At 37.6% G+C, this 288,358-nt stretch overlaps 9 protein-coding genes across 23 annotated transcripts in view; 4 read left to right on the forward strand and 5 right to left on the reverse strand.

Moving 5' to 3' along the window:
• Positions 1–1,313: 1,313 nt before the first annotated feature.
• gabrg1 (gamma-aminobutyric acid type A receptor subunit gamma1) lies at positions 1,314–19,843 on the reverse strand. 2 transcript variants are annotated; one of them, XM_032547993.1, is made up of 9 exons: positions 18,883–19,843; positions 13,456–13,616; positions 13,183–13,250; positions 11,985–12,205; positions 11,660–11,742; positions 8,829–8,966; positions 8,587–8,739; positions 7,038–7,240; positions 1,314–6,952 (listed from the first exon to the last, which is right to left on the reverse strand). In XM_032547993.1, the coding sequence occupies exons 1-9, from the start codon at positions 18,957–18,959 to the stop codon at positions 6,674–6,676; spliced, it is 1,383 nt and encodes a 460-aa protein (XP_032403884.1). In that variant the 5' UTR covers positions 18,960–19,843; the 3' UTR covers positions 1,314–6,673. The 2 variants fall into 2 exon arrangements, with proteins under 2 accessions (XP_032403884.1, XP_032403883.1); XM_032547992.1 differs by having other exon boundaries at positions 1,314–6,955; positions 18,883–19,833.
• Positions 19,844–30,706: 10,863 nt separating this feature from the next.
• gabra2a (gamma-aminobutyric acid type A receptor subunit alpha2a) lies at positions 30,707–47,605 on the reverse strand. Its single transcript, XM_032547997.1, is given in 11 exon segments — positions 30,707–33,019; positions 33,881–34,083; positions 35,439–35,591; positions 36,296–36,439; positions 36,591–36,673; positions 39,554–39,774; positions 42,198–42,265; positions 44,575–44,687; positions 47,037–47,113; positions 47,222–47,273; positions 47,275–47,605. Coding segments are annotated over 11 exon segments (1,596 nt in total). The 5' UTR covers positions 47,460–47,605; the 3' UTR covers positions 30,707–32,722.
• Positions 47,606–59,325: 11,720 nt separating this feature from the next.
• Positions 59,326–93,671, forward strand: gabrb1 (gamma-aminobutyric acid type A receptor subunit beta1). The gene is made up of 9 exons (XM_032547722.1): positions 59,326–59,420; positions 59,523–59,614; positions 59,691–59,758; positions 75,107–75,327; positions 83,620–83,702; positions 89,382–89,525; positions 89,759–89,911; positions 91,177–91,430; positions 92,302–93,671. The coding sequence occupies exons 1-9, from the start codon at positions 59,326–59,328 to the stop codon at positions 92,641–92,643; spliced, it is 1,452 nt and encodes a 483-aa protein (XP_032403613.1). The 3' UTR covers positions 92,644–93,671.
• Positions 93,672–99,577: 5,906 nt separating this feature from the next.
• Positions 99,578–102,524, reverse strand: commd8 (COMM domain containing 8). Its single transcript, XM_032547381.1, has 5 exons — positions 102,324–102,524; positions 100,797–100,952; positions 100,567–100,719; positions 100,091–100,246; positions 99,578–99,697 (listed from the first exon to the last, which is right to left on the reverse strand). The coding sequence occupies exons 1-5, from the start codon at positions 102,366–102,368 to the stop codon at positions 99,677–99,679; spliced, it is 531 nt and encodes a 176-aa protein (XP_032403272.1). The 5' UTR covers positions 102,369–102,524; the 3' UTR covers positions 99,578–99,676.
• A 91-nt stretch (positions 102,525–102,615) lies between these two features.
• atp10d (ATPase phospholipid transporting 10D) lies at positions 102,616–131,786 on the forward strand. Of its 3 annotated transcripts, XM_032547377.1 has the most exons (23): positions 102,616–102,770; positions 106,980–107,329; positions 109,820–110,014; positions 115,994–116,198; positions 118,624–118,709; positions 118,803–118,909; positions 120,942–121,073; positions 121,207–121,319; positions 122,464–122,716; positions 122,832–123,049; positions 123,946–124,137; positions 124,212–124,881; positions 125,195–125,301; positions 125,445–125,571; positions 126,069–126,253; positions 126,330–126,600; positions 126,681–126,757; positions 126,873–126,998; positions 127,173–127,373; positions 128,950–129,030; positions 129,119–129,223; positions 129,328–129,515; positions 130,869–131,783. In XM_032547377.1, the coding sequence occupies exons 2-23, from the start codon at positions 107,061–107,063 to the stop codon at positions 131,062–131,064; spliced, it is 4,104 nt and encodes a 1,367-aa protein (XP_032403268.1). In that variant the 5' UTR covers positions 102,616–102,770; positions 106,980–107,060; the 3' UTR covers positions 131,065–131,783. The 3 variants fall into 3 exon arrangements, with proteins under 3 accessions (XP_032403268.1, XP_032403270.1, XP_032403269.1); XM_032547379.1 differs by lacking the exon at positions 130,869–131,783 and having other exon boundaries at positions 127,173–127,387; positions 129,328–129,464; XM_032547378.1 differs by lacking the exons at positions 102,616–102,770; positions 106,980–107,329; positions 109,820–110,014 and adding an exon at positions 113,188–113,764 and having other exon boundaries at positions 130,869–131,786.
• Positions 131,787–133,435: 1,649 nt separating this feature from the next.
• On the forward strand, positions 133,436–142,387 carry dapp1 (dual adaptor of phosphotyrosine and 3-phosphoinositides). 2 transcript variants are annotated; one of them, XM_032548152.1, is made up of 9 exons: positions 133,436–133,594; positions 135,878–136,000; positions 136,250–136,383; positions 137,348–137,478; positions 138,206–138,253; positions 138,427–138,489; positions 138,639–138,724; positions 141,173–141,260; positions 141,802–142,387. In XM_032548152.1, exons 1-9 carry the CDS (start codon positions 133,458–133,460, stop codon positions 141,823–141,825), a joined length of 834 nt encoding a protein of 277 aa, XP_032404043.1. In that variant the 5' UTR covers positions 133,436–133,457; the 3' UTR covers positions 141,826–142,387. The 2 variants fall into 2 exon arrangements, with proteins under 2 accessions (XP_032404043.1, XP_032404044.1); XM_032548153.1 differs by having other exon boundaries at positions 136,289–136,383.
• A 208-nt stretch (positions 142,388–142,595) lies between these two features.
• Positions 142,596–146,030, reverse strand: lamtor3 (late endosomal/lysosomal adaptor, MAPK and MTOR activator 3). Its single transcript, XM_032548275.1, has 7 exons — positions 145,917–146,030; positions 145,660–145,697; positions 144,458–144,492; positions 144,321–144,379; positions 144,028–144,161; positions 142,951–143,014; positions 142,596–142,878 (listed from the first exon to the last, which is right to left on the reverse strand). Exons 2-7 carry the CDS (start codon positions 145,666–145,668, stop codon positions 142,805–142,807), a joined length of 375 nt encoding a protein of 124 aa, XP_032404166.1. The 5' UTR covers positions 145,669–145,697; positions 145,917–146,030; the 3' UTR covers positions 142,596–142,804.
• A 13,478-nt stretch (positions 146,031–159,508) lies between these two features.
• On the forward strand, positions 159,509–167,010 carry dio2 (iodothyronine deiodinase 2). Its single transcript, XM_032547519.1, has 2 exons — positions 159,509–161,009; positions 164,926–167,010. Exons 1-2 carry the CDS (start codon positions 160,455–160,457, stop codon positions 165,499–165,501), a joined length of 1,131 nt encoding a protein of 376 aa, XP_032403410.1. The 5' UTR covers positions 159,509–160,454; the 3' UTR covers positions 165,502–167,010.
• Positions 167,011–177,284: 10,274 nt separating this feature from the next.
• Positions 177,285–288,358, reverse strand: part of nrxn3a (neurexin 3a) — a 126,918-nt gene continuing 15,844 nt past the window's right edge. The window contains exons 3-25 of one of the 11 annotated variants that reach the window (XM_032546666.1): positions 279,668–279,688; positions 278,538–278,564; positions 277,259–277,270; positions 241,094–241,395; positions 239,389–239,550; positions 228,422–228,715; positions 228,123–228,270; positions 226,337–226,720; positions 221,319–221,522; positions 219,812–219,838; positions 216,262–216,381; positions 215,918–216,038; positions 214,941–215,201; positions 214,568–214,758; positions 213,956–214,129; positions 211,286–211,405; positions 195,659–195,840; positions 194,941–195,112; positions 194,284–194,373; positions 192,913–193,217; positions 192,107–192,200; positions 179,613–179,923; positions 179,212–179,328 (exon numbers count right to left, since the gene is read on the reverse strand). In XM_032546666.1, coding sequence (XP_032402557.1) covers positions 179,634–179,923; positions 192,107–192,200; positions 192,913–193,217; positions 194,284–194,373; positions 194,941–195,112; positions 195,659–195,840; positions 211,286–211,405; positions 213,956–214,129; positions 214,568–214,758; positions 214,941–215,201; positions 215,918–216,038; positions 216,262–216,381; positions 219,812–219,838; positions 221,319–221,522; positions 226,337–226,720; positions 228,123–228,270; positions 228,422–228,715; positions 239,389–239,550; positions 241,094–241,395; positions 277,259–277,270; positions 278,538–278,564; positions 279,668–279,688 — 3,701 coding nt within the window. In that variant the 3' untranslated portion in view covers positions 179,212–179,328; positions 179,613–179,633. The other 10 variants (XR_004336748.1, XR_004336746.1, XR_004336747.1 and 7 more) reach the window with 10 other exon arrangements.

The following is a 288,358-nucleotide window of genomic DNA, read 5'->3' on the forward strand; positions in this document are numbered from 1 at the left end:
GCAGGAAACGACAGTAGGCTTTATTTTCATCCACTCATCAGCACTTGCTTTCAAGCACCTCTGCGTTCCTCTTTCGAGGCTACATCCTAATTGGTACTTGCTGTGGTAGAGAGAATAAATAAAAAAAACAAAAAACGAAACCTCACTGTATGTTTGGATTTCTCATCAAGCAGAAAGTAGGGAATATTAATTTTTTCTTGGAATTTAATCTTTTTCTCTATTATTTCATTAACTACTTGAATAGCAGTACATTTACATTCAGCTGAGAAATTACAAACAGCAGGAGATACTTGTTTTCAGAATTATCCTAGAAACGATCAAAGTCAGCTTTGTGAACACAAACAAGGAATTTGACTTCGGTTTTGCTTTTTCTCTGAAATAGCACATTTAAATATAAATATATATAAAAAGAACACATTTTTTTCCTTCTTGTAAATACGTATGCATACTTTGTTTTTACAAAAGAGGAAGGCAAAGTCAAATCCGTGCAGATTTGCATGGTATCAGTCTAGGGCTAGGCACTCTGCTATTTGTCCATCAGACAGACAGATGGCTGCTTGTTTTACAAATAAAGTTCTATAGTGCTGACTTTAAGATAAAAGACTAAACAGTGAGTAAGCAGGATGTGTGGGGTCTGCAGAGATATAATCTGCCCTTTTCCTGACCTTAGACTTATTCAAGTCTTTCATCCTTAGTCAAGGATGAAAGGAAGGTTAAAAGTGAATGATGATTGAAATCCTCCTTATGTCAAACATGGTTGCTTCCAAGGAAACATAAGCTGCCATCATTACATTGCATAAAAACTGCCTCATACACAAGGACATTTCTGCTAATAAGTTCATAGCTGAGCCAAAAATGTGAAAAAAAAACAAAAAAAACCTCAATATCTTCAACGGTAGATGTTCAGTTTTAGGAACATGTGAAAAAATGACCAAAGAAGGCCATGAGTCCTGCATGATCCATCCATCCATTTTCTGTACACCCTTGTCCCTAGTGGAGTTGGGAGGGGTGCTGGTGCCTATCTCCAGGAAACGCTTCAGGCGAGAGGCGGGGTACACCCTGGACAGGTCGCCAGTCTGTCTCAGGGCAGTCCTGCATGATGCTAACTGTAAATGATCCTTTGAGAGGAACTTGAGATTGAGTCGACTCACTCTCAGTTTTGCAGGATTTTTTGGCCCAAAACATGTTGCGAGGGTAACATGTAACATTGCCCAAAAATTGTCTGTCATAAACCTTCAGGCCACCAATTTATTCAAAGGGAATAATTAAGCAATGTAAATACATTTGGAAAATAAAGTCTGAAATAACACCAGTTGGATTTTATAGGCACTGCTTTATTTTGTCACAGTGTATTGAGTTAGTAGTCACAATACAACATGAGCAACATTTACAGAGAATGATTTTGCACACAGATATATGACCGACGCTTTAATATGGCTTGAGTTTTATGAGATTTTTAGTTCTTTGCAGATCGTTAGTGCGATGAATGATCAAGTTTCTGAAGATGCTGGGCTGACAATTACAGCATTTGATTTTTTTTACGATACTTGCAAAAAGGAATATGAAAGAAATGACATGATATGCTGGAGTTTCAGAGTAGCTTTTAAGTACATTTAAAAAAGTTCAGCTGGCAGTCATTTATACAGTTTTTAAAGCCTGACATGGAGATGAAAGCTTGTTTTTTTAAGCCGAGGCAAAGCGGAAATAGAGTTGCAAAGAAAATGCTAATTTCACGGTACAACGACAAATTTGATTATATTGTAATTTCAAACAAGTTGGCCATATTGATGTAATCTGTTTTCAGTTAGTTGTAGTCTAATTGAGATTATGCCTTTAAATCATTACCAGATTACCATTGTAGTTTGGAATATGTCACAATATAGAAATAAATACAAAAACAAAACGGTACCATGGTTAGAGAAGAGTTTCTGCAATGTAACCAAAAATATTTTAGTGCATCATCATAAGGCTTAAGAATATAAGTTACATCTCTACAATTTATTTCAACAGTTTCAGTTTCAACAAATCTGCTCCAAATGGTAGGAGATTTGATATGTTTTATTATTTATCAATTTAAAGATTGTAAGATTTACACAACAGCAAAATCAAGGACTAAGAGTCTGTCTAGATCCCGAAAATGCCCTTAAAGTCTTATTTTATCAGTTTTTCATTACGCTCCAACCTGACATCCATACAAGACTTAAGGTCTTTACCATCTGCACATAAATAAAGAATTTAATGCATTGCTTGTGTTTATATGAGGTATATAGCGTCTACTGCCAAAATCAACATTAGCACCATCTGGACCAATTACTATCCAGTTGCATTACCCCTCTTGTGGAAATATTGTTTCTGTTTCTTGCATTTGTGAAATCTGATGTGATTTCTTATTATGTGTGTATTATTGTCTTAATTGAGAACAAAGAGCCTGATTCATACTATCTCTGGTGAACAAAGCTTGTATTTATTTATTTATTTATTTTTATTTTGTTGGGTTACCCAATAAAACAAAATAGCAAAGCTTATTCTATTTCCTGAAAACAAAATTCATGTTGTATTCCGAATAAAATACAGCTTGGATTTATTTAAGTTGACATGACCTTGTTTTCTCTTTATCTTGTGGGAACATGTTCCTGTTACCTCTAGAAAACATCTAATTTCATCTTGTCGAGAGAAACAAAGCTTTCTTTATCAGCTAGTGAGGAGCAGTGTCTTATTAGTGTCTTATTTGGAGGAAACAAAGCTTGCTTTGTCTTATCTCAATGAAACATCTCGTATTTTCCAGTAATATCCATTAAATAACATGTTTAATTTTGTTATCTTGCCGTAATAAATGTATTATTTCTCATGTCAAAATAACCTGGTCAGTTTTCTCTTTATCTCAAAAAAATAGATTGTTTTTGTGTCAGCATTGTTTTATCTCATTTAGAAGAAAAAAATGCTAAAAAAAAAACCCCACTTCTGATTTAGATCTATACTATAATACAGAAATTAATTGTTCAGTATTAGATCCAGTTGAAGAGCATTATCCTTCCGTCAGTGGATGATCTGTCCCTGCAGGCCACAGCAGTTAACAACATTTTCAGGGTAATCAGTTGGCAGCATATTTGTCCTGGCTTCTGATATACAAACAATTATTTTATGTTGATTTTAAAATAATTTATTCCTCTCATGAGAAAATAAACTCTTTAATCTCATAATAACTTGATAACATGGCTGTATGTTAGCTAATATTAAATTATAAATTCCTGTGAGAACAAAAGCAAAGATTATTTAATACGAGTTACTTTTTAGCAAAACCAGAGTAGTTTTGTAGAACATCACTCGGTTCTACACTTCATGCTTGTTTCTTGCTTAATTTTGCAAAATCACATTTTGCTACACTTAACAAAATATGTTAAGTGTAGCACTGTAGCACTGTATGAATAAGTGTTATATAGATAAATATGAATAAATATGAATAACACAACAAGCTTTAACTCATGCTAAGAAAATGCCCTCTTGTGCAGTGGTAATATACTGCAGTCTGCAGCTGTAGAGGACTGTTGTTAAGTCTGTGGAAGAAAATCAAAAAGTATAAATCACATTCTGTGCTGCATGGATAAAGTATATGTGCCTCATTTTTTACGCACGCTATTTAATCAGTTTAGTGTTAAAGCTTAAACCAAATAAAGTGCAATGGAATGCTAAGGGATGCAGCGAGTGAAATGAAGAAGACATGGGATGAGACACAAACTTGTCTTTAAAGTTTAAACTGTATTTTTAATTAACTTTAGTTTAGATGCTCTTTTCCTGATTTGTCCACAGTCAGTTCATGTATCACGTTAACTACCAGTTGGTATGCAAATAAGATATCTGATTAATGAGTTGTGCAATATTCATTTTGACCAAATGAACTTGCAGTTTTCCTAAAACTATGTATGCTTGGATAGATGCCAGTATATTCCTGATTCAATACCTCTGTTTTATTCAAGAACATTTTGTCTCAGGCAACATGAACTCTGTCTAATGTTTAAAACCTTTCATATTCTGATTTGATTTAATCAGAATGAACAATTTCTCTTAAAGATGGACAAATCTGACTTTTTCTTTGTTCCATTTATAAAAAATTTCACTTCAGTCCTGTTATCAAATATTTTTGTAGTTTAGAAAAAAATAATAGTCATTGATGGCTTTCTTGTTTTTTGTAAAATACGTGAAAGAGTTCAGTAGCTTGGAGACCTAACGAATCACCACCCAAGATGAGCCCATCAGTGATTGTGAAAGTCTTACATTTTTCCACATAATCAGTTTTTTTACTCACAAATTTTACTACACTTGTGTATGTAGCTGTCAATGGCTCCAAAAGTCACTTAAAGTCAATAGAAGGGAAGTGAAAATATTCAAAAGTAGGCTGCAGTCAAATTTTCTCTCTGTTATTTTAGTTCAGGTATGTCTACAGCAAGTTATCATTGGCAAACATTCAGGAGGAACGTTTGGAGAGGTGACTTATTGGTATTTTCAGTGAAGTGATCTGTGGACATCAGAAGACAATTTTAATGGCGCAAAGGACACAATATCATCACACAACCGATAATTTGTGGTTTGGCTTTTCACTCCTTGCAGAAGCTATCTTCACTCAACTTTTGCTTGTTTCTTTCCTTTCTGCTTGTCATATAAGGAGGAAAAGGTATCTGAAATGCAGATGATTTGGCGGCGGGGGAGAAATCTGGCCTCTTCATCTATTTACTTCCACGTAGCTCACCAAAGTTTCCTGTGTAGATTATCCTTGGATTTTCTCTGTTGCAATTAAATGCCACATATTACAGTTAACAAAGTCTATTTCTTTATCAAAGAAAACAATGGTTGTATTGATTTAAGTCATAGTTACAAGCTTCCACAGATAATGGATGGACAGATGTTATCATCCACAAATAGTAGTGCTTTCCTGTTTCTAAAGGGAAATGACTCAAAATGACTTTTGTCATAAAACTTTAAAATTGCTTATCTGGTCAGAAAAAAGTGGAAATGCATCAATAGTTATTTGCATCTTATGTAATTTAAAAAAAAGTTTTGGTTATGTTGCTTTTAATATGATAATAGTTGGCCATTAAATGCCGATTTGTAAAGTTTACAGGCATTTTACAGCTGCATGCTTAAAATGTTTTCTAAATATTTACAAAAAATTATCATTAGCTTTAAGCAAATAATAAATTCTCACTTTTTGATAATAAAACAATTAATATTAACAAGGCTTGAAATTCCATTACCATTGACACATATGATTAGAGCTCCTGTGCAACAGAAAATCCCTCATGAATTCAGAAACAAATTTGGTTGTATTTTGGTTTATAAACCAAAACTGTGACAACTGCTTAATGTTGTCACCTTAGGATGAGTTTGTGGACAAAATGTCACCTGAAACTTTTCATGGCTTGATATCCATAATGTCTCCAATGACTGAACATCTTTTAAGTTTTTGGAGGGTTTTTTTTTTTTAAATCACAAAGTGGGAAAAACTACAAATTAGTGTTTTACATTCTAAGATGTATGAATGCTTGAATAGCACTGAATGCATATGAGACAAAGCATAAAATGACCTTCTTGTGATCCCAACGTTTCCTCTCTCAAGGTACATTTTATAGGAGTAAACATCTAATTAATTTCAGAAAGAAGAACTCAACTTAATCTTTCTGTTCTGCTGCCAGACTCTCTTCAAACTAAAAACAAAAGATGAATAAATGGAAGATGTGTAATCTAGAACACCAAACTACAAGTTCATTGAAGGAATTTCTTACATTTTTGAAGAAATTACACCCTTTTTTAAAAATGCATGCACTTGAAGGAGAAAATTATCCAGACAGGTATCTGTTCTTGTAAACAATCTGCTACTAAAAGCTGCCTGTAAAACTCTATTGCTGTGCTGAAGTACAATGTTATTGAGAAGTGCTTAAGATGCCACAGACCTTTATAAAATGATGTGCAGCTTTTTTTATGAACGTCTTCAGTAAGAAAACAATCAGTTTACAGCTGGAAAGGTTAAATTACCAGTTGATGTGTTTGCTTGAACAGGAATGAACTCAAACCTTTTTTTTTTGCAGTATATAACACATGAAAGTATAAAATCTGTCTGCCATAAAAATAACCATCATCACTCCTGACAGCCTGCAGGAAAAACGCAGAGAACAATTAAGGTGTATTTGTAAAGGTACGATCCCTGACTATTCTGAACACAATTAATTGGCCATTGTTCAGATAAGTTACTGGCTTTTCGAAGAAAAATTAAGGAACCTGTCTTCAAATTATAGGGACAATATCCCTCAATTACAGATGCAAAGTGCAAAGCATGATATCAATGCACAGTAGCAAAGAGAAAATAAACATTTGGGCTGTTGTATTAAAGACTGATGGCAATAGTTCCTCTGTGGAGACTGGAGTTTTACATGTGCAAACACTTTATATTGCGGTTAATTTCATAAAAAGATCAGCCTAACATTGAGGATTTTTCCTGCTTATTGTGCAGGATCAAGATGTTGGAGCTGTTATCACTAATATGCCATGCCTCTCTGCAGCCAGGCTCTTTATATTTTCAAAGCAAAAGTTTGCAAAGTTACTTCTAACTAGTCTAAAAGCAGCTGATGCACCTGCAAATGTTAAACTCCAGCTGATTTCAGTTATAAATAAACATTTTCTTTTATAAATAAAGATAAGCAATCCAGTAAACTAGATTAAAAAGGCCAAAAGCAGTCGGAAAAAATATCCGCGAGTAAGAATCAATCTTAGAAACTCGAACGTGCATCCTGTTTTCTCTCCAGGCTCCTGATCGGCAGTCGTCGAAGCAGCAAAAGAAGCTGGCACAGTCTTTTCCATCTAAGCAATCGTAGGCGTAGTCATCGTCCTCGTGATATGGAACGATGTTGTTCATCTGCAACAGGGATGTTCCAGGTCGGATATTTACCATGCTGGGAACTCTCTGCTGCAAAGAAAACACGGTTACTTTCACTGCTCCGTTTACAAGAATAAAACCAGAGCGAGTCAGATAAACGTTCAGTTTGTACCTGGGTGCTGCTGTTGGCTTTAGACTTCTTGGTCTGCCGGTTGCTGGTGAAGTAGTGCAAGGTCCCATACTCCATGAGAGCAGCGAAGGTGAAGATGAAGCAGACAGAGACAAAGAGATCCATGGCAGTGATGTAGGAAACCTTCGGCAGGGACTTCCTGGAGATGGTGCTCAGAGTTGTCATAGTGAGGACTGTAGTGATTCCTACAAAGGGATAAATATAGAAATTTGAAAAAATTATATACATGGTTAATTTTTTGTTTAACATGAAACATGAAAACAGGAAATTTGCTGAATAATTGAGCAAAGCATAGAAACCCAACAAAAAATAGCAGCTTATTGGAATTGTCCATCAACACCCTGATTAGTGATCGGCAGATTGAAAAATCTAATTTTTCTGGTTTGAAAAATTCAGTTTGCCGTTGTGCGCTGGGACTCTAATTTGTTGCAAAAAAGGTAAAAAAATAAATATGGTACAAACATTATGAAACCATGTAGTTTTAGTTTAGCCTGACTTTTTGTGATCTCTGAAGATCTTGAAGATCCTCTTCAAGTCTTTCAAAGTTTTTCTTAGGATTTTGGCTGTGTTTTCCTACAGTTTTTTTTAAATCATGTTACACTTTTCATACTTTCTGTCAAACTGCATTATGAACAAAGTTTAGGACTCAGAAGAAATGGTTGTTAGGACACTCCTACAAAATCCTCTTGGATTAGGTGCATTAGAAGGTTTCTTTGCTTTTTCCCCAGTCTATTTCGGATAGTCCTGTTTTCTGCTTTCCCATCTCACCTGATCCTCATTTACTAATCATCTGTCGCACATCTGTCGCTTGTTTGTCTTTAGCTTTGTCAGTATAAATACTCCCTGGTTTCCTTTGTTCATACGCTCAGACTGTTGTGCGTTAATTCATATGTCCTCCAATTAGTTGAACGGTTGTTGCGTTTAAATCTTTAGTCACAGATGAACATGAGAGCAACTTTTTAAAGTTGGGGTCATTCATCATCTCCAAAGACATGATCAATTCCACTTATTTTTCAAACAATATCAGTACCAAAAAACAGGTGACCTACCAAGACAATCATGTAGCTATATTAAAAGAAACTAATTAATTTTGTTTTTATCTTTTATCCTTGGGAAAACATTATCAGTTAAGATTAAGGTCAGCTTGATAACCAAAGCAAAGATTACATGTGGGATTCCCCAAGGCTCTACTTTCAGATTATCTATGTGCCTCTCTGCTAAGTGTATGGAGTACCACAGGGCCTCTTATCAAAATTGTCCTGGTAATGCAGATTCATTTTTTTGTTCAACCACATAACAGTTCAATAAAATCACATAGTGTCTATGATTTCAATGAGTGGATGAGTCAGAATTTCCTCCAACTTACTGCAGAAAAGGCAGAAGTTATTGTTTTTGATTCCAAAACTACAAGATCGATCGATTGTGGTTTGTCATTTTGTCTTATTTGCTCATAAAGAAAGAAAACTTGCAGGACCTCAGTCTGGCAGGATGCTAGACTTTCAGATGGTAAAATTTTGTTAAGATTTCCAACCTAGAGATGTCCGAGCTGGGACGGCATCCTTGTTAATCCAGAAGGACACCCAGGACAAGACCACTATCATGCTGCAGGGAATGTACGTCTGAATGGTGAAATAGCCCATCCGTCGACTCAAGTCAAAAAATATTGTCATTATGACATATTCCCCTGAAACAGATTAAGCAAATTAAAGATGAAAGGGATTTTTCAATTTAGAGCACTGCAAAACTAGAAACAGTAAGGCGATTCTGTCTTACCTGACTGAGTGTGTGCCTCATCGGTGGTATTCCTCATCCCTACAAAAGCAAACTGGTAGAGTCTCCAGTAACGCTGGTCGGCCACCTCCACTGCCCGCCTCTGCCACCGATATGTGATCTCGTTTTTTGGATAACCATCTGCAGAACACCCCAAAGCAGATGAAACAAAAGCCTGCCTCATTCCTACAGCATCAGATATTTTTCAACGTAGCTCACGCATAGACTGTGCAAAAAAGATGGATGTAGCCACAGCACCTTAAAACACAGCTAATCTCAATGATTTATGTAGTTATCAGTCACAGCATCCATTTTGGCCTAAAAATGGATGCAGTATCTGAAAAGTCAGATACTTTTCTATCTTATAGAAAAGTATGACATAACTGTCCAAAATATTGTCTAACTTAAAGTTCGATAAAAGCAATTAGTGTTGGTGCCTACTGTAATGAACTTTCTTATCAACCTGAGTCAGTTAAATATGTAATTTGTTACCAACAAAAATAATGAGATGCAGCTGTGAACAAGAAACGTTCAAGAAAACTTATCTTGTGTTTACCAGTCTCAGCTTTCCTGTTGTACTATGGTCTAATGATGGCACAGATTATATAGATAATCTGGAGTTTGTTTCAGCAAAGAGAGCAAAAGGTATTTTATCTGTTTTGATGAAAACTTGCAGAACAGGATCTTGTTACTGTGAAAATTGTCAAATTTTTTGTAAACCAGTTTAGATCAGAAATATTTGTCTTAAAACCATTTTAGTGCTGTCCAGTTTGTGTTAAAGGGTGTCTAGTGCAGTTGAATTTTCCTATTGGTTACAAATGATGCAACTTGGTCGATGTCTATGTCACAGCCCCGATTTGAGTATAAACTTATCTCATTCAGACACGTGCTACCATGGTGAGTCAGGAGTTGGAAATATAAAAGATTGAGCAATAGCGTTTTCGGCTTTGCACAAATCTGATTCATTTGCAATGTGGACACAGAGTGGAATGAGTCTCCTCTCTGATCTACCTGACTGGGAGACTGCATAGTCTCAGTCGTTAATTTGGCAACAGTGCTTTTGTTCATCCTTACCACACCCTAACGCAACACTCATCTCTACATTTGGCCTTGGCCATCAGTGTCTCTTGGCACGACCCGCTATGGAATTTTTAAAAATTTGCTTTGGGTGAGATTTTGCTTTTATGCTTTCTGGTTTAGTCTACTTTAAGTAAGATAAGCCATTAAAGAGACTGACTTTATGGGATGTTGTTCCATATTAATGCAGTGGAAAATAAATTATCTATAGAGGACAAAAGAGGAATTGTTATACATCTCATCAGTTGGAAAGGAAGGGCGGGCTGTTTTTGATCTAATAAAGTGGCGAAAGGTCTTTCCTATTATATCCTTTCTAAAGAGCAAGCAAGTTCATAAGCATATTTGGCTGCTATGGCACTGAGTGAATAGCAGATTTAGTTTATGGTGGGCCCTAAAATGAATAAGACTTCTGACTGTTACTACAGTATTTTCAAGAATAACCCATAAATATAAATACTTCAGTTAGGATACCTAATGCAAAAAGGCATGTATCTGTCACCTACTTAAATTATGTACTGTTGAGTGAATAAAATCAAGATTGTGATCTTTACTTTAAATCAGAGTGGCTGCATCCTTCCTTTACATAGTCTATGAGTGGTTGTTATTCACAGGAAACAGCATTAGGGCAAAGAAGATGGAAGCATTCAAAATGTCACTGACCTGCTCAGTCACAATAAATTTCTTCAAGTTTGCAAATTAAGTTTGATTCCAAATAGTCTAAACCCCTTTCACAATCCAGTGGGTACACCTTTTTGTACCCCTGCAGTCAGTAGTACTATGTGGAAATATTTGCTTCTCTTTTTGTAATTGTTTCTTGATCCTGCTCATTAGTTTTGAGATTTTGGAACTTATCTTAAAAATGCAGAGTGGCACCTTAAATGTTTTAAAAGAGCTGAGCTGAAAGCTCTGGCTTAGGGATACGGTGAAGAACTCCATCATCAGATGGGAACACAGAGTGGAGCCCCTGCTCCTCTTCATCAAAATTACTTGATGGAGGTACTTTAGGCATCAGTATGCCACATCAGAAGGAGACCCAGAACTCACTGAACAAATCTCCTCTGGTCTTGGAATGCCTTGAAAGAGCTACAAAGGGATTTCTCTGTTTTCCTTCTGCATCTGTCTATGTCAAGTTTTACTCTGTAATCTTTTATATTTTCTAAATAGTTTGCCTTGATTTCTGGCTTTTCATTACCATGATAATATTCTTTTAGGAAAGGTAATTTCTTGGTTACCTTAGAGATCAAATATTACATTGATGTAAAATATCTTTTTTCTGAAAACCATATCCAGCTACTACTGTACTGTAACACAAAAAGTTAGTTTAGGCTTGAGTTTATCACAAACTCATGCTGATTCGATGACACTTCCTGTGACTGAACTGGCTCTGACATTTGACATAAACTCGGTGGAACATTCTTTGTATTTTCCACTGGTGTGTGGAAGATTAAGAGCATGATAAGTCATGAGAAGCAAAAGCACAATACAAGAGACAAATGAAGGATGACAGACAGCATGAATCAGACTGGGGAAGGGTGCAGAATTCATTAAGTCTGTCAGCAAAATGGTAGTAGGTGACCTCCTCTTTCTGCTGGTGGAGCAGATGATAGATTGGTACAGCCTCAAGCAGATGGGCTCTCTGGCAAGGAGAATGAACACAGGTGTTGCGATTGTGCTAGTCCCTTGTTCTAGGAGAGCTAGGAAGCTGAAGTCAAGATGACGGGTTCGAAAATGAAAGAATGTTACGTTTGACAACCTACAGCTCGAAAACTCCAGCGGACACGAGTGCTCATCCATTGGAAAGTTATGCAGCTTAAGGTAACACTCCGCATTAATAGTCAACCTGATAAAACAGAATTGTGACAGAAGAAAATCAAGTCTCAACATTCTTTTGTGTGCTTTTTTCTCACTCTCTCTGAAACACCAATAAAACAGACAAATAGATCATGGTTTGACAAACTGGAGTTACTTTAAAAAGAAACACAGATGTGCACACTAAAGCTGCACAAACAACAAATATCTTTAGAGTTAACATGAAATATGTTAACAAAATCAGTTTGAAAAACTGTCCTGCAAGTGTCCTACCTCAGTGTGTACATGACTCGTCCATTACTCCACAGCCTCAGAAGTCGGTTGGGAGTTGTGATCCAGTGGGCATCGGATTTGCGGGAATTCCTGAAGAAGGTGTCGGGAATCCAGATTTTGCCTACCATGTTACTGTTAAGCATGAGCAGCTTCATCGAACTGTTGAACTTCAATCGGCTGTCATACCATGTTTGGGCAAAGAAGATGTCAATGGTGTATTCCTGCAAGAAAAGGTCATTGCAAACATTGGTATCCATTTTCCAATTTGTGTTAAGTTTTCACTATGCATACATTTTGTTTTCAATTATCAGAACTTCTTTCACCACTTTTCAGTTGCATTATGCTTGTTGAACAGAGACACATCTAAGACATGAAGGACACAAGTTTAGCAACCCTGCAATAACTCAAATTGCAGGGTGACAATGGATCAGAAGTAAAGGGCTCAAACCCCAACTGTCCATCTTAGTTTTTGTGACCTTATCTCGCCTGCTGGTAGTGGTGTTCCAAGGGTCCAGTCTCAACAATTGATTGACAGCCTTGCTGAGTCTGTCAGTTTGTCCCAGCGTAGCATTGGCTACAATGTAGCTTTCTACCATCAGTGTATGTGTGAGTGTGTGCTATTGGGTGAATGACTGATTGCAGCATAGAGCACTTCAGATATAAACCTTCAGCTAAAGTGTTACACAAGTACAGGTCATTTACCATTTACTAACAGGATCATGTCAGGCTGCTTAGCATGCACAGATAAATGCAGAGGTCCATTCATCTTTTGGCAAAAGAGGAGGAAGGCTTTCATATCATCATGGTCTGGACTTAGAAGAACGGCTTATTGTCATTTCTTCATGGGAGCGAATTTTACTGGTTCTGCCTTATGCCAACCTGGCCAGATTAATCTCAATTAGCAGATTCTGTGTGGATCTCCCCATTTTTTTGTAACTACGTCAGGTGTAGTACAAACTGAACCAAGCCTTGTACTGCAAGCAATTAGCAGATTGCATTCATTGGTTGGACCACCACTCCAAATGCCAAACAATTAGCATAGAGTTTTCATTTGACTGATACTTCTACTATTCATTTTTGTTCACCTCTTGGTAGGTTTGGTCAGATAGCTGTCCATCTTGATGGTTAATCCAACTTTTTAAAAGCACTAAATGCATAAAAATGAGAACTGCAGCTAAATTGACGGAAACTGCCTCACCATGTTGATGGGGTCCACTGGTCCGATACTGTTGACATAAACTGCTGTTTCAATCACTGTCGGCCGCACTGAAACATAACGTAAGGACAGGGATTTACATGTAATGCTGCAGGTTTCTGTCCTAAAACAACCAAGCTCACAATAACAATCCTAACACTCATTACAATAAATAAAAATAAATATAAAATATTAGAAATCCTGTTTGAATATTGAGAACATGTTTCCTCTAATGCAGAAGGTGTTACGTGGAGATGAGAGGATTTTTTTCCTCACCTCCGATGTCAGGCCGCAGTTTGTTGTCGTAGCCCTGCAGCAGTTTATTGAGGATCAAAGTCACGTCACTCTCATAGACCTTTGGCGATAACACCCAGGTTTTATTTATGGGTACATCCTCGTAGTCTTCATCTTCCTGTTTACTGGGCCCAATGGCTGAACTGTGAAGAAGAGAGATAACCATAAAACATCAACAGATATCCAGAGATTCCCAAATTTTCCTCTGGTGTTTTAGCTCTCATTTGGCTTTCATCGTAGGAGAATGAGTGCTTGATTAATCTTGTGAACTGAAGGTGAAAATTACTGTGCGAGGAAAATCAGGCAACTATATGCACTTTTTAAACTTTCAAAGAAAAGTAGAGGTGATTTGTGGCCAGATGATGAATCGGATCACATGGACATCAACCATCTATTAGACTGAGAACCTTGACGAGAACAGATGCATTTAAGATGTAAAGTGTTTGAGCATATGCCAAAAACATTTTAGTTATATTCTGATGGAACATCTCGCACACATCTAACAGATTAAATTGGATTTGATTTCTCATTTAACAGTTGTCAGCCTGCATACATGGTTTTATTCATTATGCTGCTTATTCTGCTCTTTACAAAATACATATTCTTGGTAAAATAATTTACTCTACTTCAGCACTAGGGTTTTACATATAATAAAATTAAAATGATTGTATCTTTGTCAGGTTCTGAAATTGAGTGACAAGCTTACAAAAAGACACAACACGTTACTCAATATTATGTTTTTGAAAAAAGCCAAAATGTATAGCAATTCAGAAGGAATAACTCGTTGTAGTCATCTGCTGTTTGAGTTTATTAGGTCCCTCATATCATTATGGAGGAATTTTGACTCATGTGACTGCAAACCAAGTGCTTCACCACAGTGCTTAAAAGTTGGTATGCTCTGTTTACGCTAATATCTCGAGTTTGATTTTCTTAAAACAAGGTGCTTTGCACAATGACCAAACCTCTCTACTTTTGTGTCATCTATCCATTGTCCCTGATCTCTTCTGACTCATTTAAAAAAAACATGCTGCCTTGTTCTTTTTTAGGACAAGGCAGCATTCTGTTTGCTGGGGCATCTAACATGAGGAAAAACTGCAGCTGTTTTTTTTTGTTTATTATTATTTTTATTTGTGAATAACTATTGTTTCAGTAGAGTGGTGGATGCCAAATAGTTTTTAAGTGGCCTGATTTCCCTTCCAAGGCTTCTTTAAAGCATTTGTTGTTTCTTTATGGTTATTGCTGATGTGTTTCATTTAAGATCTTAAATCTTTCAAAACCAGATGGGATGGGCTTTTACAAAGCTCTTCTAGATTAGCTTCATTGTGGTTAAATAAATGTATGAAAATGTGGCATTAAATTACTGGAAAACCTAATATCGATCTGATTATTTTTATTATATCTTATTATCTAAGACACATTTATAGCAGTGATTTTGTTTTTGTTAATCGATTTAAATCTTCCATCCATGACATATGCAAGCAAGCTGCTCAAATCTGTAACCTCATGTTTCTTTTCAATTCAATGGAAGGGTTATTATTTTCTTTGCTTCTAAAATTAGGATCAAGCTGCCACTTTTTGCCACAAATATGGAGTTTATTTTTAGGCCAAACTGCAATTCTTAAGCAAACAGAAGAAGTAGTCTCATGCAGTGCACCTGGACAATGTTCAGAGCACTTCACTTTTTTAACATTTTATGTTACTGTCTTAATCCAAATTGTATTCCTTTGAATGCCTAAAGTACATTTTACAGTAAAAGTTATGAGTTTTCATTTATTTAAATGAAGATATGTGATCTATGTATGATTTTTAGTTTAAACATGTAACCTGTATTAACAGAAATCAAGTAAGGACCCAGTTTTAAGCAAAAACATACTTCACTTAATACTGTTGGTTCACATACAGTAATCTTTTACACCTCCTCTGTCCACTTTAGTAACATTGTTTAGACATGTATCAATAAAAATGACAGCATTTATATTCATGTTATATTTTAAAATCTAGCAGAAACCCACAGAAACTGCGTTCTTGCATTATTTTTGATACTTTTATATAACGGAATGTGTTCCTAAACCATGTAAAGTAAAATATGTCCAAAAATAAGAAATGGGCTTCTTGTAACTCTAAGCAGAAAAACTCTAAAATGAATCCTAGGTTAAATGTGAAGCTTTAATAACATACCAGGTTTTCATCCCAAGTGAATAGCTGGTTGTTTCTTTGTTTCCTCAGCACACATATTCCCTTTAATTGTTCCATAGATTGTGCTGTGTGAGGATGTTCAATATTGCTGGGACTCCCCAAGGGCAAAAACCAGCTTTTAGCTTATAAAGCATAGTTCTGACCTGTGCTTTCTTTCAACACCGAAAATAAAAGATCAGCAGTTTTTAGCTCTGCACAAAAAAAAAAAAAAATATTGGTCTTGTGTTTGCACAATCAAAGCACAGGGTTGTGTCAGGTTGCATGTCAAAGAAAGAGCGCTTGGATTCAGTGCACACAGCAGCACTTCTGGGATGCAACTTAAACAGAGCTATAAGCAGTTTTATGTGTCTGCTATCTGATGAGTCCTGCTGTTTCTATTACAGGCCGTTCCACATGGTCGAATTCTCAGCTTGTGCCAAATGACGCTGCTGCTGTAGTTCCCCGCTAATAAACACAGACCTGATACTATAAGGATCCCTGCGGACCTGGCGTTCAGCCCGGGATTTGAGCTACTCTTTCCAGAATAATTTCTGATAGGCATGGTCCCCCCCATGACACAGTGACCTAATGAATAGACAAATATGTCTGTGTAGTCACCTTAGGACCTAAATGATGATGTGATAGGGATACGACAAAGATCTAAAGTGCTGATCATAATCTAAATATAGACTCATAATAAATCTACATCTTTATTAATAAAATAACTGAAGGCAGGACAGTGGAAGAGTAAAAATTGGAAAGCAAATGTTGAAACAACAAGAAAAAAAACACTATGAATTAAATAAATGAAAGAAAAGTGAGGGAAGAAATCAACAAATTCAACAAGCCAATGACCTTAATTATGAAATTACAAAAAGAAGTCTAAATACAGTTTTTGCCATTTCTAGCCTTCATATATGAACAAAACTTCTAGGTGTTTTGACACATCAGGAGAAAACTAAACCATCATTCTCCTATGGCACGAGGAATAAATACATCTTTCAAAAGTGTTCATCAAACTTTGATTTCTCGCCCTAAGACCAGATTGATGGAAACTCTGAGTCTCATCAGGCTGCCTGTGGTTGATGAAGATTTTATTCACATCCCAAATAAAAATTACACTCATATCAAGTTTAAATCTGTTCTCACCTCATCATTGTTAATATGACCAACCATGCAAAAGACAACAGCCTGCACTGCTGCAGACATTAAGACACTAGTAATATTTTCTCATTATATTTGGGAGTTTTCATGGGGGTGTCATTAGAGGCAATGGAGCTTGATGTAGCCCACCAGGGGCGCTGCTTTCAGCACTAAGCTGCAGCCCCAGTTCAGCTTTGATCCTGGAGAGACTTTCAATGACGATTAACTGATTGCTTGGCAGCTCTTTCCGTCTCTGCTTTTCCTGTTCTGACTCTCATTGAGCTTAAATCAACAACGGTTACTCTGCCAAAACTAATCAGTAAAGCTGTGAAGAAACGAACTGCAACACTGACTGTTTTATAAATCTGTTAAATCCACAGACAGGAGTTTGTCGTTTTTATGTTAATTTCCTTACAGTCTTACATAGAAACAACCTGAGCACTGCTGAAGAGTTGGTATTTGTCTGTTGCAAGCACATTCAGACATTTAAAATGTGATTTGACAGTTGTTTTTTAATATTTTGAATCTCTACCTAACATATTTTGTCCATGAAAGACATCTGGAAAATTTAAGAGTCTAAGTTTAAGTTTAAAGCAATATTTTCCCAGGAAAACAGTAAGTAATACATTCAACCACAATGGCCTCTATGCACACTCACTGCACAAGACTACAAGATGGAAAAGAAGAATGTTGAAGATTAGTCACTACAATACGGGAAAAACACATCATAGTCAGATGAGACCAAAGCTAAACTTTTTACAAATCACTGCCCTCACAATGTTTGGAAGAAAAATGGTTCTGCACACCACCTAAAAAAAAATTGTGCCAAAAGTGAAGTTTGCAGGTGTGGGCTGCATTCCCACATACGGGTTTAATGAAAACTGAGGGAAGGATGCATGGAGAACTGTACTAGAAAATTCTGGATTTGAATATGAAGATGATACAAGCACTGATTTCCAAATAACAGTCCTTAATACACAACAAAGGAAACTTTAAGTGGTTTTAGAGCAAGAGTAAAACTGTTAAAATGGCCCAGTCAATAACTTGACATTTATCCACTTTTTCCACAACATCAATAAAACCTCTAAGATTTGGAGACTGTTAATGTGAAAGAAAATCACACCAGAGCAACACATACTGCCAGTTTCTCATAAATTTAAACTATTAAAGTTATTACTAATAAAGGATTCCTCACAAAGCAAGCTTTTTCAAAAACTTTGTCATTCCAATTTTTTACTCAATTTGCTGACTAATTTGCTTTGATTTGTGTGTGTGTGAGGGTTTGGTTGTTACCAGTATCTATTGGGAATTTAACTTCACCAATGATATACAATATGTCCTTTACTTGCATCTGCACAATCTAGATCCTAATAATTGTCCAATGCAGTTAAAATAAACCATTAAAATTCCAAAACTGAAGTTATATTCACAAATAATAAGTTCTCATCCAAACTGTTGGTGAGGGAAGGTTTCAATTTGAGGAGTTTGGTAAAAACTTCGCCAAGAGGCACCAAACATTCAGACTGTCAGGCAATAACTGGCATCTTCAAACTGAAAATTAGCGGAGACTCTTGTACTGCAGCTGGTAAATGATGGCATGATCAATCATGGCTAAGATATTTGTGCTTTTATCACGCTTGACTGGATTACAATGCCTCGTAAGATTCACTATTAACCTTTTTTTTTTTATTTCAGCGTGCAGAAATAACAAAAATGACATGTTTGCCTGCTGAGAAATTCCATGTTTTTCTTTTTATAACTTGAAAATAACTCCCTAATCTTAATAGTATGCGTTAAGTGTCGCTCATGCCATGAGCTCATACACATTTCTTGAACAGTGGGGATCAAAATCACCCAATCTGCAAATCTCAGGTAGACAAGAAAAACACACACACGAAGCAGTCAGTCTCAAGAGAAAAAGCATCGTCAGATTTTAAACTCCCCAGCCACAGCTCTCACAATTACCCGCTGTAAAAAAAAAAAAAAAAAATCACACACACGCACCCCCCCACACACACGCAAAGACACCTTCTGCGGTCATTTTCACCCCCTCTTCCCATCACGACGGGCGCATGGAAGCGACTCACTCACCAGAGACCGAGCAGCGCGAAGAGCAGCCAGGGATTCATGGCTTTGTCCCGCAGTGCCGAGAAAAGCAGCGACTTCATTCCGCAGCTGGATCCGCACAGATGTAACAACTGTGATGTGAATAATAAAAAGCAGCGGTAAGAGTGAGAGGAAATCAGGTTGATTCTGTCGGTGGATCAGGGCTGAATGCAGAGGATGATGGTGAGGCATGGATCCATGGTGTGTGTGTGTGTGTAGAGGGGAGGAGAAGGGGAGTGCAGTGAGTGAGGCTGCTTTAGTCCATCTGCAGTGCTGCTGTGACAGATGCTGTTCTCTGACTGATGTCGTTAAGAGAGACGTGTCGTAGCGAAGGAAAGTATAGCAACATATGGGTTAATGTTTTATTTTATTGTGGTTCCTTTATAGGAACTCTGTCGCTGTGCAGCTCGAAAGATGATTGAGTACCTTGCTCAAGGGCACACTGACACAGTGCACTTTCATTTTCGCTTCATGTTTTCGCTAGTTACAAATTGCGTCCCAAACTACTGCAAAGTAATAATGTAGTCTCTTGATAGTTCTTTCCGTCTATTATTTGTGACATGAAAAGTTTCAAACAGGTTTTAAATCAATGACAACGTTTGTATTTACAAAATACATTTTTCAAATTATGAATCTACTTTAGTGGGGATAAAACTTTTCAAACTAATATTGACATTCCTGTAAAAGTATAATCGTCCCCTTGTTCAGTCATGAAGTAACCATAATTAGCCACATTTGTTCGGTTCACTAGCCACACCCACTCACAGAAATAAGACATCACTTAACCCCCTGTGTGGCGCGTTGGCATATCTCATTCAGTTATGCCACATTGTGCCTAATCTATTTAATTTACATGCAAAATATCTATATGCTGTATACAAATAAAGAATCTTTGCTTTTTGGTCATTGCTTGCAAGCAAAAACAAATGTTGTATGTCATTGTAGATACTTTAATTCATTAAGGGGCAATTAGAATCAGTCCAACCACAGGAAGGAGACTTAAAGATCAATGAAATCAAAAGAAATTGAAAAACATATGACAAAGTCTGCAAAAGTTTAAAAATCTATTTCTAAGGCTGTGGGATTCTAGTGATATATTATCATCAAAGAGGGGAAATATTGAACAGCATAAGCCTTCTCAGAAGTGGCTGGTTGATCAAAATTACTCACAAAGCAAACTGAAGACTCATCCAGGAGATCACATAAGAACCCAGAGCAATGGATAAGGCACTGCAGCCCTTACCTAACTCACTTAAGGTCAATGTTCATAACTGAACAATAAAAATACACTTTTGCATTTTTGAATTGGCAAAAATGTTTATTCCTAGATGTTTAAACTTGAAACATATTTCAAAAGACCTGCAGCAAAAGATGACTGTACAACATGTGTCTGGTTCACATTTGCTGCTGTGAGGATATGGATTATTGCATTTTTGAGGATACAATAATTACACTAATTACAATTATTATACAAAAAAATACACTAATACACACAGGGGAAAAAAACCCACAAAATTGACCACCCAGAAGGAAAGGTCTGATCAGAATATTTTTTTCACATGCAGCCCATTGATGGATGCTGCATGTGAATATAATGTATTTTCTCAAAATCTCTACAACGAGAGATGAAGAAACTTTAATTATCACACTAAGAAACACACACTAAATGGGAGGAACAAGTCCTGGAATGAACAGATCTGTTTGATATTAATGTAAAAATTAACTAATTGGCAATGTCACCTTTTGTTTTTATTCACTGTTGCTTTTCAGAATGTAACCATGACCACGTTTCTGTGTCTGGAGCCAAGTGATGATGGTGAAACCTTAATGTGATCCTTAAAAAAGGGATTGGTCAGAAGTGCTTTTCATTGAGCAGCAGATGGCTTTCTCCATCATTTATAGCCTTCAATTTAACCCCAGCAGCTATTGTTATAAGAGAAACTCTAAAACATGCTGGTCACCCACATAAAAGTCTGCTAAAATACAGGCAGAACATGAGAAGAATACCAACTTTTTCTTTTAATTTGATTTTCATTTCACTTTTTCAAGTTGTGTCATCCTGGACATCCAATTTACTGCAGAAAGATTTTTTTCCAGCATGAGGCAATAAAAAACCCGCATCTCTCAGGTTGCAGCACCACATCTGTCAAGTTATTAATATTCATGATGTTTCCTATTGTTTGGAAATTTACAAACATTGCTTCTAGATGATAGTTTCTGCACTGCTGTAGTTGTTCTGATAAAAATCAACCTTCCTCTTAGGCTTTCCTGGAGATTACTGTGAGATTATTCTCTGTTTGCATTTCCTTCAGGCAACATTTGCTGACAAATGCAGCCGGCGGCCCTAAAGTAACCAAGGAAGGGGATTAAGCTCACATAAAAAAGAGAATTGTAGGGAGCCTTGCTGATCATTGCTAAAGCTATAATTATATATATCTGATCAGAGTAAAGCTGTTCTGCAGGGAAAACAGCTAATCAGAGAGCTGCAAGGTGGCATTTTGCTTTACATGCTGATTGTGTCAGAGAAACAGCGTGTGACCAGAGCTCGCTATTAATGCTAATGTCTTTTTACTGCCTTCAAACCATGGAGGCAGGTAATTAATGTGCCAGTGAGGCAGAGATGTTACTGACAAAAACACATTAAGCCTGACACTTTGAATTACGATAAGCGGCTCGGTCTTCTCATTTAAGTAAAAGGGTTACTGTGAGGTTACAGTTAAAATCTGGATGAAGAATCCAGGTTTTTACATGAAGGGCAAAGTAGATAAAATGTATGCAAGCTATTTAAAAAATATAGCTAACACTGGGTTGTTGAGGATACCCAGATATCCTTTTCAAAAGTGATCCACTTCAGCTCTTTCTCGAGGATCCAAAGGGACATGTAGTCCCTCTCCAGCGTTTGGACCCTCTGTACGCCCTCAGCAAGAGATCAGCCAGACAGGTCAGCGATAAGGGCATGGAAATGGCTGAAGCAGGTGTAAGTTATGAAGCAATATACAAAGATTTCAGGAATTTTAAGCATCTGAAAATGGATGTTCAAAGACATGGACATCTATTTAAACCAAGTGTGGATGGACTTTAAAAGGATTGCTCACAGCTGACCCCCACACAATCTAACAGAGCTGTAACAGTTTTGCAAGGAAGAATGGAATAAAACTGCAGCATTCAGACACTCATCCCCACAAACTCCATGTGTTGATTTCAAGCAAAGGTGCAGCTACTAAATACTGATATCAAGAGGCTGAACATTTATGCAATATCTTCTTTTTTTCCATTAATTTGAAAAAGTTAATTTTGACTTTGCCATTAAAAGTTTTTTTTTTTTTTTGATTGAATTGTAAACGCAATAAAAAGGGCAAAACACCCAAGGAGGTGAACATCTTTTATAGATGATTCCGCACTCAGTATCTGAACAACAACATGTGTGGCTTCTTAAACCTCTTGAATCTGACCTGCAATCACTACACAGACCTTTCCACACCTCTGAATGTGAGGTGTAGCTTCTCTGATCCGAGTTGCCAGCTGCAAACCGGGAAGCTGAGGCAGTCGACCTTCCGGCAGAGGGGGCGATGGGGCAGAGATGTGATGAGTAAAGCGATGAGTGTGGACATTTGTGACCTCTGGCTACAGCCAGACCTTCTGAAAGCAACCCCACCTCTGAGATGAAGACACTCTGCAGAGCTCTGGGCTCTCTATGAGTGTTATTAAATAATCTGAGCCACAGCGACAGCTGCAGCATTATCTCTACATGACTTCTCCTTGTAAATCTGCAGTATGTATTTACTGCTGTGGAGAGAAATAATGCACTGTACAGGTTTACAGTGATTTCTGTTCATGAGCGATGGTTGAATTCCTTGAATGCGAGGCCAGCAGGAAGGATAAGGTGATGTTTGTGTGGATCAAAGCCAGGTGGAGGGGAAAGTACAGATATAAGGGTAAATGTGCTGATTTGATGTTGATGTTGCTCTGAGATGGATTACAGCCCCTTCAGCTGCAGACACTCAGCAGTTGATCTAAGCACGCCAAGGATCAGGATGTCACGGTCGGAATAGTTGTACATGCTGTAATGCAAAAATGGATTTAAAGATGCGTATTGTGCAGTTTTTAGCAGCAAGGTGTTAAGATAAAGCGCTGCTCAGTTGGGTTCATCAAGTTCAACTCTCATATATTTGAACACTCCTGAGCAAACATGATTTAAAGTAGAAGGAGAATGCTGGCTAAATATTTATTTCAATCTAAAAAGTATTTCTGGGGAATTCTAGTGGATTGAAAAAGGAGCACCTCCAAAAACCTCAGGTTCTTTTCTTCTGATGAGGTTTAATTAATTAACTGACATGCTGTTATCAAATTAAAATAATCTTTTCAATTAAGCTGTTTTAGCTTGGGTTCCAGGCTGGATTCATAGATGCTTTTAACAGAAAAAGATCATTATGATTGTATTTATGGTAGAGATATGTTCAGGTCTTCGATCATTAATTAAAACAAATGTAATGTTGTTTTTTTTGCACAGTAAAATAATCTGGGGTAATTTCCAGAAGCAAGATTAAGTTGGATAGCTGTGTGATCTCTAATTTCTCTAATGGCACTGCATCAAGAAATGTTCATCAATAAGTGATAGAACCGGATGAACAAGAGATTACTTTGTATTACTTTTCTTCTCTGCAATGTTGAATTGGATAAACATATGTAGGATTAAGAGAACAAGAAAAGGGGTTATACATTATTTCAAGAATTTCCATTCTGGCAAAAATAAATTTCCCTTTTACCAAGATAAAAATTGAGAAGAAAAAATATCTAACCTGAGTTATTTGCATCATCTTTATTACAGAAATATTTAGTCTTCTTTGAAAATACAACAGCACAAAAAAGACTCCTATTTTGGTAATCATACACAGAAAGTTTCAAGCATAAACAAAATATCTTCACTCCTCTAAAATACCAATAAATTGTAAAGTATCTCAAAAGCACAGTGTTCAAATAGCTACACATATAATAAATGCACAAAATTGCTTTCAACGAAATGTAATTTAAAAGGATTGCAATTTTACACATACATAGTGTTCAATATATTTTAGTGCTAACACAGTGTTCTTTTGTTGAAGGGAATGTATAGGAGAGTAAGTCCTTCTAAGTGCTACATTTTTTATAGAATAATGTCAATAAACAAAAACAATGACACCACAAAGACAAACATCAAGACAGCAAGTACAAATTTCATAGAAACAAACACGTGCATCCAATCAGAACAATCTTTCGTAGTATGCAACTTAAAACTAGGGAAGGAAAGATGGATAGCATGTGCTTTGAAAAAGCTACAGGCTGAGCAGTGAGGTCTTAAAAGAATTACCAAAACAAAATTGGTAATCCAGGGCTACATTACTGTGACCCAATGAGCCAACATCTTATTGATTTTTACTACACTTTTCACTTTCTGCTGCCTCATGAAAAAGTATGCATTATACAAAACTAAACTACTAAGATAGCACACATTGATTTGCAACAGTTGAAGCAGAGAGAAGAGCAGAAATTACCAAATAAACATATTGTTGGTGTGGTGAAGAAATTTCAAAGCCTGGTTTGTTATTATGGCATTTGTAGCATGACATCATTGTTTTCTTCATAGAAAGTAAGGAGGTGACAAGAGTAAGCTCAAACTTCTATTAACACTAGACTGTTACAGCACAGATGTTGGAGAAAAAACTAGATCGTTACATCTAGAAAAACTGGGTCCATGTCATCCCTGCAAGTGTTAACAGATACATAAAAATACAAAAGCCACAAGTGCAGACAGAGGATCTGCAGCTGTGCCATTGGGAAATACTGTGAAAAACATGTTTTCCACATGTATTTTTTTTCTTTCCTGAGAGATTAGAACATCTTACAGCAACACAACAAAATATTCAATCTTATTTCATTGGTTATCACATCTATAAGTAGCACAGCTTATGTCACATGATATACTGTGTTGTCAAAAAGTATTTACCCTCTTATAGATTTAAACTGTGTGCCTTTTTAAGCCAGGTTCTATGACTGTTTGAATCTACCTAGTGATTCTGTCACTGGTAACATTTACAGCAATTGGCAATTATTCTTTTACATCACTGTGCAGAAATTTTAACAAACTCTTCTTTGAAAATAGCTCCTGTAACACGGGGGTTCAGCTTAGATAGCTGTGTTCCTAAATGCTGTTTTTAACATTGTTGGTTGAAAACTGTTTTCCATATGAAAATCAGTCTTATAATTAGAAATATGAAAGTGTGAGAAGAAACAAAAACAAAAAATCCGTAAAGGGGGAAATGCTTTTTTGCAGAACTGCAGAACTTGTTACATAACATAAACTATCTACCTTCACTATAAATATTGATTTGATAACCACAGCAGTGAAATAAAATTTTGGGACAGACACTAGCTGTGCTGCTGTAAAACAATCTAATTCAGATAGAAAAGATGACTATTTTGTAGACATTGTTTATTTGCTGCCGAGAGTTAGATGCTTGAATCAGATTTCTGGATTACAAGCACAGCACTGCCAAAAAGACAATTAGTGAAGGTAAAGTGTTTGTAATGCTTCAGTTAGGCCTGTTCTCAGCTTTGGTCTATCCTGCAGGCTGGGTAATTTAGCTTATTTTACCAAGCAAAAATACCTGACATGGTGATGAGGTATTGGGATTACTAAACTCTGGCAACTTCATAAGTACTCCTCCTCTTTAGCATCTTTCTGTTTGGCAGTGAAAACTGAAGATGGATCTTCTCGATAATTCAATATTGGCATCACAGCAACACATTGTCCTGTCTCACTTAAAACTAAGAAACATTCTTGACAGTTTGTCTTACCCTTTTTATGTTGGCATGCTGACATCCAAAATGGCAATATAAACATCACTGGGAGAAGTGATGTCACATAGAAATCCTTAACCAGCTTTGGAATCTGCCTAACTGTGAAGGACACTGTCTTCCACCCACAACAAGGTTCTTTTCTTGTCTTACGTAAATGGAAACGAGGACTTAACATCAATTATTAAATTAAAGTAAAATACTTGGATATGCATTATACTAGACATTGAATGCAACAAAACATGAAGTCAAAATTTAAAATCCACTGCCAGACAGCCGAGAATTTCATTAAGCACTCTTTTGCTGGTTGATTAAGGCACATGCTCAAATTGCCTGAGCAGTATTTAGAAAATAAATCAGGGCTTAAAACACATTAGTACCAGTGATTTCTACATCTTCAAAGTAACTGTTGGCTTGTAGACTCTGAGCAGTTTTTCCAGAGGCAATCATGCTACCTTTGACCATTGTTTCTTGAAGCACAAGATGTCAAGTACTCTGTTTCCCCGTAATGACTTTCACTTGAAAGAACTTGCTTCCTTGTCAAATCTCTGTTGGATATCACAAATTAATCCCCCTTTTTGAATTTAGCTTATTCCTGGACCTTTTCATGGGGATCCTAAAGTGTTCCCAGGTTAGAAATGACATTCGGTCCCTCCAGCAAGTTCAGGTTCCATTTCAGGGTTCTCTGTTAAACGGACACTCTGGAAAATGTTAAATTTGGGGGGTAAAGATCATAGGAGGTTGGGAACGAAATGGAACAATACTGTTACTACTACAGATTAAGCCACAATTAACCAATCACTCTGATTTACTATCCGCTCACCACTTGTTAACAAGAAACAAAGACATATGGACCTTCACGCTTACAGAGGTAACCTCCATATGTAGAGAAAACATCATTCTTTTGGCCCATTACCAACATATAAAGTTCATCCACACTGCATTTGAATCTATAATATGTTTACGTTTCAACTGAGTTGCAGGTATTAGCTAGCCATAAGCGAACAGATGATTTGTAAGCTGGTTTCAACTGCTTTGCTACATCAAACAGCTGTACAAACTGTAACACAGTGAAGTCTCCAAAGCTATTTCTACCACACTTCATCTGAAAGTGTCAGCAGAAGTGAAAACCTATTATACTTAAGTCTGATGTTGAATGAAAACTTTGTTGGATTACTGCTACAATATGTAAACCCTTTGATTTCTCTTTTTACAGTTCTCAAAGTATCACTTTTATTTAGTACTTATTACTAAGGTTTATAAGGCCTATTATTGTTGTTAAATTTTCAGTATAGTCCCAACTACAATGGATGAGAAAAACTCTTCTGTCCTCTGAGAAAGTAGGGGCAGGTATTGATGTGCAAGTGTTCAACTAGTTGTTAAAGTTTGATATGTGTGCGTTTTATTTATGAACATCATTTTAAAGGGAATCTCTTTAGTCCACTGCCACCTCCTAAAAACACACTGATAGCAACATTTCCACCAGGCAGCGGTTCTGGACCAAATTACAGTTGTAACCAGATACTTAAATGCACTGAATAAAAACATAACATTTTGTTCTCACTGATATAAAATCTGACTAAAGTTCTTATTTCAGGTCAGTTAGGAAAAGCAAAATCATTTTTATTTGTAAGATTTTTGAATTACAAGTAAGACAGTTTAAAGAGGGAATTTATATTTTTCTATTTGTTATAATTACCTTCTTTTAAACCTAACTATGTAAAAATGTTTCTCATGATATTGTGTTGTAATTCTTCATGACAGAACCAATGTAACTGAGCCAAGTTTGTAACCCACTTTGTTCATACGTGCCTTTTCAACCACTTAGAATCTACTAAGTGGTTGAAATCAAGGCTTTGTAATGAACACTCCAAATCAGTAACTTTATCTACTTAAGACACTTTATGATTAATTTGGCAACATGACTCAGTCATTGCCTCGTTGTCAGGCCCATTTGCACCCAAACCTTAACTTCCTGACTGATGTTTTGAGATTTTGTATCAATATTCTGTCAGGATCTGTGTTTTTCCGTGTTTAGTTAGAGTTTTTTGTGTCCTTGAGTCTCTTCGTTGTCCTGTCCTCCCCTTGATTGTTCCCAGGTGTGTCTCGTTCTGTGATTACCCTCCCGTGTATTTAACTCCACCTGTGTTCCTTGTTCCTCGTCGGGTCCTCGTCAATGTTTCGTCAACGTCAATGTTAGCTTCTTCGTCGTTCTGTGTTTCCTCGTGCCTGCTGCTTGTTCCCGGACTTATTTATCATTAAAATTCATCATTCATCATACCTGGGTCCGCTGCGTCTGCCTCACCACCAACACCGCACCGTAATTCATGACAGTAGGACCCGACCCGACCGAAAGGTGAGGCTGCTATTATGGACCCAGCTGGAGTGCGGAGGCGGAGATCCGGCAGGGAGGACAGGGCGCTGGCTGACGCTCTCGCCGAGCTGCAGCGGGAGCTTTTCCGAGGGACAAGACTGGTGTTGGCGCCCCCCGGATTCGGCCCGCGTCGGTTCCTCCGTCCGGGTAGTCAGCGACGTGAGCCGCCGGTGGAGCCGGCCCCTCGTCGCTTTCCGGAAACACCACCTCCGCTGCCTGCCCGGAGACAGCGACGTGAGCCGCCGGTGGAGCCGGCCCCTCGTCGCTTTCCGGAAACACCTCCTCCGCTGTCTGCCCGGAGACAGCGACGTGAGCCGCCGGTGGAGCCGGCCCCTCGTCGCTTTCCGGAAACACCTCCTCCGCTGTCTGCCCGGAGACAGCGACGTGAGCCGCCGGCAGACCCGGCCCCTCGTCGCTTTCCGGAGCCGCCACCTCCACGGTCAGCCCGGAGACAGCGACGTGAGCCGCCGGCAGACCCGGCCCCTCGTCGCTTTCCGGAGCCGCCACCTCCACGGTCAGCCCGGAGACAGCGACGTGAGCCGCCGGTGGACCCGGCCCCTCGTCGCCTTCCGGAGCTGTCACCCCCGCAGCCGGTTCCAAGGCTTCGCTGCGGCTCGCCCCCGCGGCCGGTTCCAAGGCTTCGCTGCGGCTCGCCCCCGCGGCCGGTTCCAAGGCTTCGCTGCGGCTCGCCCCCGCGGCCGGTTCCAAGGCTTCGCTGCGGATCGCCCCCGCGGCCGGTTCCAAGGCTTCGCTGCGGCTCGCCCCCGCGGCCGGTTCCAAGGCTTCGCTGCGGCTCGCCTCCGCGGCCGGTTCCAAGGCTTCGCTGCGGCTCGCCTCCGCGGCCGGTTCCAAGGCTTCGCTGCGGCTCGCCTCCGCGGCCGGTTCCAAGGCTTCGCTGCGGCTCGCCTCCGCGGCCGGTTCCAAGGCTTCGCTCCGGCGCACCCGAGGCCGAGTCAGCCGGCGTTCCAGCCGGCGCACCCGAGGCCGAGTCAGCCGGCGTTCCAGCCGGCGTTCCTTCCGAGACTCCCAGTGTTCCTTCCGAGACTCTCAGTGTTCCTTCCGAGACTCTCTGCGTTCCGACTCAGACTCTCTGCGTTCCTCCTGAGACCCTGACCTCCAGCGTTCCTCCTGAGACCCTGACCTCCAGCGTTCCTCCTGAGACCCTGACCTTCTGCGTTCCTCCTGAGACCCTGACCTTCTGCGTTCCTCCTGAGACCCTGACCTTCTGCGTTCCTCCTGAGACCCTGACCTTCTGCGTTCCTCCTGAGACGCTGACCTCCAGCGTTCCTCCAGAGACCCTGACCTCCAGCGTTCCTCCAGAGACCCTGACCTCCAGCGTTCCTCCAGAGACCCTGACCTCCAGCGTTCCTCCAGAGACCCTGACCTCCAGCGTTCCACCCGAGACCGAGACTCCCTGCGTTCCACCCGAGACCGAGACTCCCTGCGTTCCACCCGAGACCGAGACTCCCTGCGTTCCACCCGAGACCGAGACCCCCAGCGTTCCGACCGAGACCCCCTGTGCTCCACCAGAGACCCTGCCTCGGGGGGCTCGTCGTCGCCGTCTGTGGGCGGTCCCCGGGACTCATCGCCACCTCCAGCGCCGCGGACGGCCGCCGGACCGCCTCCGTGGTTCCCGCCTCCAGCGCCGCGGACGGCCGCCGGACCGCCTCCGTGGTTCCCGCCTCCAGCGCCGCGGACGGCCGCCGGACCGCCTCCGTGGTTCCCGCCTCCAGCGCCGCGGACGGCCGCCGGACCGCCTCCGTGGTTCCCGCCTCCAGCGCCGCGGACGGCCGCCGGACTACCTCCGTGGTTCCCGCCTCCGGGGTTCCCGTCTCCGTGGTTCCCGCCTCCAGCGCCGCGGACGGCCGCCGGACCGCCTCCGTGGTTCCCGCCTCCAGCGCCGCGGACGGCCGCCGGACCGCCTCCGTGGTTCCCGCCGCCGCGGACGGCCGCCGGACCGCCTCCGTGGTTCCCGCCGCCGCGGACGACCACCGGACCACCTCCGTGGTTCCTGCCTCCTTTGCCTCCGCCCACCCTGTGGGTAGTTTTTTGTTTGTTTATGGACTCTTGGCCCTTCTTGTGTTTCCGCCCACGATGGTGGGTAGTTTTTTGTTTTTCTGGACTCTGGCCCCCCGTCCAGCGCCCCTCCGCCCACCCTTGTTGTGTTTTTGTTTTTTCTGGACTCTGGCCCCCCATCCGGCGCCCCTCCGCCCACCCTTGTTGTGGTTTTTTTTTTTTGGGCGTCTGGTAGCCGCCCTTGAGGGGGGGGTACTGTCAGGATCTGTGTTTTTCCGTGTTTAGTTAGAGTTTTTTGTGTCCTTGAGTCTCTTCGTTGTCCTGTCCTCCCCTTGATTGTTCCCAGGTGTGTCTCGTTCTGTGATTACCCTCCCGTGTATTTAACTCCACCTGTGTTCCTTGTTCCTCGTCGGGTCCTCGTCAATGTTTCGTCAACGTCAATGTTAGCTTCTTCGTCGTTCTGTGTTTCCTCGTGCCTGCTGCTTGTTCCCGGACTTATTTATCATTAAAATTCATCATTCATCATACCTGGGTCCGCTGCGTCTGCCTCACCACCAACACCGCACCGTAATTCATGACATATTCCCACATAATGCTATTTTCCTCCCCTTCTATTCCCTCGTTTCTTCCAAATGTAATAATCGACATTTTAATCATTGGGCATCTTTCCATTTAGTGTTCATCAGACAAAAGCACATCTCCACTAATTAAGATTTTTGTCCCTGAGTGTATTTGCACACTGTGAACTTTTTTATTTTGATTTTTGAGTTTTGACTTCTTCCTCTCTGAGTAGCCTCGCAGCCCATGGAGTAAAAGATGAGTTTCATTGTGGAAAAACCACTATTAGCTACTTTAGTCACCATCTTTACAAAATGTGTTCTACGTTTGATTCAAACATTTAGCACCACAACATGTTTTCCTCTGGGAACAGCATAATGGCTGGACATCCATGGTGTTTATACTTACATAATTGTTTCAATCTGTTTTCTACAACATGACATCTTCAAGAATCTCAAAATTGTACCCATGGAAGGACCAAACTTAGGAACATCCATAGTTCTCTTATTAATATCTTGGCTTACTAATGTACTTACAAGATATTAGTAAGTACTCTCTTACTAATATCTCGACTGATTTATGTTGGCAAAAATAAATCTGCCAAAATAAATCTTGGCTAATTTATTTTGACACAGTGTGTTTGAGATGTTGCCTTGACACACATCCTCATGTGTTTTTCTGTTTAATTCAAATGTTGTACATTAAGAAATCAGAAGCTTAGGATGCCTTGACCCCATGATCTCAGGGTGTACATGAGGGAGTTTTCCTTTCCACTTTCCCCACATGTATGAGTGATTTCTGCAAAGTTAACAACTTGAAGCAATTGCCTAGGTTTCCTTTCATAGAAAACGTTTTACCAATTGACCTAATAAACTGAACTTTACTGCTTTGTTTTTGTAGGATCAAACAGTTATTGTAGTTAACTTTAAATCTGTCTATGTGATGGAGTGATTTGACTTTATATTTCTGTCAATCAATGGAATTTGTCTATTTTGTAAAGTGCTTTGACATGGCATATGTTGTGAATCAGCATTATAGAATTGGTGCTATGTTGGTGCTATATATCTAAACTGATCAAAAACAAGAAAATTTGGTGTTAATGTGAGACAGTGAGAAAAAATTATTATACGTCATTTATCACATCTATCAATTATCTGTACCCACCTATCCTTGCAGGATCTGGGGGTGCCTACCTCCAGCAGTCATCGAGCTGGATTGATAGCCTGGGGGGAGTACACCCTGGAAAAAGTCACCAGTCCATCACAGGGCAACACAGAGACAAACAGGACAAATAACACACAGACATATACATTTATAGAGGCTATTTAGAGTAACCAATTCACCAAAAAGTCATGTTTTTGGAATGTGGGGGGAAGCTGGAGTACCCGGGGAGAACCCATCCATGCACAGGGAGAACATGCAAACTCCATGCATAAAAAAAAACTGAGACTGGGCAAACCTGTGTTATAGTGTTAACAAGTGTGCCACCATGCAGCTTCATTTCATAAAGTGTATGTAAATATTTGGGCTAAACTTTATATCAATATATATGTCTGAGTGTGTTTACACAGTATTTGAAAAAATATTCAGCTATTTGTGATTATTGTAGTACTTTTTCTTGGAATGCTCATTCCCATAAACTGCGCAGCTCATCTGATATCATAAACATCTGATTACCTCATCTCTCTGCTGATTGGTTCCAAGCAGATTGTGGACAGCCATTTTTCTAAGAGCTTTTGTAAACTTAGTAAAGGTGAAGAGAAAATGCCTCTTTGAACCTGAGGGGAACTGCAGAACACTATACCCTGCAGCATTTCAGTTATCCTGGTTTATGCTGTATTTTATATGATTACATCATAATATATCTTTAAAAAAAGATTTCATGAAAATTCTGTGTGCTCTAAACTTATTTAGAAATGTGTATCTATACTGGCTGAAAACTGTGTCCAGTAATGAGAAGGTAGATTTATGTAACCAAAGCAGCTGTAATTAAGCGTTGTTGTCCTGAATGTGTGACGTGTTGTTGTGCTGGGCCCTTGCTGTTCATTTAGATGGATCCAGGTCTTTGATTACTTTTTCTCTATTCAGGTAAGTGGCCCAATAGACTAGGTTGAAGGTGCCAAACAACACAGGGAACATAATACGGGAGATGCGGTCGATTATGCTGACGCTGTTGAAGGTTTTCTTGTTCTGCTCGGGCTTCATTCCTCCTGTGATCTTGTTGGGCTCGTTCAGAGTGCACTTGGAGATGGTGGGCAGTGTTGAGTCTTTAGTGATGTTGGGCTTGTAGTTTGCCACAGCTACAGCGTAGGTGTTCTTCTCCTTCTTGACAGTCGCTTCCTTTTTTTGCAGGTAGATTAAAACAGTTGAAGAAATTTAAAACTATGAAAAAAAGGTATGTTACTTATTTATTAATGAATGCAATAGATTGGAATAGATTTTTTTGTCTTGATTTGATCTTTTTTTTTCCAGTTCAATCTGAATTTAATCTTCTAGTTTAATGGTGTAAAACTAGGAGATTAAGTTGCATAACTAAAAAATGGAAACCAAAATAAAGCACTTCTAAAACATTTGTAAAAGGAGTTTTGGTGAGGATACCTCCACACGTAAAATTTAAAAAGGGTACATAAATGCAATCACATGAAATTTGATTGCATTTCGGTTGATTATTGTTGCCTAGTATTTTGAAATTGATTTCTCCTAATTAAAGCTCAGATGTTTAGTTTGGTTATTGAAGTGATAGTGAACACCATGGAAAAATAGAAAAAGGCCTGGAAAGGACTTTAAAAAGGTCTGAGAAGAATTTGAAATGAATCATTCCACTCTCCAGAAAAAAAGGCTTGCAAGTAATGGACATTTAAAACATCTGCCAACATGCTGAGATGTGTTTTCAAGAAAGCTCAACCCAATAACAGTCTGCAAGATGTGAAAGCGGCAATATTATGTACTTTCCGGGCAAATATTGCTATTTTATAGCACAATCAAGTAATTGTCCTACCCTTAGATATTATAAAAATGATGTAAATATCAAAGCTAATTTAATAGAAATTTGACTTTGAAATTTGACACCTTGAAATTGGACATCTGTCTCTTTAAGAAGCTCCTACCTACTATCTATGATTGAATCTGACTATGATATGGGTGAAATAACACATGACATTTAATGGGGTGTCCACAATTTTTTCATATGAATGCACTTACCTTGTCATTGACAATACTTTTTCCATCCCAAGCCCAGCCTCGCTTGGTGAAGTAGTTAACAGTGGCAAACTCAATGAGAGCAGAAAAGACAAATGCATAGCAGACTGCAATGAACCAGTCCATGGCAGTAGCGTAGGCCACCTTTGGCAGAGAGTTACGGGCACTAATACTCAGGGTCGTCATTGTGAGAACTGTGGTTACTCCTGAAAAGAAACATAAAATGAACTGAGTAGTTTATTATATGCTCCCTGGCAAATGCACCCAGAAAATATAGACCCCAAATTCCAACACAGAAGACCCAGAGTGTTTCTAAATTTCTGTAACCAAACACCAACATATCATCTATTTCATGTTTCTTTCTTACAGTGTATAATGTGTAATGTTTCACAGCTGCAACATTGTTTCTGTGCTGCTGCCCATGTTGGCCAGGAAACTTTTGGAAAACAAGATCTTTGATTCTAAGAACAGATTAATTCACTAAACAAGGGTTTAAACATATAAACGAATAACTGGACTAAGACCCATAACAGACAGACACATCTGATCAGGGAGTACTTTGGGAAATCATTTAGAGGTGAAGTTGGTGGTGTGCTGCAGATCAAATTGTCATGCTCCCTGATCTTAACCCTCCTGTTATGTTCCGGGTCAAATTGACCCGTTTTAAAGTTTAAAAATCTTTAAAAAATAGTTGGTAGTATTTTTTTTTTGCATGAAACTTTTTCTATTTGTCTTAATAGGTGCATTCTACATATAAATTGAAAATGTATTCATTTTACACATTTGTACCAACCCCTAGGTCTACATTTTACATAGATACTGTTCGGGTCAATTTGACCCGGCAGTCACGTTAAAGTGCAAAAAAAGATTAAAAAATGTCCAATTCTATATGTTTCCTTGCAGCTATGAACCATATTTCACCACACACACAAACACACCCCAACACACCCCCATGCCTCCACCCCCACACACAGAGATATTTATATTGGAATGTGGATGTAGTTATTTTATACGAAGATAAGAACTATTTACTTAAGAGAAATAAAATGCCATGAAATTGAATGTTGTCTGCATTTATTTTTCAAGTCTAGTTTTCCATAGTTTACATCCATAAAATTTTTAAATATTAAGTGGAAAATTGACATTTCCACAACAGAACTGAGTTAACACTCAACCTTTATCTGAATAGTTGGTGTTGAGATTCAGACAACGACTGCAGCTGCTGCTGTTCTGCTTTCCTGCTGTGCACACTCTTTTTGTAGACACGATTGTAAAGGGTTTTAATGTGCTTTCTCTTTCATGTTCACTCTGAATATAACCATGCACATTCAAATTTTTAGGAAGAAATTGAATAGGGTTTAAGCCTCTACATCTCCTTTGCTTTTGATTCACTATCACCAAGATTTGTGAAGCAATACAGACATTAAGATCTTGAATTAATCTGATTCTGACATTTATTTATTTTTTTCACCTCTTTTGATGGTCAGGATCTCCAAAGTGTTTGCAATCTTGAAATCCTTTATTTCACTTAAATAACAGATTCAAAGTCTCAAATACTCACCAAACACAGTTCTAGCAGGCACTGATTCCCGGTTGAGCCAGAAGGAAACCTGGGATAGGATAACTGTCATGATGCAGGGCAAATACGTCTGGATCACAAAGTATCCAATCTTCCGCTTTAAGTGAAAATGAGCCGTCATCACTGTGTATTCACCTGAGAGTCATAGGAACAGGTTCACTTTACATAATGATATATTCATGTGAAGAACAAAGAGGAAAATCATGCAGAGGATAGTTATCATTTATTTATTATCACCTGGTTTTGATATACTTGTATTCACAAGAATACAAATGTTGTATTTGATCTTTACTCGTTGGAGTGTTTGCTGCATTTATAACTACGGTTTGCAGAAAACTGACAGGGCTATTTTCTGCCTGCTGAGTTAAATACATATTGGGATTATCTCCAGCCTTCATTCTTCTTGTTTGCTACAACACTTGAAAAGAAGTCGATTTAATCCCATTGAAGGAAAGTGGCTAAAAGAAAACACTTCAGTAACTGTGAAATCTGAAATCGAAACACCTCCAACGCAAATGAAGATATGGTATGAAGATCGCTTCTCCTCCCACCATGTGGTCCACCCACACTGGCTGGTGGATGAGTATATAAAATATTTGGAACATAAAACTGCATGAAATGAATACCAACGATGAACTGGTGAATAAATTACACTGCCAAAAGCATAAAATTTTGATTAAAGAACTTTTCTGAATTGCATTATTTACATGAATTTGTAATGTATAAAAGACCAGACCATAAAAGATCAGATTATGAGTTCACAGTACTACAGAAACCAATGTAGGAATCACCAGTTTGAGTGTTTTTGATAGTCTTTGTTTGTCTGATTATGTGCCTACCAGTGCTGGATTTAATGGTCTCCTTTCCAACAGTCTGTCCAACCAAGTCATACTGGTTGAGCCTCGACCCATCATCTGCTACATCTACTGACTGGGAGGCATTTCTTGTCCAGATGTAAGTTACCTCTGTCTTTGTGTAGGCATCTGATGCAGAGATAATAGAAACCGAAACCAATTAGAAATGACTGTGGTGATTAGTCATTTCTAATCACCATGGCTAAAGACTGAAAATCCATTCATCCATCTGTCTATCCATTTTTTATATGAGTTTGATTCTGCAGATTTTAACACTTACAGCTGCCAAACTTAAGAGGACATGAATGTGAGTCCATGGGGAAGTCCTCCAGATGCATGGGACACTCAGCTTGAACTGTTAACCTGGCAAAAAACATAAATATCTTCATAAAGCATGTTTGGGAGTTTGTGTCATACACCAGAAGACCTGTATCCTAATGTAATTGGGTATCATAATGAAATTGCAACTGACTAACTGCAGAAAAGATTGCAGTGTCATGTAGATATGTAAACTTTTTATGAAGTACAGTACAACTATGAGTCCATAAAGATAACTAAATATAACTTCAAAATTGGTTATGTTTTAGCGAGATGTTGTCGTTGTGGAGCCCAGACCATTATAAACATCTGCAGTTGCTTGGCAACAAGCAAATTAGGTGGAAGTCAACTGAAGTGAAGCTACAAGCTGATGGGTGAAGTCCTTAAATTAGCTCTATCAGACTGAAAGAACCCAGATCTGTTGCCACCTTTAAGGTCAGTAGATGCCTTTGGCAAACAGATGGAGTCTGTCTGAGCAAACAACCCATACTCACTGGGATACTTCCTGCAAGATCAACAAGCAAGATTGTGCTTTTAGTGCATAAAACTATGATTAAGGAAATCCATTTTGATAAAATATATTTATGCTTTATGGATCAGAAACTACACCAAAGTTAATATATACAGTACAGACCAAAAGTTTGGACACACCTTTTAATTCAATGAGTTTCCTTTATTTTCATGACTATTGACATTGTAGATTCACACTGAAGGCATCAAAACTATGAATAACACATGTGGAAATATGCACTAAACAAAAAAGTGTAAAACAACTGAAAATACCCCTTATATTCTAATTTCTTCAAAGTAGCAACCTTTTGCTGTGATTACTGCTTTGCACACACTCTGCATTTTCTTGATGAGCTTCAAGAGGTAGTCACCTGAAATGGTTTTCACTTCATAGGTGTGCCCTGTCAGGTTAATAAGTGGGATTTCTTGCCTTATAAATAGTCATGAAAATAAAGAAAACCCATTGAATTAGAAAGGTGTGTCCAAACTTTTGGTCTGTACTGTATATATATATATATATATATATATATATATATATATATATATATATATATATATATATATATATATATATATAAATTTTCCCTTCTCACCCACCGCGGGTGGTTCTTATCCTCTGAGCTCGGGTCCTCTACCAGAGGCCTGGGAGCTTGAGGGTTCTGCGCAGTATCTTGGCTGTGCCAAGGATTGCACATTTCTGGACTGAGATGTCTGATGTTGTTCCTGGGATCTGTTGTAGCCATTGGTCCAGTTTGGGGGTGACTGCCCCGAGGGCCCCGATGACCACAGGCACCACTGTGGTCTTCACCTTCCAGGCCCTCTCCAGTTCCTCCCTGAGGCCCTGGTATTTCTCTAGTTTCTCGTGCTCCTTTTTCCTGATGTTGTAGTCGCTTGGTATTGCTACATCTATCACAACGGCTTTCCTCTGTTGTTTATCCACTACGACAATGTCTGGTTGGTTCGCCATTACCATTTTGTCTGTCTGGATCTGGAAGTCCCACAGGATCTTAGCTCTGGCGTTCTCCGCCACCTTTGGGGGTGTTTCCCACTTTGATCTCGGGGTTTCCAGTCCATATTCTGCACAGATGTTTCTGTACACTATGCCTGTAACTTGGTTATGTCGTTCCATGTACGCTTTCCCTGCCAGTATCTTGCACCCTGCTGTTATGTGCTGGACTGTCTCAGGGGCCTCCTTGCACAACCTACACCTTGGGTCTTGTCTGGTGTGGTATATCTGGGCCTCTATTGCTCTGGTGTTTAGGGCCTGTTCCTGGGCGGCCAGGATGAGGGCCTCTGTGCTGTCCTTGAGTCCAGCTTTTTCCAGCCATTGGTAGGATTTACTGATATCAGCCACTTGGGTTATTTGCTGGTGGTACATCCCATGTAGGGGCTTGTCCTGCCATGATGGTATCTCTGGCACCTCAACCTCCGTTCCCTGTTGTCTGAGATATTCACTGAGCACATTGTCTGTTGGGGCTTTGTCCCTGATGTATTTATGGATCTTAGTTGTTTCGTCCTGGACTGTGGTTCTCACACTCACTAGTCCTCTGCCTCCTTCCTTGCGGCTCGTGTACAGTCTCAGGGTGCTGGATTTGGGATGGAATCCTCCATGCATTGTTAGTAGTTTTCTAGTCTTAATATCAGTGGCTTTTATCTATATATATATATATATATATATATATATATATATATATATATATATATATATATATATATATATATATATACAGTATATATATACTGTATATATATACAGTATATATACAGTATATATATACCACTTCCAACCTTCTATGGACTGAATGTCTAGGCTGGGATTCTTCTACAACAAAAGGACCAGGACATGTTTTAGTCATTACGTTAAAATGAACTGTACACATGGAGGATTTGGAGTCAAATGTGAGGACATTAGTCCAACAAACTCAGTCATGAAGGACAATGACCCTACACACAGCAGTAAATCAACAACAGACTCGCCAAAAAAGTATTAAAGGCACTGGAATGCCCCAGTCAAATAATGTAAGTGTAAATACCATGCACTTTCACTAATTTCAATCTGAACACAGTCAAAAATCTGAAATTTTTTCCCGGTGAAATTGTGTCAGAGAGCTAAGATGACAAAACAATTCTTGAAAATATTTTGCACAGAAAAGATGTCTGTTGCATTGTGGTCTCAAATCTCCCTTAACATTTGGAATTAGTACATTAATGCACCAGGGAAGAATAATCTGAAAACACAAAAAGCAGCAATAAGTGTCAAGGTTGTAGGAGACTGACTTTAATGTAGAAGCAGCTCACCACCAGCTCACCACCAACACTCCATCAAAGACAATTCTGCCCTAATGAAGCAAGTTGAAGCTTGTAACTTGACATTGGTGTCTTCAAATAGAAAAACAGAGGTGAAAAGCCAGGTACCTCATAGTGTAGAGCAGCGTTCCATTCTCCATGATCCTCAGAAGTTTGTTGGGCATGGTCATGTTGTGGGCCACAGATTTCTTGCCATTATGAAAGAATGTGTCAGGGGTCCAAATCTTACTGGCCATCAGATTGTTGAGAGGAAGGATCTCCATTGGTCCATGGAACTTCAGCCGTTCATCCAACCAGCTTTGACGGAAGAAGACATCCACTGTGTATTCCTGAAAGAAGGGCAGAGGCAATTGGGTTTTACTGAGGCACAATATTCTAAGTGACCAACAAAGGAAGACCTGCATAATTAAACAGTTTAGCAAAAGTAGTGAAATGTCAAGAAGCCTGACAAACATGCTGGATGTCATTCAGTATAAACTCAAAGGTTTGTAACTATGTCCCTAAAAACAATCTAACATTTTTTATATTTTTTCCAACAGTTATGCAAAAAAATGTTTAGTAACATACAGGTTACATGGACTTTTATAACCTTTTAGAATTTATAGATGGTCCATTTGGACCCAAAATAACAAACTACACCCTGATCTTATAGTGTTGATAATGTCCTTCAGAACTCAGTCCAGTTCTGTCATGACTGAGCTTATTGTGAGATCGCAGCTTGACGCCGTGTGACACCTGGGTGGGTCCAGCCACATCTGTCAGTGTCAGATCCAGCTGTTGCCTGAGGCGAGTGCCATCCCAGGTTTACATCAAAATCACAGAGACCTTCCCCTCCATCTAAGTGGAAGCATCTGCAGTTCGCTCCGTTTCCTCTTATTAGTCCACAGTACTTCAGCAGGAACTAAATTTGTTTTCAAATGGGTCCATCAGATCCAGCAGTAACTTTCAGAGACAAACTTTGGTACAAAACTGTACCAAACTGCACAGTGAGAGGTTTGGTTGTTTTTTGCAGCTTTGAGAGTCTCGATTTTAAAATATTACCTTACATTTTTGACTTTTTCTTTCATACATGGTTGTGTACTACTAGTTCTCCAGTCTGAAATAATACTACAAATGAGATTTTAATGGAAAAATTAGTTCATATGGTATTACACAGTTGGCAAAGTATCTATTATCATCAGATAAACAAGATTTTGCCTCTAACCCGTCTGCTACCAATTCAAATCCTGAAGGCCTTTTTTTTCTTAGAGATGACCGAGGATGTTCACAGTTGTTCACTGAGATGAAAAAATATCCACCAACCACACAGCTCTCCTCTCTTCATTGTATATATTGTAAGTATACATGTAACATGCATTGTTTTCCACAAAGCCTTAGCTATGTAATTAGCAGAGGCATCCCTGTGTCACTGAGAAAATGCAGCAATTTCCTGGTTAGCTTTCCAAAGCAACTCTGCATGTCTGCTTTTTGATGAGCTCAAATAAACCAGCGAAGACAAACATCCACAAACAATCATGCAGAAAGATCAGCGGGGGAGCATCCAATCTGAAGGATGTGTATCAGAGCGCAACTATCAGAGACACAGAGAGGAAATACACACAGTGGTGAAGTGCAATTATCTGCTGCAATTTTGATGGAGACATGGGCATGTATTAAATATGAGACACTCTTCTTCCTTTGAAGGTGCAGTCTTGAACACAGCCACTTCCATCTTTGTGCTCTGTGTCACTTAAATATTTGAGGAGAACCAGGTGGGCTCAGAGAATGGGCTCAGATTGTAGTGGAAAGCAAAAGGAAAGGCTTTTAAGGCAGGGAGGATGGCTTTTATGCATTTTTATGAAATGGAGCTGCAAAGTGAAGGGTCTCCCTAACTTGAAGCCAAATAACTTTCAGCAGTAGTGTCAAATCATGTTATCAGTCAAATCACAAAAACTTGAAATCACTGCTAGAATCTGAATCTAAGATACTTCATGTTGTCACTTGTGAAAATGCACCAATTCTTACATTTCATTCCAGGAAGCCAGTCAAAAATGTTGGGATGAGTGAAACTTTGTGAATAAAATCTATATCCCTGAGATTCTAAGTCTCTGAGGAGCAAAGATCTTCAGAGGGCTTTGATATACAGTACAGAATATCAAAAAACCATTCCATCCGACTGGAAACAAATCCCTTCGTTTGTGTCAGGCTTAGATGAAACCATGCAGCAGGTTTGGAGCTGGTAAACAATAATGACCGGCCATATATTAAAATGTGACAGATCAGCAGCTGTGTATCAGAGCTGGATGGAGGTGGATGTTCAGATATCATTTTAATAACACACTCTAACCTTTGCCATGTCGGCGCTCTTCTGATTGGATTGGCTGAGTTTCCAATGGCAACAGGACCAGCAGTACAGACAGCTACCTCTCTCTCTGTCTGTGTTTCAGTCTGGGAGATTTTATCTGAATGTGAATAATCACATCCAAACTGGCTCAGGAAGACTGGCGGGAGATTTATAGCGGATTATTTGAACCAAAATCAGAATTTCTAGACAAACAACAGCTTGTGTTGATTGTGGTAAGACGGTTCTAATAAAGGACACAAATACTATTCGTGGACTGCACCACAGAGACAATTAACAGTTTGCTTAGGCAGTTAACTCTGCTTGGGCACACCGTTTAGTTTTATACCTGTAACTATTTTTGTGATGATTAAAAGTGAAAGAAAAAAACCTATGCGTTTCATAGTACAATAATAGTGTTGAAAGACTTACCATATCTGTGTCAGACACTGGTCCAAAACTGGTCACATAGACGTTTGTCTTTACTTCTGTCACTCGGTCTGGAAAGGGGAAATAATTGAAAATTCTCAGACAACAAAGTTTCAAAGGTTTTCAGCCACCCATACATCAATCACTCAACAGCTTGAGCAGAAATAAACCTCCCAAGACAACACAAAAGACGTAGTTGTAATTTCCTAAATAATGAAGCCATAAGCTTGACGCTCTCCGTCTTTCCCATTCGGTCCACTTGATGACGAAAACGACAAAACCAAAAAAAAGGGACTGGATCCTCTTAATATAGTTGAATGGTTTACTTCAGAAGTAATAATAAAAACGGTACAAAGGTTACCTTTCCACGAAAAATAAAGAGAAACGACAATTTAAAAGGAAAGAGAGTGAGGTCAAAAAACTGTGTGGCTCCACTCCAACTGCCCAACTGACTCTGGCTAGTCACACCCTAAAATCCTTAATTCCAATTAGATATGCAAATTTTCAAGACTTTAGTGTAGTCAAATATAGTAAATTACTATGCAATAGATTTAACTAGTTATCATTTTTATCCAAATAAACAAATTATAATAAGAAATATGAACATAACTTATCCTAAAGTCTGAATGAACAAAAACTGAATTTAGGCTTCTACAGTAGTCTAAATTGTTCAACAAGTCAACAAAACTCATGCATTTTTGTCAGGCAAACTCCCAGGCACCCTGAATATACTTGAAATAGTAAAGAGATGGAACTGCACCACAGATAAGGCCAGGATTGTTTCTTTTGAATCTGAGCTAAGACTCAGTGGGACTCTCCTCTCTATTTCACTGGATTGTTAGTCACTTTTATAAACTTGTGTGACATTTTATTACATCTATAACCTTGTTAGGAGAAATTTCAGTTGCCAAAATTAAATAAATCTTTTAAGGATCACAGCATAAGAAGAGTTTTATTACTGCAATCAGTTCACAGTGGTGCTTAAGGTGACATTAAGACTCCAACAGTCTGAATAAAATCAGATTGATGGTCCAATCACACTGCTTTGATTTTTTTTAAACAAAATTGTGTGTTTAGATGTTATAACACGAACAGTCTTTCACAGTTATTTATTTTCTTGCCAGAATAATGTCAATGTCATACAGTGATAATTTACTTATATCCCTTACATTTTTTCATGTTACTACCATCAGCGTTTATGTATTGTGTTAGGATTGCAGGTAATAAACTAACAGAATGGAGTGGATCATTTTAAATTGGAAGTAAATTCTACATGTTTTTCTTTTTTTTTTTTTCAAAATTAAATCTAAAATGTGGTGTGCAAATGAAATTTTCAGCCTTTTCTGTTATACCCCAAGCTAAAATCCAGCATTATCATTTGTCTTTACATGTTACCTAATGGTTAAACTGTTGCCTTCATGCATTAAATTCAATTTTCTTTGCCTTCAGAGAGAAGGCAATGATCCCCATTCATCCCTGTTTTTCTGTTTTTCTGTTTCCGGAGCATCAAATCTTAGACATCGAGTCCAATAAGAGAAACTGTTCAAACTAAATGAGCTCAATCATTCCAGGCCCAAAGTCCACCAGCCTCAGTGAATGTGTTTTATTATTTCCAACCCAGACGGATGTTCTCACTGAACAAATTATTCAGATTTGAGATACACAGAAGCATAGCTCATTACACTCAGAGCTGCAGAGAACCCAATAGGTTCACCTGCAGGCAGATTTATTTTTAAAATGCTGTCTTTAAAGAGCTGACAGGGGCATAAAGGCATTTTCTGACGGTGTCGCAGATCCTTTCATTGTAGCGCAAAGGAGGATGAACTGCAGCATGCTCTTCCACCATACAACAGGCATCCTCTCATAATTTACATTTTCGTCTAAAATATAAAAGCTCCTTTTTTTCCCCAGTGACTGACACCGGTAGATTCAAAATACTGTTTCTGATCTGTATTACAAATTTGATCTTAGTATCAGATTATTTGAATATTGAGTGTTGTACTAGGGAGAGCTTGAGAGCTAGAAGCAGACTTTGATTCTTTATAAATAATATTGCTCTTATTAAAGCACCACTGAGTGTTCTTCACTATGGACTTAATCTCAGTTACTTAACAAAGATACAAAATCCATCTCAACTGAAATTGTTGCATCAGAGGTGATATGGTCATGAAAACATAAATAATTGTTGGGCATTTAATGACTCATTTTTTCAGGATACAATTGTTATATCTTTGTCACCATTTGTGAAACAAAAGAACTGAGTGCAAAAAAAGATGTATTATACATTTTCTCCAAAGAGGAGTCATATTAACTTGAAAGTTCTCCAGTTTCCGTCTGTGTTGCTTTGATTTGATACTTGCTTCAGTTGCCTGCATCTTACCTCCAAGGCCAGGTCTGAGTCTGTTGTCATACCCATCTAGGAGACTGTCCAAGATTTTGGTGAATGTTGCAATGTCTTTGGAGTTCTGTGTTGAATTACCGACTGCTCTCAACCTAAATAGGAGAAACATATCTTTATGCATAAGAAAGTCTCATACGTTTTAACAGGATTCTGTAAACACAAATTTAACAGCCAAAATGTCAAATGTCCTGTTGCAGAAGCTGTCAAAGTGAGAAAAAGTTGGATGTTGGTAAAATAATTTGTTTCGAAATTTGATGTGACAGGTCATGCACCCTTTGACATTTCACCTGCTGAAAGGGCAAATATTTATACACTAATAATCTGATGTAAAAAAGTATTTCATATTTTATAAATACACTTCTTACCAAAATGCAATGCACTCAGGCAGAAATTTCACAAAGCATGGTGTCCTATAAACATTTATATCTGGATGTAATTGTTGATGAGGAAGAGCAACACTCAACATTTTAAATAAATCCATTAGATATTGATGTTTTTTGTAGTGAAAACATCAATATTATTGAAAGTGCTATATTACAGTATTTCTGTACTATAGTGTCCTCTAAAGTCTGACTCCAACTGTTCAAACAGATTTTCCACCTTAATCTTCACAGAAACAATTGGCATCAATTTTAAAATAATTTTAGGAAAGAAGAAGGGTTTAATGTTACTCTGTAATTAGCAGGAGTCTCTGAATCAAAGGTAGGTTACTTAGCAACTCTTTGGTACATATCCACCAAAGATAAAAATGCGAGTTTTTATTAATTAAACCTACCCAATCCTTCCTCATTTTAACATATTAAGTTGAAATGGAGTCTAACCCTAGAAATAGACGTAACACAGATCTGACGTATTTGTTATTACTAAAGCAACCCAAATTATTTCCCTATCACAGTGGATGAAGATGCTTTCATCTAAAAGAAAAACAGTCAGAAGCCTTCTCATGATCTTGTCGATTTGTTCAATCAATATTCTGATTCTACTCATTGTGGAAAGCATAGCCGGGTCTTTGAATAGACCCTTGGTGTTCACCCAGTATCAATATTTGAAAAAAATTTAACAAATCCTGATTCCATAAGAAACAAATTAATGTAAATGGGCTCATAAAGTTATACTGTATCTAATGAGAGTTAAATGAGTATAAGGCTCAATAAAGCAATGGTTGTATTCGCCAGGCAATAATACTTAGAAAATATGGGGTTATTCATGTTATCATTTACTCATGATGAGTACTATGCTGCTTTCGATTTGAGAAAGGTTTTCTTATTTATATATATATTTATATCTGTCTGGCTTTCATCTTAAACAATGTAGCTCTGAATGTATCCAATCTGTAAGAAAAAATGAACAAGGTTTCAGTTTGGTGCTGCATAAAGTGTTGACTTTTAGCAAGACGAACTGAAAGAGAAAGTCCCTTAGATGACGAAATAAGTGGAGAGAATTGGGTAGCAGCTGATACTCTTCACCCCCAAATGGATTTCTCAACGTAGTATTCTTCCATCAAATTTAATGTGCTCAAAGGGAAAGGAGCTCTAATGCAGTTTATATTTAATCAAAACTTGTGACTCAGAAGAGAGTTATATGCTATTTCTTCTGGTGTCATTTTGAATTTTGTTGCAATGGTAACTTTATTGGCCAAAATCCAACCGAAAAGCTGGTGCTTTGTCATCACGCTTTGGCTTAGAAATGCAGTCGAACTTACACGGACAAGTTTTCTTTTCAAAGATGAAGAGTGCAGATCAGAATATTGTAGTTTTTGTGAATTTACTGGTGAGGTTAGCCAAAATTTGAGAAGTAGTACAAAATGCTGCTCATATGTAATATTATCAGATCTTGCCCAAAGGAGCACAAACTGATGTGAATGAAAGTTACAACATGAATCTATGTTAGATTGGGTTGTGCTTAGTTTTCTGTAATGTAGGATTATTTAAAAGGCAAGGATGAGAGGAGTAATTTAAATGATTATAAGTACATAATCATTTCATAATTATGATTTTATAATTATTATTAAATTAATTTCTACATCGGATTTTCAAGGTATTGGAAATTATTGTTTAGAAATAGCATGCATCTTTCACTTTTCTTTAGAAAAAATAAATAAATAAACTGTCGTCTGATTAAACCAGCTCTATTTCCATATTCTCAATTTCCTGGAAGTTTTGAGATTTAATTCTACACATCAAATTCTTCCAGCGCTTTTATTGGATGTTCTGTGATTTGAGCTTCATTGTGACGGTTCTCTGAGATTAAAGAGTCATTTTCTAATAACTCACGGCGCTCTGAGCGCACGGAGAAACTAAAAAAAAAACAACCATATCCAACTGTGTAAGAAACCACGTCCTTTACCTTGCTATAACTGAAACGCTCCTGTGCGCAACATGCAGGCAAAAATCCATTCAGATTAATTAAAAACGCTCAATAGGCTACCGTCAGAAACTTACCGTGTTTGCCACAGAGCGATGAAGCAGACCAGCACAGACAGAGGACGCGAGCTTCTTTCTCTTCTCATGACTGGAGCCTGAAAATCAGAAAAAGCTTCAGAGCGCGTTTAGATCTCCTAAACCCACTTCATTTCCACTCAACATTTCGAAACACAGCGCAGCTCTGCCAGAAACCGAAAGCCTACCTGAAGCTCGACAGGTGTGCCCGCCGTTGCTAAGGGAAACCGTGATGCGCTCAGCGGAGATGTGAGGAGGTCTGAAGGCGGTCAGAGAGCTTCCATCCTGCCAGACTCTCCTCCAAACAACCAAAGCTGAAAACGAAAACTGCGCGGGGAGAGAGGCTCCCTGCTGAGGCGGACGAAGTCTGTGCGTGAGAGCGCGCGGCTGCGCACGGTGAACATCCTCTGCTCTGACGAAGCCCATTCAGGATTAGGGAAAGCGCTCAAATGCATCTGAGCTCATTCTTTTCCGCAAACATCATCAGAACCAAAGAGGGCAATACAAATGACTTTAGAAAAAAGGGGAAATTGATTGTTATTACGACTTCCGTAAATAAAGAAAAAAAGAAACTCGGATTGAACAGGACAGGAGGCTAAAAATCAAACATCCATCACACGTTAGCCTAATATTCTCATGATGAAAGTAACTCCCAACTGTAACTTCTTACTCATCCTGACTGAGTCATATTATCCTCCCCATGGTAAAATGATGACCATGGAGTTACTCATTATACAGATGGATTACATCACCTTTGTCTGTCTGTCCTGCAAATGCTGCACTTTAAATGAAATACTACTCTGATTACTTACTTTGCAGAGGGTTTAAATATTTTTCTAAATATTTTAAAATAACAATAATAATGTAGATCAGGGATCTTCATCTCATAGATGATTTCCAGTCCAAGGAATGATTTGTGTGGTCACATCTACATTTGAAAAATTGTGCAGGGATATTGGATCTTAGCCCAATAAGGCCCTTATGTCATTCTAGCAGTGTGAGATCTTGAAGTTTGTCGCTGCATCCATAAGCAGATTATGATAGCATCATGTCGAGAAGGTGCAAAAAAAAAAGAATACATGAGAGAGAGAAGGAAAAAAAATATGAAAGAGGTTTTTCAAGTTACCTTCCACCTGTTCAGTTTACTCAATTAATGACTAGAGGAAATTTGAACATCTATATATAAATGGTATCATATAAACAGCTTTCTGTCTTTCTATAACGAGTCAATGAATGATCCAGTTGAAAGAGTTTCAGTTTCAAAATACCCCCAATATAATGCAAACTCGTTTTGACTTCAGGGCCAGAACAATCCACTGCTACGAGATAAAAACGGCGAACCTGGGAAAGGTCAAATGCTGTGTCATTTGGATAAAGTCAGCTCTGCATCTGTGGCATTTAAGAAAAATATTTAAGGTCATAAACTGCAGCTTCATTTCCAAGGAAACAAAGCTCCCTACTCAGTTGTACGGTAGCTGGATAAATAAAAATTGACAAGACATTAAAGCAATAAATATAACACTCAGAATGATCAGACATTCTAATGTTAGGCTGTGTGGGTTTGAGCATTTGCCTTGTGTTTGTCTCCTTATTATCTGTTTTTCATTACTGAGTCTCTAAAATCTGTTTTCTTTAGTAGCTCCTCAGTACTTTTGATCCTAAGTAATTTTGCTGGTTTCCTTTTTTCTGGTCCATTTGAAACAATTTGGATAAGTAGTTTTATTCTAATCACAGCTGCAGGTTTTGGACTAGGTTTAGATTGTTTTTAATAGAGCTTGTGTTTTAAAAAAATATCAAAGTTTTTACATCTTAATATACAGTACAGACCAAAAGTTTGGACACACAGGTGTGTCCAAACTTTTGGTCTGTACTGTATGTAATGATATTTTAGATTCTGTGTGAGACTGATTTGTCACAGAATATAGCAGAGGACAAGCAAGATTCAAATCTAGATACAACAGTAACGGCCTAAAGTGACAGCTTGTAATCATTTCACTGAGCTGAAAATATCTTGTTTTGTAACGCCATCTTGTTTGCAGAACAACAACCAAAATGCTTGTGCAACATATGCAAAAAAATCTGAAAATTTTTGGAGCAAACAGGCATCAAAAGAAACACAAACTCTTCTGCAGAGAGCTCTGTTCACAAATTTTGATGATGACAAATATGAATTTGATGATCACTGAATATGTGAGACTCACTTAATATTTAATTGCGTTTGAAGAAACTATTGCAGATAAAAATCCAATCAGCTGACATGTACCCTGATTAAACAAAGTGTATTACAACTGCAAATCTCTTTGGGATCACATACAGAAAAGTGTCTAAAGTCTGAAAATAAACTGTGCTTTTAAACCTGCACACAAGTTTTAGATCTGGTTCAGCCCCATTTCACTACTGATGACTGTTACCATTCTGAACTAAAGGTTTCTGGCTTCTCTCGGAGTAAAGCTTTACTTCCTGGGGTCAAACATTGTGGATCCAGGCATTAAATGTAAACACTTTATCAAATATACAGTTACAGCGACCTGACAAAAGACAGCAAACACTGGATGTGAAAGTGTTTGATTGTTGAGGCAGTGATGGAAAAATATCCTAGGAAATTTCTTTTGAACTCATCTAGAAGATGTTCCCTGTGGTAATAAATTCAGTTTTATTCATAATGAGCAGCTGAAGCTGAAAATGTGATTCCGTTTGACATGATTTTTAATATTTATACTTGCTGTCTACCTCAGCGAAACACAGCTTCATTTCATCTTGAATATCTACACTCCTCACACAGAACAGATGTCTTTGTGTTCACCATCAGAGTCTGAATGAGTCATTCAAACAGGAACACAACACATTTGCATTTTTCCACATTATTCAAGTTATGTTTAGAGTCTTAATGTTCTATAAACTGAGAACGGGCTCATGCAGAATCAAAGCTATATTGACTTTCTGCCAGTGTAGCAGGAAGTCAATATAGTCTTTGAGACTAAGACTAAGACTACCTCAGGTTAAAACTTTTCATTCTCTAACATGTAAATGATTGCTTTATTTACCGGATAAAGACAAAATGAAAGTAGTTTTGTGATTGATTATTAGTTAATGCCATTTGTTAGTAGATAAATTAAATTAATTAATTTATTTACTTATTCCTTTATAGAGTTTGTTAATAATTTTCTATATATTTTTATCTACTTGTTTGGTCTTTTGTATTTGTATTTAAACAAACTGTACTGTTCTAAATGTTTTGAGTTTATAGTCCTTTTTTAATAATTAATTATCTATAATAGTCAACGTTTTCTTTGCTTATTTTTGTTGTGTATTATATTATCTGCTGTGATGAATGAAAGGATTTTTCTTGTTTCTGTCCTCCACAGGCTCTCTCACTACCACTTTAAATACAGTAAAGTCATGTATTTACTCTGATCATCTAAACATGTTTGACCTCTAGTGGAGATTTAACGCCTCCACATCTTTAGAGCCAAGTGCATTTGGTCCACTTTACCCCAAACCAGATGAAATCCTGCTCCTCTGGGCTCTAAAAGTTCACATTCATGAAAACAAAGAGGTCCCCAAAGGAGGACAACACAAACAGAGAGAGAGTCAAGAGTTATTTACAAAAACTGGACAGTATGGAGAAAATTTTAACTCTTGAGGCTGAATTACAAACTCAGAATCTGCTTTCTGACTCCTCCGTGAGATGAAAGTAAAAATTTTACCCCATCTTTGATGGCCTTTATCTACTGCATTAAGTCGCGATCCATTAGTTACATTTACGACACTGATGAGCTCTGATTTCTCAATACAGCTCATCATCATGCTCCCGAGCAGCAGACAGATGATTTTCTAGTTATAATCTGTTTATGCAAAGTGGACATTTTTAATGAGCTTTATGTTTTAAAAATGGTTTAAACATCATTTAGGCCATATCAGATTTACAGTTTTCCTGAGTCGCTTTGGAACATTTTTCAGAACAGATTTGAAATGTTCAAAACTACCTTTTCAATATCATTGTGCCAAAGAGAAGAAAAAGAGGAAAATGTGTGAGACTGTGGTGGAGGAATTAGGAGGCAAAACAGAGGAAGAGGAAGGAGAGGCTGATGACATAATGCCAGTTTCCATTGTTCCATCATTACGATATGGTTGGTGACCCACAAGACACCCTACTCCTTATTTCTTAAACCCACTGAGGAATTTTTCTCAGCATATTTATTGACACATATGATTACTTTTGATGATGTAAGAATTTTGAGAAAGAGGCTTTCTTTTGCAAGTAATTCGTGGTGTTTTGATGTTTGTACCAATTGATCTGAGACAAGTACTCACTGTTTTGTAAGTGTCGAGGATGATTTGAGAAATTCAACAAAGCAACTGAAAAAAAATTTAATCAACCAAAAAGGACTGAAAACTGGATGTTAACTGGACTAAAGCACTGTAGTGGGACCTTCCAGAAGCTGTGCAGAAACAAATGTCTGCCAGATTCAATCAATAAGCAATTTCTCTGGTAACAAAAGCTCTGGTAACATCGAAGATAACAACTACTTGGAGATTTTTCTGCTGAAGGTTGTCTGCAAGCTCTTGCATTGTGGTGTGCACTTACTTTTTCTCTATTATTATATTTTTTTAGTTCCTATATTAATGTTTATTACTTACTAAATAGTAACACATAGTCAGATTTAGTTTCATTCCAAAAAGCAGCGCTTCTTCTGTGAGCAGCAACACTGACGTCATCTTAAAATGAAAATCCCACAATTTATTTTCTGCCCTGTCTGCTTCCCCCTTCACACACACTCTAAATTTTGAACACCTTTTTGCAAAATAAATTAATTTTACATTAGGAGCTGACTCATAAACAATCAAGGTCCATATTGCACCACGAGGTCCACCTTTTTTTCTTCTTTTCTCTCCTCTTTTACTCTTTCTTTCCCAGACACTTGAATCCCTGTAGATTTTCTGAATGGCACTGTATGTGCCCTTCGTGTGTCTGCATAAATAGTCATTCTGCAAGTTCTCTATGGTTTTGCTCTTCGACAAACATGTTTACGTAAGAGGAGTTGTCATGGAGATGGATAGATCCATGACAACATGTTTTTAGCTTTCACATAGTCTACTCTAATTTTATCATGCTAGAGTCAGGACAGGAATATTTAGTGATTCACATTATCTTTGATAGATTTATATGATTTATTCTTGATTTTAGTGTCATTTTCTAAATTATTTGGTTAATCCCCCTGTTGGTTATTTCAACAAATGATGTTATAAAGAGATGAAGAAAAATATTTAATATAACACTATTTAAAAAACAATTTCTTTTCAATTCCTGAATGATAATCTCTGTTTTACTCTTTTTCTATTGATATTTTTTCTCTTTTTTTTCTCAAATACTTGTTAATTATTCGCCTGGAACACTTTGCTTAGTATAGAGTCTTTGGGCTCTAGCCTGTTAAGAAACAATTGTTTCCTGGAGGTGTGGATTCTGTTGCGGTTCTAAGTTTTACCCAATTACTAACGTTTGCCCATGACATATGCGACGCCAAGAAAGCATACAGGAAATTGCCTACACTGTAAACTATCATCCTCCACTGCAAATAGAGAAGTGCCAATCCGAACAAGGCAGCGGATATGTCAGTTCAATATCTGGAAGAATGGCCAACACGGACCGAATGGCTTTGTTCACTTCTTCCGCTGCCATTTCTAAAACTACAGGCAGACTACGGCGAAGAAAATCGACGTCATCGTTCACGTCTTCTCTTTCCGTTCGCTGATTGGCCTGGTCAAAAATCGTTCGGAGATAATCCGAGGCCAGGGGAGAAAGTAGAATGTGCTGGAAGCAATATTAAATTTTTTTTTTTTTGAGCGGAATTGCTCAAAGAGGCAAGTAGATTATGAGTGTCCACTTTTTGGAGACCATTTGTGATACTTCTAGGATTTTTATGCCAACTCATAGATGACATGTTTCCAGGTTATTGTTATTACTGTGATATGTTTTCCCTTACTTCTGATAGACTCTAGGGGGCGTGGCTAAGCAGGGAACCGGTGGCACATCTGAATTTATTCACTTCCTCAAGCCGCCTGCATATAATGAGCAGTCAGACGAGCCCTCTTTGTTTGAATGTCGAACGAAAGCGGTCGCATCAAGCTACTTGTGTCTTAGAGCAGTGTTTTTTGTGACAAGTCTTTCAGGGGTTCAGTTCTCAAAACATTATGTGCAAACAGCTACCCCTGCTGGACAAAGACGGTTTAACATCCAGAGACATGACGGGTAAAATGTTTCGTTAACACTTATATCTAGTTGTAGATATGAAAACTACGGCAAATTAAGAGGAATCAATTAATCTTAATAAATGCTATTCATGGTTCGTTCATTCATGTGTGCAGAATGTATTAATAAATTTGTCAAAGACCTAATGACTTACAAGGACATAGTTTAGGCAAGATCAATTAAATAAAATTTAGTTCCATCTGTTTTGTTTATTTCCTAGAAAGAAGTGATTTCGTTGTTCTTGTTTAGATGTCCTTACCTCACTGTGTGTAAACCACACAATGCCAGTGTTGCGTAAGATCTTAACTTGTGGCAAAATTCTTTAGATGAATGTGGGTTTTGAAAAAACATTTTTTAGATAAATAAAACAAACTAGCTGACTAAATCTGGAAAACAATATTTCTAGCACTGCAGAAATCTTTAACAAAAACTGGACAAAATCTGTTGGTTAGCTGTAGTGAGCTACTTTTATCACAAGATGGAACCAACAACGCATAAAATTCCACGCATTTACCTTCATCACCCATGAAAATGTAATCATGTAAAAATCTTGTACATTTCAAGTCAGAAGTTTTGAGTTACATTTAAAAATTGCCAGACAAAGTTAAACATTTTAGTAAGTCAAATTTCTTTTACTTCTAACAGACTGATTTTAGCTCTGATTTGCATAAAGTTGGATATATTTAAAATTAAACTAATCTGATATTTAGGTTCTACAATTATGCAATTCTAAATATCGTTGAACAAAAACACAAAACAGATTCGACGCTGTCGTCATTGAATTAACAATGATGAAACCACAAGTTGAGTTAGAAAGTTTTAATGACCTCTTAAAGCCACTGGGTAACACTAATAATGAGTTTATTCAAAAGGCAAAGTGGAAATCAAACATGCAAATAACCTAGCAGCTCATCAGGAGTGCTCTGATTTATCCTGCAACAATCACATGTTGGTTCTTGTGTGGGTGCAGAGAAAGTCTGTTGATTGGTAATGATTAGAAATGAACAGAGTGCAGAAAGAAATATAAAAGGGAGAGCAGCAGGAGAATGGCGACAGCAGCTTCCCAGGGATGAGGAGATTCCTCGAGAAAGCAGGCAGTCGTGCATCCTTGAAAATCAAAACTGCTTCAGATATCATTATCACAACGATAAATAACAAGAAAAACACCTTAATTTCATATAAATCTATTATAAACTTGTAATTTCTGAATATCAATCATATTGTCTATTAAACTATTTAACGTACCTGTAAAATCATGAATACCTAACGTTTATTTTTAGAAAACAACCTCCATGCACTTTTAACCTTAAATGAACTTAAAAATACAGCAATCATAAATCCTTATTTAATTTTTCAGCATTTTAGCACTAGAGGCAAGAGGCTCTGACAGTGTTTTGTGGACAGGGAGAGGACTATCAGGAGTTGACAGATGGAGGAAACTCAGCAGCAGAAGGAGGACTGAGTGGTGGAGAGCAAAATGATGAGTAGCAAATGATCTGGTTATGTGGGTGACACGTTGAGGTGACAACTCGGGGTGACACTTCAGGATAACACCTCGAGGTGACATAGCAGGAAAACATGGATGAAGAGAAGGGAGAGTCTCTGAAGAGACTGCTGCTGTGACACATGCAGAAACAAAATGTTTACATTTCTCCACCGAGTCTGCGCTTCACCAAATCCTGAGGACTTGAGAAGTCTAGGTGTCTTGTTGTAGGATGATGGAAGGAGATAAATCATCTGCAGAAGAACGCTGCTCCAATCTGTCAAGGAGTTGGATGAACCTTGAGATTTACAAACTTCACCTATTATTAGGAAATATGGAGCACAATCAGATGAACGACATCATTAAAAGAGTTTGATGGATCATTTTTATTTGCCTCGAAATCATTTTGCACCTTCTGGTGTTAATTCCTGGTTCCTGAAAGAGTTTAATTTAAGTTGGGGCTATGAAAATAAAATTATACCTACTAAATAAAAACATGTTTTTTTACTCTGTGGCCTTCATCCTCCAGGGTTGCACTGCTAAATAGGCTTAGCTCAATCTTTTACACCTGATCTCTGCTGTGTGTCAACATTTGACTCACAAAGTGCCAGACAAGTTGAATGTTACATGAGTTCAAGAAGAAATTACATCTGATATAATTACAAATTATACAGAAGAAATCTCTTGACATTTGAAGGGTATGTGTATGATCTGTCACTCCTTCAAAGGAATGAGTATTCCTATTTCTAGTACACCTTTTTAGTTCCACTCAACTTTCTATCAATATGCTTTTTTTGGACAATGTTTTAACTACAGTCAGAGTTAGAATGAAAATGTTTAGAAAATCCAATTTAAAGTCAATTTAAATCTAAAGCCAGAAAGATTTTTTATTAGTGTGACAATAATCAAAACGCTTGTGTGTGTGTTTCGGGGACATAGATATTTTCCACATACCCACTGACCTTGCTGCAACATGATGGTGGTGAGTGAAACTTTCTTTCATCTCAGCACCAGACACACAAAGCTTTTGCTGCTGCAGCCTTGGAGGCGTGCTGCCTGCTGGGTAAGTGCTGTTGTCAGGGCAGCTTCATCTCAGTGTTGGACGCCTCCCTACAGCCAGCAGCAAACCAGACTCCTGCTGCATGGCTTCACTCAGTCATATAAGAGAGCTCTGGCTGCAATAACGCTTGGCTGTGGACACTCCATCGTCCGCATGCAAGACATTGCATATTTATTCCTATATTTAGGGAATATTCATAAATTTACAGCAAACGTAATTAATGTGGAGTGATTCTGCCACATTTTGTCTGTTCCATTGTGTGCCAATTTATGAATAAAGATGTGTTCAATCCACTTGTAATTATAAATCTGTGAACCTGGCATTTGCAATATTACTAATTTCATGAATTTGAAAATGACTTCATATTCAAATTGTCATGGCATTGTCATTGTCACAAAAAAATTGTGAAATTCTTTAAAAATGCAAAAAGAGATTAGGGTGATGCTTCAGTCTGTCCTGGTGAAGAGGCAGCTGCATGAGATGAAAAGTGATGATGTGGATTGACTGGTCCGTCAACCCATCCCCAGGTTAAACAGATTATTATTTAAGGAATAAGATCATGGGTACAATGAGTTGAAATTAGCTTCCTGAATAGGTGGGATAGGAGCTGAACTCCTGATTTTCCACAAAATATTACTGAAATCTGGCCTTGTTTTTATAAACCCAGTGTGGTGTGTTGTATTGGATGCATCTTTACCAATACGTCACATGCAGTTGGTGTCACCCCAGTACATATGAAAAATATTTAGGTTTCTTTTTCAATCACTGGTTCTTCAGTGCAGCAATTTCTGTATTCTCCTAAAAATTTTTTATATTAAATTAGATTTTTTTTAATTTTTATTTTCAGTTACTTTTTTCACATTTCCTGCTGTTAGTTTTGATTCCTGTTGCCAGCAGGTGCTACAGATTGTGACTCACCCGGTCTGTATTACTGACGATCTTCCTCTTTATAAAGTTTGACTCTTCTCTGTGGTCATGGTTTAGTTTCTGTCTGTAGAATAGTTTTTTTCTGCATGTAGGGGCTCTTATTTAGTCAATTTAATTTCCTCCTTTTCTTCTTCCCTACAACAAAGTTAATGAGTGAGTTCACCTTTTGCTTTCTCCCTTTATCCTTCTGTCTTGCTGAGGTTTCTCTACATTCAGGCTCTCACTCATCACTAGACTAATCGGAAGCAGAACTGGTCTTCATTTTTCTAACATGCCAGGCCATGCAGAGAACTTTAAAGGGTTAGCATTAAAAATATCTTTAAATGAATGTTTTGAATGAATATACACAATGATCTATTGCACAGGTGTCAAACTCCAGTCCTCAAGGGCCGGTGTCCTGCAGTTTTTAGATGTGCCACAGGTACAAAACACTGGAATGAAATGGCTTAATTACCTCCTCCTTGTGTGGATAAGTTCTCCAGAGCCTTGCTAATGACCTAATTATTCTATTCAGGTGTGGTGCAGCAGAGGCAAATCTAAAAGTTGCAGGACAGCGGCCCTTGAGAACTGGAGTTTGACACCCCTGATCTATTGAATAAAACAACCCACATGAAAACGGATAGCAAACATATAAATTCAAATGTTCCTGCTATGTGTCTGTCTTCTAAGCTTTGCTAATATTTTAGACATTTTCTCCTGATTTTTTACTGAGATTTTCTTCCTTTATTCAATCCCAGTCTCTGTGTGACTAAACTAAAATAAGTCATTCATCTCAATTAAACACATTGGTTTCTCTCACTTATAAATTGAAACTGGTTTATCCTGTCCACTTACAGACTCAGATCTAAAGTTTGTCTACCGATTTATTCCAATGGGCAATCTGATATGCACAATATTTATCTATGAAAATTATTAACTTTGAGCTGCTAATTTTTGTCTTTATTCATTTATGTGGACTTTCTTTTCCTTCAAGGTGCCCATTTTTGAACATCTGTCTCTCACTTCTAGGACCACCCTTAAGTCTAAAAGTCCAGAGATAAGACAGAGGAATGAAGAATGTTCTGAAGAATCTAATCTGCTGATATTTTTGCTTTACCACCTCTTGATATATGAACAGATCAGGTTGTTTAAAGAAATAATAAGAAATATTATTTATTTTTTTTTTTTACTGAACCTTAGTGTGATGGACCGAGTTAAAAACAGGAGGAGTCACAGGACATATTAGAAAAATAGGGTTTTTTTATTTTAACCCAAATATTATAAATAACAAAAGATAAACTGAGCTCATAAAAGAGGTCAAAGAAACAAAACTGAACTCAGGCAAAAAATGTAAACAAACTGGCTGCACAAACAAACATAACTGACCTAACAAAGAAATGACACACAGGGGTTTATATACTGGCTGATTAGACCAATTAAGACACAATAGGTGTACCTAAACAGAATACAATTACAAATAACACAAAAACAAATAACAGTACAGCTAATTTTTGGCTAAACTAAAGACCCAAAACTGAAAATCAAAAATATTAAACTTTAAATACTAATATTTACTTAAATACAAAACTTATCTAAACAAAGAAGCTACAGATTCCCCCTTCCAGCAGGAACTAGTGGTAGAGTCCAATCAGCATTTAAGCCTGCTGAGCCCTGGCCCCCATCCTTTGTCTGGCAACTCCAAGGCAGGTAAGTACCGGTGGGAAAACAAACAGAATTAATCTTAAGCAAACAAAATTAACTTTAAGTTGATATAAATACATATGCTAACTAAATGTGCGCGCTAACAAATAGAACAAATGCATTCAAATCAACTAATAAATGTTTTTATTGAAACTAAATTGTTGTTGTGTTTATATGAAAAAATAAACTGTGCATAAAAAAAGAGTTACCGACATCAGAGTGTGGCCATGGATTTGGCCATCACACTTAGTTTTAAATTGCCTCACCAACATATACAATTCCCAAGCTTCTCCTTTGGTTTTCGGGTCCCCCCCCCCCCCCCCCCCCCCCCCAAACCCCTTCTGACCACCCCTTAAAAACTTTGTGGATGTGCTCCTGCTCAAGAAGACTCGGGAAGCTACAAATAAAATCGGTAATTAATAGACTGATGCACAGATCAGCGTGCATCAGTCCCTTTGCTATTTCTGATTAAGTTGCTGTGCATCCCGTCACGCCGCCAGGAGTTGTGCGCAGCTCCCCGGACGTGCTCGCGTCGCGCCGCGCCGCGCCTCCCCCTCTTTTCCTCCCGTTCTCCCTCCCTCCAAAGGTGACCGGGGAGTCGCGCTCCGTGCCCGTTATTTACCGTCCCGAAGTTGAAGCGGAACCTGACGCAGATCGGCTGATGGAGGTTCTCTGCTGGGCGTGCAGCTCCTCTCTCCATCCTTCCACCCTGCAGGTGAATCGTTCCTCACATGTTCGTCTCTGCGCTGCTGCGCTCTTCTTCGCCCGGGCTTCGTCTTCATCCAAAGTCATGTCCCCCCTGACGCTCAGATGTTGGTGAAAGGACGCGCATGCGTTGATTTATTTTGGAATACTAATTTTGCCTCCTAAGTTGCGTCCCTGCGAGTATCCGATGTGGAAGCCGCTGGCAGCATCAGAGTTGCCAGCAATGTGGATTACAGTCTGCAGCGTGTCTCTGCTCATCACTGTGGTCTGCGGTGCGCAAAGGTGAGATCTGACAGCAGCACCTCTGATTCCACACAGGCCTGAGTTTATTTTAAGTAAATCTGAACTGGAAATGCTTTCTCTGCTCCCCTCCCAATCTTTTAGCGCAAACGAACCCAGCAACATGTCCTACGTAAAAGCGACTGTTGACAAGTTGCTGAAGGGCTATGACATTCGTCTGCGGCCTGATTTTGGAGGTAAACTGCAGCCGGTTGCCATGTGGGGCTCAGCGGGGCTGCTGCGCTGCTTCCTAACGCTCTGCTGTCTCCACAGGAGCTCCGGTGGATGTGGGAATGAGAATAGACATCGCCAGCATTGACATGGTGTCTGAAGTCAACATGGTAAGTTTGAAAGCAGCGGAGGGTGGAAATGTGTGTTTTGCTTTGGTGCAGCGTTGCTCCTGAAGGAACTCCCCTCACTGCCTCCCACCGCCCCCCCAAAAACACACTCTCCTCCCTCCTTTTCCTCCTCGTCGTCTTCCTCCTGCTTTTCCCTTCAGCACCGTGATGAGATCCGCAATGTGTCAACCCCAATCCGCATGCATCAAGTCCTTCCCCGCGGTGTCACAGCCGGCGGTGGCTGAGAATTAACAAGGCAGGCAGCTGAGAGGCTGCTTAGCGATTCCACGCACGATCTGCGGCCTCAGCGCGGCGTGTGGGACAGAGAAGGTGATCAGAAACACACAGACGGGGTGGGGGGTAAAAAATACGAATCCTTTTTCTGTGCGTGTTCTGCTCGTTTTTAGTCTCAGCGCAGTAATTGCATAACAGCTGTCAGAGAGCAGGCAGCGGGGCTGCGAGTCTGTCTGCAGAATATGATGTGACCACTTCATACAGAGCATGAGTACAGCGCTGCCAAGGTGCACAGAGGCTGAGAGAGTCTGACAGATTCACACGTTTCCCCTCCCCACGCACTCTGGCATAAACACACTTTGACTGCTGCATGTTTGACTGAATGAAGATGTAACCCAAACACACTCACACACACAGAGTTGAAATGGGGGGATTGGAAAAAAGTTTGAAGTCAAAGCTGATGGGCTGGTTTATTGAACCTTTCTTCTAAGGTTGTACCTCTGATGTTGACCAAATGACTTTGAAAGGATAAAAAATGAAAGGTGGCAGGCTTTATAGTTTATCTAAACGAACTTGAAATAACACTACCATGGAAATCTGTGTAAATGTGCAAATGCCTTTTTCTTTTTTGCATACTTAACTTAGTTCTACTTACAATCACCTTCCACAACTTTATGTACGCATTTTCAAGCCATCTAGGTGTGATAAAGAAGTCTCACTAAATTTCAAGTCAAGTATCTGAACATGGAATACAATTTGAACAATTCCAAATTAAGGTGGTTTTGAATCTCTCATGTTACAACCAAAGTAATGCTACTGGTCTAGTCCTGGTTAAAACCAGCCCCTTGTTCTAAGTTATTTACCTCATAGATAGGGTCTGAACCCTTTGCTATTGAGAAGTTATTGCTTCAGTTGAAGTTTTAACTGTTACTCAACTAACATTTGCCTCTGACATGTAAGGCGCCAGTTCCACGCTACAAAACTTAACGAAAATTGCCTGCAGTTTAAACAACCATTGTCCACCGTGAAGCCAAACCAGACGGCTGTTAATGTTATTTTGTGGCGGATACAATGTATATATTTCACACCTGAATGTATACTGACTTCCACAATTTCAATGTTTGTAAGCGTGGCAAATGTGGACTGAATGGCTTTGTTAACTTTCTCCATTGGTTGACAACAGTAAGCCAAATTACCATGTAAGGTGGTTCTAACACCACCACATTGCATGTCACCCGTACAATCATAATAGTAATGCAGTACCAACTCGGTATTGTGAATTGATAAAATCTCTTTAAAGGATGCTATGTGGATTGCATTAAGTTATTGACTTTACAGCAGTTCCTCATACTGAGCTAGTGTCAGTAGAAAGGAGCAAACGCCTTTCAACATCAGCAAACCTTCATTCATTTGAGTATTTAAGATGTAAAAAAAAAACTGGCGACTAAAACTCATAGCTCAGGAGTACTTTCTAAGTTCTAAGTACAAAGAGCAGTAGATGCTCCAGTAATAATTAGAAGTAAGGTTATCCTATCTTTTCTTGTTAGTACCCCAATAATTAACACACGTGGACAATAGGAACATTAAGGATCTTAAATCCTGCCCTCTGAGTAGTTTAAGTTACCTGAATGGTTTGAAAGAATTGGTAACTTCAGTAGTTGTGTGTACTCTGATATAAGTTCAGTTATATTATATAATTATATATTTTCAGTTTTGAATTCAAAATTCCAAATTAAAAGCAGGAACAGTCTGTTCCTGTTGGAGGAATTTCCCTCCAAAGTGTAAATGTTGACTTAGAAAAAGAGATCTCAAAACCCCAAATAGCTGCTTCAGGGTTTAATGTGTAAAATTCAGTAATAAACGGTTTATTTGCTCTGCTGCCAGTTTGAGTCTCATTAAATCATCACGCTCACAGCGCTGTCTAACCTTAGTTAGTGAACATCTTGTTTGAATGCATAAAAAGCAGAGTAATGTGCTATTACTTGTTCATGCTGCTAATCGTTGCCAATTCTATCAACACCTTATGCTGATTTTCTGACTTGCAACTGCAAAACTGTTGTGTGATTCACTTCCACAACTGATGCAGACGTGAGACTGTGAGTGGTTTTTACAGTCTAACTGTGGAACTAAGAACTCTAATCTTGAAAGTTAGAGCTTTCTATTGCTTGTTTTTGGATAAAACTAGACTGTTTTCCCAGCTAAAAAGTCCTGGGGAGAAAAAGGGAGCATCGATTGTACAAGAAGATATGGGACGGCGGTTCCTTTTGCTAAACTTTCTCTATACTTCGTGTGTCCTTCTCTATTTATCCCCTGGGTATGTGATTCGGCACCCTGCCAGGCTGGTGACAATAGAGACGAACAGTCAAACCAACCTCATGGAGATAACTTATGTCGGCTGTTAGTCTCCCATGATTCTGCCTCCTGTACCCCAGCTGGAACTTCTCCTAAATATGTTTTAATGAGTCTGGAAAGGTGGCTTTGTAATCTAATTTTATCTAATCTGATCTCAGGGTTTTCTTGGATGCATCTCTTTAGATTTTTCTTTTTTCTTCTTCCTGGGAATAACCTGTTAAGAGGAGGACCTTCTCTGAAGGAACTAGAGTGCTGTGAAAATTTATTTACATACTTCTTCTGTTTGTGGTTGTTGCGTTTAAATTTTAAGATCACCAAAAAAATGTCAGTTTCAAATTTGAGTAAGCCTTGACACAGAAAGTTTTTTGTTGCTTTAATTCATTAAGGGAATAAAACAGTTTAAACCACCAGGGCCCTATTTGAAAATGTAATTGCACCATGGGAATGACTTCCATCATGTCTTTGAGATAACTGGCTGTGTGTTTTTTGCATTTCGATAAATTAATTTTGACCCACTCATCTTTGCAGAAGACTGGAGAGTAAATTTTGACTATGCCACACCAAAATGATTAATTTGCTAATTTTGCTTGTCTTTTCCTGAGCCTTTCAGAGGTGAACTTACTGCTATGTTTCAGACCATTGACCTGAGGCATTACCCAAGTGCAGTTGAGTTTAAGGTCCTGTAATGATGGTTGGACAATCTCCTTTAGGATTTGTTAACTAGGCAGCATAAGTCATGGTTCTACAGCTTACTGAAAACCATTTCAATTGTGAAGACACCAAGCAGCTCCTGACCATAATATTACCCTGAAATACTTGTAAGTCTTTTGAGATGTTGAACTCTCACCCAAGGATGCAGTTTTTATCCTGTATCTTTTTTTATTTTATCTTTTATTTTTTAAAAATCCTGACACTGCTTGAGATACGGGAGGGCTGATGTGCTTTAGTTCTTCTGAGACCTCATGGATGAGTTGATGGGCTTTTGAAGAAACATTGGAAGTCCAGCCATTCCATGGAAGGTTCACCACAGTTCCTTGTTTTGTCCATTTGTGGATAAAAACTCTCACCATAGTCTGCTGGAGTGTACAATTTTTTGAATTTTCTTTATAACTCTTTCCAGTCTGAATAATCCCAATAAGTTTATAAAGATGAGGTCATGATGTGTTGTCTTTTGAGATCTTTTAGCCTACTTCATGTTGTCCAACAGATTCTTACAGTTTGGGCAGTCGGTTGGTTTTTATGATGTAAAGCACTTTGAACTACCATGTTGCTGAAATGGATTTTTGTAATTAAATATTTTATGATTGTACAAGCAGTCATAATATTATCACACAGAGCCAAGTTTCTTTGAATATATTTCCACTTCTTAATTAAAATGACCACATGAAAGGAGATATTTATATATATTCCTTGAGGCCTGGAAACACTAGGATACCTCAAGAAAAGTTACAAATGGACTTTAGATAAGCACATGGAAGAGGATAATTGATAAACCTATGAGAAGTGCTTTTCTTCTGAATGTCTTTCTATAGTGCAGTTTTAACAACAACAAAGGTTACTTTAGGAGTTCAGTTCCAAGTAGTCCACCTTTACTTCACATGCATGAATCAGAATAATCCCATTAAGGGATTTATCTTGATATATCACTTCCTTGTGATATTCCTGTTACTGTTGGTGGACCATACAGTGTTCCCAGGCTGGAAGACATGCACAGTCTCTCCAGTGATTTCTCAGTTTGTGCCATCCCTCTGTCTGTTTTTTGTAGAAAGGTATAAGGAAAAATACGGATTTCAGTTCAAAAATACTTATTTTATTGATTCCAAAGAGCAATTAAATTAAAATTAAACACATCCAGAGTGCAGGTGGGTCCTAAACCCTAAAAGAAAACTCATTTTTGTACCTAAATGAAAGCAGCCACGTTTCCTTCAGTTAAAAGATTGCTAAACTTATGAACAGATGGGGTGAATCAGATTTATTTTTAACAGAAAAGAAATGTGAAGAAGATAGTTTTATCTAACTTCCTCTGTCTTTGGTAACTAACTTGCTCTGTCTTTTTAGAAGAATTTCAGCAGGTTTACTACCTCAAGACTTTGTAGTTTTTGTATTTTAACTCACGGTAGATCTGTCAATATTTTTCTACAATTCATGCAAGCTGAAACAGTGATTCATAATTATTTGCAAGTCTTGATTTATCGATCATCACTTTGACTCTGGTGCACAAATACATGTTGGAAATGAGCTACAGTCAATTTCAGCTCATGGAGGCTTAAAGAGTCACAGTGGCAAGTTCTAGCAGCTACTGCCCGGCCCAGCCATGAAACCATGATTCATTAATTCATCCTGCTGCAATTGTGTGGGCTTCTAACGCTGTTTAAATTCACATTTGCACCTACTAAGGCTGTGATATCACAATAGTTTCTGCACGTCTACCACCACTGCTGCTGTGTGAGTTAGAACAAACCGTGAGTTACAGAGTGAAACTGAAGTGTTTGTCAGAAGATGTTCAGATAGGAAGAGTTGGGTTTAAATCCGATTTTGTTCTTTAACACAAATCTGTTGAGAATGTTTGTACTGGACAGAAATCCAGTTTTTAAATATTGTATTATGCATTGTTACAAAATATTATAGCAGTCTGCATTGAGCTGCATGTGTGCTGGGTTTTTTTTGAGGAGAGGTTCCAATTCTTGTGGAGCAATGAATTTAAAGGACATAGGTCGGCATTTTTACTTTTTACTTTTTCTTTTCAGTTGTCTGTTCAATTTATGACTCAGTATTGTTCAATAGAGAAACACACTAAAAAAAAAAAAAAAAACTAGCACATGATGGCCTAGAATGCTGCTGAAGACTTACTGGTTTGGTCTGGATCTGGTTTAAGTTGTTAAATTTAATTTGTTTCATAATTCAGGATAAAAAAAATGTTTCCAACGGTTTTTGATGGGTGAGAAGAAATGACCTCTTCCTACCTGTATTTACTTATATGCAGCTAAACAGTGTTTTTTACTTCAAAATAGGATCTTCACACCTAAACTGCTCATGCCATCCTTTTTCTGTCACTAGTAAGAAGCCAAACATTTGTCTGATATATCCTCATTAAAGTAACATAATTTTCTTTATGAAAACAATCTGTTCTGTCAATACTGTAAGACACTGCCAAATGATCTGTTTGCAGGGCTCATAGCCATATAAGGTAGTGCTTCGCTGTTTTAACAGGTGTGATTCAAAATGGGTTTTTTTAAACAGGTTTTAAGATAATTTTCCCAAGATCAATTTTTTTCATTCTTCCATGATTTGTTTGTTTTCTGGCTCTAAAATATGGTGATATATCCTCTGTGATGGAAAAAATTAATGTGAAGAAATATGACTTGCCAAATAGCACTTATACGTTTTTTTTTTTGCTTTATCACCCTTTAATTTATACTTGACTTCTCATGCACTTATTTGGTGGTTACACCTCATCACTTGTTCAGCTGAAGGTCAGCAGGGAAAGAGGTGGAAGGTTCAGTCCCTGGTCTCGCCGTGATTTAACTTTTCTTGGCAGTCTCAGGTTATGCATGTCTAAAATTAGAGGTCTAATAATCCTCTAATAAACTCACTTCACTTTTAGACTTAATATGTCTGGATTTGAGGCTATGTCTGCAGTTAATTCAGATCTAATTTCCACAAAACAAAGCTCAGCAGATAAGAGATGTTCAGGGAAAATTTGGGAGAATTTGTTTCAGTTTATTCCTCTTTTAGAAAAATGAATACAATACAAAAAAGATATGTGGACAAGTCTTTTTTTTGGTTTTGCTCTTCCTTATTTTCACTAATAACTTTACAGATGAATCCTTTAACATATGGACAAAGGACAAAGCAGCTCACTCAGCGTTCCCTAAGGACACGTCTCATGTCATTTTGAGACAAATCAAGCACTCTCGTCTCTGACACTGACGCGACCCCAGTGGACAGGGCTTGTACCACTCGTGAGGCACAAGTGAACTTGGCAGTTAGTGAACAGATTACAGGCGGGTTTTCAGATCATTGTCAGGTCTCTGCTGGTCTAAGTCATCAGACATGGTGTGCTGTCAGAAGAAAGGGCAGCTGGGGAGGTAAAATAACAGTGATGCAGCATGATGTTTGTCTAAGAGTGATGAAATGTGGCACCCTGTGGGGGTACAGGACTTAAGAAAAAGACATGAGCATGTAAATGTGTTTTAGGCTTGCAAAGGTATGTGCATACAAACAGATTTCATCCAGCGATGTAGTCAGTGTGAAAAGCTAAAGAGTTTGGGAATACATTAAAACTCATTGTCTAATCTCAATTCTCAGATGTCTTATTGTCACCAGTTTCACATATTTAAACCATTAGTATTTTATTTTCAGAAATGTGTGTGTGTGTGTTTCAGAGATGTTTGTGAAATACAGTGATATGTATTTCAATACATATCACTCTTTTTGTCATTAAAGGATTTTGGATTGTTTTGCGACCCGTTTATCATTTAATCCACACCATATGAAGACTTTTATTTTTTGCTAGTGCTGAGGAAAAGAATTATCATCTAGGGGGATTTAGTGTGTTCTTGTTGTTGTTTTGGCTGCTGTGTGAAATGATGAAATATTCTCTGGCAGAAAACATCACCCAAGATGCTTTAGGAGGCTTGCATCTGAAAAAAAAAAAAAATCGATGCAATCAACACATGGCCAATAGAGACCTTGTTAGCTGCTAATGAAAATTACGTTAAGTCAGGATCAAATTTCCACTTTTCATTGCTTAAAAGCAGAATGTATGAGATGAATTTTAATATCTTCCACACATTTCCTCTCAACATGTTGAGAGTGTGCTGTGTTTTTAGAGCGAGTCATGGGTTCTGCGTTCATCCAGCCAGTTGGTGCTATCGATCAGGACAGAGGAGTGATGGGTCTAGCGCCACTGTGGGATTAGGATTTATGAGAAGCAGTGCGGACCTCTCTTCATCTCTGCATGGAGAAGATATCAAGGTGTCAGAGGAAGATATCAAGGTGTCAGGATTTGCTCAGTTAGACACAGGAGGTTAGGGGCTGAGGGGAGACCAGGCACAAGTTGTTGTAAGGCTCTGAATAGAAACTCATGTCCTTTTGTTTTTTTAAATATAAAAATGTGTGAACCTCCACATAAAGCATGATTTCATTTACCTTTTGTTTACCAAAGGGTAAGTAAAAATTATGTTTTGATTAACTTTATTAAAACATCTTCATTTTACCACAGACACTTAATTGGAGGCAGCTGAAATGGAACAAAGCCACTACTGTAGATAGTCAAACTGTTTTTATAATGTCTAATTAGGACTTAATTTCTATAGATATACAGTAACTCAAATATATTCTTACTAAAAAGAAACCTTTTTAGAGAAAATCTTTGCTATAAAGAACTTGACAGTCTCAGATTTACACACAGAATAGAAACAGTTCAAGTCAAACCTACCAGTGTGATAATCACAGCCTCATATGTCACTGCAGCTCTGCTTGCTCGGAATAAAAATGCCGTGCCTGACCACCTGATTAAAGGAAGTTCCATTAACCTCCTGTTTAATGTCTCTGTCCGTCTGCTCAGACTGGAAAGTGGAAACCAATGAAGTCAAACCACAACATGTAGACTGAGAGCCACTTTTCTACTTGTTTTAACAACTTCAGCAGGCATTTGTCAACCATATGAACTATAGAATCTCACATTGTCAATGCATGGTCTTCTGCAATGCTTAATTTGTAAATCAAACGATTCCAGAATGCAAACATTCATGCATGTGATCATGCTCACAGCGGTCCATGTGAGACAAGGATTAACTGAGGTCAATATTCATACCAGAACTGACAAGCAACAAAATGCTTAGGTTTACATGCTGCTCTAACTTTTAGATAAAGTATTCCGGCTGTTCATTGCAACTGGTTGTGAGCTCGAGCCTTGGTACAACAGACTGATTATTTTGTCTCTCACCCACAGCTCTAGTAACTGCTCCAGATCTTCATTATCACTGCCTTTGTGCTCAAATTAAGCCCTGGTCTTCCACTACAAGATTGTCTTGTGGGTGTAAAAGGTTCAAGTAGGAAACTCCGAAAGTCCTCGCCTTAAAACTTCTCTTGAACAATCACTTAAACTGTAAGTTGCCAGTTTGAACCTCCTCTCTGTCAGTCTTAGTTGTGTTCTTAGACAAGATAGTTCACCTGACTCGTCTGCTGATGGTGATCAGAGGGCCTAGTGGTGCCGGTGCATGGCAGCCTTGTTTCTGTCAGAGTCCCTCAGGGCAGCTGTAGCCACAGTGCAACTTGCCATTGAATGTGTGAGTGAATGACTGTAGTGTGAAGTGCTTTGGAGTATGCTACTACAGCCACTTACCATTTTGTAACCTGAAAATAGTTGTCAGTTTTTGAGGCTTGCATTATGAGTCAGTGTAGTTAGGAATCAACTTTGGTTGAATTGCATTAACATCCAACCACCCATTCTTGGATGGCCTTCTCCTGTCGGCAGACAAAGAGCTGCCTCAAGGTTTCTACATGTGGAACCTTCTCTATGGTGGCAGCCACTGAGTGCTTTTAGCAGATGTCCAATCTGGCTCCTTATGCAGACTTGACCTATCCATAAGGTGAGATCAGTCTAATTTCACCTGTTTGTATTTATCTCATTCTTCCGGTGGTTACCCACAACTCATGACTATGAAGTCAAGTTCTGCTCGCTTAATCATAGCCATGACCGCAATCTTTCTGGTATCCTGGTTTATTTTTTTTACTTTTTCTTTGCTTATGAATCCTTTCAATTCTAAATGTAATGCAATAACATATCTCTGATCCTTCCTCAAATCGCCAACTTCTCAAGTAAGAAGGGTCTCTCAAAGGCCCCAGAAGTTATCTTGTTTAGAGCATTTTAATTTCTCAGTGAAACATCAGACAAAATGTAATTCAGTAATTCAAAATTACAAAGTTCCTTTTCTGGAATAGGCATATTGGCATCTCATTCTGGATTTCGTCCAATGTGAAATCATGCAGGTAAGTAGCAACGGATTGTGTTTTCATCTGTGGGCTACAGTCTGAATGACCTTCAAGAGACCACATTCGTGTGAACTCAACACTGAAACCAGGCATAGTTGGGACTATTGAAACTTTGACTGGATAGCAGTCATTTTGGGCCTAGGTTCGATTGGCATTTGTTGAAACTTGGTTTAAAGACAGACTGTTTAAACTTTTATCTGTAGTTATTTAAATACCAAACGAAAGGAAAAGAGCATGCTCTTCTTTTGCTGTGGGAGTGATATCAGCAGGGCTTTTCTCCAGCTTCTGTCCCAGAGCCAAAGTGTTAAACTTTGCTTTCAGCAAACTGTCTACATGATTAATGTTTTACACTTTGCTTTGCATGAGCAGCAAGCTACAAACTCACTTTATCCGCTAACTAAGAAACGTAGTCGCCCTAAGGGACATCTGATTGACACAAATGTGTATTGATTGATTCCACCAGTGAGTAGTGGAGTAGAACAGGGAAATGGGTGGCAGCAGTCATGGGTGCCAATGTGATTGGGCCCTTCAGGAAGTCACAGAAAATCTGTTTGGCACACAGGAAAGATTCTGTGCTTAATTAATCCTACAGAGGGCTCAGCACTAATTTGTTAAACTTCAACGATTCTGGTAATAACCGTAAACTAAACAGTTTTCCCTTCATTTGACTAACGTATTTAAATCGCTTAAGACACTGGTAATAGTATAAACAACCAATCTCTCAAATAAAACATATTCCTTTTTGCTTCATATTTGGACTAACTTGATTTGTCCTTGTGATTGTTTCTGCCAGAATCTTGATTTGTAGTGATTTGCCTCTGTCTACCTGTATGAGAAAGAGCTGGGGTTGGCATGGAAACAAGGAAAAGGATGGTGGTTGGTTTGGCAACTGTGAAAGCCCTGATGGGTGGAAGACAGCAGATGATTAGCATCTGTATTCTTATTGATCTTCACATCACTGGTTTTTGCTATATTAGAGCATTTCTGGATATTTGGTCTGACCACAGGATTCAGGAAGGCAACACGTGCTCTGTTTACTATGTTATCATTTATGGTAAGACCTAACCAGCCGGTCACGTCAATACAAGCTTTATTTCTTGTGTTGTTTCAAGAGCCCAGCATGGTTGGACTGACATGTCGAAATGTTCTCATCATCGCAGTTGTGTGATGAAAATTGTCATTTTGTTCTGAGCTTCATGTCATCCACTCCTTTTCATAACCTTTCCAAAGAGCATTTTGCCCCCCTCTGCATGCAAAACAATTGCGTGATTGGCCTAAATTTTGTGGGTGTGTTTATGTAGAAAATATAAATGGACCAATGGGGTGATAAGCCCACTGACAGGCTGGCACCTACAAACCGACTTCCAGAAGTCGGTTTTATGATGTATAGATTAGGATGGATAGTTTGCACAGTCATTGTCAGAATCAGCGAGGAACTATGAACTGTTGAACCAAAACACCAAACTACTTACAGTATGCTTTCTGTTATTTTTTGGCTTCCAGTAACATGTAGAAAAAGAGATTTTTCAGCTTTTTGCGTTCAGCTTTTTGCCAGGTAGTGTATGTTCCAGAGCTGCAAACCCCTGATTATTACTTTGATATTTCAAGAGTTCATAGTTGTATTTGCCTGACTTGAGATCAGGATGTGTTTTACATCATGTGTCCTGGTTCTGCGGAGGTTTCAGTATTTTTCTGATTAGAAAGTGATGTTGCCTTTCCTCCTACCTCACTTTGTAATCCCTTTTCTGATGTTTGCTCAGTTTCCGCCAAAGATGGTTATAGATAAGGATGAATTAGGTCAAACCGTAGCACACTGCAATGAGGTTATTGCAGCACAAGACCCTTTGCCGCATTAAGATGAAAATATAAGGGTAAGTCAAACCCACAGGATAAAGAAATGGAACAAGTGCAATAGTGTTACAGAGAGATATTTTCACAGATTAGGTAAATGTTTAAAAGAAAGCAAAGCTTTAACATTTGGTCATCTAGGTTTGGTGCCCACATGAGGTGCAGGTCAGTGTGGTTTCACTGCAGTAAGGAAGCACCTCCTGTCCCTGATTCTAGGCTGTAAGTACTCAGTATTCGGTTCACGTTTAGGCTATCACTCAGCCTCTGAAACACCAAGGTGCCACCTTGATGATGGACAAGTGGGTGCTGAGGGGAACAGCTGCTTCTAATAATAGTTGTATCCCCGAAGACACTGTAAACCCACCCTCGCATAACACAAGCAGGTCGCTCTGCTTCATATTCTGTATTCTCAGCTTTATGAGGCAGCACTTTCTCGCTGTTGCCTCATGAGACGTAATGTCATCTCTAGTTTATTATTGCAACTAACAGTTCCAGTGGCTGGCTGAATGACTAATTCTTGTTTTATTACTACTATTAAGCTGGATGTTTGGATGTAACATTCTGTTGGTTTAAACTGGATCCCAGTACTGAGACTGGTCAGGATTTACAAGTTCATATTTGTTCTTTTTCTAAAAAATTATATGAAAACCAATTTAGTTCTTCCACAAAACATTGGTTTATGTCTTGACTTTCAGCCCTTTCTAAATTACTTAGAGCTCAGTGTTGGGTAGCTTAATAAATAAAATCCTTTATAAAGGTAACAACTGGAGTAAAACTGAGTACAAACAAATCCATCCAAAGGTCACAAAAAACTCTGAAAGACCTTTGAATAGCATAGAGAATGACTGATCAAGACCAATTATTCTCATCTGTCTACTTGTCCAGAATTTCACACTTCAAACCTTTTGATGTCACTTTATGAATAATACAATGTTTTTTTAATCTTTTATTTGAACTTGCAATTAAAGTTTATTTTAAAATGACGACAAAGTAGAAAGCTTTAAAAACTACACACTAGTTCAGTAGTGCAGTTTACCTCATTCTCCCTTTGTATTGTCACTTGTTACACTCTGGTTTTCTCTATCTTGTTGGTTCACTTTTTTTTTTACCTTTCACCATGTATATTTAACACGTTTTTATCACCTCTTTTCACAAAACTGGCTGAAGATTTTCTTTTGATTGAACCTTCTGCTGCTGCTGAGAAAAATAAGGACATTCAGCTGACTCATCCTACTATATGATTTCCTTTTGATTAAAATTTTGTTTTATCTTTGCAGCTATGTAGTTTAAATCTGCAAATCTGTTTGTTCTACAGCCTGCAATCTCCCTACAGTCTCTGTGTTCTAGTTAAAGTATTTATCAGGCCAAAGCAATTGCAGTGGTTGCCTTAGTTTTTGCTGTAGCCACGCTCATCTTGGTGTTGAACGGTGACCTCTGAAGGTACAGATGGCCCTCAAACACACACATGCATTTTTTTTCTTCATAAAGTTCGTTTCCCTCGAGCTTCCTGAGAAATGCACACATAAGCATCTTGGCAAAGTGCAACGGATGCTGAAAACGCTGAATAGCTGTGAGAAAAATCTTAACGGCTGCTTTTCTCCCAGATTAGATCAACCGAAACCTGGTGATTTTTCCTCTAAATGCTACTAGCTCTCAGCTGGGACATTTTGATGAGTTGTTTGTTGAAACATTTTAGATGGTCTGAATGCCTGTACTGTCAAAGGAAATCTAATTACTTGACCTTATCCAACATGGATCACTGATGTTCTAAAGTAAGATTCATCCATCCAGTCATACATCTTCTTCCGCTTATGCGGAGTCGGGATGCAGGCATCCGGTAAAGTAAGATTGTTGATTTTTAAATCATCCAAGAAGCAAAGTCTTGCTGCCAGATGCTTGTACAGGTGCTACTGGAGAGACTGGGCTCCAGACTTGTCTTTGGGGGATGTGGTTACATTGCTGGGTCAGGTGTCAGGTGCCCTGCATCTCTCTTTGTGCCTCTTTGGCTCTGGGACTGTTTCGCTGCAGACCTACCACTGTGTTGGACTCATTGCCATCCTGTGGAGGTGCCTGAGGTTTTCTGCTCACGGATGTTGCACCTTTGGGGGTCAAAACTGCATCCTGATGCACTCTGGCACATGGCGGAAATCAGCTTATTCATGTGGTAGGCAATGCCTAAAATACAGACGGTGGAGATGCAAATGAAAGTCAGACAGTAATGCAGTGTGGCTAGTTAATCTGACCAAAAAATGTGACGAATCACATAGGCCCAAGTTGGTTTGGGATAGCTTCTATTGCCTCAAAATACCTAGGATACGTCAGGAGAAGTTAAAGGGTGTCTCTTATGGAAAGGATGTCTGACTTTTCCTCTTACCTCCATTGCACGTAGGTAGAAGATAATGTATGGTCGGATGTGAAACATTAGATTTGCCTGTTACGTAAACATGCCTTAAAGAAGTCTAAAAATCTTAAACTGTTCTTAAATCAGATTTTATGACTCTGTCTTCTTTTCATGACATCACTTCCCTGGCTTCCTCATTTGTTCCAGTCAGCAGCTAATTCGAATGCTCGAGCACCTCATGGATTCAAAGCCCTAACAAAATGCAATTTGAAGGGCTAGAATTACATAAAAGGAGGAAGCACACAGGACTCCACCAGCATTTTAATGGACCCGGCTGGAAAGTGAGAACATGAGTGGAGTGCCTTCCCGATGTTGAGATGTTAACCCTGAAAGCAAGAGACGGCAGTGAAACACGTGTTCCCTGAGGCTGAGACATCAACATTGAGCAGCAAGAAAAAAAAAGACAGACGATTCATCCCGTTTAAGCTTCTTCTGGAAGTCCTACTGTTGAGTGTTCTATGTATCAGACATCTTAATTTGCTAGATTTCCAACTTCATGTAAATGTTTATATTGAGAGATCTTGGCTTTCACGGGAGAAAACTGCATTGTTTGTGTCTTTGAATGCTTTATGACAGCGCTTATGTAAAATGGGTTCATCTGACATTAGATGTAGACTAAGCTCAGTGATGCTTTAAAAACAAGACATCATCCCAAGTTATTTTTATTCACATCTAAACAAATAAATTTAGAACAACATTATGACTCTTCTATTGCATTATTCCACTTTCCTGTCTGAGTCACAGTAAGGAATGACTGGTGCAGCAGTTGCAGAGTTGAGACTGATGCAGGAACAGGAGCCTCTGAGGTGAGGAGCAGGTGAAACTGGGAGTTCCAAGTGTCTGAGTCTCAGAACTGGAGCATGGAGGCCAGTGACTTTCCCCACTGCTTAATAAGAGCTGACATCACACAACATAACTCGCGTCTGCAGTCTGTTCTGCTTCTGGAACACGTTGTGTTTTTATGAGGGAGGAACAGTAGGAGCTGAATAGTTTGGATCCCACATTGTGTGTTAGTTGCACCAATAACCCACACAGCAGTTTCAGTAATTACTCAGGTCAGTAAACCTTAATCCTTCCATCTGAACTTTGACAAAGTTCAGACTAGAAGAGGAAATCAATCCATGATGTTTTCATCTGGCATAAGGCTAATTATTTTAAACATTTATCTGGAGATATCAGAAATATTCAGAGAAGATCTGAAAATGCCTGGCAAAGTTTTCACAGATTGCTTCTGTGTCATTTTGAGTTTTATTCAGCTAGAAGTAGACATAAAAATCAAGAGTAAAACAGAGATCAAAGCACACAGTTTCTCACAAGCTGGAAAAGCTAGCTGCCTGACAGGGCAGTTTTTATTACAACATTGGTGTATTCTGAGAAATAAGATGAACTTATGCGAGTGTGATCACTAAATGTACAAACCAGACTCTCAACATTGGAATAGACGAAACCCTGAAAGCTGGTCCGATATCAAAGGGTTAATAAGGAACTAAAGTCTTTCTGTCTCTGTGCCCCATCAGGACTACACCATCACCATGTATTTCCAGCAGTCTTGGAGAGATAAGCGGCTGTCCTATACAGGCATTCCCCTAAACCTGACCCTGGACAACCGGGTGGCTGACCAGCTCTGGGTTCCTGACACCTACTTTATTAATGACAAGAAGTCTTTTGTCCATGGGGTGACTGTCAAGAACAGGATGATCCGACTACACCCTGACGGAACTGTGCTTTACGGCCTCAGGTAACAATTAATTCCGACCTTTTAGCTGAAAACTTAAAAGGGTTTTCAGACTGTCGCCTTCTTTTTGGCACATTTTCCTGTTGGTCCTTTACAAAAAATATCCTGCATCATTTAAAACTGATGCTTTTGACAATAACCGATCTGCGTCTCTCTTCCAGTTGCTTAAGGAGAGTCGTAGATATTCTTCTAGCTTTCCACAAAGTAACCTATTAGGTATGTAAGAATAGCACAAAGAAGAAAAAAATATAACTTTTTGTAATGAAGCACATAAAACATTTGAAGTTTAAAGCTGGCAATTACATATGGTGCAGTGTTGCTCTAAATTATTTCTATCATCTGGATATATCATCTGGGAAACATAAGATTTTGAGAAATGTTGAAGATGTTTGTACTAAAGACAAGGTTTTCTTCCAATGACATAAATGCATTCACAGAAATCCCAGATTGGTTTGTTGGAAAATATAAGACATGCCATATTTCAACAAGCTTGAAATCTTTTGCTCTAGCGGAGGTTGATTTAAAACTGTAGATTGTACATATAAAAGGGATTTAGGGACCAGGTCTTAATGAGGAACAGTGCTGCCTCCGGGATGTTTGTGTTTCCAAAAGACTTCTGTTCAAAGCATGCAAATCTTTCCTGGGGAATGCTAAGCCAATTAATTGCTGCAATTGTTGCAAAACCCAAATTCAGTTTTGATCAATGTGTTGGTGTTACCAGTGTGTAGATTCAAAGAGATGATTAATCCACTAACAATCCATGAGGATGAAGCGATTTTGCTGCAAAAGATGGGGACATTTAAAACGGCAAAATGTAACAGAAAATCAGTGGATTTATTTATTTTTTTGTTGTGCTTTTGTGTTTGGGTTGTAACCCATTAGACCAAAGATAATGCAAAGTTAATGGAAAAAATGTACTCAGACACAATATCAGTCTTTGCATGAAATAAAAATGGTGAGAATTAGTTATTTAAAGGCTGAGTAATCTTTTATTTTGTTTTTTAATGGGCACAAAAATTCTTCAAATAGGGCGTGCCGTGGTGGCGTAGCGGTTAGCGCGACCCGTATTTGGAGGCCTTGAGTCCTCGACGCAGCCGTCGCGGGTTCGACTCCCGGACCCGACGATATTTGCCGCATGTCTTCCCCCCTCTCCTTCCCCGTTTCCTGTCAGCCTACTGTCATATAAGGGACACTAGAGCCCACAAAAGACCCCCTGGAGGGGTAAAAAAAAAAAATTCTTCAAATAGAGAGTCAGAAAACCTGGTCTGACTTGTAAATATTAAACCCATCAGCATTGTAGGATCATCCAGTACATATTTTTGTATTCACCTTTTTCATAAATAACTTGATAATTTCCTCCTCAGTTACATTTTTATCTTTATTTTTTAAGAAATTGTGTTCATGGTTGTGGTTAATATATCATCGTTAACCATTTCTCACAAGATGAAACTTGCCTGTTAGCAGAAAGCTTTCAGAGCAAAATGAAACATTCATTTTGATTATAAAGAAAAATTATTGAAATCATGGAAATTTCTATCAATGACGCACCAATCCTAACCCATAACATAGAGGATTTGGTGAAGTGATGCCAGGTGGCTGAGCAGCAGGGCTCTGACTGTTGACCAGAGCAGGATACAAAACCAACATGTTTTTCATGGCAACCCTTCATTTAACTGGAAATACTTTGGTACATTGCTACCCGGGACACAGAATAAGGAAAGGATCTGAATGCACTCGTAGACATATGTCTTTCAGTATGGTACGAGTCAAACTGCAACACTGGCATATGGCATCAACTGCCCAGTGAGTAATAGTTTCCTTAGTCTCATATGTTGTTGCGCTGTGAATAAACAGATACAGAACTATATATTGTCAGCATATATACATTTTTGTATATTAAAGAAAAATCCATGAACAGTTATGAACAGCAGATTATGAACAGTTCTTTAATTTGAAAGACTTGTACTTACAAATCCATAACATTTCTGTTGAGATCGGCTGTTTCCAATGCTGACACTACTTCTTCCTAATCTCATTGATTCTCCTCAATGAGAAGGAATCCTCAAACCAATGGTTCTCCTCAAACCAAACAGTTTGGTTTTTGAGAACTAGTCACATGGTTGATTAAGATCAATTTTTCTGACCACAGGTGCAAAATGTCAACGTTGGGATATTTGAGCTGCTTCCTTTTTTTATCTCTACACGACAGTTCATTGTGTTGTGAAATCAGCCAATTTGGTTTGTCCTGATCTTAACTTTGGCCCCAATATTGATCCTTTTTTTTATTTTTTACAAATGGGTACTGGAAGATATCATATTAAAGTTAATAAATCTGATGCCAGGTATTGAAAGACACATTGCCTTTCTTTTGTAACACACTTACTTCCTTGCTAGTGGGATTTAGGATGTTGCAGTTTCTCAAAAGCAACAAATATTTTGCTTTAACAGTTTTTGTGGAACATCTGTAGTATGCCTCTCCAGCACAGGTTAAATTTGTTAAGAATGTTATAATATTCTAATAAAACTTCACCTGCAAAGCTCAGAGGTAACTTGATTCGTTTTGTTTTTTTTCTGACTTTACAATCATCTACAATCTTGGTCCTATTTACAGGGTTTGCTCTGAAAGCATTTTGCTACAGTGCAAGGCTAATTGCTGACTCCTTAGCATAATGTGATGACTCTTTCGTAATTCAGCTCGTAACATATGTTTCAATACAGTTTTATTTAATTGTGTGCAGGTAAAACAGGAACATTCCCTGCTTTTTTTAACTTTGTTTTTAAAGTTAAGAACTGTGTTTAATTCATACTAAGCATAGCTTCTTCTGCTACACAAGCTTCTTTCACAAAATATATTTGTGATAAAACTTCGAAGACAAGCTGCCTTTGAGCTCCCTCTGGGCATTTATAGATCACAAGATATTCCACATAGCTGTTCGTTTCCAAAAATAAAGCCAGCAGTGCTGGACGACAGGAGGTGTGGGGCTACATCGCCGTAGCACTACTCATAAAATATGCATTCTTAGTTTTTGCATTCTATCTTTTTTATTTTTCAAAACATTAATGCCAGACAAAACATGTATCGTCTTATAGTGGCAAACGCTTAAAATTAAACCTGTAGATTCACCTTTTTATTTGTTTTTTATTTGAGTTCTTTTAACTCAGAACTCATTTATTGAGTTCTGAGTTTTATTTACAGTTTTAAAACTTTCGAGGGACTGGTTGCACAACTGTGAGTACTTTGCTTACCAAGTCAGGATGCAACAGAGGTGGGTTTCACGTCTGTATTGGTCCATTGACAAAACACATGGAGTCTAAAAGACACCTTAAGCCTCCTTATAGTGTTTTGCGAAGGGGGCTCTGGCCTCTGTATAAATCCTAGCAGCTGGCAGAGACGATTATGAACAAACTGTGATACAGATGTGATTTACAGTGATACTAAAATACAAGAAAACAAGCTACAATAAACATGGAATTCAAAACATGCTGTGCCTTGCTTGGAATGCAGTTGACAAAATCACAGACAGCAGACTAATGATTAGTGGGTTTTAGTCAAGGATAATGATTTAGGGGCATCCAAATAGGATCAAATTATTTTATTTGAATCTCTTAATTTTTAAGTCTGTACGGTGACACGGAAGACATTTTGAATAATGTCAACTTTGTATTAAAAGTGTCATGATTTACCGAATGACACTTTATGACAACAATCTTAAATATTCATGAAGACTTACTCATGTTCATAACAGGTGCTATGTCATGTTTATGACGGTGTCATAACAGTCTTATTCACAACCCGTCAAATAAAGTGTTACCCACATTGTTGGTAGAAGTTGTTCTTGGATGGTATTTTCATCGGTTTTCTTATCAGTCGGTCTCACGTGGCAACATTCGCCTTTTCTTCTCTAGATGAACCAAACATTTGGGATGAAGATTCACGAGAGAAAATAACAGGTTTCAACTGGACATCCTTGAACTTCCTGCAGAATTTCATTCTGTCCGTGATAAATATTGTTGCTGCCCTATTCATTTAAAACTTACAATTCGTACAGATGCACTCACTCATACTCGCTGACTGTGTCAAGCAACCTCTCACTGTTGGCAACACTCTACAAATAGTTGCATTATTGTGCTAAAAAATTACTATGTTTCTGGAAAATACACAATTCTGCCCCCTTAAGAGAAACAGAGGCTGTGGTTTTTCTCCAGGTATGCCGTCAACAAGTCAGATTCTGTGCCATCTGCTCTATTACATTAACAAGTTTAATTGAATTAGTTGATTAGCTTAAAAGCTTTTGTTTGATTCATTTGGTCCAAATGCATTCATGCTTCTTAGGGGGTCATTATCCTTCACAAACATATTATTACTATTGCAATTTTTTTTTACATTTTAACAAACTTGAAATTTCTGGGCTTTTATGGTTTTTGGGAGCATTCAGCCTCAGATGCTCAGATGTTGTTTTGTGTCTGGAGGAGCTGTCTGTTCAGATCAGGGGGTTTTTAAAGTCCACATAGAAGCAGCTTTTCAAAGACAGAAACAGGGATACAATGAGAGAGGGAAGCAGAAAGCATTAAGTCAGACCTGAAGCAGCCCAATGAAAAGGACAGGGAGGCTGGATTTACCCAGAAACAACTTTTCTTTTGAGGCTGAATGAACATGGGCCTTGCGGGCTGTTTTCAGCACTCTGTCCCTTCCTAAAGTGAAGCAATTCTCAGTGTATTCAGATAGACAAGACTATTTCCCTCTAAGCTAGTTTCCTTCCTCCGTTTAATCTCCAGTGCTCGTAATTTTCATTTCCCTCACTCTTTTTGACCTTTTCGCCCCAACCCTGGACCAGAATTTCCATCCTAAATAATATGTGTGTTTCCAGAACAATATAAAATGTAATTATTACAGAATATTGTCACTGTTCTCCTTGTTTGGATAAAAACCATTAATCTAATGTGTCCTCTTTGTAAGCATTCAATTGCCATGGTCTAGATCATGGGTGTTAAAGTGCAACCCCTAGATAATTTGTGACCCTTACAATGATTGTTTGTCCCCCTGGTTGGGGTTTGTCATATTTCTTTTTAAGCTTTGGCCCCACATGCAAAATACTCACAGGAGATTCAAGTAAAGGTTTAACAAATTTATTGAATACAATGAATGAATGATGCAAGGGCCTTGGTCCAGGAGGTTCTCCCTGTGTTGCTGGTATATTTGTCCTTCCTTCTCTACTTTGGCTCCAGTCGGAAGGACTGATGATCATATCTTTCACACTGCTCTGCTGCAGAATCATTATCCCCCAAAGGCTCCGACAATTATTCATCCAGTGTGCTTGCTGCTGAGACAAGGGCTATATTTAGGTTTCCCAAAATGACCTCAGCTTTGATTGGCACTCTCACATCCCAATTATTGGAAATTCAGCACCTTGGAATAATGAAGACAACATCAAAGACCTGTTTATCTCCACATCATCATCAGTGGCAGATCTCTGGTATGGTCACAACTAAGAGAAAGCTTTTCTCAGCAATGGAAAGAAAAGATGACACAGAGGCTAAGTTTAGTCTGTGCTGCTGGGCCTGAGCTGATGCAGAGTCTGAAAAGCTTCTCTTTAACGAGTCATAGTGATCACGAGGCCACATGTGGGGAAATCATAGTAAAAAGTCAGAGGTTATTAAATAACAAATACACATTACAACCACTGCATTTGTTTTGTCATATAACAAGCGCAAACATACATTTTATTTGTACTTTTATAAGAGAGACCAACAAAAACTTGTGCATAATAGTGAATTGTTAATAATAAGATACAGGATACCTGGTTCAGGAGGAGGGTATACCCAGCAGGAGTTAATGCAGAAGTTTTCAAGACACAGCTTTTTATTTTTGATTGTCCACTTCAACACATTAGCAAGCAAACTTACATACTGTATATTTAGCTATGAACTAGCAAATTAGTTTGTAAATCAAATATTTGGCTGGCTCAAAACTAAATAGTTAACTTGCTAACATATTTTGTTTGGACCTAAATACTTAAGTTGAAACTGTGACATTTATAAATGAGTGGATAACATGGTTTAGAAACAGCACCCCATATCAGACTGGCACTACTTGCGGATAGATGAAAATGTGTTTATTTGTATCATTTATTTGTGTTTATTTGCAATTTTATTATGGTTTCTGTCTTTGGACTTTTTCCTAAGGCTTTGTACTTCAGAAGCAGAAAGTCTGAAGAGGTATTCAGAAATACTTCCTTTCAGAAAGTATTTTCTGAGTATTTTGTGTGTTTCAGAAAGTATTTTCTGAAAGGAGACTGAAAATAGCATATTCAGGGATTCCAGGGTGACTTGTGAAAATGAAAAAGTCTTTTAATACCTCCTTACTCTGACAGTAAAAGTTCATCTGTCTTCACGTTTTCCCAGCTCTTTCACTGTCATGGACGCTAAAAGCCCATAAAAACATAAATATTTATCCTTTACCTTCTGAATATTCCTGGCTGTTCATCTTTTTCTTGAACACACTGAACACTTTAGGAAGCTTTGGATAAGTCTTAAAGCTGGTGAAGAGGCATGGACAGACAGTACAAATGGGAAGTGTCCATTCACTGACTTGCAAGGAGAAGGCTGCAGTTCTGTTTTCATAGTTGTGAATCCCTTAGTCACACATTTAGGTGCACAAACTACAGTCCAAGAATACTTTTCATCATCAGCAGAGTTTATATTATGCCATGATGGAATAGTTTTTTCTCCAAATCAAGAGAAAACAATGGAATCTTGGAGAATTTGTTGCAGCTCCCCTTTTATTTTTGTAAGCAATGTGGTTCTGTTGGTGTTTTGGAGTCTTGACCTTCAGAGTGTACTCTAAAGGTATAGCTTTTAAAAGCATATAAAATAATAACTCTGTTGTTTATGACAAAAATAAATAACTGAAACATCTTTCAGCAGTTGTTAAAAAAGGTCCCTTAATGTTTGTGTGTTTGTGGTAGTATGTAAAAGATGCAAACTCAACAGCACAAGGAACTAGCTGTAAAACTTGACCTTCAGAGTACACTCTGAAGGTCAAGTTAGTTGAGCATGAAGCAGCAAGAATGAGACAACACTTCCAAATCTGAGATACAGATAATGACAGAACCAGTGGTTAGGTTATACATGGGAACCTCCTGGTTGCTTCATTTTTAAATATTTGTAGCTGTGACTGATCAGAAGAAGAGACAGGGGCAGAGTCAGAGCTGAATGGAGGTATTAAATATATAATATACTGATCCATGAATACTTCAGGATTACTCATTCCATTTTACACCTTGAACAAGTCTACTTTCAATGGAGACAATATGAGGTGTAGCATGGCATTGATATCTGAAGAATCTCTGCCAATGACTGGCTCTGATAATACAAACCTGTTCAGATGCCATTAAATGTTGGCCAAAGTAGAAAAAGTTCATTTCTACAACTGTTTTGAACCAAAGTGCTTACTCACATTGCTGTTTTATATAAGTACAGTTGCTACGTTATTGCATTTTACCATGAAATCAGGACAAAATGAAAAGTAGTTAATTTTCTTCACAATGAAGGAAAAAAAAAGAAACCAAACATTTAAAAGAATATTCCATTCATTATTATACATTGAAGAACCCCAAGTGTGTATGTCAATAAATCAACATAAAAAATGAATAGGAATGTTTTATTTTGGACAGATTGTATTTCATTTGACAATAAATACTTTTTAATAAGCTTCACTGAGTATAATGCAGCTTTACGTATGTCTAATTAAAGTCTATGAAGCGTGCAGGGATCGTTTGTTTGCTCCACGTATTCCCTACGCAGCCAGATTTTCTGTCTGAATGAGTATAAGTGCAGGTCACCCAGAAAAATGCCTGTAATTTATCCTTCCATTTCAGCACATTAATTATAATCTACCTACATGCTACAGTGGGTATTTGGGATGACCTTTAATCGTGTTTTCTGTCATATACACACAGATTATGAGGCTGTAAATAAGGTGTGGCTCCATCCAGTTTGTGACGGTTGTTGCTTAAAACTTCACTGAAAGTTTCATCCAGTTTTATTGTTAACTCCTAATTACTGCCTGCTATAATTGAGACTAAAACACAAAGCTTTACAAAGGGAGAAGAGCTGCAGACGTCAATTCAGCAGAGCAAAGGCAATTATGAGAACGAGACGGATGGTTTCGCTCCACTCAAGGTTTAAAAGGATTTGTGTAATTCGAGGTTTAGAAGGTCGGTTCTGTGAGTTATGCTCTACCCTTAAACTTCAAGAAATCAAATGAACATTTTTTTTTTGTTTGTTTTCACCAAGGATCACCACGACAGCCGCCTGCATGATGGACCTTCGCAGATACCCGCTGGATGAGCAGAACTGCACCTTGGAGATCGAGAGCTGTAAGCAACACAGTTTTTGTGTCCAAACTGATTCAAGAGATGCTGAGTGAACCTGGATAGATCGGTCTGTTTTCAGATATCACACAACTCTGACACAAGAACCTGTCATGATCTTCATGTGGTGAAACTAGACACCTGATTTTCATTAGGTTAACTAGAGATGAAGAAAGCCACAATAATGTAAAACAAAGGATCAGTTCACAGATCTAGAAGAGTTTTACTAAAGCTTGTTACTACAAGCTCCAGGAGCTAAAACCAAGTGTTAGGGAAGCTATAGAAAATCCAAGTGGACAAAAGTACACAAGCCTGAGATAAAAGAATTATAAAATCCAAAGAAAACACAGCTTGTCAGAGCACCCTTTATAAATCTGAAATAATCATAATTCTGATTAATAAAGCAGGAATTTAACTACATGGTCATTCATGTACATGTCAGATCTGTACATCAGCTTAACTACAGATGTACAACATTAGCATCTTAACTGCTTGTTAATAAACACACATTACATTTGACTGTACATCCAACCATTTTTCCATCCCTGTCTCAGTCTTGGTCCAGCCATGTTTCCATCCACCCATTCTTCATTTTTACATCTGTCCATATCCTTCCTCTTGGAAATCCATAGGTGTTCATGATAAAAGAAACTTAACTGTGGGTCTTCCCTGTGCTTTTTTTTTTCAGTAAATTGATTATACCACCCAGACCATATTTGTTGTGGTTGTGGTTCACTTTCAGTTTTTCTATTGAAATGGTTCTCAACCTACACACCAATAGAGACTTGATAATACTGTATTTTTATAAAAATTAGCTGAAACATCAGTTTCCCAGGTCAGAATCATCTGAGGTTGTTAAGGTCATATTCAGCTTTAAGCCATCTAATGTGAACTGACAGTTCCTGTTTAACTGGACCTGTCCGGAGTGCCTCAGTTAAATAATTAACAATGCTGACATGAATAGTTAAAGTCTCACACATTATACAGTATATGTCTACATTTAGAGAGGGTGGAGCGTCTTTCTGCCGGGAGCTTCATGCAGAAGTCATACATATGCAACAAAGCCATATGAGCTCTCCAAAAGCTCATTGATATACATCAGTTTATTTTATGACTGTTTGTTTTTAGTTTTCTACAGAAGTTTAAGCAGTGATCAGGTCTGCAAATTAACCTTTGGCTAGACATGATGTATAAAGCAACAGATGAAGTTGAAATTCTGGAAATGAGCAAATCTTTATTCTAATGGATGATGGAATAGATTGCAGCTGCTTGTATCAAGGATCTTAGTCAAAATCCAAATCTTATGAATGTTATAAGTTAGTTTAGGTACAGATGGAACAGTAAAATCAAAGTTTAGCCTTTCAGATAAATTTCTTTGTTACCACAACAGACTAAAGCAACAATCTCACTACACACCCTAATCCCTAATCATCCACGTATTCCTGATGTCTATTAAAGATAAATAAAATGGATTTTCTGTAATGGTAAGAGGGGGTGCTCATTAGCTGTACATGTGCCTGTTAAATTATAACTTTCCCCCTTCTCAATTCTCTAACAAATTAAACTGATGCAGGTGAAGAATTTGTTTAATGCCATAGTTTTAGCGCCTTGTTCATTGGTAACATTGGGTATAGAAATAAGGCTCATGGCCATGGTCCAAGTTCCTCAAATTTACTGTGTCTAACAGATATTAGCTGTCTTTAATAATCGAACAGAAGCATGCTCATGCATGCTCTTCTGGGCTGTCTTATTGAATCTAGTCAGTGTAATATAAAATAGATGTTACATTTGAGCATGAAAATTAAGTGGTCAAACCTGGTAGCTCTGAATCTGAAGCACACAAACATTTCATACTCAAATACAGATTGAATTAGATCAAAATGCCTAAGTCTTAAATATTAATAAAGTAACTAAAGTCATAAAAGTCAAAGAATTTAATGTAATCTATCCATCTTAATGTGGAAATTTCAATAGCTAAGAAAATTGAAATTAGAAATAAAGACTAAATCTCTAGGGATATTACAGTGGGTTGCAAAAGTATATTCGCTTGCATATATTATTACACTGCAACTCAAGACTTTAGTCTATTTTGTTTGGTCTTATGTGATAGACTAACATGAAGTAGACAAAGGAGAAGGCTAAAAGCAGAATTATATTGAAAAACAATATCACAATTTTTGTACAAAGCACTGTACAATCAATTAACTGAAAATGGAAAACATAAGGCGAAACTTCAAGTACACAAAGAGATGGCTGTCCATGACAGGTAGGATAAACAAAGTAGCCAAAGACACTATGCTAGCTCTGGAGGAGTTGCACAACTCAGGTGGGAGAATATTTTAATTGAACCATAAGCCATTCAATGTGTCAAGCCAAATAGAAAGCTAAGCTAAGTTTCCAGTTATGAAGCAGCCATTTAGATGCTCCCCTGCAAACATGTGGAAGGAGGCTCTCTGGTCAGATAAAACAATAACTTAACTTTTTAGGCCACTTGCAAAACATTGTGCACACTTTTCCTCACACTAAGACATCACTCTCAAAAAACCAAACCCACAATAAAACATTGTTGTGGCAACAGCCTCCTGTGAGGGTGCAGCAGGGACATTAAAGTGGGGTAATTGATTTGAAGACGCAGTGGATCTCAGACTTTTAATAACGAGCACCTAGATACCAAATTTTCCAAGTACCACCACCATCACATACTTCAAAACAATACTACAATAGCACCTTTTTTGAGTTATGTCATATAAACAAAATTTGCCATTTTTAGTTTATGATTGATTGAATGTTTCAATTTTATCATGTTTTCTTATTTAGAAGGTAAATTCTTTCAGGTTTTGAGTTGAAAATGAATAGAAATGTCCCTCATGATACATTTTGAGCCTAAGTAGACATAGTGTCTACCTACTATTCATGAATAAAACTGGGAGATGGTTTCACAAAGGAAGAGATTATATTTGGAAAAAAAAGTACTCAGGTGTGAAGATATGGAGCCTTTTTTATTTATAAGACATGTTGTAGTTTAGACAGGTAAAAACACAAACTGAATTTAGTTCAATAAATCAGGAGATATTCGATTCCCTTTGGAAGAACTGACATTATAATAGGCAATTCTCCTTTTAAATCATTCAACGTGTTCAAATTATTCTAATTGTTCACTTAAGCCATTTCTAAAATGCTCCTCTTCGTACTGAAAAGGGATGAGAAAAATGAAGTAAAAGCATAATGAAGCTCTTCCGCATTTGATAAGCTGTTAATTCCCAGAAATCCTTCAACTGCCTGCAGATAAGATGGAGAGCCTGAAAAGAGAAACACATTGGCCCAATTAAATGGGTCTAATTACCGATGGGGCATTGGGGGCCGGGTCACTCTGTTTCAGCCTGTAGATGTAGCCCAGAGACCTGCCAGGAAAAGTAAAGGGAAAGGCTTTATTTCTTGTCCAACTCAGCCTCTGGGAAACTGGAGGATGTCCAGCAGCTGGAAGGAAGCATGCATTTATTAAAATACAGTCAGTTTTGAGTTTAGAGGACGAAGAATATGAGATGCCACATTTAGCATCAGATCTGCAGCTTTTGTTTGCTGTTTTAATGCACTGAACAACTTGACCAATAAAAAAGTTAGCACTTAGATCAAGTAAGAAATGGAATAAAATGTTCTCCTATGGAAAAATTGAGGAGTCGATAATATTTCATCTGGTAGAAAATTATTTAATCAAGACAGCATCTTGCTGTGTGTGTCACCTTACAGATTGCTACCATGTTTTTTTTGTCTTGTTTTTTTACCTAAACCTTTTAGGTAATCAAAGAAAATCTAAGTAAATAGAAGATGCAGTATTAAAATGATTTCCTTTATTAGGCACAATAAAGCAACTGCAGCAGTAGCTGTCACTTATTACAATAGCTGGCAATGAGTCTTTTTTTCTTTTCATTTCTGTGGAGGAGTCTTGAGACACTATTCTGTACAGAGATGTTTTATTTCAGACACAGCGAAGGATTTATGAGCATATTTATAATATTGCAACAGAGTCACAATTGGATTTTGGCCAGTACTTTGACTATGTGACTCAAGAACCTGGTTTTGTCCAACTAATTCATAGGTGGGCTTGTCTTGCTGCATTTTTCAAGCGTACTTCAATGGAATCTCTATGAAGACTTTTCTACTAGGGAAAACTATCTGTAACATCACCAAATTGTACAAGTCCCGAAGACGTAAGGCAGACTCAGACCATTACACTACTGCCACCATGTGTGGCAGTCTTAGAAATTAATCTTTCATTATTTTTAAACTAGGAGATAATTTTATCTGTTTTTAAATTTATTTGTTTTGAGAGCTTGCCTATTTTTTAGGATTGTGAGACAGATTTTGCTTTGGTGAGTTTTTATTTTGTCTTGCAGTTCTGGTGTGTGGCTATAGAAAGTGAACCATGTTAAGTTAATTGATGATTTTACAAGGGCGGTGATATTATTTTTTTACAGGTACAGGTTTATTTGGATAGATTTTTTCCCCGCAATTAATTGAAAGATATATTTTGTATATTCATCTTTGTCTGATGACTTAAATTTGATTGATCATCTGAAACATTTTAAGTGTTGGAACTAAATCAAAAACAAGAGAAATTTGTAATGGGTGAACACTTTTTTATGTGTGTTCACACATGAAAAACATACATTGACATTGACGTTTTGAAAAAGGTTTCAGTATTTCTTGTCCCCAGGGAATCTGCCCATATTATTTAAAGTAGGGCAGAACAAATGGTTGTTAAAACGGTTATAGCCAAGGCTTCCCCCCAAGTCTATGACATATAACCAGGCTTTCACTTTTGAAAGCCAAGTATTGCAAGTATTGACATACTTGCAATACTTGTGGTAGATTTAGAAAAAGACAGTACCCAGGTTTGAAATGTTATTCTTCAGTGTCATCAATCCACCAGTAAGGGTCCTGAAATTGCTCCTCACTAAGACCAGGGACTATGCACCACTGCCAGAGCTGCCTGTGTGTTAACTCCTGGTTTGTATCTCCAGTGAGGTGTCACATTTTTTGGAAACTCTTCCTGAAAGCAGTTTGCTGACTGATGTGCACTGTAAACCGTTTTCATTCTAGCTGATTCATTCCAGACTTCATGTTCTCTGAGTGTGAAAGTATTTCCCTCGAGTCATGTTTTTCAACCTGCAATATATTTTCACTCTCCTTTTTATGATGTGAAAGAATTATACTAAAACAGAAATAAAACTCTGGCAGATGTTCCCAAAGGATCTGCAGCTTATGTGGGTTCACATCCTGCTGAATAAATGTGTTGACAATCCATTCAGGAGGTCACCGACAGTTCAGGCTGTTCAGTCACACACTAACACATCTCCAACATCAGAGAGATTATGTCAGAGTGACTTTCCTACTTCCCTCACTAGTTTCTCTTCCTAACATCCTGCTTGTTGTAGAGAAGATTGGAAAAAAAGGACTAACTTTTGAGTAGAACTAGACCAAATGCACATTCCCCTTCATTGAGTTTCACTGGTTTCTGTTTGTGGGTCCTGAGGCCTCTGGCCTGTGACTATCATGGGAATTGTTTCTAGACGTTTTTAAGACCAGCTTTGATCTCTCCTTTTTTACTTGTGCAAGTACCCAAAGACAAATATTGTTGACTTTAACTTCTTTTTGGAATTTTTTGGGGTTTCCTGTTTCTCTCAGATGGATACACCACAGACGACATTGAGTTTTACTGGCAGGGAGGAAGCAATGCGGGGTCAGTCACTGGAGTGGAGAACATTGAGCTGCCTCAGTTTTCCATCATTGATTACCAAACCCTGTCCAAGAAAGCCGTGTTTGCCACAGGTAACAATGAACCTTATTTAATAAATTTTAAAAAAGTATTTTAGGTTAATTGTATACAGAATTTGGTAAATCTTGATACTGACAATATTCATTGTCTATACTGGAAAAGTATAATCTATGGGAAAAATGGAGCTATTATGTCATAAACATTATGTTGTTTCATTTAGTACCCATCTTTTTACCAATCTGTATAAAGATCACCACAGACTGATACTATTTTTCTTACCAAACAGGTTCGTATCCACGACTGTCACTGAGTTTTAAACTCAAGAGGAATATTGGCTATTTCATTCTGCAGACTTACATGCCATCCATCCTGATCACCATCTTGTCCTGGGTCTCCTTCTGGATAAATTACGATGCGTCGGCTGCCAGAGTGGCTTTAGGTCAGTGACTTTTATTCATAATTTCTCTCAGGTTCACTCATTTTTGTTAGCTCTTATTATGTATATAGACAGCAAACTTCAACATAGATATCATGCAAGTCTATAAGCTTTCATTATATCCATATCTCAGATTTGGAGAGCTGAAATTTATGGAGATAGAACCAGTCTTAATGAACAATTGTCACTTGTACAGTCTGTTCTGTAAGTTTTAGACTTGGAAAAGCATAAACATGCACTGATTATTTATGACCTTCCATCAGTTTAACAGAGTTCTCCTATAAAAAGGGAAATTATTACATTGAATTATTCAGTATTTTCTATTTCTCCAAAATAGTTCAATTTGTCAAATGTTAGTCCCTTTTAGATCTTTGTGTCTATTTTTTTAGCTTGCTGTGCCCCCCTGGGTATATATATATATAGTTTTTATTTTTTATATATTTTTTTGATTGTAGCACTTTTAGTTTCATGTTTGATAAAAGATTTTATATTTCTCTCTTTCTGCCTTCATTAAGACAGTTTGACAGGATTCTCTTCATTTAGTCATGGTCCAACATTAGATTTCATTTTATTTTTCAGGAAATACTTCTAGGCTAAACTTTAAATTTCACCGTATAAAGAACAACATCTGATGACTTAAAAACAATGTCACAAATTAATTAGTCTTAGAGCCTCAAACTCTTTCTGAGATGAATTCTTGACCTTGCCTTGAAATGACCTCAGCCACATAAAAAGCTAGTGGTCAAGGGGGGACCTACAACCCTAAAATTTACACGTCACTAAAACTAAATCAGGAACACCTACTTTGTAATAATCACAAAGGAAGTGCACAACAATATTACTATACTACTTCTACTCTGCTACTAAAGAAACTCTTATTCACCTTACAGATCTAAAGGTTATCAAGACTTTGAGCCTCTCAGGAGCCTAACAAAGGGTTTTATTACCTAATTCTGGTGGTTATTTCCATTTTTGTCTGAGAGGAGTTCAAAGTCTCTGGACCACTTGAAGTTGTCAGCTGTCGGTTCTCTCTTGGATATATTGGTGGTTATTTTTTTGTTGGGTTCAGAACTAGGTTGGATGGCAAAGTTAGGCACTGAATGAGCACTGAATACACTGACTGAATGTTGGCAACATGTCTGACTTTGGAGGATTAGCAAAATCTTGCAAAGTTTGACACAAAAAAAAGGAAAAATAGCTCTTACAAGTGAAATGTCGAATCTGAGATGGTTGCATGTCCTACACTGTTGACTTTTACACATCTGCAGGTATAACCACGGTGCTGACCATGACCACCATTAACACCCACCTGAGGGAGACCCTGCCAAAGATCCCCTACGTCAAGGCCATTGACATTTATCTCATGGGCTGCTTTGTCTTTGTGTTTCTGGCCCTGCTGGAGTATGCCTTTGTTAACTACATCTTTTTTGGCCGTGGTCCTCACCTACAGAAGAAAGCAGCGGAAAAGGCTGCTAAGTCCAACAATGAGAATAAGGGTCGACTGGAGAGCAGTAAAGTGCAGGTGGGTGAAGATCTGAGTGGAAAATATCAGTCACTTATGTCTACGGCAGGTTAAAATAAGTGTGGGACAGTGTTACTTGTCTGATGACCAAGCCACCTACCCATCAGAAAGCTATGAATGCTTTAAAAGCCAAATTTAGAAAATTTTAAATGACTTTTTTAAATGTAAATCTTAAAATTTAAGCCCTAACATCTCAGCTTTGCATAATGATTATGAATAATTTAAATTTATGGTGTATAAGGTGTTGCTCATTTAACCTTTTTCGCTTTTTTGTACCCATTTAGTTTAAGCATGAAACAGAGCCATCTGCAACTGGTTGTTTCATACCAATCATGCACCAGTTCTTGCCCACAAAAGGTGGACATTTCAAACCTGCTTTAAAAACTTAGAATTTAAAGTTGGTTTTTTTTCATGTTTTAAATAAGTTTAACATGAACACGCCTCCAATAAATAATATCTACCAGCAGAAAGTCAGGAGGGGTTATCTTGGTCTTACTAGGTGTCATAATCTTTGATTTCAAAAGGGTCAACTAATCCAAATGGAGATCAGAACAACAATGAATACAAAGCTAATTTGTTAGCTACAAAGCTAACAAATGGTTTGCCTGTGTGTACAAAAAAGAAGTAAGATGAGACGAAATGAAATGACAACGCCTGGATACGAAAAAGTGTAAATTGAGGAAGGGGCAAGTCGACCCCTTCCTGGAGGTTTTCCCAACTAAAATCACAAGAACAAAACCCCCTCAAATTGAAAGCAAGAATTTCAACAATGACAAGGCAGATGCCTGGAGGTGATTAGCAGATTTATTTTTGATTTAACCTTCGCGTTAGCTGAAAATAAAACTGAAATGTTGTTTTGTTCCCTTTTAAGGTCGACGCTCATGGCAACATCCTTCTGACAAACCTCCCCACTGAGATAGGGGGACCAGATATGATGGGCGCCCTCAACGATCCTCGGGCCACCATGTTCTCCTACGACAGTGCCAGCATACAGTACCGCAAGCCCATGACGAGCCGGGACCTGTATGGACGGCCAGCCCTCGACCGGCCAATTGGACACAAGAAAAGCCGCCTGCGGAGGAGAGCCTCACAGCTGAAAGTCAAGATCCCGGATCTCACAGACGTCAATGCCATAGACAAGTGGTCCCGGGTCGTCTTCCCGATCACATTCACCTTCTTCAACTTGGTCTACTGGCTGTATTACGTCCACTAGGGCAGCGGTTGTGAGCATGAGCAGTAGATGATGGGTACTTTTTTTTTTTGTTTGTTTCTCAAGGGAAGCTCAATCCTGTACAGTAATGAAAGTAGAAGAGTTCAGCCCATTTGTACAAATCCTCTTTTGGAACGAGTAGTTCTAGTCTTTACAGTGTAAATACAATTTAATATATGAAATATATAAATCGATATATATAAAGACAGAGATATAATTTATTAAAAAAATTCAATTTTGCTGTGTACATACAGTTAGTTATAGAGAAAGAAGTAGTGGTGAATTAAAGACAGTAAAGTTTTGGTATTTACAGGTTCAAAGATGCCAAAAACACAATGGTGGCTTTTATTTGTCTTCTTTTCTTTTAGCCCTCCTTTGCATGTTAATAGAAGTCAACTTTAGTTTGCTTCCAATGCAAAAAACAAAATAGAAACCGAACAGAAACACAAGGTAACTCAAACAGGATTAAACTTGAGCTGAGTAAGGTTATTGTGGAAAAAAAGGGACAAAACATAAGACTGATGCAGAGATTAAACTCTCCATCCATCCTTGCATACTTACTACATCCATACATCTGTATAGGTAACCAACCAATCCATCAATCCCTCTCTCTTCTTACAAAATCAAAGTGTTGCCAAGTCAGAAGGAATATATAATCCTTTCACTTCTATTTCTGCCTCCAAGACTCCTCCCAGTATGCTGTACCTGGAAAGCCTTCCAGCCGAGGCCTCCTAATCAGAAGATCTTATCCTTTAGGACATGATCTCTAACTAATGACCAAAGGTGAAGGTGGGAAGGTGGACCAGTAAATCCAGAGCTTAGACTGAAGCCCAGCTCAGTTTGGTCGTCACCATGATAGACAGCAACAACACCTTCATTACTCCAGGCAAAATCTAATCCATCTATTCATTTCCTGCTCCATCTTGCCATCATCTGGGACAAAGCACCAATGTACTTCCTGTATTCCTAGACCCAGGATCACTGGAGTACCCAGGTCCCTCCATAACATTAAAGTGGTTCTGCTGAAGGAATTTTGTTCTTGATCGAGTTCTCACTGGTTTCTGACCTTTTTGTTGTTTGTAGAAAACTGATGCACATTGAAGATTAACTAGAATTGTTAAACCTGCTAAACTTAGGCTTTATTATTCATAAATGCTGGCAATATTCTGCCCAAGAACTGCAAGTCTGGTATCTCACCTAACCACCTGCTGAATCAGCTCTTCATCAGAGAACTATCTGAATCGAACTTAACAGATATGTGAAAGTCACACATTGAACCAGACTCCAGGATTTAGAGTACACATGGATTCAAACCTCTACTGTAAATTAATAACTCTGGTGCTGTTATTTGAAACTTAAACGTCAGCTAACTTTTTGATTGCATCCAGTGAGCTTTGTGCCGTCTGTGCATTAAACAACATTTGAGCTGCAGCTGTAGGTTTCCCAGCTCGGGTTTATCCCAGTCTAGATGATGTTTCAGTGAAGATCTGTTGTATTTTTGGCTCTCTTTCTGCTGGCCTTATGTTTATAGAGAAGGTAGAGCTAAATTTCATTTACAAAATGGAAACTTCTTTTTATTATGCCGCTGTTTAAAGATTTCACAGCCAGAGATTGGGATATATTGGAAAACTGGTGCTTATATTTTTTACTGCACAAGTCCCACAAATTTTAATGGAAGGCGCCAAGTCATCTGGCTCTTTCAGCAGGAAAGACCTCTTTTGGCATTTAGAACTGCGTCACATGACTTTTTATTCTGCAGCAGAGAGAAATGATTAATTTTGCTTATCTACAGAGACAAACACTTCCTTTGGAAAAAGTCCACAGAAATTTATCTATGAACTATTTTAATCTGATTATGCTCCTATATTTTAGTTCATTTGGAGATATAGAATAGATTTTTATCATCTAAAAATGTTACTTTTTAAAACTTAGAGCAGCAAATTCCACACTATGCTTTTTTTTCCTCATTAATTTTACACTTCTTGACAAAATGGTTTAGCACCCAGGGAGTGGTGGAAATTAAATTAACTGTTGTATTGCTGTATCTCTTGCAGGGTGTAGACCTCCTTTAGGCTTGGATGTAACACTTGATACAGACACTGTGTCTTCTGCTGCAGTAGGGTAGTCCACATCTTTGCTTTGGCACTGATTCTTAGCTGATTCCATGTATGCTTGGTGCGTTGTCAGAAACTCAGAGTCCCTTATTTATAATATGATACAACTCGTCTTCAATTTTTACCCCTTGGTTATTGCGCCACTAGAAATGCTGCCATCTTTGCTCTAAGATTTTTTGCCATAAGACAACACAAGGTGTTGTAAAGAGTGATTCCAGAGAGGTCGTTGTAATGTTTGGAGCACAATGGAGTGATCCTCATTATTGTTAGTCTTGGATGACTGGAACCTTCATTTACGGTAGCCCATTAGTTCAAACATCTGACCACTGAAAGGTCTGTTTACTGGACTAGGTTGAGTAGATTGTGGGCCTCTGGGCTACACAGTTACAATAGATTGATGGTTTTTACGTGTTTGGGGTTGAGGGTTAGGTTAGAGTCAGTGATGTGACATCATTGTCTTAAAATAGTTGCGCATTGCTTATCTATATGAAAATTCAACTGATGAAAAGCACTTCATTTAATATGAGCTTAGAAGTTAAAATTCAGTGTTTGCGAAAAATCTGTTGAATAAGACCCACCTTTTCTGAATAAGAAAAGGTGGGTGAAAATCTTGGGATGCTTAGCTAATGCACCTGTTGGCTCCTATTTTATTATCCAGGTCAGTTTGTACCATTCACATGCTGGTACACTACATGCATGGGCGTAGGTTTGGGTATGGACGGTCGTGACATGTCACGACCAATATTCAAGGGATATAAAATAGTCCCGACCAATTTTTGCCATATTAATTACAAAAAAAGAAACATATGTATTCTTTAACAAAAACAAAATAAATAAACGAAAATCTACATTGATTAGTTCAGTAAGTTGTAAGGTCCCACCAAAACTTAGACCAAACCTACGCCCTTGACTACATGCTACGGTTGCCTAAACTCATGCAAACAAACAATGCAGGCTCTTTTAAAATCCATCCAGTTGTAATACAGCAGTCTCTGTCTCTTGACCTTCTCTCTTTGTTCTGACTGTCATATGCTCTGGTTAGTGCCAGATGCCAGCACTTACACTCTGTGGTGGCCATTCGAAATGTTCCAACTCCATAGGAACAGAATCATGTCCATCTGTCACTGTTCTGCATGTGGACCAAATTACACCTTGATCAGGCCATTCCTTCTGGAAGCTGAGCTGTTTTCGTCAGTCAGTGTATTATAAAGTCTTTTAAAAAATTATATTTTTTAATTCTGTTCTGAGTTATTTTTTAATTCACTTTTCCGCATATGATTTTTCTTAAGAATTACCATTCAGTCCAAACACAGCTACAAGGCAAAATTAATCCCAACATGTTTTTCTTTGTTGTTGTTTTTGTTATGTGGAAGTAATGGTCCTCAGATGAAAGGCTGCAAGTTTTATGAGGGCTTTAATTACTGAGAAACAAATAAGAACCAGACAAGCTTCTGCTGGACTGGATCACAGAGGTGTGCTCTTTCTGTACGGCTGAACTTTGTGCCTTTATACCAAGAATCTCAACATTTTACAGGGTTATCTTATGAGTGGTAAGGAAAACATGTTGAGCTTTTTGTAGAACAAGATGAATTGGAGACAGAACTAATTTCTCAGACTCTAATGTATGTTACCATTATCTAAGCGTAGATTGTAGTGAGACATTCCAGCATTATGACGACAATCTTTCAAAGAAAAAGGAACGGATGCTTGGCTTCCCTGACAGAACAAAGGAAGCACCAGAGATGGACCTCTTTTCTGTGGACGGAGGAGCTAATGGATGCAGCAACTGGTTCCCCTGCAGGCTGCAGCTGCAGACAGAGGATGAAGCTTCTGATCCTTTAAAGTGATGTTCCACATGTGCACTCAAGTGGAACGGCCTGTGTGGATTTCAGCAAACACAAGACACCATGTGTGACTGGCTGTGTGTGGAAGGTGAAAGAATGCCATGGACAGGCATCATTTGTGTCAACTTACAGAGAATTAAGAGTCCAAATAAAGCTGCTGAGATCTCTGCATACAAACTGCTTTGTGGTTCATTTGTTTTCACTTTGCTGAATACTTGTGTGCAAGACTGTGTTTTTCAGCCAATTTTCCAGAAAATATTTTGTCAGCAAATGCCCTCAGTCCATGCATCAAATGATTAGATGCGTCCTAATAGTTGAGTTAATGAGGCTGCTAAAAGCCTAAATGTGTCCCTGTGCACAGCTGAATGAGCAGCTTCAGCACGTTAACTAATCATTATCTGGAGGGAGATTACATCAGAAAATACTTGTAAAGACCTCTATTTCTCTTAAAAAAGGCCAAATGTTTGGAGTTGTGCTGGCTTGTTTCATTCTAGATGGTGACCACTACTGCCACCTGCTGTCCACAACCCACGGGTCAGTTGATTCACCACAATTCAGGAAGTAAGCCCAAAAAAGTTTCTTATGCGTTTGTCTCAGTTATATGTAACAATAACCCCGCCTACATCGCAGAGACAGCTTTGTGTGTGTTTACCCCTTTTATCCAATCCAAACAGATTTTTGTGGAAAACTGAAGAGTTTCCAATATGGAGATGGAGCACCTGGAAAAGATTCTGATGAATAAAGATGGAGATATACGCTGAAGATAATGAATTTGGTCTTTAGCATTTTCTTATATACAGGCCTCTTTTGATTCTTCAAGTACACCAACTTCTGTATGAGACCTCTTGCTTTCTGCAGCTGCCAGTGAAAAAAAAATAATACAAAAAAGTAAATCGCCATGGAAATGCTCAAAATCAAACTTTTGATAAATTCAGAAAATTTAAAATTATTTTACTTTAATCATAACTATTATATTGCCTGATTATCTCTGAAGATAAAGAATAGTATGATGAATCAGCTATTTTTTAAATTCCAGAATTTGATCTGCTTTGATTCCCACCAGCCAAATAGAATCTTATCAACTGTTAACAAAGTCCACCATCGTAGAACGATTTTCCTGAGATTTCCTCTTGTGCATTTGGCTAGTTATCCTTTGCAGAGTGATTACACGATATCAAAATAACCCTCATTCAATGCAGTTTATTTGATGTGTATGTTTTTTTTTTTGTTGTTTTGCCATTACTCAACCAGGAACATTAAGTGTCGAAGCGTAGGATAGAACGTGCATGCTAGATCAAAAGAAAAAAAAAAACAAACTGAGCTAAAACTTGTATTTGTGCTATCAAATTCTTTAGTCAAGGTTTCAGAGAGATATTTGCTTTTACTTAAAATGTTAACTCTTTTAGAAGGGCATCTGTAAGTATTTTATAGTGAAACCTGCGGTTTGGATTCTTTCTTTAAACTCCAGCTTGACTCTGCTCATGAGAGGGGTCAGATCTTTGCAGAAAATGAGGCAGCGTGCTGATGCCATTAGCCCAGTTAGCACGTCTGCAGCTGTCAGCACTCAGGCTCTTTCCCATGATTAACTGGACACTCTGGAGTGAAGACTAACATCATTACCACATTTAACTTGGCTCTGTCTGTCAGCATTTGTTCCAATTCTCATTAATAATCAGTCAGACTGACTGGGAAGCTTTAAACATTACCTCCACTGTCTCATAGCTCCTTCTAGCTTCTACCCCTTCTTCTACTTTGTTTTCCGGCATATTTCTTAGTGCTGTACTTGCTGAGATCTTTGCCTGCTCTTTTGGCTTTAAAATATTTGATTTCCTTGCATACAGCTACAGTTTGTTTCCAAACCAACAGCAATTCATCTGCCAGTGGATTTTCTTTTCCTAGTAGGGCCACAATCTAAGCTCTGTTGATGAATCAGTAGGTTTTTTTTTTCATCAATGACTCCTCATAACTCAAGCTTCATTTAAAACATCCCAAACTGACAGTTCTGCCTTTATGCTTCAGGTTGTACAAGGTTACAAGGTACAGGTTTTTTCCCTGAACCCCATTGTTGCTTCTGTAGGAACTCTGTTGCTGTTGACCATTTGGATCTGTGAGTTATTACACACCTTGACACATGTTTTTAGTCTGAGAATCAGAGATCACTGTTGTTAGGATTATATTTGTTCACTGAAATTCCTCCAAATTTCTCCCTGAATATGGTTTTATCATATTCAGGACTGTTGAGGAAGAGAGGGGAAATACAGTCCAAGTTTCTTTGATGAACATTGTTGCCAGATTGATGATTTTCTAATGCATTGTTTGTCTTAACAGGCTGCATAGTGGCACTGTTTCATTGCAGGAAAAAGGTCCTGGGTGAGTCATGGGTATGCTGGCTGCCTCCCACAGTCCAAAAACCTGAGTTAGGTTAATTGTTTTCTAAATTGAGAGAGAGGTGTGTGTATATATGGCAGTGTTTCCAGGATGTATTCTGTCTCTCATGCCTAATGACTGTCGTAGATTGACGCTGGCCTCCCAGGATAGTGATATTCTGAATAAATCTCACACTTCTATCATTATTTCACTTTCTAACAATTAGGACAAATAATTTTCGTAATTGTCCATTCCTTTAGATCAAGCTGATGAAAATTTGTAAATGAGCTGATGAGATGATACATGTAATATATTTTAAAATAAATCAGTAAGCCAGGAGATTCATTAACAATTTTTTCAACAGTATTCTCTGGCCAATCTTTTCCATATTCAAATTACCAGAGATCTTAATTGTTATTAAAGCTAAATGGATGGATTGTAAAAAGGATGATGGAAATTTGATAAATTACAGGATTGATGGGGACATGAGTGAATGTACTGGTGGAGCAGGTGGATGGATGGGTTACAACATCAGTGGATTATGGAAAAATGGTGTGGATGATTAAACGACATTCTAACTTTTCTATTGATCTTCGACAAACTTAAACAGAATCAGAAAGGAAAATATGGATTTTATTATGGAACAAAAGGCATCAAAAACATTAAATTATTATTACATCAAAAACATCAGCTTCTTTTCGGATCAGTCCATCATTTCAGCTGCAGCACCACCTGAAAGACATTTAGAAAAGATTGTCAAATCACTTAGGACTAGGGATGAATTCCAAAGCAATGGCTTCTGCTTTCACTCTGTTCACTCTCAAGAAAGACCTAGAAAGAATCTTGTGTTAATGCTGCCTCCTAGTGTTTAAACTGCATCAGTTTTCAGATTAAATCGTTTAAGCTCTTTAAATTGCCTTGTTGCTGAAAATGTGCATTACAAATGAAATCGCCTTGCCTAGGTTTAAAACCTAAACTCCATTAAGCTGAGGAGCGACATGGAAGTGTTAATCATGACTGGAGTGTTCATCAGCATGAGCCTATGTAGAGCTGCACTCAGGGTAAACAGGGTGTCATGTTTCACAGTCACACGTTGATAAGGTGACACGTTCCCTGTGTGCGTACCTTGTTAGCAGCCTCTAGTGAGCTGATGAGCGTGCTCACTTCCTCTCTGTTCAGCTCCATGGTGATGGGCCGAAGCGCTCCGTTCTCCCTCACATCCAGACAGAGGCTGAGGAGCGGCGTGTTCAGAGAGGAGATCTTATCGCTGGACAAAGCCAGCTGCAGAGGATGAAGGGAAAGAAAGGCTTTGCAGAAAACTCAAAGCAGGCAGATAAATGAGTTTCTGTTAATTTAGGGTAAGTTTCTGCACGATAGTGTAGGGGATGCTTCAAAATTTCTAGTGTTCCTGGTTAACGTTAGGGTTTAATGTTGGCACAAGGAGCCACGTAGTAGTAAATACAGAAGCAAGAAAACATGAAATAAAAGTCTACTTTTAATAACTAAAAGAGCTATGTTTTGAGGTGTTGATTATTACCCAAGATACCCAGTTTAACTCATTAGGGATGCAGACTAACACCAAATGCTGATGTTTGACTGACCTTCAGCTGCCAGTCAAAGTCCTGCAAGGTTGCAGAGGAGATGCTGCTGGTTCTGTCCAGCAGAGCACGCCGGATCTCCTCCCATCGTCCTCTGAGAACGCTTAGCACAGCGTCGCCGTGGCTGTGATCTGCATCCGAAAGTTTAGCCAGGACCTGCACGGAACCAGCAGGACAAGATGTGACGACCTGAGCCGAGTGGCAAAAAACACCGCCCCGCCTGCTCCGCTCACCTCTTCATCTGGGATGTCGTTCCCCACCGCCAGGCGGAACAGGCTGGTCAAGAAGTCTAGTAGCTGCAGCCACTCCTCCAGGCTCCAGGTGGTGCTGTAATCACTCCTGCATGGAGGCTCCCGCCCACACAGCCCATCCACCACTCTGTGACACAGCTGGAAACATCAACAGCAGATCAGTGTTTCCTTTTGACTTTGGCTGATTTATATTTTAAAAGGAGATTAAAGGAAAGGAAAGTTATTTTTGCCTTTAATCTTAACTGTTCAATATTCTGACAGAAAAAAATTATGATGCAACAAACAATCGGTCAATTTTTCTACATGGGCTGTGATGTGCAGGTGAGACACTGAAAAACTCTTCACTAAAAATGTTTTTTTCACCCTTTAATGCAACATGTTTTCTGTTGCTCAAGGAAAAAATGGGATTCGATTCAAAACTACAACCTCTGATGAAGTAATATAGGCTATAGCACTTTTTAATTATTTATGTTCATAATGCTTTAACATTGAATTAAATCAAAGTTTACATATGACTTTGAATGAATTGTAGTTGATTACAAGAAGACCTGAAATCAGTATCATGTGGTAAAACACTGATCAGTTAATCAACAGACACTAGCAGGTGTTTGAATTAATTGTTTCTAGAAACGTAGATGTTTTTATTTTCAAAAATTTATCAAGCATCAAGTCTGTGTACATTTTCAACCGTACCTAATGTGCTCGGAAAGGCTTTCATACTGCTTCAACTTTTTCATAAGGTGTCACATTATAGCCACAAATATTTTGTTAAGAATTCGCGTCTTATCGCCACAAACTAATGCATACTTATGAATTGAAAAGAAAATCAAGATTGCATTCTCCTAAATAAAATTCAATGCAACTCACTGCCTTCAATGTGAAATTTAACCTCAGTAAAAATAAAAATACAGACGCCGTGGATAAAGTTGTGGAGAAGTTTAAAGTTGAGTAAGGTTGTAAAACAATATCCCAATTTTTGAACGTGTCACAGAGCTTTGTTCAATCTACCATTTAAAAACAGAATGTGGCATAACTGCAAACCTGCCTCGGCGTAAAGATACACAATATTTAAGACTTGGACTGAGGTTCACCTTCCAACAGAACAACAACCCTAACAATACAGTCAGAATGACAATTGGATGGATAGATCTTAGTTCATTTATGCATTAGAATGAATGAACTACGATGTATGGACCAGTCAAAGTCCATACATAAATCTCGTTGTTGTTTTCCGCCAGTCTGACTGAGCTTTAGCTATTTTGCAAACACTATTGACAAATATTTTAGTCTCGGGATGTGCAACGCCGTTTGGAAACGTGTCTAAAAACAGAACAGATTATAGCAGTGAAAGGTGGTTCTGCAAATACTGACTTCAACCACATTAGATCAGAAACAAAACGTCAGAACCTCATAGTTTAAAGTATAAATCAGGTTAATAACATCACCTTTGAATCTCTTCACACATATTTATCAAACATGAATCATAACTAAAATAAGTTTCATGCTCACTTTGACACAATCTGTTGCTGATATTCTGCTCAGAATCTCCATCATATTTTCATTCGCTTCCGCCGAGCTGCTTCTGGTCAGCTGATCTCTATCACGTGACCGGACGAGCCGCGTTCACTTGCAGTAGGAAAAAATACTGTCCCCCCGTCAACCTTCAAGTCCCGGAAAATAGAGCGTTGTTCAGTTCCTCTCCGAACAGAGGAGCTGTCTCATTGCTTTTTGAGACAAAGTGCCGGATGTACCAGTTCAAGTAGTTACAAACCCGACTGCAAAAAGAGAAGGAGAGGAGCGTGTTCGTCACCACTTATTTACCAGGGGTACGTGTCTGGAATCCTGCCTCTTTTCGTTTCAAGTCTTCTGTTGCGGCTGCAACTCCAGAGATGTGACCGAAAAGATCCAGCCGACAGCAGTCGTCGAGCCCTGCCACGGATGGAAACAAACAGCTGGGTACGTAAGGAGGAATAAGGGGTAACGGGAAGCTAGTTTTTAGGAGGGAGACATGACTAGAGCTCTGAGGTTTGTTTTGTTCACAGCTGCAATTCAAGCGATGTTGGGCAGCAGGCCTCCGTCTGTCCGACTGCCCTGGAAGTAAACACCGTCCTTTAGGTTCAGTAAAGCTGTTGTCATGAAAAAGTCCTGACATCTTTGAAAGAGGTGCGAGGTTTACAGACTTCCTGTGGGTCTTTTAGAGTTTTTCTTTTCTTTTTTTGGACTTTGGCAAATTTATGCGTAGTTTCAGTTCAGTTTTTCTAATACAACTGTAGATTGTTCGGGGTATTTCTGTCAGGTTTCTACACGAAATCTTTGCCCATCCCTTGTTTGCAAAATAAATCAGACTCAGCTATATTGAATGGAGGATGTGTAAACATTAATTTTCAAGTCTTGTCACAGATACTGAGCTGGATTTAGTTCAGGACTTTTGACTGGGCTATTCTAACGAGTAGGCTTGGTGGAAGGGAAATCTTCAGCTTCCCAATTCCTACTTATTAAAGGAATAATGTTTTTCATATATTCCTGCTTATGAAAGGAATAGTGGGTTTTTTTCATATAGGCCAAAAATGTTACATTTTATTGTCATCTGATCTGTGCACCGCCTTTTTTTGTCTTTGTCCTCAACATGGCTTGTCACTTGGAAACGACTTTTCATATCTTTTTTTCCAGCAATGCTTTTCTTCTTGCACTCTTCCTTCAAGACAGGATTTGTGGAGTTCGCAACAAATGGTTGTAGTGTCAACAGGTTTTTACATCTGAGTTGTGCATCTCTCCTCCAGAGTTACTATGAGCTTATTGGCTCATAGTAACATAGAGTTACAATAAGCTCATAGTAACTCTATGTTCTGGCTGTTCATAGAGTTAGCCTACTATGAGCTTGTTGGCTCATAGTAACTCTGGATGTTTAAAGGCTATCCTTGCCTTTTGACATCTGCAGAGCTTAATCTGTAATGTGCCTGCCGTATCTTTTGGCCTTTAGATATTATTTGCTCATTAATAAACCTCTGAGACCTTCAAAGAATGGTTGTAAAACGCGTCAACAAAACACACAAGTTTGGAGGGCATACAAGGGTATGAAATACAAACATGCCACACTCATTCTATTTTTATCCACAAAATAAATATGTAAGATACACATATTTTTTTTTTACAATTATGGGCTACTTTGTGCTATAGGTCACCTAAAATCCAGATAAAATATATAGAAATTTGTTTTTATAACATGACAAATTGTGGAAAAGTTAAAAAATTGCTATTGCAGAGTATGGCATGTGCAACACTAGTCTGGTCCACCCCTAGTATTTAAGTGTTTAGCTGTCAAATTATTCTTAAAAAGGTAGAAATCAAATATTCCTCAGTAAATGTTCTGGCATTATTCTGAAACTGAGGAGAAAAGCAACCATAGTAAATAATATGCATCTAGTTCATAGCTGTTCTGGATGTTAGAGCATCCAGAACAGGTTGGTAGTCTTGATATGGGGTGTGCTGTTTGCTAATGCTGAACCCTAATCCCAATGCAAACAAATGTTTTAAGAATAACAAAGACCCTTTGCTGACCTTTGGATCATGTTAAATCAAAAAAATGAAAGAACTAACTTCAGATATACACAAGTATCCAGAGGCTTTTATGTATCCGCTAGCCTTAGCTTCAGATATGTCAGCCTCTGTTATTTAATTGTCTTTTGATTCAACCTTTTCCCAATGATTGTTTATTTTCAGCTTAAGTTCTTACCGTCCAGTTTTAATAAGTCAGTCTCAGAACTGCACAGATAAACCCAACTGATCTTGTGACCACACTGGTTTCACTTCTCAGAAATCCTCTTTCAGTTATCCTTAAAGTCCAGCCAGCCTGGTTTGTCAGAGATAAAACTCACATCCTTTACTTAGTGCTCAATGGATTAATATGGTTTATTTCTGTTAACAGAACTTCACCTACTGACTTTGACCTGAAACATTTGAAGCCCAAACAGTGAGTTGGGTGGAGGAAGTGGTTAATAATCATGATGGCAGTTTCTCTTTGTGGAATTTGACTGCACTCATTTGGCTCAGCCAAACTCGGAACAATGAAAAAGTCAGAGGAACTCGGTGAAGATCTAAAAAGGAAAATTTTACATTAACACAAGTTGGGGAAAGTCTGATGGAGCCATTTCTGTGATAATCAGTTCATCCAATTGAACATATGGGTTACAGTTAGGAAAAATCTCCTGTACTAGAATTCACCATTTCAGCTTGACTAAAATATTCAACTAACCAAAATGGAGAATCCAAATTCTTTCTGAACAAAATTTTAATGGTCAGATGACACTAAAATTGGCTGATTTGGCAACAGGGGTCCCCCTTTGGAAGAAGACAAGGTGAGGCCTTAAACCTAAGAACACTTTACCAATTCTCAAACAAGGTGGTGGTAGCTTCATGCTGTGGGACTGTTTCACTGCTAATTGCATTGCCTCTAGCTTATGGAATATTAAAGAAGGAATAACTCAAATAAACTGCTAAAAGAAAAAAAAACTGAGTGTTCCAACTGGACAACATATGCTAATATACACCCAAACTTATTCCTAAAGGTCTGAGATAAAACCTTTATGGACTTTGTTTATAAGCTGAGCCAATGCCAAGAAATCTGACCAATGAAATCAAACTTTACCACTTCTACCAAAATGAGCGGTCACGTATCCAGCCAGAATTATGTCAGAATCTTAGCTATTGCTACATAGTATGAAGTAGGGGTGCAAATTTCTAGGAGATATTTGACCTATTCTAAAAGGGATGTATACATGTTTGTCTACATATATATTTTTAACCATTTGGAAAAATCTCTAATTTAATCAAATTTTTAAAATAGACCTCAAGATATTGTAAATCAAGCTATCTTCAATGCTGTGTTATTTTAGGTTTTAAAATACTAAAGGGCTAGTATTTTTACAATGAAGCATTTTATTGACATGTCCAAAATATTCCAAAGTTTAAACATTAGGCTGTGCTGCGAATTGGGGGAGGGGAACGTTTGAGCACAACTTTCCTGTGATCATCACAAACAAGAATTTTTCTTATGTCAACTGTAAATAAAGCACCCATAAATGAAGGTTAGCAGGTTTGGCCTGTCGCACAACTGCAGAGAGTTCTGACCTAGATGAGCTTTGAACTTGAAGAAGAAAATGTCATTTGTTCTGCAGCCAAGATTAAAGGCAACTAAAGGCATTAGATTCTCATCATATGACTGAAATGACTGAAAGAACTGCTGCTATTCTGTTCATACCGTCACCGCTGCAGGGAAAAAATCCGACTGCAACCATTTCCCACATGAGAACCTGAGATTTTTCAGTAAAATGTGAGAAAGTAGGAAAAATGAATAAAACTGATGGAGTTATTTGAATAAAGAAGGATATTAGAGCTTCTGGGGAAAAAATAAATAAATTCTGACAGTTTTCACAGAATTCTAACTTTAATCTCAGATTTCTAAGAATTCTGAATGTAATCTAAGGATTTTGACTTTAATTCCAGAATTATTTTATTAAATGACCCTAATCCTCTATTGTATTGGAGAGGCACAGAGGAATCTCAAAAACATAGAATATCATAAAGTAAAACTCATTTTATAGAGATTGCAACCAATAAAAATCCAAAATACAGTTTCTCTGAAAATGTGATTAGTATGTAAGATTGATTAAAAATAATTCAATACAAAATGTTATACTATATAGTATATATCACGGTACAGAATATGCATTCCATGCTTCATCAAGCCTTCTTTAAAAATGAGATCTCATGTATTCAGGTGGAGGACCTGTATCAAGATGGTTTCCGTTGCTTGTCTTTTGTCTCTTTACTGTAGCTGAAACCTGTTTGCCTACACCGTCTTCATTCTAGGAACTGTCTTCCTCTGCTGGATGCAGACATAAACGAAAACACCTTTTGTTCTAGTTGAGGTCATGCTGTCATTGTGTTGAAACAAGGGAAGAAGAAAAGGGGAAATGCATCGTCATGTGGATTGTATCACATCTCAATTGAGGCATAACTTTTTATAACTTTGTGTTGTCTTTCTTTGTGAATATTCTTTGTAGGTGACAATGTTTGTCGGTTATTTAACACTCAACCTTGACTTAGAACAGGTCAATCAAAATGTTGGAGAGGATTTTAAACTGACTTATTGTTTTACGTCTGCAGAAGGACGTCGTTAAGAGAGTTGAGGAAAAAGCCGGAGTTCCACACGGGAGTAGGGGCCCGGCCGCAGCTCGGGCTGCGTAGATGGAGCGCTTCCACTGGGTGCGACATCGCTGTCGGCAGCTTCTGTCCATAGACTCGGAGCGAGGCTGGTACTCTCCGCCTGATGGCTTTCCGAGCAAAAGCTCCCTTCAAAGGGTCAGCGGCAAGAGGAGGACGGTGTTGGCCCGCCACGGCCCCCACCAGCAGGAATATGAAGCTGTGTCCAGGAAGTACAAGGGCAACGGCATTCGCACAACGAAATACAGTCTGTTGACATTTATCCCTATGAACCTGTTCCAGCAGTTCCACAGGTCAGTAATTTTAGATATAGATATTAAAAAAAAAGTGGAACCATGTTTTTTCCAATGCTAATATTATCAAGATACATTGATAATATCCTAAAATGAAATGTCACTATGTATAATAGGTTTCTGCTGAATATTGACTGCATAAGCTTGCTCGTTCCGTTTTTTTGGATTACAATTTCCATCTAGCAAATACAGAACACAGGAAGTGGTAAATATTTAAGCTTGTAGAGTTTAAAGATAGCATAACACATGTAATTTGATAAAGCAGTTACTGTACATGAAGGAAAAACGGCAAAACAATTTACGATCTAGATGAGATAAGCTTGGAAGCTGCACTAGAAGGTCTGCCTTAACTACTTCGGTAAGAACTTATTCTGGGATCTGAACAGATAATTAGCTGTTTCAGAAAGTAAGAAAAGTTAATAAATTCAACCTTGGATTTGATTTCTGAATTGAGATCCTCACCTTATTTCTGAGGTGAATTCAGTCATCCCATGAAAAAGCTTTTTTTTATGTTTGTATGTTATTCTTTCTGTTATGATCCACATCTTATGATCTTAATTGAAGGTTAAAATGTTGACTAAACAGAAAATTCAGAGGTTGAACATCTTGTCTCAGATCCTTTATCATGACAGATCAGAGCAATGTTATCCAGCAATCCATCTCCTGGCCCATCCTGCCAACAATCAGGATTTAACACACCAAAATACTTAGTTCTCCACACAGTCATTCCAGAACCAACCTAGAGGAAGCATTACACACTTGACTTAAGGAGACTTTAAGAAATGTGCAAACACACAGTTGATCCTTAAAAAGCTAGGTGAATGCTTAAAGAAGGAGACTTAGGAAGGGAAATGTATCTCCAGTCTGACCTGAGAATGCCTTGTGAACCGGCAGGAGGAGCTGGAGTGTCACGGCGGGTCAGGATGATCCAAACTCCTTCCTAGAAACTGAAAGTTTTACAGATCTGTGTTCTTAAGATAAACTTGGACTTTGTCAGGATGGGGGAGAAGTGTTTGTGAACAGCAATTCCAAGTTCTCCCGCATATTGTCGGTTGGATTTAGGGCTGGACTTTCATTAGGCCTTTCAAACACAGGAAAATGCTTTGATCTCTTACAGCTCTGGATGAATGTTGAAGAGTGCTGTCTTGAAAGATGAACCTGTGCCCCAGTCTCAAGTCTTTTTTAGTCTCTTAACATTTTTTCCAGGATTGCATTCCATTTAGCTTGATTCATCTTCCCAGTTTTGAATGTAGGCCAAAAATGCAATTATGAACACCTTCCTGTATGATCATGTCCCGGGAGGTTTGTAGTTGTATCATACCGTTTCTGTTTTCAGAAGATGGCTTGGGAAATGCTCTGGAAGATGAAAGCTTGCAATATTGTTTTTAAACTAACTATGGTTTAAACCTCTCCCCCACTTTCTCTCTGACATGTGTGCTGTGTTCCTAGGTCTCCATGATGCTGATTGTTAAATAATGTTCTCTAACAAATCTCTGAGGCCTTCACAGATTGTTGGATTTATACTGTGATTAAACTACACACAGTTGGACTGAATTTACTAATTAGGTGGTTTCCAAAGGGAATTTGCTTTACTGCAGGGGTCTCAAACTCCAGTCCTCGAGGGCCGCTGTCCTGCAACTTTTGGATGTGTGTCTGCTGCACCACACCTGAATAGAATAATTAGGTCATTAAGGCTCTGGAGAACTGATCTACACAAGGAGGAGGTCATTAAGTCATTTCATCCCAGTGTTTTGTACCTGTGGCACATCTAAAAACTGCAGGACAGTGGCCCTCAAGGACTGGAGTTTGAGACCCCTGCTTTACTGGGTTTTGTTAAGGGCATCAGAGTAATGATTTCATTGAGATGCACACCACACTTTTCAGATTTGTTTTTGAAAAGTACATTTTAATACATGTCTGTCATTTAGTTCTAATTACTTTTTTTCTATTTGATAACATTGTGATGTTAATAACAATTTATGGTTGTGATGGGTAAAATGGCTTACAGTTTTGTCACAATAACATTTATCAATGTCACATTTATCATTGTGGTAATGATAAATGTGACAGTAATAACTCTGACACAGCCGTCATGGAACAACAAACACAAATACTGCTCTTGAAAACATTTATTTGTAAAAAGGTTCTTCAGGACAACAAGCCGTAGGGTTTAGTGATTTTGTATCACTAAACTGCACATAGTAACTGTATTTAATTATATTTTCACATTTGTCAGTATTTATTGGTACTCCCATTGAGTAAACAGTGGAGAAAATAGCATAAATAATAATCAACAACACAGACAATTTTACGGTTTTCTATAAATTGGAATTTGTTGTGGCAATGATAAATCAAAATTCTTACCATGACAAGAAATATATAATGATAAACAACATAATAAATGCTCACCCCTATAGCCTGATCCACCCTCCTTGATGGCCCCACTGACTACACAGTCCTTCAAGATAACATGCTCCTTTTTCTCCACAGGGCGGCCAACCTTTACTTCCTGTTCCTGGCGTTGCTTAACTGGGTTCCGATTGTGGAGGCCTTTGAGAAGGAGATCACAATGATCCCTCTACTGGTGGTTCTCACGGTTATCGCCATCAAAGATGCACTGGAGGATTACAGGCGGTACTTGTTTGACAAAAAGGTCAACAACAACTTGGTGCGCGTGTTCTGTGGGTGAGTTCATCCAAACTCAAACCTTCTACTTGCCTCCATCCAAAGCATTTGCACTTTAGAAATGTTGCAGATGAATGAGCCTGTGTTATTGCAAGTGGAAATCTAAAGTAACATGGTTTAAATGAAAGTGAAACGATTGAATTTAAAAAATTAGCCGAAATTGAACTTCATTTGTTTCATTTTGACGTTCATCGGAGCAAAAAAAATAAATAAAAAAAAATGGTGGTTGAAACAAAGCTACAACAGGAACTTTGAGATCTTAAGTGAACATTTGCTGTCTGACAATGTTTGGGGAACTGAATATGTTTTGTGCATGTGACTAATGAAATGGCTGAATATATGTACTTGAATAGATCATACATTATTGTTCTGGAGTCGGTTATGACTCCAGAAACCAGCTGTAAACCTACAACTTGAGAGTCAAATGCTTTGTTAGGACCATATGGAGCAATCAAATTCCTGATGTTTTATGGAACTTTATTGTTAATGACTTTATATGGAAGAAACCAGTCTTTTTAAATTTTAAATTCTTTTCTGAAATTAACAAGAATATATGTAACAATGCTTGAAATAGTTTATCTGAATTTTACAGAGATTCAGATTTCAGATTTTTTCGTATCCCAAATTGGGCAATTGATGTTGCAGCAAGTATGAAAACAAAAAGACAAAGTATGAAAGATTAATAAAAATAAAAAACAACAAAACATACCAGAAGGACATGAAATACAAATCAGCACATAATGGGAAGAATACAGCAGTCCATCCATCCATTTTCTTCCGCTTTATCCGATGTCGGGTCGCGGGGGTAGCAGCTTTAGAAGGGAGGCCCAGACCTCCCTCTCCCCAGCCACTTATACAGTAGTGTATTTCATTATTGACCGACAGTTGCTACAAACACTAAATGAGGTGCAAGTCCCCCTACCTTGTCCTGCATTTAAAAAGAGATATTGCTGTAGGAACCAAAGAGTGCTTGTACCTGTTACTTTTTAATACAAGGATGTCTGAGATTGATGCCAGAAGGCAGATACTGGAACTCGGCATGTAAAGGATGAGAAGCATCAGCAATAATGGCTTCAGTTTTCCCAATGATTTGTTTTTTACACAGTACTGTAAGTGAGCATTGTTCAACCCTAAGATTAAAAAAGGGAAGTCCTGGAAACTCACTAAGTTCCATGTCATGAGACCAAGGTTCCTTACTTTAATGCTGAAAGCCATGTTAATGCCATCTAAAGTTGTCTGTGTTTCAGATACTGTTGTGTCTGAATTTAGCAGCAAAACATTGAAAGTCATCCAGGGCTTTATGCCATCAAGAAGACAAGCCTGGCTTTACATGGTAAATCTAATTACAGTTCTTGATAATTTTTGCTAAATTTGGTGTGACAAACCTTTTATTGTACTGATATATTACTTTTTGAGGTGAACTACATCAACTTTCAAGGTGCATCATTTCCATAAGTGATGCACCTGCAGCACTCATGGAAGTATTTTATCATATTTGCCTGAAGTTTTGCAGAATTGAACCACCTGTTGTATTTTCTCAGGGTAAAACACACCCTTTTTAGTATTGTATTCTTTCCGTGTGCACATCTTTCTGCCCCACAGATAGTAGAATTAAATCAAAGATTGTGGATTGGTTTATGTGGTTGACAAAGGCTGTAGTTTCATTACTTTAGGTCTGGACAACAAATCCCACAATTTAACAGCTCACGGCTGAGAGATGTTTCTAATAGCCTGTAAGATTAAGCCAGAAAAGCACTTAAGCAGTCTGTGAAAGCTTCTTTATGGTTTAAATTGCTTTTAAGTAGTTTTCACCACAACATGCAGTTTGCACTGTAAGCTACCACCTTGTTACAATAAATGAAACTGCTCTTGGCTGAATGGGCAATATGGCTAATCCAATTTGCTAATAGAGTTTGCAGTCTCACCATGTGTAGTTATACATGAGAAAAGGGTTAGAAAAACTAATATTGTTGGTATGAAATGCTGGAGCTTGAGTTGCATCATATCTGATTTAACAGTTATATTTGTTTATTTTTTCTGCAAATTGATTTCAATATGGCTTCTGTTTGCTTGAAGTAAGGTACCAAATAGCCAGGTATGTCTTGGTACTCACTTCTCAGACTAACGCATTGGGTAGCAGCACCACTGTTTCACACTTTGAAAGAAAAATAAATATTTACCACAAAGATGCATTACACAAACATGTTGGTTTTCTCTAAAACAGTTGAGCTTTACTGTATTTTGCCAATTGTAGTTTTAAACAGTTTCCTCTTATTGAGGTCTATTGATAGGGCCTCTTCAAGTTCCACATCTTGATTTTTGTGACCTGAAATAAACCAATACAATGTTTCCTGTAATGTTGAGAAAAATCTTGGAGGCTTCTTTCAGTCAGCTGAACATGCTTGGAAGAGGTACTACTGTGATACGCTATACTTGCCACAGCACATGAAATTGTTGATAATTTTTTTTCTGACAACTTTTAAGAAGAACTCCACACTATCATTGGAAATTCAAGTGATGTTGTCAAAGTAACCTTTTTTAAAACCTCTGTGCATGCATCTTGAACAATCTAATCTTTTTAATGAGAGAGTGCAATTTGGGTATCAACAGGATTCCCTTGGACTCCCAATTTAAAGTAACATTATAATATCTGTTGTGTATTGAGGGTGTGTACAAAAATGCTTTTATTCTCTCTGGACTGCTTTTCTCGAGAAGTTCTCTTGGTGGGAGTGAAAAATGGACTCAAGGAAGGTAAGAGTAAGGGAAAGAATCCAGATGGGTAAAATCTGGATCTTGCTTGTTGAGTTATAAAGAAACAAAAGACTTACAAAGTGGTCTTTGTAAAGTCCTTAACCATAACTTTATCCCCATCTAAGCTCCTGATAGTTAGTTTTACTTTTTAACTCTACGTTGGTCAGGAAGTCACAGTTGATCTACAGCTTTGTATTTAATGAAGGCCATCTCTGTAGATCCACAGAGTCTGCAGCTCTGATCTTTGAGAAGTTTCTTCAAAGTAATTGAAAGCACGTGGCCTTTTCAGCTGTTTGGCACTCCCTGTTTGTTACATTTGGTTACATTATCTATCAGTCTTTGGAGGTGGCTGTAAAAGTTGAACCTTGGTCTTGCTCTGTGGAGGAGTGGCATTGAAGCGCGTCATCTATGCCAGTAACTCTTCCAATCCAACCTTTTCCCGGTGTTTCTGTGCTTCAGCAGGATGTGGTGGACAGACCAAAATAATCTGATCCTGATAAAGGAAGAACAGATTCTAGATGAAAACTACTCCTTGGACAGAACATTGAGGACAGGAGGATAGCATTTCAGAATCACAGACCTCTAGGTTGGATTTCACTGCAGCAGTAGACCGATGTATAGCTTGGAGCGGCCGACCGGGACATACAAGGAACACCTGAAGAAGAGGAGGACCGTAGTACCTTCCTTCACTGACGATGAGGAGCTGAAGCAACTTCTAAAGTTATACCAAAGCAACAGGATCCGGACCACAAAGTATTCCTTCCTGTCCTTTCTTCCCAAGAATCTGTTTGAGCAGCTCCATCGGTTTGCCAATGTCTACTTTATCTTCCTTGCCACCTTAAACTTTATCCCGATTGTGGAGGCCTTTCAGCCAGAGGTTTCACTGATTCCCATTTTACTGGTGCTGTTGGTTACAGCCGTTAAAGACATCTTTGAGGACCACCGCAGGTTTAAATCGGATCGCTTAATCAACAATCTCCTCTGTCAAGTCTACTGCAGGTTTGTTCTTTGTGTTCTTTCAAACTTTAACAGATTTCCTTTAATTGGAAGTCAGAATCTCCCCCCTTTTACTTACCAACACTTCTCTTCAAAAGTTAAAGACTAACTCTTCTGGCTTGAAAAGTTCTAAAAGGCAATGGCAAAAAAAATTATATTTCTTAGTGCTGTTAGCGCTATAAACCTGGTTTATTTTTAACAAAGGTAGCCAACAGTCCTCCACTAACCTAGAGAACAAAGGTACTAAAAGTAGTTTTATCTTTTAGAGGGTCCAAATGAAGCTGTGAGCTTGAAATTAAAAGTATACAGCTTGTTGATGTCTTTGATGGCGATTAAATTTGTTCTAGAAATAAAAGTATTGGAAAACTAAAACTGTTTTAGTTTTGGCTACTCTAGGAAAAACAAGTCTACCAACAAATTAAAAGGTTAGGCCATTAAGGGACTTCTATTTAGGTATTTATAGTACTGTTAAAAATTAATCAGACAAACAAAACAGGAACCATAACACTGAGCTGTGAAATACTGTAGTTGGTCCTGGACTCATTCAGTAGCAAAGTCATGGATAATTTATTTCTACTCATGATGGGAGAGTGAGCTCCTAATTTTAAAAACAATTATAGAAATAAATGGCTGCTTTGAATAAAAGACAAATTATAATCAAAAGTACCACAACTATTGAGCACTTTCAAATGTATTTAGGTCCTAAGACAGTATGACTTTATTTGACCTTAAAAGTGAAATACAATTCAGTTAATCTTTTTTTTTTTATATACACACAGCAGGACTTTGTTTTGTAACTTGTTAGCTTTATGTAGTTTCACTGATAAAACCGGGTATCACCAGCATCAACGTGGAAGTGAATGTAAAATTTGCTGATAACAGAGTCCAATGGAAACATGCAGAGAGAAGCGTTTTCCAGGCCTTGACCAGAATTCCTTTTAAGCAAGAGGGAACCTCTGACTTAGGGGAACACTGTGTCAAGCAGAAAGTAAAAGTTGTGTGTGAGGCAAGCAATTTCAGTTCTTCCATAAAGTGCAGGTGAAACTATTGATCATAATCATTTATTGATCAGTGTTTTGTATGTTTATTGGTCTTCCAGTAAACAAGAACATCCAGGTCAGTGTATTTAAAGTGTCATAAACTGGCATAATATGAGTAAACATGCACTTTGAACACATACAGTCTGTCCTTAGGTTGCAATACATATGGCCAGCATGTCAAAAGAAGACCTGGACGTGTATTATCCTTATAAGATGTCTGAAGAAATCTGAGGAATGTTAAAACTCCCCTCAGAGCTGGATTTCCATCAGTCTGTTTTTTCTAAATGTTGTTTTTATGTTCAGTGACAGAAATGCAGTGTCATTGATTATTAACAAGAAGTTATTGCTGAGTATCTTTGAACATCTTATCTCCACACTAAATGGTATCTGAGCAATAACAGTCTATCACCTGGCTGTGCTATTGTCTGAAAAATGTGTCAGAGAGCAAGTATAAAAATGCTCATTGATAGAAAGCAACAAATTACTTAATAAATTGTCATTACCCAGCTTAGCCAGTGTGATGTTTTACAACTCTTGTTTAATTCCTAATGTACATCTAGACTGTGATGTACATCACATCTGTGAGTTAAGCTTACAGATGTGTTTGACTGTATTCATAGCATTATATGGAAAAAAGATCAAATCAGGATGATAACCTCTTTCAGCTGATGGACGGCTGATGATATGGGCTTGTTTTGCTAGTCACAGGAATTGTGCACCTTTCCATCATGAGTTGACTATGAACTTCTCTGCGTATCAAATCATTCTAGAATCAAATGTGAGTTCATCCATTCAACAGCTGAAACTTGTCCAAGCAAAATGGGTAATGAAAATAATGCAAAATCTACAACAAGCCACAATGTGTTCCAATGTGTCATGGAACCATGACGGAAGTAAATGTCAGGAAATTTCAATCAACTGACTCAACGCTGGAAGGAAGAATAGGCAGAGATGGCCAAAATGCCCCATAACAATGGATTAGGCTGTAGAGACAACAGAAAAAAGAGTTTGAATCTCTGCTTTTGTGTTTTTGGTTAGTTTTGTGGAGTTGTCAATATGTGTTGTTGTTCTGGATGCTGTATTATAGATATTTTTCATCTGTTGGATGAGAACATTTCTTTTCTGCTATTGTAAAATAAGAATAAATATGTCACACATTTCTTAAATTTATTTTTTCTTTGTTTTACCACAGCAAGCAGAAGTCCTACGTTGACCGGTGCTGGAGTGACGTGCGAGTCGGAGATTTTGTCCGTTTGTCTTGTAACGAAATCATCCCGGCTGACCTACTGCTGCTGTACTCCTCTGACCCCCGTGGGGTCTGTTACATTGAAACTGCAAACCTGGATGGAGAGACCAACCTAAAACAAAGGCAGGTTGTGTCAGACAGTTCTCTACAGGTAACTCCCTATTTTAACTTAATCTGCTATAGTTGACTTTACTTTGAGGGGTTGTTGGTGGCAGGTTGGTTTTTAATATTCCAGAAACTCCTAAAAGGAAATCCTTTCTTAATGAAAGTGTTCAGAGAACATAATTATTTTGGCTATACAGGGATGATAAGCTGAAAGTTCTGAGTTAGTTTGCTCAGAAAACCGAAAACATAAATTGAATGGCACTTCTGACATCAGGGAACAGAAATTTAAGTTGGTAGACATTATACAAGATCTTTAATTGTGGTCAAGTCTGGAAGCTGTGGCTTTTATTTGTAGTCAGCCTCTCCTCCGGACTAAATACTTTGTACAACAACCTTTTATTGCAGTTACAGCTGCAAGTCTTAGTTTGTGTCTCTACATCTTTAAATGTCCAGCAGATTTTGGAAACTTTTGGAAACAGCAGACCACATTTTTGGTCCTTTGTTTTTTGGCAAAATACCTCAGTCTCAGTTGGATTGCATAGAAAGCATCTATAAAAACGCATAGGTATTTCTGTAGGATTTAGGTCTGGGTGTATGCTTAGGTTTGTATGTTTTGCTGGAAGGTGGACCTCTGTCGTGGTTTCAAGTCTTGTGCTGCCTTCAGCATTGTCCTCAGTTTTGCTCCATGCATCTTCTCCTTAACTCAGTCTAACTTTCTTGTCCTTGTTGATGAAAAGTATTCCCGTAGCATTGTGCTGTCACCACTATGCCTCCAGAGAACGTCGCATTCAGGGTAATTTGCAGTGTAAATTCTCCACCACGCATACCATGATAAGACTAAAAGGTCAGACAAGGAATGCTTGCTGGAGACAGTGTTGGAGGTTTCAGCAGAAATGTGATAGCAGTGATACATTCCTTTGTTTGTTTTTTTATCTTAAGTAGAGTTCATTTCTCAGTCATCTTCTGTTAGTTTCTCTATGTGACCTGAGGTTTTTACAACATTATTTTTAACACTTAGGGTTTTTCTTCATTTAAAAAAAAATGACTACAGACTACAATTATTAATGCTCCAGTTGTTGTAAATTGGAGGCAGCCCAAAACAAAGGTGTTTTTAGCCATGATTTAAAAGAACTTATCGTTTGAGCATTTTGCAGTTTTCTGCAAGCTTATTCCAGATTAGTGGAGCATAAAAACTCAATGCTGCTTCTCCATGTTTAGTTCCGAGTCTGGGGATGCAGAGTATATTTGACACATTGATTTGTTCTGTGTATCTAGTCAACGCTTGAATATGTTCATAGTAACCTGGTGACATTGTAATAAAGAGCTGCATATCATCTACATAATTAAATGCCAGTTTTAGCAATTAGTCTCTCTCTCTTTTTTTTTTTAGAAAAATAATTTGTTTTGTCTCTTTCAACCCTGTCGTGATGAGATTTTGTGCGTAGTTGATATAACTCTGTCACATGTTTTTGTTTTTCCTGAAATTACTATTTCCATTCTTTATATGCAGGTTGATATATTTACAGCACATGAAAAATATCTACACCCAGAGTAAAATAGTAAAACCTGAAATTTTAAAGGGATTTCAGTGAAACAGAACAAAGAAATATATGCAAATAGAAATTGCAATGTCTTTAGCAAAGGCATTTTGAATGGGAGTCAGTGTCACTTGAAATCATGTAGAGCCAAAAACTCTGTATTTCTAGAGTAAAGCAACAGTTTATGTGACAGTGCATGTGACCCGTATGTGGTTGGTTTATGGTAAACATTGTCTCCTAGATTAGACTACTTTCTATACAAACTGTTGAATTTTTTTGCTACTACAGGGTTAAATTTTTAAAAAATAAAACTGAAAGCCAAAATGTGGGACATGTTCTCAGTTTGCAGGATTTTATTGATCTTATATAACTAACTTTGGGGTTTTATTAACTTTAAGTCAGTCAGCATACGGACATGCAGCAAAGAAGCAGACTTTGGTTTTAGAGCATAGAACCTTGAGACAAAATTAAACAATGTAATGAAAATTAATAAAGCTTTATTTGAGGGTTTGCGTATATGTAGCCCTTTCCAACCAGAGCAGCTGTGCTTTCATTTGCTTTGGTCAGAAGCAGTGAATCTGATATTGCTGCAATTATTTGTATTTTCTTAGATAAGCTGATGGTTTTCAGTGCAACTCCATCAGACACAGAGCTTCTTTGCAGACACCATCTAGTGGTCATTGGGGGGGTTGCTCTAGAGGGCTTGCTCTCATCCTGCACAGGAAGATTATACACAACCTACTAGCTTAAACTTAAATTTGTATTTTTACTAACATTATTTTAGTCAGTAATAAACATTTGGATTGGGTAAATTTTTAATTCTTACATATCAGGTCTCAGATTGAAACTGCCTTTCAATCACTTTGTGTTTCGTTTTCTGCTTATGTGGGTCGGACATGAACTATAGCAACCTCTGATGTGTTTATCTTATAGGGCTCAGACTTCACACCGGAAAGCTTCCACAGTCGCATCGAGTGTGAGAACCCCAACAATGACCTCAATAGGTTCAAAGGTTACATGTAAGTCTGATTTTTACTTTGGAGGGTTTGGAAGGCATCTGGCAGGTACTGTAAACTTTATTATCGTGTCTTTGTGTTTTATTTTGCTTACAGCGAGCACTCGGGTGAGGCTCGGGTTGGCCTTCACAGCAGCAACCTTCTTCTGAGGAGCTGCACCATCCGCAACACCGAGACGGTGGTCGGCATCGTGGTTTATGCTGGTGAGACCACAGCATCACTAAAAACAGACCTGCACTTTACAGCACTGCCTCTTTAACTTGTTCACTTTTAGTGACTTTGAAATCACAAATTTCAGTGTATTTTAGTAAGACTTTTTGTGACAGACCAACACAGGTAGGCCAGTATTGACCTAGTAGTACATAATTGTAAACTGAACATTTCTAAAATTTTTGTACAAATTTGTAAAGTGTGGAATGCTTTTATTATTCAACCCCCTTGAGTGTTTTGTATATAGCAAAAGTAAAATTCATTCTACTTTGAGTAGACCAAACATGACTTCTTGCCAATCTTTCATAAAAAGGCCAGATTTGCAGCTTGCATGACCAGTAGTCGTCCTACATGAAATGTGTATCTCTGCGGCTCCTCCAAAGTTACCATGGACGTCTTGTCTGCTTCCATGATTAATGATCCAAAATTGAAAACCATGCATAATTTTCCTTCCATTTCACAATAATATGCTACTTTGTGTTGATCTATCAGACAAATCCAAGTACAATACATAGTGTGTGGCTATAGTGACAAAATGGAAAAATTGTTCTAGAAGTAATAAATACCTTTTATTACAACTGCATTTCTGTAAGGAATATATGTGTTTGTCTTTATTCATTAAGACGTGACTACAAAAAATATCTACTGCCCAGAATTTCTCTATATCTGCAGTCAGAATTATATTAAAATGTTTATAACAACCAGAACTGTGGTGAACCTATATTTGTCTGGCCACTCTGCTAAGAAGGAAGGATGAAAAAGGTGAAAGTTAACGGATGAAAAACGGCTGCAAAGTGGTGCATCTTTGTGTCACCAGTTGTCCATAACAACCATTAGATGTTATCTACATACCAACAAGTTGTCTGGACGACATGCCAGGAAAAAGCTGTTTCTGTCCTACTGCCACAAACATAAACATATACATTTTGCTATAGTCTGCTGGGACTCGTAACTGGATCTGTGTTTTGATCAGATGAAACCAAAATTGATCTTTTGAATAACAAACACTCCAAGTGGATTTGTCATCAAGAAGACATGGAGAGACCTATGTTCTGTTTGTGTTAGGGATATATTTTATTGCAAAAAGAGTACTTTCTACAGCCATGAATCACAATGAATGTAGTTTTCCCGGCTTCTGACAACATGATTACATTCTACACTGTACCTGCTCTGTGGACTGTAAAACATTACTGTTGATTCTGAGAAACTCCTGATATGACTAAATACTGACTCCTCTATGACTAAAGAGGTTAAACCAAAGAATGGCTCCTGCAACTCTGAATGCAGTGTACAGTCTAAACATGACAGAGGTCATGCAGACATGTCCTCCTCTTTGCTGTAACCAGGCAGTTGCATTTTTATACACAGTTAAGCTCTAAAACTTAACTGTTTTCAGGTCTGTTAAACAGGGTAAGGGTTAGGGTTACCTTACCCTACCCCTAACCCTACCCTAAATACAGAAAACCTTGTGTTGCTCGGATTTTCTGTCTAAAGTTATAAGTGTCTTAAATCATTGTGGAACAATGCAGCTTGGTGTTGCTCATGGAGGTAAGACATTCCTTTCTTCAGGTCCTGCAAGTCTTTTAAACAGAACTTTTACAGAGCCAGTACAACAAACTGATACTGCAGATGACCCAGTTTGGGCCAAGTTTCCACTGTCAGACAGATGGGTTTTCCTTTGACTTTATTCCTCTGGATTGGTGTATGGTCAACACATTGATTGCATGGTGCCCTGGTCATGTGGTTCTAAAAACCAAGACCACATCAACCCACCATTGCTTGGCACCTGTTATCAGCTGTCTGGTTAACTCCAAATATAATGCTGTGCGTTATGGACAAGCATTTTTACTTTGATCTCATCTGTCTAAAGGACATTGTTCCATAAGTCTCAAGGTTCATCCCAGTGCAGCCAAAGAACTTTTTGTCACTATCCTGATATGTTAATTCAAAAATACCCTTGCATTTCTGCTTAACATTCAGTGTTGCAGAGAATCAAATTGTCTGCTTTCTCTTTGTATAACTCAGGTCATGAGACCAAGGCCATGATGAACAACAGCGGGCCGAGGTACAAGCGCAGCCAGCTAGAGAAGCGTCTGAACACAGACGTCCTATGGTGTGTTGCCCTCCTCATCGTCATGTGTCTGACTGCAGCTGTAGGTGTGTAGCGACACACAAAACACAACACATAGTGAACAGTGGGTTCTGATTCCAGATTAACTAATATTAGTTTCTTCAGCTATTATCCTTTAGTGTGATGAGCTGCTCTGAGTTTTCATTTTTGCATTTTCAGGTCATGGCCTTTGGGTGAAGAACTATAGACATTCAGTGTTTCAGGTCGATGGGGAGATCTCTCCAGCCTTGGCTGGGTTCTATGTGTTCTGGACTATGATCATCGTACTCCAGGTGTGCCCAGAAGGTTTATTTTAACTACCATTGACCTATTTCAGGATAATCAGATATGCATTAGAACATTTTAAAAGGTTCTAATTAAACTTAATAAATGTTATTCTTTTTCAGATCAAAATGTTTTTCACATATTTGGCACCAATAAATAAATAAAAACTGCTGCCAGTTTAAGTTTTCAAAGATCAGACTTCTATTAGAAAAGGTAACAACTGAGTACGTGCTGAATATGTTGGGGGTGTTTTTGATAGACTGCTCTTTATTGCATTGTGCAAGGGAAATAGCGATGCTGCTGCTCTGATTGTTGTTGGAAATAATCTTCTGAGAACTCTGCCTAAAGGTAATTAGAGGTACAATCTTGCACCTAAACAAAGAGAGGAGTGTCAGAGCAGTTATTGATCTTCTGACTCAGTAGGAGGTGTGTTTGGTAGCAGAAGGACCATCTCTATTCCCTTTCAGTGTGGCTGACAGTCATGGAAATTGTGATCGTCAAGTCTTAATGATTTGTTTTAACCACCGGGGGAAGGCTTGTGACTGCCCAAAACACTCTTTTTTGATGGTTCTTGGAGAAGAGTAGGGGCTGGCATTGCTTTTACAGGCTCTCTTGGTCCATGTATCACCAAAGAAAGATGTGTGACCACATCCATGTCAAAGAGTGGATTTTCTTTTCCAGTGATGTTTGAACAAAATCTGAAGGTAGAGTTCTGAATATGGTACCTTTTTTAGAAACTTCATGGTTTCATCATAGCTTTTTGTAGAGGATGTGGGGTTTTGTGGCTTCTTCCGCTTTGGCCCCTGCATCATCTCACACCTGAGATTACATTGAAGAATCCAGGAGTACAATGACCTTTTCTCAGTTTGAGGAAATAGTTTTTAACTGAACAAGGGACTCATATACAATGTGGAGGTAGAATCCCTCCATTTTTCTACTATGGATCTTGGTCTTGGACTTGGATGACTTTTATTCCAATAAACCAAATGTATCAATTACAATCAACTGTTGTTGGGTCAGTGCATTAAAAACATCGCTGCTGCATCTTTCAAATGTTCATTAAAGACTCGAAATTGCTTTTGATAACCACATGAAGTCAGGTCAGAAAAATTTATTTTCCTTTAACATTCATTATTTTTTTCTGTCCAACAGGTGCTGATTCCTATTTCCCTTTATGTGTCCATTGAGATCGTGAAGCTGGGTCAAATCTACTTCATCCACAATGACTTGGACTTTTACAACGAACAGTTAGACTCCAGGATCCAGTGCCGGGCCCTCAATATTACAGAAGACCTGGGTCAGATCCAGTACTTGTTCTCAGACAAGACAGGAACACTGACGGAAAATAAGATGGTGTTCCGTAGATGCAGCATTTACGGAGTGGAATATCCTCACGTGGAAAACGGTGTGATCTCTGTAATGTCTTTGCCACCTGTTGGTGAAAGATTGTTACTGCAGAGAGAAATGCAGTTGTGCTAGAAAAGCTGTGTGTCTTGTTGACCTTTGTTTCTATGTCTCAGCTCGGAGGTTGGAGGTGTACGAGGCAGAGCAAAACGAGGCAGCCGGACACACTGTGACTCTGAAGTCAGTCTGCAGTGGGAAATCTATGAGCTGTCGCTCCCTAAGCTGCAACCGTAGCTCTGTGTCTCTGCACACGCTCACTGCCGAGTCACCAGAGGAGGAGGACCAGCTGTCCAATCATGCTGCAGCGAGGACCGGTGCCTTCTGCAGCCGCATGGTCAGACTCTTGATCATACCATTTTTAGTTCATGATGTTTTCCAGCTCAGATAGGAGGATTTTATCTCTGGGTTCCTGTCATATGCTGATTTATTTCACAATGAGATCCTACACACTACAATCCAAGTGTTTGGAAGCAAAATTGAATTGCTGTACTAGGAAAGATTAGCTTCACTGTTATGCCTGGAAACAAAATAGACCTAATTCATATATAAGTATTCTTAACATATGCTAGGATTGTTTTTTTCTTAAACTTTACTTTTTCATAATAAAGTTATTTGGCTTTAACAGCAGAGTGGCTTGTATACAATGATCAAATTGTGGTTTTCTTTTGTACTTTTGTTGTGACTCTAATAATCTAAACCGTAAAATTAAGACATTTATTCAATAATTATCAAAAGCATCAAGATGTAAATAAAGGTAAATTGATTAAATTAGTGCAGATCCATGAACAAAATAAAAAGATAATTCAACAAATACACCCCGGCATCCATGAAACTCATTACTATGTTAGTAATTATCAATCATGTAGTTATTCATTAAACTGAAAAGTAAGTGAGAAGTCTTTCTTGGCTGAGGAATTTAAAGGGCTGTTTAAAAAAATAACAGGAAATTTCAAATTAAAGCTCAGAGGTAGCCTTCAAAAAACAAAGATGAGATGTGCTGGAGGTATGGTGGATTAGTTGATGTATATTAGTGTTAACATCTGTAAGAATTACCGTAGTTTCAGGTGTGTTGTTTATTAGAATATTGAAATATTACAAAACTTCTGAAATTTCTTTTTCAAGTGTAATTTTAAAAAATATTTTCTTAATTTCAATTGCAAAGCAATAGATTTGCTACTTGAGTTTTAGGATGACACAAGATGACGTAGCTCCTGCTGGGTTTTTGCTCAGGCGAAAGACGTGGTCCCAGATCCTGAGTTGGTGAGGAAACTGAATAGTCTTTGCTCCTCCACTCTGCGACTCAGAGACAGCTCCACTGAGAGCCTATCCACCCTGGAGCTCACCTACATCACCGACTTCTTTCTGGCTCTGGCCATTTGTAACAACGTGGTGGTGTCTTCACCTAGCCAACCCCGCCATGTAGTGAGTAGAAACTACCCCGATTAAAGGTTTGAATCTTTTAACAGTAATGATTAAATATTCTGTATTCCTTACAGGTTCCAGAAGCCCAAGCACCTCTGAAGTCTCTGGAGGAAATTAAGTTGATGTTTCAACGCCTGAACTTCTATTCATTCTCCACTCCCCAAATCAAAGGCAGCCCTCGCAGTTTCACCAGCAAGTTGTTCACTCGTGGGAAGACTGGCTCCTTCAATTTCAACACCCCTCCCAGCAACAGTATTGATGGGTCTGATCTGGCTCTGGACACCAGCCAAGAAACTTGCACACTGAAGAGTAAAGTGGACTTGCCTGATAGGTGGGATGGAGAGGATTCTGCAGCGAGGCGGAGCCTGGAGGATCTGGAGAACTTAAGGGACTTAAAAGGAGACGGTGATGGGGCCAAACAGAATGTGGACCTTGACAGAGACGTACAGTCAGACGAGGACAGTGATGATGAGCTGCTGTACGAGGCAGAGAGTCCTGACGAGGCAGCTCTGGTCCACGCAGCCCGGGCGTACCACTGCACCCTGAGGGGCCGCTCGGCCAAGAGCCTGCTAGTGGACCTGCCGGGAATCGGCTCTCTGGTTGTGCAGCTGCTCCACATCCTGCCCTTTGACTCCAACAGGAAGAGGATGTCTGTGGTGGTCCGCCACCCCCTGACAGGACAGGTGGTGGTATACACCAAGGGAGCAGACTCTGTCATCATGGACTTGGCTGAAAAAAGGAAAGGTAGATAAAGACTGAAAAGATGGTTTAGAAAGATTCTGGTTAGAGTTATTTTATGAGCCCATAAGAACTGCATGCAAATGATGTCCAGTACATGGAAATACTTTAAAGCAGAATGACATTTCTGCTTTTACTCTTTTCACTAATTATCGTAAAAAACTGAAGTTTGGGTTTTCATCAGCTTTGAGACATAATTCTAATCTAAAACCCCTAGGAAAAACATTACACTGTTAAATCTATATAGAAGTTCCACTTTTGTAACAGACACACATCAACTTTTCAGTTTCTTCTTTACTGTGTACACTTTTGTTTTCAGGTTCAGAACAGGCTCAGGAGATCTACAAGCACATCAGGCAGCAGACCCAGAAACACCTGGATATGTACGCTAGAGAAGGCCTCCGCACACTCTGCATCGCTAAAAAGGTGACGTCCTAATAGAAGGATAATAATTCTGTCTGATATCAGGTCTGTTGGTAAGACGTGATTTTCTTTGATGACAGAAGAGGCTTCTGCTAGCCATCCAAACGATGGCCCTTTTGTTAACTTCATCTTGTTTGCATAAACAGATTCTGGAGGAAGACGAGTATGAAGTTTGGCTTAAGAGACAGCTGCTGGCAGAGAGTAGCATTGAGAACCAAGAGGAGCTGATACTGGACTCGGCTGAGAGGCTGGAGAACGACCTCACTCTTCTGGGTAGGACACCTGACATTTTGACCTAATCTGAAGCAAAGCTGCAGCAGAATGATAATGGGAAATGTTCTCCTTGGTTACTATTGAGCTTATTAAACCTACTTACTCTGTAAAGTTTTTGAACAGTTTCTTCTGTTCAAAAGGTATTTTCATACCTTGTAAAAAGCGATTGCTGCAAATAAACAAAGGACTGCCAGTCCTTACAATTGACGGCTGGTATCCACTGTCATCTTTTCTCATCAAAAGGTTTAAGACATAATGACAAGTTTTGTTTGCGTCCTTATCTGCTTGTGCAGTTGAATGCGCTGCACCCACCATATGACCGTTTTTACAGTAAAATTAACTGAAAAGCAATATTAGGCTTTTGTCTGGTTTTTGAAAAGCTTTGCAGAAGCGCACACACAGGTTGTTTTGATGTCTGTCATGGCCTCTTTCTGAAGAGCATGACGTTGTGTGCAAAGAGTCAACAGTTTCTGTTTTCTAAACCTGTGTGTGCACAGGTTGCACGGGGATCGTGGACAGGCTGCAGGAGGATGTCCCGGAGACAATTGAAGCCCTGCAGGAGGCCGGCATCAAAGTGTGGGTTCTCACTGGAGACAAACAGGAGACGGCCGTCAACATCGCCAATGCCTGCAAACTCCTACTCTCCAACGACCGACTGCTGACCGCCAACTGTGGAAGCAAGGTCTGGGACTGCTGCTTGGAAGCCCATTTCAGATGTTCAAACATCTATATTACTCTTCTTCTTCTTTTTCCTTCAGGATGCATGTGCAGCCCTGCTTGAGGAGCTTTTAATAGAAGTCCGACGTGAAGAAGACGGGGAGGAGTCTTCCTTGCACAGCACCAGCAACTTCATCCTGGTTATCGACGGCCGAACCCTGGAGTGGGCTCTGCAGGATGAGCTGAAGGCCAGCTTCCTGGAGCTGAGCTGCAAATGTAAGGCGGTCATCTGCTGCCGGTCCACGCCGCTCCAGAAGAGCCAGGTGGTCCAACTGATCCGGGACAAGATTGGTGTCATGACGCTGGCCGTGGGTAAGGACACAGACGGGGCAACAAAATAACTATCAAAAAAACAGGAGAAAATTCATCTTGAGATGTTTTTGTATTTTAAGGTGATGGAGCGAATGATGTGAGCATGATTCAGGTAGCGGACGTCGGAATCGGGATATCTGGTCAGGAGGGGATGCAGGTGAGAGAACGACAGTCATTCAGTTGCTGTATATTTAACAGACACAGCATGGCAGCTCTGCGAAAGAGTCTTGAAGAAATAAAACATTTTTCTATCCCTTGGCTTCACTCCACAGGCTGTGATGTCCAGTGACTTTGCCATATCCAGATTCAAACACCTCAAGAAGCTGCTGCTGGTTCACGGCCACTGGTGTTACCACCGCCTTGCAAACATGATCCTGTACTTCATCTACAAAAATGTGGTAAGACCTGCTCACCAGCTATGTGAAAAGTAGCTTCATTTCTTTTTAAATTAGCAGTGTCCTCTGCCTGCTTTCTACCCAATTATGACACCCTGTCACTGGCTTTTAAAAACTTATTCTGAAAGGGATTTGTAGATAAGACTCCAAATGCTGTGTCCCTGTGTTTGTGTGCAGATGTACGTGAATCTGCTGTTCTGGTATCAGTTCTTCTGCGGGTTCTCTGGGAGCGTCATGATCAACTCCTGGGTGCTCATCCTCTTCAATCTGGTTTTCACCTCAGTTCCTCCCCTCATCTACGGCATCCTCGACCGAGACATGCCTGCAGACACTCTGATGAAGCTCCCTGAGCTCTATGGAGCTGGAGGGACCACGAAGGTGATCCCATGCATGTGAGAGACAGGGAGAACAGGAACAGGCAGTTTTAAGATTTGATATTTCTTATAAGCCTATGTATTTTCCACTCACTGAAAAACTCAGATTTTTTTAAATTTCAACCGACATAAAATGAAGTTTGATCCATCTACAGTAAACCAGGTGGTTCTTGTGGGTATAAGAATTTTTCATGTTTCTATTGGAAGTTCCAAAGGGTTTTTTTGTAAAATAAAGGAATTTAAAACTTTTCCACCTTTAATGTGACAAACTTCCTATAGAATTGAAATGAATAACCAAAAAAGCTACAGCAACCTGGTTGCACAGTCTTAAACTAATACTTTGTTGAGGCCCTTTTTAACCCAGTTTTAATATTTAGTCTTGTCAACAGGTAAGCAGAAAATCTTTAGATTGCTCTAATTGTAAGGACATTTCTTGTCCAGGGCATTGTTTGGACCATAGTAAAACTTTGTTCATTCTGTTATTGATGTGGAGGAAAACTTAAAATACTAGTAATGCTGAAGAGTAAAATTGATCCTCATTTTCAGTTTTCTTGAAAGGTCCTTCTTGAAAAAGAGACTGTAGATTTTAATAGTTTTTATCTGGTTAAATAAAGATTATTACTGCTGAAGCCTGAAGGTTTTGGCTCAAATTAGTTTGGGAACTTCACAGCATGATGTTGCCAGCACTATGTTTCAGTGTTGGTATATTGTTCGTCTCCTAATGTGTTTTTGAAACTGCAGTTCAGTAGTTATTTCTGGCTGAATGCCCTGCAAGATTTTGGCATATTTTAGATATGATTTGATGCTCTTTTTTTTTCTTTTTTTGTTTTCTTCAAGAAAAGGCTTGTTGTTACCCTTCTCCTTCATTGTGGTTGCCAGTTTCCTGGCAATTTTTGGCAGGTTCCCAAATAATTTGCAATCTCATCTTTTCATCAGTTTTTTTAAACACTTCACTTTTGTATTTCAAATGTTCCAGTTTGTTCTCCAGCTATTGATGGCTGTCTTCACTTTGCCTGATGTAATGGTTTTGATTCATACCTTTGTATAAATCTTTTTGGTTTGTAAACTTTCATCTTAAAATATAGCTTAACATACAAATAGTCATATGCAAAGAAAATTATACTGGAACTGTTCAACTTTCCATATTGTTAATTAGATGTCCTATAAGTGGTTTGGAAATTGATCTTCATTTATATATTTCAATGTTTAATTCAGTTATGCAACTAGGATATTTCAGGATTTCCTTCCTTTACTAGGTTAGGTTTTTTGAGCTGTACTAGATTTGTGTCACACTAAAAGTGTAAAAGTTTGGTAATGATTCATCATCCTCTCCTTTTACCTAGGCAATAAAACCTGTAATTTTACTGGAGGGAAAGATTTAAAACGAGTGTAACTGTGGAGAAAATTGTAACTTAATGGATTTATTATCCAGCTGCCACCTTTCTGTTTTTGTTCGTTGTAAACTTTCTGTTTTAGTTCAAGTCATGTGACAGTGTTGACCCACTGAAGAATGAACTCTAGTGCACGTTGTTTTCTTTACATTGACAACAAAATAGACTAACAGATAAGATTTCCTACAGATCTACATTCCAGCCACGTTCTGGATTACCATCCTGGATGCCTTTTACCAAAGCGTTGTTTGCTTCTTTGTGCCTTATTTTGTAAGTTTTCTCTCTATAAAACCTTTTATTGATGAGTTCAACTCAGGTTGCTTCTCACACTTACAATTTTCTGGATTCTTTTTCCCAGGCACTGGCCGGATCAGATGTCGGAATCCTGTCATTCGGTTCGCCAATCAACACCTCAGCTCTTCTCATCATCCTGCTGCATCAAGTCATTGAGAGCAACACGCTGGTGAGAGCCTCCTTGATAAAAACTCCCCACTCCTCTCCTCGGTGTCTGTGCAGGAATGTCTCTGCAGACTGTGGATTGAACCGTGTCCTCTTTGTGTGTTGCAGACGTGGATTCACATGCTGGTGTTGCTGCTCAGTATAGTCTTGTATTTTGGCTTTGTGCTGATCTACAGTGCCTTCTGCGTGGTTTGCAGCCACCCCACCAACCTTTTCAGGGTCGAAACAGTCCAGATGTCCCAGCCTCTCTTCTACATCATCTGTGCTGTCACTACCTTCATCGCTTTGTTACCAAGGTACTGAGCTTCCAGATGTTTTGAACATCACCTCATGAGCCAATGAGCTACATGGTTCTACATCATCGTTCAAGTTATGAGCCAAAAACAAAGCAGCACAGTGATTGACAACCTGTTAAGTGACAGAGAGATCAAAGCAGGGTCAACAGACATATGCATCTCTTTTATTGCATGTAATACTGCTGTTGCACACAATTATCTGTTACAGGTGTTTAATGGCTAAAAAGTCTAAGAAAAAAATAAATTTAACAACCTTACATGTGTTAAAGACATGTCCATCAAGCTTTAGTGGAGTATTCCTTGCAGGAGGTTCAGTCCTGATTTCAACATTATGTGCTAACCGGAACAGTTAGGAAAATTTAATGTTTGGAGTTAGAAGGCAGGTATAAACATCCCACATGATGGTGATTAATTAAAGATTTTGAACATGCTTTGGGAAATTTAATCGTATTAATCAGGAATAACATTATAACCACCTGCCTAATAAGGTATCGGTGCACTTTTTGCTCACAAAACAGCCCTGACCCATTTCTTAGCAACCCCCTGAATGTGTGCTCTGGTATCTGGTATCAAGATGTTAGCACAAGATTTATTAGGTTCCGTAAGTTGTGAGATGGCCCCTCTGTGAATCAGAAACAAAAACAATAAATTGCAATGCATTCCATTTTCTGACACTTTTTAATCAAAACAAGCCTTAATATCTTCAAAAATCTGAACTGCAGTGGCTCTTCTAGAATCAGAATTAGTTTCCTGATTCTAATATATTAAGTATGAGAAGAGAAATGTTCACATTGCTCCTTGATATATCGTTTCCACTAATAGGGTATGTAATGAAGACCGCATGGGATTTGACTTTAATCTGTCAGGGGTCATAGTCTTATGCCTGATTGTCGTACATGTGGATTTCATAGTGAGGACCTTCTTCTCATGTCCAATGAGAATGAAGATTAAGTATCTTAAGTGTTGAGACAGTAGCGCCACCTAGTGAGTTAAAGTTGCCATTTTATGGGAATTTTAAAATTTGCTTTTATCTTTATTCTAAGGAAAATAATAAAACAAATAACTGTAGGAAAATATTTGTTTTCTTCCTTTTATTCTACTTAGTAACATGAATCAACGCAAACATCGATTCATGTTTCATATGACATACTTCTACATCTTTGTTTTCCCACATCAGAGCTTGACTTTAACATTTTACCCATCATCAGTAAAGCATGAAGACTGTCTATGCAGGCCGCCTTGATCTGGAAAAATAAGAAATTTTGATTTGTGATTTGTAGTATGTGTAGAAAGAGTCAGAGAAAATTGATGCTGAGCACTGAACCTCTCTGTTCTCTCCTTTCTCTTCTGCAGAATGTTGTTCCGGGCTTTGTTCAACAGCCTTCACTCCTCTGCGACTCTGAGATCAGCTCAAAGGGATGAGGAGGCTGCAGAGCAGTACCGCCAAAGGATGCAGCGCTGGAACATGAAGCACACTAGCCCCAGCAGCCTGCCGGTCTGCGCAGATAATCCCGGACTGGAGCCCAGCGGGGACGAAGTGGTGTCCTGACCCCTCCTCAGCAGACAGACACAGAAGCTGACACTCAAACCAACGACTGAGATTTTTTGTGCAATAAAGTGTTAATCTTGGAAAAACTCTACAGCTTCTTACAGCTCAAAGAGGACTGACTCTGCCACATGCGACTGGAGCTGTAAAGTCCAACCAGCAGTTGAAAACCAGCCTCAGGTTTCAGCCACGAGGAAACTGGAACAGGAAAGACTGGGATGCTAGTTGGCTCGTGTTTACATACATTCATCCATACAATTTAGGAATGTTACGACTGTTTACCTGCTCGGCTTGGGTAAATGAAGGAATAATCTTTGTCCGACTGAATTCCTTTTGGAGTCTGCCATTTATTTATTCCTGTAAAAGATTCAGGTTCTATGAGAATCAAGGCTAAAGCTCAACTGGACAGACAAGAATCCAGTTTAATGAATGCAGTCTGAATTAATTACCCTTAATTCAGAAATGAACATTTTCAAAGACTGACAGCACCGTTCTGGTGTTTATAAGTGCCTCATCGCTACTTTATCAAGAAGAATAAAAACAATAATGAATTAAAGTGAATTGTGCAACATTTCAGTGACCTTTCAGAATCTGGGCTCTTGACATTGTCTCTTTTTATGCCAGATTGAATGCAGTTTTATTTCATGTGATAATTTAGCTTTTGTACTGGACTTTGGTTCACTGATTAGTTCTAAACTGAAATAAATTTTTCACTCACTAAACTGCTCCATTTGTGTCAATATTTCAAGCTATTATATGTAAAGAGCTTAACCCAAATTAAAAAATATGTCATATCTAAAACCATTTAGGGGAACAATAACTAATCCGCTGTGGTTTATCAAATATATTTATAGTTCTCTTGAGAAGTTTCAGTTCCTTCATCCTGGGCATGAATGTAAATAACTTTGGACGTGTTATGACTTACTTTCCAGGATGGACAGATTTTACAATATGCAGCAGCAATTATTTGTGATATCTAGAACTAACAAGCATGATTTTATTTTGAGAATGTTCTCCAATTGGTCCAAGCTGTAATACATACCAAGCTGAGCATCAACCATTCACTAGCGACAGGCTTCTGGCTTCAGTCGTCTTGTCATTGTTTGTAGAATTCATTTATACTAGTTTGTTTCCTGGAATGACTTTGACTTTTAAGCATCGTTTTGTAAATTTTCCAAAAGTTTGAGACGTGGGCGAAATTTTTGATGTGTGTTTGGTATCATTGTCCTTTTTGGAATGCCCAACTGAGTGCAAAACCATTAAGCTGTTGATTTATTAATATTCTTTCCACCTAGTGCAAAGCAACTCGCAGCAAAACAGTCCGATAGCATGACAACACTACAATCATGCTTGATAGCTGGTGAAATATGAACCCTTAACTCCTCCAAACACATCTTGCTGTTGTGCCAATAGAACTTCGTATCTGTCATCGAAACACAAAGCTTATCTACAGAAAGATTTGGATTTTGTATGTGGGCAGCTGTAAGTTTCTGCTGAGCTTACTTTGCGGCAATGCAATAAAAGAGAAGAGCCTTTTAACCCTCATTGATAAACATTTAGGCGGTCTTCCAGGCCTTTCCCAGAACTTATTGGAGGGATTGGGGATGGTGGTATGTGTAAAGGAAATGGAAAATTTTTGTGACACTCAAGATATATTTTGAAAATGTGACTAGATGGAGAAATTCCTGGGTTTATCTTTTAGACCTGGAACTGCACTCCTGGGCTTTGCATAGAATATTTTTGATATTTTGATTAATGTGTTAAAATTTTTAACATCTATGGACTTTTTGTGAAGTGTGTCTCAAAGATTCCTGACAAATTATTCCAAACAAAACCTATAATCTGAAACATTCCTTGTTAAAGTTTCACTTTAAGAATGTTTTGGAAATATTCCTGGAAATTTCCCTGATGATTGTCTGGAGTTCACGGCAAATATAAACCCAAGCTTTATCTTTTTTTTGTTATTTCTCAGTGGGTTGGTATTTTTGGTTGTGTTTATTCTCAGCAGTTCCTGTCTGAGTGGTTTTAGGTGAGCAGAGAACTGAAAATGAACAATTCCAGTGCCCCTCTTCCCATTAAGGTATGCCTCGGAAAACCACAACCTCATTAATGCTGCTTCTCTCCAGAATATCATTCCTACGTCAAGATCCATATAGCCTGTGATTTAACTCACAGGTAATTTATTTTGTACAAGAAAACATATCGAAGGTTTGTGAGAATTCAGAGGTGTTCCATGGTCACAAATTATGTAAGGTGCTGCCTCAGTGTTTGCAAGTTAATTATTTATCTCTCAGCCAAGCTCCACTGATAAGAGGTGTGTAAATATTACAATGTTTAATGAGAAGGCTCTGCCGTGTCTCTGAGCTCATTTCCCTCCTGGGCGTGCCGGACTTACAATGACTGCTTTCACTTCCCTGTGCAGCTGCAGACCTTCCAGAGGATCTCAGAAGCCCGACGTGGCGGCAGACCCAGAGATGAGTGTCTACAGCGATGCTTCCAATGACGACTTGTGTGACGAGTTGGAGACTTTGGGGTGAGCTTATTAATCTCCTGACTTTTCATTTTACTTCATGTTCAACACAACAAGTAGCTCAAAACTGCCCTGCCTTCTCACAAACAGAGGATTTTACCCTTTGTTTTAGCCACTGAATATGGATTATACTGTGAGTAGACTTGTTTTGAATACAATCATTTGTTTGCATTTGTAGATTATGTGTTGTTTTCTCTCGAGAATTGTTTAATATCATGAATAGGGTGTGGACAGCATAGGACCATAAAACACTGTTTTTCATGATCATAATATTCTATGGATTTTGAAGAAATAAAACAAATTCAACTAACTAACCAAAAAGCTGTGTTCTATAATTGTTTTCTCTTGAGTGAAGGAGAATGTAATTACCATCAGGTTGTTTAAACTTTAATCCGAAAGTCGTTATTTAATCCCTATTTATGATGTGGGAATTTGGCATCTTCAGTGTTGCAGGGAGAGCTAGACTGTCCCGTGAGGAGTTGTGCACTCTGATTTGTCCTCAACTTCAGAACGTGTTTTGTAACTATCAGATTTACACGCTACTCAGCCTGCCTGTGGGTTCAAAAATGAACAGTTGCAATGTCCCTCTTCCCATTAAGGCTTACCTTGGAAAACCACAACCTCATTACTGCTGCTACTCTCCAGAATATCATTCTTATGTCAAGATCCATATAGCTCCTGATCCTGGCAGAGGGCCTGGAACCATTTTGGATGGATAATGAATTTTGTGTAGTTTCATAGACACATTCTGCTATGTATATTTTAGTGATGCTGTCACTAAATAATTTTTTAGTGATGCTGTGTTTTATTTCACATGAAAAATGTTAATGCCCATTACTTCACCATGCCATTACTTGTAACTGATGGAATTTGTTGGAAGCAGAGCATGTGTCAGATTAGTCTCTAATAAACGCAGTCTGCTTTAACAGCCGGAGACATTAGACACTGGACACTGAAAATAAGTTTCAGCTGCTACTTTAAGTGGAATCTAACTGAAGAAAACAGAGAAGTTGTAAAATGTTACCCTCTCTATCATGTGGTGTCCATAAAACCCAGTACATTGTAACCAATCAAATGTAGTAAAATAAAACTTGTCTTTCAAGTTTACAGACAATATCATGAGCTTATGAATCCGTGTATGACTGACCCAAATCAGATCAGTGTGGTTTTTTTATCGTCTTTTTCTCAAGCTAGAAATGACAGTTTGTCTTTACAGAACTCCTCCCCACCTTTGATGCAAATGGAGAACTTTCACATCCTTTTTTACTGGTTTCATTTACATCTGTGGCACATTCATACTTATGAAATCTCTCTAAATTTCCTGTACAGATCTCTGCTGTGCCTGTTGTTCTTTCACTTTGTCCAAATTTCAGTTTAAACCTCATTGACCTTTCAATAAAACCATAAATGTACAGAACATTCTCATTAAGCTCATCTTCCTTTCTGCAGCTAAAAGAAGCAAGTGGAAAAAAAAGGAAGACAGAAAAATGCAATCAACTATGCAGAACCTTTAAAATGATATATTCTTAAAGCAAAAGGGTGAAAAAAGTTCTAATTACATAACACAGGTAACATAGTGTGAGGAATAATTTAATCTCAAGAACAGATTTTTTTTTTAGCTTAGTTTAGTTAATTTAGTATTTTGAACAACAAATCTCTAAAGTTGTAATTCATACATGGGAACACTTGTGCAGAAAACAAGTTTGTATTGTTTCACAGGTATTGTTCAATGTTTTTTAATGAATAATATTGGAACACTGCAGGTGCATTGTGACATTATAACACCTGACATCTTCATTTATAAACAACAAAAAACTTATATAGGTCAAAGTCTGAATTGGCAGGGAAGATCAGTGAGAAAAGGGCAGCCCTGCTAGTATTAGCTGTGTTAAAAAATAAATAGCTAATCTAAGCTTAAATAAAGCCTGGATGAATTTAAGCATTAAAAAAACCAACCTAACATTACTCCTTTGCCTTTCATTAACGCCTACTTCCAGTCAGCTACTAAACAAATCTTTATCTGCTCAACATATTTAGGACCTGCTGAAAAACTTTATGGTTTTATGTGGACAAACAATTGCAAATCAAACAATACTGAATGTCCCTCACTGTCCTGGAATAAAAATCATTCCATTTTTGAATATTTGGGATTAAACTCTATCAGGCTTCACTATGTCTTAGTTTATTGCTCACAACTTAGTGCTGGGGAATCAGGCTGTTCAAATCAATGTGTTTATTTCTATTAAAACGTTTTGTTTTTTTTTACTTTCATGATTTTCATTGGAGGTGGTACCACTATGACCTGTCCCGGCATGCTGCAGAGGCTCTCCTCCTGTCCAATGGAGGAGATGGGAGTTATCTCCTGAGGAACAGTAATGGCGCTCCTGGCTGCTTTGCCCTGTCTGTCAGGTCAGTCGCAAGCCAGAACTAAAAAACACTAAAGGAGATTGTTTCTCGTACAGGTCAGGAGATTACTAGATTACCACTAGAATGTATTTCATGTTTCTTTGTTAAACTGAAAGAAATAAATCAGAAACTAAGGACTATAGACATTCAGGTAATATATACTGTATGTGTTGAATCTCCATGTTTGGCAGATGCAAAACAGAAAAAAATCCTAAATTATGAAATGTTATTTTCATTCTTTGAAACACATAGAGCAAAGGATTCAGTGAAGCATTTTCATGTGACACGCAGAGACAATGTCTACATCTTTGGGTTTAACGAGTTCCCAAGCTTTCAGGACTTTGTCAGCCACTTTGCCAACCAACCTCTCCTGGGAAGCGATGCAGGTAAGAAGATCTAGATTTTTGATTCACCGGACTCACCAATAAAACACGTTCTATTCCATACCTGATTTCAGTCGCTCCGAAGCACTCAAAGGAACCCCAATTTTTATATGAATATGAGTTTTATAGGAAGTGATGGTGAGTGTTAAGTGTTTTCAATGTTTGTTTCAGTTCCCCTCATTGCAATTTCATTTTTTCCCCAGCAATTATTAAGGAAAAGCAAAATATGACGAAGCCAAACCAACATAACAAAAACTATCTATACAAACGTACTTTCATGGTTCTGTTTATTGGTTCACCATAAAGTATCTTTGCTGCAGTAAAGTTTTAAACTGTTTGTATTTAATGTTTCCATGTTGAGTTTTTCCAACCTTAATGGCTTGCATAGTCTGAGTTAGTGGTGTCCAGATTAGCTCCACTCTAAACAAGAATTAGCTCTAAAACATATTTACTTCTGGTTTAGTGGCATTCTTGCATGGGAATGCTGTTCAAATGTTCCACTTTCTAACTGTAGTTGGTATTGATATTGATCAGTAATCTGATAAGAACAATCATCCGTCCTATGTGCTTTGTTTACCCAACACTGGGCGATAAGGATTAGGTATTAGAAAGAACAGTCCGAGTACACCTCTTCCCATTGGTATATGCCTCGGAAAATCACAACCTCCTTTTAGTCGCTTGTTTCCACAATTTTGTTCCTAATTCAAGTTCTATATAACTCACGATCACTCATCCATCATGGATGGATGTATAAATTGATAGATGAGGTAGAGTATTTGGAAGGTTAGCAAAGAAAACAGTAATTTAACTGACAATCTCACAGTAGGCAGATAGTTACTCCAGTTAAAAAATGAAAAAATAAAAATCTTCTTACATCTTCTTATTTTATAGAATCAAAAGTTGAGTACAAATGTCTGAGGGGGAAATTATGTAAAAAAATTCAACTTGCTCTCTGTCTTTGAACCAGGGACCCTCATTGTGCTTAAGAGTCCATATCCATGGCGTGTGGAAGAGCCATCCATCTATGAGTCGGTGCGAGTTCACACCGCCATACAGACGGGCCGGACAAAAGATGATCTGGTCCCCAAAGCACCATCGGTATGATGAGAAGCTTTGTTTTCATTTGTATATGTTGTTTAGGTTTATAAACTAGTAAAGTTAATTGGTATGTTGTGTTTGATATAGGTGAGAAACTTTATGATTAAAAGATAACATAGAAATTTACTTTTTTACTCAATCCCAACTTGTAATAAACCTTTCTTTCCTAAGTTTACCCAACTTTTTGTGTATTTCAAGCTAAATTTCACAGCCAAAATATGCAATGTCAGCCAATCAGGCGTTTTTAAGGAAATTATGTCCAGAGGAAGTTCTACATTTACATGTTCCTCATGTAGTAGGTGTGAATAGACGTAGAAGTGAGTTTCAGTCCCATTTATTACATTCTATGCTTGTCTCTAATGGATCCAAGCTGTAAGACCAAGCAGAGCCCTCAGATGGAGATTCAATCAAATAATGAGTACAGAAAGATTAAAATGCCTTTCTGAGTTTGGCCATTTTTGTTTAAAATAGATTATTTTATTTATTTAATTTAAAGTTTAACATTTTTGAGGCACAAATTTTGGGCTTTTGTTATATGTAAACATATAATAATGAATACCACAAAAAAATAAAGGCTTGAAATGTATTTTCATTCTATCATTTGTGGGTCTTGGTTGGTGAATGAAGTTGTCTCCAAACATTGCTTCAGTTTCATTTAACTGGAAAAGGTTTTTTATCTTAAAATATTACTCCTGCCTTTCTACTGACACATAGTATGTCATTATAGCTGGGAACCAAGGAAGGCTACCTGGTGAAACAAGGAGCAATTGTGAAGGTGAGAACATTGAAATAAGGCCATCTCTACACATTGGAAAAGCAATCATCGGATACTCAGATACATTTATCTGAAACTGAGATTTCAGTTTTACTATGACTTTAGCTACTTAAAATCTAACATCATCTTTAATTTATAGATAAATTTGAAACTTGTTTTCTTTTTTTTGACAGAATTGGAAACAAAGGTGGTTTACACTCCATAGAAATGAACTTAAGTACTTTAAAGACAAAACGGTAAGGTTATTTCACATTCCAGGTTATAACTTTGATATAACTATTTGACAGGTTAATTATTTTATAAATGGTAAATGTTAGTATGTGTTGTCTGTTGATCAAGTTAATCCATATTTGCATCTAATCAGTTACACTGTTCCTTGTTGCAGTGTGAGGAACCCATTCGGACACTGGATTTAACATCTTGCTCTGCAGTCCAGTTTGACTATTCTCAGGACAAAGTCAACTGTTTCTGGTGCGTAACTTATTGTGTTGGTATGAATCTTTTACTTGAGGAGCATTTGTCATTAACGAATGGAAAGAAATAGCACAATAGGGCCAAACATAAGATTTAAGCAAAAACAATAATAAGCTGGAAGTCAAATTTGGGTTTGAACAAATTTTACAGAGAAGTACTCCAGTGTTTTCCACAACTCCACAACCTTTTGGGTTCTGGGAAAAGCCCTCATTATATCAAGACTTTTAATGATTCAACCACATATGACTTAAATAAAGACATGCCTTTTGGTGTACTCTATGTTAATACAACAGTCTCAAACACAATGCTTCTTTGTGTGATATCATGGAAAATATCTAAAGAAATCAAACAAGATACCAGGAAGAGAACTGCTAGCTTTGATAAGAATAGTTCATCCTTGGACACAATTTCCAGATGACTGAAGGTGCCATGTTAATGCATTTAAGCAATAATGTACAAATACAGTCACCATGGGATAGGTTCTCTGTCCTAGAGATGAAAATTTTCTGGTGTAAAAATAGCATCTCATTCCTACCAGAAGAAAATTCTGGCTAAAGCAGGTTACATAGTGTCATTAACAACAAAACAAGTAATTTAAAAAACATGACCTGAGAGGCTTGTCAGAGATGAAGAAGCCTTTACTCAAGAGGCAATGTAAAATGTTAGACTGGATTGTCAACCAGTTACCCTAATTTTTGAAGATATATCTAATACTTGGATGAAATAAAATTTAAGTATTTGGCCACAATGACCATTGTTACATCTGGAGAAAATAAAAACTAAAGCTTCTAAGCTAACTTTCAAATACAGCATTATCTGAGGAAGTGTTTTGCTGCTGGAGGGACTGATGTACTTCCAAAAATAAATGACATCAAAAGGAAAGAAAACATTGAAGTAACATCCCAAGATGCCAACCAGGAAATTGTCCCAGTCCAGATTAGGCTTCTAAGTACACAAAGCACTAAATATACCACCACATTTGTTACAAAGTTGTTTCATGGTAACTAAGTCAATGTTGTGAGGATAACCAGAATGTTTCACCCAAGTCATGAGGATTAGAAGGCAATTCTGCCAAATACTAAAAAAATGTTTTAGAACTTTTGAGTCTGAAAGAGGAAAACTGTCCAAAAGGTGTTTTTTTTTATTGTTATTTTTTTTATTACCATTATCGTGGGACTTAGCAAAGATAAATAATTTGAATTGAAACAGGAAGTGTTACATCTGATTTAATATCAGACAGTGATATTTAATATCTAATGAAAGTTTGGATCACCGCTGCAAGCTGGATTGTACACTCTGTCTTCCAATAATATAAACCACATGTAAAGTTAAAAAAGAAATTGGACTAGGAACAGAACAATGTGGAACAACTTCACATTCAGACTTTAAACATTTCCAAATGGCTCTGTGGGGCATACTAAAAATGATATGCTTCTGTTAATGTCAAGAGTGAATGTGCCAATGTGTTTCTATGTCAAAACATGAGACCTCTGCAAACCAAAATTTGATTTTTTTTAGATTTTGTTAATAATCGCCAAAGTGTAGAAATAAACAGAAAAGATTTGTGCTGTCAGTAGATAAGCTACACTTTGTGTTACTATTACCACTTCTGCCTCCTTAGCTGTGCTACATTTTCTATTACACAACTCATGTTAAGCAAAAAAAAAAATTGCCACATTGTTTCAGTTTCTTATAGGAAAAAATACAGTTTTTTTATTTTGCTCTGTGCTCTATCCTGTGTGTTATCCTGGTTTACACATTGTTGTCCCCATAACCTATCTATTGTTTTACAGCAGTTTGAACCCCTCCAAAACACCCATAGATATAAACAAAACCCTCTTCTCATTCTGAGTTCCCCATATTGACTTTTTTTTCAAACATTGATATTTTTTGTGCGAAAAAAGGGAAGTTTAAGGCGACAGTGGAGGAAACTGACCTGAGTTCCAGCTGTCGGTACAGTCATGTAAATAATTTCACATTCAACCCATCTGTCTTAACAGGAAAGAAGGGATTTGTTTTTTGTCTAACCTGGCAAAAATAATTTGTTTGCTTTTATTCTGTAAATTGAAACATAAGAACAAGAGAAAATGGAAAACGTAAGAGTTAACAAAATTGAGAAATGTGTGGAGAAAAAAAGTGACTTAAAGCAAAGCTGAAACTTAAAGAGGAAGCTGATAAAATAGACAAAAAACTAACAATTGAAAGAGGAAGACAAGATAACAAATAAAGTCCCCAATGAACAAAATGAGAGCGAGGTGAGGAAAACAGAGCAGAAATTTTTAACAGATGAACATTTCAGAAATAAACTGGAAACAAACTGCAGCTGACTGACTTTATTAATTTTTTATTTACCATTGTTTTTTAGTTCTGAACAGACATTTTCTACTTGATTTAAAACTACTATGTTTGCTTGAAGTAACTTTGCATGTCTCTGTGTGTCCACAGTCTCGTGTTTCCCGATCGAACATTTTACCTCTGCGCAAAGACAGGAGTTGAGGCAGATGAATGGATTAAGATCCTCCACTGGAAGCTGGTGAGTTCCATCAGACTGATTCACACAGATTATTTAATCTGTGGTTCGGTCAGTAGGAAAAGAAATATAATAATATGGACATCATTCATCTGTTTTTACTACCAAAATGTCCAATTTCTGGGAAAAAGAAGGAAATTAGATTAATTCGCAAAGGGTTCCTTTAAAAAGGAGGCAAAAATGAAACCTGTAATACCTAAACCTCTCATTGGCACCAGAAAGGAGCCAATGTCTACCAGTTTTATCAAACAGAGGGAATTGCATGGATTGAGCAGCTGAGGGAAAGTCAATTATTACAACACATTGTTTTTGGGTCTGAAACATTTAAGCCTATGTACCATAAATCTACTTCCTTATTACTGTAATACGATTTCCTTTCTTGCTGCTCCTCGTCTCTTCTGTTTCACAACCACTAAAAAGGAAATTTGCAACCATTGCTGGAAAAAGAAAAAAAAACAAAACATGTGGCTTTTTTTTTTTTTTAAACCATCATCATTTCTGAATCCAATGTTCTCATATCAGCTTTTGTAATCTTTGCTTTCAGTCTCAGATAAGAAAAGGGCGATGATGGTCATCCATGAAGGAACAGGAAAATATCTCCATTCTCACAGAAGATACCAGGATACCTGAAGGAATGAGACAAATATGTAATATGTTGCACAACACATCTTACAAGAGGTCTTTGAACAACCTATTGAAGGATTTTAACAGCTCTGTAGAGTTCCTGGACTAAAAATGTATGTACAGCAGTGTTCTCACTGAAGAAAAAAAAAAAACATTTCAAAATTCACACAAATATGTTTTATGTAGATAAAAAAAATAATTATTTTGTTACAATGTGCACTTTCAAAACAATGTTAACTGTGAACCTAGACATGTCAGTGCAGTTTTGATGGACACAGGATGGTTTTGGCTGTATTTGACAGTTATGACTGACTTGTAGCTTTTGTAGACTCAACATGGGAAAGAGGGTAGAAGCAGAATGTGCTTGAAACATTGTATTGCAGTCAGAACCAGTACCGATCAGATTGTTTTATACATGTTTGTGATTGTAATTATTTGTTCATCTCAAGTGGGAGTAAAACTTCCTGAAATGTCTCTGATAGATTAAATAAAAACTCATAATCAAACTGTTTGTAGTATATCTATCTTTAATTTTAATTTTAAACCTGAGAGTCTGATGAAAACAGACTCTCAGGTCTGTTTTCATTAGACTCTCAGGTTGTTGCAGTTATTCTGACCCACTCTTCTCTGCAACATTGCTTCAGTTCATGGAAGGCTGCAGACAAATAAAATATTCAATTATGAATACCTAAATAAGAAAAAGAGGCGGCACTATTTTAGTTGTCAAAATTTCAACATTTATTCAGACTTTAACTCAACAGAAGAATGAAACCTTGGCAAACAGAGCACAAAGTTTATTTAAACTGATCCACAAACAATGAGAAACTACAGAAATCTCCCCAACATGACATAAACATCTCAGCAAACCGACAGGAATATGATGAGTTGGGAGTAATTTGGTGCAATCTGCTACCGATCTGAACTCATGTCACCTCGACCACCTGCCTCAGATTCTCTATTAGTGGAGCCAACTCCTTCTCCAGACTCATGATGAGGCCTGAGGACACAGAAACACGTCTTAGCTCAGCTGTTATCCCCCTTTTAAAATGATTGTAACAATGCATTTTACCTGTGTTGGCGTTGCTGCTGGCGATGAAGCTGATGACCAGAGGGAGCCGATTAAACTGCACAATCTGTTCAGCACAAACATAACACGGGATCATCGAGGCAGAATATCAAATCCTCAGCTTAATCCAACATAATGGATGCAGAGCTGATAAACCAGCAACACTGTATGATGCCATCATGTCAACATGGACCAAAATCAAGTACCGTAATCAATATTATCAACTAAAGGGTAAGATGTTATTGGAAACTGCAGACTTGGGTGCTGATGTGACACAATCACAAAACATTTTTGAAATTTGAAACATAAATGTTTTTGTCATTTAGGAACATTAAATGGAGACCACACAACATCTAAATGTGCTTTTTCAGAAGGTTTTAAGAAAACACAAAATAACCACATGGAGATTTACGTATTTGAGTATTTCCAAGAAGTCAAAGTTGAATCCTGACAAAAAAACGCTAGGGGTTAATACTATTTGTGAAAAAAAACATTCACTGTTTCTAGTATTAACTCTACACTATGATTTAATCTACAGTTATGGGAAACAGTCCCCCTTACAGCTACCTGTACCACCTTGTCTAAAGCACTTTCAGCAGAACATTTCTCTCTGACTTTATCAGTCTCACATCACTGTGATAGAATTGTGGCCCGCCTTTTTACCCAGTATTGCCTGACCTCATTGAGCCTTGCAGACCCACATATGTACACATCTCTCTTGCTGTGCTCCCACTACAACATTTCATGCAGAAGGAAGTCTGGTGGAGTGATCATAACTCATTGATGCTATTCTTTTTGCAGCCACTCTATTGATGCTTCGTTCAAAATAATCATCCTTTGGGTAACCCAAGCTTTCGTCAAGCTTTAATTGTCAGAGAGATGACCTCACATTTCACTCTCACCCACACACACACACACCCCTACACAAGTGTTTGTGGTTGACTCAGTGCCTGCTAAATGAGCCTGAGTCTTCCGTCGTTCTTTTTGCCATTGTGTAGACAAGACATTAAGAACAAAAAAAGAAATTAAATATGTTTGAGGAGGTCAAGTCTAACACCAGTATATTATGTATCTTCTAACCTGGTAGGAGTTGTAATAGCAGATGATGCTCTTGTTTTTAGAGAGGCCAAGCTTGCTGCCCTGATCCGTAGCAAGAGCAAAGGTGGATAAGAAGCCAGGTCTCAGGGCATGGACTGGGGCGCTGTCATTGGCAACTGCAGGGATACAGCATTCATCCACATAAGAGAAATAGAAACCATCTCAATCATTCATTTTGGATTATATGTGAGAAAATATATGCAACTCATACAATACATTTAAAGGTTATCAAAGCATTTCCATTACAACAACTGTCACAGGAGTCGCGGTCTTACCTTTGATAACTGGAACGCCATCTCTGTCTGTGACAACAACAGCGTGAAGACCTTCAACACTGAGGAGAACAAACAGCTGATTTAGCAACTTTGAAGAAACCCCGAACTGATAACTGTGATTCTCCAACACCACCAACCTTTGCAGCTGTTTGTACAGGTATCTCTTTAAATCCTGTAGAAGAAAAACATGTTGGAAACTGGATTAAACAAAATGGTTCATAGGTCTTTCGTGGGATCTAATCACAGTGAGTAAACCAGCAGAAATGCTGAATGTCAAGGGGCAGACAATGTAACAAATGAAAGAGCTACATCAATTTTCTTTCCTTAAATATGGCTCAGTTCAAAGCTCCTGATCTAAACTAGTCCTTTACATTTTACTTCCAAGTTACCAGCCTACTCTATAACCATTTTACAGTAAATTAAATACAGACTTTTTATGGCCCCATTCTGAATCACCAATAATAATATTAGATCCTTTGGTTGGAATTTACTGTAGATCTGGTTTGAAATTCTGATTAAAAGAGTCTGAAAACCAGACGTTCAGTGACATTGTCCCATTTTGAGCTTTGACTGAGTGGGAATTTATCTGTGGCCTCTCCAGCAGAAACTAAAAACCCTTAAGGATTGAAGGGTTGGACTCAAAAATCAAGTTATGACAGCTAAAACAAATGCAGCCCCGTTTGTTTCAGATAAAAGCACCACCATTCACACTTGGCGTTAAGATCTGAGCAATCAAGTCTTAGTTTCTTGCTTTAATAAACATGTGCTGATTTACTCAATTACACAAATAATTGAGTAACTATAACACTGCAATGCAGATTTTTATTATGGTTGACAGTAGAGATTTTACTAAGAATTACCACAACATACATTTAGTCCCACAAACAGGGTTCACAGTACAGAGAGCAAACATGGCAGCTGTGTCCTATAATGCAGTAATTGATATAAACATAAATTGTAATTCCTCATCCTTTTTATTGATTTTTTTTTACATGTTTCTGAAAAGATGTTTGCTTGATCCCCAGCAGCAGAGTTGGTGAAGAATGTGAATGTTTATAAAGAACTCTTCAAATGATAAACAGTTGGATATATCTAGTCTGCTATGTCTACAACCCATCATGAGACTCCTGACTGACCCAGTGATTCACGTAAACAGAAGCAAACAGCGGTATAAAGTCATTTCTTTCGTGCCCCAGCATTTAGTTTTCCATCTTTACCCAAACGCATCAGGTCTTCAAGCTTAATTACATCAGACTAAAGGATATTGACGATCATTTACAGAGTTGACATAGTGTAAAATATCTGTTGAAGCTATTAGAAGTAAATAAACCATACTCACATCTGCCATGATGTGTTTTTAGCCCTCTTTCTACGACTCTGTGGAGAAAAACAAAGTTTTAACATCAAGATATTTTAACAAACGAAGAGAAGCTGTACGTTTCTTCTGGTGCAGCTTTTATGTTAAATATAACAAGCTAACATGGCAGCTAAGTTTAACTTCGTTCGTTTATCAAGTTCAGCCACCAACAGCTCTTAAGCAGCATGTAGGTTTTTACAACAAAAACCAAAAACAACGATTTAAAAGATTTTACCTACCTTTGATGATTTTATCTCAGATTTCTACATGCTAAACCAGAAGCTAACATCACATGACACCCTGGTTTCGTTTCCGGTATTAGAGGGTGGAGCGTTTATAGACGCTTTTCCGCATAAGCGCTGAATCTTACGTCAAACCCGCACCATATTGTGAGTGGCATTTTCAAAGTATCATTACAAGAATAGTGTCAACTCTCAGGCATTCACTATGGGCTGCATTTCAACTTTTGCCATCAGGATAGAGATACAGAATGACTGTGTAAAACCTATAGGCCGCTGTTAGACTCATAAATTTCAGCCTGTGAGGACTCTACTGACCCCCTGAAAAATCCTTGTCTTGAGATTGTTATAGTTCTTTTCTTTTCTTTTTCTTAATTTCTTCATGTGTGTCAATGTTGACTATGCAGTAAAGTGGTCTTCGGGGACAATGAACTTTTGAATTGAATAAATCAGATTATAACACGCCTATGGTGGCATTCATTAAAGTTTGTGGTCGATTACAAAAAAGTATGTAATCACGTTTTAGCCACTAGAGGGAAGCATTTCTCTGCTCTCAACTTCGCACCACGGAGGCTGAAAAGACTTACACAAATGTCATGGTTTAATATAAAAATGCATGTATATTTTTTTCTTTACTGCATTAGAATTACCTACTAAATAATTTTATGTCACATGAATACAGATTTTTTTGTTGTTTGTCTTTATTTTGTTTGTTTTCAGAAACGGGCAAAAAGAAGCAAACAAGCAAAAAAAAAAACATCTCGTTAAAAAAAGCCAATACTACTATTACCTGGTGTGTTCATCTCTTTTCTACTGCCTAAGGTTGCATAGGGGGGTTGAGTACACCAGCTGATACCTGGGCAATAACACCCTAGGCCCATAAAGTAATTGGGGCATAACAAGCAAAGTTTAAGTGAACTTTTATTTGCACATGGTTTTACTAAATCTTGCAATTCTGGAGTTTCCATATAAAGGGTAAATACATGATTATTAACTAATGTTTTTTTTTCTTCTTGATGGCAATGAAGTTGTAAGAGTTAAGGCTTTTTGGATTCCCATTCTGAAGACCACAACACTTTTATGTGAAACACTTTTTTCTCTGTGACCATAAGCTGAAATAATTATCTTTTTCTCTCTTTTTTTGTTGTTTTTTTTGGACAGTAAAGGTACCGGTTGAAGCAGGCCATTGTAGACAATACCATGTGAAGTACACCTCGACCAGACATTAAATCCAATAAATTTGATTCTCATCAAACAAATAATCAGATCTGTCCGGTTGATTTCCTACTAGCTCTGTGGCTCAACGATAGCTCTGTTTATTTGGGTGTTTGCTGTCTGTCTGCACTCCCAGACTGGTCGATATGCCTGACAGAGTTTCTCTGCTTTGAGATGATTTTAAAAAAATATATATTTTGATTACCATGTCACAGACAGAGTGAAAAGTCTAGTATATCCTTTCTGTTCTAACTTTAGTCTGACCATTGTAACAGTTATTTCTATTCCTACAGTCTCAACATGTAAAATAAGTGAGCAACTCCCACACTAAGCAAAGTTTACACTACTGTTTAAAGTCTATAAAAAGGCATATGCCCACACTCTAAAGTCCAACTTTGTTTGGTTGCATCTCCACTCTGCTTATCATATGATAGTCCAATAGAAATGGAAGTTTCTAGACTAACAACATAAAACAGTAAAATAAAATTTAATCAGGAAACCACAGTTCACTCAAAACCCTGAGTGAGAGTTTGGATCAACACCAAAAAAGTATAGAATATTCCAGCAGTAATTAAATCACTGCACCGACCCCCTGTTTGAAAAGAATAGCTTTTAAAATCTTATTTGTCTATAAATTAATGAATAGTCTTGGCCTAAGTCCATCTAATATTAACAAACATATGGAAGACATATTTCCTATTGAGTGGTTTAGGAAGCTGCGAGACTCAAGACAAGCTCATCCTGGCATGCTCAAGGAAGAATGGGATCCAAGATCCAAGTAAAGATAAATACCCAGACATTTTCATGTGAATTGTCTGATTGGACTAAAGTTTTCAATTGTTTTAGCATTACGTGTGATTAGGATGTTGCAACCGACAGTAATAGCTATTCAAACACTTGAAAAGTCTTGTAATTGTTTAAAAGTTTGCATAAAAAAGTTATGACAGGAGCATAAGGTGGTGTTGCAGAAACACAGGCAGCTTCTTTCACATTTACAAGTTTCAGGTTTCAGCAACACCAAGTCAAGTGCTGTGTTTGCATTTCGAGCGTGAAGTCAAGCTTGTTTCTTCTGCACTAATATCTCAAACTTGGAGGAAGTAACTTCCATAGCCCTGGGAATAGAATTTAAAATGCCTTATCAACTTGGTTTTAAGCCTTGTACATGCTTCATCCAGCAGGCACTGATCACAGTAACAGATAGACCTGCAAGTCAATGCAAAAAAAAAAAAAAAAAAGGAGTTTGAGAACTTAATTCACGTTGTCAGTAATCTAACAGCTGTGCTTTGAACCAACTGCAGCTGCACCAGAGCAGCTTTGTTTAGTTAGGTGAATGATAAATTATAAGAGTTAAAAATCCAAAACTAAATAAAACCCATTTAACAAGTTCCAGTTTCAAAGTTGACACAATGGTATTTGATTTTGCAAAGCTTCAGAAATAATAAAACCATGAACGAATGACTGAATTGACCTAAGCAAGTACTGTATGTAAGACCTTGGTCAAAACTGAAGGGCGGACTCAAGCATGACTGATTAGTGTCTTTGATCCTGTTTGTGTATGTTTGGCCAGGATCTCAATTTGCAGTCTTTGAGAGGAGGGTGACTGTTCTTTGCTTTAAGCAAATGATGAAAGCAGAAGGTAGTATATTTAAATGAAATAACAATAAACATATAATTATATATATATACCGTATATATGCTGCATGTGTTCTAAAAAGTCCTAGTTGTTGTTTAGTGGAAAATGTATGTTTTTTTTTTTTACATCCAGAGCTGTTGAATGAACAGTCTTTGTTACAGCATATGGACCCCTGATTCATCTATCCAAGTCCCATCACTCAATTACAAGATACTAAGACACTAAGATCTTTCAATTCCTCCATGTCCAAGTCTTAGAGTAACTACCACTAATTCCAGTTGCTCCAATTCAGGTGAAGGTCATGGTTTGGCACCAAATAATATGAAAAAGACAAAGATGATACTTGAGGTTCCTAAACCAGACATCTTCAAATCCATGATAACACCTTCTGATCTACCCCAGCAACACTTCAAAAATTACTAGGATTTGATTCTCACTCTCATACGCCTAACAGGCATATGAGCCCATGCCAAGAAGCAGTTTCTTGGTCCCCTTCTTGTTGCCACAACATCCTGGCCTGTTGAGGCATGGAAGCCATGGTGTGGTGTGGTTTCAGACAGCAAGACGTGAGTTCAGATCTTTTAAGTCCTATGAGTTGCAGGGTGGGGCTTCCATGGATTGAAAAAGTCTGTCACAATTTAGCATCTGTGGGATGCTGAATTGAGATGAGACCAGGGGAATTTGGAAGGCAAGAGACATACAGTAAATGTGTATGCGTGAGTGTGTAAATATTTGTCCTACTTCTCTTGCTGTTATAAACTTGTTCAGATTCTTACATTTTTTATTTTTTCTACTTTTAACACAGCTTGAAGTTAAAAAGTAAATTTACTGCTTCTTTATGCTGCATTACATGTGAATGTGATTGGTTGATAGAACTTTGAATTAAAAAAATAAATGCTGCAATCCTCTCCCACACTCACATTTCTGACCTGTTATGAAGGCAGATTTACTATATAGCAAAAGCATCACTTTTTCCATGCCATTGTAGTTACCAGTTCACCCAGTCATAAAATGTGTGCTGTGAAATCTCTGCCAGCAACTGAGGGCAAAATGCAGACAAACACAGAGCCGGTGTTGTGTGAATGAACTCTTCCAGTCTGGCCTCACTCTTTTGTAACATTATATAAGGTTATACCATCTACACTGACTTACTCATTGTTACATATTTGCCAGCCGGTCCTGTAATGGAGTTCAAAACACAGTGTCACAGTTATTGATTTCTTCTCTGTAAAGTACTGTCTCTTTATTCATTTGTCTCCTTTTGTCTGAAAAAGGAGACAAAATACCTAAATAAAGAGCATGCACTAAAACACATGGATATATTAAGTGGCATAGCTGTTTTCTACCATGTTTAGGTCAATGTTAATTGTTCGGTTATGCCAACTATTATACCCAAATCTTATTTTAAAAAGAATTTAAACATCCAAAATGACTACAGAGTCCAATACAGCTTTTTGTTAAAGGATAACTTTAGATGTCATTGTATAGCCACAATATCAACAGGTACAGTGTGTTGACACTTGTAATATATCAATGTTACTCATGAAGTGGTCAGTAAATTATAAATGGTCCCTCTTTCTGAAAGTAAAAGGTTTTTTTCTTTCGCTCTACTAAATTCAGTTAAAAGGTATGCGTGGGCTTTGAGCATTCCATGTTCACCCCACTGTCCTAAACAAGTATGTTTGTTTTGATTGGTATTTTTAAATTATGGTTGTGCCCTGTCCTCATTCAATACCTGAATTAATTAAGTTTATGATAGTTTTCTAAATTCTACATCAATTGTGATTACTTTATGGGCAGAACTGGGTCTGCTCAGGTAGGAAAAAAAGAGGGCATCTGTATCATATCCATATCAACTTCTGTGACCTTTCAGAAAATCCTTTTATTTGTGAACAAATAATTCACAAAGACAAATTTTCCACAAAAAAAAAAATATATATATAAATCTGGTGACTACTCCAGAAAAGAACTGGAAATTATTGTGCAAAGAAGGATTCTTTATAAAATAAAGAAAATTACAGAAAACTGTAAACAATCTCATGACAGTGCTTTACAAACAGTATCTTCAGTCAGAGTTTTCTTCAGAGTCACTGTAACTCTTTGGAGAAAATTCTTAAATATGAGTTACAACAACATTTAGTTTCCCTGTGCGATTACTAATGCATTTTTGAATTTAAATTAAATAAACAATTTTTTAAGTAATTCTCAGCTTTTATAATAAGCAATAAAGCAAAATTTTATTTGCGTCATGCCTAAGATGTTTTTTTTTTTTCCCACGAACATATAAACCATGACCGAAGTTCTCTTATCTGAGCAGAGGAAAATTTAGCTGGTACAATCACCTGACTGCACTTTTTAAGCAAGTTGAAAACCCTCAAAGAAAATGAAATAGTACTATTATTATTATCACCCCTACTTACATACCATACCAGGAAATGCAATAGTTCCCTATATTAGATTCACAACTTTTTCTGGGATAAGGAAAATTTTCCAGAGTAGTAAAGGATTGATTTAGGTGTTCTTATATGTCATTTGGAATGGCTGTGGCTCAGAGGGAAGAGAGGTCTTCCAACTAGGTGGTTGTGGGTTTAATTCCAGCTTGGTGCTCCACCACTTGTCTAAGGCCAATTGGGCTACCATTACTTGTAATCTGAATGCCACCAAATGTGATTTTCTGAATGTGACTCCAATGTAATTTCTTTGCGTGGTTGTATGACTAGAAAAGCACTAAAATGGTAAATCAAGTTCATTTAACATCTGTACGAGCCCACAGGTGAAAGAAACCAATAAAGACATGGTCCTTGTAGCAAACCAAAGCTTCTCCGGCAAATTCTCAAATAGATTTTTCATTGGAAAGTTCCACTGTGATAGCACTGGCAATTGATAGGAAACATGAATCACCAACATGTTGTGCAGAAATAAATGATTAACACATTAACTGATCTTTGGTTAGATAGAGTCTGATAATGGGTACCTCAACCCTGTTTCTGCTTTTAGAGTAGTACTGGCCTATGATCTGTTTACTGGGTACACATCCGACTTTGGTTCAGAGCCTGCTGTTAATCGATTTTTTGAATTAATGCCATACTCAGAATTTGAGGTATGCTTGGGGATAAAAATCTACTGAAATACCAAAAATCTGTCAGCTGCAATATTTTCTTCACGATAAGTGATTTTAGAAAAATATAAAAATTGCAGCATAAACACAAAGACAATCTTACAAAAAGCTTATTGCTTTAAGGTAATTTTGCACTTATATGTGATGAACACCTCAAAGAAAAGTGTGATGGTATTAGAAATTTGTGAGTTCGCTCATGAGAAATTAACAATAACAAAAAATTTTGGAAAAAATAATGTGTTGGAGTAGACATGCCCCAAGTCATGTACTATTTGTTTATGATGGAGTTGTTTGCTCAGTGACCTACTGTTACTCAGTCCCCACTCCATGTTCTGGTTCCAACTTAATGAATGCGTTTATTGAAGCAAAGTTCATCAGATGGCGCAGGATGGTGGAGTGGAAACAGAAACAGGAAAACAAAGTCCATTCAGTTCCATCTTTGACAAGATCAGTGTTGGTCCTCCAGCCTGTTTCATTGTAAAAGTGCATAACATCAATTACTTTTTTCTGTCAACCCCCTAATTCATGAGGTTAATTGGGTTGGCCACAATTCCAGAAAATTTTATGAAAAACATTTTTCCTCAAAGAAACAATTTAAAAGGTTTGCAGATTTATTCCTCAGTAGGACAGAACTGATCTGGAAAAATAAATCTGAAAAAATATTAAGATGTAACCTGGACAGCTGTGATTCCCAATTCAAAACATGGCACTGCATCAAGAACCAACACTCGTCAATACCTGAAAGAAACACACAAACAAGCAAATACTTTGGGAAATCTTTGTCAAGCTCTACAGGCCTTGTCCAAAGGCAGAATCCACCTTTGTGGTTTGGATAAATCTGGGATGGATGGAAGAAAAAAAAAAAACAATTTAAATGTTAAAACCTGCTGACTTTTGGGGGCTAATAATATGTGGTTGTATCAATGATCATCTCCACATCTGTGATGGAAGAATGCAGAACATTTCTCTAGACATTTCAGAGTCATTTCCTCAAGAGCTATCATGCACTTTTTAGATGCATCCCTTTTCAACACATCCAAAGCCAATGAGTAGGACATTACCAGGTCTCTGCAGAACTGCATGATATGGTGATGAGGGAATTCAGGTCTGTTGGAGAAGGGATGCATCAAAAGGCCACTCAAGCAACATAGGCTGCTTTGAAGACCAAAACTAGTCAATAAGACAATGAATAACAACATTTCAAATGGATGACAGAGCAGGAAGAGGGTGCTGCTGCTGGTTGTTCTGTCCAGTCCCATCAGGATTGGATTGGACTACTAAACAGTCCTGACCTGTCCTCTGAAGGCTGTCTTTCTTTCTAGAACATGTTTTAGGAATTCAGAAAAGGAATACAGTATTAACATAAGAAAAGTTGTGTGACATTGTTTGGCTAAAGAGGTCAACAGAGTAAAAAATAATGGAAATGGGACACCTGCATTTGGAATTTGGTCTTGGTGGACATACCATAGAAACTAAAGAAACCTAGAGAGTTTTTAACAGTGAAATGATAAATTCACACTACTAATCAAAGAAAACAGACAATGAGGTGATTGGATCACCAGAAAACAAAACTTACTTGTTTATTAGAGGATCTGAAAAAATAATTTACTTTTTATTTTTAATTGTATTAATTTGCTTACATTTAAAAAGAAGAAAAAAGGTTTGAGAGACCAAGAAAAGAAATAAACCTTTCTTCAACTTTCATATTAGCCCTCCTTGTTTTTTTTGTTTTTTAAGCCAGTGGTGCATTGCTGATTATGTTTTATCAATAGCCTCTTGTTAGAGTATAATAAATGGAAGATTTATCTCCTTCTCTGGGTCATTGGGTGCATTTCCCCTTATTCAAGGAATTTAAGGTCTGCTGATCATATTTGCTTTGGCGAATCTGCCTGTACCTAACAAGCATACAGGAACAACCAGCAGACTTTGCTTAGTGATTTGATGATCTTTTAACTGTCCAAGGCCTTTCCTCAGCTGAACAGGGGAATATTGTTTTTTATTACCACACCGACAGTAATCATGAATATCCAAATACCAGACAAAAGACCCAGGAGCATTAAGCAGAAAAACAACTTCATTTGCCAAATCCCAGACTGTCAGCCCTCTTTTGGAGACCTCTAGGTTTGAGGAATAATACTTACACCAGTGATAACTGTAATACTTTTCATTCAATGGTCTACTTCTAAATTAGAGCTGCAAAAATACTGGAAAGGAAAGTCTTTATCTGCAGAGATCAGATAAATCAGAGGTATCTACCATTTCTTACTTTCATATTTGAACAAACAATATGTTAGCATTGTTTCTAACTGAAAACATATTTAACATTTAGCTCATCTTTATGACTGATTTTAACATTTTAACAACAGATGTCAAAGAAAGACCATGACTCAAAATCACAATTTTCCTTCTTTTCCCTAACAACTGAAAATAGGTATTTCTCTGTTAGCAAGAACACATTTTGTGAGTAAGAATGTTAGTTCCCTTACTTTTTCACTAAACTTGAAAGGATAGGATAGAAGAACTGATGCTTAGTCTACTGAGTATATAAACACAATGAAGCATGTTGATTAATGAGGGACAAGTTTTTTAAGTGATGGTTAAAGGAATAGTTTGGATTGTCTGAAGTGGGTTTTGTAGTAATTTCATATGCAAACACTGGACTTTTTTTTAATGCTGTGCCAAGTTTGCCTTCCAGAATTGCCCCAGAATATGGATTGACAATCAAACTATGTTTGCTTCTTTTTGAATTGGTTGGTTCATTTACATAGAACTTTGAGGTGGTTTGTACCAAGCACAGTGTTGTATAATCTGTTACCAGCTATTTCCATGTGAAACACTTACTGCAAACAGAACTTCTTAAGCATGACCAGACAGGGTTACCGTCTGATGTGTCTAATGTGGTGTAAAAAATGAAAAGAAATATGGTTTTTCAAAAACAATTTCTTTTTTACATTGCTTTTTTCATCATTTTAGAATTCAGGGTAGATAATAATTTAACTCCAACACAAAGGCAGGTTGCAAAATAACATTATAAAGAATCACTAGGTATGTTTTGAAGACTGAGGTTATTTTAAAGGTTGCAGAATTTTGCTCAACTCTTCACAACATTGTGACCAGGCATGTGTTCATGTTGCAGATCACTTAATGTATCTGAACAGGTCATCTATCAACATATCTATTGGATACAAGATATGAACACCTTTAAAAAGTCTCACAGGGCAGAGATGTGAAGAGGGTTTGCAGTATGTCACTGCAGCTTCATTACATAAGCAGATATTATTATGAGATGAAAGACAAGGTACAAAATGACACATAATATGAACAAGTGAGTTATGTGATCTGAGCAGTCTTATTAGTATGATTGTCCTTTCAGCAATTTATAAGTCTGGAACTCTTATCACACGCTGAAAACTGAAGAATTATTTTCAGTGAGAGATGAAATGTTTCCAAGAAACAAGGGAAGAAACCCAGTTGCGTTCCAGCCATCCTCTCATCCATTTTTCCAAATGAACATGTTTTTCCCTTTTTCCAAGATTGGGCTATGGAGGTCCAGAATGGAAATTTTTTTTTTTTCTCCGCTCCTCATGGAGGATACCAAAGGTGTTGACAGTAGACAACCATGTGAAGCCAAGCTTGGGCAGGGGTGGGGGATTACTTAACATAATTTTAAAAAATGTCTACCCGTTTAGAGCTTGACCAGCATAGAACAAACAACCTTCAGAGCAACCAATTAGCGATTGGTAAAGGGGGGTGTACAGAAAGTAGAACATGAAAAAATATTTTGCGTAAATATTACAACTGTACTTTTGTCTTCCTGCTGGCTCTTCACTGTCTAATGGTGGACACAGACCTACAGAAATCATTGTACAAAGCTGAAAATCCACTCAACCATATAATAAGTTAGTTTTGGAATTTAATGAACTACATCGTCCATGTCAAAGCAAACAGTCCTGGTAGGATAACAAAACAAGTAAACGTCATCTCTGTCCTAATTCTTCCTGTCTTTGTCTTCTATTGGCTTCGTATGCATTTGTTGCCTGAAGAGGAAGTTTCTCAGAAGTCGAAACAAAGGAAACACTATGAGGATAAACCTCATCAGCACAAGTCATTGTTCATTTCAAATGTGTGAGATGCTATAGTTAAAGTGGATTTCCAAGAGAATCTGATTGTCAAGTTGTAAATCATAAGTTGTAAAACTTGCCCTCTCACAGAGAGCAAGTTTCTTCAGTTTGTTGACACACCTAAATGATTGTGATCAAAGATTAACATCAGACAAAGATAAATACAACAAACACAAATAGCAGTTTACAAATGAGGATTTTATTTATTAAGAGAAAAAAAATATCACCCACCCAGGCCCTGTGTCAAAATATAATCCCATTTATTATATCATAAATTCGGTGGGATTAACCACACATTTAGTTTGAGCAGGCACACCCAGAACTCATTACCGACTGTCAATAAATCACAAATATAACCTGTGAACATGAAGTAGGCTGAAACATATCTAAAATGAACACATCATAGCTTGATCTACAGAAATACAGAAAAGGGTAAAAGAAAAAGTCATTGCCATGTAGCTGTCTGGAAACTCTTATAAAACTATTTCTAAGCCGTTTTGTAATAAGAAGAAATGTATTCAGCTACAATGGCCTCTATGCATACTTACTCTGGAAGGCTCCACTGCTGAAGTAAAAGCATGTTGAAACTTCTTTAAAGCTTGAAAGATTTGGAGAAGTCAGTGAAATACAGGAAGATTAACATCTGGTCAGGTCAGAGCAAACCTGAACTCTGCATGTGTCATTGCACACACACAATGTAGATCGACACACAGCCTGTCATTGCAAGCAGAGTGTGTCATTGCACATTATGTGTACAGAATGGGGTGTGAACATCATGGTCTGGGCTGTTTTACAGCATATAAACTAGCAGACTACATCTAACTGAGGGAAGGAGGTATGGAGAAATGTAACAAAAAGTGAAAATCAGATTCTGCAGATGGAACGAGTTGAGATTTTCAAGCGAGACAATAGTCCCAAACACACAACTACGGAAGCTCTCAGTTGGTTTCAGAGAAAGAAATAAAGTAAAACTATTAGAATAACACAGTTAATCATCTGACTATTATCAACTTTTAAAAAGTAAAAAACATGGTATTAAGGGGCACATGAAGGATTTTCAGAACGAGATGCAGACATTTTTTATAACAGTGTGTGAAAAAATTACACCAGAGAAATTATCTGACTATAATTTATTATTGCCAAGAATATTTCCCACAAATTATTTACAACATTTTTGTAATTATAATCAACATTTTATTTATTTTACTTATACCATGCATTTTTTTTTTAACCAATGTACTCATTTGTGAACTAATTTGATTTTATTTCATTGTGTGCAAATTATTTGGGTTGGTGCCAATATGTGGTAGGAGTTTAATGCCAACTGACACATTGGACATATTTACGTGCTTTTCTCACTGTACGTAATATGCTGCTCAGACAAAACAGACCCAAATTAAAGCAGGATGTACAAAGAAAAGAAAAGGATTTATTTTAATAAAGCAAAACAAAAGCCGCTCTCTGCAGAGCCGGATGTTTGCAGGAACACTCTGACCACAGCTGACAATGAAAACAAGACCTGACATGACAAACCTCACAATGCAAGCTAGAACTATATCTGACTGGGAACACCTTAAGCCTGGAACTACACACCCCGAGGAGGCGTGAGACTGATTCAGAGCAGGATTTCTATCCATCGCCATAGCTGCCCTTTCAGAATTGTTTTTAAGTTACATAAATTCAGTTGGAAACTGATCATAAATCTTTAGTTGTCCACATTTGTCTCATTGTAAGCATCAACGTCAGAGTATTAATTTTGATTTCATGTCACAAACCAATACAAAACATCCATGGCATTCAATATTTTTATGAGTAGAATAAAAATAAGGCCTGCATTCAGTCCTCTTTTCTATGATGCCACTTAAAGGGGCACTATAATGTATTCTTCAGGCACAAAGTGCCATTTAATAGTACAATCAAGTAACTGTCGTACCTTCATATAGCACACATTTTTTGACTTTGATGGCTTAAAATTGATTTTTGTCTCTTTAAGAACATCCTGCCCTGTCTAACACTCTCTAGTCAACACGTCATCACAACAATCCCTTTCTATTATCCAGTTTACAACCATTTTAAGGAGTGTTGGGCTGAGATGTAGTTTATGCGATACACTCAGAAAACACGCAGTTCCACAAGGTGTTTGGTAATTAATGCTGCCACTAGTCTGGTGGAGCTTTCACAAATTTTCGCTCTGTGAGGCTAAAACTTGGCTGGAGATTGCAGCTCAATGGAGGAACTTTGTGGAAACAGGCAGCACTTTGTGAGAGAAAGTACCACCAGAGATTCATGGATTTCTTAAACATGTATTAAAGAACCAAAGCAACACTGCAGGTGTTTTATTAATGAGGGAATAACATTATAACATGATGGTAAAATGGTAAATAGCTTGTACTTACATGGTGCCTTATTGGGACCCGGTTTACATTACATTCTCATTCACCCATTACACACACATTCACATGCTGATGGTGGCAAGTTACTGGATTGTAGCCACACCTGCCCTCGGGCAGTCTGACAGAGGCAAAGCTGTCATGGTTCTCTGACCACCAGCAGGCATGGTGAGTGAAGTGTCTATATTTTACCCTGAACTCTTTCCACCCTTTAAGAATATCTAGAGAAAACATCTTCCTTCAGACTTCACCTAAAAAGTAATAGAGTTCTCCAGTGAGTTAGTAATCAAAATCAATGTTAAGGCTATGTAATTATTAATAATTATGATTAATAATGTATTATCAATGAAATTATTAATAAAGTTAAATGGGGTTGGAAGTGTTCTGTAAAATCTGTGTGTTCTGAGCTTTATGTCATGTTGTAATGTTTTTCCCTTATCAAATACCTTGCTTTGATTCTTTCATGCATGTTTGAGAAATCCCCATGGCAGCCATTCGGAGGTGCCTAAACGCTCGCAGCTACAGTCTCCAAGTCGAGCCTTTGCCTCACAGAGCACCCCTCTCCCTCGCCTCCCCTGCTCTGCTCACCCAGCCTCTCACCCGTGTGTCTCTGTGTGAGGCTGGGCATCAAAAGACAACCTTTATCTATTCAGCTCTGGTTTTATTGGAGGGTTGAGTTCTTATCTGTGACGTCTCTGGTGCAATAAATGCTGAGGAATGTGATTCAATCAATCTGTGGATAAAATGGAAACCCAGCAGGTGTGCAACTTAATCTCAACATAAATTTGCCTGTTCCGTGAAGTCCCTTGAGCGTCTTTGGAGAACATTACTAAACAAATAGCATCAGGAAGATCAAGATAACCAGCTGGCAGGTCAGGGACAAAGGCTTGTAGGAGTTTAAAGCAGGCTGATTCTTTCTTTTTTTTTTTGTAAAATCTTTTACAAACCATGTTTCATTTTCATTCCTGGTTGCAATTATAGAGTAGTTTATGTTGGACCGTGGAATAAAAGTTTCTGTTAAAAACACACAATAACAAAAGCATGAAAAGTTCAAAGGGTTTGAATACTTTTGCAAAGCACTGTGCATTCATATACGCATGAGCCGCTTTGCTTTATTGAAGTTTAATAACTGATTTCACGTAAATGAAAAGCAAAATAAAAGTAACTCAACCTGGCAGCAGCAAATGAAACTATCTGACATTCAGGGACATGCATTTGGTCCTGTTTTGCATGTCACATGCAAACCAAAACAAATTTTTGAAATGGATACGCACACACTGTCAATACTTTGTAAAAGCTTTCATTATACATTTTTGTGGTATGTCTGTACAAACTTTGCTCATCTAGAGACTGAAATTTGCTTATTCTTTTTATCACAACAGTTATTGCATAGTCAGGTGCTGAACACAGTATAGCCTTTTTTTTTTGTATTGCTAGGAGTTTATCATGTTTCAAGTAGAAATGTACAAATGATCACAGCTTATTTTACTTCGTCTGAGCTAATCTACCTCAATTAACAGCAAAAATGACCAATCAGGAAATCCTTTTGTAGTAATTGCAACAGGCAAGAGCTAAAAATAATCCTTTGTTGGCTTCACTTGTAGTTTCATACTGTCTCTGGCATCTTATTATCTTTTCCATTGACACTAATAGCCTGAAACATGTCAAATATAACCTAATATCCCTTGATATGATATTGAATAGCTTTAATCACAACAAAACAATCATTTGATTAAAGATTACATGGTCTGAAAACAAACCAAGACATGAACATTCTCCAGCCTTTATCAGGTGCACCCATTCATCTGCTTGTTGGTTGCCAATCACTAGGTGGTCTCTGCTACAGGGTCATACAGGTTATACAATCCTCAGACTTGCAAGCATCGGTGACAATGAATGTTTTGTCCCCAAAGGACACCTTGTAGACGGGAAAAGCTGGGACCAAACTGTCCAAACTGCAGATGGCTGCAGATCAAAAACTTTAACAATCTTAACAAAAGGCCTTCACATTTCTTCACTGCGACCCTGTTAGGTGGATGCCCACAAAATTAGATTAGGAACATGGAGACCCTCTTTTATGAGATCTTTTCTTCGGGTGTTTGGACAAAGTGGACAAAGGAAGGAAATCTGTGGTTTGATCCAGTAAGTCTGGACGCCTCTAAGGGAGGAGAGAAAGGAGGAGACTGGAGGTCTGCGCCGAATCTGACGTCAGGATCAGTCTGCAAAGATAAGCCGTGGGGCTCAACATTAACTACAGAGTCCATCCTTTCCAGGGAGGTGCTGGATATCAGAGGGGTTCTGGTGCAAAGTCTGGCGCAGATCCGACACTATGAGGGCAGCAGATCAGAGCCGCGGTCTTCAGCCTCGCCACTGAACCGTCAAAAAGAGAAAATGGGAAGTGCGAGTGAAGACCTGCTCGTCACACTCCAGATCTTGCCCGGCTTCTTCTCCAACTGTCTCTTTCTGGCTCTGTACGACTCCGTAGTGCTGGTGAAGCGCGTCGTGACCCTACTGAGCCGGTCGCACTCCGCCGGCTGCGGAGAGTGGCGCCGCATGCTGACATCCGAGGGGCTGCGCTCCATCTGGAACAGCTTCCTGCTGGACGCCTACAAACAGGTAAGACTCCTGACCCGGGTCCGGATCGCTCTCTGTGGTGATGCACTATGCACAAGTTGTTTCAGCCTTCAGGTTTGTGGTAGCGACACAGCAGCCAAAACGCCGCGGAAATTTCAGTTCTTCTTGCACAAAGTTTAAAGGGTTTTTTTTAAAAATAACATTATAAGTCATCCTGATAAGATAATACAAGATTTTTTATTTTTATTTTTATGGAACGGTTAAAGATTATGTTTAACTATGCTGATTTTAATCTGCGTTTTCCAGTGCAGTTACCTGGAACATAGTTTCCTCACCAATAGCCTTATTCCCTCTGTGTAGTTTTGTATTCTGATAAAATCTACAAATTTGAATTTTATGTTGTAAAAGGTTCATCTTAACCACCCTCCCACCTTCTTCATGTTGTAGACCTTCTGCTAATTAACCTCATTGTTTGTGATATGTCTGTGTAATTATTGCTTCCTGCTCTTTGTATTGTGTATTCTAAAGAGACCAAAGCCAAACAATTCAGCATTAGTTTTATCATCAAAAAACTCTCGTGAGTTTCATTGTCTCATCAACTGAAGATTTACAGTTATGCTTGATTAAAAAAAAAAAAGGATTGCAATGAGGCTCGTTTGTCAGATTAAAAGTAAAATAACTTATGCAGGTGCTAAAGATAATTTTCATTAAGTTCACATTTCTCTACTAGATATGTCTTTATTGGGCTGACGCAATATTCTAATCTTAATGTTATCAGTTGTTTTATCAGAACAGTCATAATTATCATGGATAAACATGGCTTGAAAACAGTGAGTATGTTGTTAATTTATATTCACTAACTGCATCACTTAGTGATGAGAGATTAACCACATGCTGACTAATGTTTGTTAGCCAGTAAGTGTTTCACTTAGTGAATTGAGGTACTAGTAAATAAACTTTTAAATATTACAATTTATTAAGTATGACTGCATCAGATATGGGCATCGGCCACAGTTAAAGTTCACCCAACTTTTCAGATATAATAGTAATATGCTGGACATGAATGTCTGGCGCTTGAAATATAGTATTTTCCTAAATTTTGGGTCCTAGCAGTCCTTTGCAGCTGTGCAATTACACACACTGATATTCCATGATGACTATGATACTGTGCACCTCTCCTCTTAATTATCCCCCTCTAGCTCAATGACTGTTTAGGGTCTTTGTTCTGCTCAATGACAAAATTTCACTCCTACATCCAATTTTGCAGTCTCTAACTTCATCCATGTTCCTACCATTACCTGTCCTCAGCATCCAAACAGCATGATGTTACCACCACCATGTTTCATTCTGGAGATTTCTGCCAAACAGTGTTTTGCATGTTGGCCAGGCAGTTCAATTTTCATCTACTCTGACCAGAGCACGTTCTTGCACATATTTGTGGTGTTCCCCACATGGCATGTGGCAAACTGCAAACAAGCCATCTTATACCATTCTTGAAGGAATGACTTTGCATGACTCAGAACTATGACAGATGCCCAAAGCGTGATATATTTTATTACCTGACCTCCTTCAATCTTCTTCACGTCTTTATTTAGACATATCTGATGTGTTCCTTTATTTTTATGGCATTGTTCTCTGGCAAACTTCACAAAACAGCTGGATTTAAACTGAGATTAAATTACACACAGGTGGACTCTATTTTCTAATTAGACTACTTTTAAAGGAAATTATTTGTGGTGGATTTTATGTAGGGGTCTCAGAGTAAAAAGAGCTGTATACAAGTCCATGTCAAACTTTTAAGATGTTGAATTAAAAGTTATGGATCCAATTATGTGCTACCTTTGTGTTGATCTGGCACATGCATTTCTATGAAAATTCACTAAAATTTGTGATTGTGGCATGACAAAGTATTGAGAACACTCTGTATATGCAGCGTTTTTTTCTTAACCCAGAACAGATTCATATCCATAATGCAAAAGAAGTATTTATCACCCATAAACAATGATCCATTTCTGTATCCAGTCCAGTTCATTCCACTCTGTGTTTGAACTGAACTTTAGCCTGAACATAGTGTTCTATGGAATGAGAACATTGAGAATCTTTTGAGCCTGTAATGTTAAGGGCATCCTGGTTTGCATGTTAATAAACGCTTTTGCAAGGCACTGTAATATGGGTATTTTAATCAGTTTCTCAACTTTGAAACACTCACAACATGGTCTGTTAATCACGTGTTGTGCGATTAACAGACCACACAACATGACACTACTTTTTAAGCATCAGTATTGTTTGTCATGATGACAGGTTTAGTTTGAACTCTTAATCATTACCATAAATCCAGATATTCTCAAGCAGGATACATCTTAAAACTTACCCTTAGCATATTTTAAAGGTGTTAGGGTTTTTATTTGTGTGAAGCCCTTTCCAGTTACACCACTGACACCATAAAGCCAATTTAACCTTTTAGCACTTCCAGATCATGGAATGCCACATCTGGAATTTTATTGTAAACACAAGTGCTGAACCTTTTTTATTTAAAGCAGCCAACTTTAGCACATCCTTCTCTGTGAACCTAAACAGTCACAAAAACCATTCCTTAAAGAATTTTAGCATATTCTGAGCTCACTGTAAAAACACAAAATCTTACCAAGTATTTTTAGTCTAGTCTCTAGTGCAAATATCTTAGTACATTGAAATAAGACAAGTCAAAATTACAAATAAATTTTCGGAAGAGTACTTTAATTATGGGAAAAATGTGTTCTTAGAAGCAAAATAATCTGACAGTGGAACTAGTACCTTTTCATCAATAGCAAAGAATTATTATTTTTACTATGAACATCTAGCCATGGCACAATGAAGCCCCGCAGCTTTTTGACAGTGGAAACCGCTATACAAACACAGTCCATCTACTTTTTTCTGCTGCAGTGGAGGATCTCACATCTGGATACATCAAATCAACGTCATAGTTTCCACTGGTCTAATTTCCATCCCTTGTGATTGCAGCAGTTTTTTCTCATCTCAGCTTCCCTACATTGTGGTTTCTTTGTACAGGTTTTCCCACGAAGGTCTGTTTTAGCCATTCTCAAATAAATTCCTTTCCGGAATTGACTGACTTTTATTGAATGTTAAATACCTTCATAAAACCTACAGGAATACACTCTATTTGTCCATCCAACCACTCATTCTCTTCCTCTAAATTAAGATCAAATCATAGTAGTAATAGGCCCAGCAGGTAAACCCAGACATTTTCCAGCTCATTTTGGTGGATCCCAATGAATCCTGATGTCACAAGGAGTTATAGTTCCTCAAATAAGTGTTGGCTCTCCCCCATGGTCGACTCACCCAGTGGAACATACTTGGACCACCTCTGCTAACACCTTTGGAGGAGCTTCTAATTTCAGCTCTAAAGCAGGAATGTTCAACTTGAGTTGTCAAGGCTCCTTGTCCAACATTCTTTAGATTACTGCCTGTACCAACACAGGTGTTGGGAATGGCCAAATAATTTCTTCAGCATTTCATCAAGCTCTGCAGAGGCCTGTTGTTGAACCATTTTAGATGTGATGAACTAAATGTCAAAAACATAACCAACACTGGCAATAGTGGCCTGAAACAAGACATTATTGTTCTGAGGCAAAGCCGGTCACCTCCAGAGGAACATAATTTTATCTTCCTGTATCCAGGATCTTGTTCCTATAGTCATGATCCACATCTCATAACAATAGCTAATTGCACTATTAATTCCATGGATTCATATTTTAGTTCAGCTTCTTCTCAACTAAAAGGTAGATACTCCAATATGTGACACAAGTGAGACCTAAACAGTGTTCAAAGACCTAAACGGTGTTCAAAACACTGCAGTGAAATAGTGTAAGTGTAATACAGACCTATGATCACACAGAATAGGATTGAATCAGAGATTGTTGTCTATAAGAAATAAATATTAGTATTTGTACCTCCTCAGGTGAAACTTGGCTGTGAGGCACCAAACTCCAAGGTGGTGAAGGTTCCTGATGGACCTCGGTGGAGCAGCACTGTTGTCCCATATGGGTCAAGGATCCAGACTGGAGGTGAATGTCGCCTTCTGGATTTCGAGTCATCAGATCGCCCTCTGGTGGTGAACTTTGGCTCGGCCACCTGACCCCCATTCATCAGCCACTTGCCTGCCTTCCGGCAGCTTGTGGAGGACTTTAGCGACGTGGCTGATTTCCTGTTGGTCTATATTGATGAGGCCCATCCTGCCGATGGCTGGGTGGCCCCTCCCATGGGGCCCTGTTCTTTCAGTTTCCGAAAACACCAGAACCTTGAGGAGAGAATAGGAGCTGCACGCCAACTCATCGATCACTTTTCCCTACCGCCACAGTGCCAGCTAGTGGCCGACTGCATGGATAACAATGCCAACGTGGCTTACGGGGTGGCAAATGAACGAGTCTGCATAGTGCACCAAAGGAAGATCGCCTACCTGGGAGGAAAGGGACCATTTTTCTACAACCTGAAGGATGTGAGGCAGTGGCTGGAACAGAGTTACGGCAGACGGTAGGAGTTATGAATGACATGACAGAGGACACATGAAAACAGAGCCTCTTGGCTTTGTATAAGGTAAACTGAAAAAAGTTTGTCATAAAGATGTCAGCCATTGGGCTCTAAACAACTATTTTCTGGAACTGCAGAGCACTTTTTTTGTTTTCATACACACCAAGTGTGTTTTGTCCGCGTTTGTACCGATTTGCTGCTGAAAAACATGTTTTAAGAAGAAAAACACTAATTTCCAAATTTGAAAATATTTAAAAAAGATTTTGTGATTATTTTTAGAAGGATTGTATATTTTTTACATCTTTGTTAGATGTTTTTTGCACTATTCCAACAAATCAACTTTTATCTGCACCTTTACCTTCTTGGTTTTCCATGCAGGACATGCTACAGCAATGTTCTCAATCATGTTTTGATATAAAATCAAAATAGATTTAATGTGGCAGAAATTTGACTCAATGTGGCCTTTCCTTTTCATCCCATTGTTATTTTAAATGGGGTTCTTTCATACAATAACTGCATGCAGAGGACATTATTCCATTGGTTTAAAAAGCAAATCTAGCTTAGGGCCACAGGTCTTCATGGTTTGTCTGTATTTTATTTCCTAGTTCCACTACTTTAATACCACCTCAGGGATTCAGGATGGTAATTGTGTGCTTTTGGTTTCATTCCATGTGAGCTTAACTAAAACATAAAGCCCAGCTTTAATCTTATCTGGCAATTAAAACTTTCCTCCAGCTGACATGATGCTTTGCCGTGTTCACTAACATTTAGAAACACTTCTACCTGCCTTGCTGTTTTGGAGCGATTTCCACAGGTTGAATTATGCAGAAAGTTCAGGCTTTTGAAATACCTCAATACTGAGAATTATATTTGGACTAGACTTGATTATGAGGATCACCTTAAAAAAAGCTGTTTGTAATTGGCATTATTTAGGCATGACAAAAGCTATTGGTACATTTACTCATCAGTTATAGGTTGTACCACATTTTTATTTGACTAAGGGACTCCTTTTAAATTATTTGTCTTTTGAATGATTTCTGGGGGTTTGGAAAGAGATTTGGTTGAATTTTGGAATTACAGCATTACATTAAGGTAGATCCAACTTACCACTTTGTAACATTTCAACAGTGGACGAAGACACTGCTGCGGCGCAAAAATCCGTCTAAAAGTAGGTGATCTTTACAGGGTGTTGGTGAGGCCAGGCAAGCATGAAGAAGTGAGTGTGCTCCCCGTTAGAGAAGAATGGATCACGGAAAGTCATGGAGGGTTTTGAGCATGCATGAAAAGTTAGAATAGAATAGAAACAGCTTTTATTGTCCAGCAAAGGGAAAATCAGGGGGATAACAGCAGCAACAGACATTAAGGGTTACTCAAAAAGTGAACAGAAGCAGATTTTTCAGTTAACATGGTGGACATTTGTAGCTTGTGTTTTATGCCAAGTAAAACCCAAAATGCCATTGGTATTTAGGTGATGGACATCAAATATAAAGTTTAACATAAGTTCTTTAGAATAACTTTAAAGGATTATATATATATATATATATATATATATATATATATATATATATATATATATATATATATATATATATCATCTGGTAGGAAATAAATATATTTATTTCCTACCAGATCTTTTTACTGCCCCTGTGAATTCAGTGCTGAGCCTTTATGATGATGAATTGAGTTGTCCCAGATCTACTTCCCCCTACTCCTGTTTTCAGCCAACAATGGTCTCCAGGAATATTTTTAGTTTCATAAGGGAATTCACGGGGACTTAAGGTGCTGGGGTATTTATTTGAGCAGTCTTTTTGCATTTGCTGTGTGGCACATATTGATTTGACCAAGGCATGATGATTGGGACAAGATATAGTGTTTTGCTCTACTACCTAAATCCTCATCATTGATTGAATAAAATGGCTTTGTACTGGATGTCAGACACAGCTTTAGAAAAAAAGCACGTTAGTCTGGAAAGATTACACTAAAAACATTTAAAAACAGGTGTGTTTTAAAGATACACCAATAAAGTTGATCCAAAGATTATAAATGTTCAAGGTTCCACACAGATTAGCTAAAAAGAAGTCAGAATTTTAAATGTATTTATTACAGGCAACATAGCTAACAACTCTTTAGTCTAAAAACGCAGGTACTTTGATTCATTGTTATTGAATTTACTATACATCTGATAAAAGTTTGACATATGCTACAATTCTTAAATGGGGTTAATATTTTTCTTCCAAAATTCTGTATTGGGTTCCATGCTACAATCACTATCAAAAAGTGCTATTTTTGTGTTTTGCAGTTCTCAGAATTAGCAGGTGAGGCCATAAAGAAAACTAGAAATCAGTATCAGTCAGAAAAATCTGATCCGTCCAGCTTTTATTCTTATCTCAAGATCTCCAAACATTCACAACATGCAATTAACTTCTGGACTGCTTCAGTATTAATACAACTAGAGGCATGATTTACTGCGCAAATTTTTGCATGACCGAGCATGGTTGTTGTGATGCTACAGAGCAAACAGTGCTGCAGTAGACTGACCTCAGATCAAATATCTGTTCTGTATTCTGGAACAGAAAAGCACCTGGAATTCTTGAGGAAACAAGGAAAAAAATCTTTTGAAGAAAAAATAAAAGAAGCCCAGATGCCTTTTGTTTTAGCACTTTTGCATTAAAGGGGTCACATGATTAGTTTGAAAGCCACATTAAATCTATTTTGTTTCAGAGAAAGATTTACTAAGGCATGCAAATTTTTCCCTGTTTGTTGGAGATAAACCACAGTTTATCAGGACCATCTGTTTTTACCTCTGTAAATTACACTTGTTCAGGTATATGAGATGTGACAATCAGTTCAGGTTTAAAAGGACATCAAACTACTAAACTCCTGTGTTAACAGCTCACTTTAAGCAATATATATTCATATATATATATATGTTATCTTTTGCTTCAGGATCAGACATACTGCCAAATAACTATAACAAGAAAAATCTTTTGCACTAACGTGACTACCAACGCCTCCTGAACTACATGAAAACTGACTCATTAACTGGTCCAAACCTTTGTAAATTATCCTGCAAGATTACAGGTAGAGACATATATTGATGCAACTCATGCTACCTTCATAGAACATTTTAATGTTTTGCAGGATGTCTTAAAGATGACTGGATTGCTGCAGATGTTTTAGTCAGGCGAGGGTGATTTGTATTCCAGCGACCGAAACTTGCTTCCTGAGTTAGGTTGAAAAAGTTTAATCTAGGATGCAATAAAAACCATCAAGCTTACAGGTTCAGAATTCCCTTTATTCAGCTCCTAATGTAGAATTCTTACCTGTAAATAAAGAGATTTTTTTTATGTATTCTCTACATGTTAGGATGGACGGATAGATGGCAGAAATGAAGGAATATGAAACAAAGCCAGGCAGAATTTTTTTCTTCGGACAGATGGTTTGCTCTGCCCACAGTGATAAAGATGTGCAAATGAAAACCTTTGACGAAAGAGTCAGTGGCTCAGTCTCTGGTTGGATAATAGACAACACTTTGTCATCATGTCGCAGGTTCATTGCATCTGTTTTCATTTTCAAGTTCTGTCTCGTGTTACAGTCTCATGCAGACAGCTTTGGTTTCCATCTCTGTTTAAGTGTAACACTTATTTTTATATGTAAAATGGGGAAAAGACGAGTGGTGAAAAATAAAGTTTAATGTTTGATTTGAAAACGTTTGATGCGTCATCTTTGAGCTATTTTGTTTTTTTAATCTCAAACCATTACTAAGACATGCGACAATAAACATGTTGTCCTCCCATCCACATTAAGAGACTAATGTTTGGAACTTTGTTTTCAGTTATGTCATCTAAATAGCTATTTTCAAAACAGCTTTTTCCACTTTGCAATCTTCCCACACCCAAGTTAGAATTTTTGAGGAGTTTCAAATGTTACTTTGTCCCATTTATCCTTTAGACATGTTTTAGTTTCATTATGCCATTTGGGATTTCTAAATTCTCCAACATTCTCTGCTGGGGAAACATCAGTACGGCAGGCATTTCCTCTTCTTTCTAAAGCATGCCTTTTAGAATGTGAACAGAAAATGGTTTGCCAATGTATACAAGTTTCTAGAAGAGGTCTGGTCTTTCAGAAAGCAGCATGTGTTACATTTCTGCATTAATGCTGCCTTTAAAGAAATGGAAATGAGCTTTGCGAAGAACACTGATGTAACCCCAAGCGGTTGCTGAGCCTGAACTTTGTGACTGGTTGAAAACATGCTGGCCTGGATGCTATTGTTCCTCGTTGCTTCATTTCTTCCAACATGTAGAATACTCCTCTGTTTGACTACACTGTATGATGATCCAATCCAGATGCCGTCAATGTATCTGGATACATTGATGGCACAATAGAAGTGTACCCTGCTTCTATTTCCTCATAAAAAGTTTTATGATGAAATGAAAAGTTTGGTTTGCATTTTTATTTGTTTGTGCAGCCAACTGTGCAGCAGCCTAGGATCATTTTACAATGAAATTAACTAAATAAAATTTACTTTCAGCTACCAACTGTCTGTTTACAAGAGTGGATAGATTGACCAGTGGACCATGTTCTGAAGAGAGTGACATCATGTGCAAAGGATCAATTGAATAGATTAACAAAGTATTCCGAAATAATTCTCTTGTCCATTCTAGTTTTAAGAGCTGTTGACAAATCTAAGTGCCATCTAAGAAGTCAGAGGTTGCAACTGGTTTTTGCAAAAACAAATATTGTATCTTAGTCATATATTAATTCACAATTTATGCAAATCCTGTCAATGTGTTATTTAGAATGTCTTGCAACATGTAATCCAAGAATGGATGGATATGTGTAAATGCATTTAGCAAGACACAACATGACAATCTAGAGTCAATAAATATTTAAGTAAGTATAAAAATCATTTACTGATTTATTTTTTCTGTTTTGCAATTTCTTCTTTTGTGCAAATGATAGCAACATGACTTTTTGTGAAGTCTAATCCTAAGAGGGTGAGGGACTAGCTTCAAAACTTATTTTCTGGTGGACCCTGGTTTCTTGTTCAGCTGAACCTTTGTTCTGATTAATTGACCAGTTAGTCTAGGACAAACAAAATATATGAAGCATAATAAAATGTGGAAGTGTATACATTTGGAAAGGCACCCGTCCAGCTCCACTCACCAGTATTGTTCTCCCATATTACTCCAAGCTTCTAATTTTCCATTATCTCGCCCTTCTGCTCCCCGAAGCTGTCATCTGATATTTGTGACAACGAATCCAGGTCACGACAGCCTTCCCTTGACAGTGTTTGAAAAAGAAGCTTTTGTTGCAGATTCTGGGCAATCACACCCAGTGTTTAAAAGGAAACCGGCTGTCTCCTTACCCCTGAGAAGCACACAGAGTCCAGCCAGACTCCCAGTAATGTTGGAAGAGTGACAATGAAAAGAAGCATTGCAAGAAAGGACACAAATTAGCAACACAGTGTCAGCGGAGAGACGAAAACATGCAAAACAGATTTCCTCCATTATGGTTTTATATAAATATCTGTGCATTTGTACTTAATAATTTAAATATTCACAATTATATTTGCATAGATTCAAACTAGAATAGGTCTGTGGGCTATATAAAACATGTTCATTACATGTAATACACAAAATTATTCTCAGATATTGAGATGAGATTTCACCAGATCAGTTACGCCTGTTTTGAGCTTATTAAGGGATGTGCTGTTTTCGGGCCATGTCATTATTTTATAAATGAGCTACTGCTGGGGACACCTCCTAACTCAATGTTTACACATGCAACTCCAACACATGAAATGGCTACCAACAGATGCACAGTGGCACAACCATGCATCCTTGACCCAGAAGCAGAAGAAGTGGAGCCTCCTGAACAACCATCAAGCCACTCACTAAAGGATTAAAGAATGGTAAAAAAAATAAGATAACATTTTATATCACTATTTGATGCCTTTGACAATGAAGAATTAATGAAGAATTAATTATACCTTTTATTTTCATTGTTATCTTAATAAATAACAATGAAAATAAACTTTAAAAACTCTCCCTCATGAAATAATCCTGTATGTCGAAAGTATCATCTAACATTTTAATCAGTTTTCTGCAGAACAAAAATATAATTGTTTGCAAATTTTTTATTACATTTTATTTCCTGTAACCCGAAAAAAAGTACTTTCTACAAGAGGTTCTTCAAAGAAACATGCACCCAGCTTGAAAAAAGAAGAAAAATATTTTTTTAGTTATTCAGATGTCATACTGTAACATACTGTACTCTAAAATAAATCCATTAATATAGCATAAACGTGTACTTTGGGGCCCTATTATTATGCTTCAACTATTTTCAAAATTTTGTTTTGCTTCATAATTAATTTTTAACTATTATCTATTAATATTACTTTTCTAACTTTCACACAGTCAACACATTCTAATTAATCAGTTTCACTCAATGTTCTTTTTGAAGCTATTAAAAAGATAATTTATCAAAAATGTGTCATTTGTAAAAGTAGTGTATGGGTTTTTTAATGAAAGTAAAGAACCTCCTGACAATGACGTTGGGGTTTTAGGGAGGTATAGAAAGCAAATGCGTTGTTCTACTAACATCTTACTGCTTGCTTTCAATACATTAATTTTCACATTTTTAATTTTTATCTTGTGCCGTGACTACCTATAAACACATCTCTACATTTGATCACATGTGAACTTCAGATGTTTTTCTACAAAGGATGTCAAAAATATTTTACTTTGTTTCGCCATAAACAGTGGAAGGAAAGCTGGTAACTTAAGAAGCACTTGTAAAAGCTTACATTTTTCCGTCGGTATTGTTGATGAAGCAACTAATCCTTTTGCCTGAATCATAAATCACTATTTGGAAATCAGTGGGCCAGTCACTGGAAACTGATCAGGAAAGTGATAAAGAACAACTGTCTGCCTTTTATGTTAACAAGAAGCATCCACAGCAATAAAAACAGCAAATCTTCTACAAAAACATGTCTGGATATAATAATAATAAAAAAGCTGATTACAGGACATTCATCTGCTACATCTCCCCACTGCAAAAACAATGCACCCAACAGTTTCCTAAAAGTAGGACACAGATGCAAACAATCAAAGTTTCCACACGCAAATATGCAGAACATTAACATGACTTCTGCTTACTGTTCTCAGCTGAAGTTCTTAGCATGGCTTTGTCTAGTAACATCCTGTTATCTTTATTATTCTGTTTATGAGGTCTTAACTCAATATGAGTTTAGACCTCTTAAACCTGTCTTGTGATCTCTTAAATTTGTAGCCCTGAAACTTATACTCTTTAAAGAGACTTTCTGAGAACAATCCACTGTCTGAGTTTTACAATTGTAATCATTGGGAGCTAGTTTATGCCAATGACAAAGCCTGCTTTTTACTTCCCTCTTCAGACATGTATGACTGTAGACATATCCCTACTGAACTACTTAGAAATTACCAATACTTGACAAAACAAAGAAGAATTTCAGAAAATATTACTTTTAAGCTTTCTTAGGAGAAGCAGAATAAATTTAAATAGGTTTTATTTGCTCTGGAAAGATAAATAGACAAAAAACACCACAGAAAATTAGACCATTTTGTTTACTGAAGAAAGTATAACTATCCAAATATAGTGCCTTCCAGACGTTTTGATTTATCTTGGACTATGGAAAGTGAATAATGCTATATTACAATAAATATATAGCTTATGAAATGGTTAAATGCATTATATATATTTTTAAAACTGGAAATAAATACATAAATAATTTACTAAATGTACAATTAACCATAAATGCCTGAAATGTATTGATTTCATGTGAAAAACTTGATATACTGTAGGTATGCAATAATTTAATTGATTGTTCCTGTGCTGAAACATATCAAGAATTGATTTAAAGTGTCAACTTCACCAATCAAACTGGTGAAGTTTGATTGGTGAAGTAATTCAGATAAGTAATTCTTACTTACTTAGCCGTAAGTAAGAATTACGGCTTTTTAAAATAACTAGATGATACAAATATTGAACACAAATATTAATGGACTAATTAATGGGACAATACTGGCTCTCAGTCATAAACATTAATTCTACCTGCCATTTATGCAACTGAAAACAGAAAAATATTTTGTTTTTAGCTCATCCATTCATCTCGACTTTTTAGGTTTGAGGAAATTGATTGAATGAAACTTTAAAAACTAAGGAACTATAGGATTATAGGAGCTTCTATAGGAATAGAAGCTGCAGCTTCTAAGCTTCTATTCTATAAGAATAGAAGCTGCAGCTTCTAATCCTATAGAAGCTGCAGGATTAGAGCAGCTTCTATAGGGACCGTTACAAACAGCAAGTCAGGAGAAGTTCCTCCAGGTTTAACATGTTGACAAAGTCAGTTTTGTCTTCAGCATTTCATTCATTCATTAAAATTTCCTGTTCCAGTAAATATTTAATATTGCCTCTAGTTTATCTATCCCTGGATTTGTATCGTTATTTCTGTATAAAGAGGTTTGTGTGATTACCTTGAGAAAAACGGTGGTGGGCATATCCACAGCTTTCACCTCCAGTCTTGAGCAGAGCATCCAGTCAGAGGGCCTCAACATACCTACTTAAATATTTTTACTTGGATGTTAATGTAGAAATTTAGCCATTTTTGTATACAGGTGAAAATATTTTGCATAAATAAATTAATAGATTCCTAATTGTGGTACTATGCTTCCCTCTACTAACATGAAGAATTTATAATAATACATTTCCTTTTTCACCAGTATGTCTTTCACCTTTTATTCAGAATATTTATGTCAGGGTATTATTTTCCCAGTCCAACAACCTAGATATATTAGAATGGCAACATTTTGGACATCTCATCTGGACCCTCAATGCTTTATCAAGCATCTGCTTTTTCTGGATGTTATAGAATGAAAACATGTCTTTAAAGAACTATGACGTTTTGACTTAAACCTGTTCTATCTAAATTTGAATGAAGCTCTCATATACTGAGGATAAAAAGAGTACCTACAAAAGAACTCATAGATCTTAAACTTGTTGTCATATTACAAGCCCAAATCTATTAGATCTATTTAAGTAATAAACCAGCAAATAATTGTAAAGTGAAACCAAAATTATAGCTGATTTCCAAAAATCTTTTTTAAAAAGTGTGGTGTGTGTGTAGTATGTATTTATTTCACCTGTGTAATTTAATCTCAGTATACATATATGTGTTCTGTGGAGGCCTTATCAACTGTGTCGATTAAAATATGAAGAAGTATTAAGCAGGTTTGGTTACAAATCAATACGCCAAGATGTTAACATGTCATGGACCACTGTTCAATTCATCATCTGAAGATAAAAACGGGAAACATGCCAAAACATGACACTCCACCTAAACTAAGAAACCAAGTAGGGAGACCATTAATCAGAAAAGCAGACAAGTGCCTCATGGGAACATTTTGCAGCAATACACAGGTCAGATGAGAGAATCTGTCAATTGGGGAACTGGTAGTTGTGGACACCAGAAATTGCTTTCACCAGAAAATCTCCTAAAGCCATTGTTTATAAAAGCAATCAGAATCATTTAAACCACAAAATATGTAGGGTGCAAATCAAAAGTGTAACATGCATCTTCTACAGAAAAGTAACACCCGGAACAAACCATCCTCACAAGTGTACACGATGATGGTAGCATCACCCAGTGCAGACGCTTTTCTTTCCAGCATGGAGAGGGAACAGCAAATCTGCTCTACACAAATGGTGTCCATCCACTTCGACTGAGCTCCAGCTATATTGTTATCAATAATGTGCAAAACCAGTTGAGACATATCCAAAAGACAAAAGGCTGTTAGTTTAGAAAAACGTGGTATTTCAAAAGTATTGACTTTTTAGAGTTTTCTCTGCCAAGAATGTTGAAAACTGAATCTGTTTACTTTCATGAATCTTATGCAATAGACCAACACAAAGTAGAGCAAACAACACTACTTTGTGTTGGTCTATTGCATAAGATTCCAAATGAAGACATGCAAACCTTTAGTTTTAAGATTACAAAATGAGACATAGTTCAAAGGATATTAATACTTTACCTATAGGATCCCTGTATAGGAGTCCGATGACGAGCTTGATCAGTTCTTCCTCAAGACTCAATACTTAGCACATACTGTACACAGCAATGTTAAATGGTATGGCTAACACCCACTAAAATGATGATGTCCAACAATGACACGTTTGTTTTGTAGGAATGATTTAAACAGACACAACAAACAGCAGCAAAAGCATACAAAATCCTGGACTTCATTAATGGTCAGTGGTAAAGGCCAACATTTAAAATATATAAGAAAAAACCCTTTTGGCCACAGACTTTAAAGGTGTTGATCTCAATGTTACTGTCACATGTAGTGTTGAAAAGATTCTAGTGCTAAAGATGATAATCTTTCAAAAAGTCAATACCTTGTAACAGATGTCTAATGTACAGTGCTGGTAATGTTTGCCTGATTTAAATGAATGTGTAATTCACAATGCAGACACTTTGAAGGAATGATTTAATCATTTGAATCAGGCATGAAGCAAGCTATGAACACCTAATACTTGCATAATCTGAATTCATGTGGAATCCTGAATCTGATAAATGAGAGCTGTAAAAAAGTTTATTATTTTCCCCCTTCAAAGTTTGGCGTTGTTGCAAGGATTTCTTGAAATTTTCTGCCTTTTTAACTAACCAACATTTTATGCCATGAGTGAATGGTTCCAGTCCTCAAGATCAAGAGTATTGCCAAAACATCTAAAACTTGAGGGATAATATCATGTAAGGACTGGAGTTGGCCAGCAGAGGTCTTTGGACTTCCCAAGAAAACATAGGATGCAAATAAATAAATGTGAAAACAGTAAACTGAAATCCAACTTGAATGGCAAATCTGTTAAAGAGAGACTTTCATGGAGTTTATTTAATTTATTCCACAACTTTACCAGTGTCAGAAAGATTTCAGTGATTTGGTATTAACTGGTATTCTGTCAGTGGTTGGAGGTTCTGCTCCTCCTGTAGATCTTAGTGACCAACTGAGGAAATAGTTTTTTAAGTCGGGGGAGTTGGAGCAGAAACGTCTAAAACTTGCAGGACATTGGCTCTTGAAGAACCCACCAAAGGATGGCAGCCAGGGGTCCTCAAATCCAGGCCTAGAAGGCTAATGTCCTGCAACCTTTAGATGTGTGCTTGGTTCGACACGCTTCAATCACCTGCACAGTGCAGTCAAGTTGCTAATGAGCTGATTATTTGACTCAGGCTTGGTGACACATAGTCACATCTAAAATCTGCAAGACACCTGCCCTCAAGGCCTGGATTTACAGATCCCTGGTCTATGACCTTCTCAAAAACACAAGGTAAAAACACAGATGCTATTTCGGTGAAGACATAAATTCCAACTGGAATAATAATCTGCAATAAGAAGACTAAGATGGGGATCATTTGATTTATCCCACAAACATCTTGCTGGGCAGAATAACTATGATTTGTGTTGTTATTAAAATGTTTCTAGTACTACAAACACAATGCCATTTTTCCATTGTTTATGCTTCAAGTGTGGTGGTCACATCATGATTTCTGTCAGAGAAAACACTTTGATGTATAAGTAAGAGCAGATTAGCCTGAAATCTCAAAAGGCTTTGTGTTTTGTCTTTGCCCTCCTTTGGCGTCAGAAACATAGAGGTGCGACCACAGATGAGGGGGAAATGTTGAAATGATATTACAATTGGGAAAAGCATTACTACACTAATTGCTGAACTGTATTTATCCATTGATAAGAGAATGACTTCAGAAAAAATGTTTATTTGTTATCAAATGGATGAAAAAGAAAAAAAATAACAATTGTAACCCAAAATATGATTTCTAAGAAAAAGTATCCACTTCTTTAATAGCAATGTCAGAAAATGCAAACATAAATGAATGGTAAAGTTTTTCCAAAGCAAGATGTCAACTAATGACAACGAAGAAATGATGTCCTTTTCAACAGTGACCCCTCCCCCCCGTTATAGCTTTTATTTGAGCTTTACTGTCTTCACCATGAATTTGAGCGTATGCTCTTTCTTTCTCTCTATAAAAAAGTACAAACAAAGCAAAACAGAAATCAATGTACCCCAGGACAAGAACGCCATGGTTGAGAAGAAAGGGCACCTTGTATTTGTTGGACAACTGCAAGTAGATAAATATTCATGCAACTTTAGAAACATCTCTGTGTAGATTTCTAGGCTAACAATACATTTTTTTATTCTTCATGAATATCAATATGATTCTCCACAGTCTGGTTAAAGTCTTTCTCCATGTAAATTAACAGATAGATTTTTTAATGAAATCTGCTGATAAATCATATCTTCAGTCTGTACAATAGAGGTACTAAAAATTACAACTGTCATGGTATATGTACAATTTACTACCTACAAAGTACAACAGATAGCATGTAATAAAATATGTAAACAAATTTCTCATTTTTTTGACACAGTTGACTGTGACAGCAGATAGAATTCACACTTTCAACATCTGGTTTATTTCTGTATACACATTGGTTAACAGTGTAGTAGTACTGCATCTGTGTTCATCCTGACACCTCCATAGAAAAAGAGAATGATAGGCAATGAACCAACACACACTTGTGCAGATAGATAAAACCACCACAGACTGTGCAGCAAGAAGAGATCTGTTTGACGGGTTTCGAGAAGAGGGGGGAGTCCTGATCTTAGATGAAGAACTGCCTTTGTGTTATCCAAGCTGAACACTCTTTACTGGACTTTTACTGTACTGCACCTTACTGTGGAATCAGGATGGCATGCATTTTACAATCAGGCGCTTCTTATCAAGAGAACCAACAAATTCTTCCCACAAAGAGAGTCACTGTGTCTGTCAGACAATGAGAATAATTGTGGTGAATTAGATGCCAGAGCAAACAGATGGTATGAGGTCTGCCCTTGGCAATTGACTCACTTGGATTCATATTATACACATAAAATAGTTTTCTTTTCTTACTGTTCTCTTTTAATCTTTTTTTCTTTTGCTTTAAGCAAAAATAAGTAAGACACCACACTTATATTATGTATAAACCATAAAAATCTGTAATATTTTGATTACAAGAGTCCTTTGTGTGCCTGACCCCCTCTCGTTAAGCACTACTTGTTGCTTACATGCTGGAAACGTTTAAGATAATGAGCCTTTTGTAATTAACAATTTCACAAAAATTGTTTAATGCCAAGGATCACATAGCTCTAAAAGTCACTTAGGAGAATGATGCTGTGAAATATTTGTATACCGACAATGTCTCTGACCAGATAGAAGTGTAAGGTTTCTAAAGTTGCTATTTAACCTTGCCATTAAGCCTTTTGCTTAATAGTAAGTGTGCTTTATGTTACAGTACATATCAGTTCAACTATTCAGCACAGTATAGAATTATTCAAGTCCCATGTTATACCATCATTTGTCAAAGCTCCTCACAGGGAAACTGGTAATAAAAGTTCTCTCAGTGCCTTCTCTCTTTGTTCTGTCGGGTTGACCAAAGTCTCAGTCACACATAATACTCCTTATCCTTGTTTTTCTGTCTCTTGTTGCTGCCTTTCAGGCTCTGCTGTTTGTCCTTCATGACAGCGCCATTGCTCTGCACAGCCGAGTTGGTTATGTAGTGCCGGCTCTCGTCCACCTGGTAGGAGCCTTCATCCCTGTTCCTGTACTTATACATGGCGTACAGGAGGATAAGGATACACAGCGCTGCGGCCGCCACTATTCCGATGACCATCCCGGTGGTGCTGCTAGATTCACGGACCACCTCCGAGGGCCCTGGGACTCGCCTGACGCCTGGCTCTGTGGGGAGTGCTGTGGGTATATTATGGAACATGACGGAAATTATTAATGGGCCCCTCAGCTTGCTGCTGTCTACCTCACAGGATGTGGCAATAGAAGCAACACTAGGTTGGGACTGGGGTTTTAGCTCGCGTTTTTTTGTTTTGCCGGAGAATTGTGGAGGGCTGTGGTGGAGGCAGAGGTGCTAGTGGTGCGGCTCTGGTTGGCGGTTACTGGTATGGTGGTTGTCCTACTGCATCTGAAGATGGAAGGTTTGTTTGGTATAAAAGTCCTGGGCACCTGTGCTTTGTAGTCACCTTGAAAGTGTGATGTAGGTCTTAACAAGGAGAAGTTCGAGTGAAAATCTTCATCATCATCAGTGGGGGCAGGTAAGACTTCAACGCTTTCCCAGAGCCATACCCCGATATCACCAAGCCATCATCATCACAATCATCGCTGCCTCGGTCCGACAAGCAAGGTACCCCCGCCTCAGTGGCCTTGGACAAGGACTCTTTGGTGGTCTCAATAATGGTGAGGAGTGGGTGGTGGGTTGAGGGAGTGGGAATGAAGGGTGCACGGGGAGCTACAAAGGGGTGCTCTAATGGATCCTCAATGACTAATTCAGCTCCTGGAAGTGGAAAAAGATTTATTTTAGAACCAAACTCTATGATTTATGAACCAAACAAAGCCAACAAAAGCCATATATGAAAACATCTTAAAAGGCTTAAGAGGTAAAATGGGAGCCAGAAGGATAATTTAAACTTTGATTATATTTCAGTTTATTTCAGCCACTAAACCCTGGCATATTTGTTTTTCATGATAACAGTAATCTACAGCAAATTGTGTGTAATTTTTATTATTAGTATTTTTAATTTTTTTTGGTAAAGTTAAGAAACCATCTTCATCATCTATTTAAAATACATGACAAAGCTTCAGTAGCATTATTCTATGGGACCAGAATAGCTGATGTGTTGTCATATTTTTTCTCACATAAAAGCACAATAAAAATTGAAATATAAAAGTTTTTTTTAAAGACTGTTTTCTTCATTCTTTCTTGCATTTTATTAGGAAAACCTAGTCCACCAAATGATCCTCCACCTCTCACAATGTTGTGGAGAGAGTTTAATCCACTGATTATCAATGTTGCCTCATTGCTGGTATGACTCAATTTTAGGTCAGATGGCCACACATTTGACTTTTGGGTAGTAGAGTAGTTCGTGGTCAGCTAAATTGTACCAATTTGCCCAGATTGTTTGATTTCAGAACAGACCCATGGCATTAGGGCTCTACATGCATCCTTGGCTTTTTCTCTGAGTTCTTTGTGTCAACCTGCTTTGTTTAATTTTCTCCAACCCTGAATTTGCATTGTGATCAAACATCTAGACCGGGCTGCTCAAGTCCAGTCCTCGAGAGCTACCGTCCTGCAACTTTCAGATGCACCCTTTCTCCAACACACTTGAATCAAATGACTGGCAAATTGCCAGACCTGTTCAGAGTTGAATGACTGTTTGTGAGGGAATTCTGCCATTTGATCCAGGTCTGTTGGAGTAAAGATGCATCTAAAAGTTGCAGGAAGGTAGCTCTTGAGGACTGGACTTGAGCACCCCTGATCTAGACTTGCTTCCCATCTCTCTGAAGGACATTAAAAAAAATATTGTAGTTCAATCAGACAGAACTGCAAATTTGCAAAAGAAAAAGAAAATAATTTCTTTAAAGACAGTGCTGATATCTTTCCTCTGGCAAAGTATACATATTCCTGCTTTCATACGAGTCCTCTGATAATAATTTAATATTATGTGTTGCTTTAGTTGTTGCAGAAATTGCTGCTACTTTCTTTTTAAAATCCTGTCGAAAGGCAAAAAGCTAAACACCATTTTATGCAATTACTGTACATTTCAGGTATTAAATGTATAACTTGTAGGGTTGTTGTTGTTGTTGTTCACATTTACTGAGTGAATGCTCAGCCAGCTTTTTCCCCAATACTGGTCCTTGAAACATACTGCCTTGCATGTTTCAGCTTTTCCCCTGTTTTAGGACACATGGTTTAAATTGATGGGTTAAATTACCAGCATTCAGCAGATCTTGATAACAAGCTGCTGGGGGACTTCGGACATGTACCCCATCCAACGCTGCAGGGCTAAGAAGTGATCCAAAGAACTGATTTTAATTATTGTGAAACCAATTGTAATATGCTACTCAGTGGCTCCCAGTTCATCTTAAGCCCTTTGTTTACTTAGAGTAACACACAAATGTAACAACACCTTCGTAAATAGTTCTCAGATGCAGGGCTGAATCCTTCATTAGTGTTATAGAGTGAGTCTAATTTAGATTGCTATTTTAAAAGTAGCAACTGAGTAAAAAGGTCAGCATTCCTTGTTTGTACATTTGCTCTGCAATTACATTATCAAATTCTAGTAAACTGATGTTGTTAGTGAGTTATTTGCCCATTTTGCATAACAACCTGGCTAGCATCATTAGCAAGCTCTGTAGGTGGGCCCTGTTTTAACAACAAAAGCATCCCACAGGGTAGAAGAGTACGTAAATAGTAAAAGAGGGTTTTTCACATGACCCACAACTGCATCATGTTGTCTTGAGTGTATTTTGTTGTAGAATAACTCTGTTACCAGAAGCAGCTCTGTCACCAGACAACATTTGTTTAGTTTGCATTTAAGCAAAGATTTTAAATGTTCACCCCTTACGAAACAGCACTTTGAATGAAAGGCATTCATTAGAATTTTGTTAGGGTCTCCTTTTTTTTAGAGACAAACAGGATGTAAAAGGGTGGAGTCATAATCATTCCTTTAATTTACAAATTACTGCTCAAACACCAGATAGTTTATTTTACCTTATAAATATAAATGGACCATATAAACTTTGGAGTTTGGCTTCAAGTAATTTTGATTCTTTTGGCAGGAGGAAACAGGAAACAAATTGGTAGATGTACATTTATCCTGGATTAATGAGATACTAGAACAGTCTGTTGTGGTGATGAAGCTGAACTGAAAGACGGAGCTCAGAATTTACTGCTCCATTAATGTTCAAACCCTCACCTATTGTCAAGAGAGATAGGTAATACTGTAAAAAGTAAGCTCCAGAATATAAATTTCTAAAATTTGCATTCTTTGTAGGGTAGCCAGACCAGTTAGGCAAAGAGGTTCCTCATCCAGGTTGAGCTCTGGATACTTATCCAAATCCCAAAGAGTTTAGAGAGAGAGCTGAGGTGCTTCATCTGATCAGGATACTGTCTGGACACCTACCATTGGAAGTAGTGGGCTTATCCCAATGGAAAGAGTCTCCTGGCCAGGCTCTAAACTCACCAGAGAAGCTGTACATCCAATAGCCACTTTAATAAAAACAATTGCCTTTTGGAATGATCAGGAGCTGTTCTAAGGTGTCATTTAAGCAATGCTCAGCTGCTAACAAAAAACCCAAAGTATGCCAAAAAAGTATCAGGCAAAGATTTTCCAACTGATTGTTACTCTATTTTGTCGAACCTATGTGAATTGCAGCCTTATTGACAGGAGTGGGATATTCTGCTGCTGTAGACCATCTTTTTTAAGGCGTTGACATGTTGCATGTTCAAAGATTGTATTTCACATGTTCTGGTTGTAGTAAGTGGTTACTTGAGCTACCGCTGCCTTTATGTCATCTTGAAACGGTCTGCTCATTCTCTTCTGACATGAACAGGTTCTTTTGCTTCTTATTGTGGATATTTTCTCATTTTCAGAAAATTATCTTTCCAGGTGTGTTTATGGGTGAAAATCCGAGCATGTCAGCAGATTCTGAAATACCCAATTCAAACAGTCTTACACCAACGACACCATATTTCAGCCATTCTGATGGCTGAAGTATGTTTCAGTAATTTGTCCTTTCCAGGTTTACATAGGTCCTATGCATTGAGTATCTGTCATGTAATTAGCACTTTTTGTATTAGCAAAAAAATCGAACAGCTGTATTTAATGAAGTGGCCAAATGATGGCCTAGGAAGTCCTTGGAAAAGGGATCGTTGGGTTTTCCCTTTTGGCCTGTTACAGCTAGGACCCAGCTTTTGATAAGATGAAACGAATGGATAGACGGACTACTTTATTTTTATTTCCCCTAAACAAAATCCAACAGTTTTTGGAATATTCTGGGCAATTTACAATATTTTTTCTGATTTTATATAAATGCTGAGTGTTGCATAGCACAAAACAATATTTGGGTCATGTGCTGTTATCACTGGAGTGAACATTCAAAGCACCAACTCATTAACATGAAAGTACCCACTGTGATTTAGTATGTCTTTTGGAGTCATTCATGCAAGTTAACACTTCATACAAAACATTGCTTCACGCACTTCAACTGCAAACACATCCAGTTACAGACATACAACACGTGCCTAAACAAAGGCCTTCTGTAGGATCTCAAACTTGACTGAATATTTATCAGCTGTAACATGACCACATGTTCAACAAAGATATGCGGTCATATCTTGCATAACCTGCAGAAACATGGATTCTACAGGTTTTCAAGAACAGATTTATCCAACCAGCGTCATCATCTGATTTTAGTTAATGATAACAGAAAGCTTTTGAAATGTGTCCGTTTACAAACTGCATCTTAAACAAGCATCACAAAGAGAATCAGAGCATGCACATTGTGTGTCATTAACTTACATCAACAATTTGCCCGCATGATTTTTAGGCAAGAGGAAAAGAATTTACAAAGGAAAAAATGTGTAAAAATGTAGGATAGCCACTTGGTACCGTTAAAGATAATTTTTATCCACTCTAGAATGGGTTCTATCTTAAAACAATGACGGTACAGGGAGGCAACAGCACATACATCCACACCACATAACAGAAAAATAAACACCATATTTCTGCTTTTTATCCTTTGTTTCTCTTTCCTTGTAAATATTTTTTTTACAAAAAATCTGCATTTTTTTCATAGCAAGAGACTTCAGTGAGCCTAAAATCTATCCATGTTACAATTTTTGCTTAATTTGCTCTTTAGTGTAGAATGGATGGATGACTTTATATTTCAATATTTCTAAAGACAAGGGAGGAGGTGAAGAAGGGGTTGGACCTATGAACATACTACAGAGGAGATGAGGATGATGAGGGTGACAGTGTAAGTCAGTTGCCATGTCCATGTAAAGGCAGTACGAAGCGGTCGGGCGGCATTAGAGGTTTTGGCTGTAAGGAAGGGATGGGGATATACAAACAATGAGCAATATACATGCCCATCTACAGAAAAGAACAGAAGAACTCTAACACTGACATGTCTTACAAACCCTAAACTGCAACTTCTTAGCCATGCAATTCAATTTGTATTGTTCTTACAGTAAAGATACACTCCCTGACAAAAACAGTGACCCACCCTGAGAAATGGTCTGATTTGGATCTAGTTTGATTCACATGTGGACCAGTGATAAGAATGCAAATTACTCATTTTGCAAGGAGCTAGGACATCTCAAAAAAGACACTAGAGAGCTTCAGGGATGAGATCAGGAATGGAGTGATTCATTCAACAGTAGGTTAGAAAGGTCACCATACAGAAAGGAATCCTCAGGCTCATTAGATAGCATTACTAGCACTTGATGGGATTTTATGGGATAACAATGTGAATTGCATGAGGACCAAACACAACACATTTATCTGAAGCTAAAACCAGAATCATTGTCAGGGTTCTGGTCACCCAAGACAGGAGAAAATCATTGTGCTGTACTGCAGGCAAAACCAAACTCCATGGTATTTGCATCTGCCATTCGGACACAAGCACTGGCAGTATTTTGCATTAATGTCTTCAAATAAAGACTTTGGTACCTCCTCATCTTGCCTACACATTCAGAGTAGTGAATGTATAAGCTAGATGACTCATGATACCATGACTATAAAATTCTTCATGTCATAATAAGACTAGGAGTATGAACTAAGTTTAGTTTGTTTAAGTGATGAACTATGAAACTAAATTTATTTCATTTTAACTTTGAAAACTCAACCTGCAAATAGTCCTTAATGAGAGTGACCTGGCTGAACACTGGGTAGACCTATTGGACTTTTAAAAGCCTTAGTCACCCTGTGCAGTGGTTTAACAATTTGCATCAGGTAGATTACAGGTTTATCCTCGCATCTGTAGTCTGACAAAGCAGAGAACAGTAACCAGAAAAAAAAGAAGGACTTTCATATTTTGTGATGGACTGCAATTATTTTACTCATCTACCAAGATATAAAGAAATGATAACCAATCAGATTTTGTCAAGAGAGACACTAGAAATCATGTTGAGGGTCCCAAAGTTCAAGTCATCCATAGTAGTAATTTGGAGGACAATGATGGGATAAGTCTTGGGGTCCTCTGAAGCAGTGACATGATACAGTCACTCACAAAAGACAATTGTACAGATGGTATGTGCATTTAAAAACCACTGCTGTGACATGGTGGATAGCTGTGTTATTCAGTCTCCCAGACTCTTACAATTGAACAATTATCAAATGCCATCAAGTGCTAGTAATGTTGCTGAAAAGCATCTAGAAGGCATCTTCTGTATCTGCTGATCTTCATTTAGTGTTTTCATTAGCTGTTAGACAATATTTTTTTATCTTTGTCGCTGCTTTGGTACCACCACTGATGCCCTTTGAGGGTCAACATGACGGCTCCATGTAAATCAATTTATTCCCATCCCTATCATGGACTACATGTGGAACAAATTATGTCTAAATTGAACCATTCCTTCAGGGTTAGTACATAGGCGCTTGACTGCTTTGGTCAGAGTGTGTATAAAAAGATTTTGTTTTGTCAAAGTAGGTTGTAAAACGTCTAAAATTGTTATGCGAGAAGTAGATCAGGAACTGCGTCAGATCCTAGTCTGTGTGAGTTTTTTTTACGTGTTCTCAAATCTCATCCTGAAGTGGGGATACATTTTATTAAATTTACACTATTTGCATTGGTGTTTATCTGGAAATTAAACACACAAGCTAGTTACTGAAGGAGTTCCAAATCCAAAAAAGTCAAAATATAGGAAAAAATATTTCACACTTCGATTTAGGTATTCTCTGAGGAAAAAGAAGAAAACATATATGCCAAAAAACATAATCAGAACCAAAATGCCAGCAATCAACTGGATAAAAAATATGACCAGTTTCAAATATTAAATGAAGAAAAATGTTAAGATGAAGGAACAAAGCCATTTAAAATTTTGCACACACTACAACCAGATGCACACAATAAAAAACAGACACGGATGGGAGAGGCACTCGACTGGAGGACGGGCTCCTCTCTCATGTGCTCCCTATAATGTTAGTCCTTAAACATGAGCCGGCCGTGCAGTCTGGGTGTACATCAGAGGGAGACGGTACTGGCTGAGAATGGGTTACTACTACTGTCATTTGGGTTTGTTTTAGTCGAACTGCAGGATGTTGATGCATGCTTAAAGTAAGTTGCATTTAGGGAAAGTAAAATAAAAGAAACAACACAGCAAACTGGCAGGTCTGACCGATGTAAGAACAGGAGACGGACACTGTGTCCCAATCCCATAAAACAAACATGCAGTTAAAGTAACACTGTGTACTGGCACAAAACAATATCCTGATGCAACTTAATGAGGTTTCTATTCTTATTTTTCAATGAGCTGTGAAACAGTGAAAATGTTCTCATTATGCAAACCGATTTGCTGGGAAATAAGATTGTTAAAGTTTATTATTTTCTGTGCAGACAGCAGTATGCAATTGGGACACATGTTCACATGTAATAAGAGAAGTTGAACAAAACACACAAAACATATGTTTTTAGTACACTAATATTAAAATAAAACAAGAAATACTCTTTTTTTTAAAAATTCAGAGGTAAAGCTGATTTCCAAAACATTTTAGATGTAACTCAGGATTTTAATGGACTCCTGCTTAATGAAGCAAATCTGAGTAAACTAATCTGAAATATGAAGAAGACAGAAAAAGTTTGCTCAAACTGGTGAGACACTAATTGTACATCCCAGTTTGTAAGGACTCTTTGCCTTTACTTAGAAGTACAGTGCATCTGGAAAGTATTTGCAATGCTTCACTTTTTCCACATTTTGTTGTGCTAAAGCCTTGGTTAAAAGTGTAATAAATTATTCTCTTTCCTCAAAATTATGCACACAAATATCCCATTATGACAAAGTGGAAAAAAGTATTAGAGGTTTTTTTCCATATTCATTAAGTTTGAAAATCAATAAATCACATTAACTAAGTATTCACAGTCTATGTCATGAAGCTAACAGTGGAACAAACGATCAAGGATGACCAATTGAACTGTTTCCATTGATCATCCTTGAGGTGTTTCTACAACTTATATGAAGATAAAAAAAAAATTACTTAAGTTGAACACAGATTCCCTCACTTGGATAAAATTTACACCAAATAAAAAACTAATTATTCAGAGAGGAGGAAGGGGGGAACAAGTGTGTAGGAAACATCTAAGCTATTTAGAATGTTTTTTTCTTGTTTGTATTTGTCCACTAACTTTTTGTTAGCTCATGGTACAGGATACATGATTTGGATCCACAAAATACAAGACACATTTTTTAGTAATATTTTTGTAAGGTGGTGGAGGGGGCCATCACAATGAAGACTAGAGAGAGGGCTACACTGAAGATTCATCTTTTTCTCAATCAAATATGTTACTTTTGCAGCGCTTGTATCTATTAAGATGTGTTACACATTTTTCTATTAATTAAGGTTAATGTTAATGTATACTTTCTGAGAATATATTTAAATTTGTCTTACTAAATCGTTAGGGCTTGGAAATCGTCTAGCAATTCAAGCTATGATACATCTATGGTCTGATTTGGAATATATATATATATATATACAGTACAGACCAAAAGTTTGGACACACCTTTTAATTCAATGAGTTTCCTTTATTTTCATGACTATTGACATTGTAGATTCACACTGAAGGCATCAAAACTACGAATAACACATGTGGAAATATGCACTAAACAAAAAAGTATAAAACAACTGAAAATACCCCTTATATTCTAGTTTCTCCAAAGTAGCAACCTTTTGCTGTGATTACTGCTTTGCACACACTCTGCATTTTCTTGATGAGCTTCAAGAGGTAGTCACCTGAAATGGTTTTCACTTCATAGGTGCCCTGTCAGGTTAATAAGTGGGATTTCTTGCCTTATAAATAGTCATGAAAATAAAGAAAACCCATTGAATTAGAAAGGTGTGTCCAAACTTTTGGTCTGTACTGTATATATATATATATATATATATATATATATATATATATATATATATATATATATATCTTTGACCTTTTTTTTATTTTGAAACTCCAAGTTGAAATCCCTTCTTGTTCTCCATTTGTGTTTCGATAACAGAAAATATTGGACATTCTGGAGAAGACAGATGAAAAAAGCAAGAGTAGAGGTGGAATATTTAACACAATCCAAGTTTCTTCTGGTTCATGATTTGGGGGGTGAACTAATATACTCTGAACCAATAGCAACCATTCTTTATGGAGTGTTTTACATTATGTTGTTTCTATGTCGAAATAGATGGAAATAACTACTGACAGAAAATGTCAAGGAGACCAGCTTTAAATCTGCTTTCTCTTTCAACATATGCCACTATGCTCTTTAAGTCATGTTTTAAGAAATTGATGTTAATTTCATAAGATGGCACATCTGACCATTATGTATTCATGAGCAAGGGACAAAGTTAGTTATTTTTTCTACTGTCTTCTTCTGCTATTTTTTAAATGTGTATGTGCCATCACCAGATTTAACCTGACATACTGGACTTTGTGTGGCAGTCCAAGCTGCGACATTTAATGATTGATTGGGATGAAAGTTCATTTCACTAAAAACACCCCAATCTGCACACTTAGTCAAGTAATTATCTGCTTAATAAATCATGGAGAAGGTTGCCATCCCACTGGAGACTATTCAAGTGTTTGGCAATAGAAACAAGGTGGGAACTGATTTCTGTAAACATTATTTTTCTTGTAAAATATTAATGCAATAGAAACTGGAGTTAAAACATTGTGTTGTCTTTCATACCTGAATGTTGCTACATGATAATGTTATCCTACACAAAATATTTATTGATAAATATTTTCCTTTCTTTTAAATGCACTGTTCTGACCTAAACATGTTGCCAGATTGTGGAAACATGATTGATTTTTATTACCGAGTAACAGTTTGAGAGGCGAGCTGTATCTTCACCACTAATAATGTTCGATAAAAATGTATCAAAGATCTCAATTTATTAAATGTGTAAAGGTGCAGTTCATAAATAACTGAATGACCCATTTTCGTTGCCATCTTATAAAATTAAGCAAAAAAAGGACAGAAAGGTTTACAACAGAGAACAGAATCACTTGATGAATTCTCTAAACAAAAACTGGCAGTCCTACTCACAAATAAAAAGCGTGGGATAAAACAGGCGATTTGATGACGCTGCGACTGCAAAAATGGCTCACAACTTCAACACAAATGCAGATAAAACAACTGAGTTAAATGGATGAGGTGCCCGGTGTTGTGTGACAATGAAAAACCATGCAGTGAAATAAAATATTCACCCTGAACAGACTGATTTGGTTATCTAAGGACTTCATAACAAAAGGTCTTTTTTTATGTTTAAAAAACTAGAAACTGGGAGACAAAATAATATGAAATGTGAAAGAAGGAGCCGATGTCTCGCTGTTCAGGGTGGGCAGATAAATAGTAGATGAAAATGAACATGTAATTTTATCTTTGAGAGCTGAACGGCAAGACACAAAGCCACACGATACACCAAGAGATGTGAGGAAACAGTTATAACCAACCAAAACATCATGCCACAGATGATGAGGCCAAAAGAATGCATTTTGGCACAGTTCGCGGAAAGACGGGAGTGAAATCTTGGCAACAAAACACCAGGAAATAGCATTGACTTCCCAACTGAAGGAAAAACAAAGTAAAAAAAACTAAAGCATGCAGCTTTCAATCACACTAACATGATGTTAGGGTTAGAATGGTGTGAATTTCTGTGTAAACACATGACTGGATGACTGGGGCCCTGTCTTTGTCTTTCTTCACAAATCCCCATGGATCTCAGGCTTCACAGCACCGTTTGAATCCCCTTTTACACCACAAGATCACAGTCTGTTTGAAAACATTTGGGAATGACCCTTTGACCTTTGGTGAAGTTAACTGACATATCACTTGATTTAAATTCATTTTGGCAGTGTATCTGGCAATCTATTAAACCAAATATTTTTTGGATTTGTCAAATATTTACTTAGCCATATAAATCTAGAAGATCCATTTTATGCCAACTTTAAATATTTGGTAGAGTTTTAAATTTAGAACTAAACATAAAAGTATGAAACAGTGGTTCAACTACAGATAATTTTCCACAAGAATTGTTCACTTATTGCAGAAAGCATAAACTGTGCCCTAACTCCCAGGCCATATTTTTAAGATAGGTAACTCTAAACCAAAAACACAAATTTCAGGCATATAATCATATGATTCTAGGAAACTTAAGGGTTAAGTCATCTGTGATTCATGGAAATTAAACCGATATATTCTGAGAAAGAGACCTGTAAGTTCAAGGAAAGTTGCCATAAGTTTGAGGAAGGGAATTTGGGTTTTGAAAAAAACACCAACTGGCAGGTTCTATGAACAATGTAAATTCCACAAAGGTAACATGCAAGGTATCGGTGACTTGCGAGTTATTTATTTGCATTTCCTGACAGGGAATTCAAAATTTCAGGAAAGTAAATTGAAAATTCTGAGAAAATTACCTGCAAAATTCAAGGAAGGTATCTTTTAAGTTCCCTGAAAATAGCTCATTAGTTGCAGGACAACTATGGCAAAGTAAGTTATCAAACAGAAAAATATATGTAAAAATATTAGTCGTACCATGTTTTAGGGGCCCAAAGTACTGGTAACAAACATATAGTTGTATGCTTTCTACAAAAAAGTGTACATGTCCACACTTAATTGTTTCATTGTAAAGGCTTTTGTTTCATAGAGAAATGTCATTTTAATCATTTGGCATTATCACTGAAATAGGTCAAAACTACACTTTTTAATGTCAGGGAGATTCCCAATTTTTTTCAAATTGATTGATTAACTTAAGTTATCAAAATTTTTGAATCTATTTGGATACAAAAAACAGAATAATGAGTACACCTAAGAGCAAAAGTATGACCCAAAGAAAGAAAAACCTGTACACAGAAATTCAATGATATCTGTTCTCTATCACATTTACCAGTGCAAGCTTCTAAATGTGAAAAAACAAACACAAATGAGAACAAAAAAGACTGAAATTAAATCTTTAGACATTTCTCAATTTATCAATGGACATATTTTAAAATACAGTTTTTTAAAATGAAAATCAGAAGAGCTGTGAACTGCAGGAGCGATGATCTAAAACATGATAAAACACATTTAGCAGCATCAGTGCAGAGAACATGGTTCACCTCCATACAAATTTGACAGATTTATGATGTAAATTCCACAAATGTTTTAACTCCTATTGTTCCTCTCAGCTGTCAACATTTGTATGTATTCTGGAAACCATGTTTACCACTTTAAAAGACCCCATGTGCAAGTGTAGCTCATTTTATTAGATCTAACGTCAGCTAGCATCACACTAATTTTCTTTTCAGATTTCTTTTTGAACATTCCAGTTTTACCTGGAACAAATTCCTGTCACTACACTGGATGTTTTGCAACTAAAGCTGGTAAGAGCTTAAGTTACACTTTGTATAACCATGGGGGGTGATGCTTTGAGGATCATATGATCCTCTGCTGCAGATGAGTGTGCACAAAGAAAGCAAGCAAATGCAAACTAACCTAGCCCACCTGGATGGATTGTTTCACACTCCTCCAAGTCTTCATCATCGCTTGAACACTCTGCAGAGGACACGATTTCCTCTGCCCCGTGCTTCTTCATCAGACCATACCACAAAGCGCATCCAAAGTGAGGAGAAAGCACAGAAAACAACAAACAGGGTGAACAGAGGAGTTTGGAGGTTTACTGATTGCCTCCATTGTCAATAACAGACCTTAGTGACTATTTATTAGTCATTAATAAATAACCATCAAATATTTAATAAGCATTGCTTGACATGGTTAAGCAATGCTTGTAGCAGAAATAAGTTTTGCTTGTAGTCCTTATCTGGTATCTGAAATGTTTGTTTTTTTTTGGCAAAACAAATACTGCGTTTGCAGTTTTAATGTCATTTTGACATTGTCTCCAGGTCATACAAAGTAAATTCACTCCACACAACTAATGGAAAAATAGAAACTATTATGTAAAAAAATTTTACATAAAAAAAAAAAAAAAAATGCTTATACATCCTGACATATGTTCAGCATAAATAAAGTGATACATATGATGTATGACTAATTGGGCTCAAAAACACTATGCAATGGAATATAAAATAATTAATTATGCCTTTTTACAACTTTGAAAAGCTTTTAATGTTTGCATAGATACACTCACCAATTCACAGTGAATGACCAAAAATAAATGAAAAGGCATTTAAGGACACTGTATTTAAAAACTAAGACTCTTTTACAAAGCCTTGAGAACTAAGAGACCACTTTGAAAGAAAGTTAAAAAAAAGACATTGACACAGTTTTGTTGACCGTCCCACCTGTACCGTGGAGGATCTGTGTTTCCGTGTGGTTGTTGTAGTGGTCGTGGTGGTCGACTCTAAAACGTTGCTGGATAACTCTGGAGTCATGGTTGTGGTCCTGGCTGAACCTGCCACACTGGATCCATTCCCCACCAGCCTCACACTGCCATTAATCTTGATGTTGACATTGGCTTCAGCTGCCATTTTCAATACTTTCAGGCCGTTGTAATACAGACCCGCCAGCTGACCCTGAAAAGGTCGGCCTCTGTCGCTACCTCCAACTGTGATTGTTGCTTGGGTATTGAAAATTGTAAGCTGTCGTCCTAAAAAATGACATCCACAGCAAGAAACAATCATCAGCAAGAATGTTTCAATAATCATAAGTAAGAAATAGTAGTTAAAATTTATAGTTTATGGGATAATAATAGATGCTGTGTTATCAGCCCTATCTATTGCATTTTTCAATGCAATAAAAATGTATGAACTTGTGACCAAATCAATGCTATATTCCACCAGTAAGCCACATCACTCTTAAACTGCTGTAGAAAAGAAAGGCAGAATAAAAGACTTAGCAGGCCAGGTTCTAAAGGTCATTTTCTGTATCTGAAAATCAAGCTATAAAATCAAGTTAATTATATTTCTTTCAGTTAGGTGTGTCATAACCTAGTTGAAGGCTGGGGTACAGTTGTTAGGTATACATGTTGTATTGGCTCTAAATATACATTTGCATGTTAGTTTAAAGCTTTCATGAATTACCTTTTCTCCAAAAATATAACTTTTTTTATAAATAAAAATATATTACTTCAACATATTTTGAAGTAATATATTTCAATATATTACTTACTTACATTCTTACATTGTTATAACTTATTATTTCAAAGTTATATCATTCAGATTATAATATAAATGAACATATTTGCGTAACTAATAGAGCTACAAACAGGCCAGCTAAAGTCAAGTTTCATTTCTACTAACATATCACCATGCATTCACTTATGATCAATAACATATCACCATGCACTGACTTATGAAGAAAAAAAAACATATGTGCATCTTGTTGTCTTTTAATTAAGGTTGATGATGTTTTATTTCACATTTATTGTTTCATTTGTTAATATTTATTTGGCTATTTCATACTTGTTCAGTTCTAATTTTCAGCCTATGATATGCTTTATTATACAAATACAAATTTATACTAAATATAAATAGCAACATTTATTTTGGTACATAAGAACAATTGGGACTACTTCAAAATCTGCGACAGAATAGCTTTAAAGCATTCTAAACACACAATATATAAAGTGATGAAACATGCTTTTAATACCACTATTTTATGCAACTAAACATCAGGACAGTAGAGACAAACAGAAAGTTTTTATTTTAAATTACCTTTCTCTTGTAGCCATTCTTCTACCGGTCTGACATATTTGAAAGGAATTTTCTTATTGGCCGTTTGATAGCGTTCAATGTCGCTGTTCCCTTTGAAGTTTAAAAAGACATTTATAAAAACATTTATTGATATCAGCATTGTGAAAAACTCAAGAACACTTTACATCAGGTTAAAATAATTTTAGCTGGAAGATTTGTTTTAGATTTGACCTTTTCTGCATAAAAACAGTAAAACAATTCTTATATGTTAGCTAGAGACTATGTTAGTAAGTTCTTCAATAACCATGCAATCTGTTTATACATTCTAAGACATTCGTGTGTCCACTAGCTAAAGCAAAACTAAGGCTCCTGAGAGCTGATCACATATGAAGAAATGGAACCTGGTGTATTTGACCAAAAGGAATTATGAACCAGATTGATGGAAAGGGAAAAAAGATATAAAAAGCAACAGAGACCTTGGATGCCATTATTAAAATTCAAAGTTTCTTTTTTGAACAAGAACATGCATTGAGCCGAAACTTTAATTACACTAATTTTTGAGGCAGATGCTGTTCAGTGACTTCTTCAAGGTGTGGCACAACAATGTGACTCCACTGCCTCATTAGAGCTCTTTAAGCAGTCTGTTATGCAGGTGAGAATTAACCATTATTGCTGTACCTGTAGGGAAGTGTTCATTGATTGACCAGTTATCCACCTGCAGCGTAGCATTCCCACCATTCCTGGTAAAACGAACCACATGATACTTCAAATCATTCACTGGGGTGCTGCTTTCTTGAACAGTGATATCCTCAGTCCCAATGTTGAAGGTAACGCCAATCTTCCCTTGTTCCTGAAGTAAGGAAATACTATTGTTAAGGTACTGAGATGTTGGGAGTTCTCTTTATTAATGTTCTGTTTGGTTGGGAATTATTACTGAAATTTGAAGGATCATTACTTCATTACTTCAAGGATGATTTGCATATAATTTATGAAAGGAAGAGAGTTGATGAATCATGAACTGGGCTTGAGTTGAAGATGATTGAAAGAGTAAACATTTACTGATAAAAAAAATCATTATGTTTAAGTACTTCATGAAGTAAAATGTTTCTGAAACAGATCATTTTTAACTTGAAGAATCATTGTTTTTTATCAGAACTCACTAGAAAGCTTAAATTCAATATTTATATTCGGAAACATGACGTCATCAACAAGACACATACCAAAGATATTCTTGTCAAAATTAAGAAAATAAATAAACATATGACTCCTGTTGCAATTTGCATGAAAATGTAGATAAAATGACATTTTTCAATGGACAGTTTTAATAATGGTCTGAATTAATATGCCAGATTAGAACGCAGAAAGCAAGAATGGATGGATGTTTATGATAACTCACTATATGCAGCATAAGATAGTCCCCCAGACCAGGAGCGCTATCAATTCTGACCAATATGCCATCTTTCAGGGATGTACTGAAACCAACGGTCAGCCTGTCGGTTCTGGTGCTCGGTCTCTCATTAGCTGGCCAGTTGAATGTAATGAGGCCTCCCCCTTTGCCAAAGATGTACATGGTTCCAGCTTAGGGGAACAGAAAATGAAGTAGAATTGAAAAACCATCAGCAATAACAGAATAAGTAGCAAACTTGCCAGTATAACTAAAACCATATCACACCACTGAATATTTGATTTAAACACACCACTTATTTTGCCAAAAAAAAACTTAAACTCAAATCAAACATGTCAGATTCAGTAGGTCTTGCAGGAGTTTATGGCAACAGGCACCAAACAGGCACCAAGATGCTGTTGTATCAAATGAGCAGACAATAAACAGAAACTTAGATATATCCTTACCTTTTCTTATCCTAAAAAAATACGCCAAGTGCCTATGTGTTTTGTCCACTCATACGTTCATGAAATTATTAAAGAGTGCCCCTTTGGAGAAACTTAATTGAATGTGAATGTACAGTACATGGAAGTTTCAATAAACTATTTGGACCAGTTAGAGTTGGAGAATGAGTGCATCTGTATTCAGATAATTGCACTGGGGTTGGTTGTGAGAACGCTAATTTTCTGCACCTACTGAGCAAACAAAAAATACACAATCTGACACATGTGTGAACAAACACAGAGGCTAGCTAATGCTAATGAGCAGGCACAGGCAGAGGAGGCAATTCTTGGCTCTGGTTGATAATGCTTGTCACAAAAGCACTTTGTTGCCTGAGCCAGAATCCCCCCACCCCTTCTCTCCACAAGCTGCTTTAGTCTGTGCAAATTAGTCACCTGATAATAACACTGCAGTTTTCTCTACGCCTGCTGAAGAATTAAAAAAAACTTTTATTCACCCCCTAAAAGAATATGCTAATACAGAATATGGGAGGACACTTCAAGTGTGTTTCCAAATAATCCCTCACTCGTTTATTCCACTTCTGACCTAAAAGGGAGATGTAAAGATCTGTTTATCTTTATCCGTGGGGAGTCACTGAACAATGAAATATTTACTGGGAGTCGGTTGTTTTAGAGTCATGATCAGAGTACATATTTCAAATACAATACATCAGATACCAAGCTGAACAAAAGTAATGAAAGTGGGTGGAGTTTCCTGCAAGAACTAATGCATGTGTTTGCACATCAAAGAAGACTATAGAGTAATGATAAGGTTCTGAGGAAATCTTTATAAACTATTCAAGGGACTTGCGTAAAACTGCAGTTTTCAAACTCAATACCTAAATCATGGGAAGAAGGTTCCAGATTATTTTATGAGAATTTGGGAGGAGGGCAGCTGGGATGGGAAGGAGTGCTGTTTTTTTTTCCCCCTGAAAAACAAATATTTATATATCATGCTACTTTCACTTGATGGCAGTAAATAGTCAAAGCAGAATTTTGTATGAGCTGCACTGTGTTATGGATGCTAGTGTCCGTGCAATGGCTTTGTACTATACAGTAATAAACAGAGGCCAATATGGACAATATTCATGTTCTTTATCTTTTTATCACAAAAGAATAAAGTTTGTTTCCTAAAAATAGCTAGTTAAAGCATTTTAGCTCATTTTAAATAGAAAGACACAAAGGCTCCTCTGTCATAATAGTTATAATAGTTATTTAAAAATTGCAGTGAAACCAAGGTACTACTACCATGGCTATTGCCTTCCTGTGCAATTCTACTCAAAAAAAAAAGAAAAGAAAAATCTCTCTGCCTGCATAGTCTGAGCTTTCTCCTCTTGACTTGGATTGTCGCTGGCAGAATTTTTTTTTATCAGTGAACCGAAGGAGAAGCTGTAAATCTTAAACAAAAATCAGGACAGCTAACGTTGCTCTTTATATAAGCTGAAAACCATCCATCATCAGTGTGTCATAGTTTCAAATTATTATCTAGTGTCATGACAGCAAGGTTAACCAAAATATACTTTCCTTAAAAAACAAATATGAGTGACACATTTTCTGGTAATAATGGGAATGAAGAAAATATATTTATTGGTTTATAAGTCCAATCATTTTCATTGAAACAGAACATTTGATTCTATCACGTGTTTGGTGAAATGCTCTTTAGCTTTCATATATTTATAGTTGTAGCAATTTAGTACGACTGTATTTTAGTCTGCTAAACCAATTATTGATCTTTAAATCTTAAAAGATGCACAAAATAAATATTTTGAGACCCTGTCATCCATTACATTTGCCCATTATACCTTGTAGCAACTGACCTTGGCCAGTGTCCTTGGCCCACATGCTGAAATATTTCCTTTACATTAACCAATTTGCCAATCTACTTATTGGCCACCTACTCTTAGTCCTACCTAAACAAAAAAAAGCTGCCTCTTAAGTGCAACTCTAATAGGCTTGGGACAAATATCAAGGGCTAAATGTCTTCTGTTTTGGCTGGGCCCTTCTTGAAAAATGATATGCAGTAATGATTGTCTAAAAGTATGGCACTGCATTCAGGGCCTTTGTGTAATTCTGTAATCGGCAGTAAGTGAGTGGCCGGTACAGAAGAATGAGAAAGAGACTACTCACTTGTATTAGCATTGAACAAGTCAGTGAGTAGCATTCTGAGGCTAGTCACCCACTGGATTGCCTATGTCCTCTGCTGCCCATTAGCCTGTATAAACTACCATTAGCAACATCAGTACTGTATTTAACAGAGCTGAAGTTGGCTTCGGAAAAAGGCTAAAGCTGATTCCACCTAGTTTATCACTATCCTTGAGCAACTTTAATCTGTCCTAGTTTACAAACTCAATACATAGACTCTTCAAACCTGGACTAGATTATACAACACTAATCACTGAATATTTGAAACCCAGTACATGTCTAATAAAGCAGATAACCATCATAGTAATGGTAGTTGTTAGCCTTTCTGTCAGTCTATCCTTGTTAATGGACATCAGAGGAAGTAGTCACAGTTACTGTTTGTCTTGAAATTCTGGTGTTTTCTAAAGAGAACTAAAACTAAATATTTGCTTGCACCATAATACAACTATAGCGCTACATGTATCAGTGTTATTAATGTGGTTGTGTGAAAGATGGGTTTACAAAACCCTTTCTAAAGCAGTCAATAGAACCTGTCTCAGTCAGCTTTAACTTTAATATTTCTAAGTCAAAATATTGGAGAACTTCATAAATGGATTTATCCTAGATGGGTTTAGCTTTTTAGCAAAACAAATTACAAGCTTTACAAACCTTGAGTCAGGCTACTTTTACGTGTTGCCTGATGCATATCGCTGTAAGGATGTTGCACAAAGAAAAATATGAAATTTTGGCACATAAGACCTAATTAATCAAGATCTAATTTAATTAAATAAAACAATTGTAAAAAGATAAAACTGAAAGCTCATCAGCTCCCCCTACTGTACGTCTATAAAACACCGTACTGAGGAGAGGAATGCAGAATACAAGTTTTGGAGGAAAAATCTAAAACATCCTTGAACAACACTTCTTAATTTAGCAAAACCAACACTGACAACAGTCTGCCTTGCAGCATCCCACCAGCTTGCAAGAAACAAGTTAAACAATGCAGCTATTGAGCATATTTCTTTTTCAAAACCAAGCATTAAACCCCAAACAGACCTACCATTTTTCTACATTATTGAACCCGAGATGGATAAGAAGTCGGAAGAGTAACATCTTGAAAGCTTTACAGATCTTGAAGTTTTACCACTTACCATGAGAACCCTTCAGATTTGCTGGGAAGCCGTAAATGGATACAGGCTGAGAGAAGCGATGCCTCCCAACATACAGTTGTTGATCGAATTGGTCTGTTGCCACTCGAGGTCTGTGGTTATGGGATGATCTCTGCTCTGCAGATGCAGCACTACATCCTAAAATAAGCCACCAAATACAAGCACTGTGGTAGAGTACAGTCAGTCCAGGAAATTGACATGAACTCCTTTTCTTAGGACCCCGTAGTGGTAGAACACCAATGGGACACATAATGATGACTATTTAAAAAGTCACACTGTTTGCCAGAATACTGCAATGAAATATTCTCATGTTGAAGCAAATAAAGCCGATTGGGAGTCGATGAGCTACCAGTAATTCCAACAGTTCTGACTTTTCATGTCAGAGTTCATTAAACTTGGTCAACTAAAGGAACAGAAGCATCCACCTGAGAAGAGCATATGCTGCTCTGAAACACAAAATGAATGGCCCATAAAAAGTAAGGATGGATCAACACTTCATGCATCCTCCTCTGTTTGAAAGCTGTGGTTTCGCTGGTCCTCCTGACTGGATGCTCCAAATGTGCTTCACTATTCTCACATCATCTCTCCATTCACTCCTAGAAAAATATCTTGAGGAATCCTTAGAAAGTAGATTACAAAATGGGCAACCCATTCGTAAACCTGAATTCTGTAAATCCACTGGAGTTTTTACTTTATCATGTTCCTCTTGTTTCTTCCTCTTTTTAATTCCAAAAGGGTTAAAATATCTCCTAAAGCACCTTATCTCAGTGACAGTAAAACTCCTTTTCTGTTTGTCGTCCAAATCCATGTAGAGCCTTCATTTGATGTATGCGCTCAGTCTGGACACTCTGGCTGTTTAACGAAGGGAACAGCAACGAACTGGATCCCATAGCTGCCACAGGATGAAAGAGAGGGAGTGTGGAGTGCACAGGAGAGAAGAGGAGGAGGGGTTGGACGGCTACTGAGGAGGTGCTGGGAGAAATGACAGAGGTAAAAGAAAGGTAAAAGAGTGACTTCAAGGATGAAGGAATGTGGAATGTGGAATTTGCATTCAGGATGCAAAGATGAGAACTCGGGACAAAACAACAAAGGACTAGTTTGTTTACTCTGAGGCAGAATTTGAAAAAAGGACGGATATGATTATCCTCATATCAAACTAGAGGATGAAAATAAAATTATTTTTTTCTTGTCTCTTATGAACGCATTTCAAATAATGGACTCTAAGGAATAAAATCACTCTTTTTAGCTGAATTGTTAAAAGAGTTTCTTGCATCTTTTGCAAAATTAATAGTAATTTGTCAGGATGAGAATAAAATAAAATCCTGATTTGTTAAACCACATTACCCAAAATTGCTCATCTGCAGCTGGACTTTTGAAAGCCTGGGGCAGCATTACATATGAGGGAATATTGCTTTTCAAATTAATTGACTTATATTACTCCATAAACCCATCAATACATCCATCTACCCATCTATCCATATTATCCTTTAAGGTTCGGGGTGAGAAGCATGCAGATAAATAAATTATGGGGTATTGTCAGCTGAAGCGGGGTTGACCACTGTTTGGCAGGCAGACTGGAGCAGGGAAGAAACTGTTCTGGCTGTGTGAAGTCCTTGTCCTGATGACATAACTTCCTTTGGTCAACAAGGCCAAGTGGAATCTGGCACAATTTGGAGCTGTGCACTCTTCTCACAAATGGTAAGCACGTCATCCATGCAGGGATGGAAACACTGGCAATCAGTGTACTGATGAATTTTTACCAGTCACGGGTGTTATGGGGGGCTGGTGCCTGTCACCAGCAGACTTCAGATAGGAGGCAGGTTACACACTGGACATGTCACTAGTCCATCATAAAGACAAACCATGTTCATACACACACTCATTACTAAGGGTAGGCTTTGAGTGACCAATCAACTTAAAAGTCATTATTTTGGACTGTGGAAGGACACATTCACAAGAAGAACATGGAAACTCCAAGCAGAAAAACCTTAAGCCAGGATCTAAATGTGCTACCATTGTGTTATAAGTCAACAGTGCTAACAACTGTGCCAATGTGCCACCCGAACTCCATACCAGTAACTTCAGAAATACAGTCCACATTAGTCAATTAGAAACCAAGACAAACTGCTTTACTGCTGCTGTAAAGCATTTTAAGATTTCTTCACAAAATTATGCTATCTTACCAGAAGTTTTACACACAATGAAGTCTACAGCAAAACTCAAAGGAATAAACACTATGTACATAAAATATATAAATTAGATATTTGTAAAATGTTCCTTTGAAAGGCTGCTCAATACAAACCAAGCATATAAAAAATAACATTTTTAATTGAAAAACCCTTTTTGCTCCTAAATTATTAAATAAATAGACATGTGCTCAACAATAAATGTATTTATTGTTTTTAATACTGTACTGTACACAAAACACATATAAAGTAGTTATTTGTAAGAACAGACCACTCAATGGAAATTGAGCTGTCATAAACATTTTTTATTCTCTACAGAAAAAAACGAATGCACAGATAGTATAAATTAATTTGTGTAGACTAGCTGCTTACTACTGTAATTAGAAGATACCTCGGTTACAACTTTTGTTTCAGGCTTAATTTTAAGACAGAAACAACTAATTTCTTCATAAGTGCATTTTTTTAAAATAAAGAAATATTCCCAACTCTAACGTGTTTTTCCAGCTCACAATAATAGGAAGGCAATGAGTTACAGATACAGTAAGATTATGCAGGTGCTGTTCTAGCTTGGCGTCATGAATTATTTAATTTGTGGACTTCTGAAATGACCTTCATCTAGAGGTATGTTTGTATGATGTCTTCATCCTTGTGACACACCTCAAATTCGAATTTTGAAAGTCAACTTTGATGGCTGCAGCCAGGAAGGCCTTTCACTGCTTTTCTGCCTGAGGGGATAAAGTGGGGGAAGCTGAATATCATTTTGGGAACATGAAAGGACCAATCAACCTGCTCTCCCCTCTGCATAACATTACAGACCACATACCTGCATTTGATAACAAACTCACTTTAAAGCTTGTTTGTTTTCCTGCATCTTCTGCAACAATCAAAAATGTTTATTATACTGTTGGAAATTGGAAATGTAAGAAAAATAATAATAATAATAAAAAGCTGGTTCAAGGCCATTGCAGGATATTGCATCACTCCATTTTGCCAAAGTCACAGTCGCTGATGCCATTTTAACTGAAGCAACTTTAATCTTGGTTTAGTTGCACAATTTTGTGCATATGGATGTACTAGGGGTGTTTGAAAAAAACACGTGTGTGAAGCCTGGAAACTATTTTGTTGTAAAATAAGACATGTTTGAACATTTAGTCACTTAATGTCTTGCTTTAGCGCTCAGTGTGTCCTCACTGTGCAAAGGCATCACTTCCACATTTCAAAAGTTATATGCATTAGGCTTTATCTGAAAAATGTTATGACCTGCGGAGACAGATAGGTTGTTTTCACCTTGTGAGCCTGTCTTTGTGCGTCGACCCTCTGGGTTTATGTGCCTATTTCAGAGTCAACATGATAAAATGTGGCTGCAAGACGCAAGTAAAATCGGTTGTTGTCTTTAAAGTTTGTGAGTCTATCGATTAAAATTATTAATCTAATTAATCGTAAGGTTTGTAATTAATCACATTTTAATTTTCAATTGAAAAAAACAATTTTGCTGATAAATTCTTAAATAAATAGACATGGGCTCAACAATAAATATATTTAATGTTTTAAATACGTTATTTAGGTTACTCAACCATCAGATTAATGTAAGTGACATTAATCACTCAGTTTTGAAGTGTTGGAGGAACCCCTGATCACTCATGTAGCTTCTTTAAAAGACTAAGTGCTTACATGTCTAAGTTTAACAATGTGAGGAAATCATAATTTTGTATCTATTCTGTCCATATTTTATTGTGTTAAAAAAAATTGCTACAATATGTTAACAATATTTTCCTTTATTAAATACCAGAGAAAACTATCAACTGATCATTTGTCCATGGATAAGATGGACAAATAAATGATTGACACATGGCAGCCATTTCGATTAGCTCAACACCTCTGTCTTTGCAGCTGGGGAGGGTTGATTGCAGGGCACATAATTTCATCCAATTGTTTATACTCCAAAGGAGTCCACACCTCCAGCAAGCAATTGTTTCTCAACAACCAAGGGTCCAGACCCTGTTTACAAAGCAGAGCGTAGAACAACTGGCTGGTTTTTGCCAGGCAGCCCATCTTTCCTACGCCACTGAAACACAAGGTAGAAGAGCAACAGTGTAAAAGGATTATGGGCATAATATTTGTTAAAATAATTTACCTTTCACTAACTAGTGTATTTAATTTTTTTTATTTGCAAGATAAATTCTAAAAATATAGGATTTTTATCACAGCTGTACTTATCTTTTCTGAGGGAATGTTTCAGTTAATTAAACCAGCAAACAAAAGCTCTTTAATTAAATAAAACTTCTTTTATAAAAGTGTTTTATCTGCATTTCAGAGGAAATCATCAGTCATGCAAGCCTTATCAGTGCAGAGGTTTCTTACTCATTAATCATAATGTTTCAAACTAATCATAACTGTGTGCAATGTTTTTGGAAATTGTCAGTAGGATAATCTAGGCTCATGTCTTTTGCTGTTGAAAAATGCAAAGATGGAATGTAAAACAGTGACACTGGGTCCAAATCTGCTAATCCTGTCCACAGTTTCTGCTAAACTTTGTGTGCCAGTGACGTCCTTCCTTTTATCTGGGGGAAATAATTAGAGGACGACCTCTGTTTCAGAAAGCAAGGTAATTCCAAAGCCGGTAAAATCTGTGAGCTGGCTGTTGAAACAAACACAAAAGTTCCATTAAAGGAAAATTAAGAGCAACAAAGACGATGCCTCAGCAGAAATATACAGCAAAGCCTGTCACATTAACATAAAGCATGGCCCTCAGAAATTATTAGCCTCTCTAATCTCCTAAACCCTTAGACGCAGCATTGCACTGTTCAAATGACCTGTCCGCTGTGATGCATGGCCGTTTTTTTCCCCCCACCAGCTGAAGAACACCAGCTCCACCTCCTCCCACAACCACACATTCTTTAGTTCCTACTCTCCTGCTTTTTATTTCACCTCCTGCTCCAGATTTATGTGGGTTGGAACAGCAAAAGGGCAAAGATTAAACAAACAACGGCTGAGGAAGACCACCAAGGTGAAGGACAACAAACACATTATCCTCCGCTTATCAGCAGCACATTAACACAGCTCATTCAGTACCTGCTTTACCCAGAGATAAACCAGGACGAATCAACTTCTCCTTCATCAACCTCACATATCTGTAAAAACAATTTAATGACATTAGGCCATATCAGTCCAACAACCAGGGGAGGAGGAGCAGCTCTGCAGCTTCATGGATGCACTTGGTGCTGATGATTAGTCTTGAGGTTGGTAGATCAATGAAGGATCCAGTACACAGCAGAACATATAAAGGTCAGTGAAGAGGAAAATAGACTCTCTGTCACCCTGCCAATCGCTCTGATTGCCTGCCAGTCTGCTCACTTGTGACCAGTTACCCCACCTCATCCCATTCTAACGATTTCCTGCTGCAGTTGAAAATTTGTTCACAGCCTGTAAGAAATTAGCATTTTACTGCTTAAAGTCATAAGAATAAAAAAAGAACACCCATTTTTGATTGAGAAGGTTTATGCATCAAGGCACTAAGAAGGGTCTATTTCCCTAGGTGGAAAAATCACTTTTAGCAACAATAACTGTCTTTAGGTATTTTCTGTATGAATATATCAGTCTCTCATCTTTGGAATAATTTTGATCCACTCTTCTTTCCAACATTGCTTCAGTTAATTGAGGTGTTCAGACAATTATTTATGCACAGTTCACTTCAGGTCCCATTGCACAGTTTTAATATGATTGTGCTCTGGACTTGGCAGAAACTTCCTTTTTCTTTTTCACACATTCTGTTGTAGATTTCCTGCCATGTTTCTGATTATTGTCTTAATGATTAGCTCCTCACTTAATCTCCGGACATGGAGATGAGGTGAGGTAGAGTCCGACCACCCTATAGAATATAGAAAAACCTATACAATAAAGTGGCTGAACGTAATTCAGCCACTTTATCCAGGATCACTTTTGCCTCTGCGTGGAAACACAGATAACATTGAATGGTAAACTGAGTGCATTTCTTGTTGAGCTAAACTTTTTTTTTTACCTCAACAAACCAGATCAATGTTTACATTATGGCAGATAAGGCCCATCGCACTATCCATCTCAAATTCTATCCTCCAATCATTGATGAACAAGACTACAAGACGTTTATTTTTTTCTGGTTGACATCATTTGCCTAGCAGTTAGAGAAACTAATCTTTTCCCATAACACTCACATCGCCATACTAGGTCATACTAGTCTTTTTTTACCTGTAACATAAAGACTGGAGATTGTAAGGTCTGAGATTGTGCTCTAGGATTTTTTTTGCAATTCCTGTTAGCATTGGGTGGTATGCCCTTGATATATAAATATCTGGAATGTTCATTCCTGTTGACTTAAAGACAATAACGTTAGGGCAACTTGAACATTGGCTGCTAACATCCTAATATTCAGCATCCATTAAGAATTGAATGTAGTAAATTTGACAATGAATGTACATGGGAAGTTCCTGATAAACTTTAGAAACACTAAGTAGTAATGCCCTGGAGATGAAAGCTTGTTTGATTTTGAGGTAAGTGAGCCACTTCAATTCAGTTTATTTATATAGAACCAAGCCATAACAAATGCCCTCTCAAGGAACTGTACAAGACAAACAGATTCAATTCATATTCATAAAAATGCTCCATCCCTCCAGCCCTTCGACTCTCCTAATACACACAGCCTCCTTTCATTTTTCTCTTATTTCAAAAGAGCCACACAGACATAAATTAACTCAGTCCAATTCCACAGTCCCTTTATTTTTCCAGCATTCCATTCATCCCCATTTTTTAAGTTTATTGCCTTACTTCACAAGTTCATCTTCTATAGGTCTCCTCACAGTTATGTGAAAGCCTTGTGATGGATATGCAGTCCAGCTCCAACAGTTATGGACACCTTCAGGTCCTTATAATGGAAGGTGTAAAATTCTACCATCAGAGCTCAGAATCATTGCAGTGGATACCAAAGCTTTACTATTAACTAAGGAAGTTATATTTGTGTTGTACTGCCTTTTTCCGTTACGCCACTGCTGTTTTAAGTGGGTGTTATAGGAAAAGAAAGAGCAGAGTTCTGTGAACTATTACATTTACAGTACTGCAATACCATCAAACTGGAAAGTGGTAATTAGCTTATTAATTTTCAGTGTCATTTAATGTCTCTGGGAAAATATGGTATATGAAAAATTTGTTTGAAGGATGAATCCTTTGCCTATCCTGGGGAATGATTCCATTACCATCTAAATAAGCAAAGCACAATAGTTCATAATCAAATAATATTTTAAATAATTAAATCTATATACACAAGTTTAAGTAAAAAACATAAAAACAAATAAGAAACTAAAATGTCTTACACCACTTACACAGGTAGATATGAAAAAGTTATCTTAAAGGATAAGGGAAGTTCAAAATTTGAAAACAAATTTTTTATCAAAAGTTTTCTTGTTACTTGGTCTCTCTTTATACTGTAGTTTAAAGAATGGGCGTCACAGTCTAATTGGGAATTGTAATTCCTGACAGTAATTTTGCAGAAAGAAAATTTGAAAAGAATAAAAATAAGGACAGGAATTCAAAAAACAAACAGTCTTTGGTTCCATCAGCTTCTCACACCAGAGCCACCTTGATGAAACATGGAGGAGTTGTTCTATTGAACTAAAACAGGTTTTTTTATACTGCAAATATTTAATTTAATTCTGTTGCTTAGGTGCACGTACTGTCAGGGGATGCAACATCAACAGTGACCGTGACCGTTCACTGAAACGAAAGGAAGGCAAACAAGGAAATTGGAGACACATGAAACGGTAAAGTCAATTTCCAATACTGAGGTTAAGTCGTTGACAGGCAATGATGCAACCTTATGTCAATGTAGAGTCAGCTGCCTGTTTCAAAGGAATATTGTAGATGGCTTAAGTGCATTCATGTTTGAGCCTGTGAAGAAAAACAGGTCCCAAGCATTGTGCCTGTGAAGAAAAACAGCTCCCATAAATTGTCTCTGAACACTTAAATGTTGTGTTGGGCCATGTTTAAGCAAATATTTTCCCAGACGCACAAAGTTATTGTATTTCGCTATATTTTCAACTTATAAGAACTCCCAAAACCATGAGATGTGTCCAAATGCATGAGTGGAGCCACATTTCTCTTTGACACACATGGAAAAGAACAAAAGGGAAATAAGAGAAACCACAGAAACTATGAACAAAATGACGAGAAAGAACCGAAAAAAACAGTTTTGATTTATATCGTTAGTCCTCCCTCCTGCTGTCCCTTCTTCAGTCAGCTCTTTTCAGCTGTTTACACCCAGAATTTGATCATTTTCATCTATAACTCATGACCATAGGTACACATCAGAAAATGGTCCAGGAAGTGAGATGTTCATCTTTTTTGAACATCTCACTATCTTACGGCTTGTAATCTCAATAGCATGATACTTGATGAAGTTAATGTTTGATAAAACATTAACTTCATAATGTTTTATCAAATCATCCATAACAAAACAAAAAAACCCAGGGCAGAGCCATTTGTGGAATAAACTTTAAAGTAAAAAAGGGCTTCCTCTATATTTCTCTTTTTTTGGCATAGGGCACTTTCAATCTTTGACAGAATGAGTTCTGATAGGAAACACGATTGTCAGGTCTCTGAGTCAGTCTCTACTCATAGTTCCTCTGACAGAAAACACATTTCAAAAATCACCAAAGGATGGATAAAAGAGCAGCGAGACTCAATCTAAATAACATAAGTTGTGCGAACATCCAAGAGCTGAAACTCAGACGCAAGTGGAAATTCATGAAAAAAGAGCTTCAAAAAGTGTTTTGTACTACTTTGATAAGAGGAGTCCAGGTGTAGCATACACCCTGTATGTTTATTCTGGATTTATTCTCTATATCACTTCAAAGACAAAACATACAAGAAAAAACAGTCCTGACTTTTTGGATTTTTAGTGATTTTTGTTTAAAAATAAATCTGATATTGCATAAAACAAAATTGGAAGTCACTTTTAAAAATAATTTAAGCAGAACATTGAAAACTGCTAGGAAAAAATGAATATGGTATTTGTGTAAATTCTAAAGATGAAACGGTAAAATCAGAACATTGGTTAGCATGCTAAAATATCACTATATGGATATTTAGCTAGATATTTAGTTTGTTGAAAGCATCCAATAACTAGACCATTTTTTAACGTACAAAAGTTTCTAGCAAATGTCTTACATTATCTTTAGAAGGAAAAGATTCCCTTAAAGACATAATGTAAAGACATTCAAAGTTTTTACCACACAGGGAGAGGTCTTTTATCAGAGGTAAGAGGGTGTAAGTCCTATGTTCTTTAGCAGGTGAGACAACAAAATTAAATGTTCTGTCTAAACTAATCCCATAACTCAAAACAAGAAAAGCAGAAACATTTCTGTGCAACTGTGAGCAAAAAAAACCACCAGCAAAACTTTCTGTTTCGAAAATGAGTTGGAAAATTGTGGGCATTACGGTGGCATAACAAGATCAAGGAGAGGAAAGAACCATATGCAATGAAAACATCTACAAAAGCAAATTCAAATGCTGTGCTGAAACACATAGACCAATTAGACCTGCAAAACAAAACACTCAACAAAAAACAAGACACAAAAAACCTAAGATTGAAGACAGCTTAGTCAAGACAGCATCATCTATGATCTGGCAAGACAAATGGAAGACCAGGACTAAATGTATACTACATAATATTGAAACAGTTGGATTAGTGTTACCATAATAAAAATGGCATATGCAGCTTTTCCTTTTTTGAACAGATGTTGAGTGGTGTCATAGTCTCTCAGCTGTAACTTGGTGTTCACCAAGACTCTGAACACTGCTTTTAAGAATACAACCTCTGACGAAACTCTCATTTAGGCATGTGCAAAAGCCCACACCTTTCATGGTCCTCTTAACCCTCGTGCGATCTTAGCATTCTGTTTACTCCCCTTGTCCCACCGGTCAAAAATGACCCACCCTAACAAAAGCCCCAAAATAAAGCAAATTAATTGAATTTTAAATTTTATGCCAAACATCCTTAACACAAGATGAAGAACATCTTCTGTTCAGCATAAGGTATTGAACTTATAAGATGTTCTTATGTTGAACATTTTCAACATAAGAATGTTATGTTGAACATCTTCAACATAAGCCGAAGAACATCCCACCCCACGTTGAAGTTAAGATGAAGAACATCCCCATGAAGTGGAGATGTTCTTAATTTTACAAAGATGCTTTCATAATGAACATCTTCAACATAAGACAAAGATAATTCTTTCTTTCCCACCCCATAGTGAACATAAGATGAAGAACATTCCACAGTGAAGACAAAATGTTCAACACAAGATGTTCAAGAAAATCATCATAACATGAAGATGTTCTTCACTATATGAAGACACTCCTATGTTGAACATCTTCAGCACAAGAATTTGTTCAACATCTTATGCTGAAGATCCCATATAGGACAGGATGTGCAAGCGTAGGACCTGTTGAACAGTGAAACGACTGTCAGCAAGAAACCATCTAGGGGTATTCAGATTCAGTGTACCTTCATATCCTCTATCTCTATACTTAATTTGTTTTAATTATGTCTGAAATTGTTTTATGTTGTGTTTGGGAACTTATGTGATGTGAGGGGTTAACTGTAGAGTGAGAGTGCAGGTGCAGGTCAAATGCAAGTTCAATTTGTACATCAATCCAGTTTCCTTGATGTGTGTGTGTGTGTGTGTGTGGAGGGGGCGGAGGGGGTGCAAGTGTGTCTTTGTGGGGTGGTGTGTGTGTGTGTATGTATTAGAGAGAGTTTGTGTATGACCTTTGAACTTTTTTTTTTCTGGTGCTTAAATGCTTTTATAATGCACGGGTCAAAAGTGACCCATAAGACAATCCTTGTACCCTAGTGGTGTACAGCCCACATGGAAATATAAACAAAAACAAAGTATCACTTTTTTTAATGATGGGGTCAATTTAGGAAAAGTCATAAAATTTCAAGCCGGAAAAAGATAGTCTAGGGTATTTTTTCTACAGGTTAACATGGTAATGGGTCACTTTTGACCTGCAAGACAACACAAGGATTAAGAAATGTTTTACATGTTTTGCTGTTGCAAAAAGTTAGCTCATTCAGATGACTGAAAACGATTTATTTAAATTGGTGATTTAAAGTAGAAAGCCAAACACGGAAATCTAAGTTCTGTACTACTGCACTTACATATTTACGACCAAAACTTTCTTTATTCTATCTTTGGCATTCCAAACAAATCTTCAGTACTTTCCAGCTTACTTCTTGGCTGCACTTTGTTTTCCATTTTGCTTTTGAGATTTTTTACATATTTTTCCATTTCAGACATGAACAACCAGCATGCATTACAAGCTTGAAGGCAGGTGAATAAACTTCTTCAAATACTGTATCTCCCCTTTAAACTACCTGATATACTGAAACCCATTTGAGGTGTTCAAAAATTATCTGGTGATGATAACCTTTAGCACCGGAACTGTTGTCTGTAGTTTTGCTAAACGGTGTCTTTGAGAAGAAGCTCAATAGCATAATATGAAATTAATAGGTTGCGTAACAAGCAATACTTTATATGTTCTCCAGGAAAATACTTATTGCATCATCAATGTGTTAATACAGAGAGTTGTGTGGTGCAATGCTAGGCATGTGTGCACGACAAATGAACTTACGGTCACTGCACTGCGTCCCAGTGTAGGAGGTCATGGAGCAGTCGCAGGTGTAGTTCTCCCACTGTTGGATGCAGATCCCCATGTTGGCACAAGAGTCCTCCTGACAAGTTGTGCTGGGACCTGTGGGAGTCCAACAATACCCACCAAACACACAGACAGGCCCTGCATTTAACAAGAACCATGAAATGACTAGAAATGGCACATATTTAGATATTCTCCTTCCCCCTTTGGAAAAGTTTACATTGTTTCTGTGAAACATGAATGGGCCAAGCAATGAACTCAATAATGTGACAACCTACATTTATTGACTTCCCTCTGCTAAGGAATCATTTTCTTTTATATGACTTTCTTATCTCTTGCAAACAACACCCCTTTCATAGTTCAAGTGCTGGTACTGCTGTGTAATGTGCATATTCAAAATGTTAAAATCATTCACTTTTATATTAACCTATGATGAATAAAAAAATGAAGACCTTCAAGATCAAGATCAATCCACTTCTTCCTGGTAAAGATAACTTTTGCCAACATAATTGTTCTGTAGGCTATACTTCTTTGACTTAAAAAAAAGGAAAAATACAAATCGCCTATGTTGTCTTTTTAATAATTTAAGAATACATTTTTAACTTTTTTCCCCAAGTTTCAAGATCTTTCTTGGTTTTCAGAAAATTTCCAAAAACATTTCTAGATGTTTGTCCAAAATTCTTTCCAGAATGACCAGCCAGTTTGAGTAAATGTGTGAAGGCTTTCCTGATTTTTGTCTGTTAAAGAAGGATTTCTGACCAGACCTTTAAGTCTAAGATTGAAAGAAAGAATGATCCCTAAAATAAAGGGAATTTGTTGTTTACATTCCCTTTATTTTTGGTGGTTGATGTGAATCAGGGTTTCATGTAAGATGTTCAATGGTTACCAGAGGCTCAGCAGCACCATCTAGTGACGGTAATAGAGTAGTGCTGTGGCCTCGAACTATAACTTTCCATTGTTGCCAAAGAACATCAAATCAGCTTCATGTGATGGAAGCTTGAAACAAAAATAATAAAACAAAGTTAAACAGTTAGAATGACAGTGCCGACATAAAGAAAACCAAAGCACATATAAAATGATTTATTAAAATGAGATGGACACCCAGCTGTGATCGATGAGATTTTATTTGGAAAAATAAACCAATCAACAATCACTTCCCACAGTTAATACAATACAGTGCATAACATCACACAGATTGATCTTTTACAGCAACAAACACATTCATTGAGCTCTGAGTTTATGTTAAAAAATGTACCTTCAGAGTACATTATGTCCAACTGATGGCAGGTGTAAGAAAAACACAGACTTCCATGCAAACAAGAAGAGATTGTGGAGGATGGCCCAGGACCCTCAGAGGATGACAAAAACAACAAAGCAAAAAAGAAAAGCACCAAAGAATGGAAACATTTTCATCCACAGTGACGTTTGTTAGCCAGTGGAAAATGTTTCCATGTGGAGCGATATTACATTGAAGGCATGGATAAGGCAGGAAGCAGCACAAAACATTCAAACCTTTGGCAAGTCTTGCTTTTAAAACAATAGGCATTGACTACACTCCTGACAGATGGTTCATGGCCCAACCTAAAACTGCACAGCTGAATTCAGAAATTCAGGACTGAAGTATTTCCTATTAAGCCTCTACAGTTCTCCCTTTTTCTTAATCCACAGTAGAATATGTCCAAAAAGAACAACGTTCAGGTGATTTAGAGACCAAGAGGTCAGGCATATCTGATGTCATCTGCACATTGGAAAGATATTCTATAATATGCAGCATCTTACAGTCAAATTCACTTTTTCATCACATGAAAACAGTTAACCTGGTTTATAATAGAAAAATAGAGCTGTGTTCTAAAACTGGGATTAAAATTTGAACTGTGGATTGATGAGCATCAAAAGCTTGAGTACTTTTTTATGTATTGTAATTTATATGCTGTACAATTCAAATGAAAAAGTGACAAATATCTTAGAGGGATAATCAACTGGATTCTGAGGAATAAAAGTAAGTATGAAAACTATTAGGCAAATACTTTGTTGAGCCTTTTGATTCAGAATCAGCTTTCAGTCATATTTTGCAGGAGGCTATCATTATTCCACAACTAGATTTGGAAAATGTCTCCTAATCTATCATATTGTGTTGGTAAACATACAAGTATCCATCTTTTTCAGTGTTTGAACCATTTAACATAGCCATAAATCTAATTGACTGCACAGGATAGAAATCTACATGTTTGTTTCATATATTATGATTTAACATTTACATCAATGTAGAGAAAACAAATCTTACAAAAGAATGTTGGATAAAAAAACCAAAAACAACAACAAACAAAAAAACAGCACCAGTAAGTAGTTTATGTTTCTGAACTGGCAAAACTGCTCTGATGGTGGCTGATGGTACAGTAGATAAACAGCCAATGTGGCTAATAATGTGGTGGTGCACATGAGGAAGCACTGGATGTCTGGTATGAAGCTAGCAATGGGTAAATGAGGCAACAAACACAGTTAGTAGGATGGAGTTGCTCCAGTATGGATGCAGAGCTGAGGAGCTACTGTTTGCATTGAGTAGGAAGAAAGGGCTGCTGGAGCTGAAGTTGGAGTTGGAGTTTGTGTTGTACGAGTCTAAATCAGGCAGAGATCTTAGCGACGGTGTACCTTCACATCCGCGCTCGATCTGGCCGCTGCGGAACAAGGCATCGTTTAGGAGGTCTGGCAGGCGACCGTTGAGGTCCATGGAAGCCAAGCAACCCTGAAAGCCTTCTCTGGAAGCCACCAGTTTGGGGAGGTTTCCATACATGCCTGGACCCAGTCCTGCGATGAACAGATCACCTGAAGAAGAAACCGTGCAGAAAAAATGTTTTTATGTGGTATATGATAACAGGTTCAGATTGTAGAAAAAACTTTCAGTGCCCAAATTATTGCAATACAACAGTTTGCATTACTGTCACAACACAATTTCAATTCAATGCGAAGATGCTATTACAAATAAGGCAAAGAATGCGTGAATGAACCAAAACAGTTGTCAACATCCAATTAATTAATTTGGACCAAACAAAAAGTATCTGAACATTGTCAATAGGCTGACTTCAAACGTTAGAATTTTAACAAAATAAAAAAATGGGGGTTTAGCTTCATGCCTCAACATCCTGTTAAACATTTTGAGGAAGTTGTTCATATTTCTGATAGAAAATATGTTTTTCTTAAAAGGTAAAATACTATTAATTTAAATGAAAAATGGACCCAATATTAGTCACATTCTCAGCTTACCTTTCAGGTCAAGGTTCTTTGCTCCATTGATAGTTTGACTTGTGGCTGTAGCATCTACTTTTAGTGTGTGGGTATTGCTATTGTCTCGGGTGATAGCCACGTTGTGCCACTGATTGTCATTTAGAGACCTTTCACTTTTGCCTTTGATGAGGTTGGGCCCATTTCCGAGATCAAAAACATAATGGATGTATCTGCAATGAGAAATGTGTTTAGTTTCAAAGAGATTTGTTCAAATTCTTGTAACTTTGCTCTTAAAGTTATATTTTTTGGCCCCAACAACTGAAACAAGACACACACATTTGTTTTAAAGCTCTTCCAGAAACTATTTGCCACAGACAATAGTAATAGACTATCCTGTTGATGTAAAACCTACCCTTTGACCAATTCTACAGCAATAAAGTCATTTCCATCCCCAGAGTTGAAGAGGATGAAGCCATCAGGGGAAGTGGTCTTGAACTGGAAGAAGAGGTGCATGGATGTGTAGGCCTGCAGAGTAGCCAGACTCAGGTAGCTGCTTTTTGTCTTGAAGGTAACCGGGTCAGCAATAATGGAGCGAACCCCGAAGCGAGCATTGAGCTCACAGTAATCAATGTCGCCATTCTTGCACAAGTCAATATACAGCATGCCGTTAAACCTGTGGAAAGGAAGAGAACATGCAGTTAATATTTCTACAGTAAGTATACAGGTTAAAATGTCCTTCAGAATATGGAAAGCTGTAATGAGGATTATTTTCCCCAAAGAACCACACTGTCAGACAACAGCACTTTGCAAAGGTTGTAAACATCTCCTAAGGAGTAGATCTAAACATTTCTTGATCAAGAGTTCCCTAGGTTTCTTGTTATTTACTCTTCTTCAGTCTATTACTTGAACATTTTCAGAAATATTTGTTCTTCTTTATTAAGATTTTCTCTATTGCTATTAGCTCCAAAGAGTAATGAGCTGAAAAAAGCATACAGGAGATGGTTAATTGAAAAGTGATGAATCTCCCATGAATTTCTCTTTTCTATTAAACTTTTTTCATGTCCTCTAAAAAATTAAAACAACGCCTAATAGCAATGACCTAATTGGTCATTTTTATAATAGATGATGACAACATAGTTACTTAATTGTGCTATAAAATGCATTTCCCAGGGACATACTCTCATTTTATATTTTATTTAGTTCAGAACAAATGTTGGAAAAATTTCTTATATGCGGTGCTTATAAGAAATTTAAACCTTGGCTGGTAGCTATGCTAAGTGAGACATCATTAAATGGTCCATGTATTGACTTCTGAAGAATTTAGTTTGAAATGTATCTTTATATTGCCTTCCTCTGCCCATTTAAAGTAGAAATGACTGTAAAATGTACCTCAGGCTCTGGAGGTGACCGATGAAGCTGGATGGGATGGTGGAAACGAACCGACGTTCTGTCATGATTCCCGTTTCGATGTTGTGGAACTCCAGCCGAGTGTGATCGCCCACCATTTGTCCTGCAGACGGGGAGGGTGCAGGGGATGGGTTGAAAAGAAAGACAAACAAAACGAAAAGAAAAGAGAACTCTGTCTGACACTAACACAAAAGGGCTGATTTAAGGAAAAAAATTACATTAACAGTATTAGAGGAATGCTTCATAACTAACACACCCCAGCATGGTGATAATACACTGAAAAAAGCAACACTGAGAACATTTCCAGTTGAAGCAGGATTAAGTACCTTCTGCTACATCATCGTCAACCGTTAGCTTGTAGGTTTTGCCCCGACGCACCACGCGCACTGTATGCCATTCATTATCATTGAGCTTTTGCCCGGCATACAGGGTCTCCGGTCCCTTGCCTGAGAACAATGGTCAGTCACAAAGTTAAGGACAAAGTGAGCCTCAAACCAAACCTTTGTCTTCCCACCACTCAGTCTAGGCACAAAGTTGTCGGGCTATGAAGAGACTTGGAAATGTATCCAAAAATGGTTCTAATTCATTTGGGAAACAAAGGTTTGGTTCAATCAGTGAATTACACAATGAAAAAAAAAAAAGACAAAATAGTTGACAATGTGTTCATATTATATTTAGATTTATGCAGCAGAGAGGGAAAAATGCTTCTACTCATTACAGGCTCACAGAAATCTTCTTCCAATTGCATTTTGAAACTAACTGAAACACTGCTTAGAAAATATAACTTTTGGATAAATGCTTAAAGAATTTGGTATGATATATGATCAAAAATGCTGAAAGGATATCTCCACAATTATCTGACCTTCAATTGTAATGAAGCAGCTATTTTAACTAAATAATTGTGCTGTATATATCTTGGCAGGTTCAACGTAATCTTTCACCACCGATTCCTTAAGCTTAGCTCTAACTTATAGTACAAATCAAAGTGAAAATCATACTGGTATGACCAAAATTGGAAACAGCTCAGTTTAAATATAGAACTCCCGTTAAGCCTCTTCAGGCTCTTAATGCTGCTGGATTGACTCTTTTAAAAAGCCAATATTACTTCTATATTTCAGGATTAGTGGCTTTAGATTGGTAGACTGGCATATTGGCCCCTTTAAAGGTGACAAAAAGCTGTACTTTAGATATAAGATCCCATATTTCAGCCTATACGTGTACACACTACAGGAGAGTTCGACTGTTGGTCGAACTTTTGACTCAGACGAAGTAGCCAGGTGTTGTTTGGAGTTTCGTGGAGAGTACTTTGGAAGTATAACATTTCATATCATTTTCCAGGGTCCATTCAGTCTGTACGATCAATGCAAGAGATGTTATTTCTTTGCTGGTAATAAGCCTGACTCGTCGTCATGTGTTAGACTCTGCTGGTGTTACCCTCTATCAACAATTGCTGCTCCTTGTCTTTCCTGAGGGGGGTCTTTGACATTATAGGGTGTCTGACCTCTTTCTAAGGCTCATTGAATCCCTGTGCAACTCAAGATTAGCCCTTTGTTACCAATTTAGTTCATTACTTTAATGGACAGACTTTTTTCTGATTTAGCCAGGGGGCTGAAGGTGTGCAGCTTGTGAAAAGTCTTTGGACGCTATTACCTGTGATAATAGTAGTGATTCAATGTTGATTTGAGTCACAGTGCAGAAACATCTGTGATGCTATTCACATGTATGACTGTTAACACCCTCAAGATTGAAGGCATAGTTCACCTTGCTTTGGAAGATGGGTAATCATCCTTAGTGGAGGAATTTGTGTATCTCAAAGTTTTCAGTAATATTTTCATGCATTGGCATTGCTATTTGGAAATGTTGGGGTAAAAGACAGCTGCTTTTGATTTACTAGTTGATGTGTTTCATCACTCATCTATGTTCACAAACAGTAGGTTATAATCAAACGACTATGATGTGAATACAAGCAGCAGAAACAAGTTTCCTCAGCAGGATGAGATAAATCATCCTAAGACACATGATGAGGAGCTTGGTTATTCAAGAGTTGCTGCCTCTCTATAGTGACCAGAGACATTTGTGGTATTTTGGGCACCACTGGATGCCTTCTTAGGAAAATGTTTCAAATATGTTCTAGAAGCACAAGGTCTCCTGGCAGACTCATGACTTACTGGAGAGAATAGCTCCATGGCTGGCTTTGAAAAGCAATATCAGTCATAGAGGAAGTAGAGAAAGGGAAGTTGCTTTGGGAATCTTTGATGTCCCTAAAGTTAGTTGAAAAAGCTAAAGAGGGAAATCGCAGGAATGAACCCCAAAAGGGCTATGCTTACCAAACCCACGCCATGTTTTGCTAACAGAAATGCTTCACTATTGTGCATGAAATGCATACACAATCAGGTCAAAGGGTCCAATGGGTTGACACTAAGGATTACAATGTGAAATACTGTCCCTCTGGTACTACTTTTACATGGAATAAACAGTTCTTTTGCATTGGTAAGTTTAGACTGTGGCCAACTTTCTGGATTGTTTACCAATGGTTTTGTTTAAATCTACAGAGTTTATGAACAATGGCCACTGCAGCTCCCTGATTTAAAATACAATTGACTCTTTACTTTAACAGATTATTGTTGTTCTAGTATATTTATATTGTAATTGTTTTGATGTGATGATCAAATCATCTATAAGAACCCATGCAAGTGGAGAAACAAAAGGCTCCCTGGTTCTCCAAAATACTTAAAAATGTATAAAATTAAAATATATAACCCCTTAAACATTCACCTAAAAATCACTTAGCTGTTGATGTTAAATTATTTTCAGAAAACTTGTGGATATCTTAATAATATCAATTTTTGTAGCTGTGTTTATTGCTCAACCCATCAAGAGTTGATAATGTAATTACTTTTAAAAGACATGTCATATTGAACATGCAATCGAAATTAGGAAGGGTTGGTACAGGTTGTATAGTACCAAAATAACAATGATCGATATTTAAATTAAAAATATTCCGTGCTTTGTTTCAGCTTAATTATCTTGGCAATATACATCCATATGTCGTTTCAAAACAGCAATACCCATAAATGACTGAGCCCCTTTGTAGCATAAGATCTCCAGCATGGAAAAACTGGGAGGGATTTCCATATTTCTGCTTCTATAATACTGAACATCATTATACCACTCCAGGAATTTGAGTGAATTTTATGGAGCGAGCCTAGGCTGGAAGTCTTTGACCTCCTATCCCTCTGAAGGCACTGCATCAAGAACCAACACACATCAACAGCTGATAGAACCACATGGATAAGGAATAAATTACAAGGTCCTCATGATATAGTCTGATTTTTCTTTTTTTTTGCACTGCTTTTCCAACATATTTAGTTTCAGGATCACCACTGATCACCTTGAATATTTATGTGTTAAGATTAGAAGGAATTTTGAACTTTTGTTTATATGCAGTAAGTTGGATGACATTAAGATGGTAAAATCCCTTCTTTTATAAACCTGGGGGTTTAATTAGTATGCCTTTAGTTTGAGAATTTGTATTAATAAGGTTTTCATTCACTATTCCACCATTACTGAGCCTGTAAGGCATAAATAGCAATCCCAACCTTTGGTCCTCAAATGGTCAGTGCAACTCTTCTTTCATGAAGGTTGGTTTTGTTTGGTTATTTGTTTGTAATTATTGAAATAAATAATATCAGAATAAAGACTATAAACCCTTCAGATGTCCACCAAAAGGAACATTTTCTAATCTCAATTTTTTTACTCAAAACTGACACAAACTCAATATTCACATAATAAAGATTACAGTAAGGTGGAAGGCAGTGCAGAGCAGATATAAGAAGACAACAAGTACAACAAAATGAAACTTGAATGTTAACTTACTGGAGTTACAGTTTATCCTGATACAGTCTAGATGGGGAAGAATAAATGACAGATGAAATTGCATCCTTCAAGGTTATAGCTGCAGACATCCAAAAACAAGAAGTCCACCCTTCCGGGGACGCACACATGCAGGAGAGTAGCCATTTTATTTCCTTAGATTCTTATCTTTAATTTCATACCAATTGATCAGAAAAAAAACATAGACAGAAGAAGGTAAAGAGTTAGTTTTTTCATAAAGTTTAGGCTTAACATTTTCGTTTTTTTCTTTACTTTAAAATGGCCACTTATGGTACCAGCTACGAGGTTTTTCCAACCCAATGGCAAAGATGAAATGTTTGCTGCATTCTTTTGTTTCCAAGTCACAAATTTTTGTAAAGCAGGAGAAAAGCAGGTTGATTAGCTTTTCATGGAGAGAATAGAGTTAAATGGTGCAATGCAAAGCCTGTCCAGCTGCTGCCAACAGCTGTGAGGACATTGTGGGTTGGTCACCACGTGGCTGGTGGGTCATGTGTCGTCAACCGCAACAGAAAAGTGGGAGCAAACAGCCTCGATCCAATCAGCACCAGCACCATACAGAGGCACCGGATCCCCACTTGTGAAGTCTAGAGTGCTACTCGGCTACTATGTTTGGTTCTAAGCTGCACCAGAAGCTCAAACTGGGAAGGTCTATCCTTTTTAGGAAGAAACTACAGGCCATTATGAGCACAGAAGGAAATCTAAGTGGCTTAATAACTGATAGGGATAAATGTAATCAGTGAGAAAATGATCTAAATGGGATTTATAGATCATCTAACACCTGTTAACGCTATCAATCCTAAATGTTCTACAAAAACAGATATATGTATGTAGAATTTACTGTACAAATTAAAATAAGAACCTCAGTGTTTGGAGGTTCATGGGGTCGCAGCCAGCTGCAGGTTTTGCTGGGCTCTGTTCTCGGGCTGTTCGCCTGACGGGCCGCAGGCTTAAGGCCTTTGAAGGGGTGAATACCATCTTTTGACACAGCATGATGGAAGAATGAAGCTGACAGGAGAATGGAAAGAACAAGACACTGAGAAAGCACACAGTTCATTAAAGATACTGCTGTTAGCAAACAAAAGACATGATCTGGAGTTAGTGAGAAATGCAGAAATTCAATTGTTCTCACTGATAGACTCAGAAGCTATAATATTCTGGGTATTTGTGCTGTAACTGTCTCAATGATTCTGTAAAGAAATTCTATTTCTTGTGTCAGAGATTATCTAAATTGTTTTAGACATAGAATAACACCTGTGTGCAGAACCTGTTTTTATTACTCATGCAAACAAGAGAGAAAATATAAACTATAAGTCTATTTCAAAATTTAAGGTCACTGGAAGTATTAAAGGGATGATAGAAGAGAGAAAAACCAATGAATCAGAGACGTTACCCCTGGAAGATAAAGCGTCTCATGGCGAAGATGGAGATGTGGGGGCAAATGAATGAAGAAAGAGCTGCTGGTGCTGCAGGTGTTTTGGTTATACGATACCTAGGTTGACTGTGAGTTTGACACGGCTCCCATCCAACTCGAGCCGCAGTGTGTCGGCCGAGTCCTGGGAGGTGGTGGCCATGAGGAGGCCGTAGGCCCGCTGCGAACGGAACCGCAGGGAGACATCTTCAGCCTCGGTGTGCATGACAGTTGGCATCACCACCTTCATGTACATGCTTCCATCATAGGAGAGAATGGAGGCCTCTGTGGGAGAGAGACCAGATGAATGATGAATTTGACCTTTCCCTTACAACAGGGAGCAGCATGTCCAGTTCTTGAGGGCCACTGCTGTGCAACTTTTCAATGCATTCCCGCTCTAACAAACTTGACTCAAATAAATGGTTAATTACCAGGCATTTGCAAAACTAGCTGACATCCCAAGGAGGTAGTTCAGCCTTACAATTCAGGTGTCTGGGAGCAATAATGCATCCACAAATTGCAGGCCACTGGCATTCAAGAACTGGCATTCCACTGGCACTCAAGGAGTTAGTGACCCAATCATGAGAAAAAAACAGCTTTTCCTCCAGTCTCTTTAAAATGTTTGTCAGAACCCTGGGTCTAGTCAAAAGAATCTTATGTTTCATAAAGTGGAATCCTGAGATCTATTGTGTTTTGATTTTTTCAGAATGTCTGTTGATCAAAAAACCCTTTCTACAAATGTTGTGATGCTCTTTGAAAAATTCAAAAAGTTTTGACATTGTCCATAGATCACTATAAATAAGAGTTCCAGCATATTTTTAATGCTAAAACGCCTGTCACATAAAGTCCAAATAAAATGCCCACAAGCACGAGAAAAGGTGAAAAATTTATACCATTTTCAAATCTTGAATTTAGGAGAATTTGAAACCTTCAGACATAAAGAAAAAAACAACAAAACTTTTATAATCCTCTTTGGTGATGTCTGATGTGTAGTATCTACACAAAAGATACGCTGATATACAGTTCATTTATTTAAATTAACATTTTATTGAAATTTTATTTATTGTTTCCTGGATTTAACAAATGTGCTTTGAAAGCTCTAGTTTTTTCCAGGTGCTGTTTGTCCCCAGCTGAACAGCATGGCTGGTTTCCTTTTTGGGCCTTCTGTTGAAATGAATCAGACGTGATTATTGTTCATGTCACAAGAATCTAATATGATAAACGATCTAACAATGTGCTGAAGCACTAGGTGTCCTCTAAATGTCCTTTTGTTCCCTTTTACTGCATGATATGTAGAGTGCAGGGGTGTCAAAAGGCCACTTGGGGGAGACAAAGTCTCCATAATCTTGCCAAAATATATTGCCAAAACATATCGCAAATTTAAACGTTAAACATCAAGCTTGAAATAATCATTTAAGCTTTATAAAGTGTTTTGCACAAAAATTCGGCGCATATCAGGTTTGAATTAAAGACTTGACATGTTCTTTGTCAACATGTTTTTCTGCAGATAGGGTAGAGGAAGGCAGCTGAGACTGAGAAGGTGTATGTCGCATTACTATTTAAGCCCTCGTTCCAGCTGCGATGTGGCCTGTCAGATTAAGTCCGACATTTCTTGTTTACTTGGACGCAGCTGCTTGGGAGACAGAGGGTGTCCACACAATTAATATACTTAAAATGTCTAAGACCTCCATGCACTGTGTATTATTACAGGTGTATCAAACAATAATAATAATAATAATTGCTGGGCTTCCTTAACAGCTCAACAGTCCCATAAGATGATTACCTCCATGACACACCACAAGTAGTAATTCTTGTAAAGAGGTCGCCTATCAAGTATTAAATACATATACTATATGTTATGTTTCAGCAGGCTAAAATTTCTCATGTAAAATCCTTATTTTATTGATCTTATGTAGTCATATTACTAAAGTTTTCTAATGAACTGAGGTGTGGGTTTTAATCAGAATGAAATAATGGTTGTCAAAACTAATGTATTTTAAAGAATGACATTACCATATATAAAAGTATTTCTGAAATGGATTTAGATAATAATAATAATAATAATAATAATAATAATAACAACTCTTGGCCAAAAAGCATAACATACTGCAGTGCAGAAATGAAACCAACAGTTTATAATGACTGAAGTTTTCTTTTTGTAAAAACAAGCATCACCTCATGGCCACAGTGACTGAAAAGTAACCCTACACCTTTCGCCTCACTTTAAATGCACAGTTCTATATAAATGCAAATGGGTTCCTCCATCTCCACAGTTCGCCTGGCTGCCGCTGCTCATCCTCAGCTCTACTTTAACACTTTATTACCAGAGAAGTAAATCAGCTCGACATGACAGATCTGATTCTGAAGAGGCAGGAAAATATCCGATCATTTCTGATACAGTAGGAAATGACATCAGTGTACCTGGTAACTCTTAAATCTCATCTGTAATAACAGCAAAAACAAAATCCTGATAATATGCTCCCTTTAGATAAACCTGGAGTTTCATAAATTATTAATAATGACAGTTGAAAAGTGCAACTAATTTCCTTTAAGAAAAAAACAAAAAGAAGGTCAAAGTTTATTTAAGATGAATGTAATAATGATTAAAAACATACAGGAGCTGGTTTTACTCATCAAAATATAAAAGGCAAATACTATCTCCTGATAGTGAAATTAATTTTAAAAATCTTTTAGAAAATGTTTCTAATCAGATTGACCCATGATGACCTGCATCTTCTCTTTTCCAAAGTAATCATGGTAGTCAGAGACATTAGTATTATTCAGTAGGTAACCGGATGGGGAAAATCAGGGGGAGAAAAAAAAAACTTAATTAGGAAATATGATCAGAAAGTGGCTATTTGATATGCTAAAGGAAATGAGAACAATTTGAAAGGTTAGGAATGTGAGTATTGGTTTCCATCTTTGATCAATCTTTAATAAACTGTCTCAACACAAGAAGGAAATTAATCAGGCGTACAGGACAGTTTTCTCTGACTGACACACTGAGGTTTCTCGTGGTTAGGTGCCTTTTGGTCTCTTTATCACTGCCTACCTACCTTAACTGGAATCAGTTGTAAGATAATAAATTATGGTGGAGGCATCACAGAACATAAAAATGAAACAGGTCAAACATAGTCTGGTGTAGGATGCAACATGCACTTTATACAGTTTTGTTTTTAAATATAAAATCACTCAACAAGCTCCTTAAGTTATCACCTTAATAGTGCTCATTCAGCCGTGTTGCTTGGCGGAGCAGACAACTTCTCAACAAAAATTATTGATGTGCTACGAAGGTAAAGATGTAATGTCAGAAAAGTGAAGTACACAAAAAAAAAAATTATATGATGGAAAAAGACACAATGCCAATTTAAAGTTATCTTTCAAGAACAACCATAACCTCTCGTTTATAGGAATGCTACAACAAGAAGGAAGATAAATTGAAAGCACAACTAACAAAGTGTCTCTCTCACTACTAATTGTAGACTGAGCTGAGAGGAGACAGCTCTATCACAGCTAATGTCCACTTCTTGGACATGGAATGGCAAGTAATGTCTGCGGTCCACCGTGTTTTTGTCTCAACACAACTCTGTTCATGGGGGATTAATTGGTTCAGATATTTTGTTCTCTTTATCATTGTTTTCTATTCAGCAACCTAATAGGATATTGTTTTATTTTTCTGAATATGTCTCAGTTTAATAATGTGACAGCACCACAATTTTCTGTTTATTCAGTCATTATTTAATACAGCTGAAACAATATGTTGTTAAAATATAATGATACGATGATAAATGTCACCCCCCATGTTACGGAAAAACGCTTTTGATACAAGTGAAAACTCTGGTTATCAGAAATAAATAAAATATTTTGAATTTCTATTTTTATAAATTGCAAAACACTCAAAAACTGTTTCCACTTTGTCATAATGGGGTGTTTTTGAGCAGAAGTTTGAGGAAAGAGATTAATTTAATAAGCAACATAAGAACATGTAAAAAGAGAAGCATTCTTGAAGCACTGTGGATGTTGTGCGCCAAATGGTTTGTTCACAGAAGCTCATTAATTATGAAAGTTTTTCTCCTAGTAGGTTCCTGGCCTTGGGAAGACCTTCTTTACAACTGTGTGGTGAATTCAGGAGAGACTCAATACTGAACAGAAAAATTGTGTGTCAGCTGTAAACGGATTAGGAATTAATTTACATCTCTCTGAAGACAACGTCTGCAGTCAGCTCAGCGGTAAAGTCGGACGGTGGTGAGATTATGAAGAGGCAGAAGGATGAAGGAGAGCAGAACATTTTTACTCAGGTGAGAGTGTGTTGTAATCTATGATTCGCTTGTTTAATACATCAATAAGAAGGTTTTACACAGAGCATAGCAGCAGGATGCAAACAGCCTCCAAACATTGAGATCAAAACATGTCTATTTAGGTGGTGACTTGTTTGACTTAAGCTTTTAGTTGACTATATGCTGCCTTTACATAAAAGTAGATATAAAAATATTATGCAATCATTTGGTTTGAAATGGAAAAAGTAAAAAATAAAAATAAAATAAAAAAGTCAAGGTATTTGAACAATCTGCCTATGATGAGGGACATTGATAGATACTTTCATTGTAACCAGAGAGGTTTTATTTTCTGTTTGGAGCTAATAATGTTGTTTCTAGGTTGACTTGAGTTGCAGCATCAACAAAAACTCAAGCACTCCAAAAAACAAAAACTGGATTACCGGTATCAGCTATGCTTTTCATCTAACCTAATTTTAATGTTGGATTGCAGTTATCTTTATGTGTATTTGGATATCCTATTTTAGAAAAACCTGTCAGGATTTGTTCCTCAGCTCCTCCTCATTTCAAGTCATGTTTTAGATTCAGTCATATGACGAGTTGCTGTAATTAGGTGAGGGTATTTTTGAACTCGGTGCAAGTAATTTTAATGTCACATGTGTAAATTTGAATCTCAGACCATTACTGCGGTTTAAGTAACTAACACCTTCTGCTTTTTTGGCCATATTTCTTTTTCATGTTACTACATTTCCTCTGATTTAAACTATAATTCACTACCGTTTTCACATAAAGGCACACAAAATGCAAATCCAAATCCCAGTTTACCTCTCTCACAGGTACGTGACCAGTAACCGGTGCCAGTGCAGTCACAGATGAATCGGTTCCAACCCTCTTTGCAGACTCCCCGGTTTTTGCATGGATAGCTCTCGCACTGCTTTCCTTGCTGCTTGTTGCATGAGGGTTTGATACCGGCACCATTTTGGGCCTCTGCGATCTGACGGATGTCCTTGCTGCGACCATCAATAAAAAGGTCACGGATGCACCCGACGTAGCCGTAGTTGAGCATTGCCGTCCAGAGCTCGGTGGGCAGAATGAGGTTGGAGCGGTCAACTGGAAGGCCTCCCAGATACATGTCTCCCTCCAGGTCCAGAATTTCACTCTCACCACTGGCTGTAAATGGCGTCCGTCTGCTGTTTACAGAGATGGTGCCTAAGGCAGTCAGGGATAGGACAAGTTAACAAAAAACAACAGCTGGAGCAACACATCAGAAAAAATGTAGTGTAATGCCCTCCACACGACCACTGGTTTGACATTGTGGGTAGAAAATACTTTGAGTGTTCTAAATATTTGTTCATTTGATACATGAACCATTGCATTTTCAACTGTTAGTTCTGGGGCTTAAATTGAGGTGTGCAGTGCTTCTTTGGGGCTAAAAGCCAAGGCATTAAGTCTTGGATTTACCATTGGACCTTATAGAGCTAGAAACTCAATATTAGGCACTGTGGTGCTTTGGAAGTTTTTGCTGCTAGAAAAAAATCAAGATTTTTGTCTGACAACCTCAACTAGTGGTTAAGATTAGGGATGCCCTAATTTTATGAGGATATTTAGAACCTGTAAAGAATATGAAGCTCTGTAGAGGTACGCCGAGCAAAGCAGGAATAAAAAAGGTCCAATTTGAAACTTTACTGACTATGGGTTTCCTGAAAAAGCTTTCAGTGTGTAATTGGAGTCTAAGTCACTGACTCAAGTACACATTACTGGTCACTTTTCAATCAATCAAATCAATCAAATTTTATCTGTATAGCACATTTCAGCAGCAAGGCATTTCAAAATGCTTTACATCATATCAAATACAGAAACACTGCGCAACATAAAATCAACAATCAAAACACGACATTAAGTCAAGTTCAATCAATACATTTGTAATTGATTACGTTTCAAATACAGTCCTAAACAGGTGGGTTTTTAGTCGAGTTTGCATCCATAAAAGGTTTACCTGTTACACTCCTACTGTGTTATATGGAATAAAATACCTATTGCTATTTTTATTCCCACTCACACTCACAATCACACAGTTTAAAACGATGCAGACAGCATTTTAATGGGCTTCTGGCACAAAGCTCTGTACACCTCTTTCACGGAATTTCGAGCTGGGATTCCGCCGTCCCTCACAGATTTTTTTGTGCAATTCTATGGTAACTTTTACTTATATTTTCTTTAAATAATGGTTAACATCTGACCATTTTAATCTTAGATGTTTAAGATTAAGATTGAACATGTAGATGTGAATGATTTGATGTGAAGGAGCTGGGCTGTCTACAACTAGCACAAGTTGGCGTTAGTCTTAGAGGCATTTCCTCAATTATCTGACATTCAGAACAACATGAAGATCTGCAGACAGATGAGTTCTGGGACACACATTATCAGTACTAATAAAGTTTGATAGGGGTCACATAGTGGGCTTGGATAAAGCTAGGTTGGCTGCTCCTACTAAACAAAATAGTTGGTAGGCATATGTTATGTAGGCATATATTGAGTGCTTAATTATAAAGGCAGTGAGTCTAACTCATCAACAGCAATTCCCATTTCTACAAACAGCTACTTTGCTTACCAGAGCGTCCATCTCTCTGAATGTCCACATGGTACCATGCCCCATCATTCACTTTTGTCTGGGTGGCTTTCACCTTTATTGTCCCTGAGCCCATATCCAATAGTAGGTACAAGCTCCCATCTAGGAGCTCCACAGCAAAAAAATCCACCTGTGCAGGAAAACCAGAACACACCAATAAGGAAAAGCACCATGTTTTTTGGTCTTACAACATCCTGCATTTGCAGAGATGGTGAGAGGAACATTGTAGTAATGGGAGCAAAAATTAAAAAAAAAATATATTTCAGGGGTCACAAACTAACCTTGGTGTTTTTCTGGCTGCGAGCAGCATCTTTGCGTTCCTGTCGCTTTCCGTGAGTGAAGAGGATGAGTCCATTGGGCTCAGTCGTGCGGAAGTCGAAAGAGATTGATCCCATCCTCTTGGTATTCCACTTGGGGAGGCTGATGTACGCCTCTGGAGTCTCAAAGGAGATTGGGTCCAATGTGGCCACATTCTCACATGTGTAGGACACCTCACCTTGGATTTTCATCTTTGGATCCAGAATCCGAGCCATCCGGGACAACTCCAAACGGATGTCATTGTTCTTGTACACCACCTGTGATGAGTAAATTATGGATTTGGGTACTCTTCTCTAAATGCAACAATGAAGTCACAATCAGCTGAAAAGCATGACATTAAAACAACGTCACTTCAATTTCTGTTTTTGCAATTAGACAAAGAATTTGAAAAAAAATTATCTGGGTTTTCCAGATGAATACAGTCCTCATCTGTGAAAATGAATTTCTATTCAAGCTCCAGTTAATTAACAGCATGACTATTCAGACTATATAATGACGGACACATTCTCCATTTGAAAAAATACATAGCTTAACCTATTATTAAGGATTCTAAATAATGATGAGAGATGTATTTTATCTCAGTACTCGTACATTTCCACAATATTTAACAGTTTAAATAAAATACCCAAAATAACCAAAGATGAAAATGACACATCTAAGACCAATTTATTTTACCTAAGGAAAGTCAGGTAAGGTAGGAACAATTTTGGCTATTTTTGCTAGTTTATTTTCCCAAAAATAGCAAGCCCTGTGATAAAGCAAAATATTTGATGAGGTAAAGCTCTTCTCAGCCCTCCTCACAGTGTGAACCTAAAGATTTTGGATGAAGATCTGCAACTAAAACAGGTTTATGACAGACAACAAAAGATTTTATAATGAAAATGATCAGAGCAAAATCTCTTAGGTCTTTCTATCAACACAAATATTAATGCCTAAATCCGATGGTGTTGGATATGAGAGTTAAATACATAAACGAGACTGACTGGGGATCTCACAACGAACAATTGCGCCTGTTGAAGGATCAAAGATTACAGAATTTACCAACTGAGCAAACAAAATTCTTGTGGAAACTCTCACAACTTGAAGAAGCAAATAGCATTACATGGCAAAGTTATTCAGAAAAATCCTGTGGGTTATATTCCTGTTCCACCCCCCAATAAAATGAATGAGACATAATTTAAAATATGTTAAGCTTAACCCACAAGTAACTATGATTTGCATAGTGTTCTTTTTTTTATGTTACTCATGATGAGCATTTGGATGATGTATCTGAGGTTGTGAAAGTGTTTGTGGGTTTTGGAATGACTGTCAATGTTGGCTTTGATATGTTAATATGTTAATGTTTATATCTTTACAGAAAATATCAAACCCAAAATCCAGTTTGCGCTTGATTGTGCCCACATAAGCGTAAATGAGCATTGATATATAAAATGTTTTTCACAAAAAAATTTAAGATTTTATATACTTTTCCCTCCGTACACTAGAACATCATCAAAGGATCTGAAGGAATTTCACAAAGCAAGACAAAGCTGGACAGCCACAACCTCCGATCCCTTAGATGGCTCTGCATCTAAAACCAGGACTGGATCAATCGCTGTTGGACAAGGAATTACCTCAGAAAACCATAGTCAGGATCTACTACAATTTTTCCCAAAAGTTTTTTTTGTACCTGCAATATTAAACAAGAGATTAGGAATAAACTGAAGTTTATCCAGTTTGCACAGACAGTCTTGTTATTGATCCATTATGAAGGACAGAGAGATCATACACCCATCTTTTTGCTCCCTCACTTTTTCCTGCTTTGTTTCTGACAGTTTTATTATGATGATGCATCACCTGGAAGAGATAACATTATGATGCATTCAGTTGAATACTTATTTGTTGATAAAAGAGGTAATTTAAATCCACCTCAGTTTCCCTGCTTTTATTAACTTTATTATTGAAACACACCGATATTTGCTCCTACTGGAGACAAAAAGCACCATGTTACACAGATTGGGATTCATTATTCGGTGTTCTTTGAGAACATTGAGTTTTCCACCCCACTGATTTATTTTGCTATTATCTTATTGTATCCTGCATTAAGAATATTATCTGCCTTTATAGGTGTTCTTCAAGCAATTTCCTCCTCAGAATTTTTGTAAATTTAATGACACGATTCTAATACTCAACTTAGAGATAAACGATTCCCTATTTAGGAAACATACACCATTTTTTCAGTTACTTGTTAAGATATTTTGGTAACAATGGATTATGGACATTTTGTAGTTTTGGTTTGCAGCCAAGACCTTGAAAAACATGCTTGGAATGGTTAATAGTCCATTAACCATATAGTTATATGTGGATATGACGATATCCACATATATTTATGTGTATATCGTTTAATATTTTGACACAGAAATGGTGAGCACAGAAACGGGACTGAAATGTGTCAAAATTGTTGGTCATTGTTAAGAAGGGAGTGGATAAACAAGAATATTCCACAATGCTATGCTACTTTTTTCCTGAGACAGGCTGAAGGAAAATCTGGAATTTATTATCATTTATTCAAATCCTTTTGGAAAATTTATGATGTTTACATTTTCTTTCTTTTTTTGTAGGTAGTCTAATCATTTCTCATTCGCCTCTGAATAATGTGTTTTGCTCAAGGCTTTAAGGTCTGTGTGCTGCATATCCATCTAGTCATTCTTAACGTTTATCTGAAAAAGAAATTGTTTTCCTATTGATATCAAATCATCCTTTGTCCTTTCTCTGCAGTGCATTCTAAGTTAACTGGTGTCAGGAGAATTGATTACCACTGAACACAGGAAAAACATCCTTCTCAAATTAAAATGACTGTATATAATGTCTTCTTTAACATGCATGTATATAGTTTAGCTTTGTTTTTCTTTAAAATAAATACTTTCTGTCAACATAATGGCATGTTAAGTTCTCACAACCATGGTGAAAACAGACCATCAAGCAGATGTGAAGTATTTTTTTTTTCCGTAGCAGAAGCTAATTATGAGTTTGTATTTTAACCCAACAACTTCTCTGTCAGTCAAGTTTTGTTCATTTTTAACCTTACAAGTTAAAATGCATCAATAAAAATGTAGCTAATTTTTATCTTCTCATCCATGGTGTTTCTGCTCCTTTGTCTAGTAAAGTATTTGGCAAAAAGGAAAATACAGATGATGGTGCAGACTTCCAGTTATTCCTAATTCATTTGTATCCCAAAGCTGCTTCCAAACACATGCGGTTACTCCATTTGATGGGAAAAAAATGATTGAGAAACAGTCTCTTTCATCCCAGCAGCCTAAATGTTGTCGTGAACAAAGGGAGGCTGGAGTCACGGAGGGGGATGAGTGTGGAAATTGAAATCTGCTCGAGTGGAAAATTGAAGGCCTCTTTTTTTTTTCTCCTCTAATTCTCGGGACAGAGAAACACTCTGAGTCTGTCTTTGGTGGGTTCACAGACATGAACAAGACAAACAGCCTCTGCTCTGTTTGCTTTTCCTGTTTTATTTGAACATCTCAGATACCACAGCTCTGCTGGATGTGAGGATAGATTGAGGGTCTTGGCTCAGAATATTGATAATCCAGCTGCACATTTGACAGTAAATCAGATCATCCCTAAGGGAGCTGAGGGACTGCACAGAAAATAGTCCTCTCCTTTTCTCCCTCTCTTTCTTTGTGTTCTTTCCTTCCCCTTTGTTTAGTTTTTTTTTCTTCTCTCACTGCTCCAGTCGATATATTGGATTTTCCAACAATTCATAAAGAGCCACCTCTTTTTCTCAGAGTGAACAGCTTCAGTCTCTTCTTTCCAAAATGAAATAAAAGAAAGTATCAGTCTAGTCTTGGGAAGTGTTGGAGGACTACGATAAGCGACACCTGCACCCAGACTGAGGAAGCTGAGACACAAAAACAAAAGTCTTTCTAGAAGAGAAAGAGCAATATGAGAAACAAACCAGAATTTATAGAAGAACATGGGAAAACATGTTTCTGTTGCTTTGCTGAAGAACATATTGGCTCCATTTAACCAAATAATAATTTATACACAAATGCAATCCTAAATAAACTCAGAAAAAAGAGGAATCTTCTCAGCCTGTTTCTTCTTTTTAAAATATTTTTTCTGGCAATGACAGTCAACTGGCAGCATCTTAACTTGTTATCATGTACGTAATGAGTGTTGCTTTTGTCTATGCATGTTTTACATATATTTTACTTTACTGTTTTGTGTCAATGTTGTGGAACCTTGCTATTTTCACTCAATTGCACATACAATGAGAATCTTATAATGGTCTGGGAAGAAAAAATATTATTTTATGATTAAACAACTGAAAAGATTTTTGTGACTTCAGGAAAATAACTTATTTATTGGGTTAGATTTTATTTAGACTGCTGGGTTAATCATGAAAAATAATGTAGATTAGAGAAGCTAATGTTCATCCCAAATAATAAGTTAAATTTTTTCAATTGTCAAAGAAAGACGGACATCATCTTCTGCTGAAAACTCAAAACAGACAGCGTAGTTTAGCTTCAGTCGACAAGGAATTCATTAATAAAGACTATGACAACTGTTTTCCAAGAATTTATGGTTCAATCAATAGTTGTAAGTCATTGAGTTCCTAAAGCAAACTTGCTCCAGATCATCACATGACTACCACTAGGGATGGCTGTTTATCTGCTCTGCTATTGTTTTCACATACGTACAACTTCCACCTAAAAAAATCCACTTCTCTCTTCTCAGTCTCAATATTTTTTTTCAAATCTGAATGATAATCAGAATATTTGGGAGGAAATGTGTGCATGGTTTTATGGTTTGTATAAGAGCTTGGATGAGTTTATGGGTATTTTTGGCAGGCCAGTGTCTCCTAAGAAGGTTCATAACTGTTCAATGCTTTCTTACTATAAGACACATTCTAGTCCCGAAACCTTATGCATTACTTTGTATCCCTTTGCAGATTGATTTCTTTAATTTTGTTGAATTTCTTTAGATCACAGCATGATGTTCCTGCTTCTTAAGACAGTTTTATCTACTTCACATTGTCAAGAAAGTTCTTGTTCTAGTTAGGTGATTTATTGATTCAATTAATCTAGGAGGTAATCAGGCCAGGTTGTGGTTCATCAGTTAAGTCATTATTTATGAATGGGTTGTTATATTTTTACACAGGGTCAAGGTGGTTTGGATAGCTTTATTCCTTAATAATTTAAATTATTTAAAAATTGTTGTTGTTATTCACTCATGATACCTTTGACATTGTATTAATGTTTCAAGTATGTCAAAAAAAGAAGCAGAAATATTGATAGTGAGTATATTCTGTGGTGAGAAATGCACAATTACTACAAAATTGAAAACATCATGATCGACTCCAACATGCACACTCTGTTGGTGTGGATGCAGCACACATTTGTACACTCACAAATAGAACATGTCATAAATCATTACAAAAAGGAACATATGGAAAGGAGGAGGGACAAACGGAGGGTATAGCTGACAATTTGACAAGTCACTTTCAGCTTTCTGCCACCTCCAAACAATATGTACAGAAAGAGCCTTTCAACACGCAGAGGGAGCTTTATCAGCACTTTGCAGATCCGGCGGCAGGTTAACATGAGAATGAAGCTCGAGGAATACCCGCTCTGAGCGAAGAAAGCATGCATGTGCACACAAACATGCATGGAAATTTGAAGACGCGTGTGTGAGCAGCAGAGGTGAGGGAAAATGTTCGACAATGGTCAGATGAAAGAAATCCATCACAGAATTATCTCTCTGACCAGGCGTCTAGGACACACATCATTACACAAGCACAGTCCCTTATCAGTGTGTGAGAACGAGTACTGTTACACAATATGACTGAGGCTTGAAATTACCTCTCTGGATTGCCAACCAGCACAGACTCAGGTGTTATCTCCACCTGAGAAATCCTACAAAAGTCACACACTCTCTCAACCTGTGGTCCCACAAAACAGACTAAGCTTTTCCTTATAAACTTAAGAAATATGAAAGAAAAACATTTTCTTCTAAGAAAAGAAATGTTCTTAGTCTTATTCTCTTTGTGAAGCAGATGTAAGATTTTTTTTGCTTAATATATGCTTAGCGCATAAATATCTGCTTCAGCAGAAATATCTGCATATCCTTGTAATCGTCAAATAGACACACCTGCAACCAACACCTTGCTGCTGGTGTTGGTCTTGTAGTATCAATGATCACATGGTTCTGACACGAGACTCTCTGAGGAGTGTTTTGCAACATCAAATCCCTGACAGTGTGTGCTCTTGTCCACAGGGGGGCAGGGTTTGCTTTGCAGAGGATCACAAACTGAGCCAATAGCCCACTCAGTCAGTCCAGTATAATGATGGCACCTTTAGAAACTGACTTGTTTAATTTGATAGAGACAAGCTCCGAGTACATGGATATGCATGGGTTATTCAGGCTGAATCTGTTAAAAAATAAATAAGAAAACCTGACCAGTGATTAAGCACTGGGACTAATTTAACTGCTCAAATTTTCATCTAACTATGGTTCTGCAGAGTTGCTCTTCCTTTGTGTTTCTCTGAGGCTTTCTCAGTGACTGCCTGAGTCTGCACAGACAAGTTTTGATGCTGATTTACCATCTTTATATAACATTCACAGTTGTTGTTCTGAGCAAAAGGTCATAATATATTATAGGTCAAGCGATAATGAATTGGTAGAGAATGCATTTTGCAACCTATACAGCTTCTGGTTTTTGTGCTAAAATTAATTCATTGCAAATTTGCAAACTTAGCTTTTACTGTAGTATTTCCAATGATGATCATCTAACTTATTTTCAGCGTAGATTAGTCAAATGATGAGCACAGGTGAACCTGTTAAGGACTCCACCTGAAATAATTATTTAAATCAAAACAGTAGACTGATTGGCAATGGTTGCTAACAAGCATGCAATCATCTTGGGTAGAATAGCCTCATACATGCACAAAACCGCTGCAATAACGTTACAAATCAAAGTTTTTGTTCTAGATCACAAAGAACTTTAAACCAGAGTTCAGTTGCAGTGAAAAAGGAAAGCCTTCAGACAGCTCCGGGATTATTTCCTCCTGTGGAAGTTGTTGCTGCCAAGGCAAAGCTTGCAAAGCACTGGCAGCAGGTAGGTGTGAATGCAGGAAAGAAGTCTCTTCTGTCCAGGAAAAACATTAAGGACAGACTAAAATTATGGAGGAAGTGCAGGATTAGACAGCAGGAAATTGGCAAAAAGTTGTTTTTACTCATAATTGTTCATGACATCTGGAGAAGAAAAGGTGAGTTATATGTAGAGGAATGAGTGAAGCCATCCTGTCTGCATCTTTTCCAAGGACTAAGTTTTATCTCAAGTCTGCCAATGAATGCTGAAAATATATAGTGGGATAAAAACATCCTTCATGGAGCAACTTCTTCCAACAAACTAGGAAGATTATGATCATTATTTGTTAAGTATAAAAAAAATTAAAAAAAGACATTGGAGACATTTTTCACAACAGTGGATTCAAGCTCTTAACATGACTGTAATGCTAACATCTAAAAAAATAAATAATCAGACTTAGAGAATCTTTGCAGATTTTTTTTGAAAAACAACTTATTTTTACTTGTAGATCACACAGTCGCCCATGGATTACACCTAAGCTGAGTTCGTGACACTTTAACTCCAGCTAATATGTTAATTTTGTGTTTTTTTAATCAGCAAGGGATAGGTTTATTAACTGTAGTTGCACTGGGTGTAATTTAGTAGCGTAAAAAATTATTTTTTCCAAAGTCCCCTCAGCATAGAAATGATGAATAAATGATGGTAAAATAATAATAAATCAATGTGAAGGAGTAAGAGTCATCAGACAACAGCCATCATCAGTCTCTTTTCTGCTTGTACTCGCTATCCGGTCCGTGAACTCCTCCTTTGTGTTTCTTTGTTGGCGACAGTATACGCTCCACAGCCAGAGGCCTCCATACGAGTGGCTGATGGAGGTGTAATGACAACCACAATTACAGCAATTATGTGTTATTGTAGGCCATTATGTATTTTGTAGGCTCGGAGAGGTAGGCTTTTTTTGTAATTGCTGGTTATGAAAGGCATAATAATCACGGGCCGGCCAGCCGAAGGAGCTACCAAGGGCAACCAGCACCTGGTGCCATGGTAACAAAACATTTATCCGTAATGCTGCACAGCGGATGGCGAGGACAAGATCACTGGCAGCAGGGAAATTAGCCCTAATGGTAGAGAGAGAAGAACGAGGAGGTGCCGGACTGCAGACTGGGGGAACTGGTGGGTGCTGCAGATGGGTAGCTGGCTGGGTGGGGTTCCTGATTGGGAGGTGGGTGCTCAGAATAACCCATGTGGATTTTTTGGGGGCGACCAAAAAACTGACCAAACCAATATGGATGAATGTATAATAATTTAAGCAAGCATTAATTTGCTTACCATTTTAAAGTTTTTAAAGTCGAAAGATTTTATTGTTTGTTTTTATCCAAAATTTTGTTTCTAGTTGGAGTAAAACTGGAAAACTAGGCGTAAATATGCTCTGACTAACTGAAAATGTTTTAATAACTCAAACAGTTTCCCAAAACTCTAGATTCCTCCAGGTGGTTTGATTGTTGACATCAACCAGACTGATTCAATAGGAAAAGTTTGTGATCACCACATATCTTTAAATAAAATGCCTTAGAATTGACTGAAATGCAACTTAAAGTTAAGGAAAGCCATAATATAATCCCTAAATCTGATGCAACATTAAGTGGTTGCGATAGTACATCAGGTAACTTCCTGTTCAGGAAGAAAAATGTGGAATAGATATCACACTGCGACTGAAGCAACAATATGACTCCACTACTTTTGCAGACCTCTGTATCTAACAGAAACTTAAACTGTTCAGAAATTATGTCTTATCCAATGCACATATAGGAATAAAGTACAGATAGTAAATTTAAGCTTACTGCAGTGAGGCTTATAGATGAGTTCTAGGTTTTTAAAAGTTTGTGCCCCGTCTCATTAAATGCAGTGTGTGTGCCAGAGGCATAGAAATTAGTTGAACTTGCATAAAAAGATTAACTGTATGCATCTTAAAAGTATAAAAAATGTAAATAAGAAACCTTAAAATAGCAACTCATTTTCCAGAAGATTACGCTACAACATTGTGCATCCTTTAACTCTGCTTCATTGTATGTTAATGAATTTTGCTTGTGTTCACATCAAAGGAAAAACAAAACAAAAAAACATACTTCTCTCTTTTTCATACTATGACACCACCTTTCATATTTGACTCTGTGGTTCATGAATCAGTGAATGCATGGCTGTGCACATCTCTAATTATGTGTGCATGTGTATGTGTGTGTCTGTGCACATGCATGACAGGAGTGGGTGGTGCAGAGAACTGAAAAAAGGCCCAGCGTGCCACAGAGCAGGAAGTAGGCCAGAGGGGGATTAAATGGCTGCTGCGCCACTTCCTCCATCGCCCTGCAGCCATATGATGCTGTACACTCAGTGTGTGCGGGCGTGTGTGTGGGTGTGTGTGTGTGAGATGGAGAAAGCCAAGCCCCTGCAGTCACAGTGCACTCCACTGGCTCTACTTAAGTGCAAAGATATGACATCATAAGCTTAAGGGAGAAATATATTTGTCCACACGTGGGGGTGTGTTTGTGTGTGTTGACTCTCTGAGCCAAGTTTCACGTCTTGGGTATTGGTATCAGGATGCAATAACCTTTAAAAGCAGCTTTAACAGTCTGCTGCTCAGCTGGGGTACCACTTGGATTTAGTAGTATGAAACAAAAAGTAACTGAAAAAAATCAGTTATTTTAATGCTTGCATACATATAATCAATTTAATCTCAAGTATATTATATGTAAGGGGACCCTCTCCTTTAGCTTGAAGGTTCAGTTATCGTCCCTGAACAAAATTCTCACTAATAAAACCAAATATCAGAAACACAGTAGCAGTGGGTTTAAAGCACTGCCTGCGAATCCTGACTCACTTTGTGAATCATATACTTTATAGCGCCTTCAGGAACTCCAGGTAAAATTTTAAACCAAAGGGCTGCATTTATTAAGAAAAGCTAAAACATAACATTCACTTAAATCTTAATGAAAAGTGGTAGAATGTCTTTCAAATTGACGAGACCAACTTCTTATCTTCCAGTAAGCGACACTGCGACTCATTGGATTGACAAAAAGCTCAGAACAATGGAATCTAAGGAACCCTGTGAAGCTTTGATATGGAAAATAGTAGATTTAAATAAGTCGTACAATTCTGAATATCTGCAGATTCCAATATCATCAGTTTGGAAAAACTGAACAGAAGTTGCTTTTTTCCAGATGTTTTAAAAGATTTGCTGAGGCCTGAAAGATGTTACCTTGAGATGAAAAGATTTTGCTTAGAAACTTCAAGAAATTTCTCTGCAAGCCACACATTGCCTGCCAGTGAGGCCAGTTAAGCAATATCAACACCTGCTACTTGGACTGTCTGAAGATATTTCTTCAGAACACAAAATTTGAAACCAATAAATTCAAACTTGTGTACCTTATACTTATTCCTTATAAATTACTGCTGTTGAGTGACATATAACCATTCCATAGAGGCCATAAAACTGTTCATGAGTCACTAAATAAAGGGTGAGTGGAAGTTGAAGAGTGGGAAAGGCACACTATGTATGTTATTTATCCATGTCTATTTTCTAATCAACTTCCACCTCTTTCAAATTTAACAACTCTGCAGCTTTGGTTTGCACAGTTTCTATCCATCTGCATTTTCACCTATTCCAAATTAGCATAACCCCCCCCCCCCCCACAAAAACTCAAAGTCATGGATTGAACCGTGTCTCTATGGACCTAATAAAATGCATTTCCACATCTGTGCAGTCAGGATTTGTAGTGAAAGCTTACAGACTTCTTGTGGCCTGATTGAAATTCAGCAGCAACACATTTTATCTCTGTGAGAATGCTACATTACCTCCTTGAGACAGCCCATGAAGTTGTTGCTAACTGGAGATCCCGGCAGGTCGGCTGTGCTGGGGCTCCCACCCACGTAGAAGAAGTCATCTGAGCCCAGCATGGTGTAGTCCTCCTGGGTATAACCCGTGGTGGTCAAAATCCCATCCACAGATATCGTCACCTGACAACCATGGGCACAAAAAGAGCAATTTAATATTCTTTCTGTCAGATTGCAGAAGCAACTTGTTGAAGAAAATAATTAAAATCAACAACTGGCTAATTTTACTGCTGTACATTAACAAGAAAAGCCAACTTAAATAGTTTTCATTGCACACAAGTCAAAAGCAAACATGCAGGACAAAGAAGAAGTGCAGCAAGAAAAATGACCAATTTATGAAAGATAGCTTCACTGCTAAACAACTGTGACATATATAATTATAAAACATGGTATCATGATACCTAATTTAAAATTTAAACATTTTTTTGGTAGGAAGAGAAAAATCTAGTGTAACTAATTAGGTATTACTGATGCATTTAGTTACATTGTTATAAAAGAATGTAACCATTTGAAATGGTCAAAGATTCAGTGACATAATAGCCAATAAAATACAAAGCAATTAATTTTTTTAATAGCTTTTCTTACTGGTCAGAGTTTCACTTGTGGACTCTAATCCATTTTTGCTATTTTGAATAGCTTTCAATACAAATCATCATCCTGTAAATGTACATGTATTTGATTATTTTAAATTTCTATAAAGTTTTTAAACTTATTTTTAATATTACTGGACTTAAACTTGTCCATGTTGTTTAACTTCATTTTTTTAAACATTTCTGATCTTTATTAATTCTTTACTGATTCAATACTAAATGAATGTTGGTAAGTTGAAAATTCAGACCTACTTTGTTAAATAATGTTTATATCATTGCCTTGCCAGTAAATTCATAACTAAATTCCATTCTCATGTTGCCAATAACTTTTAAACTGGTCAATCCACAGAAGTAAAGTAGTGGAGTCAGATCCACAAAAAAATCAGCAAATTCTGAACTGCGAATAGGCAGGGGTCCATTGTAATTGGGCAATTGGGCTATCAGGCAGTTACAGGAACACCTAATGAGTGAGCTCCTCATGGGTCCAAGGTACTCCCAAATTAACTACTGTTACTGAGAATTTATTACAGGTAAAATGCTTTAGTTTGGTGAGATTCAGTTGCCTCCTACAGTGTGTTTTGCCTTGTGTTAATCAGTATAACGATGCATGAGTCGGCCTGATTTCTACATACGTAGAGTTTGATATTGAAGTGAAACAATCGGAAAAGAAGACTCAAGAGCGTGAGGAAAAACTTCAGAACCCAGTAAGTCATTTAATTCTGTTGGTACCATTCTTAGCAAACTTAGCCAGAAATCACACAGGAGGAATAAAAGAGAGATTGCAAACTAAGGAACGACAATGAGTTAAATGATATCTACCATACAGTGGAGTTTGTTTACCAAGTCGGGTCCAGTACCTGTAGGCTTGGCATAAAGGTGGGTTGGGTAAGATGTGAATTTACTAAAAATTACAAATAAAACAAATGAAATGAATCTGAACATCTGTGCAGACAAAAACAAGGCAGGTTAGGGGGAGAGGCATGAAATGAACAGTGCTGCCATGATGGTGCAACCAAAATAAACAGGTTTCTAATCTAACTGCAAGTGGAGTAATCTTCCCCAAGACTGGGCCTTACCTGTCGCAAGTTCCGGGTCACTTTCACATCATGCCATGAGTTGTCATTGAATTTCCCGTTGACCGGTTCAACGATGGCTTCAAATGCTCCAGAACCCAAGTTGATGACTAGGGAGACCGCACCGTCCTTTAGAGCCAGGTTGACGTAGTCAGCTGACTTCCCTGTATGAAGGATGAGGCCGTTACGTTGCCACGTCTTGAAGGACAGAGTGATCTCGTCGCTGCTGCTTTGGATCGGGTTCTGGGAGAGGTCATAACAGAAGTACTCCGAACCACGGAAGGTGGCAACGTTTTCTTCCCTTGCTGTGGTGGGAAGAAAATGAATCAGGATTAGAAAGATGAGAAAGACAACATTAAGCTGTGGGATCATAAGGATTCAACAGCTTGTAAAAATATTTAGCAGGAATTACTCAGTTTTTTTGTGCGACATATCTGTATTCCACATTACTCCATACACACTCTTCTTTTTTAAGTTTCTGTTGCTTTTTTAAAGTAATTAGAAAGAAAACCAGCACAAACAACAGCGGAAGCCATACGTTACTGCTAAAGAGGTCAGGAATCAAACCCTGCAAGACTGTGTTAAAAACAAATAGCCTCCATATATGGGGTAGTAGCTCTACTGCTGTAAACACCCTGTATGCATAAAAGCCCAATGCTAGCCAGATCACCCTCTTCAACATATTTGCTGTATCCATTACTACGCTTATGGTAAACTGGAAATGGTGGTTGTCATGGCTTTCTTTAAAGAAGGGTGTATTTGTTCGTGTTAGGCTATGCTTGCAAGGGACTGTGTGCTTTATCTGAATCTAAAGCTGTTTTGTTTTGAAACTGACAGAGCTGTAGATATAGATCAGGGAGAAGATGCAATAATCCTGTGCTAATCTTTGTAAATTTGGTCTAAAATAAGTATCATGATAAGACACCTTCAAAAATCCTCAGCACGTGACAGAAAAGAACGCTGAGAGCTATCACGTACCAACATCAAAGAATAATCTTTCCAGTGAAATTGCCTGTCAGAGAGACACTGTGACGCAGTGGTCATGTTTGTGATCACACAGAGGGAAGCCACAGACTCTGGATGTATTTATGACCTTGATCGAAGGGTAAGGAAACAGACAGAAGAAGAAAGGAGTAGGGAAAGAGTAGAGCGCAACAGAGAGCTGAGGTCTAACACAGAAAAATGGTCCACTCAGGAGTTGTTATCTGAAACATCATCTTCAATTAACTTGCTGTCTCTTCTGCAAAAATACTGGACTTTGTGTCCAGACAAAATCCAATACAAACATGCAAGGATCTGTTTCTGCGGTGGAACTTTAGAAATGAAGCTACTCCCCTCTTGTTTCATATCCAGTTTTATTTTCATAAACAGACCATATCAAAATCATTGCAGTAACAACATTTTTTATGTTATTCTGTGGACCGTCTAAGATGAGGTTGACTACCTCCAACCAAGTTACACGAACCAACATCTGGATGCCATCATTCAGATGTTGTTCAAAGGTCCAATGGCATCACTAGAACAACATTGTTCTTCTAACTATATTCTATATTCAATGGTTCCACTTCAATGACCTGCAAGTTTTCTCAAAAGTGTCTGAAACATGAAAATAAATAAATCTACATCTCTGTAAAGTAATATCAAATAAACCTATCCAACCATTTGTTGTATGTGTTGCAAATGAAGACTGCAGTCACTATAAACGTAGTCCTTAGGGACTTTAATCATTTATAATTATTAAAAAACTAACTATGATCTCCTCCAAATAATCCCCACCTTCATTGGATGAAGTAGTAGAGGATTGATCACATCCTGCCAATGTCTTCTGGCCAATCAACGGCCAATAAGTAGGGGTTCACTGACCTTGATGAATATCAGATGACAAAAGCAAACTAACTGCCCAGACTAAACCACGAGGCCACCCTCCTGAACCAAGAAGAAGGACGTGGACGCAGCTTGCCAGTAGCCGTGTTTCCATTATAATGTAAAAAAATTAAAATGTAAAAAAAATCTGCAATTGCAAAGTTTCCATTAATACAAGAAATGCAATTAAAATCACTTGTGAATAACACGCGACAAGTCATTAAAAACCTCACCTCCTACCACCTCTTGTCACATTTTTTATCTTTTCCGCCAGTAGTAACATCCAGTTGTTGATAACATGACTGATGTGATTCAAAAAGAAATGTGTTTCCATTGCAGTTTTACAAAACACACAAATTTTACATCCAAAAACGTAGCTCACTGATGGAAAGACCGTGTTGTGGATGAATAGATGAATTATACAATTCCAAAATACATCCTACTAGTCAGCATTGCTTCCCTTCAGAAAAGAAAAAAAATCAAAGGAGTCCAAAAGAGTCCACAGATGACTGTTTGCATTTACTTTCATTTAACATAAATAACAACAACTTGAACACCATATTTCCTTACAGATGGGCACAGAATCCACTCTTCTAAAAACACATTGAAAACTTTTTTCTCCTGTTTCACCATTCAAGCTCCAAGCAAGGTTTCTTTGTTCACTGACTTAATTTAACACAGGATCTTTAGATACATTCTGAAAAATAATTAAATCCTGAATTAAACAAACATTTAAAAGCATTTGAGACATATGTAAATTGGGTTCAACCACTTCATTCCTCCCTGTGAGTGCTCAACAGCTTTCATCCAAGTAGACTGGTTCAAAGACCGGGTCAGCAGGGGACTGAAATATTAAAAGTCGTACTTTTCTCTTTGCAACCATGGTCCTTCCTAAATAATAATTGAGTTTTTTCAGTTGTTACAACTCTCAAGGTTTGGTTGTTCTTCTAATTTAATATCACCAGAGAAATGTTATGTAAATCCAAATGAAATGTAAAACAGACTTTTGGCCACTGAGCAAATGTCTGGTTCTCTTTCTCCTTGGCCTACATAAGATAATATTCTATTTTCATAGCTGTACTTGTATAGAATGCAAAGTCCACACACGAAAACCACAAGACATACTCACTGCTGTGAGTATGTCTTGTGGTTTTTGCTAAATGCTTAAAATAGTGGTGATATTATCTGGGTCTGGATGCCCATTGTTAAGAATGAGTGAAGTTTGTCACATTTCTGTGGTATTCATTCCACTTTGCCAACATCAAATTTCTCTCAAACATTCACCGAAGCTACGATCGCTGTATTTATGATACATTTGTTTTAATACAAGACCATACTGTCAGAAAAATCCCAGACTAGGATTAAACAACTCAAAACTGCTTGTCTTCACAAAATCCTCATAAAGTCATATGAGTAACACTGAACATAAACATAAAACTAAAGTAATGCAAAGAAAATAGGCAAAGACGATAAATAGAGTGCTTTTTTTCTTAAAGTATGAGTCGTCTTCTTCTTATCTGCTGTTTTTTAAGCAGGCAAAGTCAAATTGCATCTGGTCTCCAACATAGCTCCCCCAAGGTGAGAAAGCATCCCTGTTTCTGTCTCCATCTATAGCCCACTGTGAAGAAAAATGCAGCTCAGTCTGTGTGCAAGAGGAACTATGCCAGTGCATCCATAAGCAAGTTTTCCCGCAGGGACATGATAAGACTATAGCCCTTCTTTCTAAAAAAGAAGAAAAACATTATATATAGAAAAATGAGCCACAAAGCTACTATAAATTCATACTGTATGTTCCCTCTTTTATGGATGTGGTGATCCAGTGAAAGAAAAAAATATATATACGAGATTAAACTTGTCCAGAGAGGAAGCCATAGTGCTTGAAAGATGGTATATTAATGAAGTGAGAATGAATCTGAGGTCTTTATGGCTGAAATGAGGCTGAGGTGAGGAGATTGTTATCACCCCATAATAGTTTTAATGGCATCCGTAAGCTGTTCTATTTGGAGCCTTCATTTGATGGATGAGCTGGAATGAGTCCTGTGAGGGGTCATCCATAAAAACATCAGAAGGAGAGATGGCACAAGAAAAAAAGCTATAGACACAGTAAATATTCCTAATATCGAAAGACTGTTAGCTCCTCCTAGTGACAAAGAAGTAAACTTTCTTGGCAAATTTTTCGCATTTTATTGTTGAAAGAATTACTACAGAGGGCAATCTTGCTCTGGTAACTTCAACCTACTGTTGAGTCGATGATGATGAATGACCTGAAAGCATTTATTAATGAATAATATGGATTGTTTTGCATGAATTTTTAATGTTTTGACAGGCCTCAGTGGCACCAGGGTAATAGGTTTAGTATGAACATAAACCAGCAATAAATAAGTCATTGGCTTTTAAATAATACATTGACATTTTGATTTATGAAGTGTGGACTTTTTACTGATTTCTGCATGGCCCACCACAATAAATCATGAATTGTCTGGGATATTGGTGTCACCAGGTTCAACGATGACCAGAAAGAATAAAGATTTTGTGAAATATTTTACAGTAGTTTCAACATTTCTCCCAAAGTGAACATTTACATAGATCAGGCCATACAACATGCCATCATTCAGATGTTATTCAAAGGTCCAATGGCATTTATCTGGCCTTCATTCTGAAGTAATATTACTTCAGATAATATAATATTACATCAGAAGAAAGATTCTAATCTCTCTTCACTGTTCCATCTGGGTTTTCTCCCATTAACGTTGATTCCTCTGTTGAATTTCAACCGGACCAATCAGCGAACAGAAGGAGAGGTTATGAATATATATATACAGTATATATATATATATATACTGTATATATACAGTATATGTATATACTGTATACATAGTATATATATATATATATATATATATATATACACAGTACAGACCAAAAGTTTGGAAACACCTTTCTAATTCAATGGGTTTTCTTTATTTTCATGACTATTTATAAGGCAAGAAATCCCACTTATTAACCTGACAGGGCACACCTATGAAGTGAAAACCATTTCAGGTGACTACCTCTTGAAGCTCATCAAGAAAATGCAGAGTGTGTGCAAAGCAGTAATCACAGCAAAAGGTTGCTACTTTGAAGAAACTAGAATATAAGGGGTATTTTCAGTTGTTTTACACTTTTTTGTATAGTGCATATTTCCACATGTGTTATTCATAGTTTTGATGCCTTCAGTGTGAATCTACAATGTCAATAGTCATGAAAATAAAGGAAACTCATTGAATTAAAAGGTGTGTCCAAACTTTTGGTCTGTACTGTATATATATATATATATATATATATATATATATATATATATATATATATATATATATATATCTGGCCAGGATTTTTCTTTTTCTTAATTTTCAAAAATAAAAAAATAAAAATATATATATATATATATATATGAACTGTGTAGCTTTGATATATTTTAATAGGTTGAAATAAACATGTAGAAGCCCATGTTGTGCATGTTCAATAGTGATTTCTGTTTTAAAAACCACAACAGTAGAGCTCTTTAGGGACTTTTAACATTGATTTCACTTGTAGTCTTCATTAAACATCACATATAAGCTCTAGAAGTTAATGACCGAGTAGAAATGATAAACCATTTGGTTGTAAAGCTAAAAGCAGTCATACCAATGGTATCTGGCTTGGTAAATAAACCAGAAATGAATCACATAGGAACATTCAAAAAGAATACTGTAGATTTAGAGCTCTGAAGACATTGTCACAATTTGCTTCAGCTTTGCCAGTCATTTTGCAATTGAACAACAAAATATTATAATTTAAATAATATCTGGTTGTCACAACATCAGTTCCATACCTGGACCAGTGTAAGTAGAACCTTTAAATTGGTCACAATTAACCATAAGGAACATTTGACGTGATAAACACAACTCTAGACCACATCACATCCCTTAAACTCCAAATCACATTGTTTGAATCAAGAAAACTCCATTTACTGACACTCATCTGTCTCCATTTCTGTTCATTAGGTGTTGTTCCTGCCCCACTTTGGAGTCTATTTTCTCCTGGAATGCAGCCCCATCAGTCTTTTACTTAGCTAATGATCTTTTTCTATGGTCCTTACATCTCTCTTAATCTATTGGCTCAGCCTTTTATTCTTCACAGGATAAAGTTCCTAGCCTCTGCTTGAACGCTTAAGACATATTATTGTCTTAATTATCCCTCCAAATAGTGAACGGTTACTGTTGTGGATAGGTGAGGGGCGGGATCACGTGGTGTTATTAGTGATTGTAGATCACCTGTGGCGGAACCTAGTGACTTCAGTGAGTGGGTGATGGGGGAGGTTTTACTTTTTGCTGACCGCTTTATGCTAATATGGTTTTTGTCCTTGATCACTGTCTAAACCTGCGGATCCGGTTTTAATGCTTTTTTGGACACTGTTCTTGAATATTGACAACATAGACAAAATAAAGCCATCTTAACTGCATCCTGGAATGGCGTTTTTGATCAGCTGGCGCGTCAACAAGGATTCCCCTATTCAGCTGCTCGGCGACTTTGTTTGACAGTCGCTAAAATTTGTCAGCAAAAAAAAAAACAACGACAACGGAGTTTTCTCGCACAGCTGGACGCCAACGCGAGCCCACACACCACAGCCACTATACCTACGAAATGAGGATCGTTTGACAAAGAAGTAGAAGACGACAGTGGTATGTAACCTGAATGATTGGTGCTGCGTATTGCTCTTTTAACGCAGTTTGGTTCTGCCATGTGGAGCTGTTGTTGCGACACGACCCCCGCTACGTTTTGCTCTGCGGCTGCGGCATTTTGGTGTGCAAGTGTGTGTTGTGGCTCTGCGTGGGTTCAATAAAGTTTAAGAAGTCGCTGTTGCCTGTAAGTTTCCTCTATTTTGGATTAAAATGAGTGGATCGTCTGCTGTATCAGCTGTTGAGAAACCTGAAAAGGATAAAAGAGCGATCGTTCTCACTGAGAAAGCTCTCGCAAATAAAATTGAAACGATCCAAACAGAGCGGGAAAAGTGTGTAAAGAAAATGAAAGGTGTAATATCATCCCTTAAAGAGCTAATGAAAGATGATAAAAATTATTCACAAGTAAAATCACTACTGGATGAGTTAACACACCTGTTTCAAGAGGCCATTATATTGCATGAATCTTTGCTGTCTTTAATTCCGCTTGATGAGAAAGATAAACAAAATACATGGTTTTCAAGTATCACTAAATACAACAAAGGATTTATTGAGGATGTTGAAACATGGCTTTCTGAAACAAATAAATGCTCAAGCAGGTCATCCTCTGACATGTTACGGTCACAGGAAACTCCATTAGGAAAAGAAGTGGAGGTTCAAGAACAAATGGAGCCTCAGTTATCTGCTAATCTCCAGCATGACATTCAAGATGATGTGTTGCCATCAGACAGTGTTTCAAATCAAGGAAGCAAGTCAAGCTCCAAAGTATCATCAACTTCATCTGCACGTCTCAGGGCAGAAGCTGAAATGGCTGCTTTACTCACACGTCAAAATATGCTCAAAGAAAAACATGGCATTGAAGAACAAGAGGAGCAACTTAGGAAAAGGAAAGAACAGCTTCAACTTGAAGCAGAAATAGCTGCAACTGCCGCAAAAGTGAATGTGCTGAAAATTGGATCTGCAGTACAAAGCTCAGTTTCACGGAAATCTAATGGAATGGAATCCTATTTTAAAACAAAAGGAAATGCTGTTGAAACTCTTAATGCTAATACTTTTGTTCCACAGACAAAGAGAAATACAGTTAATGAAAACGCAGAGTTTCAAATAAAAACAGTACAACAAAAAGTGACAAAGAAGAAGTTTGCACCTCTTCTTGGACCTTCTCATCCTGTAAGCAGAACAATATCTAATATGCATCTGCAGCAAGCTGCTCAATCAGCAACCAATGAAAATCTGTTATCCATTATGGAGAAACAAAATGAATTAACTTGCATGTTGGTTCATCAACAAAGTCTTTCTTCACTACCCAAAAGAGAAATTCAACCTTTTGATGGCAACCCGCTTCATTTTCAGGCCTTTATGCGCTCATTTGAACAGGTTATTGAATCAAAGACTGGTGATCCTGACGATTGCCTGCATTACCTCGCACAGTACACTAGGGGGCAGCCCAATGAATTTGTCAAAAGCTGTCAACATATGTCTGATGGTGGTGGATATGTAAAAGCAAAGACTATGCTGTATGAGCATTTTGGAAATGGACATGTTATTGCATCTGCTTACCTGAATAAAGTTCATTCGTGGCCATTGATTAAATCAGAAGACGGAAAAGCTCTTCAGGCATACTATTTGTTCTTACGTGGGTGTTGTAATGCGATGGAGGACATTCAGGATCTTTCTGAATTAAACACACCTGCTAATATGCTTGCTGTGATTAAAAGATTGCCATATAAATTAAAAGATAAATGGCGAACAGTAGCATGTGACATCCTCGAGAAGCAGCATCGAAGAGCAACATTTATTGACATTGTTTTCTTTATTGAGCATCAAGTCAAAATTATTACAGATCCTGTCTTTGGAAACTTAATTGATGCTCCATCAATAAATTTATCAGCCAAGAGTACAGATGGAGGGAAACGTTTTTCTGGCCCAAGAACAACAGGAAATAGCTTTGGCATCACTACCTCTGCTGTTGAGAGAAATAATCAAGACCCTCAGACTGATGTGAAGATTTGTTTGTTTTGCAGAGGTGGACACAAACTGGAGTTATGCTCTCTGCTTGAAAAGAAACCTCATAATGAGAAGATTTCATTTCTTAGAAGAAATGGCGTCTGTTTTGGTTGCCTGTGTACCGGGCACATCAGCAAAGAATGCAGAAAACGCCTTTCATGTAAAATTTGTGGTTTCAGACATGCAAGCATACTCCATATTTACAACAAGAAGAAGAATGAAGCTGAAGCAGTGAAATCTCTTGACACAGTTCAGACTAGTGGTCTTACTGGGGCCGGTGAACAGGACTGCAAGCTTGCCATCGTGCCAGTCAAGGTGAAATCAAAGAAAGGTCAACGGACATTGGAAACATATGCCTTTTTGGACCAAGGGAGTTCAGCATCCTTTTGTACAGTGGGTCTTTTGGATAAGCTGAATCTCATTGGAAGAAAAACAAAGATTCTCTTGCGCACCATGGGACAAGAGAAAGTTGTGGACAGCTTCATTGTACCTGAACTTGAAATTGCTGGATTGGACAGCAACATGTATAATGACATGCCCGACCTCTTTACTCAGCACAAAATGCCTGTAGACCTGAGTAACATCCCAAAGCAACAAGATCTGGATATCTGGCCACACTTGAAGCGCGTTCATTTGCCAGAGATCAAAGCACAGGTGGAGCTTTTGATTGGCATGAACATGCCCAGAGCTCTAGAACCTTTAGAGGTCATTAGGAGCGAAGGTGAAGGACCTTTCGCCATTAAAACTGTGCTCGGCTGGACAGTGAATGGGCCGATTGACCGAGAATGTTGGGAAAGAACGAGTGGTCTGTCAACTGTCACCATGAACAGAATTTCTGCTGTTACACTGGATTACCTATGGAAACAACAATTCAAGATAGATTTTCCTGAAAGCAGAGTAACCCCTGAAAAACCCCTCTTTAGTTTTGTTGGAGTGGACTATTTTGGTCCATTTGAAGTGAAGCGTGGGAGAAGTCTTGTGAAAAAATATGGAGTTATCTTCACATGTTTGGCGATCAGAGCAGTACACATTGAGGTTGCCTCATCTCTTGACACAGACTCTTTCATTAACGCCTTACGACGTTTCATTGCAAGGAGAGGCCAAGTACAAGAGCTGCGGTCCGATAATGGTACCAACTTTGTGGGCGCAGAGCGCGAACTGAGACGAGCTATCGAAGATTGGAATCAGGAAAAGATCTCAGACGTGCTGTCACTGAAAGGAGTGAAGTGGATCTTCAATCCTCCAGCTGGATCGCACCATGGTGGAGCATGGGAGAGATTGATTCGTTCCATCAGAAAAGCTCTTACTTCCACCTTGCAGACACAGCATTTGGACGAGGAAGGACTTCAAACTGCTCTCTGTGAAGTGGAGTCAATCCTCAACAGTAGACCTATCACATTGGAATCCGCTGATCCAAATGATCTGGAAGCTCTAACACCAAACCATCTTCTCTTACTCAAGGCTAACCCAAACTTACCACCAGGTTTATTCCAGAAAGATGATGTTTATGCACGGAAACGATGGAGACAGGTCCAATACATAGCTAATCTTTTCTGGAAGAGATGGATTAAAGAGTATCTGCCTCAACTTCAACAGCGCCAAAAGTGGATGAAGATTAGACGCAACTTTGTTCCTGGAGATGTGGTCCTTATAATGGGTGACTCGGCACCTCGTGGTTCCTGGATCATGGGCAGAATCACAGAAACTGTGCCAGACAAAAATGGACTTGTACGTCAGGTCTGGATTAAGACCCCAACCAGCCACTTATGCAGACCCATCACAAAGATATGCCTTCTGCAGGAGACTTCCGACCAATGAAGACAACACATTTGACTTAACTCAACTCTTGACATGACCCTTTGACTTGACTTTACCACAACTAGATGTACATCGCAGACTGACTATATTTAGGCTAAGTGCTGGTAACCTCTGGCCTATGACTGACTGACTATGGATGGACTATTTTGAAGAAAAAGGAGAAAATGACTGTTTGACTATTTGAAAATGACTTTTATGGACTTTGGAATGTGTTGTCTCAATGTGTGTTTCTATGTAGTGTATATCTTGGGTTATGGTGTAGTATGAGTAATTATTACTGTGTAATGATGTAATAATTAGGGGCCGGAATGTTGTGGATAGGTGAGGGGCGGGATCACGTGGTGTTATTAGTGATTGTAGATCACCTGTGGCGGAACCTAGTGACTTCAGTGAGTGGGTGATGGGGGAGGTTTTACTTTTTGCTGACCGCTTTATGCTAATATGGTTTTTGTCCTTGATCACTGTCTAAACCTGCGGATCCGGTTTTAATGCTTTTTTGGACACTGTTCTTGAATATTGACAACATAGACAAAATAAAGCCATCTTAACTGCATCCTGGAATGGCGTTTTTGACGACTTTGTTTGACAGTCGCTAATAGTTACGATTAAAAATTAGATGTTTTATAAATTTCAGAAACCACAGGTTTTTATAATTTCCTCAATTTTCCTCATCTTTTATTCATTTTACTGAAAAAAGTTTTTAAAAAATAGGATGTAAAACCGTTTTTGACATCATCTCTCATTGCCTGTTGTCAGAAAAGGTGAGAGACCACAGTGTTCTGGTCCAACCAGTAACTACTGTACATCTGTAGCAAAAAGCTCATCAACTATGATCACCTGGCTGCAGTTTCGGATTCTTTTTAAATTAAAAAATTTAGTTTTTTAATGGCCAGCTATTTAAAAACCAGGAAAAATCAAAGTGATTTCTTTTTGTTGTCTATAAGTCATTTAGGAGGATGTGAGCTCCTTCCGTTATGAATGTTACTGGGGCTTTTCTCAGTGGAGTTTCCTTTACACGTGTAAATTACAACAGAGGGATAATTAAACACAACTTTAAAAAAAAAAAACATTGTTATATCCATTTGTTTTTTCTCTATAAACATGGTAAATTAAGAAAATGTCTTCAACAACAAAAAAGACTGAAAATATTACAGTAACGAGTTAATCATAAAATAATGTATTTTTGGAACCTCAAATCCTTCTGGTCCTTGTCATTAATGGCAGTTTTAGAAACTTCATGCCTCAGACATCATAGCTGGTAAACATGCTATTTAAAAGAAAATAGAATGCTGTGCATACTCTTGCAGCACGACACCGTCTTTCATCTATGTTTACAGATTAACAGAAATTAAAGGTACATATTGATTTAAGAGCAATTACATTTTTTGTTTTGTTTTGTTTTGTAGAACATTTTCCAGACATGAATAAAGAATTAGGCTTTTTAATTATATAATCAACTCTGATTTTAGAAAGCAGAATTGTCATAATGACATCCTGTTTCAGCCCAGTGATCATCTGAAGAAGCTACTGACATTGCTGCTGTGAGGACATGCCAACCTGCAGAGAAGTACTGTTCATAAAAATAAAAAAAAAGACAGGCAGTGATGAAAACACACGTGACGAGTGGAGCATAGAAGGAGCAGCAGATTGAGGGAAGTATTATCTCGGTTTAAACTGAATACGAATGTGATTGCTGGGCTCTTCCTTCCTCTCGGGGCAGAAACTGTAAATTAGAGTTGAGGGAGACTCCGTACAGCAACTGCATACCAAACGGAGCTGTGACACTAAAACTTCAAAGAAGAGGATTCATGCAAGGCCTCAACATAATAAGTGGACATGAGTTGAAAGGCACAAAATGGCTGACTTGTTTCAGCAGCTCTGGAGATACTGTTTCCACTTGTGAGAAGGGTTCAACCAGATGAACATGGAGCTATGTAAAATATGTAAAGAACAACAGGCCGAGTAAATTGTGTTATACGCTGATCTCTTCTGAGAAAGTAAACATCTAAAACAAAAAAGTAAAAATTAATTGACTTAAAGCACCTGAAGACTTTAACCTGAATTAGTTGTTCATCTGTGAAGGAAATCCTTGATTTCTGCTAAATCTGAGTTGTAGGGGAAACTTTCTTGTTTTAATAACTATCTGTAATGTTTAATCTCATCACCATTTACTTTCTTAAAGTGTATTAAATGAATTTCATAGAGCGATACTTACATCTTTCCCACCTTACAATGTTTTCATCCATTCTCCCAATACTTAAAATTCATTCTGGAATTGACAATTCATATCCATGAGTAGCTTTAAGTGTTTTTGAGTCCTATTTATTTACACTCATCAAAATCTGAGTGTAAACAAATTACATTTTTAAAGCGTTGATAAAGTTCTTCTTAATAACAGAGCAAGGATTCCTTCTCTTTCCCAATCCCTACTGACCGTGAATAGAGATGTATGTAAACCATGAGGTTTGCCTTAATAGTCAAAATGAAAATCTTAAGAACTTGAAGCCAAATCTACACACAAACATTATGTGTTTACATGATGAATAGTCTAAAGTCTCCAACAGAATGAGCTGAGCTACTGGAGTTCTCTAGTCCCGTTTTTAAAATTGCATTCAGCAACAAAATTTAAAGCAGATATTTTTTCCATGTTACATTATCTATAAAATAATATAATGGCAAAAATAGGGTAATCATTTAAAAATGCACTGCATAATAGTTACTTTAACTAAAATGCTTGTTCTGAAGGTTGTAGTAGTGCTGTAGGATCTATGTGATTGTAAAACACCTAAATTTTAGCAAAAATACCAAACGCTACACTAATTTTATCTGGCAGTAAGCCAACTCCTCTCAGCAACAAAATCAGTTTAGCACCCAGAAGGTTTTAGCAGAAGCAGTGGTTTCAAATGGGGGAAGATGTTGTCTATCAGGCAGTTACCAGAGCTATTCTTAGAGGCCTGCAAAAAATATTTCAGCTCTTTGGTTCAGGTATGTTGGAGCACAGAGTAATGTAGAATATGCACCTCTGGTCCTGAAAAACTGGAATTGTTTAACTCTGCATTAGACCACACTATGCTAATGTGCCGCACCGTGACTGGCTTATAGGGTAAGCATGAGACCAGCATGCCCAGTCGTCCTATAAATTTTCAATGACAGCTGGCGTGAACAAGTCCCCACTGAACAAATATTATGTATACAAAAACCTCAAAGACTCTCTTTAAATATATCACCAAGACCGTACTGGATGTTTGGTCATCCAGTGCAAAGTCAACCATAGAAATGTTTTATGGCTTATTCTAATTCAGCTACAGGCAGGTCAAATGTCCTTTGGAGAAAATAATTTCCCTGCTTAAAAAGTCTCGGCTTCAGCCTAAACAAACTTACCACTTAGGATGTGATGAGAACATGTGAATTCCTCTGAATTATGTTGAAGCTACAATAATAATTCCTAAATAAGAGTGCAAAAACTTCAAATTTGATCCACTATTATAAATATGTTTGAGGCTCTTAATTTGAGATTACGCAGGAAGTAGTTCCCAGTTGAATGACATGGATGGCTTATAAAGACTGCAGAGTTAAATGGTAACAACATTTGATTCTAAGCACATGCTGACATGTTTGGGTTGGAAGAATCCTTAGTCACGGTTAAATCATGTGCAGTTGAATTTTGGCAGCTTGTCATAAAAATAAGATGGTGGCACAGTGACGAGTGGATACAGATAATAAAACACTATGCATACAACAACTGGAAAGTATCATAGTGCTAGCTGGTAACAATGCTTAAGGTGAGATCAAAAAGTTGATGATACACATGGAATACCATAACCAGCCTTTAAAAGGTATGTTTTAAGAATGGTTTTGAAAATTCGGAGAGAATTCATTTCTAATATGATGCAAGAAAAAGTTCCACCAAAGTTCCACAGGAGGGGCCACTTGATGGCAATCAGATAGGCACATGATACAGTGAGGTACAGAACATGGGAGAGTGAAAATATGCATAAGATCCAATAAACATGGAGATTTTAGACTATGAAGACAATTAAAAGTAAGAAAAAAACATTAAGTAAAAGAAAGAGATGTGGCAATGTCTCACTAATGCTAATATCTTGCCATGTTCTTGGCAACCCAACATAGTGAATTGTCTTGTCTCATACATTGACAATACTGTCACATCTACACTCACCAACTATAGATCTGAGTAGTGGGTGTATAAGAACCCCCACTGCATCTAAGTTAACAGTTGTTGCGCCCATTGTTTATCATGTGGTAGTTCTGCAAACTCTGAGAAATGTGGAAATTGCCATTTTTAGAGGCCCACCCTCTGCCCTTGTTTTACCATTTTCTTCTTTTTTCCTATGTCTTTTTGTCAATTAAGCAAATTATGATTTTTTTAAAGCAGCTGGCGATATAATTTTAGAAACAAATACGACTCAGTCAGAAAAAAAATGCTTCTAATAAAACAAATCTCTACTATCATAATTATACTGTTGAGTAAATGTTGAGCCATACTGCACCTAATTTAGATGTACTTTGTGTGAAATAAAAAAAAAACAGCTGTCTTTATTATTAACTGCTGTAATCAACCTAAATGGTCGCAACATGTGGAAGACATAAATACTAAGGATGTGGAGAATAAAAGAGATGAAAGCGGCTGTAACAAGAGTAATCCTCCTCCCTGAACAGTGCAAAGACTGATCGGATGGCTGAGGGAAGAGCAACTCCGAAGGAGAGGGAAGATGGTGAAAGGGTGGAGATAACCATCAGTAATTTCAGCATGCTGGTGGATTTCCATTTGTTCCATGGCTTGACCAATGGTGCATTGGGTTGTCTGCTGTGTGATACTACACATAGGAGCGGCAGAAGGAGGGGGAATGGAAGCACTCACGCAACATCCCACAGTGGGAAAATGATGAGATGCTGCCATTTTGACTACATTTGGACAATCGGGTCAGCAAACAAAACCATGAGTACATGAAGGCAATTAAAGTCTGATGTTATGACAAGGGATTGAGGAGGCCTATAGCCTTAACAACAATCCACTATGCAACATCATAAAACCTATTCAAAACACAGCCAACAAGTTTTGCTTTAGAAACCATTGATGAACACCAATTTCATATATTTTACCAGTGTGAAACCTTTGGGAAGGTCACTCAAGCAGGAATCTCACAAGGAATGAAAGCAGATGACAGCTCACAGCTCCGCCTTTCCTTCCTTGGCGGAAGGAAGCCAATAATAAATGAAACAAGGAAGAACACAATAAAAAGAAGGAAAGGAAAGTCACCAGGAAAGAAGAAAGACCATGGAGGAGAATGAACACAATGAAGTATGCAAAGAAGCAACAATAGACAGAAATGGAAAATGGATGTCATCCAAACAAATCATCCATTTGTTTGGATGATGGGACAACAAATAAAATCTGAAATGCAAATATTTATTTCAATTCACTTTTCAAGACCTGGAAAATATCAAAAGCAGATTTCAGACTTCTCCAATGTTCCACGACAGTCTCTTATTCTTCTCCCATTGTTAATTTTTTTCACCAATTGGTTTTAGATTTTGCAGATTAATATGGGTATGAAAAATATTGTGCTAGCAGGTGGAAAATGAGTAGCAGATTTTTTTGTGTGTATTTGGAATTGTAAATAAATTTAAATAGGCCAAATTGTGCCGAACACCACAGAACACAAAAACATTTAACAGTTATGTTAATATACAGGCCTGTTTTTGCAGCATATAAACAACTTCACCTCACTCTCATAATACTGTCAATTGATTTTATATATTTTCTTAAATCAGAAAGTTTGTGTGTAAATAAAGTAAAGAGTATGATGACAATAACACAGTCTGACACCGTATTTTGCAATGAGATTAGGGTTAAGCTGTGGTTAGCTTGCACTCATCCGGTACACAATAACATCAGAACCGTTAGCTCCGATACCTTCTACTGGTTGCAACAAATTCCTTGGTATGTTGGATAGAAAGACTGTTCTTTAAAATTTATGTTTTCACCTTTACGGAAATTCTTAACACTAATTTATGCAGTTGTTTTTAAGTACATGTAAAAAGCAAATGTGGTAAATGAAATACTGTATATTAGATCAAATGTGAAAAATAATACATTTGGATCAGACAAGGTTAAAAATGTAAAGTGGGTTGTAACGGCTGTCTGCATGTGTTCATTAGAAATCCTTATGTATGTCTGCAGGCCTTCACACATGCTCGTCTTCCCACATATACACAAAGTATGAAAGGCGCACACACAAACACACGCACACGCACGCGATTCTCTGAACAATGACAGAGAGGTTGGCTTCATCCCTGCAGGCTTTTCATTTACTGCCCAACATAATGCCACATCCCTAAACACACACATACACACGCACTCATTGGCTATTATTTGGGCTGTCAGAGCTTGTGTTGAAAGCTAATGAAGGGCCACCGTTGCCATTTCTCAGTTGGCGGTCTCCATGGTTACAAGGAATTGGTGGGGGCTGAAGGGCCATGGAAATCTTACAAAAAGAGAATGAAGTTGAATAAATGAGGAGGGAAGGTCGCTGAATGAAAAATTATTTGTGTTCTCCTTTGATCATAAAAACATTCCTTTGAAATCATTAGACAGAGGCTGTTTATAACCTGTGTGAAAAGCTAAGCTGGTGTTTGATGGTGTTTTTCTTTACAGCCATTTGATATTTATTCTGGGAGCCAACATAGTAAACATTTGGAGTGGGAATCATTAGGCATGTAGCAAATATTCAGTTAAACACAGAAGGAAACAATGTGACTGTATAACGATTAATGTCATAACATTGTCAGTAATATGTCACCTAACTAAAAATTGCTCTCCAAATTTCAAATGTTCTGTTTCTAAAATACTTCGCAATATTTGGAAAGAATCATCATTTCTGTCTTGAAGGAATTATGATTTAAAGAGCAACTAAAACCCAAATCAATTACTTCTTGGAAATAAACTTCCTAAACTTGTTCTTGAGGATGTTATGCCAATGTTTTGGTTTTTTTTTAACCAATTTTGACACTTTGTGTAGATTTGTTAGATTCTACAATATCTGGCCTAAGACAGTCTCAACGCTGGTATGCTTGGGTTGAATTGTGGCTACTGCAATCAAATTGTCACTTTCGTTACAACAGTACAGCTTGGTTGATGTCTACATCACACAGCCCTGCATTTGGGCATAAAATCATCTCACTTAAATACCTGACCCTTTGGTCAATAGTTAGAATAGCAAGTGTGACAAGCATCCATCAATATCCATCAATAGCACTTCTCAGCTTTGCACATGTGGGATTCATTTGCAATGTGGTTATAAAGTGAAATGGTTCTCTCTGCTCTGACTGCTGGTGGTTTGCATAAGGACTGACTGCAGTGCTTAGGAAGCAGAAGAGCAGTTCATGGCATCATGGTCAATGGCTATACTATGAAGAACACTATCCTAAGCCTTCTCCAGAGCCATAAAGCATCTGTGATCACAGCCTCAGCTATTCTGCAAGGGAAACAATCTGGTCCACTGTAAACCCTTGTGTACTGTAGAATTCCAAAGGGTCCCTTGAATCTTATTCCTTTATAGATGGAGCACTCTCTGTGCCCATTTCTTATTTCTTAAAGATTAAGGTTACCATCCATCCCAGTTTACCTATCCATAGGTGTTTACCCTTTCTGAGCTCCAGAGATGAGATTGGACCTCAGAGGAAAGGATGTCTTACCTACTAGAGTCATTTACACATATCACCTGCACTGAGAATCTGACACTTTTGGAATTGCCTGCAGTTGGCTCTCTGTTGAATAAAGTAGGTAAATTAATGAGAGATTATTTATGCTTATTTTACACTACTTGTTTTGCTTTTACTTTGAATAAACATATTGTAATAAAAATAAAAAGCTAAACTATAGTAACAATGATTTAATAAAGGGAAACATTCAAAGAGGTTGAATGCTTTTAATAGGCATTGCAAATATTTGTTGAATTGAAAGAACATAAAACAGAGATCAATTACGCCATGATTGGTTTGTTTTCAAAGTCTCTATCGTTCCCCCATTTTTTATATTAGATATGAAATTGTAACTCAACTCTCTGCCCTTTTTTCAACTCTCTGTTTTCCTTTTCTTTCCTGTTCTCCTCCACATTGAAGCCATTTAAACCAGCACTCCTCTTCAAGCTCCTCTGCCAGTCACCATTTCTCTCTGATTTGTAATCATGCTCCTCTGATGGACAGTTTGTCCTTTAACTCAAAAACATAATTGCATTTTGAGGGGGGACAGATGACACGGGGGACGCATTAATCACGGCACTAAAGTGATTTCTGAAGGACAGCTGTAGGGTGGTGCTTCCACACAGTGAGTCCAGACCAGAGTGGACGTCTGCTGCGATGAGATGTGGCAGGCCTAATGCTGCGTGCACGTCGCGGCCTAATGAGGAGACGCTGCAGAGGAGAAGATGAGATGCCTGTCAGAGTCTGTCGAGGTAAAGCTGGTGATGGATGAATATGACTTTTTAACAAAGCAATATGTTATAATTAGGATTATTGAAATTTAACTGAATTACTGCAGGTAAGTGATTACAAATGAGAAAATGACACAGTAGATCAAACATGTTGAAAATTTCTCAAATATCATTACATCACGCTCACATCTACTCCGCGGTCGATTGCCTCACTTTAAATGGCTCTTTGCTTTTGTTTCAATTGGACACATGTTGGTTTTCTATAAAACTTGTATTCTACTTTTTGTTTTTCATGCTGGCCTGATTTTATTAAGTAGTAATATTTGGTCTTTTTGTGGGGAATTTTATTCATAATCATTTCAGAATACGATATCGCAGTGATTGTAGGTCAGATTGCACCACTCTGTATGACCATTAGGCAGTCTTTGGAAAAGTGCTCACTCTATGCAAGTACCACAGGACTTGATACCTGGGCTTCTATTTTTTTTTCTTTTCATCTGTTGCCCCCCAGTCTTTGAGAATGCTTTCCTTTGTTATCCAGATGACAATAAGGTTTATGTACCCCTTAAACGGAAGGACGAATTTGCTGTACAAGCAATTAATTGAGCAGGAGTCAAACTCCAGTTCTTGAGTGACAATGTCCCATAACTTTTTGATGCATTCCTAGCCTCAACGTACCAGGCTAAAATAACTGAGTTACTTACTTTACAGACATTTTCCTTACACAGGACAAAATTATTTGATTCAGGATTTTTGAGGTGCATTTCAACATCATAGGGCACCGGCTGTAAAGGACTAATATTTGATCTTGAGGAACTGAAAGTTGGAAGTGTTAATATTAATAAACATGAGACAGATACTGTTATTTTTGATCAATGGTGGGTTGCACCATGAAAACAGCTTTCTGGAAAAATCTAAAAAGCCTGGTGAAGTGAAAACTGAAGCAACATTTGAGATAATAAGAAACAGCTTAATTAGAAGACCAAGCCCTTTCAGTTTGTGGCCTTCATCAGGGTCATCACAAAACACATTTTGGGTTTATATTAAGAAAGCATAATTGAGAACATTTTAAAATAAACCAATCAGACATTCACACACTAAAAGGCTGATTAACTGTGATTCAGAATGGAAAACTGGTCTAAATCAAATATTTGAATTTACTTTAAAACAGTAATCTTATTACTAAACCAAATTACTGTTAATAATTGGTCAGTCATTCTTATATCTTCAGCTTGTTCCAGAATACCCTTACTCCCATTTTATCATTACACTTACTGTGAACTTTACAAATTTTGCAGGATACTCTGAAATCCATTCAAGTGCCTGATCTGCAAGGTTTGAATTGAATAAAGGAAAAATCTTATGGATATCAACAGTTTTTTGGAGGAATGGAAGTCTATTGTCATCTTCCACTCAGTTTAGAAGTACACGGTGTATGAGAAGTCAGTGCCCTTTAACAAAAGTTGGACTGAGTACCCACAACCAAGGCTTAAGTATGTTTTCTTTTTTTTTTTTTTTTTTTTGAAAAAAATGATGACAAATTTGTCCTTAGGATTACCGAGGGAGAAAATGCTGACTTTAAAATAGAAAGGCATTGGAGGGTGAGAACATTCACTTCCTGAACCAGGTGACATGCAGAGACGTAAAAAGGTGGAAATTGCAGTTTAAACTGAGCTACAGGACATCTGGAATTATAGACTAAAGTCTACTTAACTTTAACTTGAAGGATAAAAGTCAAGTTTTATTAAGTGAAGACAACAAGAGACTTGCAGCTTCAACTGTAAGATTTGGCTTTCATAAACTTGATGCGAACTCACTTTAAAAATCATAAGCACAAGCTAAAAATCTACTTTACATAGTATATTTTCTTTTAAATTGGTCCACTTTACCAGGCCTTGTGTCAGTGTTCAGCTGACAAGAGACTGAAGATTTGACAAAAACATTAAGTGATTTTGGTCAGCAGGAGAGCAATAATGTTCCTTGACACACACAGACAGCTTTGAGAGGCCTTCCTCAGGCTAAGTAGCTTTAACCTCCTTTCTCTCATGGGGCCCAGACAAAAGCCCCCAAGGAGGGCTAATAATCACACAATGATCGACCCCTCCTCTCCCTAGTGAGGCTCCAGATTCAGTCCGTCTGTCAATGGCACACAATCACAGAAACTCTAAAAAACATCCCCTACCATTTTCACTCGATCCACTCAATCTTAGATTTGACACTGCTTTTTTTTTTTACATTTTATTTGATTGTCTTAGCCTACAATCATGTTTAAACAACCTGATGTGAAGGGTAATTATCTCATGAGAGCCAACAACCATATCACGCTTACAGTCACAACACAAACAGAACTTTTCTAATCTTCAAGTTAAACTAGGTTCAAAACTCATAAGTCTGCAGATTGACCTACAGATTTCAGCAAAATATTTATCTCTTACCATGATACCATTACCAATAAAATCAAACGCTCTTCATACTGTCGGAGGGTGAAGTGTAAGGGTTTACTTGAATTCTCTGCAGTCTGCTTACAATATATAACTGCATAATTTTAATTCAGAAGTTACCTTATCAGAAAGAAAAGCATGAAATACAGTTTAGCTTAACTTGATAGGGTTTGCCAGAAAAGTATGGAAAATAAAAACACAAAACTGGCTAATATCAACAGTATTTACGATCCAAAAAGTGATTTAGCATTTGACTCCTGCCGATTTGCTCATGGTTTAAATTAGCTTTTGAGTTTTAGTTTTTTCTAAATCTGTCTTGATTTTGCTCCTTAATTTAATGGGTTACTGTTGTTCTACTGGTTTCTAAGTCCACATATAAGCCTCAAGTCAGTGGTGTCCAAAGTTTTGCACTAATCTGGAAAAAAAAAAAAATTCTTTTTTTTTCTATTTGATTTGTAGATCCAAAACATATACAGGATACTTTATGCCTCCACCATTACAAAGGCATACATATGTAAATATTAGGACAATTATTTTTAATTGTGATAGTCCATATGCTTTTTTATTTTTTATCTTTCTCAGCCACATGAAAAATGGTCGCTCTTTGTCTGTCTATAAGTGAACTTGTCAACCAGACATTTTTCAAAAAGTGTTTACCATCTTGGTGCCTATGCTGGTGGACCAATTTCAAAATTTACCAGTCTTTGGGAGTCACACTAAACAAGAAGGAATAAAAGGGTAAACCTTTTATTTATTTTTGTTTTTTCATTGGTTTATTTTTCTGACTGCCTTCACCATAATGACCCGTAGTGCGACTAAAAAAGGCACTAATATCTTCCTCTGGTTTTTGCAGTGATTAAACTTGATTGTGTTAATTAAAGTCTTCCTGAGCTAGATTTATAAATTTTTTCATTCTTAAAATGTATTTTAAACTATCATATCGGATTTTAAATTAATGAACAGTTATGTGCAAATGGTATAATTATGTGTGAAATCATGGATTTTGAAGCTAATCTCAGTGATTCACTTCATCATTAAAATACTAATCCCACAAAAAAGTGGTGATTTTCTGACAGATTTTCTATAAAGGATACTGTTTCAGCAGCAACAACATACATTCCCAAATATGTAGAGCAGCACTTATTTTAAACAAAATACTCAGTAATATAGTGCAGTCAATAAAATCAGCCATAGATCTGCACATTATAGGGTGTTTATCACATTTGTGGTGCACTTGTGTGTGTGAGAGGAGACTGTGTGGGTGAAACTCATACTACACATGTGGTGGAGCGTGTAAAAAACAATAGATGATGGATGAAACCCATTGTGTGCATTGTCCTTTACTCTGTGTGTGTGTTTGGATTGGGTCTGAATAGCCGGGGGTTGGGACGGTATTAAAGTGGGAGTTACTGGTGTGGAACAGACCACATGCTCCGTCTTGATTGGCTCATTTTCACCCAACAGTGTCATTTTTCCTTCCTATCCCTTATTTTCCTCTTGGAACAATCACACGCTCCTTTCCTCTAATGTTCAGTGAGGACGTGGTTCAAATAGAGTTTTAAAGTTAGACAATATTCAGAAAACCTCCCGTAAGCCAAAACAGCTATTCATCTTAACTATATTTTTTTCTCCAACATCTTCAAATTTCCAGTGAGATCCACACTGCCACCCACTGGCTTCATTTTGACCACCTATATGGTCTGTCTGGTTTGCAGTTGGCTCATCTCCACCTTTGTTTTAAACACCTGCCACAACAGCGCATGTGTCTGTTCAATGTTACTCCATTTTTAGCTCCTTAAGTCATAGATGAAAAACAACAGACCGATAATGAACAATTGTGCTAAAATGAGAATGAGGGGATAAAAGAATGCAATGTGAAGGGGCCTGGGGAGATGGAGGTGGGGGTAGTAGCTGGGGGAGGAGGGTGGAAGAGCTGGGGGAGGTGAGGAGACGCTGCAGGATCTGGAGGCAGAGAGATAACAGCTCCCCCTCTCTCTGAGTCGTCATGTGAGCGTCGTGTCGCAGCGAGCATCTGGCTGATAAAGATAGCAGGGACCACTGCAGTAATCTGCTCGGCACACAGCAAACGCAAACACACACACACACACCCCAAAAACTGTGAAAGACACACTTTATCAATTTACAGATTTATTCAGGTGAGGTGGTCATCTGAACCTATAAACTCAGTAAACCAACAACCAGATGGTATTAAAGAAAATAAGCTGTTCAGCTCTGTGTACAGGGACATAAAGCAAACCTTCGGTCTTTACAGGGAAACTGATGCCCACTTATGTTAACTAGACATGTCTGAATTGATCAAACACCTTATTTTGACTAGAATAAAACTATTGTTTCAAAGAGGGTTATATGACCATCCCCTACCTATCTGAGATTTATTATTCTTTTGAGGGAAAGGTGAAAGACGTTTCAAACAAGCTGCCAATCTTTCTGAAGCTGAGGTCCTAACAAGTCTACCTCAAAGTCCATACATGAGAAAAAAGGAACTCAATTAGCTCCATTGAATCTTAAGCTTTGTGCTAGGACAATCAGAAAATAATTTTTCAGAAGGGTTAAATGAGAATGATTTGCATCTCATGAACCACAAGACTTCTTGAACAATAATGACTGATAAGATCAGATTAGAATTGCATAGATATAATGCTAAGCTCACAGCATATCAGCACAAACATGTCAAACACGTCTTGCCAATTACCCTGCACGATGGTGGAAGACTTATGGCTTGCTTTGCAGCCACAGCACCTGGACACTTTGTATGCAATATTTTTGACTCAGTGACTGCAAAGCATTCTAAAGTCAAATGTGAGACAATTTGTCAGGCATCTGAAGCTTTGCCCAGACTGGGGTAAAAACATATTGATCTCACAAAAGACCAGCAAATCCACAACAGATATGCTAAAAAAAAGAAAATAGGGACCCAGTCATACTGCAGATCTTAACCTAATAGATTGGGACCTTAAGACAGCTGAACAGAAAGAAATGTCTCCATCACATCAATGAGCTGATGTAATGTTGGGGGGGGGGGGGGGGGGGGGGGGGTGGAAAGAGAGTGAACCAAAATCCTGATACAGAGAACTGAGACTAATCAGAGTGATCGGTGGTAAAGGTGGGTCCACTTGGAACTGGATCATGAGATGGATGTTTGACATTGTTCTGTATTACATCCCAATCTGAAAAAAACAACAACTATGATTTAAATGTGGTGATCATTCTTTACCACATCTGAGTAAAGGCAATGATAATATTCAGCTTCCCATTGTTGCATTTACCAATGACACCACAAGGAAAGATAACATCTGAATAGAGTTTAATTTGGTTCCCAATAGGGAAAAGGAGAGGTAATTAAATCTGACTGGGATCAATTGAATTCTTTAAAATTCACTCCACTGCAAACAGGAAGATGCATGGGCAGGTGTTGTGGGTGTTGCTGAAGGATGACGAGGTGAGCACTGAGACAATAATTACCAATCTCCCACCACAATTGAACTAATTTACCACATTTTTCTGTATGCATCACTCAACCTTTGCATCCCAAGCTAGCCTGCACCATGTCACTGTTTGTGCATGTAAACTCACTTGCCTGAACCACAAGTTCATAGAAAGTGAAGTAGGGGCTGAAGGACAGTGACATGCAGATAATGTCTGCAGAGTGTCGACGCCCGTCATCGCTCTCTGACCGCCAGCTACAGACGACGCCTCAGATGCATGGCACAGAGGTCTCAGTGAGGACAGAATAATGAGGGGACGATAAAGTGGGGGTATGCTGTAATGACAGCTTACACTGATATGACCAGAAAATGGTCACTCTTGAAAAGAAAAAACGAGGTAGAGGAGTTTGTCTGAATTGTTCCAATTTCAGATAAACAGCCTTGGAAAAAGAGTACCGTACTAGTAATATTATCAACTCAGATAACTACACAGTAGAAGAACTGGGGATCAAGCTTATTAATTCTGGTATAAATAGGTTCAAATTCTTAACCAGTTTTGTTGGAAAATATGATTTCCTTTTCATTTATGACATACAGATCTAAAATTCAGATTACATTTTCTGTATACTATTTTAGTTTTGATTTGACTTGAACTGGTTTGCTCATTAAAATATATCTAATTGCTGATCAGTTCAAATAAACCACTATTGTCTAGACCCACTTATTTATGCATGGCCCCCCGGACAGGTGCCTATCTCCCACAGTCACTGAGTACAGATTAGCCACTATGAATACAGAATTGATGTGCATGTAACTGAATGTTATAATTTTAAGATTCTGATTTATTCAAATTTGATGTGCTACTCAGGATACATTATTCCTTAGACTATAAACAAAAATAATATTTCTGATATGTCTTACAAAAATGTTAACTCCAGTGTATTTTCTGGGGGCATCAGTGAATGTAAATCTGTAGAGTTTGCATTGATGCCTTTTCCCACAACCTGCAGAGAACCACCAGTGGTGGTTTAGTTTGTTTTTTGCACAGTAAAACCTGCAGATATGAGTCAGTAAGAGGACGCCTTCAGCTTGATGTGGTGCCAGCAGGGAGATGCATGTGTGAAGCTTTGGAAAATGTCCCAGGCTTGGCTGGTTCCAGTTCTCATGTTCACGCTGTATTACCTCACCAAGCGTGACCTACTCCCACGGTAGAGCCGAGGCCAAAATGACACAGATTTCCACCATCCACACACACAGCAAAGAGCAAGGAGATGGCACACAAGGAGGGCAGAGGGCACCCATGTGTGTATCAGTGTGAAAAACATGAGAAGCACATTTCTCAATGCAGACCTGGGGTATTGGACAGCATAGGTTCCTGAGGTAAACACTATAGAGCAGAAACTGAGTGAAGAGTAAAGTATTTATCTTTAAAAAAAGATTAAGGTAATAGTAATCAGGCATAATTTAGTAAGATATTAAGATAGATAGAATAAAGTAATTGACCTCATTTTTGATCAACATTACAGTAGTCAGTTAAAATGAAAGAGGCAAATATTTCACCATAAGTCCCTATACGTATATACTTTATAACCAATATTTTTTTTATATTGTTTATGATGGTTTTTCCTACTCTACATCATTCCCATGCCTTCTACAAAAAAAATCAAAAAGCTCTGGAAGTGATCATTCAAATCATAAACAAGTCAGGTTTTATTTTGCAGACTTTTTTCTGTGAAAATATCGATGTCAAAAAGTACACAGTTGTCATTATATTTTTGGGTTATGAACTTGAAACATCTGTTACTCAGGTCCTAATCATGTGTTCTTCAACTGGAAAAGGTAGGTCTGCATTAGGGTGAGTTTCAAGAAGTGAGTGCAAGTATATTGTGTTGTTTCTAAGAGATTTAACAAGAGATGAGTAGATGAATTAGAGATTTGTCTTCACTGTTGCAATAAAAAAGTGAAGCACTCCATTTACTGGTTCATCTTTATTCTAAACTTTATATAACATCTTGAGATCAGGATCAAGCCTGAGAGAATAAGATCCTAAACACAAGTGATTGAAATTAGCTTCCTCTGAAGGATAACTGAGCTATCCCTAGGAAACCAGGTGGGTAGCTTCATGGTCCAAGGTGAACTAAGGGTAGAGTAGTTTCTTCACTAAATCAAAAAGAGTCTGTTGATATTGTTCATTTTATTAGAATGTAGTGGACCTCTGCCTTTTTATGGCTGAGCATAATAATATTTCACGCTCAAAAAATTCACGTATTTGCAAATTTTTCTGTCATATAGTTGAAGTTATTTGTGCATAACCTTGGAAGCTGAAATAACTAGCCACTATGCTACTTGGCAGGCTATTGGCTGTCATTTGCAAAGCAAACAACTCATGAGTTGCATTTATTTTCTGTGATGCTGATTGTCTGAACTCACCTGAATAGAAATAAAAAAGACTGTCAATGTTAGTTTCTGCAGTAGTGCTAAGATGATTTTCACTGGGGATAATAATTAAACTACATTAGATGGTTGAACTATGAAAATAACCAGTTGTAAGCGTGTCGTAAGGGATTCAAGGAGGGTTTACCAAAAATAGTGAATGGTAAAGTGTAAAATGAATGTGTTGGTATGGTAAAGATATTCTGTGACAAAAGATTAAAAGACCAATACTTTTTTTGATTATTTTTGTTATATTTGGACTTTTGACAGCCATCTTGGGTTTGAATAAATCACTCAAAAGGCTGTCTATTTTAGAGGGGAATTTGCATAACTTTGCAACAAACTGTGATCTCAAGCGACTTTGTGTTAGCCTCTGGAAATATAAGCCTTCACAGCTTTTGTGGCATCAAAGCCAGCTGATGAGCATTCAGCATGAAACATAATGGACTTCTCTTATCTGGATATAAATGTTAAAAGCTTAGTGGGCCCAGCACACAGCCCTCAGGTATATCTTATTTTCTCATAACTGCACAAATGTTTTGCAGTCGACTCTCTCTGTGGGACTTTGCATAAATTTTAAAGGCTGAGGGGAATGTTTAGTAGACTGAATTATGCTGATGGGAATTACATAAAATGGATCAGAGAGGGAGATCAATCAATGATAGGCATTTACCTCTTCAGCGTGGATGTGGTGTTTGTATCCGCTTAGCTTTCCTCAGCATCTGATAGCACCGACGCTTTAATTTGCTGAGCTGGAGCGTTCAGGTCACCTTCAGCGCTGAAACACTGGAGTTTTTCTTCATCTGAGATAATTCCTCTCTGGGGTCGAATGCTTCTGATAGCAGCCAGTCAGAGCTACATGGCAACAATAGATCATTTCTCTCCTCAAATGTCCACAATTTCTCTGTCACAACTTTAGGATTGGAAGCAGTTATGGTCGGCTAAAGGCAATCGAACGATCACCACAGCTCATTGGGAGCTCAGCCATGTGGAACAAAGCAAAAGCTGAAGAAGATAAGGCAGGTCCATTCTGACTGTCAAACACAGAGCAAAGAAGAAAATGTATGCAAAGCTAACTTTGGTGCCATGCCATCGATTCAACTGCACTGCATAGGAGCCACAAAGCAAGCGGAAAAAAAATTTCCCTTTTCACACCAGGCTCATTTAGTGATTTCTTTTCAAGGAAATGTAGCAGCAGCGATAATCACAGAAAGTTCAAATTAGCGTTCTACAAATGACTGTTACATCATTCTTCACCGCTTTTTCATCAAGCCACCCAAAAGATTAAAAAAGCAACCTTAAAATCCTCAAAAAGATCTGTTCAAATTCACTTCAGCTTCAGATTCATTACAGGTCTTTTATGTAACTACATAAAAATGTAAGAACCATTTGGCTGAACCCAAAAGTCTCTTCACAATCTGAAAGACTTAGTCCATTAGAAAAACATGAATATATAAATAAAATAAGCAATCAGAGGACAAAGGCAGCACACTTTATGGCAAAATAAAAGTGCAGCTGTGATAGATGCTGCAGGTTGTTAGCATACATTGCTAAAAGGTGGTTTGAATGACTTTGGTTTAAAGAAAAAAGTTTGAGACCTGTGAAGCTGTCTCCTGTAAAGCTCGTCTAACATCCCGTCTATTTATTTAGGCCTCATTCAGAGGTCTAATTCAGGTTGGCATCATTAACAGTGATGATATCTGGGAAATAACCAGGATTTGTATGTATCCCTGTCAAAGCAGGAGTGCTCTGGAGCATGCAGGTGTGTGTTAATATAATGCCAATAAGGAAATACTATTCCTTAGAGAAGGAATAGTTGCCAAAACTCAATCTGGTAAATGTTAGGATATAAATCTATATTTCATGTCCTTTAATCTCTAAAGATTCTCAAATAGAAAACATCTTTGCTGTAAATTTTGTCAAGAAAGATCACAGAGTATAGTTCTCTGTTCAGAGAAATATCAAAGTACCTAAAACTTATCAGAATAAACTAGTCTCAGCTAGCATGTTAAATGTTCATCTTCATGGCAATACTAAATACATGTCTGGCTTGGAATGGTTGAAGGACAAAGCTTCCTCTATATAAAAGGCACAATTTAGGATTGCAAAGTTGTATCAATGTAAAGCAAAAGACACAAGCTTCATTTGCTGGTCCATCCTTGACCAGTTAGATCAGGATTCATTGTAGTTCAGTCCTTATGTTCTTTAAAATTAAAACCACATTCCAGTGTTTGCCTTTACACAGATACACAGCTAAAAACGCCTCTTTGATTTACAAGGCAACTTGTAAAGTGAGAAAAAGGAAATCAGGAGAAACATTGCTCAAATGGTAATTCTTTTGAAACCCAAACATATCAGCACCCTAACACTGAACATGCCTAATTTGGTTGTAAAACAAGGGTGCAAATTAATTTTGGGGTGGATTAACTAACACGAACCATGAAAAAAATATTACAAAAAATAAAAAATATATAATTTTGCCCCACCACTCTTAAATAGAGGGAGAAGTTAATCAATTTTCTCAATTGCTCAGGTTCCAGGGATTCTTTAGTTAAAATATCACACTCACACAAACATTGTTGGTGTACAGTGATGCACTTCATCACAATGTTCCTATAAAAATTATTTATTGTCATGATGCAAAATACTAAATAAAGTTGTATATTACCTAAAATATATTACAAAAAATGAAGGACACTTTTTCTCAAAGTGGACCCAAGAAGGTAAATCAGAGTAAAAAGCAGGAACAAAACACGGCCAAAGAAAAACAGTAAAACAAGTCAAGTGAATACAAGAGATATATCAAAGATGAAAATAAAAATGAGAAGCAGAATGTTGACTTGGAAAAGATGAATGATGTGGTCTAAATGAAATGTCATTCCCAGTAATGGGAAAAAAGAACCCATGCCAGAAAGCAGGTCACTAAAATAGCAAAAGATGTATTTAAGCAGTGTTGCCTGAAGCACAGTCGCTTGACAGAACTGTTAGCATTAACTTTCAGGAATCAAAATAAATGGAAGCAGGGCAGAAGGGGCGGAAAGGGAGAAAAAGAATAATGCTTTGGGTTTGTGTGTAGCCCGGCCGGGATCGGCACAGTAAAATAGATGCATTCATGCAATCAGGAAAGCAAACACCTTTCCAAACACTCGAGTGTATTTTTCTTTTGTTTCGTATTTGTGACTTCATTAAATTATATAGCAGCCATAAGCAGTTTGTGAGATCTCAGTTTTATTATTTAGTACAACAAAACTCTGAGCAGTTTGTCGACTTCAGTCGTCACACCAGTAAATTCAGCTCCACAGATCAGACGGAGCCTTTGAAACACACACAATGTACACACAGCCCCTGGCACAAATCAATAGGAGGAGGATGAAATGCACTTCCATTTAATTAAGATAACCAGCACGCTCCCTCATGATCTCTCCTCTTCTTCCTCCTCCTCCATCTTTCTCTCCCTCCTATGCTGCTGCCCATGTCAATCCCCTCAGGGGGGGTGAGCTATGTTGTCGCTTGGAATCTGGATTTAATCGTTTTTCAGATCACCGCCATGTTTTTTTTCCCTTAAGATTGCTACCAACGCCCCACCCCCTGCCTGAAATGTTGTCTAGGGAGTGCTCTGCTGCTGAAATATGTTTGCTCCAGGGCAATTTGACTATTGGAGTTGACATCTTTGACCAAATAGGTTACAATCACAACCTTGTGGGCCAGCAGAGCAATGCTGAAGAGAACTGGAGTGTTTGCAATAACCAGCAACTGGAAAAGGCTAAGACACAAAGAAGAGAAAAGAAAGAGTCAAGGACTTAATGCTCTACTGCAGTGTTATAACCAGAAAGGAGTTCCACTAAACCAAGATTTTAAATCCTGTTGTTTCTGTAACATTTTACCATAAACACTATCTAGAGTGATATTCAATGAGGATTATTTATGAATAACAAATATGCCTCCAGACACCACCTTACTGCTGTTCTTATTTGGGATGTACCACAAAGGGCATAGACAACAACTTTACAAAAATAGACATGTGCATGACCAGTCGAAATAGAACACGCCCTCACCAGACTGGATCTGTGTTTTTATTTCAGTGGAAGAAACTATTTGTGTGGACAGCAACAGTGAGCATAGTGTTCACCGCCATGGGACCATGGTGGCTTTGCTTCAAGCAAAGGAGTACAACAGGCTATATACATTTGAAATTTAGATAATTGAAATATTTCAGCATACACAAATCAATTTCTTGTCTATCCCTAAAAACAGCATTGACATTATTCTGGGGCAATGAATCAGTTTTTAACTGATTCATTGTGAATAAAAATGGGCCTGTGGAGACCTCACATTTTATTCCATCACTCACCCAGATCCACCTGGGCAACTCTGCAATCATATGTAGCTCAAACTGGGTGTAATCACTACATACCAAACAGGACTCAAATAAAAATGTTCAGAGTGTAGCAGGTTGTGACTTTCAAACAGCTGGAGGATTGCTGCATCGATTGGCTGCTGCATGAAGTCCGTCTGCTGGCATTTCAACACTTTACAACAGAATGTGCTTATGCTGTTGTTAATCTCAGGGGGACTCAGGAGCATTTGTAACATGGGGAGACACACTGGTTAGGGCAGTAGCGCCTAAAGCGCTTCTCACAAGGCTATCTCTATTTCTCAAAATCATCTATTTTGAAAATTAGCAAATTCCACATCCGTTTGACTTCTTTCCAGCACAGATGCTTACGCACGACTGCAGTTTAATCATTTATAATGCAGTTACTTCAACTGAGTCAATTGAAGTAACCCAATTGAAGTAACTTTCAATTAAATATTGTGATGTCAATGGTTAATTTAGACTGAATTAGTGTTGTACAAAAAAAGAGGTTGCATGTGATCACAAACGGACTTTCAAGAATCGACAACCTTCCAATTGCAAGGCGACCACTGAACCACTGAGCCACAGTTGCCAGATTAATCAAAAGCACTCCACCCATATCCAAGCTTGGTCTACGTCCAATCATTCAGAGTGGAATCTGTCCAAGGTGAAGTCTAAAAGCATAATTTGACATTATGTACCAATACTAGTGAGTTGTCAGTCCTGCCATGTTGACATCTGAGTGTGTTTGAGACAATTCCCAGGGCTCATTATCTCCCGATTGTCAGCCTCCTCAAGGTTACCATGAACACACCCCCCTATAGTGCATCAAGCCTGATTAGCATACTACTTGATGATCTTTTGCTGCACACTCCTACCTGCTCACTTTGCACACATGTAGACACAACACCCACACATGCTACAAATAGGAGGGCAAATGTTGATACTGTTGATACATTAATTAGATGACTTTTATTACACAGAATTGAGAAGATTTTATTTCATTGAAAGATCAGCCTAATTTTTCAGATGTTTCAGTGGGTTAGTAGGTTTAGGAGTTAGAATATAAGAGAATGATCCAAAGAAAGAATTGGGAGTGGTGGGGCCTGAGAACTACATGTGAAGCTGGATTCTTCTACATGTTATTTAAACTTCGGTGCATACAGCCCCACTCTGAACGTACACTGCCACCATATTCCACTTAAAACCCCAATAAACAACCATTGATATAATAAAAACATCAACAAAGACCCTACAAAACCATCAACATAAAGATTTTTTTTCTAAAATTGTGTGAGAACACTCTCTCAAGTAACTAAAACAATGATGTATGCATTGCAAGACATACATTCCCATTGTGATGTACAATCGGTGGTGTAGGCACACATTAGGTAAATATAATTTTCCTCCTAAAAATATTTTGCATATAATGTATAAAATTCTAACCTAGGATCTTAATGTTTCCCCAATGATCAATGGTATTTAAAATTTCTACTTATTGCTGATCAGGTCAAAACACAATTTTGATATGCTTTACTTAATTTTTGTGTCACAGGCAATTGAGCAGCTTTAACACTCAATATGTCGGTTTTCAAGGTAGTACTTGTTGTAGTACTATTGAGTGTTTTTTTCTTCTATTTGTTGTCATAGCGTAGTGTTCTTCATTTTGTCTGACTCTGTTGTTTTTGTTCTCACTACTGTTTCTTGGCAAACCGGCTGTGCCAGCAAACACTCTGCACAGTGTGGTGCCACAGAGCAGCTCGCCAAGATGGGTCAAAGTCATATGACCATGTGTGACTCTCTTTCAGTTTCTACAGGTCTTCCATATTTTATTCAAACATTTCCATAAATATGGCTTCATTTGTACAGACATCCACTGTTATGTGGGAACTGTAATCAAAAAGACACCACAGCATGACACCCATCCACTGTACTCTGAGTGCAAACAGGCACCAACAGCAGAATACTTGGTGACAAAGTAAAGGAGTTACAATTTCTAGAAAAATTTACTTTATATTTGGAAACTATTCCAACCACTCAGACGTCGGATCTTAAAACACTGTCCAGTTGCAGATTTTAATATGTCGCCTCGGTTCTGCCCAGTAAACCTGTCCACCTTCCCCCTCTTCAAAATCGGTGCTGGGGGATCCCAGTCTGGCTCATTTATCAGCACTCAGTCAAGCGCATAGATTCCAACTGTCCAAGTATTCTTGAACCCCAGTAAGCCACCCAGTCATGATCTCCTTAATAAACAGGTTCACTGAATTCTGCTACTGGGAGATAACTGTCTTAATCGCTGTTTTAAACACATGATCCTTTTTACTTTAAGAGTTTGTCATTATTCCATGTTTCTCAGATCCTTCTCCAGGCAAAGAACCAGATTTAGTAAATCCTTATTCACGCATTTTAACAGAGAGTGTCACGGTGCCCCTCCTGGATCAATTTCTGAAAACCTATTAAGTTTGTTATAGTATTTGGGTATTTTCAGCCATTAAATGACAGAAATGCATTATTAATCTGCAGATTATCACAAACTGCAACAAAAGCAAATCACCTTGAACTTTCCTGGTTGGAAGACAAATCTTAGGTTTTAGAGATTTTAGAGGCGAGGTGAGGTACTGAATTCACAATTTTACTATGATTATGGCGCTTTTTCAAACTGTCTTTAGTTTGATGAAAAACATGCTGTATACATTTCAAGAAATATTACACAGATCTGCACATCACTGTGTTTCTGTTAGATTCCCATGAGCACTCATGTAGACGGTGTGTTTAAACCAGACGGAGGCGATAAGACAGCGAGAATCAACTGAGAAGAGACAAAACTGCAACTGTTTAAAGAAACTGCTGCAGGTGAAAGAGAGGCAAAGAAAGGATGAGCTAGTTAAGGCGGGAATGAGGAGGGAAAATAGAGAAGACACAGCTGGGGATGAGAAACACTGCCAGATAAGGGGAAATGAACATTTCAAAAAACAAAAAAAGAATCAAAAAGAAATCTAAAAGTTAATATAGAGAAGTTAGTTTGAGCTCATAACAGTAAATTATGACCCTTCTGAAGCAGAGGCTGTTTCTTATCTTATTTTTCCTCTGCCACTAGTGCGATGGCATGCAAACAGAGCTAGAATGGAGCCTCTCGTGTGCCGAACAGGCGACAACAGGGATCCTGCGTGTGTGCAATACCTAATAATGGCAACCATCTCGCTGAGGGATTAGACACAGCAACAAGAAAATATAAGAGCGGAGGTGAGGGAGGGGAGTGGAAATCTCTGGGAGCAGAAATCTTCAGAAGCGAGCACCGGGCTTATGTAGGGGGGAAGCCATTTTGGGTGCACAACTAATCACACGCCGACAGGAAACAGGTCTAAATGTGTTACAAACACAAGCCACCAGCCTTTATCCTTTCTAAAACAAAGTCTGCATTTTCCACGTTATCCAATACAATGATTTTCATGTAAAAAAGACAAAGGATTGCATCTTTAATATCACTAGATAAGACATGGAAACATGATAAGTCAATCATCTAACGACAATTCTTCAAGCCATTATCCAATTTGAACTCAGTTATATTTTAAAATTCAATTTTTCATCCTCAGACATTCAGGTTTTTTGACAAATTGAGCATTTTTTTATTTTCTACACATTTTCAAAGAATGTCTGGACATCAATACTTAAAAAAAATTGTTGTACAGTTGTATAGCTTGCATTTTCTACAGAGCAAGCTTAATTTTTACCTAATAAACCAAAACAAAGATTTTGTCTTAAAAGTTACAGGAGTCTTTAATATCCTTGACTCAAAGGGTTTAACTCTAAAGTTAAAACCAACTAATCTTCACTGTGAAGCATTGCTGCCAGCTTTTTCCTACTCATACATCTGTGCATTACAAAGATTTTATCTCACCTCCTTCAGAACATTGTTATTTAACAATTCCAATGTTTTTAGTGACATTTCCTGAATTCATGTAATCACACAAAAGCATCACCGCAGACCACTATGTATTTACTGAAGTGAGATGTGAATAAAAACAGGTTCATCTGTGGTTTGAGACGTTGGGCAATTCCATTTCTAAGGCTCCAAGCCTTAAAAGCATACTATGATGGGAATCAAAATCCAGCCTAAAACCTCTAATTATTTCCTGGAAAATTACTAATTAACTAACTTCTCTCTTTTATTGCTGCTGTTTACATCTTGTCATAAAAACATAGAAATGCATGTCTAGTCATAGAAATGCCTCAAGTAAGCAGGATATTCTGTCAGATAAGTTTCTGATAAAAAGAAACCATGAGCATCTCATAAATCCTGCAGAACACAGCTGCTGAGTGGACACTTTGGTTTGCAGAAAGCAAAGCTGGAGAGGGTTTTTCTGAAAACTGATCAGCTGTGCGGCCTTCCTGCACGCACTTAAAGCCTTTAAACAAATCATGAAACACACTCAAACACACACAGAACACACAAAGCAAGTCTCTTTTCTCCCCCTTTCATTTGCTGCTGGCTTAATTACTCACTTAATACAAGCACCCTCAGTGAGAAAGCATTATAGAACACAGACAAGTAAACACATTAAAACATCTAACACGTTCCACTCAAACACTCACAGAGCAATCGCCGCTTTTCATACTGGTGGAAAAGGAAAGATTTTGAAAAGGCTGTACCTTTGCTTTTAGCTAGAAGAGCAGCAGCAGCAGCAGCAGCAGGAGGAGGAGGGGGAGGAACAAAGAGTCCACAGCCGAGACAGGCCAGGCAGGGAGGAAGAAGAGGATAGGGTGTAAGTTCATGAGGGTTAATCAGAACAGAGCACCTCTCAAACATTTAAAACATGCAAACACAGCAAGCAATAAGGAATCCTGGAACAAGCTATTACAGCTTGAATGAAAACATTTGAAAAATAAAGTTCTGTTCAACGTGGATAGCACAGAATCAACACATGCAGGTACTCTGTTCTGCAATTAAATGACATTTACCGTACATCTTTTGTAAACTTAAAAAAAAATTAAAAAATAGCAATTAAAAATGTGCATATATTCCTATTTTGCTATTTTGTTTTAACAGCTGGAATTAAAATGTCCATGAACGCTCTATTGGTTAAAAGTAGATCAGTTTCCATTTCATTTCAGTTCTGTAAATACTTTACATTTAATTTCCTCATAAAATTTATCTCCTATTTCAACCTAATGAAATGTGTCAGACTTGAATATCAGATTTTAACAATCAAATTGGGTTGATCTGTATCATTCCTCATCTTTTTGCTAAATAAGCACAGTTGATCTATTTTAAATTAGACATTTGATTCTTAGAGGAAACTTAAGTCACCCAGCTGACTGTTTGGACATTTAGAGACTTCCATGGAAGCTTCTTTTTTTTTGTCCCTTGTTGATAAAATGAAACTAACACTTTTTGGAATTTTCCATTTAGTCAGCAGCCAACTGGGCCAAGACCCAAAGCTTTCTTTGCTACTTTTGAACTTGACGTACACCCACATAGGCAGACCTCAACCTCCCCGTTCGGCTTGGTCAAGCCGTAAGAGATCGGGGGCCCAACAAAGAATTCGCAGTTCTAGAGCATACAGGTTTTTGAACCTGGTCAGTTTTTGAAAGCTGACCAGACCATGGGGATAACTGAGCTAAATTAAAGGTGAGCTAGTCTGGAACCTACCAGTTATTTCTAATATGAAAAAAGTGAGCATTTTTACAAATTTTTCAAATGCAGGGAGAATTTTCCCCACTTGTTAGATGCCTACGATTTACGAATAAAGTCATGTTCTGCCTGAAAGATCTCAGATTTGTCTAAAACTGACTCACCTTCTACACTTATTGTCTCTGCGTACAGAAGCATGCACTGCCATAGACAGCACTCACCTCACCAAAACATGCAGTTCCACACCAAAATCAAAAACAAAGAATGTTTTATGGAGAAGAAGTAAAGAAGACGTACCTTGTTCTGCCATCATGTGTGCGAGGCCTTGAAAGGAAGAGAAAAGGAAATAAAAGAGAGACAGAGAACACTCTGATTCAATACTCTGTGGTATTGAGATGAAACATGCTTTCAGAAGGGAAAGCATGACATCCGAACACAATCACTTTCCAAAGCTTCCTGTATCTGAGCAGGAGGCTTCCTGAGAAAAATTCACACTTTTAAAGAATACTTCAACTGGGAAATCAGAACCAGAACTGACCTGGTAAACCACCTGGTACCTCACATAACTGTAGGATTTTAGTTTTGGGAACAAAAACAAGTTTTGAACATTGTTATTGTCTTTGAGATAGAAAATAACTAAAATATCATCATACAGCTACAGCTGTTTCTAAAATATAGATGAAGATTATTACCTAGACCTGTATTTGTTTGTCTTCAGGGTAAAAGATATGTTTCTTAGTTTGGAACAACAGTGGCAATTTCAAAGCCTTCTAGAATCATCAGTACCATTCTGTCTTTTGTCCTGTTTTTTTTTTTTTTTTTTTTGGGGGGGGGGGAGTTTCCAGATTTGTTGCAATTTTATATTGCAAAAAACCCTGGAAAATAATGGCTCAAATCATGAAAAGCCACATATTGACATGGCATTCAAGATCATGGTGATGGGATGGAAACTTTTGATTGCAACTGCACACATTAGACATAATTTTGGGATCAAAAACTATAGAATAAAGAAGCAGCATAATTTTCCCCCAGTAATAATGTGGTAGCACTGAACAACAGAACTGGGACTGGTCTTCAATTTATTTTTTTTTTATTTTCCAAGAAAGACTTTGGAACATTTTTAGAAAATATTTCTACAAAAAGCTTTAAAATGTAAATGATTTAAACAATAAATGTCTATTTTGGGCCAGAAGTTGCTGTTTGATGTTGTACCTTTTAATGACAAAAACATTTAAAAACTAGATTTTTTGAAATTCCAAAGGAATGAACTGGCTTCTTATGAAACCTAAATGCCTCTGCAGTCACATTTCCCCTTTTAAGACTGTGATGTAGTTGTGAACCGTTAAGCCAAATATCTTTGTTTAAATATTTGCAACTGCACAATGTATTCTTCCTGATTGGTCATTTCAGGTCCCATTTCAACTCACCTGGTATGGTCTTCCTGACCCCTGTAATGAAAAGAGACAGAGAAAAGAAGCAAAGAAACCAGCATTAGAAACACACTTTGTACTTGCATGATGAATGTCATGCAACTTTTAAAACACTTTACAGTCAATGCAAATGGTTGGCAGTTTACACAATCATTTGCATCTGCTACACAGTCCAGCTTCTTAACAGTAAAGCAAGAAAGAAGAAACATTTGATTTATGACATTTGGATAGAAGAAAAGGAAGATGACCCACTGCTGCCAGATTACTCCGCAAAAGAAATTATGCATTCAATATAAAGGAAATGTTCCCAGAAAAAAGTTTGATAAAAAGCCATGCAAAGTTCAGATGCTGTTGAATTTTCTGTTTTTGAACTCAAGACTTAAGAGCACTCAATATCAGCATTAAACATTTTATATCAAACATTGAGCTTTGGGTGCATGATTTATTGTTATTTAAGCCCAAAGATGGCTTTACATCACACTGGGTAGACGATTTTCATCACCAAATTGAATTTTACTTTGGTTATAGAGGAGTTTCTATTTTATTGAGCTCCTGAGAAGCAACGTAGCTGCAGAATAAAATGAACAGTAATCGACTTGAGATGCATTAAATGTTCAGAGCATGGACTAATTGGGCATGTTATGGTGTTAATATGTGAACACAAGCAGATGGTGGTTGATTTGGTATGCATTAGATATTAATTCAGTTTCAACTGAGCAGCTCCAATATAGAAGAGGTCCAGTTACTTTGGGGAAAAGACATTTGTGATGAGAAAACTACTTTTTAAAAAAAATTATTTTAATTTTATCTGTGTTTACATTTTTTGAACACCACACGCAAATGTTACAGAAATAGCCAAGATAATAAACAGAATAATACTGGGATTGCTTTTTGGACATTTTCTCTTTGTTCAAATGAAAAACCTGAAAACATTTCAGCTCATCTCACATTTTACCTCATTGTACTCAATGAACCCCATGCATGCAAAGCTTTGATTTACATCAAGACAATATTTATTGACCACATGAGCACAATATCAAGTTTTACTGAGTGATGCTAGACTTTTAAATCAAAACTTTATTTATGGACCAACTGTGGATACTTCCCAAACTTTTAGAGGACAATCTGAGTAAATTGTATAAAACTTCATTCTGACTTGAGATCCTTGCTGAGATTAATGAAAGAACTCCCTGCTGTTACTCTAAGTTGCCAAAGTAGACAACAGCATGGCCGTCAACTTATTAATCACTAAACAGTCACAATTTACGAGTGTGTGTAAGAGAGAATGCACAGATTACACCACAAGAAATTAAAAGTTTGGAAAATAGTGCATGTAAAATAAAATGTAAGCTTTTTATCACTTAGATCACAGTGTTCTTATTATCTCATGATTTTTCTGGCAATCAGAGATTTAAATTTATGTAATGTAAATCTTGCAATTTTTTCTATAATTTTCTTTCTGGGTCATTCGTTACAACCCAACACTCAGGTGGATTGTGTCTGTGTGATGAACAGCTGGATTCAGTCCCCTCTCTTTGCTGCTCTGTCATTTTCTTCTCCATCTTGACCTACTTCCTCCGACAATTTCCTCCCCCTGCATTGTGCCGCTTTGTAGCATCAGATTTTGGTGAGACAGCAAGTGAGATAAAGATAGTGAAGCCATAAATATTTAATGAAGGTAAGAGCCCGGAGAGCAGTCAAATCGTTGCAGGTATTTCTAACTCGTGCCTCCAGCTGCACACTGAGAAATGCCTCCTGATTAATTTCACGCAGATCATCTCACCGTGTCTTAGACAAACTTATTTATTCATCAGTGGACATATAATCCAAGTGAATGTGCTTGATTTTCTTTTACCTCTACACCCAAAAGGTGAGGTGAGGGAATCTGGGGATTAGAGCTCAGAGTGGATTACCTAAAGGATGATTCATGATGGAATTCAGAAACTGGGAAAGCGTAATTATTCAAGAGGTATTTCACCACTGCCAGATTATTAACAATGACATCTGCAGATAAATATACCAATTACTGTGAATGCTCATTATCATCCCGAAGCTTCAGGATCTCTGATTTCACCAGGAGCTATGTTTCATGTTGATATGAACATATGGACAGCTGGAGGAACAGCAAGGAAGGCCTGCTGAAGCCATCTGGTGTCAATGGGTGTGAAACTGGACAGTTTCAGAGGACAGTTGAGACGGTGAACACTGTAAGTATTTTACCTTCAACTTAAACAGTCAGCAATCTGATAGCAGTTATTGTGTTTAACTGGCCACAGAAACATCTTGCTGATCAGAGTGGTGTACGGTCGATTAACGCTGATTTAAAGAAGACATACTGTGAACACCGCTCTTTATCAGAGGGATGGTTAAAGAAAATTAGTGAACTAACAGTATTGTGAAGACCAAGGAAGAGAACAAACTGTTCATGAAGAAAGTTCTGGAGAAGTAAGTTTTAAGTAGATTTATATGATAAAACAATATTGCAAGTTTTGACTATCTCAGAGAACTCTGTTCAATCCGTCACTTGAAAAGAGTATGGCACGGCTGCAAACCATGAGTGGCCATTGTAATAATTATATATGAAGGGAACTTCTCTCGCTCTCAAATTGGAAAAATATTTGTTTGGACCCCCCACATTCACATTACTTCACAAAAGAATTAATTCCACATACCGCAAACTCTCCAGGTTTTCCTGGTCACCTACAACAACCCACCATAACAAATAGGTACTACAAAGGTAATCGCGAATGGCTGCTAAAAACAGGAAAAGATAATGGCAGTTGTATTGATATCTCATATTGTCTGACTTGTGTCATGAGGTGACAGAATATTCTGTTTAGCTATGCTAGTCGTTCAGTTGGAGTAACTGCAAAAGATATAATTGAACTGCAGATGTGTGTAAAGCGTCTTTGCTGGGGAGAAGTTGATTATTTTTCAAAATAAAATCCTCCACAAACTACTGTTAATATGAGAAACTTAACAGACCAGTCAAGTCACCATGAGCCATACATGAAAAACAGAGAAGTTGCATGCAAATTTAGAGCCGCACATTAACCACCCCTGCTTTAGCTAATGTGCCAGACTAGCACACATGGGATGTGTCAGTCTGAGTTGTCAATGGCAATCAGTGGGTTTCTGGTTCAATCCCCACTCCATCCACTTCTTCACGAAAGACACTTCATGCGCTTTGCCTGCTGGTGGTGGTCAGAGGGCCCGTGGTCCCGGTCCATGGCAGCCTCACCTCGGTCAGACTGTCCCTGGGAATCTGTGTCAACTATCCAGTAGCTTGCCACCATTAGCATGTGAATGTGCCCACAAATGGGTGAATGACTGAATATAGTGAGAAGCCTTTTGGGGCCCTCTGAACATGATAAAGCGCTATACAGGTACAGGCCATTTATCATTTTAAAAATTTTATTGAGGAGAATTTGTCTGAATTTTAATTTGAACAGCAGCTCATGCCTGGAAGACCAAAGACATCTGAAACACAGAGAGGAATTACTAAGGTAAACGCGCAATTAAGACCAATGGTAGTTATAGAAACAAAATATGTCTCAACTTTATATTTTGGTCTCAATCTTTCAACCAACAGTCTAAAGTAGCAATTTATTAGTGACAAAATTCTGCTCAAAATTAGACCTTTAAAGCAGATTAATCTGATGGGCCATTTTGTTGTTACCATAACACAAGGCTTCCTGAAGTTAAATATTTCTTACCTAAACTTTATATAGTTATTTCAAATACAGTAGTAATATTCTATAAACACTCATACTCCACCTTGATGCAGAGGTCTTTTGAAGTGACATGACTTACACTGCCCACCATGTTTGTGCTGACTTATATCATCTGTTGTATAAAAATGAGTCAGTACTCCCATCATCACATCAGACAGACCTCCAGTCTTCTAAATCTGACCAGGTCATCCATGATCGGTCTGGTGTGACAACAGGGCTTCATTTGTTGTGGTCTACTGCTTCTCATCATCCTGCAGCGCTTTCTGCTAACCCTGCCAACTCTGGCCTGTGTACAGTATTCCTTTTCTATGACTTTGATTTCCCTAAACTCAACATTTTACTACCTATGCCTTATAGTACATGAGAAATATATATATATATATTTTTACACAAGACCGTCCATTAGCAAGGTAAAAGTATCTGAACTAAAAGAGGTAGTCTTCTACTCAAATCAACCCCAATCATCAGACTTTATCTTAAAAGTGTTGTCATATGGTGTGGGCATATTGATGCAGGTTCTGGTATTGCACAAAAGTGATAATAACTAATTCATATTTTTTATCACAGTTTTGTTCAAATACATACTATATAAAACTCTGTCTTGTTTATATTGACAGAAAACTGACTTGTCTTAAGATGTTCACTTTAGTTCGGAAAATGTTTACTGTAATTTTTTTTTTGTTCAGCTAAAAAAATAATAATAATAATAATAAAATAAATTAGCTGAACTAAATTAGCTGAACAAATTTAGTTCAGCTAATTTATTTAGCTGAACTAATACATTTTCAGATTTATTTACTTGCTATTTTCAGATAGATCAGACTCAATAACTTATGCAGTTGTCCTTGTATCTATGTCAGACCTATTTTGATTTTAAACAATCACTCATTCGAGGACTGGTATAGAAAATGGCAGAATAATCTAACACTCGTAACTCAAATTTTTAACAGAAAATTTGGGATTTATATACTGCTACAAATATGAACAGGAAACATTTCTGCATATCTTCATTATTGAAATTGCTGCAAGTTTTCCACTTTTCAAAACATTTATAACCAGCAACCTTAAACAATGACAGTTTACTCAGAGTAGTACATTCTTTAAATTCTTAGTTTTTTTCATAAGACCTTCCGACTACTTGCTGCATATGTGTGTACACAGGCAAAAAAAAGACATAAATACTCTATAAAAGGCATATAACATTTTGTAAAAATAAAATATTAAAAGTGTGAATAGACTGCTCTTGTTTGCATCCTTTATACTGAAAATTTGTGCAAAACCAAGGAGGGATTATCTAACTTGAGAGTATTTTGTCTCGTCCTCCATCCTCTTTATGAATAGTAATAAATTGCAATGACTATTTTGGTCTAAAATAGTTGTGAGCAGAGATTGATTACGTGGGGAAAAGTGAGACCTGCACAATGAATGCATCAATCTGTAACATTCTATTCTGGTTAAAGATCTGATGAGCAATGGGAGGGTTGATGATTGTGGGCATCAGAGTAACAATGCTGGTCAGAAAAGGGTTATGGTTATACATAAAAAGGTTATACATTATGTCTACATTTCGTCAAAATAATAGCTGCCAGAATGTTAGCATTTTGCATAGTGTACCAGTTTGTTACATCTCCACACTACTCCATTCATCTATATTCAATTCCTCCTTTTTCAGTAAATGAAACACCCACTATAAATCCCCACTTTGTAGACTAATTCGAGCTGGAGTCTTTGCCATCTCTATAGTTGCCCTGAGTCGAATTTGTGTTATGAATGGATGCCAGCTGCAAGGTCATCACACTTTTATGGTGTTCTCAGCTGCTTTGTACTTGCTTGGGTATAGAAATGAGTAAAACCATCACAAACTACAAGCTGGAATGCACTCGAAAAGGACAGGCGGTAATAAGATAGAAATTTTTCCTTTAAGTTGCTGGAACCTTTAAATCTCTTGACTAATGCTCTATGATGTGCCTAGGTAAATGAACCCTTCCTGAAGTACTGTAAGTCAGTAACAGCAGGACGACTAGTTATAAAAGAGCACTTCCACACTGCCTACTATATCACATTTTGTCGCCAACACAGCACTGTTACAATTTCCCCTACTTTAAAGTATCAATTTGGATGTCACAATCAAAATTGTTATCTGGAATACCTCGAAACATCCTGAGGTATCCAAATTTGGGAAGTAACATTCCCAGATTTGTTACTTCTTTGCAAAAAAGTTGAACTGAGGCCTGAACATTCAGCCAACTCTCTGAAATGGTAGGCAGCAGGATTGATATCTTCAACATTTCAGAGACTGATTCGCTGCTTTGCTGCATGCTATAACAAACTCTTACTGGAAACTACCTGAAAAAAATCCCTAATTTCCAACTGTGCATCCACATAATCTTCAGTCTCTGGGTATTTCTCATGTTTCAAGTAGGAAAATGTGTTTTTAACATTTGTAAAACTGTGTTTTGCTGAAGATCAGTTATCCCACATTACCCGAACAACAGGCACCCCACCAATCTAGCTCAGTCAGCCTCATTAAAGCTGTTATTTATCTCTTAACAATAACTAATCTAAATTCTCTCAGGGCTGCTTAGGTTCCCTGCTTCCCGTCACCTATCACCACCTCGCAGGAGGCAGCCAGGCAGTCAGACGACGGAACGAGAGACAGCCAGACATAAATCTGGAGCAGGAACAGGTTCCAACATGGAGACTGTAAATCAAGGTAGGGAAAAGCAGGCCATTATTGTACGAGGGTCAATGGTGCAGCCACTCTGAAGCGGTGCTGAGTCATGCATCATGTTCCAAGGCAGTGGAAAGAAGGTAGTTGTTTAGAGGGACAAACTACTGAGAGAAAAGATGTGGAGCAATAGACGTAGGAGGGAAGATCCTACAGTAAAAGATGTGTGGAGTATTGTATTCTGTAGGGAAAAAGAAAAAAAAAGACAATCATAGGTGAAAATGGAAGTGCCATGTAGCTAAAGGGAAATAACAAAAAAAAATCTTATTTTTTATTCAATTAAATTTTCATTAATAACATTTGGTCAGCTCTGGAAACCTACAGCTGAATATTCATGTTTTCCAGAAGCACCTGAAGATTTTAATCACACTTCGTGCATTTGCATGTACTGCCCTCCCACTGCATTTCAGAGTGAAGGAGCCCTTTTACTCTGCCATAATGAGCCGTCATACTACGCTTATCAAATGTCAGGTAAAACCAGATGCTGTTCCACACGAGGCTATGAAGGTTATGCATTTAAATGTTCAGATTCATATAATAAACAGGCTGTTTTGTATTGTCCTTGTTCTTTTGTTGTTTTCTGGAGTTCTGAGACTTCCAGACATTGAGTCAGAGAAAAATTTACATTATCAAACAATTATTAAGGTGTATTTTTAAAAGTAAAATAATAAAATATAAGAAGATGTAAATTATAAAAAAAAGTCCTTCTTTCAAGATATTTGAGAAATACAAGACAATCAAAATGCCCAGCATTTTCAATAGTAATATATAAAACTATCAATTGTGACAGCTTGCTGTTCTGGAGCATAAGAGTAAGTTAACTCAGCCATCCTTAATGATGGTTTGATTTCATCCTTCTACAATCTAAAGATTTCTATAAATGCAGAACAACCCAACAGCCTCCAGTAACTAATTTGACCTTACAGTAAAGACACCCCGCTGTCTATGCACAGATAATCTCCATGAACTCGAACTCAGACTCCACAGGCCCTGTTGCCACGCTAAATGTTAATTACAGAACAATTAAGGAATGAATGGGTATGTTTTTTTAATTTTTTTGACAGTTTATAAGAGAAAGCCTATAATCTCTAAAAAATCATGTGGCAGCACAGCTTGCAACGTTGCATCTAAATGAAGGCTTCTGGAATAATGCCCTTTGAACAGATACCAAATGAGAGATGTCTGGCCTTAAACCACAGCAACATGTATGGAGAAAACCAAACAGCACATAAGCACAAATGCCTCATACCAACCATCATAAAAAGTAATGGAGAGCTCATTACTTGGTTTGCAACCACAGGAATTGAGCAGTCAAAGAGTAAAGCACAAACTCCTCTAAATACCAAAGTATTCCAAAGTCAAATCAGGTATAAACTGTCCAACCAGTAAAGCTTGGCTCAAATTAAGTCATCAAACAATCATCCAAAATGGATTGGCTGGAATAAACATCACAATGTCGCCATGGCCTTGACAAAGTACAAACCTGAGGGAAATGTTGCGATGAGACCTTCACAAAGCTATCAGATAAGAAGTAAGATGGAGCAACCAGATCATGGGATGTACTTTAATTTTTCACAAATTTTTACATTTTTGCCACACATAAGTGAGTATGTGTGTTTTTGCGGGCATGTGGTTCAGCTAAAATCAATTTTAAAGCTAGTGAGGCAAGATATTTTTTCTGAGATTTTGATACACTAGAATCAAAAAAAGGGGCATGATTTCTTTTGCTTGAGGATTCTGTCAACTTTGTGTTGATCAATGTAAAAATATGCCTCTCCTTATGTTATACACATTGAAATACATCAAATTAAGAATATCTGACAAACACGTTTCCCCACAGGGACAGTAAACTGCTACACATTTAATCAGTTGACAAATGTAACAGGAAAAACCCCACCAAGATGGATTAAAAAAATATAATAATTTTTGAATTCCAGATTTGCTAGCAATTTGTCTAGATGCTGAGGATTTGGAAACCACCCAAATGGGTTTAAATTTCTAATTTACATTAGGAGAAAGACTTCTCAATGAGAGACAAAGAAGGAAAAAAACAGTAGAATAAATATATTCAAACAAATCACATCTGATCTGAATTAATTATAGAGAAACTTTCCCATCTAAGTAGTATTGATTATCTTATAAGGCAGTAGATTATTGCATCTCCTCAGCAGCTGGATTTGGAAACTTGAAGAATGTGTATTGATTGTGAATAATTAAGTCCATGGT

The sequence above is a fragment of the Xiphophorus hellerii genome, chromosome 19, assembly GCF_003331165.1.
Source record: "Xiphophorus hellerii strain 12219 chromosome 19, Xiphophorus_hellerii-4.1, whole genome shotgun sequence".
NCBI lineage: Eukaryota > Metazoa > Chordata > Actinopteri > Cyprinodontiformes > Poeciliidae > Xiphophorus > Xiphophorus hellerii.

Excerpts from the sequence above, each read along its gene's own strand:
- gabrg1 (XM_032547992.1), bottom strand. The coding sequence starts at position 18,959 with ATGAAGTCGCTGCTTTTCTCGGCACTGCGGGACAAAGCCATGAATCCC. Across the intron at positions 13,617-18,882 it reads TTCGCGCTGCTCGGTCTCTG|TTCAGCCATTGGGCCCAGTA; the intron begins GTGAGTGAGTCG and ends TCTTCTTCACAG. Across the intron at positions 7,241-8,586 it reads CCCAGCTCGGACATCTCTAG|GAATCACTACAGTCCTCACT; the intron begins GTTGGAAATCTT and ends ATCCCTTTGTAG.
- gabrb1 (XM_032547722.1), top strand. The coding sequence starts at position 59,326 with ATGTGGAAGCCGCTGGCAGCATCAGAGTTGCCAGCAATGTGGATTACA. Across the intron at positions 75,328-83,619 it reads ACTGTGCTTTACGGCCTCAG|GATCACCACGACAGCCGCCT; the intron begins GTAACAATTAAT and ends GTTTTCACCAAG. Across the intron at positions 91,431-92,301 it reads TGGAGAGCAGTAAAGTGCAG|GTCGACGCTCATGGCAACAT; the intron begins GTGGGTGAAGAT and ends TTCCCTTTTAAG.
- commd8 (XM_032547381.1), bottom strand. The coding sequence starts at position 102,368 with ATGATGGAGATTCTGAGCAGAATATCAGCAACAGATTGTGTCAAA. Across the intron at positions 100,953-102,323 it reads CAGCAACAGATTGTGTCAAA|CTGTGTCACAGAGTGGTGGA; the intron begins GTGAGCATGAAA and ends TGATGTTTCCAG. Across the intron at positions 99,698-100,090 it reads CACTAGAGGCTGCTAACAAG|GTGGTGCTGCAGCTGAAATG; the intron begins GTACGCACACAG and ends AATGTCTTTCAG.
- atp10d (XM_032547377.1), top strand. The coding sequence starts at position 107,061 with ATGGAGCGCTTCCACTGGGTGCGACATCGCTGTCGGCAGCTTCTGTCC. Across the intron at positions 125,302-125,444 it reads CACTCTGCATCGCTAAAAAG|ATTCTGGAGGAAGACGAGTA; the intron begins GTGACGTCCTAA and ends TTGCATAAACAG. Across the intron at positions 126,601-126,680 it reads TGTCATGACGCTGGCCGTGG|GTGATGGAGCGAATGATGTG; the intron begins GTAAGGACACAG and ends TTGTATTTTAAG.
- dapp1 (XM_032548152.1), top strand. The coding sequence starts at position 133,458 with ATGACTGCTTTCACTTCCCTGTGCAGCTGCAGACCTTCCAGAGGATCT. Across the intron at positions 133,595-135,877 it reads GACGAGTTGGAGACTTTGGG|GTGGTACCACTATGACCTGT; the intron begins GTGAGCTTATTA and ends TTTTCATTGGAG. Across the intron at positions 136,384-137,347 it reads TCTCCTGGGAAGCGATGCAG|GGACCCTCATTGTGCTTAAG; the intron begins GTAAGAAGATCT and ends TCTTTGAACCAG.
- lamtor3 (XM_032548275.1), bottom strand. Across the intron at positions 144,380-144,457 it reads CTGTACAAACAGCTGCAAAG|TGTTGAAGGTCTTCACGCTG; the intron begins GTTGGTGGTGTT and ends TGTTCTCCTCAG. Across the intron at positions 144,162-144,320 it reads TGGCGTTCCAGTTATCAAAG|TTGCCAATGACAGCGCCCCA; the intron begins GTAAGACCGCGA and ends GTATCCCTGCAG.